Raw genomic sequence first — 275247 nt, 5'->3', positions numbered from 1 at the left:
AATCAAAAAAGGTCACCATCAGACCTGAGCAGCAACAACTCCTCCACCGGCAGGAAACACGTCCCGAGGGAGCTCCACACACAGCCACCCAGCCAAGGCAGGTGCTTTTGCCCAAAAATGCCTTTCCTTTGCCTCTTCTTAACACTTTATTCCTCTTATTGGAATATTATTATTATATATCTTATTTATTCTCATTAGAGATCAGCATCAGCAGACTAGGAGTAAAGCTAACATGGTATTCAGAAGTGGTATTTCTTTACTCTTCAGTATGAGTACCAGATTAGTTGACAAGGAAGCTCAACCTCTCTGAGTTCTGTTTCTACATTTACACAGTTGTGACCAATGTGTGCTACACACTGACATATACATTCAACCTTTTTCAAAGTCTCATACATATCTGCTTATGTCCCTCTGTGCATGTTCAGTGATATTTAGCACGTTTGTGTGCACACCTATTTAGGCCCCCCCTTTTTTTTTTTTCCCCCTGTTAGAACCATCAGATTCATCACAGACAGCTTTTTCTCTGTTTGATTCTACTTGCCTTGTTCGGAAGATTTCCATTGTTTATTAGGCCATTGTCTGCTCCTTTTTTTTTTTTTTAACAAAAACTTATTTGAAACTGCAGGATACTTTCTCATGTTTTTTGAGGCATAACATCAAACTACTCCATTATGTCCACTGTCCAAAGTTATTGAGGAAAAACTGGACTGTTCTCCTCTTAACACTCCTGTAAAGTTTCTGTAACTGTTACTTATGAATGCTTTGCTTAACTAATACATTGTTTCTTTCTCAAACTTGCACACTAATCCCTAGTGCTAAACAAAGCAACCCATAACAGTTCACAACAATTCATCTCCTTCTGAAGTCTTCTCCCATGCAGTTAGTGTTAACTTCCACATGAGATTTGCTGCTACCAAGATTTTGGGCCATGGATTACATCCGTAGAACTGGGGTGTCTTTAATCCCCAGCATGATAGCATGATGTTATTATGTGCAATACTTGAGGAAAAAAAAAAAAAAAAAAAAAAAAAATACAAGCGTGACACCTTTATTTATCAATTTGTATTTCACAATACAGCCAGGTGTGTCTGTCCTTGTTCTACTTTACCTTCCTTTCTGAAGAGCTTCTTCCCCTACTTTCTCCACCACTGATCCAGCCCTTTCCTTCTCACTATCATCTTCCACTTCTTCCTAAGACAGAAAAGTAACCCTTACCTATCATCCTCCGGAAGAGATATTTTTTCCCTACTGCCGCTCGCCATCCCCAGGCACGGCACGTGGTTTGCCACCTCCGCTCCCCCACCGACCCCGCTCCTAAAATCGGGGCTGCGCTGCGTTGTTCCGCCCCGCGGTGCGGCGCCGCTTCCCTCTGCGCTCCCCTGAGCCGCGTACAGCGCGCTCAAAGCACCCGCCCCGCCCCGCCCGCTCCCATTCCCTCAGCCCCGCTCGAAGCTCCCCCCAGCCACCCCGTCCTCTCACAGCCAGCCGGACGCAGCTCCACGCCCTCCTCCTCCCCCCAGCCCTCACTTTAGCCCCACCGGTTCCCTCTCGACTCCCGCCCCATCTCCTCAGCCTCACACCACGTCCGACCCACAGTTGGCCGATGCCCCTCGAGGTGTGCCACATCCCCCCACATCCCATCCCTCAGCCCCCGCTCGAAGCTCGTCTCAACACCTCACAACCCGCGCCGTTTCACTCGGCGACGCCCTCCCCCACCAGCCCCTTACCTCAGCCCCGTCGCAGCCCACTTGATTCCCGCCTCATCGCTTCACAGCCCGTGCCCGCCCGTGTCCAGCCGGTTCCCACTCGACGCCCGTCCGTCCCCTCATCTCAGCCCTCCGGTACACGCTCGACGCCCTTCCCTCACGGCCCTCCCCCTCTCACTTACTGCCACCACTACCACCCCCACACAGCCCGCCCCTCGCCCCCACCAGATCCTGCTCGACTCCCGCCCCATCTCCTCAGAGCCCGCTGGTTTCTTCTCGGCGCCCGCCTCATCTCCTCACCTCAGCCCACGTCCCGCTTGCTGCCTTTCCCTCCAAGCACTTCAACTCCAGTTGTGGCCTCAGGTGAACGTTTGTCCCTCAGTGGTCGCCCGCGCACCTTATATAGGTGCACCGACTGCCCGTCAGCCAATAGGAGCGCAGAACGCCGCCGTCGTTTCCCGCCTTTTTTGCTTGCAGCTGCTCTCGTTTCCCGCCTCGTCCTTCGCGCCCTTTCCACCTGAGCCGGGGTCATCTCAGGGTCACGCCCTCCGCCCAGCCGTTGCCGCCCATCTCCTCACAAAGCGAGCACCGGGCACAGCTGGGTGCGGCGGTCTCATTTTTTCCATGTCAGTGTTTGTTTGTTATGACAGTTCCATAAACATCGTGTTTCTTCCAGGGCAGAAGTTGCCCGTTACTTTAATTAAAAATGTATATTTTTGTTAGTGGATTAGAGTGGTTCCTCCTGTCTCTGCCCCTAGAGGAGAAATCCCGATCCTTGACTGAGGACTGCCCTGCACCCTCTCCTCATCCTGCTTTCAGCCCAGATCGGGTTAATCATGCTCTGATGTTTGGTCAGTGCTGAGCCATGGGCACATTCCCCATTAGAAGACTCCATCACGTTAAGCACATACCTAAGGCAAATGCAGAGATCACTTGTGAAGAGATCTCTGTCACAGTGCCCAACTCACTGTCTAATGCTCTATTTTCTCTGGCCTCCCTTTCTTGGCTTGCTGCTTTATTCAGAGTGGCTTTATTCAGTGTGGGCAAGGCGTCTGCAAGAGCGGCCAGGTTCGGCTGGTGTGATGCTGACGGGTTGAAGAGCTGGCAGTTTGGAGATAGCTCCATTTGGAGCTGGCAGTTGACATAGTTTTGAGCTCAGTCTTTCGTGGAATCATACAGTTGTTTGAGTTGGAAGGGACCAACTTCTCTGCAGCGAAAAGGGACAGCTGCAGCCGGGTCAGGGTGCTCAGAGCCTGGTGCAGCCTGACCTTGGATGTCTTCAGGGATGGGGCATCCAGCATCCCTCTTGGAGACCTGTTCTATTTACCATAAAAAACCTTTTTTCTTACATCCACTTGTCAATTTTGACTGTGCATCAGAAAATTTCTAACACTCACATTTTTTTACTCTAACGTTTTTGTTCTCCCCGTACCCTGATGCTGGGAAGAATGTTTGGTTTATTGCACAGTAAGTAAGTTAATGGTTTTGGTACACGATGATAGCCAGTACCCTTAGGCAAGCATTCATAAAACATGTCATGAACATCACTATAGTGCCATACAAGGCTAGTTACATGAGAGGAGCTGTTTGTTGGTAAATCCAACTCTCATTTGTGCCCATAAAGCACAGGAATCCTGCAGGGAAGTCTCAACAGAAGTTACCAGTAGATAAAAGAAGGTCTTGCTACAGAATTCACTGCAGTTTAACAAGCATGAGTAAATGAATATTTTAGTGTAACACAAAATCCAACTAGTATCTAGGAGAGAGGCCTTGGGCAGGAAATAACTGAACAACACAAGGGCTTGTGCAACATCTGCTCTACACTGCACAACCTCATGGCTGCACAGGTCTTCCTGGTCTTGTTAGATGGATACGACAGGAAAATTCAGCTCAGAACACCTTCTGTTTGCATGGCAGTGTAAACTGTGGAAAAAAGGAACAACTGCCTGCTGGTCAGCAGGAAGGAAAAAAAAAAGAAGAAAAGCAAAGGAAGCATAGACAAGAAGTTAAAGAGAGGGGGTGACTCTATAGAACTATGAGTCATGAGAAGGCACTATAAATATGTGCCATTTATATTGTGGAGTGGGCAAGACTGTGCAGGACTCTAGTGCTAATTGCAGAAGCTGATGTTGAGTCCTGAATGTCCCTTGTTGAATGCTGTTCTAGGCAGGGGGCAACTGTTCTGCAGTGGGTTTTGCATCTCAGCTGCTTTGGTATTACTATTGAAACATCTTGGCTATCAGCTGAAATCAGGTGTCATCTCCTGCTGTTGACTATGATAGGATAGCTTTGAGCCCAGATTGCTTTCAGGTGAAAACAGGGCAGGCTTTAGAAAAACATAATGTGGGTTTTGTTCAGTTGATTAGAAATTGGGGCACCCAGGGATTACAAGCATTCCCAAACTCTGGAAGATGAGTTGGCTTGTGATGACCCTCAAAGCTGTATCTGTGAGCCCTCAGTGAGGAACATCAGCTTGTATTCACCAGCAAGCTGTGATGGTTTGAAGGCAAAGAGAACATTTTTGTTTCCTAATAATTGCTACAGAGAGAATGTTAGTTTTGATCTCTCTCTGTGTTAGTCTTATGCAAGAACTTGACTTCAGCTCTAATTTTTCTTTGAATAGATTTTGTGAGGCTGCAGGCTGACCCAAAAGCCCTCAGCAAGCAGAAGAAAAATGCTACTGCCAACAGCTCAGTGATCGCCTATGGCAGCCCAGCAGTGTTCTGAGCAGCAGGAGCATCTGAGTGCCAGCTTGGGAGCCCACTGCTGCCCATCACCACTACCTAATTGGCAGAAAACTCTGTAATTGCTGCTTGTCAGTGGCACCAAGAATTCAATGCAGAAATCAGAACAGGGGGGCAAATTAAATGACTGTACATGGCAGGTACATGCTTCTAGCAAGAGAGCCAAAGGCTGTGCACCTCTCAGCAAATGAACTATAAAGAACATTCCTACCACCTGCATAACTGCCAGAATGCAAATGTAATGACCTCAGAAAGTACAGATGAGCAAGGAGTCTGGCATGAATTAAACACCTTGTGGTATCATGGCATGGGTGGGGAAAAATTTGCTTTCTTGTGTGAAGAATTGATGAGATATATCTTGACCTTTAAGATCAGGCATAAATTCCTCACTGCTTAAAAGAGGGAAGTACGCTTCTAGCTCTGCTGTTTTCCCATTTGGAGGGACCAGGAGGGAGCACTTGGACTGAAAAACAAAAGGAAAAGGCTTGAGAGTTTTTATAAACAAACAAAAGGAAAGGCAACATTGGAGTTACTTTCACACTCATAGCTCTCTGTATTGGTTCATCACAGCACTGTATTACCCTGGCCAAGCTGCTGTTTTGAGATTGGCCTTTCCTTGCTCTTCACTCGGTTATCCCATTGAATGAGAAGAATGAGAAGCTATCATCTACCATTTATGGTCAGTGTGCCTCAGCAATGTCCAGGACTGGTCTACTAATTCAGCTCCAAACTCTGCAAATACAACAGCAGCCTACACAAAGCTAAGAGCTAAGACTCCTGTTTAGGCCTTCTGACAGGTGTCAGGCAGTGACTACAGCATGTTAACTCCACAGGCTTTTGCTAACTAACTGTACAAAAACCTTCAGAGGCACCTCTCAGTGAAGTGCACAAGGCACATCCCAGGTTTATCCCTTTTGATTCACATAACCCCTCTCTATACGGCGTTTTGCCTAGGCTCTCACACGTTTCCTCTGCTTCATCATCCTGTTTGCCACTTCACTGCAGACTCACAGAAGAGCAGCCAAAACATGAGTGACTTCAAAGCAGTAGTGCCAGCCTGCCCTATAAATAATGCAGGGAGATGTTTTATAGTGGTGAATTTTGCTTTGGAGTCATAAACAGTGTTATCTTTCTGATTTCTGCCTTCTGCTGCAGCCTTCCTGTAACCCTCTAGAATTTAAGTTATACAAACAGCAGATTTGAAGCATATTTTTTTTCTAGGAGCTCAGCTCCCCACCAAATGGTTCGTACTACTCACTGACTTCACAGAAGAGCAGTTCTGCTTTTGAGGTAACGGCTGTGGAGCTGCTGCTGAAAGACATCAGTAGAGAAGAGGCCTCGAACTGTAACAGTACTGCAGTGCTTGGAGAGAAAAGATCCATTTCACTTTGTTTATGAAAACAACAACAACAACAACAAAACAGTCTTTAAATGCTAGCAAGTCAGGAGTAGAAATTCTAAGATCAAATCAGACATTTTCCTATAAGGCAAAATCCAATTACCTCTGGTTGGTGACTTACAGATAGGTGCTGAGCCAATACAGTAGAATGCAAATAATTGCCTGAGATACAGAAGTGTGCAAAGCTCTTCTATAAAAAAAAAAACATGAAAGTGTAAGACTTATAAATTTAAGACCTACTGTTCCATTAAACTTTTTGCTCTGCTTGCGGAGACAGAGAGCCTGCTGAAAAACCATTCTAGCTAGTAAAGCAGTGATTACTCCAGGAATTCAAGTGTGGGGCTGAATACTGAACTTCCATGCCTGAGAGGTCCCCAGAGTGGAAAGAATACACAGCTCATCATAAGGTCTGAATTGAGGCTCAGTGCCTTTATAATGGTACCAAGAATGCTAATGGCCCTGAAGCAGACAGTGAGTGCCTGAGAAAGAACCCATGCCTTCTGCACAACAGCATAACAGATAGTAAAAGCAAGGGTGATAATAGGTTAAAAATAATGCCATGCGAACCTCCATCAGCTGAGTGATATTTATATAGATGCCTGCCAGATCCAGAAGCACCCAGAGTACTTTCTTCAACCAACTTGGTTTTGCAGGCTCTCAGGCTGAACACAGAGGAAAGGCAGCACACCTGGTTTCTCAGAATGCCAGAGAGATCACTTGACCAAAGGGATTCACTTTCTGCTCTTATCACCCTCTGTTTTGCCTTGAGAGGCAGATTGCTGGCCATCCTTGCTGTAGAGAAACTAAGAAACTGTAACAGCCCAGCCTTCCTGACTAAATAAGCACCACATTCCCCAATATGTAAGGTGTACTAGGACGGAAGGTGCAGCTCCTCTCTACCATTAACAGGAACATCTTACTCTTCTAGAACCATAGCAGCTGGTTTCCCCTCTTCTTTCTCAGTTTGTTGCAAAGCAATATCCAGGGTGGAAGTGCTCTGAAGGGTAGATCTCATCCTTCTCCTTCCTTTTGCTTCGCTGAGGGACAGCGTTGGCCAAGGAAGCAGCAGGTTGGGGAGCATTGGCTGCTGGTGGTCTCTCCTTTCCTTTCCACTTCCATGTCTCCAGTTTTCCGTGTCCCAAGCTGGCACCATACTGTGCAGTGAATATCCCAGTTTAGCTGAAGACACTAAGAAACTGCAGTTACATATGCAAGCAATGCGGCTGGTAAATTATGACTGCTTCGTGCCCTGAAGGTCTGGGCCTCACTGACCTCATTGCTGACATGCTGTTTACGTGCTACTTCACCTCCTGAACACTGGGTTCTTCACCTATCCCAGGAACAGTTTGGCACCAGGGTACAATTGCTTGCAGCACTTTCCTCTGCACTTCTTATACCTTCTCAACCACAATGGATTACTAAGAGGTTTGTTACTTGCATCACTAATTAGTATTATTTAGGCAGAAGTCAATAGAATATTGTCAGCTTGAAAAATCACGTTCCTAGATGAAAGCATAAGTTGCTGGCTGCTGAAAAGTTTTCATGTTCGTGACACACTTGTCAGTACACTGCGCAGATCTCTGTTACTTCCTTGCTATTTCCCTTGTGCTCTCCAGCTCAGTCCTTACCATCACTGTTAGACTCTTCCTAGGAAGTAATGTCAAAAACTAGTACAAACTAATTATTAGAATTGTGGAAAATTTTATTTAAGAAAAGCTTCCATTTCTAATGGCATGAATTTTCATTATCACATATAGCTGTGCTTTCCTTGGGCATTTTCTAGCAGTGACTCTTTTAGCCACAAAAGAAAAAATACCGTGATTGAAAGTGTGCTAAACCTCGTTGACAAGGAAATACCAAGGCTTTGGAGGACTGTGAAACAGAAGCCTATGGAGAAAGAGATACATTATGTATAAGAATACATTACAGAGTATAGCCAGAGGGAGAAGTAAGTAGACCTGAACAAGTGTGACAAAGAAGAGGCTTCTAGACAGGATGCTTACATCCCTGTTGAAATCTGATGCAGAGAACTGATCAAGAGGCTGAAATCAATGAAAGACAACTCACAGGTTTTACACAGCAACGAGCCTCTTTAAGTCAGCGGGATGGATGGAAAGCGACAGGCTGAGGAAGGATGCGGCTGCTCGCTTTCTGTTAGAAATTAGTAGGAATCAGGTTTTTAAATTCCCCGAGGGACTTGGGAAGAAGTGAAATGTAACTTTACTGTCATAAAAACTCACAGGTTACTGTGAAACTGCATGAAGTTAACAGATGCGTGGAAATGAAGCAATCATTAGCAAATAGGAAATTTCAGCCTGGACTGCTGAACGTACATGGCAGGCAGATTTAGAAGGTACAGGAAAGACTTGGATGTCCAAATTTAGTCCAGACCTTGACAAAAGCAAATAAGAAAACAAACAAAAATTTCAAAACAAAAATAAAACACCAGCCAGTCTGAGGCTGACACCTGGATTTGTACAGCCACAGCCAAAAGACTTTCTCATGCAGTTCAAATTCCCTAGTGATCTTAGCAGTGCTTTGGTTCGGGGCAGTCGCACGTGCTTTGGTGAGAAGCTCCTCGTGTTTCAGACACTAGTTCCACTCAGGAGCTTACTCACCGTTATCTTAGAAGTGAGGTGTTGTTTCATAATTAGTACAGTTTAATCCAGGCATGTCCAACCTGTGTCCCACTGCCCACATGTGGGCAGACACAGGCTGGCCTGCACTCACACCCTGCCATCATGGGTACATTTGTGAACAATTATTGTCAAGCATGAAGCACAGGAAGAGTAAAATTTCATCAAAAATCTCTGATGAGCACCTTGAGAACTCATTAAGATTTGCCACCGCTGCCATTGAAGAAGACTAATGCATTAGCTTCAAGAAAAGAAAGGTTAAATATCCCACTACTTTTTTGTTGTTGTCTTTTTAAAGAGTTTTAATAAGAGGCATTAAAAAATAAAATGTTTTGCTATTTACATACATGAACTGTATTATATATCTTCTGAGGCCTGTCTGAAAGTAATGCCTCCTATTTTATGATGTTGGCTCATGACATCAGAGGCAGATGTTGGTGGGACAGCAGTAAGGGTTGAACATTCTATTAAATGTTGCTGTATGACAGATGGCACCAGAGGGCAGTCTGACAAAATGGTGTCTAGAAATGTATATGGAACAATGGTTTGCACTGAATTCCTTCAAAGGGAAAAAAATGGCACCCACTGACATTCACTGACACTTGCTGAAAATTGATGGAGACCAAAGAGTGGATGTGAGCACAGTGAGGCAGTGGGAGGTGTGTTCCAGCAGTGGTGATGGCAAGAGTGGCCAGCTGCACTGGTGCAGATTGTTATAAGAGCAGCATGCAGGCTCTTGCTTATTGCTGGTGAAAATGCATAGCAAATGGTGGTGACTGTGTTGGAAAAAAAAAAAAAAAAAAAAAAAAATGTGTTTTGTTATCTGAGAATTTGCTCTATTCAGTACTGCTACTGTGTTCTTTGTATTGGTCATGTTTTCCATGGAAGTAATTAGGAGGCATTACTTTCAGAGCAACCTCTGTTGATGTGGCTGAAGGCAATTCCTCTTCAGTCAGTGTGAGCCGGGCAAGCCAGAAGGTTGGACTCCCATGGTTCAGTCCATCCCGGACGACCTCTCCCAGCATCCCAATCAGGTGACTGCCTGGCTGTGCTTTCCAGACACTGTATGAAACAAATGATTTAAGTTCTAGCAAAGTCACACATGCCACTATTTTAACCTGCAATAAAAGAGAGAGTAATTGCTTTCCACGAGGACTGATACGCTTAACACAACTTAAATGCCACTGTAATCTACTTCAGTCCTTTCTTCCCTGCCTCTTCACACTTACTCAGTCCTGCTGGGGTTCCCAGATCATCATACAAGAGAGCTGAGCTCCCCTTTATGATCTGCTGGTTCTCGCTCTGTGGGACACCCCCAGAGAGAGGAGCTGTTCTGTGACTTTAGCTGGTCTAACTGCAGCTCAGAGACAATGTGAAATTAAGTGCCCCGTGGCACTCTTCAAGTTGGAAAAAGCTGCTGGAAGCCACACTCAAATCTGCTGTCCTGTTCTTGTTAGCGCCCGTACTGCACATTCCCAAACAATTTCTCTTGAGATGCTGTTTGCAAAAATAGTGTTTGGATGGTTCGCACATCACGCTTCCATCTGGAGCAGATCTTTTTTTCTGCAGTTTCAACCACATGGAGATATAATGGACCCAACTGTCATGGCTTGAATAATGGCACCATCAAACACGGAGCAAAACTCACTGATGAATCCCAAAGAGCACTGAGCCCTTCAGATCCAGTTCTGCGAAGCTGTTAAACATGGATGCACATTGTTTTAAGCAAGCTGCTATTACAGCATCTTGCAAGATTTACTGTTAGTACACCAAAGTCACAAATTGATTGCTAGTATGGGCAAAACTGAAACAGCCATTACAGAAATTGTATCTAGAGGTATTACATCTGCATCACAGTATCTTGGCTCACTGTTTACCTGGCAGTCTCCCTGCTATTGTACCCGTTCATCAATATCTCATGGACAGCTATCCTGTTTTGTTTTTCAAGCAAAGCTTGAACTTAGAACATCTCAAAATTCAGTGGATTGTAAGATCACAGCTAGGCCCATTGAGCTCCATTGCTACACCCCCAGGAAGCAGTTGATAAGCCATCTGGTATGTGCAAAAGCAGTATTTGTTTTTCTTTGTCAGGCACAACAAAATACAATTAAACCAATATCTTCAGCTCTATCTCAAAATGCAATGAATGTAGGATGTAGGAGCAAGCTCTGCCTGATTCACCAGATCAAATCCATCACTAGCTGAGCTCTGAGAAAGTCAGTAGAGTTCTGTAACTACAGACTGCAGGGCTCTCTGCAGTAGAACAGAACTTTTCATGCTTGATATACTCTAACAACCTATCTCAGCTATCTGGGTTTACCAGCTTTTCACATTAAAAAAAAAAAAACAAAACAGAAAACTGCAATATTTTTTGCTGTAATCAGAGGTTAGATTGATTTAAAGTTTGAAAATTGCCACTAAATTAACAGAACAAAATAGATGCATTTATTTCAACTCGTTCTTTTTATAAAAGTCCTATGATTTCTACCATGGTGCTTGTGCTTTTGGACTCCTTGATTTGACAGTTACCTGACGGGTTTCTGTGAATGACAGTGAGACTGTTAACATGGTGGTTCCCATATGATTTAATCATAGTTATGCTAACGAGATAATATAGCATCAAACTGCATTTATGTCTGTTCATGCCTTGCAAACAAAAATACGCTAGCATCATGCTGGGATCATCCCAAATTGTGCAGCATGGCCATCTCAAGATGAAACGTAGCATAGAGCAGTTAATGTCAAATACTACCAGGATGGGGCTCTATGAAAGGCTGCTGGAAGCCAGCTCACAGCAGGGGAATGCTCTTCCTAAGGGACCAAGCCCAGGTACCTTCAGCAAAAAAGTAACTCTGGAGCCCCGTTCCCACAGGATGTGAAGCCTGCTTTCCTCTCATTAACACACTGGTGCTGGCTCATAGACAGCAGAGATAGGCACCACTCTTCAGGTCTTAAGGTCTTAAAGTACATACAACCCCTCAACCTTCTGTTCCAACCTTATGCTTGCTTTATGAATGCCAGGTCCTCAGCATGGTGATAGCAGACCTGTCTGTCTTCTATCCTGAGTTTCTGCCTAAAAGTGGCCATTTTGTCTGCTGCCTTGCATGGTCTGTTCTAGGGCCTGCTAAATGGGACCTTGTCAAGGGCACACAGAGTGGCACCCTGGGTAGTCAGCTCACAGGTTGTGAAGTTTCCTCCTCTTTCATGTTTGTAGTGCTGTTCTCACAGATTAGACAGGTCTGCTTATTAGCACCCCATACTGACAGTCTGGCCCTGCAAAAGACAGTCTCTTTGAACTACCAAACTCCTCATGGGTCCACCTGGCCTCTAAAGGCCTTCTGGATTCCCATTATTCCTTTTAATTCCTTTTAATGAATTACAGTGAGGTTTGGATCATAAGAACTGCAATAGCTCTGTCTTTCAGAAGAGCTGTTTCCTGGGTGGATGACCAGATGGGCCCTTCGAACAGAAAGCTGAGCGCATGCGTCTGCATCCTGCACGCAGTTTGGGTTTCGGGCAATGACAGCCTGTTTTAATAGACCGGCATTCTGACATGCATGAGCCCTCATCTTCCTCCTAGAACAAGAAGCTGTAAGATGGGATAAAAATGACTCTGCATGCTACAGAGATATCAGCACCTACTTCAGAAACAGCAGCACCTCCTCCTGTTACAGCGCTCTGCTCTCCATCTTTAATATACAGCCAGACCACAATATACAGCCAGTGTGTCAAGCTTCTCCCTGGTCAGGATTAGAAGTGTCCATGCTATCAGGTTCCTCGAGTGAGGCGCCTGCAGCCCATCTTCCCAGGCACTGTGTGCAGCTCACAAATTACTTTGTCAGTGGAGTTCTTCTCAGACGAGCCACTCAGTCACCCAGGCAGAAGCTGCTGGATGCTCTCCAGTTTGGCAGTGATTGAGTAGTGTATGCGGGTGTTTGTCAGCCATGCCTGGAAAGCCTCACAGGAGCTTATTCCAGACTCCAAACATGATAATAAAATGCCTGCTGGTGTATGGAAGGTATCTGGTGGCCTTTCATGTATAAACATCAGTTCTAAATGGAAACTAACCTTGAGGAGGCAATACAAAGCCTTTCTCTTGTGCCAGGTACAATGAAAATTTTAAATGGACAAGGTATGAATCAGACCTCAAGTAAAAGGGAAAGTAACAAGAAGCATTTTTTCCCAAGTTTACTGTGTTTATCTTCCCAGCCAATAGTGATTTTTTTCTCAAGAGTTGCATGTTTGCGCTTGTTCTTAGAGAGCTGGCCAAGGTCCAATACCCATTAAGTCCATTGAGTCTTCATTTATTCCCAAGTCCAGATCCTCTCAATAACTGTTTAAATATGACTAATTCAAATTTATTGCAATAAAATTGTTTCGGCTGTATAACTGTATGTATGGGAAACAGCTAATTATTTGCAATGAAGAATGTGTTACATTTTGCAACTGTTTTCTTGTTGATGTTGGGTTTGTTTTGTTTGCTTTTTTTTTTTTTTTTTTTTTTTTTTTTTATAGTAATGAAATATTCTGGAGATTCACAATTATTCAGTGCATTATTGGGCATTGAGTACTTGCTCCATTGCAGGCAACGTACAGCAGTCTTGTTACAAAAGCTTATTTTGAGACTTGTACTGAATCTGGTCTCTGAACAGATCAGAGCTCAAACATTGCTGGTTTCTCAATTCTTAGGACCTACACCACACCCATGTAGGCTTTATGTGTTTTAGTCTGACACCCACATACACCTGAGTCGCAAGATGCAGGCACAGTCTCTCATGCAACTTGAAAAAAAGAATTAAATATTGGAAAAGATAGGCTTGTTAGAATCTGACTAATACGGATTTACACACAATGTATGGATTTATAGTTTTACCTCAGTTTCTTGTTTTATTAACATGGAATGAAATCTAATAAAACAAGAGCCTGTCACCCTGATTCCATCTATAATGTATGGAATACTACAAGCAAGCTGCTGTATCAAGAGCTAGGAAGAAACATCCATTCTCGGTATCCACTGCTGCCGATGGCATCTATCTTTTGTACTTTCATGCTTAGCAGATGATGGAATACTTTCTGCACAAATGCTAGACTTCTATACGTTATTTCACATCATCAATTTGTTATTTCACACTGTCAGTTCTTAAACAACAGGTAACATTTCATCTTGAAGCCAGCTCTTGATCAGCTTGAGAAATACAATGATGTAGGATCCCAATTCTTTAACACTGAGCCTGCTGATGTAGGGACAGGGCACAGGAGCTCTGCTTTCCCCAGAAAAATCTTTTACAATAGAGCAAGGGGATCGTATGAAATCTAAACAGCAGTTACATCAGAACAAATACACTGAGTAAACATAGCACTGTGTTAGTGTGAAATAGGCCTGAGTCACCTTTTGTGCTTTCTAGTGAGTTCGTGAAGAATCCCACGTGGGAGTGCAAGTGAAGAATTTGGGCCACAGTGTTGAGAGAACAGCTCTGAAAATGATTTCAGAATAAACAGAAACATATGGAGTTCAAAGAAAACATTCACACAAGCCAGACTGAACAAAAATCCACACTTTACCGGGGACATTTCTGCTAAGAAAGAGCTGCTGCATGGAAAACATCGTAATGGGTGTAGTGAACTGGAGCTTTATTAATGAATATTAACGAACATCATCGTTTATGGTAATTCTTTTTTATATACTAGGAACAGTGCTGTGCTCACACACAGAGCGGGAAGCTGCTTGGGTTTCCCTCAGTATAAAGCTCCATCACAAATGGCTGTGCTGTACCCAATCCTTTTCTTTTTGCCTTTCCTTTCCAACACCTTTGAGCTCAGCAGCCAGATAGCCCTGCATATTTCAGGGATCCAATTATCTCCCTTTTGCCACTCACCTCAGAGGTGGAGCAGGTGAGACAGGTCTGAAGCACTTGGGCTCTGAATGGACTGTGGGTACAGGGACCCCCAAAGGAAGAGCTTGGTTCCTTGTCTTCCTGCTTTGTACAGGTACCTCCTGTCCTACATGTGCTAAAAGTTTACGAGCTGCTTCAGGCTCTTCAGGAACGATGAGAATGATTAAGTGGTTTTCTCACAATCTCTTTATGTTTCTCATTCCTACTCTGGAGTTAAGGGAAGAAAGTTCATATCTTCCGTTTTTGTCAGGGTATACATGTGGATAACATAAGCATATAAGTTTGCTCACATTAGGTTTGACCAAAGGTCTTTCTAGTGGAGCAAAAATGACAGTAAATATATTTCACATATACGTGTATATATTTGCAATTGTTATTATTTTTCCAACTCTAGTTAACATTTGCCACCAATACCATACATGGCCACTACCTTTCTCCTTGACTAGTAAAAGCACTTACAAATTCACTTCCCTTAATTTTCAGATTGGCAAGTACTAATTTGTAAAAGATGTGAACAATGTTACATTTTCTGCGGGAACAGGCACAGCACTAAGCCTCCCTGACACTTGCTATGTTCTGTGCAGCTTCAGCTGAGGAGCACAGGGGTTACTCACAACCACTTCCTCCATCCGCATTACATTGTACAGGTCTCAAAAGCAGCTTCTGGAAAGCTTGGAAAATTCAAATGGCGTTCTTATGAAGAGTGGCTGAGGGACCAGGGATTGCGCAGCCTGGAGAAGAGGAGGCTCAGGGGAGACTTTATCACTGTCTACATCTCCCTGAAAGGAGGTCTCCAAGTGGAGGCCGATGACGAGTGCTGTTCCAGAGGGATTGCTGCTGGGACTGGTGTTATTTAACATTTCTGTAGGTAACACGGACAGTGGGATCGAGTGCACCCTCAGCAAGTTTGCAGATGACACCAAGCTGAGAGGTGCAGTTGACACGCTAGAGGGCAGGGATGTCCAGAGAGACCAGGACAGGCTTGAGAGGTGGGCCCATGCCAACCTCATGAAGTTCAATAAGGCTGAGTGCAAGGTCCTGCACGAGGGGAGGCACAAGAAGCTGTGGAGATGCACTACCAGGATTTAGCCAACATCTTGCCTACCCAGAGGAAGCACCCCGCTAGCACAACTGTATCAGTTCTTTTCTACTGAGAACTTAACTGTGCATCTTTACAGCCTGCTACTTCCACTCCGTTGTGTACAAATGCACTGTGCCCAAGGCTATCTGCAGCAGCACTGCACCAAAAGAAAAGACGTGGCTTGATTTCAAAAGGTCACAAATTTTATCTTGAATCCACAGCAAAATGGTGCTTTGAGTGCTGTGTAGCAAAAAAGACTTTCTGCTTTAAGACCTCCTGCAATTAAAACCTTTTGTAAAATATGGTTTCTTCTAGCACATTAACTTCATGAGCAATAATAAATTAAAGCTATGTAGCTCAATTTTTAGTTAGTGCTACCTTGCTAATTACAAGGAGCTTTTTCACAGCTATCAAGTTCAGAGTATGGAGACTTCAGAAAAGTTCTAAATATCTTTGCAGTATATTTAATTTCAAATAAGATTGTGTTCAATTTTATACTTCAACAAATAGGAGTACATTCATAAATTTAGCTCAGATACAAGATTTCTGGATTTTCTTATTCAAAATAGCACTTTTCCCTCTAAGAATTTTCCAACTAATTAAAGAGCAGATGTGCAGATATATGCATGAACATCTTAAGTTACAAATAAGTAACAAAGCACACCAAACAGCGCAACGCATCTTGTATTTTTATTGTTATAGACAAAGAGGAGTACATCTCATCACTGCCATCACAGCTGTACATTTGCAGTATCACTCTGATCCCTTTGAGAGCCAGAGAACGTCCACTCATCAGTCTCTCCACATTTTTATCATAACAAGCTCCATATCAAAGCTCAGTTGTGTGCAATCACTTTTCTAAATGAAAACACAGCCAAAAAAGAAAAACAACCCAGAAACAAACAACAACAACAAAAAAACAAAACCAGCATTTGCTAACGGGACTTTGTGACATTCTTTAAGGTACCAGCAGAATAAGCATGCGCAACAGCAATACAAAACCACAGAGTGCTGCTGTCCCCAGAAAGTGAGCTGTGCCGAAAACCCTTACAGGTTCAGTGCTGAAATTCTACCTCCTGCCAAAAGTCAGTTCAAGATGTGTGCATTGCTTATGTTCAAACTGAGGTGGGAGTAAAGCAACCTAAAGCTGGAATTTGAAAGCAGTTGTGTTATGCCTACTGTTCTAGTTGTAAAATAAACCACTCTACTATGAGACCCTCTATTGCTTCCCCTCAGCCAATTTCCAGTGCTTTAGTGGAGTGCAATGCTTCTAGAAGCAATGTGTTGCTGTGTCATGATGCTTCTCTTCTATACAAACTGGCTCCTGAGGATTTTATAAAGGGTTTTTCTGGAATACTACAAAGGACAACAAAATTCCTACTTAAAATGAAGGTGGAAGGATGCTTTTCCTTACTGAGAACCAGCAGCCTTTCAAGTTACTTTGCCAGAGTGTATTCTAATACTGCATATTACTGGCTGTGACTGCACACAAAATATTCTGGCAGTGGGTCATAGTTCCCTGTGCCTGCAGTGGTGGAATAAAATAGGAGAGAAGAGGCTTGGAAACACAGAGTTTACTATCTACCATCACAGCTCACTGAGCAGCCCAACAGCAGAATATCAGCTGCTTGTAGAGAAATGGGCGTTTTGATAAGGGCTGACAAAATAACTTTGAGAACCACTGTTGTTGATACTGCTCCCACACCCTTGCTTGCATAAAATTTCAAATTTGTACATAGATGCTCTAGCTGATCTCCACATTTCCATTCATCACGCTTTGGGGAAGATATTTGAAGTTCTATGAAAATCTGTTACTCTGTGCAATAACTTTCCATTGGGGGAATCTTCCATTTTCCCCCTCCCGCCCACCCCCAAAAAAGGAAGAAAAATAAAAAGGAAAACAAGGGGAAAGGACGTGCCACTGTTTTTCAAAGTGTAACAAGGTGCAATCTTGTCTACTAGTGCTACACTGCCTGAACCATTGCGTCCTCCCATTTCCCACTGACTGCAGAGGGAATATTAATAGCATCAGTGCTGTAACCCATCACTGCGGAGCGAAATTCCTCCCCGCGTGAGTCCATGCAAGAGCTGTGGACCATTTTGCTGGAACCCAAATATTTAAAACACAGAGTTTGCAGGAGGCTCCTGGCTGCGCGGGTGTTGTGCCGGCGTTCTGCCAAACCTGCTGGAGCGGCCAGTGAGCGTGGCTCAGCCCAGGCTGTGATTTGCTTAATGAAAGACACTTCTCCAGAAGATTTTGGCAGACGCAATCAGTTCTACTGCCAGGCAGCATTCATGTGATTATAAACGTTAGCGATCGCATTAGATACTTAATAAATCCCTCCAAAAAGATCACAGCTACTGTGTGGCTCTGAAGAAACAAACGTTGGGTACAGATTACTGTTTGCTGTGCACTGGATTATTGATACAATTGGGAACAAATACTTTCTGTGTGCTGCCAGGCAGGCAGTGACAACTACTAATTTCTACACAAAATCACGACTGCTTGTTTGCAAATTTACAGTGAAGCATCACTGCAAAGCAGCTTCATTTTCTTTTTAGGGACACACTTGTAACATAAATATTTAAAAGAATTTGACTCCACTTACACTTTGACAGATCTGTGGCAATTTACATAAGCTGAGGGGTTGGCCTGAGAGCCTAAGGACAATTTTTGGCTTGAGATAGCAGGAAAGAGAGATGCTGTCCCTACACAAATCCCAGGAATGAGACACTAACACTGCTTCTTCTTTTGACATTTCAGCAGACGCAATATCACATACAGTACTGATAAAGCACATCAAAGGAAAAAGTACCTAGCTGGGCTGTACCTGTTTGGATAAAAATTGTTTTCTTGTTGTGCAGCGCTCCGTATCTTCCTGTAATTTATTCAACAGTGTTTTAAAAATGAATACATAATACATGTCCATTGGCCTAATCCCAGCACTCATTTCAGTGCATTGCAGGAAAGCAGTCACACAGGCCTCTCTTCTCTGCTTTCAGGAGGAGTGTTTCTGTCTGCAGGAAAAAAAAAAAAAAAGAAAGAGAGAAAGAAACTGAAAAAAAGCACTTTAAAAAGGTATGAGTATAAAATTGATTGACCTAATTCCTCTACACAGCTGTAGTCAAGGTGCTTTGCTGAGTGAAAAATCATGGCTATTAGAGTTGGTTTCCATCCAGAAAAAGCAACACAAAATAAGCATATTCAGAATCAAGAGGCATGGAGAGTATTTTTGTCATCCAAATGTTTTCATTTCCATAGTTAACTTGCAGAGACAGAGCTGTCAATATTATTAAAATGTCCTTTCTAAATACTGAGCAAAATTCCACTTTCAGCTGCACTGCTCTTAGTTCCTTCCCAGTGATTGATGGCTTCCTGTTGATGAAGCCTTCAGAGCAGTGTAATCTAATTGTGCCAGATAGCACGTGCTGAGGGGCAGGTTATGCTCTCTGTTACACTGCTGTTTCTCCACTGGGTTCAATCCAGCTGTCAGTCTAACCACGTTGTCTGAAACTCACCACTTTTTAGGGCAGATTTGGACTTGAGCTTGTGGCTCGTATTTCAATCTGAGGTGGTTCACTGGCAGTTGCCTTATTACCAGCTCCATTTGAAGCCGTGCCTCTAGAACCCCATCAAAAGCTTACAAACCATTCTCTGTACAAAGCACTTGAAGTTATTTATTCTTGGCTTTGGAGTGTCTTGGTAGAAAATCATTTCCAAGCTTTTGTTTCTCTGTACTCCAGGAAAAATAATAATTTCAGATTCTCAAAGATATTTAAGTGTCACGTATTATTACAGCTTAGATCTTTTGTTGGCCTTGGTCTCACTTTTTTGAGAAACAAAGACTGTACTTCCCAAACACTACTGTAATTTCAGAAGCGGAATCTCCTGACAGACTCAACACAATAGCAACAATGCGCTGCCCAGGAAGGTAATGGAGTCTCTCCTCCTGACTATGCTCAAGAAATATGTAGATGTGGTACTTAGAACATAGCTCACAGGGCAGTATTGGTGGTAAGTGGATGGTTGGACTAGAAAATCTTAGAGGTCTTTCCCAACCTTAATGATTTTATGATTCTGTGATTCTAAGTGTAATCATGACTTAAGATAAATGTTTTCCTGAGCATAAATTTGTAGTTTTCAACCTGCTGTCTATGGTCCCTTAAGTAGTTTGTAGACTAACTCTGAAAAGTTTCTTGGGGAAAAGAAAAATCCTTAAGCCTTTCCAGGCTTAAATTCAACATAAATGGATTTCCCATTTGTACCAGGGGAAAAAAGCAACCAAACAAATAAAAACACTAAACCTCAGAGATTTCTTGTTAATGAAAGATCAGAAAGTTATGTGAAACACAAATTCTTTGGCTGGTGTTCCCCTTACATGATGCTTCCTGACAAATTAAAACCAGCTAAGGCCAAATTAATAAAGATACCCAGTAGTTCCCATAGAAGTAGCTGGGCGCTTCTACCCAAGGATCTGCTCTGCCAAGCCCAGACTCCCTGCCCACCAGCCCAGTGCCTCTGCCCCCAGCCATTTCCACTCTGCTGCTCACTTCTTGCTCTCACAGTGCAAGCGTTGCAGGCAGGGCATGTTTGAGAGATGCGTTTTCCTTCCCTCATTTTATTCTTTTCAACCTAAACTTTTGACATCTACCTTTGCATTAAAGAGGACTTGCTGACATTCCTTGTCTGCTTTCACTTATCAGCTTAGTGCAATGGCAAGCATTATTATTGTACACTCAAGAAGAACTGCTTCTTGGTTATACAATGCAATCCCGGATGAGTGAATGCTCCCATTGTTGGGAGCCCAGTAGAAATCACAGAATCATCTTAAGGTCACACTGGCTTATTGGTTTTCATTGTAATGCCAACAAGCTGTCAGTGTTACCACAAACTCTGCCGAGACAGCACTCATGACTGTCTACAGGAAGGAAGAGCAACTCTGGGACCACTCCAATACAAAGTATTTGAGAGAGAAGCGACTCTCACCAAAATTAACTGTGGCCATGTTGGCAGTGGCCAGGAAGTCCCTGACTGATCAGTGCTCCATGGGGTTTGCCCTTAGAGCAAGAATTTTAAAGACTCAAAGAGTTGTTCAGTGAAGTTATTTGTGTGTAAAACATGAGAAAATAGAGTTGGGTCAGTATCAGCCAAGCACTAGCAGTGAAGTGCAGGTACGAAGGCTGTACCTTTCTGAGAACGGAGGATCATCTGTAGGTGTTTGGCCACGGCCTTTCACTTTTGTTACTGCATCATTTAATGATTTGTATTTAAATGAAGCGCCTCTTCCAGAAAGGTGTTTGGAGTCTCAGTACTCCTTCCTACAGTCATGCATAGGCACAAAACGTTTCAGATGCATCTAATTCAAACAGGTGCCCAGCTGTGCACCAGAGCAGTCCCAGCCCAGCTGCAGGGGTGGAGCTCCGCTATCTGCATTCTGCTGCCTACCGGTTGTTGAGTTCTAGGCTAGTGCATGGGAAACTTCTGCAATGTAACCTATGCTGCACACAGATCTCTGGCCTAATCAGTTCGCCACTGATAGCTCATGAAAGCTGAAGTGACTCTACCTTCTTCGTCTAGGGTCCTACATGATTGCCCAAGGTCACAAGAAACCAAAGGCAAAGCAACATAATTGCCCTGAAGGGTTACAGCTTGAGACGCAATTGATTTAACTTGCCACATACGAATGGGCTTTATCATAGAATCATATAATTATTTGAGTTAAACCTCATCTACTGCAACACTCCTACTATGAACAGGGACTCCTACAGCTCCACCAGGATGCTCCGTGCACCCTCCTGCTCCTTTCAAACTTCAGACAGCATGGAATTATTTGTGAGTTTTATTAAGCCCTACCCCAGCCAATATCCATGTATATTTACCAACCCACATATCTAGGCAATGCCAAAATCAGGGCATTTTATTACACCCTTGTGCTTTGTTCTCTGGGACCTCTGCAGCACAAGACAGGCAGGTGAGTCTGCAAAATGCCCTGTCTGCTGTGAAAACTGCCCAAGCAAATATGTTCTTCTTGGAAAGTATCAAAATACGAACAAGGAATATACAGGCCTGCCTTTCCTCTCTGCCAGCCCTGCTTGCCACCTTCTTGCTATTCCATTCATCTGCTGCTCCTGCCCATAGAGTGTTGAATCCACTGTTAAAAAGCAGTGTTATGAGACAGAGAATAAACCTTCTTTCTCATCCTTTTCTCCTGCACATATCTTCTTTATTTTATGCATGAATTGTCTGGGGTAATTCTTTAGCCTGTTATGCAAGGAGTCAGGCTACTGAAGCTCTCCAACCGGGTGGAAAATAATCTGCACTTGGTACGATCCTATTTGCTGGAAGGAAAGTGAGTCAGCAGAGATGTCTGCTGCGTGCAGACAGGCAGACCTTGCCGCTTGGAGACAAAGGCTAAAGAAAAGTTTTTCTACAGAAGCGCATACCCGTGTGTCTAGATTATACGCCATCTTCTTTAAATCCTGCAACGCCCTCTGCATGAACTCAAACGCATGGCAGTCAACGCAGGGACGGCCTGGAAAAAGGAACAGAAAAAAAGACATCACTGTCAGAGCATGAAATCCGGAATGTAGCAGTAATGAGGGAACATTCAGAGACCTTGTAATGCCAGGAGAAAACCCATTTTACCAGGACCCACACCTGCATCTGTGCAAAGTTAGGGCTGCCTATGCCAGGGCTCTACCCATCTCTGTGCAAGTGCTCACTTCTTGAGTGGGGACCAGCAAAGCATGAGAGTGCTTTGCTGCGTGGCCTTTTCTGAATACAGCCCAAGCTTCGTTCTGCCTGATGCTGAATGCCTTCAGCCCCCATCCTCTCTCTTTGAAATGGAAATCCCCTGTTCCTCCCCACAGGTGGGTTAATTCTCCACTGATTGGCTGAAAATAGCAGTTGCAGTGGATCAAGAATCAGACAGCCAGCTCTGTTTTTACAAGAGCAAGATCTTACAAGAACAGCTTGGCAAGGGTCAGCACCAGATCTGTATGTGCTTCCTTCACCTGCTGCTCTGTTTTTTCTCTGCCAGTAATGCAAAGCATCCTACTGGCTCTGCAGCTGGTGCCAATGTGCATGCATGCACAGAGGGGTGAGTCAGGGGGAAGGCAGAGAAAGGAAGAGGAAGGGATGTGCCAACAGCCTCCTGGCTCACTGCTGGGCCTGGGCATTTCTGCTCTGCCAGGATTCATCCTGCACTGATCCTGTGCCCTTTAGTTACAGAGTAAATGGAGTACATGCTTTCAAAGGAAGAAATTGCAGATACTGAAGGAGATGTGTGGGGAATGGAGAGAGATGAAATTTTACATTGATCACAGAGCTCTGACTGTGGGGGGGGGAAATGCTAAAATCTTTGTCCCCAGGCAGCCACTTGTGCTGCTCCGACAAAGCAAAGTGAGTGCAAAGCTGTCGCTGAGATGGCTACAGAGCACCCTGCAGCCTGTTATCAGTATTTCAACAGTCAAACTGTTCTCACTTCTGAGATGGAGGAAGAACCTGAACACTCAGTATGTTGTTGGCAAACCTGCCATTCACTTGTGGCCATGGCCAACTCCTTCCCATTGCAGTGCTGTTCTCAGAAAGCAGCCTGCCCTGGCCTACTTGCCTGCCCTGAAGTGACTGTCACCATATTGCATGTGGAAACAGGAGCTGCACTCAGTGATCCTTGTGGGTCTCTTCCAGCTTGGGATATGAGCAATATGACACTGCGACATCACAGGATGTCAACATCCAGCTATTCAAACTGACCTGTCACTTTGACTTATGGGGGCACAAAGAGGGCTCACTGAAGCAGCATCACTGCAGACGAGAAGACAGCTGTAACTGGGAGGAGAACAGCCAGGAAGGTAGCTGGCTGTGAATCTTCCACTCATGCAGCCCTGCAGAGCACACATCTGAGTAGAGCTTTGGAAGTCAAGGCATTGTTGAACTCATCATTGAACTTCTAGCACTTAGCACGGAACAACCTGAATGCTGTTCCCCAAATTAAACAGGGGCAGCAAATCCCCACTGTCTGACAATTTTACAGCTACAGTCTGATTTTTATCAGCAGAAACACCCAAACCCAGACTCTGGCTGAGCTTTTAAACTATCATAATAGCTAGGTTCTTGCAGAAGACAATATCAGATATTTTGGTAATATATAAGATTGCTCATCACGGGGTCTACTCCTGGAGTCTGAAAGGGCTAAAAGTAGCCTGTGGTACTCCCAGAGATGGGAATTAATTAAAATAATTACAATAATCAATAAATAACCCCCCAAGTTCACAGTGGTGGCCATGCATGGTCCAGCGTTACTTCAAGCAGGGAACTGATGTAAAAACTCTCAATGAGAGTAATAGTGGGGTGGGCTTGGATGGAACAGGATGGGATAGGTTGGGGTATAACCTACTGTAGGGAAACTGCTTTAGCAGGATTGTTGGACTAGATGATCTCCACAGGTTCCTTCCAACCCCTACAACTCTGCTTCTGTGATCAAACCTCTGGATTAAACCTCCAGCAGTGTTATTTCAGGCTGCCAAGAGATGTGAAAAGGGACATCCCAAGACCTGGACCTGAGAAGTCATCCATGGATTTTTCTCACATTAATTTGACACGCTGCTTCTTGAATCCATGGGAACTTTCAGCATCTGCAGCATGCTTTGGCAATGAGTTCCACAGCACAGCAGCTCGCTCTGTGAGCAAACTGTCAATCTTGCAGGCTCTGAAGTTAACTTCTACTTGTGTCACTTTATGCCTCCAATTTTTGCAGTGGAAGAGACATTTATTACATAATCACTATCTTTGCCCCACTTCTGACTTTGCTGATCTCCATCACTGCCTGCCTCAGTGTCACCCTTCCAGACTGAACGGCTGACCTGCAAGCTGCTCTACCTAGCTGGGCTCATCCTCTCCTTATGCTCACTACATTTTCAACTAAGATTCTTGTGAGCATTTCCTCAAACTAACTCTGTCTGGTTGCACAAGGGGGTTAAGCAAATCTAAGTACATTCTGCTGTCTGTCCTCGGCTGTGTGTTCCCACACTTTCCCTTGCTCACAGCAGCAGAGACCATGCAGTTGCTTGGTCAGCTGAATTGCTGATTAGTTTTTCTCCAAACCAGCTCCTGAATGCAGAAGCCCTGGGGCCAGAACGAGGACAAGGGAGAAAGTTCTGGTGAGCAGGGCAGAAGCAGCACAGGCTTACATCAGCTTAAAGGAATTGTGGAATCAAACCTTAAGTGCCATCATAGCAAAATACAGCAGAGTGCTATTAATTCCTTGCTGACAGCTGGGAACAGGCTATCATTCATAGGAAGACTTAACAGGTTTGTGGATTAACATAATGAGAATTATCAAGAGTCAGCTATAATTCTTTAAATGGATCCTGTCAGCATGAAGACTTGCCTGCCTTTGTGTGTTTGGGGAGAAGTGGGGGAGGAGAGCTTAAAATATGCTTCTTGGCTTCTTCCTGGTGAAAAACTGGAGCTGAAAGTACTGTGGAAGTATAATTTACTTTCCCTTGCACAAGCATGACATTTACTCTTTGTATTTCTTGCACCTTGGCTAATGCAACCAGACTGACCAGCTTCTTTCTTCAGTTCTACATTTCAGCCTTCACAGTGGGCAATCTGGACTGGAAATGCAGTGGTAGCTTGGGGAAGTTGCTTAATTATTTTTAGTGGATTGCTCTGAACTTTAAAGAAAAAAGTATTGAAAGTATTAGCAACAGTACTTCATACTTGAACAGTCTTTGTAAACGCAAAGTAGTGTGTATAAAGCATAAGGACTTACTTAATCACTTCTAATCAGCATTGTTCAGAAAGAGATGGGCCTGGCTCTCTTGACTGGCAGAGAAAAAGCAAAGTGGAGCATAGCACTGGCACCCCAGGCCAGAGATCAGTGTCACACAGTAGCACAAGATCTCTACAGCACTGAGAAGATAACATGGACTTAAGCATATCAGCAGCACTGTCCCCAGAATGGGTCAGCGCCCAGGAGGATGGAGACTTCAATGAGAAACAGCCTATGGAGCTGACAGCAAGCAGGGAAAAATTCAGGAATGTCTGTACTAGATCACATCAAAGCTCTGACTGGCCCAGTGTCCTGAACTCCAAGCACTGTGTCTTATTTTATGTCTAGGAGCATTTCCAGGCTTTGAGAGCACCTGGCACTGATGGGCAAAGAAGGGTACCTGGAGCACAGAGCAACTGTGCAGCATTTTGTCAACTACTGGCTGATGAGGAGCTTTGCAAGCTCCTTGTTGCTTTAAAACACTGTTCCTGCAGCAGCAAGGAAATTTATAATTCATGATGAGTCAGGAGCCTTCCTCCCGGCCTGGACTCAGACATAAACAACATTTGTGCATTCACAGCAGTGCTGCCAGCCTGTGTGATTCAGGGCAGAGCAGCGTGTCTCTGCAGAAACACTGAGTGTCCTCCATTCCTCATTCTCACATGCAAGAGCAAAACAAGGCAAGGAATCTTTCTCAAGGGCTCCTCAGGGGACTTAGTAGCCTGGTCAGAGGATATCAGAAAGATTAGACCTTATTTGGAGGCAGTGGCCAAGTGTTTGTTCTGCAGATAAAATGGGAGTTTCCGCTACACAAGAGGAACAAGGAATCATCACGTACTTTTCCTCCAAGATGTGTTGAGTTACCTCTGTTATCATAGACACACAGAAGTCACATCGAATTTATTTTCTAAGCCTGGTATTCTCCTTGAGTAGACAACACAGACCACTCACCACAAAATTAAAGTTAAGGAATGCAATGCATGCCTGGAAAACAGATGCAAGATAGAGGTGAGGCCTCTTTTAGAACAGACCAACACTTATCACTAATAAAAAAAACCAAAACAGGAGAATGAATAAAGAAGAGAATTCAGCACTCAAATCCTGTGGGGGAAGTCATGGGTGTGTTTAAAAATTAAAAATGCAATTGAGGAGAATGCAGTGACTAACTCAGACCTCATTCTAAATATTTGAGAAGTAAAACTGTAAAGCTGTGATACAAAGTGAGGCTAAGAACTAAAGACTGGTTTGTTTGCAATTAAATTCCCCATTTTTAACAATAAAAGATCTCACAGAGGGTATTTAAGCTTTCAGTGAGCAGCTACTTCAAACTACCTGACCAAAACACCCTGAGAATACTGACACCATTCCGTAGTGTCTTCCAACTATCATCTCATTTTAGAGCTGAGCAAGTTAAACAAGAGACTCGCTCAAAATGATAGAAGAAATTAATACAGAGCTGTGATCCAAAGCCAAGAGCTCCCAGCTCCAAGGTGTGCCTGAGCCAGTCAGCAAGGTGCCCCCGGAGCCGTCTGCGTGGCTGCAGGGGGAAGAGGAGGGCACAAAGCAGGACGCGTGCAGCGGGGCATGAGCGCAGCACGGCAGTACGTACTTTCGGCAGGAATGACACTCCCCGAGTCCTGGCTGGCCCCCACAAGCCTCACGCTTAGCAGGCCCAGCACCGAGACGAGCGGGATCACCACGCGCATTGCACTCCAGGCAGACGGCAGCGCCATCGCTCGCGTCAGTAATTCAAGCTCTCTTCCCAGCCTGGAATGAGGAGAAAGAGTGAAAATCAGCAGTTTGCTCCCTGCAAAGAAGGAGATGAAGTGTAATATGCGAAGAACTGCAGGTACACGCAAAGCCACACGCATGCATCACTGTGGTGTGGGCTGCGATGCTCCCAAAGGACCAGTTTGCCCAGTACCTGAGCTTTCTCTTCACCCGTGGAGCGGCTGAAACAAGCAGGCGAGACTCCAGCATTCACTCTGAGCATGCGTCCCCCTGCATCCCCTCTTCCCCGATTAGGGTCATTGCCATGGAGATTTGCTATAGCAACACAGAAAAATTGGAGCTGCCAAGTGGAGGAGAAGATTTAAAGGGACCACAATGCTGTGGATGGTCACTGCTGTTCTCTTCTGCCTCCACCCCTTCCAAGGCCACCTCCTCTCCTCAGTGGACACCAGATGCTGCCGTCCACATCAGAGACTCTTGGGCAATGTTTGGGTTGGCTGCTTTTATTCTTGAAGGGACTGTGCTGAACCATGCAGCTCCCATCCTTTGCTTTAACTGTAAGTCGCTTAAAGTGAGATTTTGTTCCCAGAGATTATAAATAAGAAGGAAACTTAGAAGTTTGCTTGGTAGAAAAAAGATGCAGTGACTGCTGGCGGTGTCTCAAGCTGCCTTATGTAGAAGGTCCAAATGTTGTTCTCAGTCATTGAAGTCTTCATAAGGTGATTCAAGGCATGTGTGTCCACCAAAATGTCTCCACTGGCATTGTAAGAAGACAAGACTGCCAGTCAAAGCTCTGGAATTGGGTGCCTGGGGTGAGACTGTGTGAGATGGCCCAGTTTAACACTGTCGGTCTTTTCACAGGCTTCAGATGCCTGCTAAATGAGCAGCTCCACAAGAACCAGGATGTAATGAAACAACATTGTACAGTTTGACTGTATACTCATCTAGGGCAGGTCACATAGTCTAGCCTTGATCTGCAGTTTTAAATAACACCAAATGGAAATTCTGGCACAAAATCTAAACCTTACACTTCCATTTACCGTGGCATATGTGTTTTTAGCACGTACATTCATTTTGGTCCTGTGGGCCATATCACACTCTTCATACATGAGCTTAAAGAGGAGGACAGAAAGCAATTACCTATATGCGCAATGGTCTTTGTTAATGTGGGAAGCATTGTTTATCCTAATATTTTTTTCAAGGCACCAATCTAGTCTTTTCTACAGTCCCAAAGATTATATAAAATAATTTCCATAGATGCTTGGTCTTTTCAGTAGGTAAGTGGGACAATCAACACAACCCACAGTGAGATAAAGAAACAAATGCGACATCTTGGGGAAGGAAAGCAACCTCAGAATTATTAAACAGAGCTTTTTCCCATCTTAACTGTGGAAAGCATAAAAGGGGATCAGAACAAAGAACTTGAGAAAAATTTGAACAAAGGGAATCTGAATGTCCTGAAACATTGCATTCCCAGGATGCCAAGACTCCAAGGATACCTACACATCGTTTCGCAATATTCTATAATTATGGGCTAAATACCACAGCTTAGTTTTGCTTAGTTGTGTACACTTGCAATAAAGCTTCTTTGTTAGCGGATGAGACTTAGTCTTGTTTTCTGACTGCTCAGCCACCCACTATCCAGGCTTAACACTGTGATAGCACCACAGAAGGAGTGCTTGCTGAATTGGACTACTGCCATCCAAACAACACTGAACTTGCTCCCACTTGTAGCAGTGGGGGAATCTGCAGTAGGGCCCTCTCTATCCACAATCTAATGGGGCAGAAGCTGCTACTTCTGTATTAGAACACACCACTAAGCTTAAAACAACGTCCTTTTTTCAATTGCTTGGTGCCTACTTAAAATAATCAGACCTTGCACTTGCAGAGTCCATCCAGTTTTTGCCTCAAATGCCATGATCCTTAAGAAGCGTGAAAAACATTCCCAACATCTCTTGTTAGCACAGGTGTGTGGTCCAAGATGCATTTCTCAACTCACAGAGCAAAGAGCCAGTGTCTGTGATAACTTCCAGAAATCCGTGTTGTTCTATCACCTCCAGCAAAGTTGAAGAAGAGAGAAGGAAAGTACTTGAACGACTTCCTTTGCTATTACATTCACTAATGCATACCTCTATGACCAAATGATATTACTACAAATTTGAAGAGAAAATTCCAACAGAATCACAGGAGTCAATTTGCTGTCTGAAGAAGTTATAGTGAATCCTAGAGGGCTGCTAGAAATATTTATTCTTCATTTCCTCTTTTTATCTAATCTATAACTAATTATCACATGCTAACAAAAGAAGGGTTTCCTGCAAAATAATCAGAAATATCCAGACATTTATTGGAAAGACAATTAGTGAGGACAGACATCTGGTAGCTCCCTAAAAAGTCATGCATTGACTTCTAAATGTTACTGAAAATTACAACTTTGCAATGAAAGAGGAGAATGTATACACCTAGTTAAAATCACTAACCAGAAAGGCCTGAGTTAAACAGGTTTGCACAAAAGAAGATGCAGGCAAGTGCTTGAATGTTAGAACTCCATTATCATGGTTATGGGTACACAAGGCAAAATTAGGGAAGTGAATCTCAGCCTAATATGTAATGCTAAATCATTGGCTGTTAATACAGTCATGAGTCCTTTGCTGAACTCAGAAGAAAGCACAGAGACAGAAGAATCTGGGTCTGGTTACTATTACTTGAATAATAGAGTGGCAAGAGCACACAGGCATAACACCAGAACAGTCAAGAAAAAAAATGTGATGCAAATAGTGAGAAGCATGAAGGCCTTGTGGGTAGGGAAAAGCCAAACTTAATCAACTTCAGGCAGATTTCTGCTGTGAGGTCACGCATCACTGTGAGAAGAAAAGCAACAAAACTGCTACAGGGCCCACAGAACTGGCTGGGTAGCTGCCCATAGTTATCAGTGGGTCACTGTCAGCAAGGAGGAACATGTCACACGGGGTCTGGAAAGACTCAGACCAAGGGTTATTTGGCATTTTGTTAGTCACCTGGGTATTCAGTAAGCAAAGTGATTACTTAAGATGTAACACCAGCCTAGAAGGTTACAAGAAACACCAAGAGAGAAGACTAGAATTGCAAATCACACAGACAAGTTGAAAAAAAAAGTCCAAAAACAGAATAAAATTTGATAAGGGTGAGGACAAGGTGCTGCACTTCATCAGGAATAATCAGGAGCTCCCATTTAGAATAGGGAACAGCAGGTGAAGTGGCACTTCTATGGAGGAGTTAGGGAATCATGAGCTGAAATCAGTCTGCAACATTCTGTCATTGCCAAAAAAAAGGCAGTTATATCAGGATGTACAAAAAAGAGTGCAAGAGCTTACATCCTTTCCATCACAAGGTTTCAACGCTCGTTCTACATCTGGTTTGGTCACTGCAATACAAGAATGGTAGGAAATAGCAGAAATGACTGAGGTTTAGGAATTGTGCTCTCCCAGAACAGCTGGAAGAACTGAGGTTGTGTGGTCTGAAGGAGAGAAGGGGGCGTGAAATATAAGAATACAGAGGGCTGCTGCAGAGAAACCATAATTCTGGGTGTCTCTGAAGGATTGGACAAGAAGTAAGAGATTAAACTTTATCCAGGAGGCACCACCAACAGCCCTGGAAAACTTCCTTATGGTAAGAACAGCACTGGAATGGATTGCCTGTGAGAACAGGAGGGCATCTAAGACTGTAGGTAGAAATTTTACATCTTTTAGGAATAGCCTGGGGATGATTGGCCCTGCAATAAGACAAGAGGTGTATTATTAAGACCAGGTGATTTCTTGTGGACACAGTTCCTTTCCTGCTTGTTGTGATTCTATATTTGATTATGAGAATCATTTTGCTTCCCAAGTTCTTACCTCTTAGCTGTCTGTGTAACAGCTCCAGCATAAACACAAACACCCCTGGAAGAAAAGCTTTGCCTTTATGCAGCATCTGAAATTCTGCTTCCTCAGTTAGAAGGGCAAAGGCAGTGCTTCTCTGGTCTAAACAAGTAAAGTGTCAAAAGACCATTCCCATTTTTGGATGGGTAACTGATAAAAGAATTTAGAGACATTTGGCTGCAGGGCAGCTGCCAGGGTCCACAGGGTCCTAGCAATCCTTTAAAGTATTATTTTACAGTGTTGCAGATGAGCTGAGGGCTGGTGCACTGTAGATGCTTCAACACATAAACAGAACATACTGCATCATTTTGTTCTGACAGATACCTCAAGCCCTGAGAAGGACTGAAAATCAAAGCACCTTCTGCATGTTGCATTTTATGCCATGAAACAGTGATTCACCTTGGCTTGATGACTCAGTTTGATAGCTTTAAACACTAAGTCAGAGTTCTGGCAGGGAAAAAAAAAGTCTCCCTCATGTTAAATGATTATTTTGCTCTGGTCAGCATGGCTTGACAAGTTCAAGCCCTTCAAAATTCCAACCACAAGCTGAACCCTGGTCAGACTGTGAGGTTTTGAGACACTGCAGCTGTTCCAACAAAGCCCACATGATGCTGCAAAACAAGGATGTGGCCGCAAACAGGGAGCAATGATAGAAAGTCAGCCCAAGATACCCTTCAATGCAGGAAATAATCAACTCAAAAGGGCCTCTTGTACTATGGTGTAAGACCTGGAGAAAGATCCAAGCTCGATCAGTTAGCCAAAAATCCACTGAAGCCAAGGGTGACAAGCATCTTGTGGCAATGCCTAAAGCCCAGAATGCTATGCATGGGGGCAGCAGTCAAGTTACTGTGAAATGAAGGTCAGTTCATGATTTTGCTTCCAAGAAGTAAGAACCACAGGCAAAATGTCTGAGTTCTCCTAGTTTACATTGGAAGGTTTGCATCGGACTGCTGCAAATCCAGCAACTGTTCACTGTGCCGCACAGGGTGTAAGCTTACGGCATAGGCAAGAGTTATGTGTTACATGTGCACCCACAGCCTGAGCACCATGGATGGTAAAATCAATTTATTTGTGCTGCTGCCACTACTGTTATCCCTGTCTGGGAAGATAAGTTTTTATCTTTATTTTTACTTGCTTGAGAACTGTGTGTGAAAATCCCTTCTGAATTCACGTGTTCAGAGAGCAGCTGATGCTCAGGGAGTACCTGCTGGCATTTTTTTAAGCGATGAGGGTTTGGGCAGATCATTCTGTGGCTACTAAAAGCAGTGTGGCAGAAGGCACAGGCAGTTCTCCTCTCAGCCCCCTGCATGTGCAGACAGAAAAGGAAGGTGAGAAGGTCTCATTTTGTTAGAAAAGTTTCTGATGTTTAGGACATGGCTCAACCCTCTGTGGGTAAAATACAATTTGATTTTACTTCGTACATAAACCATACCTCAAATGTGCAATATATTGGCTGTCAAATGGCATTTAAATATTGCTCAGCTCCCTCTTCAACACAAGACTGAACTGTACATTAGTTATATTCAATGTTGATGGCTGATGCCGAGTACTTTTCACAAACTGGATGCTTTATGTAGCTGTAGTCCGGGAAGAATTCAAGAGGCGTGTGTATCAAACTTACCACATGGATGATTTGATTTGGTGATTTGTCTCTAGATGGGGAAGAGAAATAACCCACGCTGCCCAAAGATCTGAAAGTCAATTTATAGCACTAAAGATTACTTCCAATGAACTATAAGCATTCACAAATGCTAACTTTGATTCCAGTCCCAAAGTTCGTGCCTGCCTCTGGCCCCTGCATTAACCTGACAAGTTTCAGAGTAATACCATTAATTAGATCTCTCTCAGATGGTCATCTTTTTAGGTTGGGAGTGACAGCTCAACAGATACAACCTTATTAAACCTCGTATAACTGGAAACTTTAAAGTCAGTTGGGATTTATGTGCAGGAAAGTGTCAAGTTTCAACAGCTTCTGTGAAGAAGCCACAGGAAAAAAAAAAAGACAAATTTTATCCATACTGTTTGATAAATGACAGCTGTTTAACTCAAGAGTTAGTCCAGGTTTGACATGCAAACGTACTTTGTGATACCACATCCTTCCATTAATTTGGCCTAGACACAATTTTGTTATACAAACAAGCTCCTATGCTTTCTGCTTGTTTCTCAGAAGAGCCACGTAGAGTATCTAATAACCACAGCAAATTAGCATGCATGAAAGTTTCTTTGCACTTAAAGCAAAAACAAAAGCTGTGATTTGTCTCTTCTTTCTGTTACAATCAGCACAAGACCTGAACTGTTTTAATGAAACAACTGACACTTTACAGAACAAAAGTGCAGCTCTGAAACTCTTTTTTTTTTTTTTAATTTAATGTTTTAAGCCACTTCCTAATATTTGGGAACTTGAAGCCCTTGAAAACATTGTTTTCCCAACTCCCCATAACACTACAAAGTTATAGTTGGAATGGAGATTGGAGTAAGGTTACAGAATATTTACATGGAGATTAAACTGCAAACCTATGCTTAAAGATAAATACTGTGTTTGAAACTAGAGCACCAGTTCAGCATACTTTACATTATGAACTGTATAAGTTAGCAACACCTGAAGGAATGATGGCCACCATCCTGTGCTGTAAATAATGTTTGTTCCAAACAGCTTTCAGTGCAGTCCCAAAACAACCACATAATGCAGTATAGGCGAAGAGACAGGGCCAGGTGAACAGTGAGAAGCGCATGCATGCTCTGATGGCCTCGTCAGATGCAGATAAAATAACAGTTTGGATGTAATGGGGAACTTCGGATTTTGAGTTAAAAAAATTATTGTAGGATGCACAGTGGTGATATTAAGTATGACAAGAAAGAAGGGCAGCCTGTTTGTACTAATTCTTTCATCCCTCAAACTTCCATTTCTCAAAGCAAGGCCATAGGGCAGAGAAAGAAAGCAAGACAGGACCAGGTTTATGTGGTATGAAGGAGACTTTGCTGTCTGACTAACCACATAGGTCCTTCTTGGCAGTAAGCAAATAGTTTGCAGTACCATTTCCATCCTTACAAAAAGGAAATGCTACTCCTGCTTTGGAGAAGTCTCTGCAATGCACGGGGCTGCAGAAGCACAGCCACTGACCTACTTAAGGGAGGAGGTTTGTGTTATGAATTTAGAAAGCAGAGTTCATTTCTACACATAAGGACAACTGCATCAGATCACACCACAGATCATTCTATGGCTAGTATCTTAGCCTTGGCAGTATCTATTTTTGGGAAAAGTATAAAACAATGTCTTCCTAAAATGCTATTAAATGGCAACAACTCGTGTTTCAGGGAGCTTGAGTGCCTTTTTTTTTCTTTAAACTTAAAATCCAAAAGTTGGTATTTTTATATTTAACAGTCTGCAATAGAGTTTTCAGGCTTGAGTCTGAACATCTGCTTCTTCAGCTCGTACAAATATTTAAAATCAGTAACATCCTGTAGCAAAGACTTCCACAACTTAAACATGCAGGAGGTTACCAGCGTCATTCTTCTATTTGCTCTGACTCTGCCAACAGCTGGTTTCAATTCACTGCACTCCTCTTCTTGTTTTGGAAGGGGCAGCAAGCAGTCATTCTCAGGACACTCATGATTTTGTAAACTGCTGTCATGTCCTCCTTCAACCATCTCTTGTCCACACTGAAGATTTCTGATTCGTTCTTTGCACATTACTGTCTATAACCCTAGTCACCTTTGTCAGCAGTTTGCATGGTTCTGCTGTATTCTTTTACTCTGTGAAAATAGTCTTGACTCTTGCCGTTGTGTCATATTAAACCTGAGAACATATACTCAAATTATTCAAAAGTTTCTGTTCACTTGACAAAAACAGACATTCTGGTTGCTGAGTGTAATTCCCAGACCTCCTTGCCAATCTATTTTATAAGTGTGTGCCATGTAAGTTATTTTCTTTTCTCCTGCTATTATGATGGTTTTGAACAAGTAGCAACAGAGGGCAGTTGTTCAAAACTAAATTAAAATAGATAATGTGAGTTGTAAAGAAGCATACAGCTATTACCATGAGGAAATTCCTTGTTCTGATGCATCTTTTGCAGGCTGAAAGGAATCTCTAACTTTTCATACTCTGAGCAAAAGAATGAGAAAGTTATTCCTTTTCCCCCACCTACAAAAAGGGAGTGAGATATCAGTGTTGCTCAGTACCACATTCACTCATTCCACAGCAGGTGGGAATGCCACGCATTGCTCCTGCAGGGCTGTTGGCTGGATCTAAAGGGACGGCAAACCTGAGGAAGACCAGCCCCACCACCCATACCTGCACCAACTTACACACAGTCACAGGGATAGGATGCCAGGGGCTCACCAAGAAACTCCTGGGCTTAGAGAGTAAGTAATGCCAGACTTGAAGGGGGAGCAAAGGTTTCACTGGAAGGAAGAGCCAAGGCACGTCCAGAGCAAGCAGAGGAACAAAGCCAAGCTAGAATAAGATGAGGAAGACCCGACTGAAGCAAAAAACAAGGAACTCTGAAAAGCTATTCTACTCTAACCAGAGTCAGCTGAAGCCCTCCAAAGGCAGCCTTACTCCTGGCAGAGCAGTATTTGTATCTCCCCTCTTATCTACTTGCAGTTTAGTTAGAGATGTAAGGCCACAGGCAGGAGGGTAAGAAATTAAATACTTTAATTAAAGACAATGACACTCTTACACAGGATGTCAGAAATTCAGCACTAACATACAAGCTGTTCTGCTCTAAGCACAACACACATATACCTCCTCGTAATGCATGCCTCTTCACAGCCAACAGGATGCCTGAAGGTGGTCACAGTGTAAACAATAAACAGAAAGGACTTCCATCACCTTTAATATACCAGCAAAGCCCACAGAGACCACCACTACTTGTCTCAGTATAACTGGGTAAGTTGTCACAGAGATATGCTCTAACATGTTAGAGACCAAACCAGCTGCAAGGGTCTCAAGAGCATTGTTGGCTCTATTTATCCTGTGGGTTACACTTGGCCAACTCTGATTTAAAAATCAAAGTAAAATGTTTCCCCACTCTAACAGAAAGTAGCAGATTTACTGAACTGAGCCCTTAGTGGCAATGCAGTGATGTGAAAAGAGAGGACTATTTAAAAACCATCAAACAGAACAGACACATAAGACACAACCCCCCTCCCCAGTTTCCTCAGTAAGCGGGACAAATGTTCTTGCAACATGAACTCCTAAAGGCTGTTTCATACAGCTGCATTTTAAAAACCACGGAACAGGTGATGATACAGCCAGCCTCCTGGATTCAGTTCAGCAGATTTGCAGTTACACAGTCACACAGATTTCTCTTTTCCACTTGAAGAAGCAGTGTTTCTGTCTGTAAGAAGAAGGGACAAAAGCAACACCAAAAATGAAATGTCAGCTCTGTAAAACCAATTAGCTCCCAAAGAAAAGTCAATTTTACTTCTGCTCTGAAATTTGAAATCAGTGGTATGAGATGAGTCTTAGCACAACAATCAGAGATATTGCTTTCTGTCTGCAAAGTGAATTAACTTCTGCATGATTAACTGGCAAACAAACATGGCAGCACTTCTCATGATATGAAGAAATTCAGCCTGGCATCTGTTCATTTTTTTCACATTAGCACATTTAATATGGGTATGTGTGCTGCTATTTTGTTTTTAATTTGTCTTCCTTACAGTCTTACTTCAATTGTGCACACTGGAGCATAAGCTATGAAGTTAATGAGAGGCTTAAGGAAAAACTCAAAAACCTACCAGGATTTCTCTTTCATTTAAAAATAGGCTCAAAAAATTAGAGTACTGCAGTCTGGTCTAACTACTGAAAGTTCACAGGGAAAGCAAGGTATAATTTACCCATTTTAACTTTTGATTTGCTACTGTTATAGTTAACATGCTGTTAGCCTAAAAAAGACAATAGGTGCTGAGTTGGCATATGGAAATATAGTTAAAACATGTGGTGGGATTGCAGGCTTCTTTAAAAAAGGGAGTCCCAGGCTTGAAAGAAGTCCCTTCACCTGAATCAGGATTGCTGCCTGCAGAATTTTCTGGAGCAACAGGGCGGACTGGGAACTTCCCTGAGGAGGATATGATCTGAAATGCCCCCACCTGTGCAAGAAAGAGCTGAGAACTGGGGAAGGGACAGCACAGCTGCATGAAGATTTGTGACTCCTTCCTCTCTAACACACAAGTTTTGCTCTTCCTGTCTGTGTTGAGGAACCCGTGGTATCAATGGATGCAGGAAGGAGCACAGTGCTGCCAGACAGCAAGATCATATCCTTATCCATTACACGCAGTCATCTCAGACTATCACAATCCGATAGAACCAGACTGTGGGATCAGTGTGATCCAAGATAGAACTTCCTCCTTACTGCTGTGGGACAAACGAGCTGTGCCAACTCCACTTACCAAATTACTAGTTACTGCCTTAAGCAGTTACACAGAAAGGGGCACTATCTATCAGATCTGAATGCCAATGAAATCTACCCCCCACCGGCCTTTCTTGTGATTTTTCAGACGGAAGGCCACGTGATTAAAGGCTTTTCTTTTCTTTTTTTTTTTTTTTTTTTTAAGTTCTGGCATCCATTGACCTGCAGCAGCTAAAGGCAACCAGAAGAGCTGGGCTAAAACATCCTGCTTAAACCCTGCCTTCTCAGTACAGGAAGAGGCATCTGTTGGGCAGGTCTTTTTCTCAGCTGACAAATCATTCAGCACAGCCCCGTGGTATTAAATCAGGTATCACTTTTGATCATTGCAGCTACCCTGCAAGACTTTGCTAATTACCTGAAAGGTACTCAATCACCACCCTCTAACCACCTCCTCCACATCTTCTGCAATGGCTTGAATACAGGAAGCTGGCAGCTTTGGAGTTAAGCCTCAAGGCTGCTTACCATCTTACATATCTTTAATAACATTTCCAAGCTTTGCTTTTACTTTCATGAGTACATCTTACTTAATGGGCTTTGAATGTCCCAAATAACCACTGACTGTTTAGAAAGAAATAAAGAACAGAATGAATGGCACTGAGTACATCTTTACTGACTATTTTGTGAGCGTGATTATAAAGCCATTTGCACAGAGATTTGTTATTATCCCCTTGGTGGGTCAAAGCACAACAAAGAAATAAAAAAACAAACAAACAGGGCAGGGCTCAGATTCTCAGCCTACAGAAAAGCTGCAATAATCCAGCTAAAAACAAAAACCAAAAAACAGATGCAGAGCTTTTTAAAGTTGTAATGCAATAGCCACTGGTCAGCTCTGAAAAACTGACTGGAATTTTTCAGGTGTTCATAGTGCAGATACACAGTGGATAGTGTAGCCCATGGACTGGATTTGTTTTATGGGAGATATTTTATTGCCTGTTCCCTGCTGGTCTCTGTCTTGAGCAACTTGCAGATGCAGTAGGGGGCTATCTGCATGCTGGTGCAATCGTGTTGATGGTAGCAGAGCACAGGAGCCCTCTCCTAGTTCGTGATCAGAGCTGCACCTGCCAGATTCAATTATTAAGTGGAAAATCATGGTATTCACAGAAAAGATTCCTCAGAATTGTTTATTGCAGTTGTAACAATCCAGCTTGCAGACTGCTCCAAGGGGTCACCACCAACAAAAAGGGTGGATAATAGAATGCGGAAGGGCAGAAACAAATCTGTACCTGCACAGGTAGCTGCCAGCCCCTCAGAGGTGGACTGAGACCCTTCTCACTGCATGAGGAAAATGTGTGCAGTCTATCAATCAGTAAGTGATCATCACTTCACTGTAGGTTACAAGCATTGCTTGTCTTGTAAAAAGAACAGGATATAGCTTCTGACCCCCATAAAAAGTTATGTGACCTACGCTGGAGTCATTCTGCTTTGTTAGACACCACGCAGATCAACACGGGGTCAAATTAAGTGTGAAAACTCTGAGCTGTCCAATAAAACGACAGAGTTTCCACTGTGCAGAACTGCAGAGTGAGATTTGCAGGAGGAAATTAATGGGAATTTCCTCTCTAAGCTTTTGGGAATCCCTCCCCCTCCAACACAGTTAAAAGCTGTTTAGTCATCAACTAAAATTCCTGCCTGCCAAGAAAAAAGAATTTTTCAAGGAAATGAGTGTCCCCAGTGGGAATATTAACAAAGGGCTTTGTATTTTTGGGACAGAAAAATTTGCCCCACTCAGCAGCAAAACAGATCAAACCAGTCAAATGTAAAAAATATATAGCTGAAAGTAATTGTATTAAAACACTCAATTTGCATCAAATTGGGCTACAGCAGAACAAACACAAGAATTGAAACACTGTAGGCAGCATTTCTATGATCCAAGTAGTCCTCAAACAGTTCATATTTCCATGTCTTTTGAAGATGTGGGCAGAATTTCTTAGTAACTGGAATAGGCCTGTTCTATCCAGGACTGACGGATTTCAATATGGATTCAATTGTTTGGATTTGAAAGCAGAAAGAAAGTGATAGATTTGTGGCAAGAATGTATCATGGAGCCACTTTTTCAGGCTTGCTGTCTAATCTACAGCTGCCAAACTCAGCTTTAGGATATTCCTTTCCAACTGAACCTTTTTTTATAGCCTGGTTTCCTTTCCTTGGCTGTCTTTTATTTTTATTTTGAAATAGTAAAATACAGTTACTGTTTTGGGGCTCAGCTGCTCAGTCCTCATTATTAGCTTTCAGTTTTGGATATCTATATTTTACAAAGCTTCACTCTCGACATGCAACCTGTAAGACTCATGAAGGTCACTTCCATAGCCAGACAAACCAGAGATTTTTGTACTCTAGATATTTTTAAATCAAGATTTAGAAATTCTAGTAAAAAGTTTGAAAGTTTTCAACAGAAGGAGAAGTTGTGATAGAACCACTTCAGCACAGTTTGAACCTCTTGTTTAGGCTGTATAAAGCAGATGTATTCACTAACAAGATTGCTTCTTGAAAGAGCCCAAAATATATTTGACCTGTGACTATTGAACAGATTTTGTTTAACTGCAAATCCATTACATACTGATTTGGTTTTGCTTGAATGTTTGTTTTTTGTAGTATGTCACAATTCTAACCATCTTTATTGCTCCAGCAGCATTTTCATCATGTGCTCTGCTTGGAGTTACTTCAAAGCATTCTTCAGAAACGTCAGTTTGCAGGCTTTGAACTGTGAGTGCCCTTGACTGTAGATGAGGATCACAAAGAAGTTTAAATGCCTTCTGCTGAAAAACCCGTGCAAGATGCAGCACTTCACCTAAAGGGATCATGGGAGGTAGGGGAAAAGATACCCTGCCAAGACACTGCTATCTGACAGCAGCTGGGATGCAGCTAGTCACTGCAGGCTGCAGTAGCAAGACTCAACTCCTCTCACAGAAGGGGGATACTTGGCAAATTCCCCACCCTGACTACAAGCCAAATAAGTTCTGTTTATGATACTATTCTAATTTGTGGCATGCTTCATCTTCATAGAATCAGAGTGATGTAAAAAGAAAATAAATCTATGAGATGATGTTTCCTCCCTTAGCCTCTCTCCAAGGACAGAAAGATGTGCAATGGCATATTTTATTTTATTGTGGGGTGTTTTTTTTTTGAGCTGTCCTTCTCTTTTTGGGCAGTAAGTATGATGTTCTGACCTTACTTCCCCTCATATAAAAATTCACGTGTGCACTCAGCATTTGGAATGAGAATAGCAGTGCTAATGGTTCTATCTTGGATAGAGAAGGATAGAGAGCTTAGGTCTGCCAGTTTACTCTTTACTTCCTAGTTTCTCTGATAACCCACCTGAGAATTCCACAGGTTACTGCCTGGAGGAATGAAATCTAATTACCCAGCATCACCTTAAAAGACAGGGCATTACAGTCAGCTGACAGTGTCCAGTGCAAAACGCACCCACTTTATCTACTTCTATCCACAGCATTGTCTTCCGTAAGAAAAGATAAAACCAAAACAAGAAACAATTAAAACAAAACAAAACAAAACAACCACAAAGAAGTTGAATGTTTCCTTACCCGTGTGTCTAGATTATACGCTGTTTTCTTTAAATCCTGCAGAGCCCTCTGCATGAACTCGAATGCATGGCAGTCAACACAGGGACGGCCTAGGAGAGCATTTGGGAGAGAGCACGAAGTACTAAATAGGAATAAACAGTGAATCTGAGCATGATGAACTACAGAACAAGGTCCACAGTGAATACTGACATATGTATTCTTAAATAATCCAGGTTTTTCTAAGAGGTCCATCATGGTGGTCCACCCAATGTCTCAGTGGCAAAAGAATTACTTTGACAAATTAGCATTAAAAAATAAATCACATTTCTTTCTCCACTGCTTCCTCCATCACTGTTCTTTACATACACATTTTTCCTTTCCCACTATCTCTCTTCTTTTGTCACAGTTTGTAGAGGTGTGGAAATACCAAATCTGTAACCTGAGTCTTGCATTGGTTGCACAGTCCCTGACCACATGTTCAACCTCATCTTCTCCAGAAATTTTCTCTAAAAACCATGACCCTGCTTCCCAGGAAAATTCTGTCTCCTCACAATCTTGAACTTAAAACACAAAGCTAATGGAATACAATTGAGATCATCATCACTAAGATCACTTCGACTCCAACTCTGAATACAATACAGCTTTGTAGAAAGCTAGTGGAGCAAGCAGCAGATAAACACAATGCCCTATCATTAGAGGATATTGCTGATAAGCAGAGCAGATGCTTCCGCTAAAGGTAATTCTTGAATAATTGTAGAGTTTAAGATATCTAGATAATCCACACTTAAGGTCACAAGGCTTGCTTTGCCTTGATCATCGTAACACAAAGCTGCACAACAACAGCAGCAGCACAGAACCTGAACAAATAGAAACATGATATCTCACAATTATGAGGCTCTGCATACTCTCTCACAGTTGCTTCTCTGACAACTTTCCAGGAGATATTGGGCAAGTGAGGAATTCTGAGCACAGGCACAGTTTCCTTTTGCAGTCTGGTAAAGAAGAAAGGATAAAACCTAGACTGAGGTTGAAATATGGCAGTGTCTGTCAGCCTACTTTGAAATGCACAATACAATATTTGACTGATTACGACATGCCTGTGAAAAACTGTAGTTTGAGCCTCCACCTCATGACCTGTGTGCTAACCAGCAGAGGGGGATCCTGCCTGCATGGAGAAAAGGAATCAGCCTAATTCTTAACTGGCTGGTTAAAAATAAATAAAATGAAGAGAGATATAAAATAAACATCATGGATTAAAGACATGGATTAAAGAAAGTTGAATCATGACTCAACCTTAGTGTTACCATATATACACTAAATAAAAGGGCAGATGCACGGACCTGCTCTAATGTTTATGACATAAATTAAACTCAATATAGGTTAGCAAAGGAGGCTTAGGTGGTTGAAAGTTGCAAGGCTAACAGTTGACAAGCTGTGCTTTCATGACATCTTCACTGAGAAATTTTAAAATAAGAACTTCTAACTTTACCAGGAATGAAACAAAAGATTACAGTCGACACCAGATGAAATAAGTAAGTCCCAAGAATGTCTCTGGAAAGTAAATACAGTGATTCATGGCATAGAAAAGACTAACACAAAGAAAGGGCTGCACAAAATAAAAAGTGCAGAACATTGTTGGATTTCAGCTGCAAGCAGGACAGCAATAGGCAGTACAAGGGTAAGAGACTAGAGAGCCCTGGATGAAGAGGAAAAACAGCACAGTTTTAAAACAATATAAACAAGACACTTCCAAAACAGTCTGAATTATCTGGACAAGCCTCAATAATGTGGTGCCTTGCAACATCAAAACTACAGTATAAGTTGTAAGAGAAAGCTGTATCGTACGTACTTTCAGCTGGTATGGCTGTTCCTGCTTCTTGATCAGATCTAGCAGGCTCCATGAGAAGCAGTGCAGCCACAAAAACTAAAGGAACTGTAAGGACCAGTCTTCTCAGAAGGCAGGGTAACAGCATCATGGGAACAGGTGCTTCTCTTTTTATCAAGAGACAGAAACAAGTCAGGGAGGAACATTACAAATACAAGGCTAGTTACAAAGAACTTTCTGTTCCTAATGGCTAAAGCACTGCAGTTCTCCCTTGAAAGAAAAGAAACAAACAAAATTATACAAAAAAGTAATCAGAAGATACATAGCACAGACAAAAATTCTCTGCACTTTTCCAGAATAGCATATAGAACCCATCTGGGAATTCCCTAGTTGTGAAGAGGACCAAAAGTCCCTGTTTTTGGTTTCATGTGAAGGCCAGGATGCCAGCAACTTTGCCCGTGCTATGACTTCAGCCTTTTTCCTAACTACACAGTCAGAGAAAAGAGCATGAATCTGGACTGCTGGCTTGCTGTTAGACACTGAGATCAGACTCAGAAGGATTTTTTTTGGAGCTGCCTGAAATTGACCTGAACCTCAAAATGAATTTTTTGCCCCCTGGTTGGCTTTACTGGTATACCATCTTTTTACAGGTACAATAACTGCAGTTAATCTCTGTCTTTAACTCCCCACCACAATGATCATAAAACCTTACTCCAGTATGAAAGCAACTAAAGGAAAATATTTCTGTTAAACCTCTGCAAATTCGTGAGTAGGGTGGTAATGCATCAAAACTCTTTAAACTTCTGTTTCCCTCTCTAATCCAAGCTTCAGATAATTTGCAGTCATCTATTTGTTCCCAAACATCACAGCCAGGCCACACCATGTCCTGAAGACAGGTATAATCTGGTCCTGCAGCACCCTCCCTTGAATACAAATGCTAAATGTTTGATAAGTACAAACATTTAGGCATCAACAAAGTATTTTCTTGATCCAACAAGTAAACTGTTCAGATCAAGAGGAAACACAGGAACCTTGGACTGGCTCAAGCTGCAACTGCCTGTTCCATCACAAGCCCCAAGTACCCAAACTAATAAGGTGATCCTTAGTTCATCCAAGTTTACCTTCTGGTCCTGTATGTTCAAGGAAAAGAAAGAATCAAATAAGATTGTAACAACACAATAAAATCCACATGAAGAATTTCTTTAGCTAAGTCCAGGAAAGCAGGACAACAGGCCATGTCTTCCTGAGTTTTAGCAGGTACCTACTAAACAAAAGATGCTGCATATGAACATCAAGTGCATGTGTGCTGAATGTAAGAGAACAGAATTCCCCTGAATAGCCTGTATTTCACATTTGGAAGTGCAATAGAGGGAGACAGAAAGGGAAAGGTTTCTCCTCCATCTTGCCAAAAATACAGAGTTGAACAAGTCTACTCTTTGATATGTGCCAAGTCACTGTTTCAAACACAGCTAATCTGAAGCTGCAAATTCTGTACGAACACTTGCAGCCTGTGCAAACCAGCAACTAATTCAGGAAAGGTGCAGCATTACATACGTTCCCTTCCTGTGCACCTCAATCTAAACATAGGATCAGAGGATGGCTCAGAAGAAAGACACATACAAGCACATACAGTGCAATAAATGTATTTGTGCTCATATCAAGCGATACGTCTGATTATTTCTGTAACCACAGAACATGGTTTCCTATTCCTCCCATTATTTAGAAGCGATCTAATGTGATCCTTTTTCTTATTTCCACAATCCTTAAAATAAAGGGATTAAAATCCTAACGAGTGGCTCAGTTATTCTGTTTTAATTAATGATGACCTGAGATCAGAGCAAGTATAACCAAAGACACCAAGCTTTGCAACAGCGTAGCAGTGTTTCCAAGTATCAGTACATTAGGACAGTATCAATCTCCTTCAAAAGCATCTAGTGCAGAAGCTTGCTGGTCAGAGAAGGCTGTTCTCATAGTCGATTATCACCACTATAGAGGTTCAAAAAAACAAGGCAGATGGCTCAACTTTTTTCAGAGTACCTCACACACTGCCCACCCCAGCCTCACCTCAGCTTCCCGTGTGAGCTGTGTTGCCAAATAATTGCTCCTGAGCACAGCAGTTACCTCAGGCCACATCTAACAACTGCCTCTCAGTAATTCTATGGGAATTTGCTGTCTGTGAGGAATAATCATGACAGGCTTCCAGGGTGGTCTCTCTCTGCAGCGTAACCAAGAACAGAGACATGTGCATGGTCCTCTTTGTAAGAGAAAAGTCACCCCCTCCAACAAAGGAAAAAAATAGCAGTACCTGATCTCTCTCTTGTCTTTGTGGTGGTCTCTTTGAAATGGCCGCTGCTAACTGCTAACAGAACAAGTGCAGCTTTCTGAGCATGTGCACTGTCTCTTTTTAACCTTCCCTGAAAGAGGTTATTACTATGGGGAGATTTCTGCCATGGCAACAATGCAGAGCACTGCAGCACAGAGCACAGATTTAAAGAGGAACAGGCTGTGTCTCCCAGGTCTGGGAAAGAATGTTTTTGCTTTGACATGGGAGTCCCAGCAGCGACTTCCCTGCTGTGGGTACGGTTTTTAAAGCTGGGCCATGTGAATCAGCTTATTTCAGACCACTGAATGGTCTTCCCCAAGTCTGCTCAGCTGGATGCAGTGCCTCATTCAAGCAACGTGCTCCCTCATGCCTGAAAATAATCATGAGATATTACACCTGCTTTACGGGAAACTAGGAAAAGTTATTTGAGCTATTTGATTGTACACAAGAACTGCAGTGCATGTCACAGCTGAGATGACAGTATGCCATGTGAAGTGTTCTGAGTTACAGGTTTGTAAGCACTCATGCACGCCTTCCTGGATGTTTCTGCAATCCTAGCCTCAGAGCCATCAGAAACAGATGCAAGTCAGAAGGCATTAAACTCTGAAAGAGTCCAAATTCAGAGTAAACTTCACCTCCCTTTTCCAGCCTGCATCTCTGTTCCTCCCTCAATATCTCATGAGCTATATTCCACAACAGCACACTGAAGTTGCTTTTGCTGAATTGAGCGCAGGCATGGAACATAGATGATGGAGTACTTTCATTAAAGCAAAACTAATTTCAGGCATTCCCCCATCAGAAATTAGACAGTACCAGTTGTTCAAGTGAATGAGCACAGCTGATGGCAGCTGCACTGGGCATGTACAGATCTTCCAAGGGATCATGCTCTGTGTCTTAAAGGCTCTTATGGCAAAATCTGGGGGGCACACCGTGCTCAGGAAGGTTGGGAACAATCTGTTGTTTTCCATGGGCAGAAAGTCCATTTTCAGAGTTAAGAATAAATTGCTGGCTAACATTTTTCTTTCCAACATGCTCTAAATCCTGTCTCTCTTGTATAGCCCTAGGGAAATGTTTTTGCTCCCATTAATTCAACTTTTCAAGTCAGATGCTGAGATTTCTGGTTGTTCAGGGTGCAGCTATGATGTGATATGAGGATCCTGCATCCATGAGCAGTCCTCAATCCTCAAGGGAGGATTAATATCCGTACTTCCATTCTTATACATCAAAAATCCAGAAAGAAGAGGAATATAATTTTTAGAGACTGCTCTTTTGAGCAAAGAAGATTTAGCACTATTCTGGCAGATACAACCATATAGGATTTGGTCTAATCAGGATCTGTTATACACAAATCACAAATGCCAAACTTTATTCATGGCCATTGTCAGCCATCTAATCTGACTTCCTGTCTTCTTGATAAATAACGTACATATATGCATATCTACATATAAATATGCCTTTTCTTAACCTGTGCTCTTCATCATTCCCAGTAAATGATCTCCCAACTCCTGTCCCATCTCTGTCACAATGGTATCAACCAGCAGGCAGCCTCTGGCAGTCTGAGTGTTACCCCTGATTCATTCCCCCAGGCGATGGGCTTCTGACTCCTCACTAAATGTAAAAAATCTGCATCTTTCATTCCTAACTGCCAAGTTCTTTGCTCTAATCATCTCATACCAGCTGCTGAGACTCGCTTCTTTAGCCATCCTGAGCCACAAGGACAGACCTCCTTTTTAGAGTTTTCATCACATTTCTCTTTCCCTCTCCCAGTACCATGCTGAGCACCAGCTTTTCTCTCCACTGAAGCTCATTACTTTCTCCAGTGAAAAATATCAGTTTACTGAAGTGGAAGTTTTCCACAGAGAAGAAAGAAACCCCGTTATAGGATACTTCTACTTGAAAAATTTGTTTGGAAAAAAAATATCATTTTGACATTTCAAATTGATCGTTTCTGGCTTTGTGCTTCAAAATTATTTCTTTCTCAAACCTACGCTAAATAGAGTAAAAATATATTTCATGCTCAGTTCATTAAATATATAGAGTGGGAGCAGCTCTTATCTTAAGATTAGTGCCCATCCCCACCAAATGGTATAACTGTGACAAAATCCCTCTGACTTGTTCTTCTCTCACGTAAGAAGTGTAGGTGGAGCAGATGCTAGCCCCAGGGCACCCAGATTTCATCCCCAAGGTCTGCGGCTGCTCACCAATGCACAGCACACTTGGGGATATTGCTGGCAGTGCCTGAAGCAGCAGCTTGTGCTGGGCACTGAAAGTGGCAACTGGAAGCTCCTGCCTGCCCTGTGGGATCGTTCACCAGGTGAGCAGTGAGAATGCACAGCTTCATTTTGTGATGAAATCAAACACAATGGATTTCTTCTTGAGAGCCCTAGCAGCTAAAAAACATGGAAGCACTGTTTCTGAGGTTTCCATTTTTCATCTTGATGGTGCATGTTTTGATACTATAAATATTTCGGTGGGATTGATAGAAAAGCTCAAGCCTTTCCTCTAAGCTACCGCTTGGTCTCTCCTTGGCTCTTAAATCTAATTCTCTGTCACAGCAGAAAACTCTCTTCTCTCACTGAAGATAACACATTCTATCACTTCTCCTGCAGACACCTCTATGCTTTCTCACAGCCTGCCCTGTAAATCATGGTAAAAATCTCCCCACAGATGTGCCATCTCCACTTGCATCAAAGCCCCTTTAAAGCCTTCCCTCTGCCACAAATCCTACAAAGCTTGGCAGAGCCTGGGGAGAAAGCTGGCTGTGAGCGCTGCCAGTACGCAAATGTGCTGCTTCTAGCAATTTCTGCCTCACAGCTTCCCCAGCTTCCCTCTGGCCATCCACCCCACAGAACTGCTGGGCTGAATGCCGCAGGGCAGGCCTGGCCCTGCCAGCAATGCACCATGCGCTGCAGTGCTGGCTGTGGCCTTTGGGCAGACGTGAGGAATGAGGAGGGCACACGCTCCGTGCAGATCACGCCGTCCCTCACGTACATGAGCTATTTGCAGGGTGAGGCTCTGCTTGCTCTGCTTCCAATTTAAAGCTCTTGGGAGGTGTCAAAGTGACCAGATGAAGAAATGAAGCCTTCCTTTGTTCCCCCAACACGTCTCACATAACTTGGTTGTGGCAATGGTTCCTCCTTCCTTTTCCCCACCAGTAATTTTAGGAATAACCTCTGTGTCAGTAATTGTGATTCCTGCAGGCCCTATCTATCAAATTATGGCTCATCTGAAATGATTCAAGGCCCCAAAAGTGTTGAGTTCCAGCACAACCCCAAGGCTGGGCTCATATCCAACTCTGACTTCTTCGCAAAGCTCTTGGGGAGAGACCTGCCCTGTCAGAACAACTTACAGCTTTTTGGATCAGGCACCAGAATAAGGTCAAATCTTTCAGCCTCTCCCTAGGATATGGGAAGCGTCTACAGATCCCAAGGCAATTTGCAGGAAAGGATACCATTAGCTGAGCTATCCTTGGCTTGTACTGTTCCTATCCACCATCCTGCAAACACCATTGGGGAAATAAACTGTATTCCAAGCTGTACGTGAGCTGCTTGTAGGTACATAATTCTTGCAACTTTAACTATTTGTCAAAGCCCACAGAGATGCCTTGACTATTTTGCAGCAGCTATACAGATAAGCACACACACAAATATATGACTTCTTGAACCGGAGGGGAAGAAACTGCCATTTTTCCAAGACTTCCACTCTAGAACCAGAGCTAGAGAGCTTTATCTTAGCTAATAAGCCATGCAGCAATACCAGTTTCCTTGCAAATGCTGCCTTGAAATATAGAAACTAATGAAACTAAAGAAAATTAGATCGAAAAAGCTGTAAGATAATCAATGATCCTTTTTTGCCACAAAATGTATGTAGTCTGCCCCAAAATGTATATTCTGTGCAAGGACTCTCAGGCTTCAGAACCCAGAATATTCATATTCAGGCGGCTCTAAATCTATTCCCTCCTCTGGGAACCAATTCCTTTGCAGCCAGTCTCCTGAGATTGATCCAGCATAACTTGTGACAGCAATACCTGGATATCATTGGTAATAATTCTGACATTAAGATCTCTCCGACTTAACAGCTTAAAGATGGATGCGTATTTATGTTTAAAAACAGTATCTTTAGCCTGAGTTCATATTTACAAGATATTTCAAGCTGATAGACATGGCTTCTCCTTTCTACAGTTTTCTTCTTTCAACTTCAGTGCTACAGATTGCAAGCTGGTTGGTACAGTATTAACCTGATGTTGCACCACCAGCTGCTGTAGGTGCAGCTTCCACCTACAGGTTTACTCATGTATTCAAAATATCTTGTTAACAAATTCCTCATTTGGATCTACGGATGCTTTTAGACACTGGCCAGTGACAAATGAACAATGAATATTCCTGAACGGTCATTATAGTTATAATGGTCATTATATCACCATCTTGGCTGAGATGATGGGTAACAGCCAGAACTACCACTGCTAAAAGCATAACTGGTTTCACCTGAGATCAAGAATCATGGATCAGACCTGGAACAGACTCCATTTGCGGGAGGTCTAGAAGTGGCTCTGGCAGGGACACTCATTAACACACTCATTAACAGGTTACACTCCTCAAGTCCTCAAACTTACCTTATTATCTTTCTAGAAGTGGGAGACAGTGACCACAGGGGCCGAATGTATTTTATGTTCCTCAGAGACTTTTTCTACTATTTTTTCTATGTTAACTGCTGGCAAGAAAACAAACAAACAAACAAACAAAAACAGGTCTAGGTATTACATTCTTCTGAAGGAAGAAGTATTGGGCATGAAAGACTTATATTACTCTTCCCATCTACTAGCTTAGTTGGTAGTAGCAACAACAGTCGATCTGTGATAGCACCCCAATGCAATATGTGCTGTCCAAATGTTATGTAGGGCTGTTCTCAAACTGTAGGTGATGATATCACACACTTTGTTATCCAGATAGCCTTGATTTCTAAACAATGCATCCTGGAAAATATTTTTGCTTTCTTCCACACTTTTCCTCCTGGCTGGCTTCCATTGCACAATGTGTAAACCACAAGGATGTAAGCAGAATGTCAGCGTGCAGGCTCTAGTTAGTCTGAGATCTCAATCCAATTGTAGACTGACAAGTGCATGGCAGCTCTGCTTTCAGACTGTTCATTCACTGTCCACTCCCAACGCCTGTTAGAGTACAGTAGTAGCTCATGTCCCAGCAGTGTCAAATTCATCTTAAGAAATATCATAGCAGTTCCACAGCAGTAAGACTATGTAAAATATACTTTATGAGAGCCATGAGCAAGTCAATCTTGTTGAGGGAAACTGCATGTATAAGTAGCTTCAGAAGTAAGAATCAGAATTTGATAATGCAGCAAAATCTTTCTCTTCATAAAAGCTTTTCAATTATCAGCAACTTCCTTAGAGGCTGAAATGATCAACTGTAATGCTCCCTTTCCTCCTGAACTCTTTCTTCATAACTGCTCATTTTAAAAGCAATAAAAATCCCTGCCACGTGCAAATGCATGTATTCCAAGGGGATAAGAATACTGAAGAGAAACGAAGATGCACTGATGATAGGGGCATTAAAAAACTTTAAACCAGATGGCCATATTAACAGATAGCAGAAAATCTTAGAAAACTGAAAAGCCAGGAAAAGGAATAATTTCCTCTCATGAACAAAAAATAACAAGCTGCCCATCCATGCAAAGGAAATTGTACTTCTCTCCTTACCCGAGGAGGGACAGAGTTCCACCTATAGCTCAGCCACTAACACAAGAAAGAATTGTGAATGATAAAGTGAATCTTAAGAAGTTTGAAGGACACGTAGGAGCAGCCACACAGGTCACATTGGAGGGAGATCTTATTTTGTGAAGAAAAGAGCGAGTATGGTCATGCAAGATGCAAACAAAATAGGGAAGTGAAGTTAACATACATTAACTTCACCTCCAGTTAACAGCTGCAATGCAAAGGTGGGATAGGATGAGAAAGTAGGTTGGGTAAGCGAGAGGAGAAACGACCAATTTAGCAGTAAAAGAGGAGGAAAGATCCATTTTCTCAAACCTTTGAAGTTCTCAGACAAGATAGCTATAATTGTGATAGACAAGAGTGCTTTACATCTAGCGATGAACAACAAATACTTTGCTCCATACCTCATGAAAAATATCAACAGTGATGTACAGCATTCTGAGGAAGAAACAGATATCCTGACTTTGAATGTCTATAACTGATCCATGGACCACAAAATGTTGCTGCTGTGGGTTAACATAAGCAGACAGATAAGCACCATTGAGAAGCTCTCTCACCCCCCCCCCCCCCACACACACACCTAGTGGGACAAGGGAGGAGAAGGAAAGGAAAAGTAAAAACCAGAAAATCTGGTGGTTTGAAATTAAAATTATTTATTAAGTGAAGAAGAAGAAAAAGATAGAAAACAACACAAGTGATGCAGATTGCTCCCACCAGTTCAGCCAGTTCCTGTGCAAAAAGAGTGCTGATTCCTAACCCTCACCCCCATCCTGCTCTCCCTTTCTATAGCTGAGAGTTGCACTATATGATATGGGATATCTCTGCTTAGTTCAAGCCATCTGCCTGGTTGTGCTCCCTCTCCATCTCTTGTGCACCCCCCTCACTGGAACTCTACTCACTGGAAGGGCAGAGTGAGAAACAGAAGTCCTTTGCACTGTGCATATAGCATTCAGCCTTAGCTCAGATGTGAAATAGCGTGTCACCAGTGCCGGTTTTGGTCACAAATCTGAGACACAGCACCACAGGAGGTGCCATGAAGAAAATTAACTTCAGCCCAGCAAAACCCAGTATAGCTGCTTGAGGGATGTGGACATGAAGGTAACATCATAAGGAATGGAATGCCATAATACAGCTCTATTGTACGGGGTACTCTGTAGACATGACCCTTTGCTAGATTACTGTTTTTAGAAACTTAAATCTCAGTGAATCAGGAAAAACAGGATTTTCACTGTCACAGTGGAACCCAGAACTGTCAGAATGCCTTAAGCATTTCTGTCTGATAGGTGAATCTGCTGCCAAAACAGCTGAACACTTCTTCTAGTACTCAGCACTGCCTGAGTGGGAGATGGACAAATGCTTATACAATTTTAATAGCCTGTGCTTATATTTAAAAGTAGGAGCAAGTTATTTATATAACAGTGCTACCAAATTTTCAAGGTGAGGAAGAAGAGGAACCATTTTACTAGATGTTTAGAGATGTACCCAGGACATCTACCACCTTACACCCCTGCCAAAATATTAGTGCTCCCTAGAAAGGTGGCTGGAACAAACATATTGGCTTTTCATTCCCTTGTAGTTGATATCCTGGCATACTAAGCCAGAATGGATCACCGAATGCTTTGTAAAGAGCAATGTGCAGTGTCATTGGATGACTGCATGCTCATCACATCTGCCAGAATTAGCATCAGTTTGGCTGCCTTTCTCCTCCAAACATGGCCAGCTCCAAGCAATGCAGACTGCAAACAAGGATGTAAATAGAAGTAAAAGACAGACACCTGCTTTAAAATATCCTCTAACCACCCAGAGAACTTCAAAATATTGCAGAGATAGTCAGTGACATGGGTTCCTTGAGATCAGTCAATAAACCTTGGGACTGTGCTGAATCAGTGCACATTAGATATGAGGGGAGAGTAAGGCACAAACATACACTCAATGGAAAACAAATATATGGGAAGAGAAGGGCTGGGAGAAAAATCTGTCCAACTCATCTCCCCCCCAGATAACAGTTGGCTCTGAGCTGAACCTTCAGACATTAATAGGAGGCCCTGAGATTGCTGAAAATGCCTTAATTAGATTTTTTTTCGCCCTTTTCACACTCAGGGTCACCTTGTCTTTTCAAGCACTTTCTACCTGTTTTTAGGGAGTTGGGAAGGGCTGGGCAGTAAGCACTCAGTTATTTCTGTTCATTGCTTCTGGATGAGGAGTCTGCAACAGGGAGGACCATCTTCTGCCCAGGAATGTGGGCATCCCACAGAACCATCTACATTATTTAAAATATTACGTCTGAATCTGTGGTGCTGCACCAATTACTTCCCATCCCCACATCTCAAAAAAGGAAAGAAAGCTTTCAGTTACATAAATCGTTTTCTCTTGCCAAGGAATCTTTTCTGGACAGGCATCCTGCATCTTTATCCCCAGAGAGCAGCATCCTCTCCTCAGACAGCAGGTATCTTTAACTTACTTCCTCACTGTATTCTGGAAATGGCAATGGGAGGGAAAAAAGAAAGAAAAAAGAAATAATAAAAAAAGATTATGTCAGTTAAAAGATCCTGTTCTTCAAGGTGCCTGTGATGTCTATGTGAGTGGTGTATTTGTTATATGCTAATTTTGCTAAGGTCCGCAGACAACTCTCAAAAGTTACATTCTAACCTAGTGTAACCCTGAATCACTATGGGGTAATGGGTTCTCGTATAGGCAATGTGATATAAGGGGAGATATTATAGTAGGCAATTTGAAGCAAATATTTTTCAAAATTAAAAAAAACAAACAAACCTTTACTGAATTTATGTCAGTGCAGTTGAAGCAAAGAAAGCATTTCCAGTAGCATTAGATAAAGTACCATTTTAAAAAAGAAGCACTAGAGCTCCCTACAGCGTTTGGAAAAGCACCCCCTATGCATGGCAGATCAGCGTGGCTACAGTGTACTTGGTTATTACAGCTGAATTACAACTTTTATCGAGATCCTCACTTAACCTCTCCCATTGCTAATTTTTTCATAGACTGCCTTGGCACAGATGTAAATCTAGGGAAAGCACTTTGAACAGAATTAATGCTCTGGTTTGAGAACAAAACAAGTCTACCATTCCCCCTTGGTTCCAGTGGTATTTTCTTTATGAGCCTGAAACACACGCTTGGCTCAGCTGTTACTGTATTTAAACTCGAATGGTTTTGAGTTTAAAAAAAAAAGAGGATTGTTCAGCAGCTTTAAAGCTAGAAATATTTAACATTTTTCCCTTGATGCGCATGGTTTGATTCAGTGCCCTTTTGTATTGATGTTACTGGAAGGGCTTCATGCATGATTTATAAGAGACATCATCAGCGCAGGACACCCAAGATGGCAAGCAGGCAGACAGCATGCTGTTGGGCTGGGACAGGGCCAGGAACCACAGTATCTTTACAGAAGCATTGTGGAGAGTCAGTAGCTTCTGAAATTGGGTTCAGATTGAGCTCTGAGCTCAAGAAGGAGAAGCTGCTACCTTTCAGAGCGGCAAGGTGCCTCCGTTAGCCACCCAGCCTCAGGATCTTGTAAACACAGGAGGCAGAATTTCCTTGTTCCAGCCCGGTTTCTGCAGGAATCAATGACCTCCTTCAAAGGAGAGAAAAACAAAGCACCTCCAGATTAGCAGAGTAGCTCTCTTTACCCTGGACCTCTAGAGTGTCCCTCCTCATTATTATCACTCATCTCTGTTGGTTTTTTTTTTTTGCTTGCTAAAAGGAAAAATAAGCAAAAAAACCTCAATCACATGTACATATCCTACAATTTCAAGTCTTAAAGAGAGGAAAATATTTACTCTTTTACCATAAACTGTTTTACTATTTGGACTGGTTTTATTTACTCAGCAGTTAATTGGAGAGTGTCAGATGCACCTTTTTTAAGAAAGTGTGATTAAGCACAGTCAGGAGTCATTAACTTACTCAATAAGCCTGCTGCTTCTTATTAATTAATAGCAGCTACCAAAACAGATTTTTTATTTTATTATTATTATTATTTTTAATGGGCAAGGCTTAGCTTTAATTGTAAAACTATCTTTGAGGGCAAACACACATATTATACTTTGAGATCCCATCTCTGGGACTTTGTACTGGACAATTAGTTCCTTCTAAACTGGAGTTGAAAATTGCTTCTTTCCAAATGTCTTAACAGAGGATTAATCTGTCTCCTTCTGCATAAAAATGAGCTCTGAAGATTGAGTATGTCATGAGTCACCTTTCACCTTCAGATCAGCCATTTAAACTGAATGCAGGTTGTGCATCTTTGCTAGTACTTTTCATCTAGGTAGGAAAGAGACAGATATGGTGGTGGAATGGTTCTGAATCAGTGAATTATTTTGTATTTAAATAGCTTCTGTATCTAAATAGTGTTAAATTGCAAATGTTACTAAGAAAGAGAGGAGGGTACAAAGGTACTGGAAGTTGTAACTCTAAGAATAAAGAATACATAATTTTAAGACTATTTTCAGATGAGACGGGCTAAAAAATGCTAAAAAAAAAAAAACAAAAACAAAAACCTCAAATTTTTATTGCAGTAGCAAAAAAAGCCACAGGAAAATGTTTGGGTGATGTTCATGCCACACCATATTATGTTGGAATTTCCATTTGACACACAGACTTGTCAGTTTGGAACATAGCTGTGAACTACAGATGCTTCTAAATTAAGGATAAAGGAAATGTATTCCCATTCAAAATAGAAAATGTGCTTAACATTTATTGCACATCTAAAAAGGTCTCAGATTTACTGGTCATACAGTCAATTTTCCAGTTACACTGACACTGAGAATGAGACAGAGTACATACTGAGAGCCCACCGTCTTTTATCTTTCAAGCTGGTTTTGAAATCTCCAATTGAAATCTCGAAAGAGAAATATTTCCTCTCTTTCTAGAGACCAGCTGTTCAACAAGAGGTGGAAAATACAGGGAGCAACATGCAAGCAGCTTTGAAATCTGCTCATGCTGGCAAGGCAGAACTGTATTAACTCATCCTTTGGTTGACAGCCTGCAAAAGACAAGACAGTTCACAGAGGATTTTCCCATCCGTGCATGTTTAAGTACACAGAAGAAATTGAGTTATAGACTCGTTTTGCCACCTCTCCAACAATAAGCATTTAACAATGTGTGACTGGAGAGGGGCATGCTTCATTCTTGCAGTGGCTGGGGCTTACCAGGTGCACGACTTTTTTTATTTAAATCTCCTATAAGAGCCCCTGCAGACATTGTGGAAAGGTGACTGAACTAACAACAGATTAAACAGAAGGGCAAGCTGCGGATGGTGACAGCCCAGGAGCAGCCATTCCCACAACAGACAACAAGAGAGGTGCTGATAGTAAACTATCCACTGGCACCGTACTGCTGAGGTGCAGCTCCTCAAATCTAGAAGAGTTTTGTCTTCGGTCTGTCAGAAATGCATCTATGTTGGCAGTTATGATAGTGACAAACTATTACAAGTCCTTAGCCATCTCAGTGACCTTCCCTGTGTCTGCATGCTGCTTTGCAACACCAGATTCCATGCTGCACTCCTTAATTCTCCACCCAGCCCTGTCTACGAGTCAACTTTCTTCTGTAAGTCTTGCTTCTAGATATGAACAAAGGGATAGTGCCACAAGGGATTGCTGCTCACTGCTACCCACACTTGTAGGCTGCAGCAGGCAGATGAACTGTTTATATCACATTGCTTTAGAAAAGCTTCTGGATTCAGACTGGACAGCTACTGGCATTTGTACTTCAGGCATTTCTTTTATAGGCAGCTGGTGAGCTCCTAAAAGTGACCCTAAAGTCTGCCATAATGATTAGACATATTGTTAACTTTCTGTGCATCTTCTCTTGAGCTGATAAACGGGTTAACCAAAGTTCTCAACTCTCTCAAGCAGAGAGGGGCTTTATTTACCCTGGTAAAAAGATTCATAGCACCTCAGAACAGTGCTGTTAACCACAGCCAACACCCCAGAGCAGTGTCTTTTACTGTCCCCAGGCTAGGCCAAAGAGCAGCTGGAAGACCATGAGACCCCAACTTTGAGTGTGGGAAAGCAGTGCAGAGAGCAAGAAACAGTCTGATATGTTTGTGGGTGCCTTGAGTTGTTGAGGAAACACCTGACAGTGTTGTGTAGCAGTTGTGCTTCCTGAAGACTTGTGACACTGTGCACAGTATACAGTATTCCTGCAGATTTGAGGGCAGGTGATACTTCAGAATGGCTTTCTCCTCCTCCACATCTCTGTGCCAGCCTAAATGGGAAATGGTTATTTCTTAGTATCTTTCCAGAAGCCTACAAACTGATGTACTCATGCAGCAAAACTCTACCGGTACATTCTTATCCTTTTCACTTTGGTTTTCACATTTTGCAAAGTATTCATCTCCCTTCCCCCTTTGCTGCTCTTTCAGATGCCCACCAGCATTTTGTCTAGTTACCACAGCAGGAAGTAGCTAAGTAGGAATAGAACTGAGTTCAAATCTGACAGATTAACAGTATCTGTCACATACTGCTGGCACAGGCTTCGTAACTATCATTACTGTTAATAAAATTGTCAGGCTCCGTAGGTATGTGTCCCTCTTAAAATTACACACCTGAGCTGAAATGTAACCCCTGTTCAAATCTCAAGGCCCATCTGGCTGCCTATCTTTGTGCCTTCCTGTAGGGAACGTGCTTTAGCAGGGAGTTGGACTCAATGATCTCTAGAAGTCTCTTTCAACCCCTATGATTCTGATTCTGTGATCTCCAAAAGTTAGTCAGACTGTCATTGGAAAAACTGAATAAAATCACCAGTCCTTGATCTATTCCTGCTTCTTTTTAAAGGTGATAAACAGATGAATTCACATCAGATAGATCCTCAGTCAGCATGATTGTTCTGGACTTCCTGGCATTACTACAAACTGAGCAAGTGAGGTTATTTAGGGGCTAGGATAGATGGAAAGTAGATAATATGCTGCCACCTTTTGGTTGCAGAAATGAGAACAGGTACTATCTGGAAAGATCTATCCAGCTGAAATTAAAGAATATCTGTGCTCATTTTCTGTAATGAAACAATCAAAACGACTTTATAGTGAGAGAAGCATCCCATCATGTTCTGCACTGTTGCTATAAGTTTAGCACATATATTTCATATTTTTTTCAGTCCTCTTTGGAATAATAGCTAGTTATCAATAATAAATTAATTTAAAACATATAAGGTTGATATCAGTCACCTGAACCTAATCCTGTGTGTTGTTAAACAGATCTGAAGAACATAGCTGCAGAAAGAGAATGTACAAGATCTCATGAATTAGCAGTTTACAATGGCTACTGCATGCTACAACTCCCATTTTACTACTAATACAGAAACACACATTTAAAATAGCTGACTGCAGAGGACCTGAAATGTATTTTGCTTAGTTGTTTATTAAAATGTCTGTCTAAGACAGTAAGAAGACAGAAGAATATCCATCACAAAATTAAGAAATGCAAGACTGTTCTGTCAAGGATTTTGTGCACCTTCTAGGCTGAGGCCTGAAATGTAACAGAGGAGCTATCTGTACTGGGGATGTGCTTCTCACTGCACAAATTTGCACCAAGCAATAAGCCTTTGAAAATCCCAGTTCAAATATGTTCTGTAAAGACTTATGGGAGCTAGTGATCTCAAGTCCATGATGTTCTGTTCCTGATAGCTCCTATGCACCAGAGGCTCTTTATATTTACAGTGCTTCAGTGAGTCACTGACTGTGCCCTGTTCAGAGCATAAAAATCCATCAAAGACTTGATCTCCTCATTTCTCAAGGCAAGTAATGAGTTTTCAATCACTTCTGCTGGTTTATGGGCAATGTAAAGGAAGAGGATCCCATCTGCCTGTTGTAGAAGGGACAGGAATTCTCCAAGAACCACCAAAGCAGTGTTGATAAGTCTGTATTGCTCCATATTACTGATACATTGGTTCTTGAGCCCTGGAACTCTTTACAGTTTGTAAACTCTAGCTCTGAGATTACTTGACAGGGTGTTCTGAGGGTCTCCTGGGTGGAACACCAGGCCAATACACCCTAAGAGTATCTGGCAGGGAGATGATCTTACAGGACACTGTTCATACAACTTGTGCAGACTGCACTTCGGTGCATCTCCCACCTGGCACAGCCCCAGTCAATCAACCAACCATGTGCAAAGCTGTGCAGCAGACCTGGACCAGGCCCTTGTGCTGTATCATGCTGTCATTATAGTTCACACATGGCTGCTTATGCAAAATGTCCCTGCCTCAAGAGAGATCTGCAGACCTCAGAAAAACTGATGGTGCCACCTTACACAGTCAGCTGCACCACCCTCCAAAATCTGTGAGTCAGAAAGTACCCTAGTGCCTCTATGAGTTCTGTGCTTCCTTGCCTTTTGGAAGAGTTCCCAGAGAACCACAGACAGAAGAAAAGCACTAGGAATCATCTAGTTTGTGCACTGATCACTCACTGACCATCCCAGCAGAGGCACTCACAACCGTTATCAGATAAAAGATCAAGTAGCTGAAGGAACTCTACAACAAGGTTGTTGGCAGGAATTTTAAGGTAAAACAACCCCAATCTCTTCATTCTTCAGGGAATTTAGCTCCATCAATCATCAGGAAAAGGGGAAAAGGAACTGATTTTATCTTTCTCCTACGAGGAAGTAAGTGGTGCATGGATTTATGATATGGTGCCTGACTCAGCCTCCCAGGGCTGAGGGCATCATGTTATCTTAAAGGTTCACAGGCCAGGACCACACCACTAGTGCCTGAACCAGCTGTGAGAAACAGCAAGGCACATCCTTTCAAGAGTAAATATGAAGGTTTTTTTTTCCTAACAGTAAATTCCCCCAGTTATCTTGGCAACTAGGGTTCCTCTCTGCACCTCAGCACTAGTTTTCTGTGGGAGATGGAGAGGTCAGCTCGGCCTCTTCGAGTCTCGACTGGATGATAATGGGGCTCTGGAAAGGAGACAGAGGGTCTGAGTAAACAGGGGTGTTTTGTACCTAGCCATAAAACAAACTCTCTGCTGATTATGAAGACTTGTTATGGAATCTGCTTGCTTTTTAGCCAGTGAATTTTTAGTGGAAATGTACTGAATATGCATGTTAAAATATAAAAGGCTTGCTTTAGAATGTAGAGAAAGAGGGACATACATCATGATCTTGATTATTATGGCAATAAAGAATCTTCCTGGCAAGAGAACCCTGTGTTGTGTGAATAACTTGTAACAGTTTTCCACATATCTTATGAACTTTTTCACCCATCTTCCAGGGCAAGGTTTCTAATCCAATTTACAACACTGTGCCATGTTGTCTCCATAAAGTTCTGATAGGGCATGGGATGCCATTCCATCTTCCTAGTGGGAAAAAAAAAAAAACAAACTAAAACGGGTACAATCTGCTTATTTGTGCTGAAGACTTCCAGCTCTGCTGGGAAATCTCTTTGAAGGAAACAAACCTAAGTCAAACTCTATGCTTCTATGAGACAACTCTGGTTGCTGTGGGAGGAGTGGAACACTAGCAACACACAAAGGCATGTACAGTGGGGAGATACAAATCCATGTCTGGCTGTCAGTCACAAAGGGAGACCCACAGCCTTTGTCTACATGTGTGTCGTGCCACAGCTGAGGTCCTCCTTGCACTGCTCCAAGCCATCCATAGCAACATGCCATCAGTGTCCAGCTAAAGCTGGATGATCCCACAGAAGCTGTAAGAAACGAATGCCTTCTAGGAATGTCCTACACCTTCAGCACTAACACAGATATGGTGTTGCCCTGAGATTAGAGAGGAAGGAAAATAGCTGGACCATCAGACCTGCTAGAAAAACTGTCAAAGACAGGCTTTTTGTTTTCCTTCCCTTACATCTATAGTTGTTCTGCCATTTTTAGGGTAGAATATCTGGCTTGTTGGTATCCAACTATATATAGCTGCAGAGTGAATGTAGATGAATCAAGATGTTGTCCAGTGGATCCTGCACTCAGTGTATGCAGGAAGAAAGAGTGGCTGATGTTCAGCACTGGATTCTAGTTTTGTCTCTAAGACAGACTATTAAATCACTTAAAAAACACATTTTTCATGGCTGGCCAAGAAAAGGGTCCTAAGTTTTCTGAAAAGGCTAAATTCTAACCTTGTGCTTTTATTGCTAAAAATGTGGCTGAAATGTAATGTCAGTAGCTGTAATGCTATCTTCTCCTTACTGCATGTTATCAGAATGCATTGAATTCTGTTTGTGAAAATCTGTGAAGCTCCTACATTGTTGTATACCACTCAAAAGACTGCCACAAAATCAGTAACTGTCTTCAGAGGCGAGATGGAACAGTAGGTAGTAAGGCATGGAGTCCAACACTGGGCAACAGAGAGAACAAAATATTGAATAGCTGCTCATTAAGAAACTACCATATTTTCCATGCACTGAATGGGCTTGTCATTAATGACTACCATTTAACTGAGCACAAAAGAGGCAAATCAAAATTTCTGCAAACAACATGAATTCTGGCATTTTCTAACTTCAGACTGCTTAACTTTGCATCCTTAAAAGCTTCAGAAGCATTTTTTGTGTGGAATTTATAAGCATAAAGAGCTATAAAAGGATTCCCTGTAGATCAAAAGCACATTAATACTAACATTTCTGAGGCTTCCAGAAGCATCCACTGTTGACACACACAAAGGTTGCAATGAAATAAAAATTTAATTTCTAAATTTCTTAGTTAGCATAGAGAACCCTGGTTACTGTGGATTAATTTATACTTACACATATAGCAGTGTAAACTTTAATGTCATACTAGAATTGTAAAAGATACTACTGAGTTTTGATTTAACTTAACTAAGCCATTGCTAAACAGTATTGAAGTAGCTCAACTCTCCATATGAACAGACTTAAGAAAATAACAAGAAATGTTCAGAAACATAGGGAACATTTAAATGAATATAGAGTATTTTGCTACTTAAACTAATGATCCCCTTTGGAGCATCACACTGATATGATTATGCCTGTAGCTAACAGTTTTGGGCATCTATGTCCCACGCTTCAGTGTATACTTGACTGTATACCCCAGGCCTGTAGCACTGCACTGAGTTGTTGTTAAAGCTCCTTCTCTGTGCTAATCCACAGAGGGTATGGATTGTTTGAGCTGTCAGTAGCAGATCCTGCCTCTTTAGTTCAAGCTGTAGGAAGTAAAACACAACTCCAATGCGTCAGGTAAGAAGATATGATCACACTTGTTAATCAGCTATTAGAACACCAAGTGTTTGCATATTTATGGTTTTATACAGATCTCCTTCTATGCCCACTTTCATCTGTCCTTGTGCCTCATGAAACTTTCAGAAACATGTATTCCAAATATCTTTAACTGAATTTTCTCAAAGATCTGCATGTGTGATTGAATTGCCCTCCTCTGAGACTTCTCCCTAAGTTCCTTCTAAAAAGTTGGTTCTGGAACCAATTTGTAAAGGTTTGTATGTGAACCATCAGGGAGAAGCATTTCATCTTCGAACATTTCAACAGTGAAAAAGCAAAAAGTGAAAGATAATTAATTAAGAAAAATATATATATCTGTCATTGAATTCATCACCGTCCCATGCTTGGCTAGGATCAGCTTTTCCTCTGCTTGATCATTTCCTGTTCTACACTTTTGTGCCGTGTTGTCAAACGTGCAAAGGACTGGTTTATCCCTGCTCTATTTTATCATGTTATTCTCCCAGCTACTGTGGAAAGGCTCAGTGTAGCCTACAAGTGAGCACTGTGTATTTCCACTTCACTTTCAAGGCTTGCATTTTATGTGTTAGATTAAACTGATACCTTTATAAGGCATCTGGTAGTTTTGCATTTGGCAGTTTGCAAAGAAGCTGGTACAGAGTGGTGGAGTATTCCTTGTTTTATATAATTTGGTATGTAATTAAGATATAATTGCTCTACTGGCCTTTTCTCATGTCAGTGTACAAACAGTCCACTCCACCTAGTCACAGTATATTATATGCTCATAGTTATCCAGTGAAACAGTGTAGTTACTACCTGTGAATCAATTATACTCAACAGACAGACTGCTTTGTGCTCAGCACGCTCATTTTCATGCCTGATCTTACCACTAAGCTGAATGATGATGCCCCACTGATTAGAAAAAAAAAACCACCTATGATTTGAAGAAATGAAGTGAAAATTGCTATCATTAACCTTTTGTAAAGCATTTAATGTATCAAAATGTTTATATAATCATTCTTTTAAAAATTTTCTCATTTTTCTCTTCCCTCTTCTCACACTTTCCTCCTCCATCAATCTGAAAACCTGACTAAAATGTCTGCTTTAACATGGGCTTTTAGAGCTGAAGATAAAAAACTCTTACATAGAAGTGTCAATTCAATACATTTTCCTTTAAGCTAAGTCATATCACCCTAAGAAAAAAAGGGATTAACAGATCAAGCTGGATTAAACACTCTCTTCATTAATACAACTACGAACTGGGAAAGCAAACAGTATTTTTAAACTCAGCTTTCTCCTCCAAGTTTAGTCCAGTTAAATTTCAAAAGAGATAAAATGAAGAGGAAAAATCATCAATTGGTTGCTGAAGAACTGAATTAAATATCTGACTTCCTTCGTGGTCCAGAGCACATCATTTCATCTCTCTTACTTCTTAGCTCCTTCTTTGTTAAACAGGTCATGTGTAAAAACTTCAAAAATTGCTAGAATTATCAAGGATTGTCAAGCAGTAAAATCCAGTTGAAATTAGAATGGTATCTACAGATACAAATAGCACTTGCAAAACAAATTTATGCCCTCTGAAATTCTTTGTCAGTGTGTCCATCAGATCATCAGACCAAATGCAGGGACTGTGACCGTAGAGCCGGTACTCAGCATTTTAACAATTCTGATAGAAGATCTGTCTTCCTACAATCCTAACTCTTCTTGTAGACTACAGTGTTATTGCTTTAAAAAGTGAAAGCTTTTACAGAAAACACTTTAATATGGTTGATAAATACCAACAACCAAACAGGCATACAAAATGGCATAAAAAGCTTAAGGTAACTTAGAACTGAAACAGATTAGAAGATCTACAATAATTTGCACTTCTCTTTACATCCTAGAACTCCATAAAGCTAGTAATTTTTTCCCTGTTTATTTGGATTTTTCTCATAGCAATAAGAACAAAAATTGAAAACCTAAAAAAGTGATTGTAAAAACATAAGGGGAAAATTCTCTGGCATGAAAAAGAACTTGAAAAGCATTTAGTCAATTTCATCCTTAAGTGACTATAGTTCAAGTTCACAGTACCCCTTGAACCATGAGAGATGCTTTAATTTCAGCAGGACTCCTCAATTACACAGATCTGTTCGTGATCTTTGGAGGTCTCTGTCCTTTTTTCCACTATAATGTTTTTCAAAAAGACTCCAGTTCTCAAAGCAGTATCTGACAGACTAATGCTGTCGATCTACTCAGACAAGCTGGAAAGCTTGTATGTGCTTGAAATGCACTGTGGGTGAATCTGTATAATTTTATAATTAACAATTCACATCAACTACTTCTTTTTAGTGAATTCTCATGCCTTGTATGCACATCTATTATTAGAACTCTTTTGGAAAAAGTATTACCCAAACAATACTCATTAATCAAAGAGTGTATTAATGAATCACTGTCCTGAAGCTGCTATTCTGTAACTGCTAAGTGATAAAAAAAATTACAACTTTACTGGTTACCTGGACTGTCCTGTGTATCACACTTACAGATTGCTCCTACAGCCTGATCTGTTTGCATTCCAACTTCTGGCAATTTCCCACAGCAGCAGACAGGTATTTTCACAGCCAAGCTTCACATGACAGTGTGGTCTTGTTCTCAGGTCCTCAGAAAAGAGGTACATGCTGTTCCACTGGAATTCTGCCCAACAAGCTGCACAAACACAGAAGCAGGTATCAACAAATGAACTAAACAATCTGAACATAAGCAAATACCGCAATAGGAGATTTCTCTTTCAATTGTAAGAGTAAGAAATACAACAGTCGTAAGTTTGGAAAGCTCCCTGAGTCAGTAGCAACTTTTAAAAGTGGGAAACTTTGCCTATGGTTGTTACTAACTGATAACTTCAACTGTCTCAATCATATGTTGCTATCAACAGAATCCAGAACCCAGAGCAAGCAGGCCGTGAAATCCAGGTTCTCCATTAGCTCATAAATATGGAAAGAGTTTTAGGCCCAGATACCTCCAACTCCTAAATTCTAAAGATCCAATTTTATCCCCTGCAAACTCTCAAACAATGAAATAAGGAATCTGTGATATAACATGACTTTATGGTAAAACTAAAGTAGCATAATTCTTATCAGAGTATTTTAGCGTATCTTTTCTCTGCCACCTGGGCTTTAAAATATTTTGTCAATGCTCAATATGGAATCTGGGCCTGAAAGATAACAAATTTTCAGTTCTTTTCTGCTTCACACAGTCACACAAAAACATTCTTTCTTTTGGGCTAGGCCACCACTCAATCATTGGTTTTGAAAACTGGATGAACAACCACATTCAATCAATAAAGACCAAAGGCTGGCATGCAGCCAGCGAAGAACAGCGCTCAACATCTAGATCAGGCCCAGATGATGACACAGAATGAACTCTGCACAAATTTATGTGTACCACTGGCCTTTATGAGGATTGGTAGAGCTTAATCCAGAGAGATCCCAATAAATTTGAGAATCAGGCAGATGCCTTGCAGAACTCAGCAGGGCAGAATAACCTCAGGAATAAGCATAGATTGAGAGCAAAGCGCCAGGGGATCAGGGGGGATGTCAGGATGGGTGTGAGCCCATTTAAGCCAACAGTACAGACTCTTTGCAAACAATGCAAGCCATCAATAAACTGGACTTCAATGAGAGAGGTGTGGCAAGGAAAATATTTTCCCACAGTCATTAAAAGAGATGAATTAGGACCAAAATTTTTCAGAGCAGCTGCCAGATTCTACTTTAACTAAATACTGCCCAGGGAAGTGGTGGAATCACTGTCCCTGGAGGTTTTTAAGAAAAGTGTACATGTGACACTTAGGGACACAGTTTAGTGGGCAAGGTGATGATGGGCAGATGGTCGGAATAGATGATCTTAGAGGTCTTTTCCAGCCTTAATGATTCTATTATTCTAGTATGTACAGAAAGAAAAAGAGCATCATCTCATAGAAATGGGCAACATCTGGGAAATTAAACAATAGAAATCCTTGTCCTCCTTGTCCCTGGAGGCAATGAACAGAGAAATAATCTTCCTTGAAAGCTTGGTGACTTTCTTGTCAGAGGTCACAGTGTTGTCCCAGCAAGGGCTGATGCTGCCTGCCTTTAATATCCCTCATTTGAGAGAACAGTTTAATTCTGAAAGCTGGCTAGAAGCATTACCACCTGTAACAGGAACATTATATCATATTCCATGGCTTGTCAAGTAACAAGCCATGATGATCCTGAACGATTCCCTTGAATCCCTTATCTACCAAGCAAAGTCCTTCTACTCCTTTTTCATATCATCACAAGCAGAGAGCTTTTGAGGCACTGTGCATGCACAAGTAAGAGGCTTTGAAAGAACGTGTTTATTGCACACAGCACTTTGTGTTTTAGGTCCTAATGGTTTAAAAACTCGTAATGGTTTTTAATTTTTCACATCGTTACATCTGATTTTTGCTTACTGTGATTGCATTCTTGATTATTAAAAAGTAACTGAGAGCATAGTTGGAGTTTGCATTTTTTATGCATTCTAAATTATTTTTTTAATACCTCCTTCTGTTACAATAATATAAGCAACTTACTACACTCAAGAGTGAAAGAAAGGCAATGTAGGAGGTGGCAAAGGCAGGTGAATGGCCCTGTTAGTATCAGTGGAATCAGCTGTGGTGGCTGTGGGCAGAAATGCCCACAAAAGCCTGCAGTGTTTAGAACTCCAGTTACACGTATGGATGTAGAAATAAAACTGCAGATAAATCTAATTTTAGCTCTGAAAATCTCAGTTATTCAAAGTGAATGGAAATGTTTTTTGTTTTTTTTTTTATGGAGAATGGAGGGCATATTGCATAGTAGCACACAAATGCTTTGTCTGCCTGCTGAGGCTGGCTCCTGTCATTGTGGTATGAATCACAGCCTGAACCCTTGTTGGCTTAGAAACTGCCATACTTGCCATTGCAGGATGGGATGCCAGTGGAAACACAGTGCTGCTGCTAATGCTTGTGTCATGTTTATTGCACATGCCTCGTTGCTTTCTAAAACACAGTAAAAGCAGCTTCCTTTTCCCTGAGAGCTGAATGCCAACTTCAACTTCATACCAACTTCAAACCTCTGCCTGCCAGTGTACCACTCCTGGCACCCAGCAAAGATGCACTGCCTGTTCTGGTCAGCAAGGAAAACCCTAAGCACCATCCCTGTAACTCCTGAGCAGACACAATTATTTTCAATCTGACAGGTACAGCACCCTGCTCTCAGTAGTGCAGGACTAATCTACATAGTATATTTGTTTTTCAAAAGGCAGCAAGACAAACAGCAGGATGAGAAACTCCGGAACACCTGTTCTTTTACAAGGTGAAGGCATACTTTTCTGAAAACAATTATAAAGAGGATTCAGAGACAAATCTTTGTCTCTTTTTATTTGAATACTATCATAACCGATTTATTTGAATACTATCATAACCGAGCAAATGATTATAGGATGTGTCCCCCCAGTCTTTCTTGTAGCATGTGTGAATATTTCTCAGCAGTGTAATGTTCAGCATCACCTACTTTGAGTCAGGAACTTGTAACTAAGAGGAGAAACTGTCTCCAGACAGTTATCTTATAATGCAACATCAGATGGGCAAATGGGATATAGACTTCCAGAAATATCAAGTATGCGATTTCTAGCATAAGGAATCCCTGAGGAATGAGCATTTTTATATTTGAGGGGTTATTATTACCCTCCTGTCACACAACATTTCCAGTGAATTCAATGGGATTTTGCACTACAGTTAAGCAGGTGCCTAAGTTTTAAGAATCTAGCATTTGAGTGTTAGTAAAAACAAAGAGCAGGAGTTGGTAACAATGAAACAGCATAAGTTTTAACATGGTTTAGTGGGTATAGAGATGATGGGTTGATGGCTGGACTAGATCATCTAAGTGGTCTTTTCCAACCTTAATGATTCTATGATTCTATCTTCCACAGCAGCTTTGAGAAAGCATCAAGAACACAAAGCTCTCCAGCAACAATTGCTCTGTTTTGCTGGAGAAGTTAGGTAGTAAACAGCCTCCTACATAAGAAGGAATCCGTAAAGAAAACATTTGCATTCAAAAGCTTAGAACAGCAAAATCAGTTTGCTGCACACTCCTACCTCCTCTTTGCTTTGTTTTCAGCTACAGACACTAAAATGAACCACTTATGCCACACAGAGATAATTCCAAGTCTTCTGGGACTTAAGAAATGGATTAATGTTTCACATTTAAATAACAGGGAGCTGAATCATGAGGGAACATGAACGCATACTTATAATCCTCTATTTCTCTCACCTCTCATCTCCCAGTCATAAAGATACCCTCCTACACCCCTGAGGTACCAGCACAAAAATCTCCGGGGGGAAAAAAGTGGAAAAAAGGACTCCCTGCTTAAGTCAGCTGGCAGCATTACAGGGGTTTTATCACCTAGCTCGCTGTGCTAGTGGGCTGAAAGGAATGCTGAAGGTTAACAGACTAAGGGAGCGACGAAGAACCCAGACAGGGAGCTGAATGCGCTTTGACTTGTTATTAGCCAGAAACGCAGAAGCAAGGCGCAGACGGGGCCTCGTGGGCGTCACTGAAGAGCCGCTGAAGGAGACGAGCGGGCACAGGGTCTGTGAAGAAGAGAGTCGTAGTGCTGCCCAGAGCTCTGGCCCAGCCTCGCAGCAGAAGGGCGGGCTAGCAGCCGGGCTTCGGTCCTGCTCCCGCCTTCAGATCAGCGAGAGGAGCGAGCGCGGTCTCCCGTCTCAGAACCGCGCCGCAGCGGCTCCCGGTTGCCAGCCCTTTAGTACCCGTGAGAGCCTTCAGGACGTGAAGGAAGGCCATGAGGCGCAGTGAGCTGGAGCCGACAGTAAAACATCTCTGCGCCAGCGCGGCGCCATCTTGCGTTACGGAAGAACCACGATGGCAGGCGCCATTTTGCATCTGAGCGGGAGAAGAGAACAGCCTCGCTGTTTTCTGTCTGGGCGCCGCCATTTTAGGTTACGGAAGAATCTCCGCCTTCCGTAAAGCAAACTCATAGGGCGCCGCCATTTTGGTTTACGAACTAGCCTGCGACCCGCAGGGGTCCTCACCCCCTCCCTTCCTCCTCTTAGGTGTCTTCATAAAATGCCTGTGGAGAACCCCCTCTTTTTTCCCTCCGCTCCCAAGATGGCGTCGATGCGGGAGAGCGACACCGGCCTGTGGCTGCACAACAAACTGGGCTCCACGGACGAACTGTGGGCGCCGCCGAGCATCGCCTCGTTGCTCACGGCGTCGGTGATCGACAACATCCGCCTCTGTTTTCACGGCCTCTCCTCGGCCGTCAAGCTGAAGTTGCTGCTAGGGATGCTGCACCTGCCCCGCCGGGCGGTGGATGAGGTGAGCGCTATGCGGGGGCAGCGCGAGGGGAGAAGGAGGGGTACGGCAGTGCCGGTATCATCTCCTCCATCCGCCTTTTTCTCTTCGTTGTATTTTCGAAGCGTAATCCGCGGGGCCGCCGCAGCCTCGTGCGGCCTGCGGGCGGTTGGAGCCGGCCCTGAGGGAGGGGGCCGCGCCTCAAGGGCAGCGCTGGGCAGGGGAGGCCGAGCCCCGCTTCCTCCTCGCCTTCTGGGGAGGGGAGGAAGCGAGGTCCCGTCCCGCGGAGCCGGCTGAGGCCCGGGATGCGGTGTGGGGGCTCGGCGTCCCCTCGATAAAGGAGTGCAGCGGAGGTTTCGCTGCTCTTCTGGGCATCTGGCTGGTACTCGTCTTCTGAAATCAGTTTGGACCCAAAACCTTTCTCACACCTCCACACGGACCCGTAGTTATGATATAGGTTTTGTGCTTTTGCTGCTGCCTTGGATGAGAGGGCTTTTCGGAGTCTGCTTTTGTTCCAGGATTAGGAGCAGCGTTACGGTTCTGCCGGCCAGGCACAGGGATGCGTATAGGGCTGCCTCCTTCCCAGTAGTAGTGGCTGGCTGTGTAGGTGAGCTGAACATCTTACGTTTAGGAAGGACAGCAGCAAGTGCTGAATCTTTGGGAATGAAAGATCTAGTGTCTGCGCTCAGCAGGGTTTTTACCCACCTTCTTGTAGTCAGTTTTCTCCTCAAGCAGGACCTGACACTTCTTGCTTTGTGTTACCTGTCTGAGAACAGCTGGTGTTTTCCTTTCCTCCCCTGGCCATTTGGGGTACAGCTAGCACTGTAATCAGGCTTCATAGGTCCAGAAGAGCTCCTTTGCTGGCTCTGGACCATACCTCATCTATAGCTGGCTTGTTCCTGCCAAACAGCAGCTGCTGGTTGTTGATTGGAGCAAGAATGATTGAGAAACATTAAGTTTCTTCTGCCAAGTTGAGGAATTTCCACTTATGCCATGTGTGCCATGGTTTATAGTCATGGTTATGGAGATGGTGCACATTTAATTAGTCTGAGAGATTGTGGAGTCTCCTTCCCTGGAGGTATTCAAGACCTGTCTGGATGCTTTCCTGTGCAACCTATTGTGGGGAACCTACTTTAGCAAGGGGATGTACTTCACGATCTCCAGACGTCCCTTCCTACCCCCATGCTTCTCTAATCTGCACCTCAGCTGTGCTTGCACCAGACCCTGGGATAGGACACAGCTGCTTTGACTTTATTTATATGTATACTAGGCAGGGTGTGGGGAGATAAGCACACAACCAGAATTACGTATTAGCTTTTATGTACTTTTGAGTTGAAAATGCATGAGCTTTGGGGACTACTTATAAGCTCATATAGGCTGTTGTGTATGTGAAAATTACCTGGAGAAGTGTGGAGTAATTGTAAACATCTTTAAAATGATTCAAGTTAAGGAACCTTTACCTGTAAGAGCCTTAAAGCGAAATTCTTCATTTGGAAATCATTCCCATATGTAAAAGTCTTTTAACTTAACTGTGGAAGTGTTTTATTAGTCCCTTTGGAAAGTCATGTGTATGTTTTCCATGCCGTGTGCCAGTCTGTAGATGAGCTGGCATTTGGAAACTTAATAGTGTTAGAAAGTATGTTGCATCAGCTTTGTAAAACTTTGAGCATCAAGATAGTGGATGCAGGATATAATAGAGGTGTGTTATGCAACGTGTTAAATGATATTCCTTTTTCTGAATAATAGGCTGAACTTAGTTTTCTTCTCAAACATCTTTTTTAAATTTTTTTTTTTCTTTACAATAGAATTTTAACTGGCATAGTGTAACATGGAAACAATTTGGGAACAGACATCTGAGTAAAAAATTATGTGGGAATCAAGAAAAGTGTGGTATTACTTGGCTAAGAAGGGATTTATTTGGCTACTGGTCTTTTCTAAACCTCTGTGAAGGCTGCAATCTAGACAAGCAAATCTTCACTCATCTCTCTTGAAAGCTTGGTCCTTAGCTGAAGTGTTACATTTCTTCTCAAATGTAATATCCTTGGTTTTACACTATATGTTTTCATTTGCTGCTCCAAATATTGTATACATATAAGTGACTTAATCCTGTGGGATAAGTAATAAACTTGAATTTTTATCATGCTGTGAACCTCATTACAGCTTATTTGTTCCTGCTGACTAATAAGAATAATTGGCTCCCATTTTCATTTTCGCAGTTAAGTGTTTTGTATGCAGTTATCAAAAATACCCTTTCCTGCTGCAGTTCTCTGGGCAGAATTTGCAAGCTCTCAAATCTCTCTGCTTCCAAGCTTTTTGCTGCTTTTTTTTCTAGATTATCGTGCTTATTTTAAACAATGCCTGATGCTCGCTGCAGTGCTGACCACAGTTTCGGTAGTGATTTTGGCAGATATTGCTTCTGTTTGGTTTGTCCGTTGCATTCCTGTTAACTCGATTCACAACAGCAAGGTTTTGTGTTCAGAGTCAGAGTAATGTTAGAGTCAAGTCTGGAGGGAGGACTCTGTGCTCTATGAGATACAGTGAAAGGAAGGCACTGCCTGTCCCTGTGGTGGTCAGCCCTTTTGTGACGGTAGCTATGGAGAAGAGAGCACAAATCAGGCTTTTCTTTGCTTGCGTGAACCAGGAGTCTCCTAACTGTGGAAATGGGAGCTGTGGAATAGTAGCACTAAGGACTAAGCTTTTGTCTCCCATGTCAGAAGAGGCAGGCAGTTCTTTTTTGGCCTATATTTAATGTTCTTTGTTTTTCTGGATGCAGAGGGGTTTATTTTTATCTAATGTTACTCTTGGCCACACTATGCTTTTTCATGATTAAAATATAAAACATATACTATGATGCTATTTGATCCATCTTAGTTTTGAATTGAGTAGATATTAATACTGCACTTTCCAATGCTTTTAGCTTAATGAAAATGCTCTGTAATATTACAGATACTTATTAAACACCACCTTCTCTATGGCCCTGGAAGTTTAAAACTTGATTGGCTTTATTAGCCAGTGCACTTGTTTAAAGGTACAGTAACATGCCAATTTAGGCTTAATGGAAAGCAAATTAATGAGGCAGCTTTATAAGAAGTCTTGTTGGAGCTGTGACTTTGTGTATTCCTAGTAATATTTTCTTTTTTTTTGTATACTCATTCCCACAGTCCTGTTTCTATGCTCCTCCTGCACAGCCATTATTAATCTCCCTTTGTCTCTGTTCCCAGACTTTTTCCATCCTGCCTGATCCTTTCTTCTTATGTTTCTAGTGATATGCTATGCCAGCAGGCTGAGAAAAGTACTTAAGATCCCTGGGTTTTAGATGAGAGAAGTGCCAGAACATGTTGCTTCAGATCTTGACGTTCATGCTTAACAAGATGCTGGTTGGAGCTGATTGGACTCTTGCATGACCCAGTGTTGCAATCTTAATTACAAGTTTGAGATTATGGCTGTGCTCAGTAGGAAAAAAGTAGGATTCTTTCTTAGCAAGGTGTACCTCACAAATTCTCAAACTACAGCTTTTTCTCGGCTGTGGGTTCAGTAGCAAAGGGGGGAAACGTATATCAAAATCACAATTTGGAGAAAAGCCTGGGTCAGAACTCAAATCCAAGCTGACTAAATGCAAGCTTGTACTCAGGTGAGGTCTCAGCTGAGCTTGCAGCACTTGCTGGCGTGCTTCACTTGCCTGTGTGACAGTGGTTGTTCTTTCTCTAGCTGCCGTGAGCCTTCTTGATAGTGTTGCTCATCCAGTGCTAGGCAGACAAGTTGTTCTTCCACTCCTTCCTTGAGGGAACCAAAACTGTGAGGTGCAGGTGCTTGGACAGTGTTAAGTGCCTGAGCTGTAACTGCCCTGAATGTAGCACGGGTGCAACTGCTGGATGCAGCAAGAGCTATGGTAGGAATGTAAATAACACAGGTTGTAGCTCTGTGATTATTTATTTGTTTGCTACAAGGATGAGTTTTGTGGAGCAGACATGTAGGATCAATTAGGAAGATACAGGAGAGATCTTTCTTTCAACCATTATCTTTGAGTTTTTGATGGAAGAAATTGTATTCTACACACTTGCCTCCATCTTTGGTATCCAGAGTCTTGCTGGTGAACAAGTTAGAAGTAAACCACAGCTTCATCGGTTATCATGGCATGTTTTGAGGTGTGATGTGTAAAACAGCGCTGCTGAGAGATGCTCGTTTTCTGATGAATCAGATCAGTAATTCATTGGCAACGTTAACATGAGCCTTAAACAAGAATGCCTGAAGGGCAAACTACCCTCTGTTTTATACCTGAGTAAAGTCAGAGGGCAATAAACTTGTGTGACTGAAAGGAATTGGGAAATGTCAGTGTTTGTCTGCCTCTGAGCGCTGAGGTACAGAGGGCAAAAATTTAGCTTTCATTTCCCAGAGTTATGTTAGATTAAGCTTATGAAATCTTTTTTTGTGTGAGAAAAGGTCAGTTCTAAATAAAGGGAAAGAATGGAAGCATTAAAATGAAGAGGAATCTTTCTGCTCATTTCCCTCTGTTCAGAAACAGGTAGCCATAGTAATTAGCTACGTGTGCCGTAGTGGGTTGTGAGAAGTCAAAAGTGAAATGTTTTCCCTATTCTTAATTAAAACTCCTTTAATGCTAATATCATGCAGACAGAGTATGTCTAAATTACTTTCCATGGCTTTATTGTTATATTGCTTGACAGATTACATGCTACATCTCAGAAATCTCAGTTCTTTGAAGTTAATATATTAATGCTTATGTAAGAAGAGCAATGAAACAGGAGTTCAGTCTGTATTTTGGGGGTTTAAGCTGGCTATGAATGATGCAAAACAGGTGACTTAAGAATTCATAATACACTCAGTCAAATCCCAGCTGTGGTCTCTTGATAGCTTTTTTCCACAGTGCTATCACACGTTGGTCAGTAATTTAAAAAATGACTGTGACAATCTTATTCATTCGTATTACATGTTCTTTCCCATTTTAAAGGTAGATGATTGAAAAGTATATCCTTCTCGCTGTTGAGGCTTTAGCTAGGTAGAAAACCTTGTTACTTCTGGTGGCAGGGAGTCGGATGCACAACTTCAATAAGCAGATTTTGTTGAGCTCATTAGCATGAAACAATTCTTGGCCTAAAATTCTGGGGACTTGGCTTATGTTGGTGTGATGTAGAAATGGTCTAGCTGCTGTTCTGTAGCAGAAAGAGGGGTCCATCTTCATTTAGATGTCTGTTTAAATAACATGTTTTCTAGTTGAATATTGTTAGCACTGACAAAGGTGTAGATACATAGAATTGTAAGTGGGCTGTGGAACGTACCAAGACAATACCATAAGATTCTGGCTTGTATTTAGTGAAAATTATCTGAGGTGAACAAAGCTTTGAGCTGTCGGAAGTTCAAAATGCACTTGTTAAATTGACCAAAAGCAACATTAAAAACAAATCTTGGTTCATTCTTTGCTTTGTTCTAGAGTTAATGTTTAACTGTGATGTAGTCTCCTTCTTCCCTTCCCTAGTAGTAAAACATTGTGCATGTTTATCCTAGTGTCTAACAAATATAAAATTAACCCAACTTCAACTTGTTTAAAACTGTTTCCAATTGGCTGATTTTCTTTTTCTTTTTTTGTTAGATGAAGGGGGCACTGACTGAAATTGTCCAGCTCGCTACCTTGGATTCAGACCCCTGGGTCTTAATGGTAGCTGATATTTTAAAATCCTTTCCAGATACTGGCTCCCTTAACCTTGATCTTGAAGAGCAGAATCCCAATGTTCAAGATATTTTAGGAGAACTTAGAGAAAAAGGTAAGTGTCTGTTGAGAATGATGGAAATGTGGGATCTCTTTCCAGGAATAGCCTGTCTCTGCCTGGGCAGTTGAGGTATCTGAGTGGTGGTGGGACAAGCTGTATGTCTTCTCTCAACTGCTGCAGTTCATGACCTGGTGTATTCCGGAATGGGCAGCTGTGATACTTGAGGAATGGTAACCTCTTAAATTATCTTTCCACAAATCATCAGAGCTTGCATGTCAGGTGCCTACGTAATTTTAAAGGGCAACATTGAAGCTAATGTGGTTTCACTGGCTGTGTAGGCAGTCTGTATGTGCAGTGTTGGGTAATAACAGCTCGCCTTATTAATGTGCAGTAACAGTTTAATGTACTTCTATCTTGTATGTTGTTATATTGAAGACTGCAGTAAAACTTTTTTTTGCAGTACCTTGTGTGTCTGGGAGCAGCAACATTTGTGTTGGGCACATGAGGTGCCCTCTGTTCAGTCTTCCTTTAGCCAACAAATGGAGGAGTTAAGGGGACTGGTCAAAAGGAGAATTGAGTTGCAGTTGTCCAGCTAGCAAATCTATTCCTATTTAGGTGGGTTTGATTTAGCAAATTGTCCAGGAAAAAAACCAAACTTGTAGGCATTAGTGGTCAGAAGTGGCTTTGGAGTTAGGACTGCTGTAAGACAATAATGGAGTGACTCAAACTTGTCTCTATGAAGAAATGAGCACCTTCCCTCCAAGAATAGGCTGAAAGAGTTGGGGCTTTTCAACCTGGAGAAGGCTTCAAGACGACCTTATAATGGCCTTCTTCCAGTACTTGAAGGTGGCCTACAGGAAAGCTGGGGACAGACGTTTTATAAGGGCATGCAGTGACAGGATGAGATGAAATGGCTTTCAACTGGAGAAGGGTAGATGTAGACTAGATGGTAGGGAGAAAGGCTGTACCTTGAGGGTAGTAACACTGTGACAGGTTGTTCAGGAAAGCTTGTGGATGCTCACACCTGCAGGTGTTTAGTCCCAGGCGGGATAGGGGTTCAAGCAAACTGGCCTTGTGGGAGGTGTGCCTGCCTATAGCAGGGGGGCTGGAACTAGATGATCTTACGGGTCCCTTCCAACCCAAACCATTCTAATTCTGTGATCATTTGTGTGTTTGCAGTTTTGGTTTGGCTTTTCATTCAATAGCTTCCTTTTCATGTTGGGCTGGATATCAGGAAAAACTTCTTTACAGAAGGAGCTGTTAAGCACTGGAATCGGCTCCCCAGGGAGGTGGTTGAGTCACCATCCCTGGATGTGTTTAAAAACTGTTTGGATGCGGTGCTCAGGGGCATGATTTAGTGGAGGGTTGTTAGTTAGGGTAGGATGGTTAGGTTGTGGTTGGATTCAATGATCTTTAGGGTCTTTTCCAACCTGAGTAATTCTATGATTCTATATGTAGTTTTTGAAAGAAACTGAGGATTTTATCATTTTTATCTATCTTAAAACTGGAGCACACTTAAAATTCCTGTTGTTTGACTAGGTGTAGTTAGTATGGGAGCTTACAGACTTAATGTAGAAAGCACCCTAATAACTGGCTGTGTACTGTTCAGATGAGAACTCGATTATTTATGGTGTTTAAATGAGTTATCTAAACTTCATTAAATACCTATACAGTCTAGTTGTAGAATGTTTTGCAATATTCTGTTGAAGAGATGCTTATAGCTCTGTGTACTGTTAACTCTTTATGCAGTAAGTGAAGGTGAAACATCAGCTATGTTGCCGTTGGAATGCCAGTACTTAAACAAAAATGCCTTGACAACACTAGCGGGGCCACTTACCCCCCCAGTCAAACACTTCCAGCTGAAAAGGAAACCTAAAAGTGCCACTCTCCGAGCTGAACTCTTGCAGAAGTGTAAGTAGTTTTACAGCCAGTTATAACACTGAGTAACAACAGCAAAAGGAAAATTTCTCAGTCTTATTGTGCAGTGTGGAGACATATGCCAAAATCTCTTGCTATAAGAAATGTGACTGCACCCCAACACCTTCTTGACAGCATGTGTGGAAGAGCAGGTGCGAGTCATTCTAGCTATGATTATATTAAGATGCTAATCTTGATTTAAATGTTGTTCAGAGTTCAAGGGATACAAAAAGCTGTATCTTTTTAAAGCATAGATATGTCCTCTCATAAGTATATTTAAGTCAGCAGTGAAGACTTGAGGGACAGCTTTGGTTAAAGCTCCTGAAACAATTTAATATGCCATATGTTTCTGCAATGAGGAGCAAGAGCTGCTAGTTAACGCTTCATTTTGCTCAGGATAGCTGTATAAGGGGTGAAAGCCAATAGTTTTCACTAACAAAAGGCAGCATGTGTATGCATCTATATATTGGTAGCTAATCTCACTGATCTTAACGTAGTTTCCTGTACCTGCTGCTGTGTTGGAGCAGCTTGATACTTTCTTGCATGTGACCCAAGAGATTGGTGTTAAAAAAAAAAAACAACCTGTAAATCTTACAGGAAAATGTTACATCTCAATCTTACGTGGAACTTAAATTATTTCAATCTCTGTTGAATAAATTGTCTTTATTGTAGCTCTGGCCATCCTATCAGTTGCAGTTGTACCTGTTTTGCATTTCTCCAAGTATGTTGTAGCTCACAAATTACTTGTTTTTTTTTTATAATTGCAATGTAGTTCTTGTTGATATTCATAGTTTTTAGTTAATTACATTTTATTGTTACATATTAGTTAATGTTTTCTATAGGAAACTATATATTTTCTGGCACAGTCATTATAATAACTGAAGTTTTGGGTTTTATTTTCTTTTTGTAGCGACAGAAACTGCTCAACAGCTCAAGAAGACTGCAGGAGTGCCTTTTCATGCCAAGGGCAGGGGACTGGTCAAAAAGATTGATACAACAAGTATGGCTCACTCATATCACTTTCCCGAAAGAAGATCTGATAAAATAGCTTTCAAGTCTAAAATTACTGTTTCCTAGAAAAGCTTAATTCCTTCTGAAGCAAAGTATATATCCCCTTCTTTGTCTCTTTACTGCTTTTCGAATGTTTTTAACAAGTCTTATGAGAAGGAAGGGTGATGTTTTGTTAGATGTCAGTGTATCTGCCATGCTTATTTAGGATGCGTGCAGCTAGATCATGCCTACAGACTTCAGTAAGAACTTAATTTGCATTAATCCAGGAATAACTTCTGAGTAAGCTGCATCCCTCCAAGAGGGAGCAGAATGAGTGGCTCACAGTTATCACAGTTATCTACTGTAAAGTGGGTTGAATCTAGCTTGCATTTATGATTCCCCACGGAGAAGGGGAGGGGAAAATAGTGGAGATAATATGTGAAATAGTTTATGATTACTGCAGAGGATAGTTTGAACACAGGGTATAAGAAAAGTGCAAATCAATCTCAATCACACAGATTCCAACAGGGATTAGGAACACTTGAGCCAATAAATCATTCTGATATTCTTAACTACTTTCTAAGTGTTAATAGCATAGTATTTTAGTGGGAAGGTACACAGTAGCTAAGACTGTTTAGTGTTGCTTCTATTTAATAGCAGTACTTGTTTTTCATATCTGTTAATGTAAGAGTATCAACTGTTCACTCACATTCCAGAAATGCCTAATTGTTTTTTTTAATAAGCTTTAGGAGTAGGAAGCGGGTTTGAAATTAGTAACACTTTAAATAACATTATAGTTTTTCTGGCAGTCAATATGATGCTGAGATACAAAACTTGAGTATTTTCTTGGTGTGATGTTTAGAAGCTAAAATGCACTTTGTTGATGCATTTAATACATAGGTTTGAGTACCAGAGTACTTAGCCACAGGTCTGTGCAGGAAATGCAAGGAGCATAGTTGTAATTTGCACTAAAAATTGTCCCAGTGTAAAAATTGACTGTCAGTTCTGTTGATGTTTGAGTTCTCATCTTAAGCCTCTGAATAATAAAGCCAGTCTTTAGAGTCAGGTGGTTTCTAGAAATACCAATTATGGGACCAGTTGGGATTTACAGCGCTGAAACACTGGTAAGAATTGTCCTATGCTGAAAATGTCTTCAGTAAAACATACAGTGGGGTTCAGAGTAACCAGCCTCAAACCAAAATTCTGTTTGACCTAAAATGTCGATTTTCGATCTGTAGGCCATAAGGCTTGATGACCTGATAAATACATTTGTCTATCTAATTTTTTAGCAGTTGGTGAACGAATGCTGTTTTCAGTGCTTATTTTAAGTGTGATGTCAAGGGACAACATTGTAAAGTCTGGGGAAACACCATCATAGGTGTAGCAACTTCTATTCTACTGAGCATCGTGGCAGCAAGTTCTTTTGTTTGCAGTATGGAGCTAAGTTGGATACTTCCTGTGCAGACCATAGGTCCAGCATTTTAAACCCTTCTGTGAGACAGTAATTCATCATTCTCTGGATTACAAAAGGCTTGAGCTTTGCTGAGCCAATACTGCAATGTAATGTAGCTTGCTAAAGAGCATCTTCATCTGAGGCAGTGTCCTACCTTGGAGAATTTTGAAGCTATATCTTCATTTCTCCAAATTCCAAGGTGTTAGTGCTTTTGTTCCTTTGTGACTTTAAAGGCAGGAGCTGGGAAAGTTGTGAGCCTGGATGTAGAAGCTGTAGAATCACGGAATTCCATGAGTTGGATAGGACCCATGAGAATCATAGAGTCCAACTCCTGGCTCTCCGTATCACCACCCCAAATTGAAACCATATTTCTGAGAGCAGTGTCCAAATGCTTCTGGAACTGCAGCAGGCTTGGAGTTCTGACTGCTTCTCTGGGGAGCTTGTTCCAGTACCAGTTTATGCTTTTATATTCAGAGGTGCAAAGTGCAATAGTCAGTTTTGTGGAGGAACCAAAAATTTAAATTTGGGTTGATGTAACTTTAATAAAAGTGGTGATTTGTGACACTTTTGGAGAGCTGGGGTGGCTCTTGTGCCACCAGGAATTCTCCCAGTGTGGCTCCCCTCACAGTACATTCTTGCATAGGAGTTGTGTGGTGCTGACTGCCAGCCTGGAGTGGTGGCACCCTTGATGAGGGGAGTATCACAGTACTTCAGCTGTGATGTGCTGCCAGAGCTCCTCTGCCTTCTTAACTCTCAGAAGTAGGCAGCTATGTGTTGTGCCTTACAAAGGTCAGTAGGTTGATCATCCTGCAAAAGCTTTGCCTTGAATTACAAAAAAGTGTACTCCACAAATGCACTGTGAATCTTGGTTATTCACGATGTTCTGCATGTTATGGCATCCACAAATAGGTCTGACTCTGACCCCTTTGGTCCTAACGCAGCCTGTGGTTCCTTGAGACTCCTCAGTAAGCACAAAGGGTGAGCTCCCTGAAGGGAAGGAAGCACTGCATAGTCTGTAAGAATTGTAACAGCTTTTGGCCAGAATTCTTGGGTAGATACAGTTTTACCAAGTAGCCAGATCTTGAAGTTTAAAGAGTAACTGGAAACAGTAGGGTTCAAAACATTCACTCTTAGTAGCTTGTATGGGTTTGAAGTTTGTTTTTGTAAGGAAAGTATGAATATAAGAAGAAGCAATGTGCGGATTTCATTACTTCATTTAGAACGTATAGGAAAATAATGAAGATAAAACTAATAAAAATTACTTAAACTTTGGGATTGCAAACATTAGTGGGGAGTGACTCTCCTTGTTTGGAAGATAAAATCCAATCTGAAGTTTGAGGAACATTTAGTATTTTGTAGAGAGTTCCATTTTAGACACTTTTGAAGTTAGGGGGAGTGTTACGATGGGGAAAAAGTAAAGACCTCGTGTTTTTGTAATTAGTGAAGCTGGTGTTTTAATTGTTACTTTTTTTGATCTTACTTAAGCACCACTCAAAGGAATACCAAAACAAGCTCCATTCAGGAGTACTTCAGCACCTAGTGTATTTAACCCTTCTGGAAACAGAAATCCTATTCCTCCTTCAAGAACGCCTTTGCGTAAAGAAAGAGGAGTAAAGGTAGGTGAATTCCTGCTCAGTTCTCCTCCCCATTGTAAAATAACTTTTTGCTGCTGTTTTGAATCAAGCATCAACGTGTTAAAGAAAAAAAATAAGGATAGTATTGAAGTAGTTTAAATTTATATTGCTGTTGCTAAGATTCTGCACTCTTTTCTTCAGCTTTTAGAGTTCTCTGAGCTGGATATGGTAGGTGCTGGCCGTGAAGCAAAGAGAAGAAGAAAGACATTAGGTTAGTATGGAACACAGCTTTCAAAGGCTGTTAGGATACGTGCAGATACACCGGTTTTATTCTTGATGTGTTGAAACTCATCTGCTAAGTTTACCAGAAAAATGGGTACAAGCTTAATTATTGGGTTGTTCATAAAATTGTATATGAAGATCACTGTATATTCATTACTGTATCCTTTCAGCATATGCTTCTAAGGAATGTTCTAGCAAACTCTTTGAAAATGTGATTTGTTTTAGATCCCTGTTTAAATCAAATTTGGTATTTAAGCATATTTCCTTGAACTGACTTTTGTTTTTATGCAATAGATACAGAAGTGGTGGAAAAGCAAGCCAAAGAAGAAACGGTAGTAGAAAATGCTACTCCAGATTATGCTGCTGGCCTCGTGTCTACACAGGTATAAACAGAGCATCAGAGGAAAAAATCCTACCACGCAATCAAATAACAGAGATGAGAAAACTATGATGCGTATTATTCTAAAACACTTAAACACTGTAATTATATTGTTCTAAGTTGTTGAAACAGACTTCAAATGTATTTTTTTAAAAAAAACCACGTTACGTAATTATTTCAAAATTGCACTGTGCTATCTTTGAACAATATTTAAAAAAAAAAAATCAGGATCAGGGTGAAGTTCATTGCTACAAGTTTATGATAAGGTATGGCATTTATGCAATTGAGGACTACCACCTTCTGTCAAGTAGGGGACAGGAAGGTTCCCTACTGAAACAATGTCGAGAAACACAGTGGGGCATGGAGGGATATCTTGGGGATAACTGAATATCTGTAGCTGAACAAGAAAGAAATCTTCAAAAATTCATCAGTCTTCTGGCTTGAAAAAAGAACCTCTATGCTAGTACTATTCTGGGGCTCTCTTCTCCATTTTCCTTTGTAATCTTGTGAAGATGTTGCTTTATTTATTAATATAATTATTAATTACATTTAATTATATTTGCTTAATTAAAGTTGCTTAATTATTAATATATATTTATTAATTTAATTAATTTGCCCCATTATTACTGAAAGGGAAGGAGAAATACAAGGAACTGATTTCTATCCAGAATACTCTTGGCATATAATCTCTTCCTAAAACCCGTGAAGCTCAGAGGTGGCCACTCCTTCTCTTAGTGGCATTTTTAATCTTCATGAAATGTGCACGATATTGTGCTCTAAGTACGAAACAAGTGATTTCTTTTGCTTGATGCAGGACGGTATCTGTGTCCTACATTGGTGATGATTGCCTGTTTGAGTGCAGGCAGTCCTATTTAAGCTTTTACCTCTGGTTAGGCCTTCTGCATGCTGATGTCCCAGAGGCCTTCTTTGCACTCTTTCTGTGGTACTTCACCAGGCCTAACACTTCTCGTGTTTTGCAGAAACTTGGCTCACTGAACAATGAGCCAGCACTACCTTCTACAAGTTATTTACCTGCTACTCCCAGTGTGGTGCCATCTTCCTCATACATCCCGAGTTCTGAATCACAGCCAGGTAAGTAAGACACTTTTTTTTTTTTTTTTCTACTGGGAATTTATACCTCTGATCTGTTTGGTTTTGCTGGCTGACTTCTTTTATTTACCGACTTACTGTTCTTCAACTCTGGAACTCTTGGCAATCTGAAAACCCATTGCAGGAAGGTTAAATTACCTAAATATCTGCACCCAAGAAACAAATTAAAAAAATGCTGATTTTTTATTTTTTTTTTTGATTTTTTTTTTTTTTTAAGAATTAAAAAAGGCTAACTGTTTTGCTTACTTAATTTTCTAGGTTATTTTCTATCCCTGTTATAGGAAATGCAGCGTATTTTTTTAATTTCCAAAGAAACACTAGTGAGATTTATATTTATTTATATATACGTTTGTATAAATAAATCTTAGAGTATATGCTGGGTATACACACACCCACCTCCATGCACTTAAAGAACAGGTAATTGCTTTCAAGTGTCAGAATGTTCTTAGAAACAAGTACTATTTACTTTGACACTGGCATCCTTTTCCACTTTCCTTTTACCTTTTTATAATAGCTGAGTTTCTGCATATTTTGAAGGGGGGGGAAAAACACACCCTTTTGTAGAAATCCTTTTTTTCCACTCTTTAATATACTGGCCTTTAATTTCCTTTCCCTGCTGCATGTGCAGTTGTATGGCAGCATATCAACTTGCACTAACAAATGTACGTGACTGGGATTCATTACCAGAGCTTGTAGTTAACACAGAACCAGCACTGCAGTTTGTGTTATTTTTGTTCTTGCTTGTTAAATGTTACTGTAGCTTTTCCCTGTATGAGCTGTGGCATGTTGGTCCCCGTAGAAAAAGTCATACAGAAAAACTAATCACTTAACTTGGCTCTGAAACAGTTCAGAATCTCTCTGAAGGTCTATGCAAATCTCTCTGACAGTAAATTGGCATCTCTGGAAGGAATGCAGCCAAAAGCACATCAGTGTTGTCAGCAGCTAGTATTATTTTCCAGAGTGTTGGCAGTGTATTCCACATCACAAAAAGCCTAGTTTAAAGTTCTGTATTGTCTTTGTCTCCTGTTTTTTTTTTTTTTTTTTTTTTTCATTTTTTTTCTAACTTTCCTTACAGACAAGGAGTGCTGTTTTCTTAAAGACCTGTTAATTTGATTTCTTGTAATCTGATGTTGTGTAATTAAGATGTAGTTACTTTATGCAAACTGATTCTGACACGGAGTGAAGCTGGTAATGAAAGTGGAGATTTGTACAGAATGAATGGCTAGTATCTTGCTGGCTAAGAGCCATCCTGCTAAAGCCAGTGCTGTATCCATGCCTAGATGATGAGAGTACTGGAAGCTTCACATTCTCTAAAACTTGGTCTGAAAGGCATCAACTGAATTGTGATGTGTATCTGCCTTTTTGGTTTGTTGTGAACACAGATGAGTATAGGCTAGTTTAAATTTCATGAGACATGTAAAAAGGTACTTAAGTAGTTGTACCTATGTCAAAAGAGCTGCAAGAGAATGTAAGTAGCTGGAATGTGCACTGGCTGGCTGTTGTGTGCTGGATAATGTGGTAACTTGTGATATACCTTACCTCTGGCTGCAGTCAGCTTTGGAACAGGAGCTTCCTTGGGTGGCTGAGTACAGGCAAATAAATCAACTTCTCAATATTGTGAGGGTTTTAGCCCTCTTAGCAGTTAGTGTTTAAATGAATTATTTTGGGGACTTTTAATTTTATCTGTGCAAATATTTGTGTATTTTCAGTATTTGTTACTGTCTGAGATTGCACTATGTTTAAAAAAACAGGAATCAAAACCACAGTATGACAGACTGTGGGGTCAGCACACAGTTGTTATAGCAACATATATTAGAAAGTAGATCAATTTAAGTTTAACTTAAAGATGAAATCTGCTTCTAAATGTGGTGTAATCCATATTGGAAATGTCTTTACTGTCTAACTGATGAAGGTGATGGTCTGTGGAGAGCACTAACTCTTCATGTTTTCAGGTGGGTGTTTTCAGATGCTTAGAGTCATTATGATAAATAGAAGAATTGGGAATTTTAGATCCTTTTAAAATCCACTGGTGATGCTGAGCCTTGTTTGTGGGTTATACTTTGAATTACTCTGTTTTTTGCAGCTGGCTCTGCACGAGAGGCCTTGCAGACTAACAGGCAGACTGAAGAGCCTGCAGCTCCAAATGCTACCACAACTCTTCCTGCGCAATTCAAGCAAAGAACTCCCATGTACAACAGTAACTCGAATCCACCTGCAACTACACCTACCTCACCCCTCACACCTACCACACCTCCTGCCATCTCCCCTGCGGCACAAGCACCACAAGTGGCCCCTCAAACTCAACAACAGCCACCACCGAAAAAAAGCCTCTCTCTTACAGTAAGTAACAAATAGGTTGTTTTTAGATGATGCTTTTGATGTAGGTTGGAAAAGCAAAATTTATTTTCAATCTTACTTAAAAGTTTGACAATGTAACTGAGCTGCTTGTTTGCAACCAAAGATAAAGAAAATATTTGTGCAGCTTCATTATCATTGCTGCTTGAAATGTTAATCACAACTTTTTATTTGTGCAATGTTACTGTTAGAGTAAGATGTCTTTATTTATGTTTATTTATGTCTTTATTTCTTGCTGTTCATTACATAAAACAACGTGCTCCTTGTTGCAAAGAATTTGGGAGAAAGGCATAATTCCAGCAGTGCCTTTAGCCTTGCTTATAGCATAAGCTGCTAGAAGAGGTCGTGTTGTTGCACTGGTAGGAATGAAGGTATCAGTAGAATAAAGGCAAAACTCTTGATTTCTTTTCCTGTCCCCTCCTCGGGGCCGGCCCCCTCCCCCCCCAGATCTGTTAACAGTTTTTAAAAGCCTGGGAGTACAGAGGTAAATAAATAGCACTTACCTTGAAGCTTCTTACTGTTCCTATGTTTGTATGTTATGCTCGTGCTTGAAATGAGTCAGGTAACCAGTTTGAGATATGGCTGTCTCTGAAGACTTCACAAAGCACCTCTGTAAGCCCAGCTTGCAAGATCTGAACCTTGAGAAGCTTTGACTTTTCAGTAGCTTTGCTTCATTTAAGAAGAAAAATCTTCCCACTGAAACTACTGCAAGTCTGTGTGTTTTAGGATGTAGAGGCACTTTTTTTTAATTTAAACTAAGGTCAAAACACAATATGGAGTGGGAACAGCAGGTCTCTTAACACATGTTTCTGTAACTGTTTAAAGTGCCTACTTCTTCAGTGTAAGTTTCAGAATTGTCACTGCTGCAAGTGTTAGATATAAGCATTAAAGATGAAATGCTTTGAGGTTAAGGTGTTTATTTTATGTTTTTCTGCTGGAATTCATATTTGTTGTGTCTGTTACAGAGGGAGCAAATGTATGCTGCACAGGAAATGTTCAAGACTGCAAACAAAGTTACAAGGCCAGAAAAGGCTCTTATACTTGGATTCATGGCAGGATCCAGAGGTATGTATTGAAATTAAATTATTTTGCTTTTCTATCTCCAGTCTGAAACAAAGCACAGCATTTCTGTATGCGCGTCTCCTGCTTGACCTTCACTCAAGGTGTGCTAGAATCTAGTTTACTCTGGACTGGGATTATTGTAATGGATTAAGTTTTGGCTACCTGGAAGTAGTTTTTAGTCTTTTTCTCATAAAAATAGAACAATCTCAGAGCAGTCACTGAGCACAAAACTGAACCAAGCACGTGCGATACTGCTTAGTAGTTGAGGAGACTCAAGCCTGTCCAAATGGAACAGTGAACAGGCTGATTGGGTTCTAGTATTCTGTCTACAAGACAGAATGCAAATTCTCCCATAACAAGCTGATGTACAAATTGTGTAATACAGAGCCTCTTCAGTAGCACTGGAACATCAGAAATGCAGCAGCTGTTTTCTCCTACTTCAGGTATAGATGCTGAAAATCACAGGGAGATGAGCTGTAGTCTTGTTCTTGTATATTGCCCTTGATAGACCAAGACTTTCTACTCAGTTGTCTACTAAATCTAATATGAGAAGGAGCCTAAGAGTCTTCAAGTGAACTTTATCATCTGCACTGGCTCTGCTCTCTAGGTTGATATTTGAAGGCTCTTGTCAGAGGAGTGCTGAAGTCTAAATGTGGCTTATGCATTTGGATTAGTGCAGTACATCATTCAAGATAGCCAGGATAGAGTTACTATGATGATCCCAGGGCTTAAAGAAAGTTTTGTGTGTATTACATTCATGGGTGCTCTTCCTACCACTTCAGAACACTGTAGCAGGATGTACTTTAATACCTATATTGATATTTTTGTGATGTGAGGTAAACATTATTTTGACAGTGTGCATGTGTTTTCTGCATATGTGAATTTTTACATATGTGAATATACATAAGTAAATAATATAGATATATATTATATATATATATATATAATATAGATAGAGCAAGTTTGGTAGGTTCAAGCTTAGCAAATCCAAAACGTAAAGTTCTTGAGGCAGATCGAAGAGGCATTGGCATGCTTCCCTGCACTGACTCACTTCTGTTCTTCCAATTACTTTGCCTTTGAGGTTTATCTTTAGAGGTTTGGTTTTCTTATAAGAGAAATAAAGTCCATGATGTACGGAGTGAAAAAAGTCTTTGGCCACATGGTGTAGGGATAAACCCAGAACTAATAGAAAATACTGTGTATTTTTCAGTGTAAGGTTTTGAATCTCCATCAAGTGCTCCTCGCTTTCTCATAATGCTAAAATGTTCAACTTGTTTCTGTTTTTGTTTCCACAGAGAATCCTTGCCAAGAGCAAGGTGACATCATTCAGATTAAGCTTAGTGAGCATACAGAAGATTTACCAAAGGCAGATGGCACTGGCAGCACCACTATGTTGGTTGATACAGTCTTTGAAATGAACTATGCTACTGGTGAATGGACCAGATTCAAGAAGTACAAACCTATTACTAATGTTTCTTAAGAGTTGCAGCGACAGCAGACTGGACCAAATCAAGCTTAGAGTCAACCAGCTCATAGAGTATGTCAACTGTACAAAATGGCATTTGTGTACATTTATTACCCTCCAGCATAGAAGCTGTGGCTCTTCAACCTAACTGGGCTCAGTGAATGCAGAAGAAGATGGTGTTGAATTTACTTTTTTCCTTTTTTTATTATCTGGAAAAGGTGATTTGAGGGAGGAAGTGGTTGGTGGCTTTTTATTCTGTTCTTTTTTTTTTTTTTTTAATGCAATTTAAGATGCTGGAAGAGGAGAGGAGATCACAACAGAAAGATTAAAGATGGGAGCAGTTTACTTCTGAGTACCTGAAGAGAAGACTACTGCACAGTCATTCACAGTTTACCATTTAAACAAGGGCACAGATCTTTATTTTTTAAAGAAACTATTTTCTTTGACTACATGGGTTCCATGAGCACATGGAAGCACACATGGGTGCTTTATTTTGTAATTCAGGTGCAGTACACCTAAATACTGCAGGTGATAGATACCTAGTGTCTAATGGTACCCACTGTATGTTCAGCTCATTTATTCTTGAGGCATAGGATGGGATTGAGTATCTTTAATTTGCTACATTGTCTATGTCCATACACAGCATGAGTTAACCTATGTTTGGCATTACTTGAGATCAAGAAAAACTGAATATCATAGTTTTCTGATGTGGGAAAAAATAGCAAAACCAGGGAAAAATTGAAAGGAAGCAGTGGGCTGCTGCTGTGTGGAAATCATAGTTCTTTGCCATGTCATTTTTAGGGTAAAAGCTTATCAATGGCTATTGCATGCCAAGTCCTTCAAACAGCCTGGGAGGAAACAAGGCTAGAACATATCAATACTGATTGCAGCATTTTTGTTTTTTAAATGGCCCTGGAGATGGTTGCATCAACCAATCTCTGAATAAGATGATTAGGAGGTGGTGGTAAAGTATGGTTGGTTGGGCAGTCATAAGGTGCTTGATTACCTTATCCAAAAAGTTCAGAATGAGTATAGCTGTGGTTCCTACCTGTGTAGTTATCAGTATAATCATTAATGTGGCTGCAGTTATTCTGGCATATAAATGTGCCTTAGGTGTATCCCCTTCTAGTAGAAGCACATTTTGATCTTTGTAACACCATTAGTTTCAGCTGTCCTTAATTGTTCAAGTATAGCTTGCATTTATTGCGAGGGATTGTGTACATAGTTCAGGATTCATTGTTTGGAGCCTTGTTTGCATTCTTCGGGGGAGACTTGGTTTAAATGTCTGGTTTCTGCCAGTGCTTGTGTGTAGAGCTGTGCTTAGTTGGGAATGGTGCTTGGAAGGAAGAAGTACAACACAGCGCAGTGGGTTTTCTGCTGCTGAGAGGGTACCTTAGGCTGACTGGAGGTTCATGTTAAAGTGGGACTCGTAGGACAAAATGAGGCTTTTCTCTTTTTTTTTTTTTTTTTTTTAAAAAAAAAAAAAGAAAGCAGACCAAATCCCTTCAGTACACGTAACATAATAAGATGTTTAGGTGATTGTTTAGAATATTTTGTATTGGACAATTTTTATTGCGTTTTTATTTTTAGTTTCTCAAAATAATTATCCAACTGAAGAGGGAAAGTGTAAGTGAGAAGAGAATCTATATTTACAGCATTTTAAAATGTGACCAAAGTTATAGATTCCTTCATTTTATTTGAGCAAATAGACAGTGTTCTAGCTCCTGTAGTGGGCAGGTCATTTAATGGCATCTGCTTACGTTACGGAGTGTTGTGCATGTTCTAGTGTGAACGTTAGGCTCCTCATTTCACCATCACGCTGGGGGCTCTCCTCCACCTCTTATTAGCCCGTTTCAGAAGCAGTGCAGATTGTGATTCTGATAGTGTTTTTTCCTGTAAGCAGCTAGAGACAGGCCTGACAAGTGAGGATTAGTAGTGGGCTCTAGTTTTTAGAATGAGTTCAGTAAAAATGCATTTTCATGGCTGTAACTTATTTGATTATATCTTGCACAGTAAGGGCTAATAGTAGAATATGAAGGTATTCATCTTTTAAAGTAAAGGTTTAAAAGAAAGTAACATTCCTTTTCTTGTCTGCATTCAGATTTTTAAAGGTTTTTTTTTTTTTTTTTGATGACCATTTTTCTTTAAACATGTATAATAATTGTCTTAAATGTTCCTACTTGCTAAACTGCAAGTACCAAATACAATTTTAGAATAAATGTTTTAGAAAATTGGCTGACTTGAGGGGTGTGCACTGTTACTGTAAACTGCTCATTTGAGACCCTTTGCAGTTCGGTAGTGAGAAGCAGCTGCTGTGTGATGACTGAGCTTTCTTGAGATCAGTGGAGGTGCTTCACTAACCCTGTAGTCTGCACAAGTCTGTATTTCAACCTGTCGTGCTGGGATGGAAGCAGCCGTCCCTTCAAGAAGTCACTGTAGAATAAATTTGAGTCATCTGAACGCAGATGGTGTTGGAAGCCTACCGTGCTGCTACCAGGTCTTATTTGCTGTGTAACAAAGTTGATCTGCAGGCCTGCTTGAAGTCATGCCCAATATATTGAAATTTTAAGCAGAAGCATAGTATATTTTTAATTGTTAGGTTATTGGGATGAGACGGCGCTGCAAAATAATTTATTTTTAAAAGCGACTTTATGACACTCAACACTATAGCATTACTGCAAGTTGATTTGTGAATCTTGAAAGGGTTCTTAAATGCCTAAAGAAAGGGAAGATTTTGCAATGTTATGGTAAGAAGTGAAACTACATGGAGCTCTTTGATCTGGAGAAAATGTAGTGTGCCAGGCAATTCAGACAGGGCAACGCCAGCATCTGAATTCCAGTGTAATGGAATTGCTGCAGACAGAACACTCTGGCCTTGGAACTTGATATTTTTTTAATCTTCAATATTCAGTCACTTGGCTGTGAGCTGGATTCTATACAGTGATGCTCAGCGTGTGCTGCAAAACTAAACAAAAACTCTTGCTGACTGCAGAATGATGTGCGGTGTACTAACCGAATGGCTGCAGGAGTAGTTGTGGGTTTTCTTACTTCTGTGTTCTTTCCCTTTGCCCAAGCATGAAGCTTTAGGAAACAGCAAGCCCAAACTTCCTAAGCGTGTTACTGGACCTCAGCAAGGCAGGATGTCCCATTTTCTTGTCTTTGCTTGTAAACAAGCACCTGTGAGCATGTCAGGGCACAAAATGAACACAATGTGGCTTGTAGCAATGAAAGTGGCTTTTTTTTAACCTGTCCTGTCCAAGTGTGTTAGGTGGGGGATGGAAAGAACACATACACACACATACAGGCTTCTTAAGAACTTGCCCTACAAAGTCCTAGGTTTCTTCAGGCTCCATTTTCTTCAAGAGTGAGGACTTGAAAGTGAAATGAGTTTAATGAAGGTGAGCCCAAGGAGGATGTTGAGCAAGAGTACCGATTACAGATTCCTTCCTCCTCCTTTTTCCTGCTCTAGTGCTCTGTAGTTCTCTCCGTACAATGCTATTGAGACTTTGTGTGGTTAACACTCTTGTGTTGGGCCAGTGTTCTGTGGGTTAACTTCATTTTCCACTGGTAGCTTTGCTGGTTAATCTTTCAGTTAAATGCCATAGGATACTGGATGCGATGAGGGGGAACTTTTGGTGGTTGCTCAATACCTCTGTGTGAAATTGGTAATATCACTAAATGATGTCTAAGTGCAAACTGTTGTCTAGATAGAAGCTTGAAACTTTGACATCATACAGTTTAAGAGTGAATCACATTCTCATAGTGTAATCTGACTGGAAAAGACTAAAAAATGTTAAGCCAGAGCCCTCTGGGAATCTGGTGCCTTTAACAAGAAATGTCATTTTGTGAAATGTTACATCTATTGCATAGTCTGTATGTTTTCTATTGTTTTGGGTTTTTTTTGTACAGTTGTAAATTCAAAATATTCTGTCTTTGGGTACGTATTTTCAGTGTAATACAGTATGTATAATAAAAATTTAGATTTTCTATGGAAGCAAACCATTTTTTTAATACTTACATTATGCACATCCATTCTAAATGTATCCCATGGAAATGTCAGCTTTGCAGTACATCTCCAGAAGCGAAGCAATGCTGACATGCAGTAGTTTTGCTGGTTAGGATAGTTGTGAGGAGGAGGTGTTAGCAGAATACCTGCCTCTGCTTTCTGGGCTGATTCGACGAAAGCTGGTTACCCCTGGGTGGTAAGGCTCCGCACTGTGTGGGTGTGCATGTTGTTCAGTGCTCAAGCCACAGCCTGGGCCTGGTGGATGGAGGAAGGTGCGCGGCGCATGGCTGGCCCATTGGCATCAAGTGTGGAATAAGCCCTGCTTGCTGTCTGCCTCCTGTGGCTGAGCTACAACAGCGGCTGTTTCTCTCAGTCCTGGAGTGCTGTGGAAGACTTCCGTGGCTTCGTTTTGTCTTTATGCTCACAGACTGCAGTCTGGTTTATTCTGTGATAAATGTGAAGACTGACTTCTCGATGCTGAGCGACACAGACCTGTGGCTGGCCTCATCCCAGCTTTCTTATGTTGGAGCCTTGTGACACGGCTCTGTTACGCTTGCCTGCACTTGTGTGGTGCCAGGCATAATCTGAGGTTTTTTTTCCTGTCGGATCGACCTTATCAAATAGCCGGCAAGCAAATTCTGTTCCAGGTCAACTGCTCTGTTAAAACACTTGTGACAAAGCTTTGAGAGTAGATTGGGATGCACATTTCACTTATGTCATAGAGCATTTGTTCTGTGAAAGGTTCTTGGCGTCCATGTGAGTGACTCACTAATACATTTTACATGAATAAGGATGTGCCAGGCTGCCTTGTCTTCCTGAGAACGGCCTATTCAGAATTGGACTCATCTATTTTTAGTGATCTCTGTCACTAGACATTTTGGACAGCATAGCTGGCTCAGGCAAACAGAGCTTTTATTACATGCTTAGGATTCTGTTCTAATACCAGGTTTCACGGCTGACCAAACACTGACCTTTCGAAGACCTGCACTGCCTCAGCAGATACTGTCCTAAAGCTGATACCTTTAGATAGAACCCAGAATTCATTTTTCTTCAAGCTCTCTTGCTCTCAGGTGTGCATGAACGTGTTCTCCTGACAGCAGGAAAGGAAAAATAAGGCATGAAACAAAACTGGTGAGTGAGCAGAAGAGATGATGTCATTTTTGAAACCTGCTGTGTTTCAAGATGGTTCCAGACCAGAGAAGGTTCTCCCAGCTGGTTCTGGAGCGTGGTTTTTAAATAGTACTTGCTATTAAAATATGCTTACTGCTTCCTGATACAGTACAAGTAGGTATTTCATGAAGGAGGCAGGTTGTGGGAATCGCCCTGGAAGTTACTGCTGGAGAATCTGACTTTCTTTTGGCCATTTTTACTGTTGTTTAATTCCCTTGAAATCCAAGCGATAATGCCTCACGCTCTTCTTTTTTGAAGCGTTTGCTTCAGAATAAGAAGGTATTATTTCTATTACTTCAGCTTCCCTGCTGGGGGTTTTGCCCTTCCATTTACACAACACTTATTATGAAGGTTCTTGCTGGTGCCGTTGTAAAACATCACTCTTACTTTGGTGAAGGTAATTTTAGTATCGGCTCTGAAGGGTATTGGTGTGTCTTTTCGCTTTTCAAAGCTGTGGTGCCATCGTGTGGCCATTTGTACTGGTACAGCTATTAGCCTGCTCGGAGCACAGCAATGGTGTTCTTGCCTTTGGGAGTGCTGGCAGCTCTGCCTTGCTTTTCTCCGTTCTACCTGCCTGCAGTTGTCTTGGCCCTCCTCTGGGCACCTGAAGGGGGGTTCTGAATTCCCGTATGTCTGAGAGCAGTGTCCCAACACTCCTTGAGCTCCAGCAGCTCAGGGCTGCACCCACTGCCCTGGGCAGCCATTCCGTGCCCACCGCCCTTGGTGCAGACCTTTTCCCTAATCCTGAGCTGCCCCTCCCCTGACACAGCTCCATGCCATTCCCTCGGGCCCTGTTGTTGTCACACAGAGCAGAGCTCAGCAATGCTCCCCAGCTCCCTGTGAGGAGCTGCAGCTGCCATGAGGCCTCCCCTCAGCTGCTCTACTCTGGGCTGAGTGAACCATTGACAGAAACCGATGCAGCTTGGAGGGTGGCAGCTGAGGGTGCTCATATGTGGCTCAGGTCCATCAACTGGGAAGGGCTTGAGAAGGGCTGTGATGCTGGCAGGGTGCTGTGTGTAATGCATATCTCCCTCTCTGCCATTCTGAAGACCTCCAGCTGGAGTTCAGCGCTTTCAGAACAGGCTGAGCTCAACAGAGCTGCAATTTGGCTTGTGGTGGCGCTTGTCTGCATACCCATTGCAGGAAGAATGCAGAGCAGCTGGAGCAGGTCTAGAGGAGTGCCGTGAAAGGTGCTTAGAGGGCTGGAGCACCCTTCCTAGGGGGAGAGGTTGAGGGAGCTGGGCTTGTTTGCATGGAGAAGGCTGCAGGGAGATCTCACTGAGGCCTTCCAGTACCCAAAGGGAGCTTACAGGCAGGAGGGGGACTGACTTTTTACACTGACTGATAGTGATAGGACAAAGGGGAATGGTTTTAACCTAAAGAGGGGAGATTGAGGTTAAATGTTAGCAAGAAATTCTTCACTCAGAGGGTGGTGAGGCCTGGGAAGCCTGATCTGGTGAGGGGCACCCAGTCCACAGCAGAGTGGTGAGCTGTGAGGTCCCTTATAGCCCAAACCACGCGATGATTGCCTCAGTTAAAATGGGAACTGCTTTGAGCTGCAGTTCTTCCTGAGTAGTTCTTGCTGCAGGAAGCCCTGGGTATCTAGAAGTGCAATCCTTCCCCCTGAGGAGATCACGGGGCCTGGCCTGCAGCCCGGCCCAGTTCTGCCTGTTCCTCTTTCCTCAGCGCCTTGCTCCTCTTGCATGAGTTTTTGCATGGGAAGCGAGCAAGGTTTGCTCTTTTGCTCCGGGCTTAGCTTGCACTGCACCTCGAGGAGGCCTCATTGAGACCTGCTGCACCCTCTGTGCACAAACACCCCCTCTTTTGGGGGGAGGCTGATCCGGCCCAGCCGCATGATCGCAGTCAGGTGACGACGTTGAGCGCAGAAGCGGTGTGGGATAAGCAGCTCAGTGAGGGAGATCAGCTGCTGCCCCGGCCCTCTGCGAGCTGTTAGTGCTCAGGGAAAATGAGCGTCTGGCCCCCTCCTCTGCTCTGGAGCTTGACCACGGCGTGTCTGACAGGTGAGCCCTTCCAGTGCCGCTTTGCTTTGTGGGGCTGAGTGCGGGGCGTGGGGACACGGTGTGTGCTGGTGAAACCGCTGGCCTCAGAGTGTGGGGTGGGCAGGGGGGAGTGCTGGGAGCAGTGCCTTAAAGGGGTGCAGTGCTGGAAGTGGGACGAGCAGCCTAGCAGTCACGGAATCACAGAGCTCTTTGAGTTGGACAGTTAAAGGCCAGCTAGTCTAAGCGCCTATGATGAACAGGGACACCTACAGCTCCACCAGGTGCTTTGTAAAGAAAAGGGAGTAAGTTCAGTCACTGCAAACTGAATGCTGTGGCCTTATCTGAAACCCAAAGGAAGAAACATTCCCTTTCTTGGGGGTGTTCTGGTAACCGGGTGATCCTAGGAGCACGTGTAAAAGTGCCTGAATATTTCTGTACTCATGTCCCTGCTCCTGCAGACCTGAGGCACTCAGTGGGTCGGGGACTTGCAGGGCCCATGGTCACCAGCTGGAACAGAGCTCCTCAGTTCCTTTCCCCCTGCCCACCAGGCAGCACTGTGCCGGGCGGTGCTGGAGTGCTGGCACAGGGGCCGGAGATGCTGTGGGATCTACTTGGGGATTTCAGTAGCTGCCTGGTCGTGGGCCTGGGCACCCTGCTGCTGGTGGCCCTACTGGGGTAGGGCAGGGCCAGAGGGACCCTGAGGTCCCCATGCTGTGAAAACTTCTCAGAACAATTCTTAGGCCATAACCTCTCATCTCAAAATGCCCAGGAGGTGGTGGAGTTGCCATCCCTGGAGGCATTCAAGAAACTCAGAGATTGGCACTGAGGGACGTGGTTAGTGGGGATGGGCTGATGGTTGGACCAGATGGTCTTAAAGGTCTTTTCCAACCTTTATGATTCACTTACCTGGGAGCCTTGGTGTACCTGTGTGTCTGGTACAAATCCAGCCAAATCATGTGATGAGGTACAACCTGTAGACTGGAACTTTCATGGAGCTTGGGGAAATTCAGAAGCAGCTTATTCACATGTGGAATTCACCAAAGATCTTCTTTACACAGACAATTATTGACTTGGTTATATTTTATTTTTCTTGAAGTATTGGTTGCTTCAAGAACTGATAGCAGACTGATGTGGGGGAAGAGAAGCAAAGGAGCTGCCATCCTACTCAGGCCTTTTTTCAGTTCTCAGCCACTGCTATATGCTTCAGAGGTCAGCAGGGCTGCATGTCCTGTACGTTACAAAGGTTCAGGTCTGTCATCAAAGGTTCAGTAAGCTGCTTACCATGACATCCTCATGTCTGACTCACTGTAAAGTAGACTGAGTTAAGGCTGCTGAGTTGGACAAGGGGAACAGTGCATTATGGTGCTGGGTCAAAGCATGGCCGAGGCAATGTGGCCAGGAGCCGTGCTTTCTGTGTAGGACGAGTGCTGATGACTCCTGGTCTCTAAGATATTTACCTTGGGCAAGCAAATGTGAAACAAAACCCTCACTGTTAAATTCAGCGTTTCTCTTTTTGGAGAAAACAGCAAGATGTGGCAATGGCCCAGACGGCTGGGTGCTCATCTGCTGCCTGTCCCAGGAGTTACAGAAAGACTCAGTTTTCTACACTCTTGAGTACAAAGCGGTCAGTATACGCATAGGAGGGAGCCCTCTGAGCAGTCTGTTTCCATGTGATCACAGATTTCTAAGGACTCTTTCATTCACTGTCCTGATCTTGCTATAGAAATGCAACTGGTGTTACCAGCCAACGTCGTTGGCATGTTGTTGCCTATGCTGGGGTGGTGCTGAGCCCTGACACCAGAGATGTCCAGCATTGTGTGGGTGCGTGTAGCTCGAAGAGTGAGAAATCAAAGGCCCAGGGAGAAGAAATCAAAGGAGGTGGCTTTGGGAAGATCTTTGCAGTGACCCATGCATCCCCAGCCACCCAGTGCCTGTCTGACAGTCTCTGAGCACCACATCATCATCCTGCTCCCATTGTTCCTCATCTGAACATCACTGTTGGGTGTCAGCTGTGCTCTTCTATCTCCATTACCCTCCTAAAGCAGCCCTTTGAAATAGTCCTTTGGTTTCCCTGCAGCAGCTGCTGGATTCTGGCAAGCTCAGAGGCTTGCACTGGCTGGAAGAGTGGGAACACGGAGTTATTGGGAGAATGGTGTTTGTGGGGCCCAAGTCAATCCTGAAGTAACACTGATTTAACAGTTCTCATATGATGAGCTCCAGAAGGAGTTTGATTTCCTGCTAACTTTGATGCTTTATTGCATCAAGTAATGCTTGATACTATTGGCAATTCAGAAAATCTTTTACTTTCAGAACTACTAGGTGTTTTTTTTTCCAGCTGTCCCCAGGAGAGGGGGCTGGACATGGTCTGCGAACCTCTGACTTCAGTAACAGGTGTTGTCCAAAAGAATGGAAGAGATGTGCGCCCTGAATTGCTTACAGGTGTTAGTAGCTCACCATAATAAGGCACGTGAGAGGAAAAAGGCACTTAGCAGCCATAGCAGCCCGTTGATGCCGTATGAAGCTGGGTGTTTTCAGAAGCTGAGGTTATTCTGTGGAGGAAATCCCTGCCCTGAATTCCTGATCCAAAGTGGTGTGCCTGCTGTGGTGGCAGGAGCGGGCTGGGTTTGGTTTGCTTTGTTTGCTTGGGTTTCACCTAGCAATGCAATATGAACTTGCTACTTGTTGCATTTAGTTTTACAGGCTTTTCCTCCATCCTGAGACTGAGAAACATCCATTCCCTGTGGTCATGTACTTCTGAGATTATTTTCATCAGTAGACGCCATTTCAGTCTATTACATTGCACAGCAAAACACCCTGTGCTGCAGTAACACCCCGCAGTTCTCTGAAGATTACAGCTCCCTGGCTGTGAAGAACTCCTGCTCTAACAGGGGAGGGATTTGGGAATCAAAGCTAGTCTGCCCACAGGCAGCTTCCCTTTGGGTTACTGGATACATCCAGAGCAGCTTAAATAAAAATCCCAAACCCATGACTTTTCTCCCTTGATCCCTTTAACCAAGAAGGGATGAAACAGGCAGCTACTTGACAAGCATCTTAAATCAGATTGAGGGATCTCAGGGTAAGCTGAGCACAACCAGCAAAACCAAGTGTTTTAAGCAATTCTCACAACCCTTTATCTTGGAGAGTCAGACCTCTCAGCTCTGGGATCAGCTTAATTTTTTTTTCCAGCCTAAATGATTTTATTATTCTAATGCATGTGCTTGACAGGGCTCTTGTGTGCAGGTGATGCTGCACGTGAGACACTGACTCTCACAGTGTTCTCCTGGGGAAGGTGGCAGCCCATGGCTTGGGCAGGCATGCTCTTTGATGGGTAAAAGACTGGCTGGATGGCCGGGCCCAGGGAGTGGTGCTGAATGGAGTTAAATCCAACAGGGAACTGATCACGTTGGTGCTCCCCAGAAGTTGGTACTGGGGCCTGTCCAGTTCAGTATTGTTATCAATGACTGGTTGAGGGTTGAGTGCACCCTCAGTAAGTTAGCAGGTGATATCAAGTTGGGAGAAAATGCTGATCTGCCTGGGGTAGGAAGGCCCTTTGGAGAGAAATAGACAGAGTGGATCACTGGGCTGAGGCCAAAGCTCGAAGTTTGACAAGACCAAGTGCCAGGTCCTGCATTTTGGCCACAACAACCCCAGGCAACGCTACATGCTTGAGGCAGGGTGGCTGGAAGACTGTGTGGATGGAAAAGACCTGAGGGTGTTCATTGACGATCAGTTGAACATGAGCCAGCACTGTGCCCAGGTGGCCAAGAAAGCCAGTGGCATCCTGGCTCGTATCAGAAATAGTGTTGCCAGCAGAAGCAGGAGGAGATCACACCCTGTACTCAGTTCTGATGAGGCTGCACTTCAAGTTCTGTGTTCAGTTTTGGGCCCCTCACTGCAAGAAAAACAGTGAAGGCCTGGAGTGTGTTCAGAGAAGGGCAATGAAGCTGTGAGGGGTCTGGAGCACAGGCCTTATGAAGAGCAGCTGAGAGTACTGGGATTTTTTAACCTGGAGAAGGCTCAGGGTGACCTCATCACTCTCTACAACTACCTGGAAGGAGATTGTGGCAAGGTGAGGGTTGGCTTCTTCTCCGTTGGCATAACTAGTAATAGGACTGGAGGGAATGGCCTCAAGCTGTGCTAAGGAAGATTCAGGTTGGACATTAGGAAAAAATTATTCTAAAGAACAGTCAGGCACTGGAACAGGCTGTAGGTGGTGGAGTCACCATCCTTGGAGGTGTCCACGAAATGTTTAGGTGTGGTACTGAGGGACATGGTTTAGTGGGGAAATATTGGCAATAGGTGGACAGTTGGATTGGATGATCTTGAAGGTCTTTTCAATCTTGGTGATTCTATGATTCTGTGATGCTCAGATGCTGCCAGTGTTTCTGCATCGCTCTGTAGTGGAACGTAGCAAAGACAATTTCTGGACACCAAATGAGGACACAAAGGTTAAGACCTAATGATAAGCCTTCACTAAGGGAAGAACAGTAACTTGACCATTACATTTTTTTTCTTTCTCTTAGGTATTGCTTTAGGCCAGACAACCACCACCCAGGCCCCTGTTGCATCAACCTCGCTACTTCTGAGTGCAGCTACCACCCAAGTCCCTGTTCCACCAACTCCAATGTCTTCTATTGCCACAGCGACCTCGGCCCCCACATCCCCATCTGCAGCTGGAACAGTGACAAACCTCACCACCCCTACAGCTATGCCATCTGCTATCTCAAGCACAAACCCTCCCACTCCAGCTCTGCCCACCACCCCACGCATCACCGTGCTCACCTCTGGGATTGCTACCACCCCTCATGCACCCACAGCACTAATGGCCACATCCAGCAGTGCCTGGGCCACCCCTCCAGATGCAACTGCATCTCCTGGTGTCCTATCAGTGGTCCCGCCCCTCAGCACCACTGAGCCTTCAAACTGCAGCAGAGTGAATGTGACAGCATGTACTCCTTGCTCCCCAGGGACCATTCCCAGCAGTGGTAAGAGCCAGGGCTCACCCAAGCTTTCCTATGCTAGGTGGCAAAGGGAGTGACCAAGGGAGGAAGACCAGCTTGTGGTGGATGCTCTAGGGTAACTCTGCAGAGCACAGGAGGTAATTTTCACCACGCTGTGTACAGGATGTGCCCTAGCGAGACCTCCTCTTGCTCATGCTTTGCTCCTGCAGTGCCAAGGGCTGGTTTCTGCATGGAGAGGGGGCGTGGATCTGCTGTGAACCACCACTGCAAGTCTCACAGAATTGTTCTGTGCAGCTCAGATTTGTTTTGTGGAGCACAGACTGCCAGAGCTCACATCTGGTGGGAATACTGCACTGCCTATGTGCAAAGGAAGGCTGTTTCTGCTTAAGGCAGATTCTCTGCTTTGGGGTTTTCTGCTTCCCACAGATGTAAATTTATCAGAAATCAAAGGAGTGCATTTATTTTAACTTTTGTGTGGTGGTGGGGAAGAAGGAAAACCCTCCTCTCTCCTCGAATTGGAAGAGAAAGAGCAGTCTTGGTAACTACCAGAAGTCTGTGTTGATAGAATTGGGATCACAAATTGCCTTACAGCTGTTCTCCCATCTAATGGCACACAGCAGCATCACTAGCATTAATGTTATTTTCTACCCCCCAAAAACTGTCTTGCTGGGGGAGCTGGATCCAAACACCTGTGCCCATTGCAATGATCTGTAGACAAACCAAGGGGGTGGATGAGGGGTTGAAGTTAAGCCTCACGGTGCTGATCCTGCTCTCTCTGTCTCTATTCAGACACCTGGAGCTGCTCGTGCTGCACAGAGGGCTCATGCTTGGACCCTGGTGCCTGTGCTCCTTGCCCGGTGGGGCACTACCAGCCTGCGAGGGGACAGCAGCAGTGCCTGCCGTGTTCAAAGGGACGTTACACCAAGTAGGTGACAGCCTCTGCTGGGTCTGGACGTGGTTGTGTTCTCTCTCACAATGCTTCCCCATTTTGGCAGCTGTTGGAGCCTCCAGGTGCCTCAAATCCCTGAGGTGTCAGCCTGTCCCTGCACCAGGAGGGGCGCCAGCCTTGGTCTAACCCAAATTGTGGCCTTGGTGCCTTGGGGCATGGGTGGCCTGCAGGCCAGGCTTCAGTGCCACACCTTTGAAAAGATCATGAAATCACAGAATAGCTGAGGTTGGTGGGAGCCTCAAAGCCCACCCACTTGCAACCCCGTGCCATGGGCTGGTTGCCCCCCACCAGATCAGGCTGCCCAGGGCCCCATCAAACCCAGCCATGACCAAATCAGGATCTATCCCAAGGCACTGCAGAAATGCTTCTGCTGGGACAATGGAGAGTGTGACATGGAGCTGGGGGCAGCTGGAAGGAGGAGAGAGGCAACAGAGAGGAGCCATGGCAGCTGCCCAGGGCTCCATCAGCAGTGCTTCACATTTCTGTGATATTTGGAAAACCCAGAGTCCCTTGGCTGCGAGCAGCTCTGTGGCTGATGCAATCTTGTGTTGGTTTGTTTTAAGCTAAGTGTTTGCTTCTATTCCCGTTGTCTTCTTAATTTTTTCCCTCCACAAATCTTGCTCAGCCCTGGGGTTTCCAAAGGAATAAAGAACATGTCTTTGTTTTCCTCTAACGGCTGGCTGCTAACAGATTTTTAAACCCATATGCTTGTGGTTGGGGATTTGGCTCTATTGGTGATGAATGAACCAGATTTCCTCCTCCACTGCCTTCCTTGATGTCCTCCCTCTCCTCCCAGAGGCCTGACATGGCACATCCCTATTCCCACAGTCCCTGCTATTTCGGGTCAGGACTCCCTCACAGCAGTGCCTGTGGCTCAGTTCCCTTTCCATAGAACCACGGAACTGTAGAGGTCAGATGGGAACTCTGGAGATCATCAAGCCCAACCCTCTGCTAAATCAGGTTCCCTACACTAGAATGAGCAGGAAAGTGTCCAGGAGGATCTTGAATGTCTCCAGAGAAGGAGATTCCACAATCCCTCTGGGCAGCCTGCTCCCTATTTCCAGACTTGCTAGTGAAACAGAGCTGTGCTCCACTGTCCTGAGCACAGAGAAGCCTCGGTAAGATAAAACCATGCTAACCTCTGCTTGATTCCCCCAGCACTACCAGCAGCACCGTGTGCTCACCCTGCCCACCTGGCCACTATGCCAACGAGTCGGGGGCCACAGCCTGCAGCGCGTGCCAGAAAGGTAGGGCTGTTTGTATGCAACCCTGTGCACTCCCATCACACACTGCACAGGCTTTTACCCACGGCCAGATGCAATCACTGGGTTACTTACAAGCACCGATGAGTAAACAGGTTATTTTGTACAGGCCAAAAATAGGACAGCATATCTCTTCCCACAGTTATGGGTGTTCTTACTAAAAATGAAAGAACAGGTCTCACATGCAGTCACGCTCCTGTTTGCAGCAAGCTAATACCATCGGCAATACTAAATAGCACATGCAATGCAACAGCTACTCTGGATGCCAATTAAGAGCTTTTTACACATGCACAAGTCGTCCTTTGAAAATCTGTGCACAAAGCTGCTCGTCTCACACCCAAATCTTGGCTATCATTTGCTACGTTTGGGAGGAAAAACGTAAATAAGCAGCAGTTGGAGGCTGTCATGGGTGACAGTGTGTGGCACCTCACTGCCTTAACTCAGTGGATTTTTACATTAGGCCACAGAGAAGGCTATGAGCACAGCCTCTAGATCATGCGATTATGAAAGCTAATAAGCTGCTTTTCTCTTGCAAGGTGAGGGAGGGGGTTTTGCTTCCCTCCTGCTCAGCTGTAGCTCATGGCACGTGTTTTTATGCCTCCTGCCCACACTGCGGGGGGTGTGAGCCCATTTGTTTGCCTGCAGAACGGGAACAACTAACAGCATGGGGACAGGGATGGCAAAGGAAAGATCTTGAGAACCTTCTCCTTTTTCCTCCAGGTTATTTTAGCTCACAGCAAAATGCAGCTTTTTGTCTGCCTTGCCTGCCTGGATCGTTCTGCAAGTAAGAAATCCTCATATGACCTTAGGTGGGGCTCCCCTAGAGCAGGCTGTGGTGGAAAGAAGTATCTGAGGCCAAGCAGCATGACAGTGCCACAAGGGATGACAAGAGCAGGAAGGAAAACCTGACTGCTAGCTGTAAAACTCTATATAGCTGTAAAACTAATGGCCCCACATTAGCTGAGCCTGTGTTAAAGAAGATACAGACACAGAAGGAGGTAGTGACAAGTCTCCAGTCAACAAAACCAAGGTTGGACATTCAGCTTCCTTTACTAGTCACCTGGCCAAGCAATCTGGTAGCAGCCACTGAGCACCAGCAGTTGCCAGAGGGCTCTGCAGGCTTTAGAGTTGGTGGTGCTGAGATTTGGATGAGATTCTACAAAAGGAGGAGGATTCTGCCAGCAGTGCTGCAGCAAAGTGAAGGACAACTGCTGGCTTGTGTGCTTTGGGGTCAGTCCTATCCCAGCCCCCACCTCAGCTAGGCTGGGGGCTGGTGGAGAAGGAGGCACTTTTACTCAGCTGTCCCATGGTGGAGGAAGAGGGCACCTGGGAGAGGTGAACTTTGCAGCCAAAGTTCAGTTTAATTGCTATCGAAGCAGTTCTGTGGCTTTCACAGCCGTATGGCTGTTGCTCTTCTCAGCATCTACTGAGCAGTTCCAGTCAAGTGTGCTGGGGAACGGCCCCGGCTGGGGGATCGGGTTCCTAAGTTTCATGCAAATAAGAGACCAAGGAAAGAAATGCCATCACATTCCCAACCCTAATTAGACATATGGGAGAAACTGCACTGCAGATAGACACCACAAATGCCTACAACATGGTAAAAGATGGTAGACGGAGCATTCAGCCTTAGGCTGTGTGTGCATAAAGAAGCAGCCGGCGGGTTGTGTAGGGTTGGGCTGTCTCAGTGCTGGGCTCATGGTGCTGTCTCACTGTTCTCCTTCCCAGCACCACCAGCTGCACGCTGTGTCTGGCCTGTCCTGCTGGGCACGAGGCTCCACATGAGGCTGCTGAGGGCTGTATGCTGTGCCGGGCAGGTGGGTCGTGACAGGTCGTGATCGTGGGCACTGAGCAACTCAATGCATTGCATGGTTTAGAGTGATGATAGTGTGTGACCTCAGCACCAGAACGGAGGGATTTCTTCCCAAAATTTGGTCCTTTTAACCTAGACGATGTTGTTCCCTACCACCTCGAGTGGCCCAGCTGACAGCAGCTGAGCAAACCATTGCTGCCTAAGCAATGGAAAAGTGCTGGTGGCTGTCCCAGTGTGGCAGGACATGTTGTGCCAAGCCCTCCTCCAGTATGATTATTGCTGTGCTGTACTGCAGCAATGCAGCCAGATGTATTTCATGCAAACCAGCATTAATGTCTTAGAGACCGTGACTTCCTTGACCTGTCATTCTCACAAAGCTTAGTTACACTGCACTCAGCAAGCTCCAAACAGCTGGGAAAGGTGCTTGAACCTGGAATTAGAGGGGATGAAACTCTGCTGAGCTCTGGCTCCCAACTTCCCTCTGCTTTAAAGCTGCCAGCTCAGCACTAACCCAGCTCCCACCGTACTCCTGCTCTGTTTTCAGATTTGAAACAAGGTGTTGGTCAGGTTCCTTCCCTATACTTTTGTTCTTTCCTTCCTGCCCCTTTGCCACCCAGCTACTGCCAAAGTTCTGGCTCCGTTTTTGTCGTGCACATGCAGTATTTCATGCATTTTCTCCTTGTGGCTTTGAAAGCACACTCATCCATATGCAATTGCAAAGGCCCTGGGTCCAGTCCCAGATGCTAATGTGCTCTTTTGTTATTTAGGTACGTTCAAAGGTCTGGGTGATGATGCCTGCAAGCCCTGCGAGCCAGGGGAATACCAACCACAGCGGGGCCAGGAGAGCTGTGACCTGTGTCCAGAGAACCACTACTGCCCTGTGAGTCTGTTCTGGCTGCTTTGGCAGCTGGGATTAACAAGTACAGTTAATACACTTTTAATTAAGGCCAATTTTAGCTTAGCTGGTTTCCTTCTCTTAAATACAGACAGAGCCCTTGTAGAGCAGTGGGGTTGCAATTAGAGCACCAGGAGTCTGGCTTTGTTCCACCCTTCGCATCAGGGCATGGTTAGGGGATGAGGTATCCATTAATGAGGTACAGAAGTGTTTAAAACACAACAAGACCTGAATTCAATGACAGCAGGTTCATTTATTGGTCCTTGGATATTGTAGGTCTTCAGGTGGCTGGCTGCTAGTCCTACCTCTGCCTCAGTCTGTCATTTCTAATATCTATTCTGAGACAGCAAGGCAGTGGGTACTTTGTAAAGCGGGTTTCACAGCATGCCCAAACTCAGGAAGGTGTCATAGAATCGTTCGAGTTGGAAGGGACCCATAAAGGCCACCTCGTCCAACTCCTCTGCAGTGAACAGGAACACCTACAGCTCCATCAGGTGCTCGGAGCCCCGTCCAGCCTGACCTTGAGTGTCTCCAAGGATGGGGCTCCATCCCTTGTGTGGGTAACCTGTGCCAGTGCCTCACCGGAACATGCTACACACATGCTATATACGTAGTACTGAGGCAACACTTACCCTCCTGCCACCTCCTCTGTTGTTTGGCACTGAGGAATTTACCTTTCCTCTTGGTTAGAGCCCAGTTGTGAACCCGATCAAGTGCCCTCCTGATGCCTTCTGCCCCATGGGCAGCACCGCGCCCCAGTTCTGCATGGAGGTCTTCCTGTACAAGGTGGGCAGCTCCTGCCAGCTGACGCCACTGGTGATCGTCCTCCTGGCACTCTTCTCAGCAGGTGAGTGTTGCTCTTCTTTGTTTATGTCTCTGCACAGTGCACACTGTGTTGCCTTAAATTTGGATTTCTAGAAAGTCTTTTTGGTTGCTCATCCCTTTAAAAGGGAGCAGAAAGCTGGCATCCCTTACTTGTTTCTAGCACAAGGGGCTGCAGAGCCATAAGCTATCCTTATGCCTGTTCTTCCTTAAGGCTTCCCCATCCTGACGGCACAGTGACCTACAGTGTCATAATATGAAGACAGGAGTCAGGCTGCAATAATATGGTTAACAGGCTAAAAGTGGTTTAAATGCACAAATTGCCTTTTAAAACGTGCCTCCATCACACAGCTCATCATTTTTATGCACTACTTTCAATGCAAATGACAGTACTTTCACGTTTGCAGGTGGGGATATCAGTGAATATTAAATAGGGACATCATGCTAGTAAGATAATAGATATCTGGTTGTTGTTCGTCCTTGGGAAGCAGCTGTGTGTACAGGCTCCAAAAGTAGCATATCTTTGCCCGGAAGAAAGAAAATGGACAATTTCCCACCACGTATGAGACTTCAGCTTTCCTGAAAGCATTTCCCCTGCCCTCAGTTAATACTTTTGCAGCTCAAAATCAGACATTTTGTGCGGTGACAGGGAAGCTGGCACTGGGCATGGGAAATAGAGACACCTGCAACCTCTAGTAATTAGCTCATTAGTGGATATGGCAGGAAGCCAGCAGGTGGGTGAGTCTTCAGCAAGGAAGCAACACCAGGAGCACTAATCCCAAAACACCAAATTGGCATTCATAGTCCTACCAAAGGAAAAAGTAAGAATTCTGTAGTCTTAGGTCCGAGTTTGGGGGGAAGTTGGATCAGAGGTTATGCTACAAAGAGCAGCTCTCACTGTTAGGGATTGTAAAAAGAGCAGAAGAGCAAGCTGGAATAGCAGTGTTCAAGCTGAGAGCAATCATTGCACAGGCACATAAAAAGAAGTGCAGTGTTCAGTGCCACTTGTGCGAACAGGTCTGCTGACAGGAGGCTTTCATCTCCTGATATTCTAAGGCATGAAAGCCACATGCCCACGAGTTTCTGTTGTAAGCTCAACAGTTTTGTGCCCCCAAACGCTCATCCTCCAGTCCAGCTCACTGCTGTTAGAAGGAGAGGGGAGATCAATCAGATCTTAATCCTCGCAGCAAACAGGGAGCAAAGCTTCTCCAACAACAAAGCAGCATTAGTAGTTCTTATCAAAGTCCTGTCTTAGCACCTGAGGACCCCACAGACATAAATAAGGACTAAATGCACTGCTGTGCTGGGCAGGCGCTGGAGCGCTGCCACAGGGACCAGACAGGGCCCTGTCCCTGGGGATGTCTGGAGATGTAGTCCCAAACCAGGGATCATGCAGAAGCTCCTCCACTTCAGGTGCCCAGGTTCTGCTGTGTCAGGCCACAGTCCAAAAGATGCCAGCTAAAGCAAGTATTAATTAGAAAAAGTAGTTTTAAATGAAGCACATGAAGGGGTCATCCATGCAGAACAATGGCCAGTTAATCAGCGTTTCTGATAAACAAGTCTGAGCCACAGAACAATGTTCCTCAGTGAAGACCTGGGTGGCAACGTTTGCTAAGAAGAGGGGCAAAAGAAGCAGCCCACACAGGAGCCAGCCAGCATTTCATGGCTGGGTAACAGCTTAATTGTTTGCTGTGAGGTTGTCTGTTCATGCAATCCAAATTTGGATGCATTTGTCTGGACATATTGCATCACAGTGACAGATTCACGCTCTCCTGTTTAGATCAATTTTCCCTGATTATGCTTCTGCCAGAAACAGACAAACAGAAATGTCACAGTACTTGATATTTTGCAATTATTTCCATGTCTATGCACAGCCTAAAAGAAATTTTTTCTGACAGTCCTGATTCCAGTCTAGACTCAGAGTTGATCTAGGTCAGTTACTTCTTGAGCTTCATTATAAGCACCATACAGAGCAAAAGCATTTTTCAGCACAGCCTTTCAGCGTGGCGGGACAAGTGCAGTGAGTCTGCATGGATAAGATGCCAGGTGGGAAATGAGAGTTCGGTGGAACAGAGCGCAAGCAGGAGCAGAAGAGCAAGTGACTGAGTTACTTCGTTAAAACCCACTGCTGTTCTCCACATCTTTCAGGGTAAATCTGAAATGCCAAAGCTGAGTTGTTAGATAGCCAGTTGTTCTCTGTGCTCAAGCCAAAGGAGAAGAAAGCACTTTGTTTAGAATCGTAGAATTGAGTTGGAAGGGACCTTGAAAGGTCGTCTGGTCCAACTCCCCTGCAATGAAAGGGACACATACAGCTCCATCGGGTGCTGTCCAGCCTGACCTCAGGTGCCTCCAGGGATGTGGCACCCACCACTTCTGGACATCCTGTGCCAATGCCTCACCACCCTTATTGTAAAAAATCCCTTCTAGATCAACCAGGAGATAATACAGCAGTCAGAAAGCACTAGAACAAACACTTGATGCTTTACCTTCCTCGTTGAATGTTAGCTATCACTGTTTACATTCCTTACAGGTGCAATTCTTATAATCTTTGTACTAATTCTGAGGAGAAGGCAAGAATCTAGCACAAAGTCTTTGAAGTCCCTGTTGCTACCGCGAGGATCAGAGCGGCACACAACGTATGGAGTGATGGAGCACAGAGAGCCGGTGTATGCTGGCTGGTAGTGGGGGAAATGCTACCTGCAAGCACTGTGCTCCCTTTTCTGCATGGTAATGCACGTGTGTGCATATGTGAAAAATGTTTGACATCACCAACCCATTCCTGTATAGCTAAAATAACTACTGAGAAATGAAATGCAAATCATTTTTCAGCTGTGACTTTTTGTGCTAACCAACCTAGCTAGATGCTGTTCTACATGAAATGGACTGAACAGCAGAAGCTTCCCCTTTAATTCCTAGCTCCACTCACAATAAGTATTTTTTTTCCTTTCCTTAAGAAATGTCAGCAGTCAGCTAGAGCAAAGAGCAGCTGCTGCAGTACTGGGATTCCCACAACACAACTGTTTCTACCCGAGCAGGAACTAACACAAATATTCTTCCTTTAAGGAATATGCACATTTACTTATTTATTTGCCATTCTCAAATCTTTATCTATACTTGAAATTGAGGGTCAAATGAAAAAAAGGAATCCCAAACTTTCCCCTTCCTCTCAACTGTGGGAAAACATGTGCAGCTGAACTTATGGTTGATTCCTGGACAAATGTGTCCCTTCCGTTTCCTGCTGCGGTCTCTAACGCAGTGCTTCATATTACTCCACAGAGCTACAGAAGCAACACCTTCCTCCTGCTTCTCCAGTGAAATTCATTCACATACCAGGCTGGCTGCAAAGCCCTGCTCAGATCATCCAGCGGTGACACTTCCACAGCGCTGTGCCTCATCAGCTCTGAGAGCCCTGGTAAAAATAGTACTTACTATTATGAGAGCTGTGCTTTCAAGCGAGTGTGCATGGAGGTGGAAGCAGGTGTTACTTCTCATGGAGTCCTTTCCCTGAGCTAAAGCAGCAGCAGCCAGCTGAAGGAACCCAGCTGGTAGGGGTTAAGTGGCTGCTGCCCTCCACTGCTCATTCTTCTCATCCCCGGGGAGGTTATTGTGCTTTTCAAGAAAAAGGAAATAAACAACAGCTGAAAAAAGCAGTTCTGTGATCTGTTTCAGATCTGTTAGATGAGTAAATGGACAGGAAGAGAGGTGTGTTATCCTCTGTGGTAAGCAATAATGCAGCTGGTAACCCTGCCACCTGCATCAGCAGCAGCATCAACACACCAAGCTCAGTCCCATCCCAAGACCCTTTCTGCCCTCAAGTCTCCATTTTCCCACTGAAAGCTGGTTACCTCCCGTCCGCATGCTTTGTTCTTTTCTTCCCACCTTCTCCTCACTCCCAGCTACTTGCTTGAAATGCGCTGGCTCTCAGAATCCCCTGTTCTAAGAAGAAATGGGTTCTTTGCAGCAGTGACCACCTGGGGACAGGACCCTCTCCTTGTGGCTGCAGGAAATGATGCCCAACACCCTCTCCTGTTCTTCAGTCCTGAGAGCTGGGGGACAGAGTGTGCATGGCCCTTCTGCTGGGCTCTCTGATGCTGTCCATAGCACGCAGGCACTAAGTTTCTCAGTGCACAGTCAGGGCTTTCTGCAGGAGCAGCAAAAGGATCAAGTCCTGATAACAGCACCAGGTTATTTCAGAACACTAAGCCAACAGTGGCAAAGCATATTTCTGATTTGCTCTTAAAGAAGCACAGCTGCAGTCAGGCACAGAGATTCCACCCATGAAGGAAACTGGCGTTGACCTAAAACCTGGCTGGGAAAGAAAAATGTGGTTGAATTAAAACCTGACCAAACAGGAACAACAGCAGTGACAGCTGAATGGAGCTTGCAGGACTGCACGATTGCAGCTCAAAATACTTGAAGTCTGTGAAATTCTGAGTAACAGAAAACAGCACTGTAACAGGAGAAACTGACCGCAAAAAATGTCATTTTTTATGGTAAGCAACACTGTGAAAAAAAGCCAAAATACAATCATTATCATCTCTACGTGAGCCCTAAGTATTATTTCCAGCAAGTCTCTTAGGAAATCGCAGAGTGCAAGTTTTCACTATGAAAACATCCAGTTCTTTCACTTCCAAACCATGCTCAAACAGCGTGCGTTTGACTAAAAAATAAATTAAGAAAAAAATATAAAAATCTGCAAAAATAGCTATATAGATCTGTTAAAAAAAATAGCAACTTCTTAAGTAACTAGGAATAAATTTTAATATTTAATAAGACACGGAAGTTTCTCAAACAGACATGGAATGTGATTCAACGCTGTGGAAAAACTGCATTAATCTTGCAAGGTATTTTGCTTTTCAAAGAAAATTCAAATAGAGAAGCCTCTGAAAACTGACCGTAAACACAAAGCTTTGGAACAAAACAGACATTTTGATTTGATTATTCCTAGATTGTAAGCAAATTCTTCTAACATATTCAACTGAAAATGGTTTCTAGGCTTGCTCACGTGATAAAGGAGCAGCACATTCTGAATTTACCTATCATGTTCCAGCTTTGATGAGTTTGCTGGAAAAGGAAATACACACTTCTACTGCTATGGGCAAGATGCTAAGTACATAATTTAATGTCACATAACATGCCATGCTTAGATGCTATTTTGTTGAATTTATAACAGAAAATCTTTAAGTTGTTGATGCTAAGAAGTATTGAGTTGCATCATGAGAAAGCTCAATTTTTCCAAGGTTGTTTTCCCCTGTATTTGAACAGTGGGAGAAGGAATTTGGAAAAAACTTATTTTGTTGTCTTTTTAAAACAATACTTCAGTCTCTTTTCCCAGTGCCACAGAGTAAGGTAGAGAAGTCTTCGTTAAAAACCACTTTTCCTGAATTGGAAGCAAAACTTCTACCAGGTCAGTTCTGATGACTGAGGTGAAGCTCATGAGGTCAGTACATGTGTAAGGAAGCACAGGGTCCACACTTCTTTTAAGGATCAATCTCCAAAGCATATAATCAGCAAAAGAAACAATTCCCTGTCAGCTTAAGAGCAAACTTCTAGTTTGCAGCCTTTTTCTCTGTGATGCAAGCTTCCATTGACCAAGCAGCTTAGTAGCAAAGAGCAGAGAAGAGGTAGAAGGAAGCAGAAAGTCAAAAGCCACTTGCTAAGGTCGGTTTGTGTCAATTTATGTCATGAAAAGAGCTCTGAGAGGAATTTCTTTGAACACTGAAGTCTTTATTTACCCACAGACAGATACAAAAGGGGTGGCTGTCCTGCATCCTGCCTTACTAAATGTGTTTGTGGCCCCACCTAGGAGGAGGGCAGGGGGCTGTAGGCTCCACGACCGATCTGATAAGCGATGGTGTTTCTGCAGCAGTGACATCAGTAACTACTGGAGCTGGTGGCTTCTAGGAGGGGGAATCTGCCTATTAGGACATTGGGAGTAACTGTTCCAGGGTGCCGGAGTCTATGTACGAAGAGAAAAAACAATGAAACAACTACAGATTTAACAAATTATAAAAACAGTGGAATGTAAAGGTAAGATTTTATAATAACTTATTTAAAGGTATTCTTATAAAGTCTTCCTTACATGGTACAGAATTCAAACAAATAATGGTCCCAATGACATAAAGTTCCTTCATTTTGTTTCAAAGTGATGAGGATAATCTTTCTGTTTTACTACCTGATCTCACTTTCCTGAAGACGCGATAGAAATGTACACAACACATTTTTTTGGTTTTCATTTTAGGCACAGGCCTATGCTTCAGTCCTGGTATAACAAATATCTATAGAAGAGGGTAAATTTCCCTCCAACTCAACTAAGAAATCTTCATTGTTTCCTTGAGTGCAAGGCTTGGCGTACCAGTTTAAAGACACAAACATGAAACATTTTCCCCCCATTTTGAACTGAGCTGTTTTATCCATAATTATTATTATATAATTATTTTGGGGAAAAAAACCCAACACTTTCCAACAGTGTTTATAGAATGGGTTAAAAGAAAAAAACACATCTGTTTGCTTACAAAATAGAAATCGAGGAGTTCAGGACAAGGACAAGGCTGCATTTAAAATCTGTTTCAGTTAATAACTCCTAATAACACCAAAGTTTCAAGTGTTGGGAACAAGTGGGGATTTCAGTAATTCCAAAATCTAAATCTGTAATCAAATTCTGAAGAAAAAACGTTTGGAAAGAAACTTACATTTTATGATATAGCAAGGCTTCAATTTCAAAATGGCTACACAGAGTTTCTGCACTACCAAAGGGAAACTAAGCTAGAACATGCACAAATTCTTCAATGAAGGCACACATTCTGTTTACATAGGCTGGATAACATGGCACAAGTCAAAACACTGCCTAATCAGTCACACACCAATGACACGCACTGGGAAGAAACAGGTAAAGACATTTTTCTCTACCATTTTTTCCTAGTTCTAGTATTATTTCCATTAAAACTAAATCTTGTGTTTTTATCTCACTGCAAGAGGAAAACCCCATGGGAGCAAAGAACTCAAAGCAGCTTTGCTGACACAACACACTGGTCATCAGCTAGTCAAGAGCACAGCTCCTAAAAAAACTCAAGAATGATTTTGAGCTGCCTGCCAAGTCAAGTAGCCAGTTCTACATAAACTGTACAAAAAGGAATGGAGTCAGGCTAAACTTCATGTTAAAACTGTTCCTCATATGCTTTTTTTTTTTTCCAAAAATTGCCTTCACTTTTAATTAGTTGTTTGGCACTTGGGCAGCTAGTCAAGCTTCACCTTCTGTTCCATTGTCTCATCCATGGTTTTCTTTTTTGTTCCTCCTTGGGCATTTTTTGCATTACCACAAAGTTGCAATGCCTGGAATCCCAGAATTCCAAAGAAATGTCTGCCTCTGCATTGTTTGGCATTGAGAAAAGAAACATTTTTTCTCCAAACAGTAGGCTTGGTATTATTTATTCTTACTAAAACAACAACAAAAAAATCCTAGGGCACTGGGCCTAGATTGCAAGACTTTAAATCCAGTCCTGTACAGCTCTGCAAGATCAAATCAATTCTATTCTGCTGGAATGAAATACAGGAAAAAATAGTATAGAAAAAGGTCTCTTACAGTGCAAGATTTCCCATCTCTGGTACAGGGAGTGCCTTTCCCACCACGTACCATAAATCTCAGTGGGAAGATACTGAAAAATACGGGTTAAGAATCGCTGGAGAGTTATTTCATAAGAGCACAAATTGTTCTGTGTGTGGTTATTGTCAGATATGCACCTGGGTCATGAATGGCATCCAAGCACTTGCTCAAAAACACACAAGGCAAGTAAATCTCATTGGGACCACAGACCAAGCCATTTCTCACTTAAAAGGACTCAAGAGCTAATATCTTCTTTCAAGGATATACTATTTTAAACATCTGTTGATTGACAAATACTATCTCAAAATCTATGTTTATGCCTACTTGCTTTGATATTAACCTACCTCCAACCTGAAAGAAGATTGGAGGGAACCTTATACATTCGTAACAATTCAAGTGTAACTGTAATGCTGAGTAATAAGTTTGGTTTGTCCTGAAATTTTCTGAACTATGTAGTTCGTTATCAGTGCAGAAGCAGCAGAAGACTGCTGTGGTTGGCTCAGTGGATTTATAAAACAAAACAAAAACAAAATAAAACAAAACAAAAAATCCCCCCCGCCCCTCCCCCCCGTAACCTTTACAGAATATATGTAAAATTGTGTCCTTCCCTGGTAATATTCACAACTTATCTACAAGATAGTGTTGGCAGTAGTAACTGCAGTCCATGACTATTTGCATTCGGCTCTCATCCATCTGCTCCTCTCCTTTCTCTTAGGCTTCAACTTGTTCAGTTTTTTGCGGGGTTTCTCAGTCTTCTGAGTTTCAACAGAATCCACCCCGAGAACATGTTCAGAGCAGCATAACTGTCCATTCAATGTAGAATTTAGTACTGTCCCATCTTGGTGTTCCTTGCAAAAAGAATTTGGGCAGAAGTGGCAGAATGAAACAGAAGGTTTGCCACAAACATCACAGTGGTGCCAAGGACACTCCCACTTCCCTATGATCAGAAACAAAGAACAAATTAGTAGGGAGTAAAAAATGTCATTGTCTTTTAAAGAGTTTTGCCTTTTAACATCTGAACAACATACAATGTCCTTCAGAAAACGAGATGAGACAGCAAATACTACGGCCAATCTCAAAAATCAAAATGCTACATCATACTTCTGAAGCTCATCTGACATTATTGAGTAGCAGACTTGACATCCTTTCATTTAAATACAGCAGTGAATTCAAGTAGAAGAAATTATTCAGGTTTTATTTGGTAGCATTTCACAGAAATTGCAGGCTGGCAGAATACTCAAGAAGGCCAATGGCATCTTGGCTTGTATCAGAAATAGTGTTGCCACTGTGTTGCTCCACAGTAGGAGCAGGGAAGTGATTGTCCCCGTTTACTCAGCTCTGGTGAGGCCACAGCTTGAGTACTGTGCTCAGTTTTGGGCCCAAGAAACACATTTGGGCCTACAAGAAAGACATTGAGACCCTGGAGCGTGTCCAGAGAATGGCAATGAAGCTGCGAGGGGTCTGGAGCACAAGTCTTATGAGGAGTGGCTGAAGGAGCTGGGATTGTTCAGTGAGGAGAAGAGGAGGATCAGGGCTGAGGATCAGGGGTGACTTCATCACTCTCTACAACTACTTGAAGGGAGGTTGTGGTGAGATGGGAGTTGGCCCCTTCTCCCATGTAACTAGCAATAGGACTAGAGGGAGGAGAGATTCAAGGTTGGGTATCAGGAAATACTCCAAGAGAGCGGTCAAGTGCTGGAATGGGCTGCCCAGGGAGGTGATAGAGTCACCTCTCTGGAGGAGTTCAAGAAGCACTTAGATGTTGTACTGAGGGCCATGGTTTAGTGGGAAATATTGGTGATAGGTGGACAGTTGAACTGGTTGATCTTGGAGGTCTTTTCCAACCTTGGTGATTCTATGATTCTATACACTGTGCAGTTCTCACTATACAAAAAGAATGATTTCAAAGAGATAATTGTGAGGTTTCTGTGCAATAAATGAGTTATTTGGTCAAGTTAGGCAAGGTGACTCACCAAAAGGACGTTTCACTAAACCAAGACAGGAGAGATGATAGGCTTTAGTACAAGATTTCCTGTCACACAACACCAGCTGGCCTCCATCACCACAACGAAAACAATCATCTTCAGATTCTTTCTTCCCTTCATTTTTCATTCTACGCCTCCGTGTTCTCTTTTTGGTCTTTTTGCCTTTTTCTTCTGAGGCATTAGTGGAAGAATTCTAAAAGATTAAGTTGCAAATCTGTAAATGTCAGTTTTGCAAAAGAAAAATTTTACACAAATAAGCAAAACTGTTGGCATTTCTGGTAGACAGTGCATACAGGCAAAAATTTAACTCGGTGCAGACCAGCATCCACTTCTCTTCTTTAAAGAACAGACAGAAGAATTTCAGGAACTATAGCTGTGTCCAAAGTGCTAGTAAGAATACACCAAACCATACCCTTATTTTAATCTGACATTTTCTGCTTACATTTTATACTATTCTATCCACCAACGCAGAGAGTCCTGCTGAATGGAACTGTAATATTTCATTTCTTCATGGCTGTCTGCATAAACTGATCACAAGCTTATATGAAACCCTGCTTAAGCCTCTCCCTTAAGGAAAAACAGCAATGCAAATTCTGGAGATTTTAAGCCCACCCTCTGAAGCACCTGATGCTGAGCAGTGTGAACACGAAGGTTTTTATATTGACAGCTGAGAATTTTTTTTTCACTTGGGAACATGCTTGTGCCTGCCCTTGCACTCCTTCGCCAGGTCTGGATGACAGGTTTTAAATTAATGTGACCTAAATCACACATGAATTGTGACACAATTTTAAATCTATTCCCCCCCCCCCCCATTATGTTTACTTTTTAAAACTCCCATTTTTTATTACTTAGTTAAACTTCAATTGGAAGATCTTTAATGAACTTAGCACACATTCTCAATTTTAAACAGACAAGTACGAGCTGAGAAGTCAGAATAACTTCACTGGCTGTAGCCAGGGCAGGATAGGATTTACTCAGTAACATTCAGTTTCGTGCTACCACCTCACCCTGAATTCAGTCTAGTGCAGCACTTGAGTGCCTTTGGTCAGTTTCTTTTAGTGTCTAGCTCCTACATACCTCCAAGGGGACTGGGACCAACTGAAGGCTACTCCAGTTAGTGCCAGTACCTAGCCATCTTTCCCATTCAGGACCTGACATGAATAACTTTTACCACAACACAAAACTGGTTCGCCTACACATATCTCAAAAGGAAAAAAACAAGGCTAATAGTTAGACAAGACATTGTCAAATTCTTGTGACATATTACTTGCCTTTGGTCTGTCCCCAAGAAATCCACTGCAGTTTGGGGCACCACATTTGCAGACTGTTTTTTCATTGCCCAGACAGTCAAGGTTGTAATTGAAAGTCAGCTCTGTCCCTGAGTGAGATAAGATGTACTGTTTTATTACGAAGGACGAGGTAATGAAGTCTATCAAAATTATTACAACAAATAAAGGTTTTATTATCTGTCTTCTGGTTTTGTACTTGCTTGCTGATCTATTCTGGTAAGTTTTTTTTTCCCTTTTTTACCAATCACAAGCACTGACCACATAGGCCACGTACCTATATATCTATATATCTATATATAGCTGTAGATATGTGCAATGCAACTTTATCTGTTGCTATATGTACACATGTGTGTGCGTTTGTGTACACAAACCAGAATACACATAGTTTCAAACATCCTTTTAAGATACACTTAAGTTTATCTTCAGTTGAAGAAAAGATGCAGAAAGGTCTCTAAAACAAAAAATGCTCTACTCTTTTGACAGACAACACAAAACGAGTGCGTGGATAATAAGAGCTCTTTGGTGAAACCTTAGAAGTAAGCAATAAAAAACAGCTGTAGGATTCACTGTGAAGAAGCAATACATTAAAAGACCAAAAGCATCTCTTTCATGTGCTGAGTTCTTTACAAAATTACTTTTACCGAATCAGTTAAATGATTTAATATAACTACATAAAATGTTTAGTTGAGAGAATTAAAATAAAGCCAACATAAAGTGGAATACCTGCAGGAATATCACACACAGCAAACAGGCCAACACGAGTATCTCCATTTACCGTCCATTTCAGAGTTTCACAATTTGGTTGGCAGCTGTGATTCATAAAACGAGAATAGTTCCCTTTGGGGCCAGCATCAATAATACGGTCCTGGAGATCAAATCAGCAACAGAATGAATGTTTTTACTTTCAAAACAGACATGGTTTGGCTACCCAGAAAAGCCAAAGTAAATCGATGTTACATGTTGTATTGAAAACTGTAGTGTCCCATGGGGACTGAAATGAGACACTCCCAAAGCAATACTCTTGATCTAGCTCACATTGTCCCAGAACCCATCTCAGCCACGTGGCAGGATATGTGTTCTTGTGAGCACTCTGGTGGTCCTTCCAAAAAGCCTCAAAACTCAATTTGTTTACCTTTTGCTTTGCATTCAAAAAGCTGTTATGCATTTACAAGTACTATGCTTTATGTTATTCACCAAGTCCCTGAATGATTACTTACAGAGATTATCAGTTTCTTACCAGCTTTCTCTCCCCAGATCAGCCTACTTCACAAGCTGATGATGTATGCCAGTTTAGTAAAGAAGTGAGAAACTCGAGCATTAAGACAAACATGGTTTCATCTTTCTTAGGCAATGCCTGTGCGATAGCTCCTAGGTTACAGAGCTAACAAAAACCAGTAGCGGCAGAAATACAGAGCAGCACAGTCTTGGGGAAAAAGTGATTAGGACTGCAAAAATATGCAGGATTGGCATCCAACTCTTCTTTCCTTGGGGATACTTTTTTTTCTCCTAAATAGCTGTCTGGAGACTAAAGCAACGTAAAAAGCACGTGTTTATAATAAGTCTGCCCTGGTCTACTGGTTTCCCATTTCTTCCTCTCAGGAACAAAACACTCAGAGAGCTGCAGAGAAAACTGCAGATGCTAAATTAATTTGCTGCACTGGCCAGAATCAATTTGTGCTGTGCTAACTGGCTACTAATGAAAATGGTACACGCAGGAAAAAGTTGCTACAAAAGCCATGAGCTTCTTTTTAATGTAAGCAAAAGAAGGGGTAGATAGTTAAAAACATAAGTTTAAATGCCCAATATAGGATGCAGCCTTAAAATTATGTTCCACACTTCACACAATCTATGTTTTTTTAACTTGAAACTGTAGTAAAAGTATCATTAACAGTAATTCTTTCTACTGCAGTATTTCCCAAAAGTTCACACTTCCTCTTGACATTGGGCAGATGAATAGTTCTGCTGTAGTCGATTTCAAGCATCAAAGCATAAAATGTATGGATTTTAATATATGTGATATTACATTACCTATTTTGAGTCAATGAGATAGATACATTACACACTGAGAAGGGAGGAAGCAGGCACAGAAATACAAACTTATGAATATTTGAAACAGCAGAGCATCACAGACAGCTGAGTGACCCACCATGGTGATCAAAAGAAGGAAGAGGAGAGAAATCAAAGTACTGTTACAACTGAAAGCAGGGAATAACTTTTTAAATACTCTACCTTATCAATAGTAAGCATATAGAAGTGAGTAATGTCATTTTCATGTGCATATTTGATTCTTGCCATACATTCTTCTTCATCAATGAGCTCACCAACATACTCATTCACAAACTCTCCCTGAAAGATACCGAATATCACTAGTGAAGTATATACCAAACCCACAAACAACACCACAGGTTAACAATTCCTTGCTAGGCAAGAATGATGCATACCTTTTTAATGTCCCTCTTTGCAACCAAACCCCATCCTTTCCCATCTGTTTTGATGATCTCTGTCTCAGGGTATTCACGTTTTGTAAAGCACTGGTTTTGGCATCGTTCTCCTGCTGGACAAACTTGTGGATGACATTCATACATCAACATCCGATTGAGGCACTCAGAATCAAAGCCACAAGGGTTTTCATCTGTGGGTTTGCAGTTGCACTTGGGAATCTCAGAAATGTCAGCAGTATATATCTGCACTTTACCACAAGGTTTATTCACCTGAATGATACATTAAAATAGTTCAAACATCACTTTAAAACATTAGCATTTATGGTAAGAATTATTACAGTTGTTAATAAGTTGTTTTTGCAATAATAGATGTTCCAAAAGTAATGAAATTTCCTAATTACGTGACTCTAAAGGTAAAGTTCAGTTACCAACACAACATTACAACCTTTGCTCCCCATCTATTCAGCTTTTCCTCCCCAGTGATTCCCTAGATCTCCGAGTATCCAGTGTCATGTCTTCTTTACCTTAATATGCTTGTATGGTGGAGGTCTACGTTCACTTTCTTGGGTTTCTTTGGCTTCTCGCTGTAGCTTTATTTCTCGAAATCGAGCTTCAGCTTCTTGCAAAGCTTAAAAAAAAAGAAAGGACTGTTGTATCAACAAAAACACTAGAAAGAAAATGACTCTCCTCAAGCTGACCTGTGTTAAAGAAGCATTTCTACTTCCTAGCTAAACCATCAATTTTCCTGCAAACAATGTTTCTAGAGTGTTAACACTCTTAACAAATTTATCAGTTCTACTCTGCTTCCCAGTTCTATTCAAGCTTTGCTTCCCAAAAAACTGAAGTCATCAGAAAGAATTTCAGTTAGATGCTAGTCTTTTACACGTATATAAGCATGTATACAACGAGATTATTCTTCCTTTACTTCTAACTATGTACCATTTTTGAAGACTTTTCCAATTCCTTTAATCCCCCGGTATCTACTCCCTCTGTCTCCCTCCATATAAGGGAACACCCGTGCTTGATGTGTCCAAAAGTAATCCTTAGAACCAAAGAAAAATACAGGAAATTCTCCAATTTCATGCTTCATTTTCTGGATATTTGGGGGAACATTTTTCGGATGGCAAACTTCTGCAGGCCACCATCTAGCACAGAAATACAAACAGAAAAACACAAAATGTATGTAAGCTTAACGAAATCACTTTGAAAAGCAATTACTGATTATTACTTCCAAATATAGGATGAAAAAAACCAAAGCGCCTCAAAATAAAATGCAAAACAAAACACCCAGAAGGAGATTCGCTCCTGCCCACGCTCCAGCTCAGTAGGCATAGGAAGAAGATTGGGTAGAAAAGGAAAGCCTGACACTCAGATCTATGGGACCTCTGCCTGCTTGCAAGATACACATAAATCTCCTTGCATCTGGTTAGCAAAAATAACATCTTTAACAAAGTCTGCAATCTCTATACTTGGTAAAGGTCAAGTGACAGCGTGTAACAGCTAGTAATGCTTTCTAGGGTAAACCCCACCCATCTCTATCACACTCAAATCTCAATGTAAGTGTAAAACTCTTGACAGCCTGAGCGACTTATTTTCCAGCCAAGGAAGACAGTGATTCAGGCTATTACAAGTTATATACACTCAATTATTTGAAAAGAACTCTGAAACAAGGGGCAGAAGGCCAATATGGCAAAAGCAGAGAAGTCTGCAAGGAGTCTTGTATGGGCACTGCTGTGGCAGAGAGCAATAGCAAAGCTTTCAAGTCTTGGAACAGGGGTATTAAGCACAGGCAAAGCTCTAAGGGAGATGTGGTTCCCAGCTTAGAGACATGGGAAATCTGTGTGCAGCAAGGCACAGAACAGCCAACTCTATGATCCTTCATTAAAACATGCCAATATCACTGTAAAAGAAAACAAATTTTTCATCAGACCTGTAATTTCCCAGTTTAACCCAAATAATATCCTGGAAATGGAGTTTCTTCCCTGCCCTGCAGTCATTGCAGTACCAGCTCCCATCTGGCATTTCGATGTTTAAACAGTCCGGGTGAAATGCTGCAGGACACGACTCGCAGCACAACAAGCTTCCTCCTTCCAAGAGAAAAAAAAGATTGACAAACATCAAGACAAAAAAGAAAGATTTGCATTCCAACCAGATTCAAAGCAGTGAGGTTTGTGGTAGGGTCTGCCAGAAAATAGTAGTTAAAACATGCCAGCTTGCAACAAACACACATCATCTAGCTGTGCACAGAAACCAAATGGTCTTAACTGATTTGAATGCCTGGCAGACTCCAGTTAGTAAATACATACAAATTAAAAAGCAAGCTAATGATATAAAAGCCAGAATAATGCACCACAGGGAAATTATTATTTTTTACTTTAATGACTACAATATATTTAACATAGCTTAATATATATTAATAATTCACTGTATGTAACATTTTAACAACAAAAATTAAGTCTAATTAAATTTCTCTTTCTCTATTTTTTCCCCTCTGGAGAAGAGGTAGGGATGAGATTGCCTGTTCCATGAATTACCATCAGAAAGTTAGCTGCTGCTTAGTAAGCTGCTATGCTGCATGTTAATTTGTTAACAAATCAGGTAAATTCTCATTGCCAGGGATTAATCAGCACGATGCATTTTGTGCTTCTCAATACGAAGTAAATTTATTAGTCAGCATAAAGCAAAACGCCCTTAATTAGTGGCACTCCAGACACTAATATGGGTTCAATTTGCTGTCTGCTTCTGAAGTAAAAGCAACTCTTAAAATATTTATGTTTTAATATTATGTATGAGCAATAAGGAAACACAAAAAGCTTCAGTACATTGAACACAGGGGAAAGGACAAAGAAGGATTTATCATTATGCATCTCTGGTAAAGAATTAGATCAGGTTTCTGGTCTGAGTGAAAATATTCTTTAATAAATTATATCTGCAAAGAAAGGACGCTCAAAAACTAGAAGCAGCACAAGCCAACTTGAAGGTATTTCAATACCTAAGGGAGATGAACTTAGCACGCCACATTTCTAATAGCTTTCTGTAAAGAGATTAGTAAAATAAAATTTAAATTGAAGAATAAAACATTTTGATGCTGCACCTACGTAAGAGCTTTGCATCAGTTTACCTTTGGAACACACAAAGCACCAGCTCACATTGACATGCGCGTGATGACTTTTTCCTTTCATGGCAGTGAAATGATTCGTACAAACAATGCTGTTGGAAGCGATGACTGCACATCCCGCAGCAATGCACACGTCTCCAGCATGGTATGCAACAGGACAGCGAACACAGCGCATCATCTTTCCTAGCAAAGCAGAACACTGCCATATTTATCTTTGAACAAAACCCGTTGAGCACTTGCTCTTCACAGATAGTATTACTGCTGGTTAATACCAGAAATGTTTCAATTATGTTTGCAAGGTTTGCATTTTTACTTTCAGAACAACACTGAATTAACGAAGATTTTTAGAGAACATTATACCGAGCTTAAAGCACCACCACATTTAAATACAAAGGCTTCAGCTATGAACAGAGCAGACAATCTTTTCTCAGTCACACGGTTGTGTTTACAAACGTTTCCCAAGATGCACAGAATCATACAAAATCATAGCATGCTTTGGGGTGGAAGGGACCTTAAAGCCCACCCAGTCCCAGCCCCTTGCTGTGGGCTGGTTGCCCCCCACCAAATCAGGCTGCCCAGGGCCCATCCAACCCAGCCTTCAGTGCCTCCAGGGATGGGGGGCCCACAGCTCTCTGGGCAGCCTGTGCCAGGGCATCACCACTCTCTGAATAGAGAACTCACTCCTCACTGTATGTTCACATTCAGCAAGTCTTGTGCAATACCTGAATCAGTCAGTAGTACCTGTATGCCTGTAATACAGTGAGGAACTACAACATGAGCAGATTCCTTACCTCAATATACCATAAACAGACTTATTTATCAGTCATAAACATGTAAAAATGAAACTACCTTTTGAAATTCGTGGATGGGAGGGGTTACTAACATGACAACTGAGGCAGCTGTGCAGAGGACATCGAAAACCCCTGTTCTCAAACACGGTAAGATGGAATTTTTTCACACAGGCTTCATGGTAGAATTTTCCACAGTGGGATACAACACAGCGCTTCAGATCTGCCTTCCTCTCTTTACACACAAAGCAGGTATGCACACCTAGTGGCAAAAATAATAAAAATCATGTAACTAATTTTTCATTCAGACCTGTGTATTTAAAACACTGGGAGTTTTTGTTGTGTTTTTTTTTTTGTTTGTTTGATTTTTTAATTCCATTATTTGAAGCAGCAATATATCTGCTTTGACTCCTCAGTGTTCAATACTGATTTGTTTAGATACAGATAAATAAAACACAACAAAAATAAAGTTACAATGGAAATCCACCACAGTTAATGTGTGCATATAATACTCAAAGCCTCACTGATCTGCTTTTGTGTTCTTATTCATAAGTCTCAGTATGCCAGGACAACTCTGAATTTTGTTTTTAAGGCAATGAAATAGGATCCTACTTTGTTAGCAATCCTGTAAAATTTGACTTGTAAGTCCACAAACTAAGGACGAGTATCCTCCAGTCTTCTCTCTGGACTGCTTGGAACAACCTTATTTAGGAGAAGTCATTTTTCTCCAGCAAGGTTCACCACCTGACTGAACTGAGTTTATGAGCAAGAACACAAATCTTCATGTAACATTTTGAGATTAAGAGCTTCCAAGCAGTTATTGCAGGATTAAAAGCAAACTAAATTAATAGCAGTAAGGTGGTCTTTTAATGGGAAAAGCAAAAGATACATGCAGACACAAAAAAAACTGAGAAAAGACTTAAAGTGTTTCATTTGCTGTTTTTTTTTCCATGGATTTCTTAGGTCTTTGAGGCAGACCTTAAATCTACTCTGTAATTGTACACAGACAGACACAGTCTGCAATTATTAAGGCAGTGGAATTCAGAGCAAATCAACCAATCTGCAAGAGATTTCTCACTGAAAATACAGCGAGTATCCTAAATCATGGCACAGTTAATGGTAATACATGAATTTCCACACCATCAGGCACCAAGAGGAAAGTACAATTTGTTCAGATACATAACCTGCATGGGATGATTTCCTGCAACAACGTATGGGAAAATTACAGCTTTTCTTTTTAAAATTTAATACAAAGGGACAAACTTGCCTGATGTACATTCACTACAAACGAATTTTCCTGCTGGTCTTCCAGAGAGCCCAAGGCAGCTCACGTGAAAAGCTCGATAGCAAAGTCCTTCACACAGCAGGAGATCACCTGTTTTTTCACATAGCTTTTACAACACAAAGGCATTTAAGGTTAAAGAAAAGTTCATATGCAGAAAAAATAGAATTCACTATTCCTTTCCATAAATTGCTCCTCAAAATCTCTTTTCCCATGGGCGAAATCATATTTAACAAGAAAAAGACAACACTGCAAGTATCATCACGTGCCCTTGCTTCCTGTTGCAACAAATACTAGTCATTAAACTGAGAAATACCACTGATAGAAACATGGTACATGAGAACATACCCAGATAAAAAGAAACGAAAACAGCTTTAAGAATGTTTCCCTGAATGGCATCTGAGCAGGTTTAGGATAAACCTTATTTTCCCTTTCTTTGGCAAAGGGAAAATAGTCTAGGAGACATAATGATACCTCTATACCCACGCTGTTAGCAGTGACATAAAAATAAAAATGAACTCAACAACAATGCTGGCAGAACTTAAGGGATTAGACAACATTTAAAGATAGATAACCAAACCATCATCACTATGTACAAGAAGAAATGGAAATATAACTGCTTTTCCAGTCTGCTGGAAACAACTTCAATCTGCCCAGAGCTGTCGTGTCACCCTTTCATAACCTACGAACTCTGTAAGCATAGATCCAGGAAGCGTTCTGCTCGCAGTGAGCGTGCTGTAAGTGCAGTGCAGCCACCTCTGCTGTGCTCACACCGAAGCACACAGCCATGTCAGATTTCCTTCTGTGTAATAGCAGACAAGCAAGCAGTTCTCTGTCATTTAATCCAGTGACCTGGCAAACCTCATGTGCTGTCCTTGAGGTACAAATCACATTTATTTTACTCATCCGGAAACTAAACCAGAAAGGCTAAGTCACTTATTTTAGATCAAGAAAAAAAAAACAAGGAAGAATTCCATTTACTGATACGGCAACATGTTCACTAATGTCTCCTCCATGCTGTAGGCACAATAAATCTGCGTCTGCCTTAATGTTGTCATTTTCACATTAAAAAAAATCCCTTTTCCAGGATACCTCAGAAAACACAGCTCCCTGCCCAGCTACCATCTCTCACCTGACACACATATTCTTTTTTTGTTCCCGTTCCTCGCTCAGATTTTTTGGATGATATAGACACTTCAGTCTGAGTTTCATCAGCACTTTCATAGGGAGACTCTGAGCGCTCATCTCCTGGGCCATCGAAGATCTGAAGATTAAACACACACATTAGAGAAAGCAGCCACGTATGTGAGCTTTTTTCAGAATGTCAACCAAAGGAAGCAAACAGACTGCAATTCAGGCTAACAGACTGAGGTAAGTTCTTTTGGTTTTGTTTCCCCACCTTTCAAAAGAAAATTTGATTAAATTCAGAGTATGCACTTGAGGAAGTCTCATCAACAGGACAGTGTAACAGCTATTGTCACAAACTCAACAATTGCCAAAACAAAACACCAAGACTTTGTAATATGGCATTTTATTTGTATTCAGTCCTATAACCCAGTTAGTCAGTGCCTAGCCAAAAACACAGGGACATGGTAAAAACCCACCATTAAAGCTTGAATACATGCTTTACATGGTATTAACAATGCATTTTAGAAAGAAACTCAGTAAAACTTCAAGCTGTATACCAGAGTCTCTGACTCAAATATCCTTCAAGAGAGTGGCAACGTTATACAGAAGAGAGAAAAACTATATGTAAGGAATGTCACAGTTGTCAATGAATTAAAATACTCCAAAAGATGACCTTGTCATGCATAAGTCTTTCATAAAAAGCCTTACCAAATGTGTTAAAGTTAGAAGATTAAAAAAAAAATAATTCATAATTAGCTTTAAGGACAAAATTCCTAACATTCAAGAGAAAACACCGTGCTGTTTTCAGTCCAACAGAATTCAGGGATGGGATGCACATACGAGTCATGTTTTCTCCCTCGTTACAGCAGAAAATGCAGAATTTCATATTGCTGCCCCAGTCTGAACTCAAAAGCATTGTTATGGCTACAGACATTCTCTATGAGAGCATCACCATTTGCAACTGCAAAACAAACCTGTCACTTTTCTTGATACTTGTTCTAATGGTTATTCACACATGTCATCAAAAATAATGCCTCGAGTTCCTTCTGAGTTGTCTAACTGCTACCCACAGCTGATGATGCTTTCTTGAGGTATTTCACTTACAACAAAAGCTCTTTGGATTTTTTCTCCTGTGGAAGTACACTGCAATTAAACCCATTTCAATCCTTTTTGGTAAGCCAAAATTCAGTCTAAATTTCTCACTACAGATTTTTTTCCAGCCTCAGGAGAATTTTGGTGAGTTTTCTCTGACTGGAGACAGTATTCCCCAAGTCTCCAAGTACAACATCCAAAGCCATTGAGCATGTGAACTTCTCCTCTGCACTGCCTCTGTTCCACTGCCTAAGGATCTGCCCCAACCTTTTCAATGAAACACTGAAACTCAGTGCTCAAGAGATCATTTTGCCAAGAGCTGTTTGTCAGGACACCAACGTTCCACTCTATATGACTTTGCTTTCTGTTTTCGCACATACAATCTTATATGCATCCATATTAAACTACACTTGATTAAAACTGGTCTGGCTCAGCAAGTAATTTAGATAGCTAAGTGCACACTCCCTATCAGGCCATCTCCACATCATGTGCAAATTCATTAGAAGTGATATATTTTGAAATCAGAGATAAAAACATAAAGACATCAGGCCCAGTATTAGTCTTTATAAAATCCCTTGTGAAATGCTGACTTTGACTGATTACTTCTCACTGTTGCTGCCAGCTAACTTGCGTTCCTCCATTTAATGTTTGTTCTCTTTGAATGTGTCTAAAATTATCTCATAAATTGGATATGTCTTTTTTTTTGAGATTACTTTCAAGACTCATATTACAAATTCATTTTCTCCGTGCAAAGGCAAGCTATTGAAGTAATTCCCACCTACATTTCATCTACAATACTTCTACAACTGGATTCATCTTGAGATTCTCCCTAATGGTTTTATAAGTGGTATCCTTCAGTGGGTTAAAAGAACTTGAACGTAAAACTGTTGCTTCCTTCAGATACCAGGAAATCTCTGATCTCTGGAAGGAGATGGAAAGTAGCAAACTGCAAATGCAGACTGTCTGCCTGGCCAGGAGTAGCCAGGTTTTGCTGGGAAATGCTGGATTAAGAAGGGTAGTACTGGAATTCAGCAGAAATCCAGAAGTGTTTTCCCTTAGGGTTTAAGTAAACTTACACAACACTCTTCATTTCTGTTTAAACTCTTCCCATTGAAACACTACTTAGTATAAGCAGTGCACTCCTCTAACCTTTTTTAGTACGTCATTACATTCCTGTTACAACTAGCTAAAATTAGTCACATACGCTAATTTAATGCTACTGGTGTCCTCTGTATTTCCCCCACAGTGAAAACTTTTTCTTAAATCCTAAGTTAAAACTTTTATACACAAATCTGAAGAGGTAAGAGAATTGTTTTCCCACCATGCACCCCCTAGAGAAGGGCACCCAGCTGCCCCAGCTCCCTGCTCAGAAGGCAGAGCACAGAAACAAAACAAACCCTATGACACGTATGCCAAGACAAAGAAGAATAAGGTTTGCTTTACAGCAACAGTTTATTGGCTTGTCTTTGGTTTACGTAGTAGTAAATAGTCAAATGAAGGATGCATATGAAAAGGTAATCCTACGGATGGATGGAAGCCTTTCACAAACCCCTTAGACAGGGGCTACAAAATCACAGCCATGCACGAACCACAGATTGAAAACCACTTCCTTATAGACCTGGAATTTTACTGCCCTACTTAGGGTTAATGCAATAGCCCATCATTTACATTGAATGGTTACTGTGCTAAAGCAGTGCTGGCAAGAATTGGATGCTACCGTCACAGCCACAAAACCCAAATTCTTGCAAAATTTTAAGACAGAACTTGGCAATTCACAGCAGCCTATAGATTCATGATGGATCTCATGCATGAATACGCAGCACATGAACAAAATATCTGTAGACAATCAGCTACAATGCTACCAGGCTGAGAGTATCTTGCAGGAAAAATACCACCTCTGCTTTGCAATCACCAGGAACCCTGAGCAAATCACAGATCAGACCTCCATTCAGCACCAACACTGCACTAAGCAGCCGAGAGGGACACACTGCTGCAACGTCAAAAGATCACTCAATCTCTAACTTTAGCATTGGACTTAAATTGCTTTGTGCAGGGTGCTACAATCCCAAAGGTCCATCCCACCCAACACTCAGAGCTACTATCATCAACACTTGAGTTTTCATGGTAGCTAATTTTAGGGAGCAAACGACAGGCATGGTGAGCAGAGTTCCTCTTACACTTGTAAGAGAGGGATGCCTTTCTGGAGGAGAATTCCGAGTTTAAACTCATGTTCTCAATCTCACTTTCTACCACTCATCTCCTCAGTAAATAACTCTATTCCACACACTCATTCTTTGGGTCTGCTCCCTGTGATCAGAGCCAGAATCTGGGAGCTCAGCTCCCGAGGCTATCCAGGAAAAGCTGATGGAGATAGAACCGAGCCAAATGTGTCCCTGTCCCCTGAAGGCCTGTGAGAGGCTGGGACAATCTGTCGAAAACATTTTTTGGAGGACCTACAACAAAATGGCACGCAGAACAGGAAAAGGCCGGGGCGACTGCCTGCAGCCTGAGCATGCTGCGACAGCCCAGCCAGGGCTCCCAGCCACCAGGGAACAGTTCCACAATAAAAATACCTTCTGATTAAAAACGCTAACTGAAGCGGATTTATAAGACGGCTGGAAATCACTTTCTGCAGTAAAACAGTGCCACCTCTAAAATTAAACATTAACACTCGTGGGATTTGTTAACACAGCTAATACGTCACATCGTGACAGATGTGATGGATGGATATGCATTCAGCACAAACCAATACAAGTTTTTGTGGTCTTTTTCTTTTTTTCTAAAATTGTTAAGTCAAACGTGAATCTTCTTTGTGATCATGCCAGAGCTTGCCCTTATTTTTGTAACATAATCTCCCTAGAAAAGTAAATTGCACATAATTACCTCTTCTGATATTTAGGCAAAGGTTCAAAGGAAGCCACGCTTAGATTAGTGGCGAAACCTGTTAATTAGTAATTCACAGCAGTTCCCGGTTTGCTGTGTTATTCTGTTGCACATGTTGAGTAATACCTTACTTTTCATAAAGGCAAAGTAAAACTTTTAAGACAGTGTAAATTTAGGGGGAGAAAAGGCAAAGCTGTTCAGCTCAGCTGTGCGACTGACAAGTTGCAGCAATGAGAGCACTCCCAGTCCTGTCATCACAGGCGTTCTCCATTAGCAATTAACAATGCTGTAGCACGGAACCCGCATCCTCACAAGCACCAGCACACTTCACATTCTGCACGGCAGACAGGCTTTCCTCTCAACTACAACTCAGTTTCAGAGTAGTTGCTGTTAGAGGCTTTCACAGGGCGCTGGCTGAACACAGAGCAACCAGCTGATATTTGAAAACTCAAATCCAGGTCTTTTTAGTGAAAACTGCATCTGCGAGCACACAGGAGATAGGAGAGAAAGGGAAAAATCTGAGTTGAAAACAAGGACTAATTGAAATCATCAGGAGCTTTACTTCCTGCTCCCCTCAGATTCTCACAGCTATCTTTCCTTTTGGAAGTACGTTATCCACTGCTCACACGCATGAGACTCAGAACGTGGAAGGACACGTGATTGCCTTTTTTTTAGACAACTTTTTTTTTTTTTTAAACACGCTTTCTATAGCTTTGTTGTTGGGAAAATATTCATTACTGAGTCAAACTGGAACAACATTTTTGGCATCTCCGTACATTCTTTGGTTTTAGTATGGTATTTTTACCATGTTTTAGCAACTGAAAGATACAAACTCTGGCAACAGATCACAGTATTAAGAATTGGGTCTACTGATGTCAACGTACACTGATCATACATCTTACGTACTCCAACGTTTGGGTAATAGTTATTCAGATCTACGACAGTACAACAATCAGGGCATCAAGACTTCACAACTCCAACGTTGTTGTAATTTCCTTTGGAACCAAGCCTTTTGCATATGTTAAAACTCCCTATTCACAATAATCAAAAGAAGCATTTAATGGATTCTTTCAGACAAACATTGACCTACTTCTAGAAAGACTGTGGAAGAATGGTTATAAAAGCAATCTCCAGCATTAATTCCTCACTGAATGAAGATGCTTTGCATGCTGCAATATTTGATGTATAAAGGCAGGTTACACCAGCAACCAATACGGTGGGCAATTGTTTGATTGCTAAATATAAGATTTCTACTGCTTAATTACTGTATCTAAAAGGTTGTGCAAAAGTGATATTCAGCGTGCACAGAGATGTGAGGACAGATTGTGGAATAATGTACTTTCCTTCTCAAGGTTATGCTGAGTAAGTAAGAATTCATGTCTGATGGCTGCTGTTGGTCAGGCTAAGAAAGAAGAAATGTGTGTATATTTACATTTAAAATAATAAACCAGAGTACGAAAAGGAAGTAAATTGAGTCAGCAATGTATAGAATGTGATTTTAAACGTTTATATTCTTAATTTTGTCTTTTTATTGAAGCTGTCTAGAAAGACATGTGAGGAGAGGCAGGAAAAGGATTCAACAGAAGCATTATGTAAAAATCACTTTTAAAATGTTTTTCTTCTAATTCTTTCCTCAGCTACACCACTGAGAGTTCCAGCTCACTGCACCACCAACCAAGGCATTCAACGGTGAAAGGACAAAGCACTAACGTATGGAAACATCTTTCACTCCTACATCATTCAGTACATCTAAATGTTAACCTCAACTCTGCAACAATTTCTAAAGTATTCTTTACAATCAGATTCCCAATTCAAGTTTTAGCCAGAAATTTCAGCAGAAATGTGAGCCAATTCCTTATTCCTTCTGGCTTTTCTTTTTTTTTAAATGACATGCATGTTGGCATGTAAGCTCAGCTTGCAAATTTCTAGAATGATGTGGATGAATTCTGCAAGTGGCACCATTAGTTCCACATCTGGATGGTTGAAATGTCATGCATTTAAAACATATATATATATATGCACACACACACATATATGGCACTGACATATATTGGATGATTGGATGCCAACTGAGAGTATAATACACGAAAGGATGATGTGGAATTTAAGAAGTCAAATGATCCTGCGTTTCAAAGAATTGAGTGAGAATGAAGTGAAATGCTTTGTGGATATTTACTCCATCCACCCATTTTTTTTCTATTCAAAATTTTCTACTCCATTAACAATTTTCCACTTCCTTTCTGACAGCTCCCAAATCAAACAGTGCCAGCAAAACCACTACATCATAATTTCAAGGAAAAAGATGTTCAGAAATCCCAGATCTGAAAACAAATGGCTGTACTCATCCATCTGCAACCTAAGAATTCGAAGAAAAAAAAAGTTGCTAGAGGATGAACATAAAATGCAACTGTTCTGACCTTCAAGGCTGACTCTCAACCAGCTGCTGATGTGGCCATTAAGTGTGCTTTTTGATTTAACCTTAGGATTAAGTCTTCATTTTTAAAAGCTGATATCTAAAAACCATTTTGCTGGCTCATGTCATCTTAGGGGTGGGGGAGGGGGCGTAGGTGATGACTTTTTTTCTTCCCTGTCTTTAAAGGATGAGAACATCAATATTTGCTGAGGCAAAAGCCCACACCTCATGAAACGTAAGGTTTTCAAATACTGTCCACACTGTACATTAGAAATTGCAAAGTGTAAAAGGTTCAAATACACTTCAGTGCTTATTGGCTTCACCAGGAAATTTCATTTCCTACAGCCAATTCAGACATGCTTTCCCTGCCCCGCGTATCAAGGTTCAAAATGAAATTGAAAATTGCAGTGAGAAAGTTGCTAGCATTTATGTATCCATGGTGTGCACACAGGAATGGGCTCCAACAGTCATCACTCCACCAGCTGCAAACCCCTTCAGATTTTTTCTAGCTACCAAAGTGCAATTTTCATTAAAATGTACATGCTCTTCCTCAGAGCACTTTATCAACACATTCAGTCTTGTGAAAGCAGCTCTCGTATTACTCAAATGTGCTTGTTAAACAGCATACATTAAGAATACAAGCTGTGGTCTTAGTCATATTAAGATCAGGTTGCTCTTCTGTCACGTTGTGCTTAATCAGTTAGAAAATCAACTAAAGGGCAAATACTTTCAGACAGGAAAGTTAACCCTCCTGCTTTCCTTTGTTTGACTCAAACATCTTTTGTTTTATAATCCCACCTGTAAAACATAAAATGGAAACAAAATCCAAAACGTAGATTTCCTTTAAAGCTAGGGGTATAGAAAATAAAAAGAGCATGGCAGCAGCAAGCCACCTCTGCTGCAGATTCATCAAGATCCACAAAAAATAGTAACCTACTGCTTTCAGGTCACCCACTATCTCTAACAGCTATTTTGCATCTTCTTGTAAGCATTTTATATCATGTTTCCATGACTTCTGAATGCTGTTGGCTATTAAGCTCCACTGTGCTTAGAACTAGGGACACTGCTACAAACTCAGACTTCCTGCAGTGACTTCACCATCAGTGATGTCCATACCACAATCAGCCAGGAGGAAGTGGACTAGTCTGGCTAAGAGCTTCCTATTGAAAGACTGGAGTATGGATCTTCTGATAAGGAAACTTGTTAGTCCTTCCACAGAGATTTACCAACTGCCTTTTCTTCTTAACAAAAGTCTTAATGACTAGTTGTGTAGTTGTTGTTTCTTGTTAAATCTAAGCGCAAGATATATAAAAATATATAAACAACATGCAGATAGATCAGACTGTATTCGAAAGACAATCTATTGTGCACCCACACGCAGACAGAAAAACTGACAGAGCCAATTGAGTTACAGTTAACATTTCCTTTATTTCAGTATAAGAATTCCTGAACTGAAGAATGGTATTTTGGCCCATACTGCTAGACTAGATAAATTCTTTAAGTATGCGGTGCCACAAGTGTACACAGTACTATCATAGCAAAAAAGACGGCCTGGGACAAGTTTCATTTTTATTATTAGCAGTAGTTAGACGTTTCAGGTAAGGATATTATGCATTTCTGAATTTGCCTGGAAAGTTAATAAGAATTTTGAGAACATTTTAAAACATTATAAAATTGCCTCTTGACACCCACGATACTTTGGTACGAGATGTGGAATAAAAACCTACATGTGATAAACATTCAGTAAACAGATTCTCTGCACTCCAAAGCCTAAGTAATACACAAGCTGAGAGTAATTACATAAGAAACTTAATTTTCTACACAAAACGTGCTGCCAAAGAACAAGACTCAAACCTAGAACTTTTTTTTTCCACGTGAAAGTGAAAGCATCGTAACAAAGCAGTACGGCCTGGTAGGCAATGCAAGTCATTTCAACTGTTAGAGGCTTTGGCAAAGGTTTAGCATGAAAGAAGTCCAATTACTTGCAGTGTTTCACAAAACCATACCCCTGACTGCTTATTGGTGCTTTGAAACAGGGAAGCGAACTCTATAGGCATACAGAAACAAACAGGAAACAACTGTCTGCTAGGTCATGAAGGATGTAAAGAGAAACTAAATATTGTTATTCTTAAGCCTTGTTCTGAAGAGAAAACTATCACTGAAGGAAGCTAAGAATAAAATGCCAGAAAGACATTGATACATATATTTTTAGAACAACCTGCAAGCGTATCTTCAACTATTTTTTCTTCAGGGCAGTAGTTTCTTAAAAATAATGTGAATTTCCTTCTTCCTTTCTGTTCTTAGGATCACAAAGGCAGTTATTTTTACCTTTATTAAGCATGCCTGGAGTATTTTAGTTGTATAATGTAGGACAATTAGACTCCAGGGTTGATAAATGGAGCTGACGTACTTAGTTGCAAGTTGTACATGTCTCATGACTGCCTTCTGGTTCAAACAGCTTACCTTTTAAGTTCTGTATGTATTCTTCCCATTCTGTATAGATACTAATACCCATTAAACAAAAACCAAAAACACAGATAAAAGAAATCTGCCTCAAATTAGTAATTAAAAAAAATGTACTGTTTAATAAGCACAAGAAAAGCAAAACTTAAGGCTACTGTCTTACATTATTAGGCAATGGAAATACAAGAAGTTGGAGCTATAACCAGCAGCTGGGCATGTTTTGACACTGGATGCTATACAAAGAATTCCCTCTAGGGAAGACACGAACTTACATTAAAAACAACACTTTCAAGATCTTTCTTTTTTCAACTGCCATCTGCTGGTCAGCTCCTACTTCATAGGGGTACGATGAATGACAAACAAGCTAACAATTTAGAGTATTACATGTTCTTTATTTTGTCCTCTTTAAAGATATCATGATTCTCTGACAAAGTTCAGAGGTAATATCTAGACCCTATAGGATACTGTGACATTAATCTACTGTGAACCATCCATTCAATTTAATGAAGCCAGCCAATAACGACAAAAATTGATTGAAAAGCTAGAACAGGTATATCTTGTGCAAATACACAAAATGTACTAATAATCCAACAACAATGGTAATGCAAAGCCTTTTTTTATTTATTAAAAAATACTGGTTACACTCTACTGGCACCTACTACATTATTGAGGGGTAGAAGGAGAAGGCAAATGACAGCACTTGCATCTCTTTTCAAAAATACGAGGTTTTGGATGGTTACATCGAATCTTATAGCAGCAGTAAAGTACTACACTGAACTTCTGTGGACTTGGAAATGTTGATTATCTTTCCCACACTATGCCCCACAGCTCCTCATTAAGAAATAGATTTCAAGGAAATTACTGCTGATGCCAAGTGCCCAGAAGTAAAATTAAGTACTTTCCCCAAGATTATATGCAGGTATGACATTTACTCATTCATGTATAAATGTCAAATAAAAACAAAGGCATTGCTATTTTTTTTGTCCATTGACTTAGAGAAAATCCTTACTGGTCCTGTCCATCATGTTAAAGTAATTAAAACCCCCATATTATGAAAGGAGCAAAGGCCTACCTACCTTTTGCCCTCTGGTATGTTGGGAGAAGCCCAATCCATGGTTCTCTCTCCCTTCTAAATTAGGCACCTAAAATGACTTATGGATTAAAAATTTGGGCTTCTGTTCATTTTGTAATATTTCAAGTATTCCCATTAAAAATGCCCCAAATAACAATAACAACCATCCAAAATCTTTGTAAATAGTCAAAATAAGATGATCTTTCAAAGAAGAAAAAAAAACCAACTGTGCGCACCCCTCTTTACTAAACACACTTCTACTAAACTTTAGTTGCAATGAGTGACATTTAAGAGGTTTGCAACTAGCTACAGTCCTTGACAAATAACAGTTATATGCAGGCTCCCTTCTAGAACAAGCCGTCCACAAGTAGCGAGGCAAACAAAGAAGGAAAAAAAAACCAAAACCAAACAGCCAGAATCCACTTAATATTGCTTGGTGAAGGTGTATGTGCTTGTGGAATACACAGTATTTTTTTTTCACTTTTGTCAGAAGAGCATTTAAGTCAACACTTAGAAGTGTAATAGTGAACACAAATATAAAAGTTAGTCAGCAAATGTATTTAATGTTGAAAAGAATTACATCCTATTCAGCCAGCAGAGCAAGGCTTTCAGCACTGCACGATTGTGTTTATTTTTTAAAACTCTTTCCCTCTTTCCGGAGAAGCTTTCTCTCTGGATGAACACTCAGGACATACATGTAGTTAGCTGTTTAGACAAGTGCTAAATCACAGTACAAAAGGGAAAAAGGATTTTAAAGCCACCCACAACATCCAAGGTTTATATCTTTCCTTGTTTTGTGAGTTCAGAAATACATGCCTGTCATATATATATATATTTAGTATTTATTTAAAAGCAAAATAAATCTATTATCAAATTATCAAACAAATTGGGTCCAACCCTTAGCTGGTAAAACTTTGTGTCAGTGCAGCTTTAAACCATTTAAGGATCCAGCCCACTGTTATCTACTCCTCAAGCTACCCAGCTCCCCTCAGGTCTATGTTTTTTTGATAGGGTACATTTTTGTTGTGTTGACTGCAGGAAGGTTGGAACTTTCTTTGAGGTCCTTTTCAACCAAGGCCATTCTATGTTTCTATAATTCAACCGTTTCGAAACATCAGGAAAACATTCACAGGAAAGTATTCACTTTCTAATCTGTATATCTGCCTTATGAGCACTGTATGATGTTAATTTTTCTCACACTTCTTGCTATTCAGCAGTAGCTGAGTAAATAAAGAGTGAAGTTTTAAGATTTTCATCTCAGCCTAAACAGTGATTTCAATTTTTACATGTAAACTGCTAGGACACAACCCAAAATCCTACAAAAATGAGATTTTTATAGAGAAAGATTTCTGTAGGCTTCATTCTTTTTCTCTTTTTTTTTTAATAACGCTATAAACAGAAATAAAATCTTTCTCCTCAGATTACAAAATTTAGAGACGCATATTTAGAATGAAAAATATAGTATGATCCTTAAATGAGTCTGGCTTAATAGCTGGTCCCAAATACAAACAACTCAGATTGCAAGTTCCGACTGTAAAGTCAAAACAGAAGAAAGTGTTATGCCAATGATAACTGGGACTTTCTCAATTGCAAGAACAAAATGAGAACAAGTGTTAGTTTTTTTGACCACTGCCCTGGACATATTTTTCTGGTGGGACTTCTTTAGTTTATTTTATTAGGGTACAGGAGGGAGAATGCAAGGTGGTTTTTTTTTGTTTTTTTTTTTGTTTTTATAAAAGGTATTTTCAAGTTACAGTAAGATAAACAGCCATTAACATGCAACCTTCCCCACCCCCAAAGGTAAACCATTTATGAACATAGTCTAGATATTTTAACTGCATTCATTCAGTGTCTAAGCACCTCATGCTTTTTGTTTAGGGAGACTAAAGAGTCTCTAGGATATTTGGAAGCCCTACTCCCTCATTAGCAGGCATGTCTTTTCTCTACAACTTCTGTAATGCAAACTTCTTGAAGGTGTTTGTCCATGGGTAGTTTAATAAATCCTACCAACTACATTTCTGAATCCACCTGCAACACAGCATGCATACTTGACCCTCATGCTGCTACTCTTTGGCTGATTTGTCTTAATAGTGTAGATAACTCGGGGAACGGTTCAAGGGATTGTATGAATACAATTCAGGTACATACATTTCATTTATTGTATGTCAATTGAAAAGAATTACAGTTCCAAATATGCAGAGCTAAGACTATGATTAGTAAGTATCAAAAAGATACTTCCTTCACTGCCTGCTTAACTCCTCAGACAATGAAGCTATTTGCATCACAGAGAAATAGCACTTAAACAGCCTGAAAACTAATCTGAGCTTAAAGGGGCTCTGCTCAGAAAACTGTCCAGTTCTACATTGGAGGATTAGGAAACTTGCTTCAATATAAAAGCTATGGCAACATGACAATATTGAGTTACATAATGTAACTAATGTAGTACGCTTACATAAAGTCTGTAGAAGAAAATACAGAACACACTGGCATTTTACTTTGCCTCTAACAGAAGGTTACAATTCTAAAACTTTGTTGGTAAATACATTAAAAACCACAATAATATTTTGACGTCCCCAAATCAGACGTTCTTGTTACAATAAATGAATTTGCAATGCACACATTAACAGGTTTCACAGAGGCCAGAACTGTAACTTGTCTAGAGCACCAACGTTAGAGAATTCGCCTTTGTTTTTTGCTTTTAAACAAAAAGATTCACACCTGAAAATTTCTGTAATTAAATGGCTGTGTGCAAACACCATTTTTTTTTTACCTCATTCTCAGTTAAGGAAGCTGAAGGAGATGAACTTTTGCTAAAAGCAAGAGTTGAAGATTCTGCTGCTGAAGCCCGATTTCGCTTCTTCAGAGGTTTACATGCATCAGACAGATTTTTCGTTGCTGTAAAATAATTTTGGTTTACAAAGTGAAGTTTGGAACTTTAAAACGTTACCTCCCTGAAGCCATTTAAAATATTCCTTCAGATAAAAGAAGGAATGATTTACGTAGGTCTTGTGGGCATTTATGTAAGGCTGAGAAAACAAGAAGTTTCTGAAATCACGTTTTTGCTTGATTTTAAAAGCAAAGAGGTTTCTATTAAGCAAACACATACTACAGATGGCTAAAAAATGTTTTCCAAGCACTTACGTCTATTTAAAGCAAAACATCTTGTGACTTATGACCTCTTCAAAGCAGAGGTAACAGGTATGTCCTCAAATAAGCACTAGAAGGTCTACGTTATCTCATCAGAATCTGCGTACCACTAATACTTTGTTAAGAGAACAGGGACAAGGTACCAGACATATCACCACTTCTATGTTGTGCAGAACTTTCTGAAGCTTATTCATCTTCAGAATTTCATTATAGCATCTAAAGAGACATGCTCTTGCAGAAGTTATCTTAACCTTGAACATCTGGCTTTTGGTACAAGGTTATTTAGAATTCCCTCTCATGCACCACACTGCCTCCCATAAAGCACCATTTAAAAGGTCTAAAATTACATAGTAACTGATTGCAGTGATGGTCACTGTACTTGTTTTATTGGGTAACTGAAGAACAAATTGGAGCGGTAGGATTTTTATCGCTGCTCTCCAAGATCACAGGGCTATATTGTATACAATAGCTTTAATTTGGTGCCATCAAATGGTGAACTTGTGAACTGCTGCTCTAAATCAGCAATGCACAATTTCAAGCAAGTATGATGCTGCAAAATGGTGGTAGTGAAGGAAGAGGGCACAGTCTCCCCCAGTCTGTGGCACAGTGGCTGTATCTTGTTATTGCATCAGCAAATTTAGCTGACTACCTCAGACAACCTGTTTATTTTTATATTATTTAATTGAAAAAGTTACATTAAAACTTATTCTGACCACATTACCTGACTGGTTCTTTTGTGAAGAGGAGGTTTCTGTGACCTTAGTAGAGTTTGTTTTTGGTGTTTTGTCATTGCTTGTCTCCCTCTGTCACAAAAAAAAAAAAAAAAAGAAAAATAAAAAAACTCCTAATTTATGAGTGGTTGGACAAAACTAGCAATTACTTCTGGATTTATGTTATTAAGGTGACTTTACAAATACCTGCATGGTAATGTTGTTAAGCTACCCCCATTTAAGTAATTTTTTTAAAGCTTATGTACAAAACAGGGTACAAACCCATAAACAAATGAGTAAAATTAAAGAACACGGTAATCCAGCATCCCACTTATCCATCCCAAACTCAGCATTTCAGAAAGGGGAACTCTATATGAAAACAAAACATGTAAATTACCCTTACTATCTTGGTCTGAACTGGTCAAATTAAAACCTTTAATTATTAAGGGTAAACTGCAGAAGTACTATATAAATTTGAGAATAAATGCAGAATTTAAGTCTCAGAGGCTTGCTTTCAACTCTAAACTTGCAGCAGTGCCATTTTAAAAATTACTATGGTTAAGATTGTTCCAGCATTTCCAAAATATAAACACTATTATCAAGGAAGCATATGCAATGAATAAAGTTGCTCCAGACTGAGAATTTATCATCAGAATTTATCCCCTAAACTGGGGAAATTGTTGTCAAAGCTGTGTCAAAATTAGTGTTATTTTCTTTGTATCTCACAAACTTATTCAAATTGTAAGAGCATAAAATTGTATCAAAGAATGCTCAACCCTATAAAATGCTCAAATGAGCAATAAGAAAAAACTCTACAGCACAAATATTATGTACTTTTTCATATTCTTTATCTGACTGTTTTATAAAAGATGTCCAGGTGAGAAGATGAGAAGGTACTGAGAAGGTGAGACTGTACTACAAATGTGAGGCACTACACTTCTACTGATGTCTAAATAGACCAAGGCACCCTACCACTGATGCTGCTGTGTTCAATGAATAAAAATGTACAGGATAATTCATACAATTTAAAGCAGGCTTTACAGAAACCCCTCCGTTAACGTGCATTTTACATACATCTTGAAAGCATCGATGAATGAAAAGACTTCAAGACTTTCATATACTTACTACAATTTAGTCTCTTGTGAAACAACATTCAGATTCTGTAAGTAAGAGTTTAGGACAAAAAGAAAAGGGTAATGCACAGCAAGTGCTCATGAAAAATCAGTAAGCCTTCACGTATCCCAAAAGATTGTAACGTAAGTCTACACACAGTCTGGGAATAGTAGAAGGAAGTGTACAGCTAGTGTTTGGTTTTTTGAATCATTGTGTAGACACTGTTGCTGTCATTCACTACATTTTCTACTAAGCAGCAGCACACACAGCTACAATCCTGGGCTGGTGGAAGCAGGAAGATGACTGAAAGATTATCCAGTAAAAAAAAAAAAAACACCAAAAGCAGAAAAAAGCCATTCTACGATAACTGATCCTTCTGTGGGCAGAAGACAAAAAGTACTGCCTTGTGCATTTAGAGTTTCCAAATCACACAGTATTTACATGCACCAGACGCCGTAAATCTACTTCTGATAAATTAAACAAAGGACACCACTTTATGTATGAAGCACGTTATCTAAGTCAGTATTATCAGTGGTGTATCTTATTAGAATAACTTATCTCAGTTATTCATTTATTTAATAGTCTCATCTGCATCATGGTATCAAAGACAGCAGAATCTCCTCTTCGTGAGCTATACTGTAACCACCATTTATTCTACTTGTGATCTTCAAGGCCAACTGCAACAAAAACTGGTCAGGCAGTAAAGAAGGAACTTTTATTTCATTCAAAACAGGGGCTTGGTAACAAGGGTTAATTTCAATAAATAAATTTAATTATTTCCCTGTATCTAGTGCATTATAGTAATTCAAATCAATTAGACATATATTTGAAGTTTCTAAAAAATTTCTCCTAGAATATAAAATGGATATTCAATCACTGGCCTCTCAGAGCAGAAAGCGCAAAAAACACTTTTGTCTCTCCCCAAAACTTCTCTAAGAACTCTCTCTGTTCCTTACTATTAAGTTACAAGTCTGGTATCTGAAATTCTACTTACTGTTTTCAGTGACCTTTAACCGGTTGTCTGGATACCTGCAGTATCAAGACAAGCTACAGAAGTAACAAGCCTATCAGACTGACATCTCTAAATGTGACCTCCAGAGTTCATTTAAAAATAAATCTATCACCTTTCCATGTATTAGCTTGCTTCATTTAACCAACATGACACTGAAGTCCTCAAGCATGGTCTGCAATACCCACACCACAGTATGGTATTCTAGTAACACATGTGAAAACATCTAGGAGCTAAACTCTTCACAGAAGTACAACCTAAGAAGTTCACTGATCTAAAATCACAACTCAATAAACCTATAGTTGAGCATCTACAGGATTTGGGCTGACACATACATAATTTTAGTGACTTACGTAAGGAAAATTCTCATTCTCACAAGCAAGTTAAACTAAAAAGAAGCTTGTGATCTAAACGATAAATATGCTGTATTTACCACAGTTTCCTATCTTAAGCAATTAGACGAGATGTCACTAAAATGTACTGTAGGATTCAATCCACTTTTTGAAAATTAGTTTTCCTGTTCTGCTGAACTTGCATTCCTCTCTTCCCCAACTTTTGTCTAAAAGAAGTATCCTAAGACATTAGAGATTTTTGTACACGTTCTTGTATACATGCCTGAAATCTGATTCACAGGGAAAGGAAAAATACTATAAGGCTATACTGACACGTCATGCCTCTGCATATTCCTTTGGGAAACAGATTTTCTCAGCATGCATTTTCACCAAAGTCTAAGTAGCAAAAGCAACTTCACATCTCTTTGCTTGAAACCAAAGAAGAAAACCCATGGCAATAAGCTCACGTTTCTTTGAATATTTACAATAGTTTAATTTGATTCAAAGACATTACTTTTTTAGTCCTGGAAATGGAAATGCTGACAAACTTAACTACAGCAATGTGATTGGTGCTGCTATAAATCCACCCAAACAAACCAACAACATAATTACCTTCCGATTATTCTGTTTATCCATCCTGAGTCTTTTCCTAGGTGCCTCCTGAACTTCAAAATCTTCTGTAGGTTCCTTTGTCCTCTTTTTTTGGTTTCTTTTATTTCCATGTAAGTTACCTTGGGATGGGGGATGGGGGAAACTTACATGAAAAATAATCTAAAACCCACTTTCAAATTATTTTGAACTGATCTAGTTATTTAAGTTACTTTTCTATCAGTCATTGTTTCTAAACATGGTTAAACATTAACACAGTTTGGTGACCTCTTAATGCCTGCGGTCTGGTTCCTGTTGCTGAAGGCAAGCTCTAAACACTCCAAATCAACTGCTCAATAGTCATTTTAGAAAGATGAGTCTGCCTACATAAGCACTAGTATAAGATCTGAATATCACTATCCAACATTTGTTTCATATTGTCAGACTGCACGTGGTTTTAACTCTTCTGCCACTTTGTAATAGTGCCATATCACGGAATCTAAGTTTTACATCTCCACGAGGAGTTCTCCAGTTGATACTGGTGAAGGCACTGGAGATCAGCTTAAGGGGCTTCTGGAAAAAACAAGCTATCACCAATTGTACAGATTAATTCTCTCTTTTTGGCATAGCAATTCCAGATTCTTTCCAACAAGCTTACTTACGTTTTACAGGAGACCATAAGACCCCATTTGTTTGTGAACCAAAATTCTTAAGAACAGATTCACTTTGGTCATTTTAATCCAAAACAGACTTATTGACACATCTATATGATCATTCACTGAAAGTTCAAAAGCAGCTAGCTAAATAACAAAAGGTCACCAACTAACCTACATATTCTTTCCCTAGGTTCAGCAATTGTTTACACTTGCTCTATCACAAAAAGATAGATGAAGCTTTAAGAAGTATACTGGTTCATCAGGATGAAATGACAACATCATTACACTCTCCAGTACTCTCTACTTTATGAAGCTACAGAGTATTATTATTTCAAAGACTGCAAGCTCCAGGGGCACAAATATGTAAACTGAAAATTGCCCTACAGCTACAAGTATTCCATTCCAGTGGGAACAAATAGTTGTAAATATTAAAAATATAGTAACTTGAAAATATGAATAATTTTCAAATTAATGTTCCTATCTAAAAAAACTAGGACTCTGATTTCATAAAGCAGACTGATGTGGCTCCAGGAGAACCTGCTACTTACAAAAAGCCAGTAAAACAAATCCCACAATATTCTTCCAAGTTTAAGATAAGAGGATTTGGGTAGGGAAACAATTCAATTGACATGTTTTCATCTTAGATAACTATAAATGTACACAATATATGTACTAGAAACACCTGGTACAGGTACAATTTCAATTACATTTCTTGCAATATGACACTGAGGAAGTTGAACAAAATTCAGCACTACAGCATTTAGATATTTAATTTGGGATCCATTAAAACTCTATCGTCAAGGAAGACAACATCTGAGATAAAATAAAGAGATTATGATACGTGGGCGATTACATAAAAAAATACACTCAATAGCTACTTATAATGAACTATTTCACACAACACAAATTTCAATTACTTCTGGATCTTGATCTCCTTTTAGGTGAGTCTTGAAACACTTTACGTTTGGCCTCTCCAATATTCTTCAATGATGAACCTTGAGAGATACAGAATGTGGTTTTTTTTTAAACTGATATCCAAATATTTGACACTTATATTTTAAAGTTAAAAACTTTTCAATTTTCCACAAAATTATGTTACTTCACACACACACAGTTAACAAAACTGACTGCCATTTTTATACAAGTTTTTCCAAGTCTCACAAACTTTCAAACACTCACTCTCATTCTTGTCATTGCCCAAAGCAGCACCTGTTCGTTTCTTACACTTCCACATTGTCTTCTTACAGTGCTGAGAAACTATTTAAATTTGAAACATGATAACTACTAAAAAATTGCTAAAATCCATGTAAATGCCAAACTACCTTCCTCCTTTCTCAAATGCATGACTCAACAACCCTCAAATACTTTGCAAAATAATTGAGACTGATCATTAAATGCAAATGCTAGACAACAGCGACAAGAAAAAGGAAAAAAAAAACGTATTTGAAATCTTGTACAATGTCCTAAAAATTTTGCATAGTACAATAAAATGCCAAGTGAATGAAGGATACCGAATAAAGGTCAGAATACTTCTTCCTGAGCTGATGGTGATGAGGTAATACACTACAGGTATTCATATGAAGAAGAGGTGTAGCACTGATCACTCTTCTGAAGCCATTTACTATCTACTCTATTTTTAAAAAGGCAACTCTAATTTTACTAGTATTAACACTTCATTTTCCCTTTCCAGCATCCACCTATAACAGGCAGTGGGTGTAATGGCAGCTGCTTATGGGCAAAAGAAGAATGAGAAATCAGCAATCTCTAAACAGTAGGAGGTTTACATATAACAACTTTTCAGAACAACGAGCAAGAAATGTAGACTTCATGGGTTGCTTTTATTGTAACCATTGGCATTCCTTTGCTATTGGCACAAACACCAAGAATTAAAACTTGGAAAACAGTGAAAGCTGTTTTCCCTACAGGTCTCAAATATGTGCTTAGTTTAACACCACTATGTTTATCAAATTTAGTTAGAGTACACTAGCACAGTTTTACGTTTACCAGAGTCTTCTTCAGATTTGGGAGAGGTCACTATGGCAAACTTTGTGTTATAGCGAGCTTTCTGTTTTTCACTAAGCATGTTCCACTGCGATTCAAGCAACTCTTCAATCTCCTCACTTGATGCATCGGGATGTTCAGCAACCACCTATACATGCAGAAATAGGGTTTTATTAAAAAAAAAAAAAAAAAAAAAAAAGACCAGCAAAAAGAACGGAATTTGTTCTTCCACAGCCTCAGAAAACTGGATACAAACAAGTTTTCTAATGCTTCTGCTACAGATGGAACTACGTTTGAGCATTTTGTACCCATTATTATTATTACTATTTTTAATTACAATTTCTCTCTCTCTGAAAAGAGAATCTTTTAGCAGATTCAGAGTCATTAAGAACCACCTTGGAACCATTTGCCTTTTAACATACAGAAAATTGAGTACATATAAACCCTGTGGCATGGTGCTTCAAAAAGGTTCTATTATTACTGAATGAAGTTAAAATCTATCCCACAGAAAACAGGCATATGATATTGGAATATGCGCTTGCCTATAAAGACATCCACCAATTTATAGGAGAACTCACTATTCATAGGGAATCTCCTATCTTAGCAGAGAGATCTACTCAAACTAGCATCTGAGGTAACATCTTCCTGTATTATTTTCTCATTTTATACCATTTATACAAATGCTAGGAATTCAAAAACCTGTGCATCTTCTCTTAATATAAACACAATACACCACAGCCATCATCACTGAAATTAACTGACTTCCTAGAAACAAAAAAGCCAGAAACTTCTTCAGTATTTCCATACTTTCTCTTAAGGAAAGACAGATTTGATAAAGAAATCAGAAAACTCTAAGATTCTGCATTCTCCCAGAATGAAACAATACCTTGAAACACAGCCCTTGGTCACTGTCACTAACCAGCATTTTCCAATTCTAATCAGCAGTCCCACCACTTATTACTGTTGTGATGCAACCAATACCCCAAAATCACAGAGCAAAATAAAAAGTAGGCCAATAAGGCCAAGTGTTTTAACCTTAACTTCTTAGAACGGAGTATTTTTACATTAAAAATTCTGGTGTCAAGCAAGGTACAAGTGTGACTAAAGCTTCTCCAGGGGTTGGAATTGTTGTAATACCTTCCTTCCATTGAGATTAATTAGAGCCTAGTAAGAAAACACACGTCATTTTTCCCCTGGTTAAGTACTAAGATTCTTTTTCCTTTTACCTCATATAATTTACTTGCTAATAGGACATTGACCTTCGGGGGCCTCTGTTCAAAGTCTGATTAAAACTGAGAAGTGTCCAAAAAGTTACTGAGAGGAGACAACACAGACAGATCTACAAAATACCTCTTCCACACATCTCACTTCCTAAAGCAAACTAGGTAGTATCAGTTTTGACAACTGGCTGCTGACCGTATATAGTTTATCGTGCCCAACTAAGGCATAGAATTATTTAACTTTCTAAGGAATATCTACCTTTGTTTGCATAAATGACCTTAGTGGTGCCTCCAGCTTCAATAATATACAAATAAAAATAACTGTCAATCAAATAGGAAAGCAGTGAAATGACAGGCAGAAAAAAAACCATGCTTCTTGATAATTAGGGGATACGCAAAGTCGGACACCAACATCTTCATGCTGTAACATTCCTCTCATATGTAGTTGATACAGTATATATGAAAGTCATGTGCTTCTTCAAGATATTTTTCTAAATATGGACAAAAGTATGAGAAGTCCTGGATCTACGTATTAATATCACTATAGGTGCATGAAACGTGGTGCTTAGATCAGGCATGTACTAGCCCATCCAAGTAAAGCAAACTACCTCCACTCTTACTTGTCTTGATATTCAACAATTCCTTATACTTGCAGAAAACTTACATTGTACACCCTACAAATGAAATTAGTCCTTCATTTACTAATGAAATCAGTTCTTAATTTACTTCTAAAAAGACTCAAGGTCCAAATCAAGTCATTAACACAGACAATATGGCTTTGTCCCTCACTGAAAATACCTTTATCTCAAGATGCCTTCTAACAGTTATGATGGTTGTATTTCACATAGGGAGAGTGCACAAGAAAGCCAACAGTATAAACTTCTTTGGTTTGCACAAAATACTTGTGTATCACTGAAACTATGAAAGCGTTCCAAGTTTAAATGCCTCCTTCCCTTATGGAAGCATTCCTGCTAAATCACTAAAAACATTCTCAGGCAGTTCATAGAATTGTAGAATGGCTCAGGCTGAAGGGAACCTTAAAGACCATCAAGATCCAAGCCCCTGCTGTGGGCTGGTTGCCAACCACTAGATCAGGCTGCCCAGGGCCCCATCCAACCTGGCCTTGAGCACCTCCAGCATGGGGCACCCACCACTCCCTGAGTAAAAAAATTGTTCCTAACATCTAACCTAAATTTCCCCTCTTTCAGTTTAAATCCATTTCTCTTTGTCCTATCACTATGAGATCACGTAAAATGTTTGTCCTCCTCATGTTTGTAAGCTCCTTTTAGGTACTGGAATACTGCTATCAGGCCTCTCTAGTGCCTTCTCTTCTTCAAGCTAAGCAAGCCCAACTCCCTCAACTTTTCTACACAGGAGAGGTGTTTCAGCCCTTTGATAATCTTCGTGGCCTTCTTCTGGATCCACTCCAACAGCTCTGCATCCTTCATTACCCTCAGTCCTCAAGCAGCCACTACTAATTTCTGAAAACTTCAACTATTCCTGTCCCATTCTCAGAAAATCAATACAGAAAGTAGTAAATAATAATGAAGCTGATATAAGAATTCTAATACAAGACTCCAAACAAGGTACAGTAGGAATGTATATACTTTTAAGATACCCTGAGATTATTAGAAGCCCCAAATGAGTAGTTTTTAGTCTTCCCTTTCCATTGACTGCTGTCTCCTTCCCAAGTCTGGGAGAACCTCTTCTAAATCCAGTTTTCCTTTTTCCTAAGTATCTATCTGCAAATACTTAAGGAACCACATTCTACTCTTTCAGATGGCGTTAACACAAGTAGCTTAGAAAGTGGTCTGGTTTTTAAGCTAATGTTATCACTCCATAAAAAATAACAGCATCTACAATGGGAAAAAAAAAACAACCAACCAACTAAAAAATCTTATATGGACAACAAGCTATGCAAATTGAAACAGATAAGCCAAACAGAAGGGAAAACACTGAACATTATTTGGATATAGTCTCCACGGTCCACTGAAGACACAAAACTGCCTTTTTAGAAGCAAGTTAACAAGCTTAAAGTGTTAACCAAAATTAGGTAGCAGGTATCTAAAATGCCAGTCATCTTCATATCAAGAGTAAGGAAAAATTAGACCCTAACGATCTTCATTTGATAGAGGGACTGGTAGCTGCTGCTATTTGTTATCCATCACTTTTGTAACCTCGTTGTGTTCTATGCACACAAGTGCTTCAGTATCAACTAGAATGAACTGCATAATTACATGGATTTGGGTTTTCACAACTGATTTTTATTAAAACGAATTCTAGGCAGAAAAGACAAGATGCCCTCTCCATATACGTAATATTTTGAAAGTCTAATTTAAACTCTGTAGAATATTAACCATTATAATCAGTGTGAATTTTCAAGTTTATGGAAGTTTCTCAGTGTCTCAAAGTGGCACGGGAGACAAAGCAATTCCTCAATGTTAAATAGTGCAATATCCTTTGTGTTTTCCATCTATTCATTTGACAGCTATAGAATAATCAGAAAGGAAAGACACATGTTAATTGGTGCAGAAAATAAAAGTATAACATCAGAGACACAGTGTGCCTCTTCTGTGGTAAGATATGTGTAGGTAAAACCAATCATAATAATCTCATTTATTCCAGAGCAGTAATTTTATGTGCCTCAGTGTTGCATAAGGCTTCTTGTTGCATACCTTACAGGCCAAGGAAATACTCTCCTGTCATTACATAAGATGCAAGGTTACTTACAGAAGTGGAAATAGAACTCTCTCAAACATGAGACAGACGTTTCACACATACAGCTTTTCAAAATGAATATATCAAAATCTATGTTTAATTGTCTAGCTACAAAACACTCTTGTTTCCAGAGCTAGCAAACTGATCTGCCAGTGTTTTTCTCAAGTAAACCAAACCCACTAGAAGCTATATGCACACTGTATTCATTTTCATTCTTGTCAGTATCATGAGTTGTAATGATCTAAAAAGATCCTTAAAATGAACTACAACTAATTTATCACCATACAGTATAATCTGGCTTTCAGTTTTTCTTTATGATGTTCCGATTTGTTAATATTTTCTAACACAAATATCTTCAATTGAAATCAAACGTTTAACAGTTGAAGTCCCTAACCAAGTCATCTGTAACTTTCTGCCTTTGTGGGTATTATAGAAAAGCACAATTAATATAAAACATCACAACTCATGGTTCCATCAGTGCATGGAATTGTGCTGCAAATGCAGCAGAAGGTTGTAAGGAAGAAAAATGACATTCATGATTTTAAAATAGTGAGTCAGAACAATGATACCGCTTTTATACCTCTAACAGTCTTCCTATGAAGTGTTGATATTATGGTAGTTATTTAATCTACCTTGCCCTGGAGTGTAGTCCTCTCAAGAAGGCCTAGTTTCTGTCCCAAGATACTGCACACTGACAGTGATTTTCATACACTTTGGTAACTGTTGAAGCTTTTTCTGAAGCTCAGCAAAGGACTCTAGGTAGGGAAATTGAGTTTTTGAGGAGTTAAGACACGGGAGCACACTGTACAATTTGAGCCACGTTATCAAAATGAATGCACAAGCTAACTACAAGTAGACGACCATAAGCAGCATCACCTTGCTTATATTTGCTGAGCGCACGTATAGCATATCTACACTTTACATATATTAAGAAACTTAAGACTAATAAAAAGGACTTCTAACTTATGTAGGAAGATACTAATGTGATATGCTTGAAGGGAACAGCATTATCACTATTTTGTTCATACTACTTATATACATTCTTTCCTTTCTCTGTTACTGTTTGGACCAAGATTTGATGCAGCCATACTCAGACAAACTCAGAATACTACAGATTCTAAAGTAACAGTTAGTTACCAACTAAAGTGAAGAACTTCCTTTAAGTACAGAAATGAGCAGAGGCAATCATCCATAGTAACAGCTAAAAGAGACTAACCTCATCTCTGTGCTTCTGACAAAAGACCAAAAACTGAGATACTGCATCGCCCTTTCTGCTTCGTGGAGTAGAGGCTGGAGTTTTCTTTCTACTGAGAGGGGAGCCTATCCCTCTTTTGGACTCAGCCTGTTCAGATGACTTTTGAGGAGTAGTATTCTTAGTCTCCAACTGACTGCTATCTTGTGCATCATCAGTGGCAGACAATTTTGATGTCCTTCTCCTCCTCTTGTTAGGAATGCCAGACTCCTTCACTGATTTCAGACTTTCAGTGGTTTCTTCATTTGAGTAAGATGACTCATCTACCTCCTCCTCTAAAAGCTCCACAGCAATGCCAACTTCCTTTGCCACTTGAGGATTAAGATGAGGTCTGTCCCTAATGTAGATGAAGGTGTATTTGGCCTTCCGTTCTTCCACTGTCATGCCTACTGCTTCACTTGCTTGCTTAACACCCATCTCCCACTGCGGTCGCAGCTTCCCTGAAACAGGTTTTAACATCTGCAAAATAAGAAAATACTGTGAGAAATGTGCTTGTTTTTCATTCCAAGATACCACCATCAAGAAAAAACAATTCCAAGAGACTAAGTATAATGTATATTTACAATTCAGTTATTCAAATGGAATTATGCTTGACAGAAATAATACCAAGCATTAATCATTGACAAAGCAGAACAGAAATGACTTTTAATAAGTAACAGTAATGTGCCACCCCTGCTTCTCATCTATACATAAAATATAAGATTACATGCCAGCTTCAAAGCTTACCAGAATATCTATTTACATCTGTACATACTTATAACAGTAAAATAATAAGTCTGAAAATCTTGCCTTTTTCGGTAGCCTCTTACCTTTATTTTCTCTGCTTTAGTGAGGGCTTGTTTTGCACTTTCCTGGCATAATTGTTCAAACTGATCTTTTCCTTTGAAAGGCACAAGGCTCTTCTCAAATATCCAGGCTCGTTCTGGAGCATCTCCAAAAAACTGAACATGATACTGACGAAAACTCTTTTTCTGTCCTGAAAAATAAAAACAAATGTATTTAAGATCCAACTGAAGTTATCTAATTTTTGCAAGCTGCTACATTTATTGCAATGACCAAAGCACAGTACAAACAGTTGACCTTCGAAGCACCCACTTGCTGGTCTTAAAGTCTCTAAGTAATGAAGTTTGACATAAAAGCCCACCAGTTTAGCCTAAACAAGAATATGCTTTGCTAAATTAACTTACAATCATCTGTCAGTGTGTTCCATGTATATTAATTTATATGTAAGCCTGCATTCTTCTGAAAATGCTACATATGAAAATGAATTAAAAATCCAAGTTTTCAAAGCTTGAATTGTCTGTGCACTCAGCCTGATCTCCAATCTGCCTAAACTTCATCTTTTTAGTATTCTTGAATAGAAACACACACGTAGCTGATTTGAACAATTGCAATAAAAACTTCATCCTAACCAAGCTTTTAAGGAATCAGAGCAAGAATGGTAAAGGATTTGTGTGGTAGATGGGAGAGTGGGAAGATGAGAGAACAATTCTGAAATTTAGACAAGAAATATTCTTCTAAATCATAAAGAGGAATACTGTCTCCTCTAAGAAACAGGCTTATAATCCTTCCTTTCTAAAGATATCAGGTATTCTAACAAGAAAGGGGAACAGAACACTTTCAAAATTCATGGAGGAATTCCCACTTAAAAATGAATTTCTGAATGGCAAATGGTAGAGGTAAGGGAATTAGACTTAAAATATCTTCTAGCATCTCCTTCATATGTTTTCACATGCGGATTTGTTGTCTGCCAAGTATTTAGATTTAGGGTATCCTTCAAAGAAAAGTTTCAATAGCACTAAGCTACACTTCTGTGCTTGTCAATCCTGCTAGAAAGGATCAGTTGCCCACTTTGGTCATTTTGTATTCTATGGTTTTTCAAGGTGCCACCATATTAGTATGTGTAAGATGTAGTCTGTGAGAAAGAAGAAATCGGGGAAGGGCTTCTGTAGAGTAAGAATAAATAAGAGTCACAGTCATTGGCAACAGATGTCTTTAAACTAGGTCTCAATTTTGTTGTTTTTCAAAGGATGCCTTCTTCTTTAGTCAGCAAATGCTTCTACTTGATTACCTGATAGACTGTATTATTACTGTCTTTTTTTTGTAAACCTAAAACCACTCTTTTTGTAATTACTCAGACAGCAGTTACTTTTCAAGGCATTTGATCTTGCCCCAAGATGTGGCATCTGGAACAGTAATAATATGAAATCAACCTAATTAATGGCATGAGCGGACTTTCTATTAACCATTACAACCACATATATACTATGTACATGAGATCTGCAAGAATGATGATGACTCAGTGGAGATCAGGTACAAGGCTTTAGAGGAACAGCACAGGAAAGGTTTTGGTCTGTCTGCATCATACATGCAATCCAATATCCTAATACATATTCCAGTAAATTCAGTAAAGCTTGCCCTCATCAAGAAAATTATTAACTAGAGATACTGAGCTCCAATAAATTATCTCTGATGAAATAAAGGATATTTTTTGTATTTAACCAGGATGCCTAAGCTGCTGATAGTGAGATGGTCCATGCTACATTTACAACCACTCCTTAAGATCGGCCTTTGATTATCCAGCAGCCCAGTATCAAGACAATCTACTTTTTGCAACGTAATACAGAGTATCTGTACCTGCCTAATTAATTAGTGTAAGTAATAGTGTCTGCTGATACAATAACTGAAGCTGTTTTTGAATCTGCAGATGTCTCCTGTGGACAGAACCCATAACAATGCTCCTGGATAAAGTAAGGGACATTACTAAGGATTACTACAAATAAAGTCACCATTTTGGGCTCAAAGAATCCTGGAACTACCAGGCACTAAAGGGTTAGGAGAGTACTCTGTGGGGTTTACCTCTATTCTTCTTCTTCTACTGTACCTTAGCATCTGTTCTTGTCCAGGCAGAGACAGGAGCTCTACTCTGAATCAGTATGGGCTTTCTTATATGCGAGCGTGCATCCTGCAAGCTGAAAGTTATAAACTTCTCAAGCCAAAGCAGCTGGAATGATGAAATCAAGTATAAACAGCAAGAAATTCAGACTATACATACTGTTGATCCTAATCCTAGAAATGACAAATACAAAGACCTAACTGGGGATTTCTACAACTCCCACATAAAAGAACTCTGCTGCTTGGAACAGAAGACTTTTGATGGTGTCTCTACAGTAAACACTAGTGGAAGATTAGACAAGATTGGGAATACATACTGATGTTTTGAAAATCATTAGTGTGCATTAATTAATTATGAAGGCTGCCCAGGAGCTAGTCAAGCTTTCTGGAAGAAAAGCCCCAAAGCAACTCCAGAGTAAATAGCAGAAAAGCCTCCCTCCCCAGTATATTTCTTCAAAGAGGTTGAATTTAATCGCTGAAAATATATGGGCTCCTCTTTCTGTTAACACTCTACAAGTTGGACTCAGAAATATGACACTTTATTTGCTCCATCTGTTTTTATAGCTAATATAGAGATTCTTGATAATGAGGCAACAATCTCACTCCTTTCAATGAGCGGAATTATTCAGCCAGGAACAGAAACGAGCTTTGTTTCTCTCAAAATCCAGCTCTTCTATGTCATAATAGATCAAAGAGTCAAAAGACTAAAATCACAGAGGTTACATGATCAAAACTCTGAACGACTGCTACAGGAAAAATTTGTCCCAAGAATCTATAATAGCCACTTAGCAATCGCATGAATGCTTGAAAGGATCCCAAGAAGCCACTTAGATTACTAATAACATGGAGTCTACCTGCAGCTCTCTTTTGTTTTAAAAGCCTATTACAAATAAGATCACGCAGTCTCTCTTAGCAATTCATTCCAATGCTTCACTGTCTTTTATACTTCCAAGTTGATCTTCATATGTAGTCTAAATATTTTTTGTTACTAAGCTCGCCTCTTTCCAGAGCAAGAAGCATTTATGCTTTTTCTCCTTTGCATGTTATTTAAGGGCAGTTAATGGGTTTTCCTCATCAGCTTAAACAATTCCGTTTCCTTCAGTTTGTTCTCACACTACACTGTTGTTTATGTTCCCTCAGTACCTTCTCCATTTAGTCCACATCTCTTGAAATAAGATGGCTCAAACTGGATGAAATGAACATGATGCAGCTACTGAAAAAGCAAAGGATCTATTTCATGTATTTTATGACCAGCATTATTTATGACAGTATAATTTTGGTCCTACGGGTGACACAACTATATGGGGCTATTATGACACTCAGATTTTGCCTGCAGTAACACAGCTTTGCATTCATTTTCCAGCTTGGTCTTCTACCACTGTAAAAATCTACTTACTCCTACTGAGCAGGATTTTTCAGACCACACCCACAAAGCATCAAGATCACTCTCATTTCCAATCCTACATGTTTACATTCTATCCACATTAGAAATTTGTAGCTCTAATACAAATTTTACATGTGTAGTTTGTTTTCCAAGTTCTCAATGCAATCCCTGATAACAACTGAATGATGAAGGAGAAGTCCTTTTCCTCCCCAACTAAAAAGAACCCTCTCTTCCCTGCTCTTTCACATACATACAAAAAAAAAAACCAACCCTGGAAATACATACTTAAAGGCTTCGTAGTAACAAGTGAATGTCTTACTCTGTTCCTCGCAAAGGAAACTGATATCTTTTCTTGACCTAATAAAATATATCAAAGTATTTAGGAGCATAAATAAAAAAAGCAAGGTTATGTGCTCCTACTTTGGTTTGATATTCCTATTAACTTGCTTTTCCCCATAATTTCCAACTTCTTTGGATTTCCATTAGCAGGTTTTCCAAACTTTCAGTAAAATTTGAAATAAACATAGCAGAAATTCTTTACATTGTTCAGATGGAGCTAAAACTAGTGAGGGATGCAATGCAAAAACACTTTCTGTAAATGCAACAGTAGCAAATGAAAGCCTGAGGAATGTTCACAGTTTTAAGTACCAGAGGACACTGAATAGGCTGAAATGCTCTATGTCTTTTTTCCCTCCATTTTTTTTTTTTTTTTTTTTTTTTCTTCTTTTTCATTTGGTAATGCCTACCCCAAGCCTTCAGATTCCTCAGTCTAATGACCAGGACTGTAAGAATGAAGCACCACCCCGACAATACTGAGGAAGCACTTATGCAAATTGGACATATATTACATTATGGAACCAGATGGGATGCTTTAGAAGGAGCTGAACGTGTTGGCCAATGTAGTTGAAAGTTGATCTCTGTAATTTTTGAAAGGCCAACTACGGATATCCCTGACGACTGGAAAAAGACAAACATTGCAAACATCACACCTATCTTCAAGAAAAATAACAATCTGTGGAGCTACCAGCTCAGCCAAATAATTTAATGCCTACAAGATAATAGAGCAAATCCTGTTTGAAGAGATGTCCAAGCGCTTGAAGGAAAAGAACGTGGCTGGGAACAGCCAATAAAGATTCACCAAGGACAAATCATGCCTCATCTGTTTATTTCCTATACGGGATAAAGGAAGGGCAGTTTCTTTAATTTGACAGCTAAAATGGTTTCCATAGTGCTCTTAAAACACTACATAAGAGATGATTATGAAAGAGAGAGAGAAAACTGGCTTAGCCACCAAGCCTTTACAGTGTTGTGAAGAGAGATACAGAGTCCAACCTGTGGCCTTTACTAGCTGAGTCCATCTATACTAAGGCAGACACTGATTGACATCTTAATAATAATCTGGAGAAGAGCAGAGCACACCTTTAGCAAACTGGGGGTGATTCTAGTCAAAACAACACTGCTGTGCAGAAGAACTTATAACACTGCAGACACAGGCTGATAGGAACCTCATTAAATTCATCTAAGTCATATACAAAGTCCTGCATCTGAGATGGGATAACCTGATACAGTAGTAACCAGACAGATGCTGTCCAACTAGACTGCAAAAAAAGGTGCAGGGTCCTTGCAGACATCAAATTAAACTTGAAACAACAGTGCAACCTTGTAGTGAAGAGGGGCAGGAACTTGCATTAGCAAGAATAAAGCCTGTCAGATATGCTTATTGCCTTCTATTTAGCCCTCGTGAGACCTCTGAAATACTCTACCAAGTTTTGGGTTCCCCAGAACAATGAAGACAGGAGCCAACAAGAAGCTAGAGTACGTGATGTACAGTAAGACGTTCAGAGAGCTTTCACTTCTTAAGTCTCAAAAAAAACCCAACAACCAAACAAAAGTAAACGAACCACATCAAATCCACTGACATTTGGAGAGATCTTACTGCTGTCTTCAACAACTTAGGAGGAAGGATATGCAGAAGAATGAGGCAGACTCTGGATTAACGTGGTACTAATATAAAAGGTTGTACAGTCTCCATCTTTGAAGACATCAAACACTGTGCTGGAGTAGGCACTGTGTACCCTGGTCTACCTTAGAGACCATACAACTACAAGGGATCCTTTCTAAGCTTTATTACTTCATCATTCTACAACCAGCACAGATCAGCCTCTACAGATTAAGGAATAAGAACTGAGTAAGAAGCTACAAATGAGATGATGAATAAATGGGTAGAGATTCTTACATAAGAATTTCAATCAGTAGTGCCTGCGTTTAGAATCAACTTATGTTGCATGCAGATAACTATTGATTCCAGGAACCAAAGAAAATTAAGATGAATTAGAGGCTGCTTTTAGTAAAGCATAATCATTTGGGATTATTTAACCCCCATGAGTTTTCAATAAAATATTCAGCCTGTATCACTGCTCAGAACATCTCCACAAAAACAATGGAAAGCATGTATCATCAGGTAACTTTTTAATAGGATTTCAAACAGTTTCACAGATCAAAACTTTGATCTCTTTTGGATAACATTTAAGTTAAAAAAACACAAAACACCAAAACACCAATATAGTAGAAAAACTTAAGACTGCTATATGCTCAAAAATAGTGCTTGCATGATTTTAACATTCCTCTTGACAGTGATGAACTGGTTCAGTTACTGATACAAACGAACAGACAAAATGAACAGAACTTTCCCAAAATAATGTTCACATTCTGAAAGAAATCCAGATGTCTGTAGCATCAAGGACATACCTTTTAGTTTAGTGTAGGAATGAAGAATAGGATCAGCAGAAACCATACATGGCCACCAAGGAAAACCCGATACTTTTGACCACACTAGATCTCCTATATTGTACTTCAACAGATGGACTTTGTCATCTTTGATGGTACTTTGTGTTGAATCTCTCTTAGCAGGAGCCTTAAAAAAGAAAAAAAAGGGAAAAATATTATCACAACTTCTCTTTTAGATACACTCTAGAATTACTAAACATCACACAAAAATAAACAACAAAGTAATGTTTGTATTCTGTTTAAACATTCAAGTAAAATGAAAAATCTTCTTTTTAGTTTGAAATATTAGCATGTAAGCTGTGACCTGCTTTTATTGTTCTGAGAAACTGCTGAGAGACCATCAGGAAGGCTTGCTTTAACGTCAAACACATTCATTGAGCACCAACTGAAGATGCAGAAGAGTCAATCTCAGTTTTTATTGAACATTATCAAGCAAGTTAAGTGCTAAATAAGCAAAAATTCTGTTCTGGATTAGAATCTAGAATAGCTTGAAATGCCTAGATGTCTATACAGAAACAGCATGTATAACCAGTCAAGAAAAAAAAGAACCCAAATTCTACATTTTTTAGCTCTCTTTCTACATTGTAAGGAAAGCATGACACAAACCCTACATCCTCACACCCTTTAGCAATGTCTTCTTTTTCCGTTCCAGTGTTAGTAGCAGAAGTTTGTGAGCGTCCAGTTCATGCTCTAAAGGTAGGTCAGTCGCTGGAAAACTGTCACAAATCTCTTTTCATTTCAGTGGATAGATTTAAATAGTACAAGGGCATTTTATGTTTCCCACTGACAGGTACATATTTTTTATTATTTATAACAAAATTCACCAATGAAGACATTTATTTAGAAAATAAAATTATGTCATATTCTATGAAGTTACTGACATTCTTTTCATCTTCATTTGTTCTATTTGATGTAAATAACAAATGCCCTTATCTAGGTAAACTTTAACACTGGATGTGAGAAAGAACATTTCTCATTGCAGGTATCTGTAAAAATAATTACTTATTTGGTTCTCTGTTATTCTGTATTTATGTGTAATGTATTATATTAGTCATCTTCTCTACTACCAGCTCAACAAACAGAAGGCAGAACAGAGCTTCAGGCTTTCAGTGGATTTAATGTTAGAGTTGGAACAAAATTCTGTTTTAATTAATACAAGTGGCAAGAGGAAAGAGGAAATACTGTTAAGAACCTGAAAATCTACAATGTGGAAATGTATAGTATTTGAAACATCATGTTGAATCAAAACAGACAAGGTTATCTTATAAATAACTTTTAAACCCAGAGAACACCATTAAGACCAACGTTATTTTCCAAAACCAAACAACAAATCTTTGACACACTGCAACAGCATCGAGGACTTTTAGTTCTCAAACACAGAAGTAGATCCTGCTAGAAAACAAACTTACAGCTCACTGCACTGAGAAACTCCTTTCCTCAAAGCTTTTAAAGCTTCCCCTGGTAAACACACATGATACTATGTCATCTGATTGTTAGGAGCAGTTACTCATCCAGTGATTCAGCTTTTCTGATGAATTTAGACTTGGTTCATGTGCCTGCAGCAAGAGCTGTGTTCCCATGTTTCAAGGTTTTTGGCTCTCTAAGGAATCTGCAAGACTGTCAGAAAACCCCTGCTGCTGAGCTTGCCTCAAGTCCAGCATTCTCAAAAGACCTCAAAGATTTTAAGCAGATGTGAAAAACCAAATGCTCCTTCTAGCACTTAAATATGACACAAAAAGTTAAGCTTAAAAGCTACGAATCAAGAAACACATATGCTAAGAAAAGATCCAGAAAAACGATAATCTTGAGATACAAAAATGTACTTCAACATTTAAACAAAATAGATGGGATGAAAATATGTTCAGAAAAATCTAACTAATTGAAAATGTGAAAGTTATTCCAGATTCTTAATCTCATTTTTAATTTACAAGCCCCAGTATTATTCAGAAAGTGCAACTAAGCCAAAAAGATTTACAACTACAATCTGAGAAGGATCTGGCTGGAATAATGAAAAGGCTCAAGCAGTGCTTCTTAGTGCTGCGTAATCTAAAAGGGATGGCACTACAGGGGTGAATATTGCATTTCAACACATCTACAGGCGAGTCATGAATTTTAACTTCTTTGATGGATCATGATTAAAAAAACTGGGAAAACGACAGCCCTCTGATAAAAACTGCAAGGCTGATCTATGCAATACTTTCTGTATTTATGCTTTCTTTTATTGATAAAACGTACATACTTCAAAGGATGGCAAAATGCAGCACAGAATTCTACAACCATCATTTTTTTGAGGAGGTCTTTTATGAGGTTATTTAAAAATCTAGACTGCACTGTTGTGAGCTCATTCTTATCCATCTTGCTTTCCCACTCATCCTGATTTCATTTGATTTCCTCATTCTTGCAGTTACTCTGATCCATTTCATAGGTACCTCAACTATAAATGGTGAAGTGAAATGCCTGGCACATACTTCTGAAAGAAGCAGCTCTCTGACACTAACAGTCTCCTTAATATTTCCTCTGTAAAGTACTTCTGCACACTGCCAGCATAGCATTAGAAATCTTAAGATTAGAAACTTAATTAAAGTCACTTAAAAATCATCAAGAAATGACAGACACTAGCAGGCAGTCACACACATTTTACTCCAGCTTCCAGGTTGTGTTGTTTGTTTTTAGATTACTGCTGAGATGGGATGGAGAGAGCATCTCTACAAAAATCTCTGTTATTCTATGAACAGGGCTGGAGCTTTTTCAGGAGACACTTGTATTGTACAGAAATAAGCAATGTGGCTTGCAATATTTTTTCTCTGGAGTAAAACAGGTATTGTTAGAATTTTTTTAAGCAATAATTGAGTATCCCTAACAATACGCAGTTAATGCACAGGCAATCACTGGGCATCTGTAGAACATGGAGAGGTAGGGCTGGAAGCATTCCTGTGGTGGTCTGTGATGAGCAATTCATACTGCTCCAACAGTAGATCAGTTCTTCCTTACTTAATGATACTTAAACAGGCAAAATAAGATGAAAAATTCCTTGTTTTTAAGAACACAACTGTAAAGTGAGGGAAGCTCAAACGAGTCAAACTAAAATACTTTTCCCTCAATTCCTGCCTGAAGTGGAAAAGATACAGGCTTCCTTAAAACAGTTCAAATTTCTAATGAGATAACCTACCCACAAATGTAAACAAATGGAAGTCTGTAGGAACAGTTCAGGAGCTTCTATCTTTTCTACTTCTACCAATAATTTCAGTGGCTTTTTTTCCTTTTTCAAATACTGAATTGCAGAGAAGTTACATGGATGTCATGGATGGCTGAATCCCGGGTGAGCAGGTGATGACTGAGGATCACGCAGGGCAGTCCCGATGCTGAACTCACAGGCCACCTGACAGGCTCCACATTCCTTAGTATTGCAGCCACTGGTTTCAAGAGAAATCTCTGGCTTTCTAGATTTGAACCCTAATGAAAGCCTTGCTCTGAAAGGCAGCTAGACAGATTTCAAGTTTATTTTGTCTGGGCGACTGTGGAGTGTGGAACAGAATAATTCAATTACCATAACTGAGTTTTTCTGCAAGAAATTACGCCTTGAAGAATACCAGCATTCTTAAAAATTCATCCAAGACAGCAACTGCAATAGGCTGAGAGATACCAAAGAAGAAAAGCATATTTAATGTCTTCCCTCTTCTCTTAACATTTCCAAGATTTGTTTGCCATATCTCTCAGCACTTTCATCATCACATAAGTGATGAGTGACAGGCAGATTGACAGGAATTCCTGACACTTCTGTTAGCATTCTACCAGACCAAAGAAGTGAAATGTGATGGCTTGGTCATAGAAAACATTTGCATTTAATTAACTTTGCCTACAACCCATCAAAAGAATTCATCCAGTTTTCATTTAATTCTGGTCTGACTACGAATACGAGGCGACAAGAACATATCGTGTATGATGGGTAATTCCAAAGTTTAAAATTATTTTAAAGCAACTACAAAGCACGATGCATTTAAGAACAATGTCGTTACTGCACTGCATGCAGAGCTTCACATTTGTTTGTAGACTTTGTTATGAAAGCACTATGATCAGTTTGAAGCTGGCAAAGGACTCTTCTTTTAAAAAACAGCTACAAGGCTTACCAGGTGACATCAGACTGAGCTAAGTTATCCGTTCTGAAATTATCAGTGGTAAAGACTAAAGATCTTAATATTATAGCAGATATTAATCAAATAGTAATGATCTATTTAGTGTACATGTGCAAGCACGTGAAAATTAATCCCTCAAATTGATTGTGAATTAACTGAAATGTCAAAAAGAACAGTGTTTCACTGAACTAACTTTGGAAGCTACAGAAATCGCCAGCTTCTAACTGTAAAATGTCACCAGGGGATTAGACAAAGAACACTGCCCAGGAGAGAGACTGTATCACCAGAAAAGAGAACATTTAAGACAGATGAAGACAGTACACATTTTATTCTATTCTAACGGGGAAGCACTGATACTGAACAACTTGCAGGCATCTTCCCTCCTGTTTTCACTTTCAATTCAATTTGTGTGAAAGTAATAACAGTTTGTAATCTTGCACCAAGAACTTCTCCTAGGCCACCCTATAGATACTGACTGCTGGAGGTCCACTTGCACTCTGGAATAAAAATTTGCTAGCATTACAAAGGATCTAGGACAAAATAATCAAGGTTCCAAAACAGAATATATGCAGTTGAAATGTACTTCAAATCAACATTAGAACACAGAAACACAGTCTAACTTTTTTCTTCAATATGAAACAGTGCTCATTGACCAAGACCACGTATTTTTCCACTCCTGCTATCTATTAGTGAGTATTAGTGGGTGAAATACAGCATATTTTTTAGCCTGGATTTGTGTAATAAAGATAAAAATGAGATGTTTTGTCTTCTCTTGCCTCTCTAGCAGGAAAGATAGTGAACTAAGGAGGTGGCTATAGAACTCCATTCCTTTGAGAAGTTTAGGAGAGATGGGAACTTGCCTGAAGAAAAAGTGCATAACAAAGCAGAAAAGACTCACATTTTGTCACCTAGATTGATCAATGACCAGGTTCACTTTCAACAAAGACACTCCCTATAAAAAGACAAAGATTCCAAGCTTATCTTCCTTGAGAACCAACCATCCCAATTAGCTTCTTAGGAAAGCTCTTGCTTCCTGAAAAATTCAAGTCTCTAATTTGACAAAGGACAAATCACTGTTCAGCCTTCAGGCAATACAATGGAAGGATGCAGCTACTTTCCTAAGGAGTTATGTTCTATCATTCAGGACACAGAAGCGGCTTCTTACTCTCATTAAATGCAAAAAATCTCATTAAGTCACTTCAAAACCAAAAATCAGAACCTGAGCTTGATTAAAATCAGTGCAAATCCCTCAATGTATACTATTGCTTCAAATGAAAAGGTTAACAACCCAAGATTCTGAAGTGAGGCCAATATTTATTCTAAATGATTCTAATTAAAAACAGTATCTTCACAGAAATAACCACATCAGAGATGGTTTTTTTGAAACAGCTCAATTATTGCTAGAAAATGGAGAAAGATGAGGAAACATGAAGAAAGAAGCAATGAACTGTTGAAGTTTTGTGTTTCACCTTCAGCACAACAGAAAAGGACACCATACAGTATCCAAAGACTGCAGTTCTCAAAGGACCATTGCACCCATGTCTGCAAACTGTGCCTTGCTCCAAACATCTGTAGTACGTCTGCAAAATATGCATCACGTTGTGTAGTGAGGTACAGACTGCAGGGGAAGTGGACATAAAAAGCTCATATCAAAACAAGACGAACAGACTATATTGGGGTTCTCTTGTTAGCTTTTCAGATTTCTAACTGTTCTAATACCAATAGATACTTTGCTAAAACCATTCATATTCAGTTTTTACAACAACTATCTCCAAGTTATCTTTTCTTCTGTTATTAAGCACCTGAAAAAAGGGGGTGTCAAGATCATGGCACTGTGAGGAATTACCTCTGAAGATAGTAAATTTGATTCTTCCCAGCACAACCGCTGTTGGTTTTTTATTCTATGTGACCATATGCTGAAGCTATCAAATAGGAAAACCAAAGAAGGATAGAAAAAAATAAATAGATCTCTGCTCTACTTGTAAATCCCCTAAAAACTTTGCTGGGATGGCTGAGGCTCTTCAAAAATCAAACACAAGTTTAATTACAGTAACTTTCTTTCCTCCATTTCTCTCCACAAACTCATCTAGAGCAGCTCATGACACCATGCAGAATCCTCCCTTCTGAGATGAAAGAAAGCAGAAGACAAAAAAAAAAAAAGTTTAGACAGGGATTCATAATTTACATCATGGATTTTAAAATAAAAGATCAAATTTGTATTTCAAATCAATGACATTTCAATTATTTTTTCTGGCTTTGCTTCCCTCATTATCCAGTTCCAAGCCGATGGCATGTTTTCTAGATGTTTTTACAGTTAAAAACAAATCTGTCTATCCAAGTCAGCAATCTTCCCTTACACAAACACTATATGAGCAAGCAGTTCAGAAATTATCTTTACATGGCATTTCACTAACTGGGACGCTATCTTTTTTTCACAGCATAGAGCTGAAAAGAAACAGATTCGATCATTCAAAGATAGACCCAGTAAGATAGAAGTTCTGGAACACTTCCCAACCCTCAATCCTTCTGCAAATGTGGAGAGCAGCTTCATTCAGCAGCTTTGCTGAATTTCTACATTTACATTTAGATGACCTCTTAAATCACAAGCTACTGGCTTACTGCTGAAAGGTTCCATGTTCCAAAAAATCAGTATTTAAATTAGATACGGCATGATCAGAACAAACGAAACTTTCTTTTATAGCAAGTATTATAAAAAGATTTCTGCCTACACTCAACTTTTCCAACATTCGCCAATCCTCAAAAGTTTTAACTGTGCTATCTCAGTACGTAAAATACCCCAGACACTGTGGGTATGAGAGCTACAGAAGTCTGGAGAAGCACCATGACAGAGCCATGAGGAAGTTTAGAACAGAAAAGAGTTTTTTCTGAAGAATTCCCCTTGAAGTTTCACACAGCATAACAGAAACAAACCTGAAGCATCTCAGCACACACGCACATTTTCAGAACGATACATCCACACGTGTTCTGCTACCTTGCTTGCACAATGTTTTCACGCACATTCCAGATTAGAACCTTATGAGGGCCCCCATTCTCAGCACTCTTCTAACACCCTTGAGTTAGGGTTGAGTAAATAGAGATAAATGGGGTTGAGATTTCCTGAAGCACTTTGTTAAACAGATATGCTCTTGGTAGCTCACAAAGATCCAAGGTAGCACAGGTAGAAGTTCAGAAATCCTAATGCTCTTCGTGAAAAAACCAAAGCCCAGATAACACCACCAAATCCCAGATCCCCCAGACATTGTCTTCTGGTGGAGACAGATACTTGTCTCTACACTTCCTTGCCATAAGAACACTTCTGAAAGAAACAGTTTAGGTTTAAGGAAAACAAATGCTGATTTGGTGTAAAGGACGTCCATGGCAGAGTCCAGATACTACTTAGATTTTGAGAGTAGGCCTTTAAATTGAACACTGCACATAAAAGCAGGCAAGAGAGGTTTCCAGGTAAGTAATTTCCATTATGTTGATACATGCAGCTGGCAGGTCCTCCAGTTGTAAAGGTTAAACACAGGAGTATCAGTGGGTTAATCAGCCCAGTGACAAGTGGGAAAAAAACCCAAACCCTTGATTTGGCAATGATGAAACATATTTCAGAAATGTTTTTCATTTTCAGCAATAAAGATGTGCTGAAAACACCAATTGGGAATGCTCCAATCCCATATAAACAAGTTGGTCATTGCAGTAAAACATAGTAAAGAACAAACTCAAAGTGCTATCATTTCCATAAGATTAAGATCCCAAATAATTTTAGTCTGTTGCAAGCATTCTCAACATACACTCAAATCTACAGTCATTTATCCACTTCCTCCCTCCTTTAAAAAAAGAAAAATGAAGCTTTTCTATCATTAAGTGCCTCGAGGCCACAGATTCATCGTGTAAAGGAGCTGGGCTTGCTTGGCAATGGTCTGTACAACATCCAGTTTTGCCTCCTGTGATAGATTTCTAAACCAGAGTATTTTTATGAGCTCTTCGAGTGAAAAAGGAATTTATTCCTTACTATTGACAAATTACATTTTTAGTGGCTGCCCATTTTATGATGCTCAATAAAACAATTCCTTTAAGTGCTCTCACAAAGAGCAGTCACAGAGATGTTAGCCAAATTGGGTCTATTTACTCAAAATAAAATGATAACTAAACAGTGGTAATAGGCAAACTGACAATTAGTGTCTGAGAACAAAGAACTCCTGAGCTCCTGAAGTGCACGTGTCCTATCTGAAATCCACTCCAAAGAAGGAAATTCGTAAAGAAGGCTGAACCACTACTCTAAGACAGATCAAAATGTTTTGCTTTTGTTACTTTCTTTAACAGTTACTACAAAGCATCTTTTTTTTTTCTGACAAGAGGAGGCTTTAAGGGCCAGAATTGACATCTGGTACATACCACCACCATTTCCCAAAAATCTGTCTGAAAATCCATCCAAGTAGCATAGCACTGAACTAGAGATGTAACTCTCAGCTAAAGCAAAAGTTAGACATGCGTTATTTTGGTTAAGCAGAAAACTGAGTAAAGCAACAGAAAGGCTTCACCTATCTTGGACAGAAAAGCAATGAAAACAACCAAATTGCTTGTCATTTCAACTACTAACAGCCAGTGCAGTGTGAGGACAAGATGTTGAGATGACAGCGTTCATGTTGAGTGTTGAGAGACAGCATCAGTACTGAGTGACAGTACTAGTGCAACGACTGAAAATAAGTCTAGACAAAGCAAACAAATGAAAAATGTCATTAACCTCAGTTGTGTTATGGCACACCACTCATTGTTGAGATGGAATGGGAAGTTAGCTGTTCCAGAAGAACTCTGCATGCTCTACCATTTCCATACAAACACCCAAAGAACAGAATGAATAAAAACAAATCCTGGAACACAAAAACCAATGACAAATATAAAACAATGCAGCATTTGGTAACACTCTTTGAATCAGTTAGATTCCTTTCTACCTGGTCAGCTCTTTCGGGTTGTTCCAACCTCCATACAGCTGGTAGCTCAGCTGGTGGCTAAGAGATACACAGATGTAATTGACAAGAAAATTTAAAGCTGAGCCCCACTTCTTCAATGCTCACATCATTGTGGAGCAGTCTCTTGGGCTGCAGGAGGGTGGTTAAGGAAAAAGGGTTCAGCAAGTTCAGAATTCACAACTATTCTTGCAAGCAATGGGTAATTTCTGAGAACAACCCAATTCCTCCCTCAAAATGCGCCTCTTCAGTTCACATTTCACTGAAAAACTGTAATATGACAGCACTGCTTCACAGTTAGCCTCTACACTATTAGGCCAGGCTTAGAAGCAGTACATTCTCATTGCTCAGGGTCACTATCACTGGGTTCTGAGCAGAAAGAAAGCTCTGGGGATCAAAACCATCTTGTTTAAGCTTGCTCCATAAAGATTACTAAAACACAAGTGTGGGTGTTTTCATTATCCTACGTCTGACCCAGGGGTGAGGGGTGGGGTGGGGTGCAGAGGGAGAAACATATGTACCTGATTTGGAGTTTAAGAATCACACATTTATTAGAATACTTCTAGACATGTGGAAAACCTGGCTCAAGGACTTTTAGGTACTTCTAAGTGGCTCAGAAGAAGTCAAGAAATAACAAAACGCCATTATATTTTTTAATATTAATATATATTTTATAAAACACTATTTATAATATGGACAACAATATAGAGACATACCATGCCACTGTATACATCCACAAGACAACAGTATCTTAAATGACTTATATTGCTCTGGCCGACATTTCTCCAAAAAAGACGACAGTGGAGACCAAAGCATCAAGAGACACAGCAAAAAGAACCAGCCCTTCACATCACACACATCTTGCTCCACTATAGAATGTCATGTATATAACAAGTTTGCACTGACTCAAAAAGAAGCAGAGTTTTACTGCATGAATTCAGTCATCTCCAGCTACTAAATACAAAGTCATCACTGTGAGCTCTAGAAACCTGAGTCACAAATTGCCAGGAGTGCATTGCTCCATGCCTCTTTTGCCCCCTCTGCTGAGCCTTGCCCTCCAAGCTCAGATGCTGAATTAGATGGTTCTTCAACTCACTTGTTACAGTTATTTTTAATGATCATTTTTGTAATCACATCAAGATACTACCTCATATTTGATTTGCATTCTACCACTCATGTGTTTATGAATAGATGTGAATGTAAAAACATTTTTTCCACCTGAGACACAAAAAATGTATTGAGACAACAGCTTGATGCAGAAAGCACACTTAATTTGACCATTTCTGTACACAATGAGAAGCTTGGTACAGAGGAAAGCCTTGAACAAATACTTCACCTTTCTGCAATTGATTTCACGTTCACTCTGAGACAGCCCATAGCTTCTAATCTCTGAAACAAGTACACTCTGTATGCTTCTGCTGCTACGTAACATACAAGTAGTTCTTTAAAATACTATTCCTATGAGACATTAAGAATGAATGATTTGAAATTCCAAAGTAACAATTACTGCTGCACATTGTGAGCTGCTGAGAACAAACAAATTTTCAAGGCGTAGCTAAACATAATCCTTTACTGAGGGCTAAAGAGTAACAGCAGCTATGGAACCCTTCCAAACAGAGTAAGAATTCATTTCTCTTTCTCCTGAAGTGATCACCCAGAAGAGATTTTAAGGTAACTCCTATCCACTGGGATTCTAGTGACAGCAGCCGAGAATCCTGCCTTATCATGTCCCTGAAGATAGGCTCTGAAAACTTAGCAACAGCCTATTAAAAATGTCATAGAGTCCAACTGCAGACACCAATTCATGTAGCTGTTTAGCTGCACATTTTACAGCATGTTGACCACGATTTCCTAATGACTGATGACGAAAACCAATTAAGTCCTCTTCCTGGAAAAGATCTATTTATTATTCCAGTACTTAAAACAAAACAGGTCATCTCAGGATCTGGCTATTTTTCTCCACTCCTAAAAGCTATAAACAGGATAATAAACAGGATAATCAATTATTTGATGAGATCAGCTCACCAGTTGTAGAGAGGGAACTTGTTGTTTTCTGCCCAGCTCTACTAATTAGATGCAAGCTGTGGCCAGAGCAACAGCAACACCTGCAGTAGTGCCCATCTTCCAGCATGAAGCACAGAAGCGTAAAAACCAGCAGATAATCCTGAGATTGCTTCTGTTCTACTCTTGCTTGGTTTCTAAATCATTACCATTCACTGGCAAAGGCACTATAACATTACGTAGTCATCAGATATAATGAAGTTGGCCAGAACAGTTTTATCCTCCGTGAACACAAAACAGCAACACAAACACAAGACACAGACTAGTGGCATTTCTCCAGCAACTTGCAGCTGCCCCCCAGGTAGCCGCTGCAAAATCATTACAGACTGTGCTGAGTAGAAAGAGCAATAAACTGCCAAGTTTCTGGTACAATACTACATGAGGTCCGCAAGAAAACAGGATAGGAAGCTTTGTGAAAGGTACAGCTTTTAGATCACATGCACTGTGCACAGCTGGAATCTCTAAGCTAGCAAGTATAGCAGTGTGGACCTTCCAGGTTTGTTATGGACACAGCGTTGCTGCTTTTCTGAGCTACTGCACCCACGGTAGGTAGTTATACCAGCAACCTATGCCAAATGGGCAAGCTGCCACTTCCAGGCCCAAACTGGCTTATGCAGAGTAGGCTCAAATGTGCCAGTATAGAACACTGAACTCTTCCTAGGGCTGCAGAGCACTGCAGGCCAACATTTGGGATCACCAGTATAACACCTGGAAATATATGTACCCTGTCTATTTCCTGTACAAAAACTCTTCATTGTTTAGGGATTAATCTTGATTACATTGTGTTACTGCATTAAGTGAATCTCTGCCATCCTCCTTCAACAAGGAGGAAAATCATTTCACCTCTAACAAAAGCAGTGAGTGAGAAAAATCTAGCAAGTCCCCATCCGTAACTGCTGGCACTGCGAGAATGCAGCCATGACAAGCTCTAGAACAGAAACATCCTGCCACTTATCACGAGCAACACTACAAAGTGGGTAACTATCAGACTCCGTGGGTTTGGCATTGACTCAAACATCCAACATGTAACACTTAACATGTAATACCTTCAGTCAGAGGTGTTCTTAGCCCAGTGTCAACGTAGTTCCTCAGAGTAGAAGCTGCTAATTGCTAAATCCACCATTAAATCCATCATTAAAATGGGCCTGGATTTTAAAGAGAACTCCTTAGATGGAGAGATAAGGGAGTAGAGGGAAAGTGGTGAAATGCAGGAGGGCAGGGAAGGAAGAGCCATGATTTGTCTTACTTCCCCTCCTTTAAACTGGGAAAGTGAAAGCACTACAGCCTCAACAGCCTGGGAAAAGCTGTGGTATCAGCAGAAATCTAATTCACATCAGAGCTGAGTAGATCGCATTTATTCGCAACTGAAAACAGATTTGCAGATAGATTTTTAAACAACTTTCCTTTATGTTAATGAAAAATGTCCAAACAAGACAGCCCAACAACAGAGCAGTGGAACATTTGTTAAATGATATGCCTCTCACCTCAGCAAGATACTAATCTGGTATGTCCATCAAACAGAGATATAATTACCTTACATAAAAGGCAGTATTTGAACCATGGCAATTTTTGCTGAATAAAAGAATGAGAGCTTGGACAAGAAGAAATCGAGGGAGAAAAGCAGTCTAGAAACAAAACCAGACAAACAGGTTCTATATCAACTTGTAACCTACAATAAACAGGTATCTAAAAACAAAATTTATCAGCTTTTACCCCACAAACATTTTTCGAACTTCTGCTTTGTGACCACAACCAAGAACATAAATGCACGGCACAACACACTAATTAAGCCTCGGGGTAATGGCAATGAAACACTTAGAGCAGGAGCATGGACTTAAGTACACTGATAATGAAGATATTACAGATGTTGTCACAGAGAATACATTTTTATCATTAGGACAAACATGCTCCCTAGTAAGGTTTTTCTTCCTTTAGCTTAAACCTGTAGGTTTGCAAGCTGTCCTTGAAAAAGAAAGAAGAGCCCCACACTCTTACAATTAAGGTGCTTTATCATAAAACATCATCCTGTGATCTTCAAATCTGTTTGCCCTTTGTGCTTTACAAGAAAAAGAGCCGGAGGCTTGAGCTGCTATTCCAAGTGCTCTGAAAAGAACAGGGCTATAACTGTGAAGTCTGTGATCAAGCAGTGGGTTGCCCTGCTCTGGCAGTTTGGTGGCCCACTGCTTCAGCGCTGCTCTCCAGCCATCGTGTCCCTGGTGCTCTGGGAAATGTATTTACACAGTTTGCCCTGACAATTTCTGATCACAGAACAACTCAGATCAATCTTTTAATCGTAAACAAGCTGTTCATCACAAAACATTGCAGGCCAGCCTTAACTGACAACCAATATGAAAGGATGATCAGGCTGAACTACTGAGATGGGCAAACTAAATATTGCATTCGATTTAATAAACAAATAGTGTAATAATAGAGGTGTTAATGCTAACAATTATACCAGTTTTTATTTCAATTTATGTTCACTCATTAACACTGAGCAGAAAGAAGAATTAAAACTATTGACTGTACCCATAATTTTTACCTCTGATAAGTGATTTGGAAAAATCTAAGCCATTTAGTATTAAAACAATCCCTGTAATAAAATGAAAGAAAATGAACTCCTTAATAAAAACCTTGAAAATAATGTTAGTGATCATTCAAAAAATAATATATTGAAACCATAAAAATAAAATATTTTGGATACTTTGAAGAGTGCTTATACATATCTGTAAACTCATTTGAGTGGTTTTAATGCAAACAAAGGTAAATAAAATGAGTAATCCAGCAGTGTACATGGCTCATCTCTGCATGTGAATAAAGACTGAGAGTCAACGTTCATTAATAAACTTTCAGATGGCAGAAAAAAAAACTTTAACATTCATTTTGCATTTAAAGTGTGTAAAAACCTGATCACCTGCCAAAGCACTGATTGCCATTTACCATCGCCATTACACAGCACTATTGTGAATTACTCCTTAGGAAACTTAATATACACAAAAATATCCCTGCAATGCAGGTTTGTACTGTGAGATGAAATGAGTGTAAGCTACGTTCCTTTAAATGAAGACCATTAATTAAAACTGAAGAGGAAAAAGGTCTAACAGCATTCTTACTCTCAACTTGGTAACTCAGATTAAAAAAAAAAAAAAAAAAAGTGAAGCTTCTATTTCTGCCCGTGTTTAAAAAAATTCAAGAAAAGACTGGCTGAATCACAGACAATAATGACATCAAAGAAGTACCTAGCATTTTCAGCTAGTACAAATCTCTAGGTCATAGCAAGCAAAGCTAACTAGGTCACAAGTAAGCTTAAAAACTACAACTGAACTGCCAAAACAGTTAAAGGCTATGCGTGAATTTCAAGGCCTCCCAAGCTCCCATCCTGTCTATACTTTGGCTGCATCTCTGGATGGAGCTTCTCCTTCATACATCCTACACTACTACACGCCCTGATCTTTAATAAAGACTTTTTTTTAAACTTATTTGGAATTGATTTAGAAAGTCCTCCAATTCTAGACAAAAAACTGGGGACCAGAGAGTACCACAGAAAGTGAACTGTTCAGGTGAAGTACCTATGGAAATACTTAAAATAATGATTAACACATGAACAAATGAAGCGTCAATATGAATAACAAACAAATGTAACAGAAGAAAACGTTTTTTAAAAGTACCTTATTTTCAGGGGAGCTTGAAGTCTTTGACACCAACGCTGCTTCAACAAGACCCTGCTCAAGTAAGGAGTCATATTTTATGCTTCTTTTTCTGTTCCTCCTCTCCTTGTTTGTTGGTTTTTGTTCATTTTCCTCTGACTGTGACACATCTGCACCATTGTCTCCACAAATGGAAGATTCAAACAGAGGTTTTCCATTCATGTAGGTTTTAGTGATTTTCAGCTTGATTTCTGGAGAACCATTCTTGATAGGAGTAGTGTTTGGTGGTGTTCCAACTCCTTTTATTTCCTGGGGTTCAAAGCGCAGCTTGGCATCCTGGGCCCCGGATTCACCATTGAACACACGAGAAGTCAGATCTTTCAACTTATCAGCTGGGATGAATGGAAGAGCATCATGGCCATTATATTTTTGCATGACACCTTCCTGCAGAGTGGCAGAAAGTTGTGCTTTGCCCAGGTAGACAGAACACTCACGATTCACTTCACAATTCTGAGTCTTCCCATTGGTATTTCCAAGGATCTCTGGTACTTGCTTCATTTTTAAGTAGTTAATTTTTCGAGTTAAAAGTTGAGAACTTCTTTTGATGCTAAAGTCCATCCAGCCCAGATGTTTCCAGTCTTACACTGCTATATGAAGACAAAAAAAAAGAAATCCAGAAAATATTTTTAGCAATACAGAGATGAGAAAAGCTGCAAAGTATTTAAATAGAGATGTCTCCAACAGCGTAACATTAAGAATGTATCTATTCAAGTTTTACTAATAAAAAGTGTTGCTTAGAAACTTCGTTATCAAAATACTTTAATATGTGCTAATACGCTTTATGTAAAATGCCAAGAAAAATAGATGATCAGTATTATTAAAATAAAAACATAAAGTCACAGCTTTCATTTTAATAATCTTTTATTGATCTACAGCAGGATTCTACCCATACTAACTACTCAGAAGTACCGCACTGTTTAAATCAAGTAAGATTTAGACACAAGTAAATATTATTTACAACAATGCTATGAGTTCAGATCTAAGAGGTTGCGCCAGAGTAAAGGGCTGCATTACTGTAGTACTACACCATGGACAGCAGCACGACAAGCTTCTCCTCCTCATTCTAAGGGCAGGCCCTCAGTTTTCCGTGGAAGCATCCTGAGGAAACCACACACACAGCTCAGTCTTTCACCATAGCTCACGGATTTCTGACTATGAGAATGAATAAAAGGCCTTCGTTTTGTTTCGTAAACATCAGCCCAGTATGAAGCAGCTCATCCTACAAGCCCATGGATACACTGTGCAAAATTTAATTTCTCAAGGTAACTTCTGTTATTGTCATTAAAAAGCTGGAACTCCATTGTCGACCAACGTTTTTTTTTCATACAGACTTCTGAAAAAATGAAAAGAAATACAGCAAGCCAAATCTACAAATGTACTCTATCATCAGCCTTAGGCAGGTTTTCTGGGCATTCTAAAATCTAGCCGTGCCCATTTCACCTTTATACCATCTTAGCAAACACAAATATCTGGCAGACAGATTCCTTTGTGCAGGCATTACCTCCTAGACCAGGCAAATATGACCGTTTTTCACTTACAAAATTCATACGTACAGACTCTTCAGGTTAGCAAGTCCAGAATATACGATATGCAGAAAAACATTGCCATAAATATTATAAAATTTCAGCACAATAATCATCCTATCTATGCTTAAGGTAACCCATTTCATGTATGATAAAGTCCAAGAGGCCAAGTCACTCCCAAAGATTCACCACATCCATTCTCATGTGTCCATCTCCATACAAGTTCTACAGACTCATCTGAGAGATACAAGCATGGGGTCAAAGTAAGTTACATTCTCCAGGGACAAACAGCCTGAAAATCTGGCATTAACAAAGGAAGAGCAATGCACCTGAACCCAAGGGAGAAAAGGTTTTGAATCTTTTTTTTTAGCCGTGTGAAGTGTGCATTAACAGTAAAGTCTCTGATATATGAGTAGAAGCTAGCGAAAGGTATTAACTGTTTTCACAGAAGAATCAGAAATAAATGGAAAACCTAAACTTCATCAGAGCAAAACAAAGAACTCACTAAATCAAAACAGAACTCATGCAATTTTGCAAGATCTTCTCCAAAAAACATGGACAATTTTTAAAAAGATTCTCAACCCAATTAATAATATGACAACATTTCAAACTGTAATTTAGCAGATTTAACTGAAATCACATTTATTTTAAAGTAACCACTGATGACAAATTCAATAAATCTTAGCAGAAAGGCCAGCCCATTGCAGAATGTGCGAGGCTTACAGTTACACAAATGATAGCAAATATCTTTAAAAACAAAACAACAAACAAACAAACAAACAAACAAAAAACACCAAACCAACAACAAAATCCCTAAAACACTGAATTTTTAGAAAATCCCCCAGACTCTTGATAGAGTAAACCAGAAAGCAGACCAGAGATTTGATTTCGGCTTCTACATTCAATCTATCTAAAAAAATAAGCCTATACAGCCTGAGCAGCTGTGAACGTGGTGCTCCCTTTTTTGTGGCTGTGGACGCCCTCCAGTGGCTATCCAGATGGGCCAGAGCACCAAATGCCACAGCTTGCTGCTTCCTTGCCCAACAGGAATGCTGCAGACCACAGCTTCTCATAACATGACCAGCACCAAAAATGTCTTGCGCAACTACTTCAAATCCATGAACTAAGCAGTAACTAAGTAAATAAATAAGTGGCCCCATTAACTGCTTACCAGGATCTGGATTTCTGAATTAAGATGTCAGCATTTTGTAACGCTGTCGTTTTCCATCTGTAATTCTACCAGTATTCTTTTTTATTCCTGCTTAATAATAACTCTTATTTTCATTACTTATTTCCTTAAGCTAGAAAGCTATCAAGCTCGAGGCAGACCAGGAAAAGAAAAAAAGCAAGAACTAATCAAATCAGACCATATTATTATTAGAGCGCTCAATAGAACAAACTGGATGAGCTGCAGAAGTGACAGTTGCAGAGTAAAGGTTTGGTTAATGACTCCCAGTAACACGGGGCACTTTGAAAAGCTGAATGCGCTGAAAAAGACTCCTCAAATTGCAGGAGCCTAAAGAGAGAAGAATTCCAGGTGCATGACTGGTAAAAGGAAGTCAGTGCACCAGGTCTATGGTAAATGCAAAGATGAAGGCAAAGACCGTAATCTGAGTCAGAAAGACCATCACAACTGGCAGCATGCAGACTTTAGAACGTGAGAAATAGACTGTGACTGTACAAAGAACAACTGAGTCAAATGAAAAGAGGTGTAGAGGTAGAATAAGGGTAAAAACACAAAGATATGAGTACCTAGAAGCAAACAAAGTCAAGGAGCCCCATGACAGAGATGACACTTGTAGAAAGCAACTTGCAGGCCAGTCATCATTTCTAGGACAACCCAATGGAGGAGAGGGAAACGGTCAATTCACTTGGAATAGAAACTACGCTGTGGAATTCTGTTAAAATTATGAAACCAGGAAATTTGCACTCACAGGAATAACAGAGGGCCTTGGAAAGAAAGGCAAATTTGAAGCTAGTAAAATTTTGCACAATTTTTGCTGTCTTAATTTTATGGTAGCACAATACCATAAACAAAAAGGACCGAGCATTTTGTGAAAGGAGGACAATAGAGCACAGATGAAGAAAAGGAAGAAAAAAGAAATTTCAGGCTGTACTGTGAGCTTAGATTTAAAGCAAGGAGAACTAGAATTCAGGACATGAAAGGATTAAGTGAGAAAGATCACAGAAAAGATCTGGCTGATCAGAGTTGTAAGAGTAAGGTCCTGAAGCAGCTCAGCATATGAATAGGTTTTGTGGTTAAAATAACTTCATTCTTAGACAGACATCTCCCACATAAACAAAAGCAATCCCTTATCTTTTTCTAGATGACACTGTATAGAAAAGGAAGCTTGGGGGAGGGGAGCGAAGGGCAGGACAATAGCACCATACAGTAATAGCTGCTAATGAGCTTAAGCTAGTAGCGTCCCATATTGACTGTCTGGTGACCCAACAAGTACCATTTTCTCTAATGAAGAGGAAAAAACATGAGAGCCAAGAAGTCTGCTGAATAAACACGGTATTTTGGCCTGTGAACAAGTAGTTTTCAGTAACCAAAAGGGAATATGACTTACAAGAGAAAGGTCTCTAGACATTTTAACAGAACAATGATACATCCTGGTAGTGGCTTTGTATGTACTTTCATAGTAAAACACAGGTTTTATGTAAGGCAAATTATTTTGCAGACAATTACAGTGGTTTTATTAATTACTTAAAGGTCTGTCATCTGACCGGAGTCATGAGCCAAACAGAGTTTGCCTGCATGTCACGTTCTTTCTTTACTGTCCAGGCCACCATCAATTATGTGATACTTATTATTCACTTCTTCCACATCTGCTTCAATTTCAGAGATGTTTTTCTTGTGTGTCAGAAATAATGGAGCAGTCCATTCTTTCCAATTTGGTCAAAGGGAGAGAACAGAGTAAACAACAACAAACATCACATGAAATACCACTTCTGTTTTATCTAAATGTTTTCTTAAAGTCATTTCTCAGGTACGCAAATTTACAGTAAGAGAACACGCACAAAAGCTACATTTATTATCTACAAATCAGGTTTCAGCTGGTATTAAAAAGCTAATAGATGGCTACTGTTCGTTTTTGTTTCCTGTAACTTTGTGGTAAGTCCTCTCCATTCTCTCAGCAATTTTAAGGTCAAAGGCCTTAAATTCCTGTTTTCAGATCAGAATTAGACATAATACTTGAAGATGAGCACAGTTATAACACATTCAGCTGAAAACCTGGAGTATGCTCATTCCTACTACCCCATATAAAAGAACAAACCAGAATATCAAATAGGAATAAAATCATAGGACATGCTCTCTGTCATGCATTACATTGTGACCATTCTTCACTGCATTAAAATAATGAATGGTTGCTAAAGGACTACTAAACACAATTTACTTTTAGAAAAAAAACACAATGTACAACTGAAAATTGTCTTGTGGATTTGCCAATAGTTGTCATAAACCAGCTCTATCCAGCAAATTCACAAAGGTTACTAGAGCAGCTAGTGGATAACTGAAAATCATTATACCAAAACTTCCTAACAATTTAGCAGTCCTAGAAATGTCTGGAAGACCGAGAAAAGTAAGAACTTCAGTACAGGGAGACCATTTCAATTTTAAAAGCACCTGAAGATCTTCATTAATCTTGCAACAATGATTCTGGTTAACCTCCAACAAGGTGATTTTAAAGCAGTACGTGAACGTTTCTTCATGCTTGCAGAACAGAACAATGATTATATAGAGACTTAGTATGCATTTACACTAAGACTAAGCTTATTTTGAAAACCGTGTTAAAAGTTTAGAGTAATCAGAGCACTAAGACTTGCACTTGCTTGCCACCAACTTTTTTTTTTTTTTTAAATTAGCATCCATATTTTTTTGTTCTTTTTCCCAATGAATAAAATTTCAGAACTTAATTGTAACAATCTGTTCTCATTGACTGAACCAAGTATTTACGGCCTTCTCCTGAAGGCAACAGGCAACACCAGCTTGTACAAAATACTCACTTGTACAGTTAGGAATTGTACAATGGCAAGTAAACAATTTCTTCACTGTAAATGTTACTTGCTATTGCTAAAGCAAGCTTACAAAACTGATTAACTTAACATTTTGTTCCTCCTCAGAAAAACTTTTTGTAACCAACCCCTGCTGCTGAGGATAAGCCTAGAAGATTCTACAAAGGAACTCTTCGCCATTAATTTGTTTTCTTCAAGATCACAAGATTAATTTTTTGACTTCTGAAGAAACTGAATTTTGTTAATTTCTTCCTCCCAAGGGTGGGTGGTGAAGGAAGAGGGATAGATGTGAGCAAACTCCTGTAAAACGTGGTATTATTGACTGAAGAGAGGTTATAGATCTCTTCTTCATTTGCAGGATCAGAGATCAAATAGAAAAGAATTGCTGCTTCTCTGACAATAAGCTGAGAGGAACATCAGTGCCTAAAATAGTAGAAATGACAAGGTTTACCAGCAGGATGATAGAACAGGTAGCCCTCAACAGATGCTCAGCAAGTGGCACAAAAAATCCATTATGTTTTCAAATGTGTACTTGAGACATTACTCTCTTCTGGGGGGTTCTGAATGGCTCAGCTCAAAAGAAGGCTGCTCCCTAGTAAAACAGCACTCAGCAATACACCAGTCAGAATATGTGCAGTCTAGGTACTTGCTCACCAGTGAAATGTCTCTCTCTCTTAAGAGGGCCAGAATTGTGTTTCCGACTTCTATTTTAGACTGGGAACAAAGAGCAAATGCAATCTCAGATAACAGAGCACTTACCTGCAAAGGTAATTCTTCATTTATGCTGTTCTTTTTTCACCTGTCCTAAGCCTACCTTGATTTCCCACTCCTCCCTTAATCCCTATTGCTTTTTCTTTTCAGCATCCTACCTCTGCTCCTTGCACCATGAGCTTCAGGACCTGGATCCTCTGGTTCTACATAATATTCACTGCTGCAGATTAATGCACTCTAATTTGTTTGTTTCCTCTTCACTGTAGCCAATGATTCTGCCCTTTCTCCCATGAAGTGACGGTAGCACAGTAATTGTCTGAAGCCTTGCAATGAGCACCATGAAAATTTCTGATCATGCATATTCTGAGGAGGGATGACCAAATCTGGGATGACATCACAAAACAAGTAATCAGTATAAGTAATGAATTAAATTGTAGTACTACCAAAACATTATCTGCTCCACAGAAATAAACAATGTTGCCCAGACCAGATTGCGAATAATTTTAATAAAGAAGATACATCCATTTTGTATGGACCTTTTAGAACTTTATCTATCCCTGCATTAAGAACTGTTTACCCAAGCAGGTGGATTCAGATGCCAGAAGCACTCAGTGCGCTGCAATCATTCTAAAAAGCACTGTTGTGCCACTAGTGATACATGAGGCCTTGTCAACAGCATGAAAGCCTAGCTATGCAAATTGTATAATCCTTAGCACAGAGCAGTATTTGTCTTCTGTATGAACAGAGACACAATGAACTGCTAACACACCTCTAACATGGACAGGTAACTCTCGTAAAAATATACAGAACTTCTTGCATCCAGCATATTAAATTTCATCTTCCATAAGGAAAAAAAAAAAAAAAAGACAGTAATACTGACTTGACTGCACTGTTTACTGGTAGACCTGCACCTATGACCAAATCTGATCAGTGTAACTATGTCTGTAATGTACTCCTGGTCACACAGTGCTAGTGCTGGTGTATTTCACAGGTATAACGTACTGTAACTATATACATCCAGTTATGTTACATCCACTATCAACGCATTATTTCAAAGTAAACTAGCACACGCATCTGGCAGACGTATGCCAGGAGCACTTAAACCAAGCCCAAGCTCACAGGAGTCTTGGAACATTAGACACTTACCAAACAAATCCAAATACTTCCTAGTAAAGTGGCCCTTCTGACTGGATACCATTTGAAGTATGAAGTACCTCCCTGTGCTTTAATGACCTTTTGTCAAAATGCATTACCAGCATTCCCATGGCTCTTCATTCCCTACTTTTTTCCACTTAATCTACATCAAGAATGTCTCCAGAGCAGAGATTAGTATGACTGTTACAGGTAAGGAACACAATTAGTAGCAAATTTTAGGTTTCCACAGATATATTATGGAGACAGAAGGATAAAACACTTTTCTGTCCAACAAGCCAGAGCCTTCTTATTCACTTCCCAACTCTGCCTTGAGGGGTTTACAGTGGGTATTTTTTGCCATTTTTGCTCTCCTTTCATTTAGTACAGTATTAGTTCTTGCACATTAGTTCACTGCCTTATTAAGATTTTTTTTTTTTAAGAGAAATTGAGGTAACTGCTTATCAGAAAGAAGAACATCCAGAGTTCTGATTGCAGAAATATGACAGCAACTACAATTGCTTAATTAGTTGACGAAGTTCAACTACCACTACCACTGCAGATCCAAGCCTTCTACTACTGAACAAATACTGCACACATTTCCTACTCTACATTTTGAGCCTACTACTTTTTTCTTCATTAATGACATACCTTGTTTTTGTATTAGTGCTGAATCCTGGCCATTTTCCAGACTGGATCACAGAATTTGTTTCCAGTTTATTCAGGAGTGCTCCTATACAAGAGCTTCTGATAGCCTACATCTTGCATCCGTAGAAAAATCACATCTTTAATTTCATTCTGAAGCGTCTGATTGAAAGTTCTTGGCAACTACTCCATAGAGCAAAATTATCCATATTCCTATCTTTCATCCTTACCTGCTCCCCAAGGTTAGTCTTTTGGCTTAAATCCCACTGGCTTTATTACCAGACTAGAATCTGGGCACTCTTTACTACAGAGACAACTCCCCAATTCAGATGTTTATGAGTACCAGCACAGCCAGGTTCTTTGCCCTGATGGCATCCCACCAAGGCTGGCAACTTCCGCAATTGTTTTATCTGATACATCACCTTGTGAACTTCAGCTCCACAGACTAATCCATGCCACAGCAGGAACATTTACACTTCAACATATTACAATGAATAATAAATGAAATGGGTCTCAAACATTATGATGGGATGCCGTTTTACTGCATCTTCTTCCTATTGCTTCTTTCAACCACCAGTTTTTCAAAATACTTCATACGGAGTTCAGATGACATTTCTAATAAAATCTTACCTAACTTCAGCTTTCTTTCTTGAAAATAATCTTGTCACAAAATATTCATCTCCTGTCCCTTGGTGTATCTATTATTTAGCAAGGCAGAACGGGACAACATCCACTCTATTACGTTTTTGATCATGGCAAAGAAAAGATGGAATTCCAATATTAGCCCTCAAGGCTAAGTATCTTTAAAGATAACTATTTTAAAATACAAGTTTTCTAATTTATTATGTGTTTTAGCACAGATGGAAGACGTCAGGATTTTATTATGAGGTACAGACCAGGAAAGGTTTCACAGAGCCAATTAAGCGCTCATCTCTGTTGGCCAACTGAGCAAGATTGGCCTGTGCTTCTTCAAAGAGTCACATGGAAACCTGGCTGTCTTTCACAGACAGCAGAAGAAAAATGTTAAAGCTTCTATGAAAGTCTGCTCCAATGTAAGAGCTCCTTATAAAGAACGTAAATAAACCTAAAAAATACTGAAATATTTGGCTTGCAGAAGTGTTGTTTTTTTTTTTTCCTTTGCTAGCTGTGTATTTGTTTGTGCTGCAAAAGGATACAGGTAGGAGGAAAGTAGCGCTTCAAGCTGTAGTTTTTCAGTCATTCATTCCAAATATGGATGAATACAAAACAGCTCCAATTTGTGCTAGGAAGCTGAATACCAAAGTTCAAAACAAGATCAAATGGTGGTGCTATCTTGCACCAAGTCAAAAATAGGACAAGTTAGAAGGATGGGGACAAGACTGGAAATTGAACTATCACCTGTTGAGTAACCCTTGTAATTTAACACATGCTTTAACTCATGTCTTTTATGAGCTCCAAATTTTGTCAACTACCAGAACCTGTAACAATCATGTCCAAAGTGAGGATACTCTGAAGTACATATGGGCCAGCACTTCACTTTTCCATACTTTGTCAATTTAATTTTTCTGGCATGAAACACTCAAATCAAGGTTTTCAAACATCTCCTTTCACACATAGCTCATCACAATGGAAGCTGCCCTTAACATCGGCAAAAAGCAGAGTAGAAAAACCTTCCTTTTGGTCCAACCATGATTAACAGGCGTTTGTTTGCTGCACACAAGAATTAGGCTTTGAAACAGTCTATTTCATGTCTCAGACAGAAGCAGCTTTTCAAAAATACCAGAGACTCAGTAGATTACCTGGTGCTAAAGTTTAGAGTTGCTCGTGAGCACAGTAATGCACAATGGACTGCATGCATTAACTTCTCATCTCCAGACACATGGTATAAGCATAGATGGTTCATTCCCCAGGAATTTTGGGTATTATCGTAGTTTGCTGAAGCTCAGAAGGCCAGCAGAACAGAGAATGATCTAACTTTCCATTATAACATGTTCCAAGAACTTTCAACTGATGCTAGAAAACACAAAAATCCCTATACTGGCCATCATCAACATGATAAAATGACTAAAAATAGTGCCTGATATATCATTTTTGTAATTTCTGCCAGTGTAAATTGAAAATTCTAAGTACACTTACACAGTGTCATATCACCTCCAATACCACAAGTCAAAGAGAAGCTAATCTGTAGTGAAGGGTTAATTCAGGTAGTTTCTCTCCTGTTCTTTAAAAATATTCTCAGAACCAAAGTCTTCCCAGTAACCATTAATTTTACAAAATCACTAACTGACCCATTCAAAAAGCCACTGGATTTACAAGCTGCAGGGTGACTACTGACATGCCAACAAAGATCTCCTCGCCCTGCCCCCAAATCCTTCACAATTATTTGCTAAAGGAAATCTGGACTCCCATGTCAAGCTCCAATGGGAAATTTTCTCTCTCTCCACTTTACCACATGACTCCATTTACTCCACTTATCCTGCTTGGCATATTCCTTCTCCACCTTCTCATTTACACCACCAACACCTCAGGGAAGGCATTTTTCAAAGCTACATTCTAACTGGAAAGCAGTGCCTCCTAGAAACACGGACTTACTTATCCACTTAGATCCACTTCAGTATCTCCATTCTTTCTTCACCCAGAGGCTGAATAAAAGAATTATACCAGATCATATTTACTCAACCATAAGGCCATTGCATTTGTCTTCGCAGAAAATGAAAGACTTCAAACAGTAGGCCACAAACACAGCATTCAAAAATGCAGTCATCATCAATGGCTTTATTACTATCTCCATCACATGTTTCTCCGTGGATGTCTGTTCAGTGAGCATTAGGGTATCTGCTGCTTTCAGCAACACCACTTAACCGTGCTTCCCATTGTGCAGCACAGTGCTTCCGGGGAGAGGTGAAATTTTCCCCCAGAAAAGGCAAGGTGAGGCAAGGTGCCTCAGTCTACAGAGAAAACAGCACTTGCGATTTTCACACATCCAACCATCTTCTATGCTTAAAACCTAAGAGACACTGTTGCAGTTATGTAAGCGGGAATCACCAGAGGTGACCAAAGCGCTGTGCAAATTGCGTTGTATCTTCTGATCATAAACTGCTTCTTTGATCCAGTCATCTGCCCAGAGCAGGTGAACTTACATATATGCACGGTTACCACACAGTCAATAGGCTTTCATCGACCACAAGGAAAGAGGTGCATTTATCAGCCCAGAGAAATAAGGCCTTGCCTTGTGAGCGTACTGACAGGGGTGGAACAAAAAGGAAGCTCAGTGCAAAAAGTGAGAGGTGAATGGGCCACAAACAATAGGACACTGAAAAACAGTCCCTTCTCTCCATTCCTCTCTTGCCTTGCTAGTGTGATATTTTGGAAATAAACTCAGACATATACACAAGTATGCACACACACATACGTATATATGTACAAGCCTACATCCACACAGATCAGTTTTGCCACCCAAATATTAGAAAGCAGCCATCTTCCCCCCCCCACCCTTGTCATTTTTGCTTCCAGTCTAAATAGAAAGTTTTTTTTTTGGTTGTAATAACCAGTCCTTTGCATGCAGTCGTAATTTAAATGCAATTTTCTCATCTGCACAGCAACCACCGACTTCACAGAAAGCATGCAGCCCTCCTGATAGTAAAATACAACATTTTCCTATTCTTGCTAAAAGGAAATACATATTTACATTTAACTTCAAATGTATAAACGACTTAAATTCCACACTCTCGAAATATCATGGCCTAGTTTTCTTCTGACATCTTCAAATAACATTTGATAAATTAATAGCTTTTACTGTATTTTCCATATCTGAATTTTTCTGAACATGCGTAAGGGTGGAATAATCACAACAATCAGCAGTGCAGCCTCCAGGAATACCCACAGCTTTTACATTTAAACTCTGTGGAAAATTGTCGTATTTTCTGATGGCTACAAACAAGATGGAAATCTCAGCGTGTTCTAATGAATAGGATATGGATACCCACTGCAACAACCAAAAAACTGCATACATGGTGAGTACGGAGCCCAGAATAGCCCTGCAGAACAGTGGTTTTATGCAATGATTACATCCATGCTATGAAATTAAGTTTATTAAGGCTGATATGCTGCATTGCCTAAGCAAAATTCCCACAGCAAAACAAGCAAAGAATAGCTTCAACAATAAATCGCCGAGATCCTACAAATGTAGGCAGATTTTGGTGAGGAACCCATTGCTTCCTTCAGCTGAAGCCACGCACTCCATGTTTAAGGAATTCCAGTGAACATCTAAGCGCACACAGACCAGCAGCAAGGACTCTTTGCAAGATCTGTTACAAACTTCATTGCCAGCCTTTAATGTTTACAGTTACCTTCCTTAGATGTCTGAAAAGGCTTATAAACCAAACAAATCTTCCTTTTTTTTTTTTTTTTAAGCAAAGAAACACAGAGACCTCACTGAGTTTACTCAGCGCAAGCAGCACTAGCTCCTAAATCTGTGAATCGTTATAAACCGATTTTAATGCAAATGTCAATAAGGAAACACACGAAATACATGGGCAATGAGCGATACCAGTCCCCTGCCTGCTTAATGGCTGGGAGCAAGAGGCCTGTTTTCTCTGTAATCTGTTGAAATACAGTGTTTACTCTCCCTGCACTTCTACCTTGTATGTAATCCTCCTTTCACTCGACATATTAAAAAAAAAAACAACAAAAAACCAAAACCAAAATGCAAGCATACAAGAAGTGTGGCGAATTCCCTCCTCCACCCCCAGAGCGGTAAAGCCACAGCGGATGAGCTGTAACTATGGCCTTGGGAATACAAGTTCCCCAGGCTCTTTACCACACAAACACCAATTCAAGTTGGAGCCCCATCCTCTCCTCAGTGAAGACGGTGACGAGGAGCCCTCAGCCCTCGCGTTCCCTCCCGTGTGCTCCCAGGGAGGCTTGGGTGCAGGATGGAGCTCAGGAGGGTGTAAGTGGCAGCAGGATCATCGCACCAGCGTTCGGAGGAGGAATAAATCAAACATGGCTGCTTCCCCTCCATACATCTCCCGAGTTACACGCACTCCCGCTGCCGGGTGAGCCGGTCCTACCCGCGGCGAAGGGCACGGGGCATCTCCCCGATCCCACGGCCACGGGGGCGAGCCGGCCGCCCCCGATCTCTCGGGGGAAGGAGGTGAGGCTCTGGAGGAGGGCTTTTTGTGTGTGTGTGTTTTTTTCCCCCTTCTCACCTCCCCCCCCCCCCCCCCCCCCGGCTTCTCCGTTCTTTTCTGCGCTGAGCACTGATTGCCCCCCCGGCCCGCGGCGCTTTATGCAGCACCGACCTCCCGCAGCGCCCACGGAGGAGGAGGAGGAGGAGGAAGGCAGAACAGCATCGCTACTTTCCGCCACACAGCAGTCAGACTGCAGCCTGGGGGCGGGGGGGGCACCAAGAAACGATACGTAAAAAACACAAGATCTCCACGCGGGGATAGCGGAGCTGCGGTCCGCCTGAGGAAGCGGAGTCGCGGCTGAGGGGCTCCAAAGTGGGGGGGGGCGGGGGTAGCCGACCCCCAGCCCCACACCGCCACCGCACGGCGCCCGGCCTCTTAGCGCTGCCCGCAGCATCCATCCCCAGGGCGCCGCTGCTCCCGCCTCCCGCCCGGGGCCTGTGGGACCGTGTGCCCCGCCGCCGCCGCTGCTGCTGCCGCTGCTGCTGCTGCTGCTGCTGCTGCTGCTGCCGCCGCCGCCGCCGCCACCGCCGCCGCCGCCACCGCCGCCGCCGCCTCCTTCTCCTCCTCCTCTCCTCCCTTCCTCTGGGAGAGCAGCCCGCCCGCCGCGCTCCCGGCCCCACCGACCTGTGGCCTAGCGCATCCTCGTCCCCCGGGAGCCGGGCGGAAGCGGCGGCGGTAGCTCAGGGCCGGGGAACCGGCGGGAGCCGAAGCGACTCGGTAACGGCAACGGCGGCGGTAACGGCGGCTCCGGCGATCCTGCGCGGCGGCCCCGCCCCCTCCTCCGGCCAGAACCAGCGCGAAAAATCCGGCGCGCTGATTGGCCGCCGCCGCTGCGCTGCCCCCGGAGCGGCTGTTTCAAATCCCCCCGCACGGAGCCGCCCGCACGCGCGGCCCGGAGCGGCGCCCGCCGTGAGCGCGGGGCGGCGGCAGCGGCGGGGACCGCGCTGGCGGCGGCGGGGAGGAAGAGAAGGGCGGGCCGGGTGCCAGGGGAGGGAAGGCCGTGCGGCGAGGTGGGGCCGAAGGCGGGAGCTGCGTGGGGCCCGGCCCAGGTGGGCGAGAGCGCGTCGAGGGCCCTGAGCGGCGCGGCTTTCCTCCCCCTCGGACTCGGAGGCTCTCCCCGCACCGCTGTGGTAAGCGCTCACGGCGTGCTGTGTGCTGAATGTGCCTTCCTCGGGTACGCTGTGTGGTAAATGTGCCTTACTCAGCAGCCCTACATATGTATTCCCTTATAAAAGAAAAAAAAAAAAAAAGCCCGAGCTGATGTGATGTGATTCACAATGCGACGTGAATGCTCCGACTTCCATGCGGTTCTAAAGGCTTCAGGTTGTATAGGAAGCTAGGTGTGCCTGGCTGCGGGTTGCCTGGGCTGCTTGTGTGGCCTGGTTTATTTTTCTCTGGCTTACATCAACCAAAGCACGTGCGCTTGCAATTTGCCAGCTGAGTGCCTGGTTCCTTTTCCAGGTTGAATCGGCAATATCTGTCGTGCTCTGACAGGAACAAGCATTCCCATCAAGGGGGTGGCCGGCTGCCACAGGGCTCTGATGCTTGCTGCGTGCTCAGGATGCCGTCCTGTGCTGATGAAGACCCTGCTTATGGGAAAGGTCAACGGCAGGTGATGGAGGAATAGCGCTGTCCTCCCGAGGGTGAGTGCCTGTGCCCCAGAGAGGTTTCCAGTGCTGGCAGATGTGGGGGGTTGTATGCCTGTGCCTAATGGTGGGTGCACCCTCCTTACACTGGCAGTTAGCAACCAGTTTGTGCTTACTGCTAATTACTTAGTAATGAGAGTGTTAATCGTGGGCTGATTAAAGCTGTAATCAGCTGAAGGAGACCTATCTGTCGTGATAAAGGTATCTTAACTTGTTTACAGCCTGGCTATTAAAAAAAAAAAAAGCAACAAACATCTTCAAGGTGTTAGGCTTGTGGGACTTAGCTTCTGGATGTTAGTTGTACAGTATTAAAGAAAAGGAGATGTGCCAGGGGAACAGGTTGGGTATTAGGAACAATTTCTTCTCAGAAAGAGAGGTCAAGAATTGGAACAGGCTGCCCAGGTGGTGGTGGACTCACTGTCCATGGAGGTGCTCAAGAAAAGAGTAGAGATAGGTGATACTGAGGGACATGGGCAATGGGCGCAGTCTGAGGGTTGGACTAGGTGATCTCTCTGGTCTTTTCCTACCTTAATGGTTCTATGATTTTGAAACAGCTAATTTGGGTTAAACATCATTGGCAAGTTTCCCGTTTCTTCAAGTTCACTTACATTTGCAGGAGAAAAAAGATGCTTCCACCTCTAGTAAGAAAGTAAGTATTGGTACAAATTAATAGATGTACTCGTGTGTGGATCCTATTTTGCTGCAGAATGGCATGTATAGGAGTGCTTTTCTTCTGTAGTTGATCAGTAATGTGAAAAATGCTGAAAGCCAGATGTGTGGTACGTGCTTGAGAGTTGCTGTTTTCTGCTGAAAAAGCTTGTAAGAAATGAGGTTAGTTATCAATAACTGATATGCTACAAATGCATTCTCTGCTCTCTTGGCAATAAGTTCTGTGCTCAGGCTTAGTAATATAAATCCTTCTATTTGCAATTTTTGAAAAGAGAACAGATTTTTTTATTCTGTACTTATTACTAATCTACAAGATCCTCCAGATAACACAGTTCACGTGTTTGCCTTCTCTCTGTCGTTGCAGATTTAAGTGGAGGGATTTTGCTACCATGGTCAAGGTGACATGAAATCTTTTTTGCACCTTTCAATTCATACAGATTATTGGCCTTGTCTGCACTATTAAGATTTGCAACCATGTAATGGCTTCTTTAACTGGAATGGCACTGACTCCTACTGTATGTAGACATCAGTGTGAATTTGAAAGTTAAGGCACATTTAGAGATAAACCTACATATGTAGTTTTTATTTCAAACCCAAAAACAATCCTTGTTGTCAATTTTTGTCAATTTTCTTGAACTCAGGCCATGATACCGAAGTCTGTTTTTCTTTAGCAGTACACGATGATGTTGATTTTCTGAAAGTAAGTATTTGTTATTCCTATGTTTATGAAAACTGAGTTTAAATTCTGCTATGCAGGTGTAAATGACTACATGCACAGTGCAGAATGAGGTTATGCTGACAAATAGGAGCACCTTGTTTTTGAGTGATGGCCTTGAAATAGCTGAAGTAAATGTCCCCTAATCTGTTGCTGGTTGCAAGTTTCCAGACTGAACCTCTAGGGGGGTTTTTACCTTTTCATTAGCTGTTCTTGTAATTCTGAATTAGCTGGTACTTTTCATCAGTTTGATGTTTCTCAGACAGCAGAACAGGTCACTGAAGCCAAATGATGTATATTCAGAGCAGATCATAGTACTCATTTATTGAGTCCTGTTTCATTTGGTATCGAAAATTTTATTGCTCTTTAGGTTCAACTTTTGTTAACAACCAGTATCAAGATCAATATCTCTGTTCAACTCAGTAAATGAATTTAAATAAATGTAGCAGTTGCATATCGTTCTAGAAACATTTATGTTTTAGAGATTACTAATTAGTTTCTAGGCCGAAGGATAATTTGCAATTTAAACACTTTCCCAAGAACATTTCCAGTATTTATTCAGCAATAACGGTAGTCAGTGCCCTTGGCCTTAGGCATGCATTAGGGTACTCTGAGGTTCTAAAGCAAAGGAAGATAATTATTTTTGTTGCCACCACAGGGACAGGCTGTGCCTGAAAGGCTAAGGCCTGTACTGCATTTGGTGTAGTTTCACTGCATTAGACAGAGCTCTGAAACAAATTGAATGTGCATGGCACTATTCCACGCAACAGTGCAAAAATCTCTCCCCTGAGAGTCTGGTCAGCCCTGCTAACAAGGGAATGGGGCACATTTTGGGGCATCTTTCACTATTAGAAATAATGGAGTTTTGCATTCTCTGTACTAAAGCTTTGCATCTCTCATGCCAAAGGCCGAACAGAACAAAGGTGCTTTCAGCAAGCACATTTAATCTAATTGTAGATCTTTGTGGTAAAAGCTTCAAGTTCATATTTATCTTCTGTACAGATCCTAACCACTGATTGCTCTGAATCCCTTTTTATTTTTGTTTCAGATATGGGAGTGCAGTTGACAAATTAATCAGACCTATAAAACAGCACAGGCTATCCACAGTTTTTACTGTCCTGCAGGTGTTTAATGAGATAAGAGTTGTACTAGCCTGTTTAGAACCCACAAATGGAGATATCTTTTGTTTTGCAGCTTTGCATCACTTTTTCACCTTTTAAGGTTAAACACTGAATATGCTTGTAGTTCTAATAAAAACGTGAATGCACTGGGAGAGTTAATGCTGCCTGTTCTATTCTGTGGTAGCATTGATGCAGAGATATCTTCCCAGTGTCATCCTTCATCACCGTTACTGCTCTTTCATACCGTCAGTTGGTAACCCATCACCTGAGCTCTGGCTTCAGCTAGCAGTCCATGATTTTTCTTAGGATTAACATTGAGTAATGGTTATTTCCAACCTGCCTGAACCCTGTCTGAATGTATCCTTAGCTGTGTTACGTGTAGGCAGAGCCACTGATCTGTCAATATGTCAGTCTACGTGTCACCAAGACTGCTAAGAAAAATCTTCATAAGCACGTGTGCATTTGTCTTCAGCCATGCAACATACTGTGTTCTGCTGAATATGAAGAGAGCAAGCTGCTGATGTAAAATTAAGAAAGAATAACTTAAAGCAGTGTTTCCAAATAGCTGGCATTAACTGTAGCACAGTAATACTAAAATTGTAGTTCTAAATGAACCTTCGGGAGCCTACATTTGGTGATCAATTTGAATGAAAGTTCAGTGGGAATGGTAATCTGAAAATTGTGTATTACAATTCCTGAAGTGTTAAATAATTTTAAAATGAGAAGAAATGGGGATTTCAGACTTCTTTGCACGTTTTTTTTTTTTTTTTACAGTCTCGTAAAAATGGAGCAGTAGTATTTTTTAATTGCATGTCGATTCTTCAGGAAGAAGAAAATAATCTGCTTAGAGAATTTCTAACATAATTAGTCTATCCTAATGAGAGACGTTTGAAGTGCAACTGTACCTTGTAGTTTGAATACTGTTCTGAGTAAGAAATTAAAACCTCGGTGAAAACAGACAGCTAAATGTGAATCTTCATACTATGAGTTATGCACCAGTCTGTTCAGCAGACTCATTTTTCAGTGGGGAAAATAATGGGAGTAAATGTCACTACTCGCAAATAAGCTATTTCTGTTTGCATCATTTGTGCTGAGCAGAAGGAAGGAAAGTGTCACTGAGGGAGCAAAAAGAAGAGTAATGTTGAAGACATGACAGAGTGGGATACATCTTCAGGGGAGAGCAGAGGCCAGGAGAAAGAAGGGCTGAGGATCACATCCCTGCTGTTGTCCAGTGTTGGGATGATAAAAAACAGCTGTATACCAATTTTAAGTAGCTAACGTACTCCAGCCTGGTATAAGTAAGTTCAGTGCACTGATAAGTTATCTGTATGAGTTATATGTCTCTAATTACCTTCAACATCAATATGACTTAATTTAAACATTCCTGACATTTAGAATAAAATAAAGCTATGTGGAAATACACAGCTTGATTCAAAATGTTAACTCTGCTCTCTGTCTGCATAGTATGCCCCTGTGTTTATAAACATAATCTCTTTTAGAAATATACTGAAATTCATTAAAAATCAGAATGAATGTTTATCTTTAGAGTAGAATTACCATTGGTATAATTTTCTAGATCTTAGCTTGTTAAAACTAAAGCTCAACTCTAACTCTTACCTTTTGAGGTTTTACTGTTAAGTTTGTTACATTTCAAATTATGGCTTTGCTTAATCTTCACATAATCATGGTTCAGTTATAAGCACAAAGTGGTAAGCTTTTTATTAATGTCCTGAAGTTTCTTTTCATTTTGGCGGAGAACTGACTATTGATATTTCTACTGTATGCCAGTGCTGAAGAGTAAAGTTTGTTACGGGTTGAAGAGACCAGATAGATAATGCTACTTCTGTTTTCAGTGGACTCTAATGCAGTGTTTTATTTTGCACACATATTAATCTTTGCTGCCTCGATGTGGAATGGTGAGGGTAACTATGTCAGTCCGAAAGGTTAATTTCATTCTTCTTTAAGGCATGCCATTATTCTGTTAACAGTAATTGCTCTTTTTTGAATGATTAATTTCATCGTGTGAACTGTTTCTAATTATGTTGGTGGCTGGCAATTTCCTGGACTGAGAAGCTGTAGCTGTGATCACATCCCATTTACTCAATATATATGCTTTGAGAGGAATGCCCACTGACAGACATTTTCAGAAATATTCACTAACTTTGAGAACTGATTGGGAATTTATATAAGATTTCTGGCACTTGTTTTATATTGGTGTTAGGTACTTTCAAGTGTACTTGACAAATAAGGGCTGAAACAACTGGATTTAAGCCATAGGCTGAGCAGGCTTGCAAATGCGGACCTAACTGCTAAATTATCACCTGTCCTGTTTTTGCTGTGAAAACTGAAAGGAGTAGGATGTGTTTCTTGCACATTTTACCATGTTCTTACACTGTTCTTGAGCTTGATATGCTAGCTTCTCTAAGCTATATTTATTCGCTTCAGTTATTGTTAATGAGCCAGAGCTTACACTTTGCAAATCAGTGCAGGCGTATTATGAGAGGCTTGGTGAACAAGCCCTAGCAGGAGGTGCAAGGTGGCTGCTGAGCTGCCTGCAGGAGTTAATGTGGTTCACTGTCAGCAGCTCAACCCTAAACGCAAGAGTGATTCCACTGTGGCAGTTCTGGCTCCAGCTCTGGATCTGCATCCAGTTTACATAGAGTACAAAGACATCATACTGTCTCAGTTGCATTTACAGCAATTGAATTGAACAGTGATTCGGATGAGGAATGGACTGGTTGGAGGTGTTGGGGCTTAGCCAGCACATAGGAGCGTCCTGGATGAGGGAGGATTCACCTTCTTGGCTGTCTCATGCTGAAGCTGGGACCAGTTGCTAACAAAAGCATCATTCTCCTGGATGTACGCCGTCATATGTTGTGTACCTCACCTCTTGAAATTGCTACAGCCATTGGGCATATGGTATTTGCTGAAGGGCTGAGGTTGTGTGAATCTTCTGGGTTTGAAACTGCTCTTCAAGGCAAGAAAAAACTGTTTACAGTATCCAAAAGAAGGAGGTAAGCAGTTTAATGGCACTTGGAGATTTCAGGAGTCTAACCTGTAAATCTAGGCCTTAACTTCTGTTTTATCCCTTTACAGGGGCTACAGCAGGTACAGTTGTCTTTGGCTGCAAGTACATCCCTCCCAACATGCAACTTATCTAAAATAACAGGATCCCTAAGCAGAGTGATACTTCAAGAGATTAGACAGAGGTCTTCACAGTTTTACTAACTGCTTTGCCACAGCATACCATCTCAGAGGCATGTTCTATGCATTCTTTGTTTCCTGTACACTTGTAAAACAGTTTGACTTATATGTGGAGTCACTGGCAAATAAAAAGCAAAAATATCACCTTAACTCTTCACATTGTGAGTTGTCTCTTTGCAGTTCCAATTCTGTATCTCTCTGTGTAGCTGTAGTCCTCACCAACTGTGGGAAACCCCTGGTCTAGTTCACTCAACCTGCTGGAAGAAATAGGTGGATGCCTTTGTGTTCTCCAATCTGTATAATCGGTCCCTGAGGATTTTTTGGCAGGTAGGTCTTCTACAGACGTGCTTTATAATACGTTAAAGAACTTCATCAGACTTCAAATGGCTAGTTAAAATTGGCCTATGAGTTCCACCCCACCCCATGGACACACATACTGCCTCTGCAGCCCTGTATTGCCCTTCTTGATTGCTGCTGCTACCTCAGAGGCAAAGACATGAACTGTTTGTGATCTGCTTGGCACTGCTGCTGTTTTCAGCTGGGTATGCAAAAGTAAGCCAATCCTTTTCCTGAGTGGATCATGAGTTCCTGTTTCAGAGGCAGTGTGCTAGGACTGGAGTTGGCAAGAGCTTGTGCTACATGACTACCTGTCTTCATCTGCCTGATGCCATTCTAAAACTATTAAATATTGGCTTTGTCAGTTTCCTGACTTTGCAAACTGCAAATAGAAATCTGAAAGATGCTTTGGAGAAACTCTTTCGAATGCAATATAAACGTAGTGACTAAGCCTCTGGAAAGATCTACAGGTATGCCCACACTGGGATGGTTTCTAGGGCTAAGCCTGTCTGATTTAGAAAAGGCCATGAGAAGTCATTGGTTCAGTAGGAAAGACTTACTCGAGAGTTGTGTTTGAATGATATGGGTCTTGGAAAAGAATTCCACCTTGACAGTGGTTGGTATTAACTCAAATATGTGCTGTAGCTTGTAAGAAATGAATTCTAGGTCAGCTTAAATAATCTGTTGTTCTAGTCTTCCGTTTCCCTTTCATGGCATTGTAGGCAAATTTATTTTGATTTGATTTATTACCCAACTGCACTTGCCTTCTAAAAGCTCTGCAGATCTGGGACTTAATCTTCGTAATGTTTGTAAGGCTGTGGTACAGGAGCTCTCTGTTCTGTTGTCCAGTATGCAGTATTGAAATATAAATGCTAAATAATGCTGTCTTCAGAAGCATGAACCACATGTTTGGTAAGCTTTTGGCACACTTACAAGTGTGTGCCAGGTAGAGAAGCACTTCAGAGTTCGAAAGTTGAACCCCTTCTGAACTATAAGCATCTCATTTTGGCATGATTCCTAGGGAGCAAATCTTTTTCTCTTGTCCAAGCCTCTTGGATTTATGTAGGCTCTGTGGAGTTCACTGGTGGGTTTATTTGGCAGGTGGGCCTTATTAACCTGCCAGCAAGAGACTGTGTGACCTGCATAGGTTTGTATAGCTTGTAAATAAAGATTCTGTCAGGGAAGGGAGATTCTCTTGTGCTTTAGACTATTTATATCTCTTAACAACTGTGACTGCTAAAGTTTAGAAAGAAACAGAAGGTCTGGGATGCGAGACAGAAAGCCCTGAGAGAGTCTTATGTGTTCTGTTTGGATTGCTGTGTTAACATCCTAAAATAAACACAGCATGTGAGAAAATGAGGAAAACCTTTTATAGTAATTAATTCAAAGACCTAAATTATTGGTTATTGAATGGAAAATGGCTGAGCTTGGCTGCAGAAGACAACAAAATACCTCTTAATTTAACACTAGAAGCTATTGGCAATCAGTGGGAGCAAGATGTTTAATGAGCTTAATTTCCCCTATTGGTTGTTTGTTTGTTTGTTTGTTGCATCGTTCTCAAATTTCATAATTACTCATTTTCAAACTTCTACTGATTGGGTTAATAATATATACAATAAGTTTATAATAAAATATAATCACCATGAAGATCATAGAATGGCTTGAGTTGGAAGGGACCTCAAGGATTGTCAAGCTGCAAGCCCTCTGCTGCAGGCAGGGCCACCAACCTCCATATATAATGCTAGCTGTGACTGGTGGACTATCAGTGGAAATGCTTAATCTGGAAAAAAAATGTATTGAATAAATCCCTTCAAAAAGTCTGTTGGTCTGTCTGATGCAGACCTGGCTTTAGAGTTCTCTATAATTTTTTTTGTAGGTGTATTTTTTATCAATGGGAATAATTCTAATGCAATCAAAATGTTTTATTCAGAAGCCTCCAGTTAGATTAGCTAAGCAGTACTTTCTGAGAAAGATTTCTTTCTGCTCCAGTTGATGTACTCAGACATCCAACTGCTACTGCAGATCAAATGACTCTGGGTTCAGCATCTGCCGGAGTTGAGATTTTGAATATGTATTCCTTGTTCATTCATTTGAAAGTCAATTTTACAGTACTTCCACCTTTTGTCCTAAAGGGCTCAATAAATGTTCTGTGGTCTTAGGTTACTGATCTGCTACTTGTATATACTAGTTTCACTTTTAAATATTAACAGCCACCAGATTATAGAAAATCAGCTGAGTTTACAGTTGTAAACATATTGGCTGTAAAAGTACTTGAACCAAAGGTTGTTACTGTGGCCCAGGAGAACTTGATCTTGCGAAAAGACAGGTAGGATGTTAGCACTGATGTACACTGAGTAGTGAAAGGCTTCCAAATTCCATTAGTCACCATAACTTTACCAGCAGAAGACACTCTTGAGAGATGCCAAAACAGGTAGTGCCCTTTCTTGGTTTCTATTCCAAATGGGCATCCCTTTCATGAGCTGCATCCCCTGCCTCCTGGCTGTGAAATGAAGAGGGACTGGCAAACCACTGTGCACCTGTTCCAGACAGATTAGCCTCTGGTGACAGCTCATACCCAGAATTTCCTCTGCAGATGCTACCACCCTTCAAGTGAGTCAGAACCATTTGACTTTGAGCTTTTTATAGTTGCTGAGGGTGATGATAGTCATCCTAACAAGGTATAATTCTTAATTTCTCATATTTAATATGCTGCCATTGGTCAAAGATGATACCATAGTTTTCTTCATTCTCATTCCTGTTTGCTTTACCAGCCACAGCAAGACATTGTTAAGCTTTTATGATCATCTGTCATTATGCAGTAAAGTGAGTATTGTCTGGTGGATAAGATGCTGGGCTGAGTTCAGAATTGACTCTGTTAATGAATTCACTATGGGAAATCTAGGGCTATATTACTTCCTCTGCTGTTTTGATTTATTTTTTTTCTTTTTTTCCTGCTGATAAATACATTCATTTAAGAATTCAATAAACAACTCACGCTGAAAGTCAGGCATTCTGGTTTGTAGAACTGGACTTTACATTAAGTTGCTAGTCCAAATTTTGTCTGTATTTACATCTCTTGATGTGTACCATATACAGATGGTGCTAACTGATTTGAAAAAAAAAATGCAGATTTTTTTCTTTGTTCTACTAAATAATTTATTGTGTCCATAATAGCTAAAGAGAACTAATGTGTCAAGTTTTATTCCCTTGAAGTTTTTGTATTTGTTCCTTTTTTTTTCCCCAATGCATTAAAAGAATCAAGCACTTCCTGTTTTGCTCTAAGCACAAATTTAGTTCCTGCTATATCCACTCCAGTGTATTCAGGAAGGAAGGAATAATCCCTTTCAGTCTGTAGTAGTTTTGCAGTGCCTGCACTACCTACAGCTCATATGGTCCATATGCAACTAATACTGGAGGAACTGTGTAATATTTGATTTTTGGAAGTAATAAGGAACAGGCTCATTCATAGGTGAGAATAATATGCCTGGGTTAGCATTGTACAATACACTGAAGCAGACAATGTTCATTCCTGCACTGAGGAGACTGCCATCTGTGAAAACTAAACAAATATTCATATCATAATGAAATGCACTGGATAAAAAGAATTCTAAAATAAAGCCCTTTGCTTTCCAGACAGCATAAAGTGAGTTTGATTAGGCACCACTTGTAAAAGGTAAAATTTGCAAAAGAGGAGGATGTTAAGTGCTCTCTCTACAGAAGGATTTGTAAGGGAAGGATGATAAGATAAAGATTTGTCCAGAGCAGGCCTGGGAAGTGGCTAAGTGGCAACTACAAGATGAGCACGTGGGAGGGAAGGATGCAAACGTTAATTTCACTGCAAAAAAGCAGGTAGGGGGGCAAACTGATTTTTCTTAGTTCACTTAGAATTAAATGACATGCTGGTAAGATACTAAAGCTGTGTTAATTGGGCTTATACTGTTAATTTATCAAACAGGTTTGGTGTGGATAGTTTGTCCTTTCTTTAGAAGTGTATTGAGAACTGTTCAACTGGCAGGGTCTGGTTGTAATGGGTGGTGTTCCCAGGGGTTGGTCATGGGTCTGGTGTTGTTCAAGATATATATCAGTGACCTCTATGAAGAGATAGAATCCACCCTCAGGAATTTTGCTGATGATGCCAAGCTGGGAGGAGTGTCTGACACACCAGAAGACTGTGCTACCATCCAACAAGACCTCGACAGACTGGAGAGTTGGGCAGAGAGGAACCTGATGAGGCTTAATTAGAGCAAGTCTTCTACCTGGGAGGAATAACCGTGTGCATGGGATAACCTGCTGGAGAGGAGCCCTGTGGAGAAGGACCTGTGTGCCCTGGTGGACAACATGTTGGCCACTGAGCCAGCAGTGTGCCCTTGGGGCTGAGAAGGCCAGTGGTATCCTGGGGTGCATTAAAAAGAACGTGGCCAGCAGGTCAAGGGAGGTGATCCTCCCCCTCTGCTTTGCAGTGGTGAAGCTGCATCTGGAGTGTTCCCCAATTCAAAAAAGACAGGGATCTCCTAGAAGGAGTCCAGCAGAGAGCCACAAAGATAATAAAGGGCCTGGAGCATCTCCTGTATGAGGAAAGGCTGAGTAACCTGGATTTGCTCAGACTGAGAAAAAGCAGACTGAAAGGCGGGAACTGATTAATGTTTATAGGTATATAAATGGCGGTAGGAGGTAAATGGGTAAGGCCAGGTTCTTCTTGGTGGTGTGTAGTGAGAAGATGAGGAGCAATGGTCTAAAACTTGAACATTTCATGCAAATACAAGGAAGAACTTCTTTACAGTGAGGTGACAGAGCACTGTAGCAGGTTTCCAGAGAGGTTGTGGAATCTCCTTATGTGGAGATGTTCAAGGCCTGTTTGGATGCCTACCTGTGCGACCTGTTGTATGGTACCTGCTTTAGCAGGTACCTGCTTTAGCAGAGGGTTTGGACCCAATGGTCTCTTGAGGTCCCTTCCAACTCCTGCAATTCCATGATTCTTCTAACGTCTCTCTCCACCTCACCCCAAGAAAACAAGTATTAAAGAATCCAACTCAATTCACCTCTCAGTCCAATAAGAGTTTTACTTGACCTAATCCAACTACTTTAGTTTACGGATAACATTTATTATTTTGAAGGGATGTTCTAGTCTGACCTACTAGCAGTTAGAAATAGGTCCAGTGTATCCTCACAACATAGAATAGTCTTTCCTAGTCCCTGTGACTGGTATTTGAACAGAATAGCATATAATAGGTTATTCTGCTGGAGTTGGAGTAAAACTGAACTGCCTGGTAAAGCAGTTTTTCAGCCTTTTGTGTAGTATATCGGGAATCAGGAGCTGGCCATTTTGCCATAAATTATCTGTTTACTGAAAGTTTCCTACAGCTTTAAACAGACTGTTTCATCCTTTTACTTATTAAGATGCTCTTATCTCTGCGGTAAAAATGTATATAATGGAGAGATCTCTGAGTGATGGACTGGATTTGTGAAAATGTCTGCATAATGTTTTCCTACTTGCTTTCAGCCGTGTTCTTGGGTTTGCTGGCTGAGACAATGTTTGGAGTAAGTCACATGATCAATCTGCATTTTCTTGCAGTCTTCCTGAACTGTTGCACTAGTGTTTTTCATGCGAGGTAATCTGTTGATCTATCTAAGCTTCATTTTTTTTAAAGGTAATAAATCAAGATTATACAGTGTTAATGATTTCAGTCAGAGAGATTATGTCAGAATTAGAACGTTCCTGAGAGAAGGTCATATAAATCAACCCTTCAGTTATTCCATTTTCAGTTTCATTGTAACGAACAGCACGCTGTTTGCAGTGTGAAGCTTATGGTGCTAGAATACTGATAAGATGATATTGCATTCAGAGTACATTTTCTGCTATTGAATGAAATCTGCAATGCGATATATAACATACGTTCAGGGGTCTGTGTTGAAATGTCTTGGAATTGTCAAATTATAATATTCTAGAGATGAGGTTGGTTTGTAAAATCATTGAATCACCTTTATTGCAGAATTTTAATGATCAAAGAAATAACAAAGCTTTTGTAGCAGAAATGTAAAAGAAAGACATATCACTTTCAAAGCTGGCATATTAAACAAGTTAATGGGATATTGTTGTGCATTCGTACTTGTGCATGCTGCTGATTTTTTAGGTTGTTGTCTAAATTCCTCTGCATATAACCTATAAATACTAGTCAATGTGTGTATTGAACCTATGCTCACAGGACAGCGTAAAGCAAATACTATTCTTTGAATGCAATGCTACTTGCTTTTCCCTGGGGTCATAGCTAAAGCATGCACACCTGTAGTTATTAATTTACTATGCACAACCTTCCACTGACATGCCAGCATATGAGAGCTTGTATAGTCTAGTTTTTCTGCCAGCTTTCTTCCTTTCTAATGGCCGTGCTCTTTTCCCAGCTCCCCTGCTCAGACACTCATGGTTACCCATTACCTTGATGTGCACTTGACTCACCCTAGCCTCGGGCCCCATGCCCCACACAGATGCTCATGGAGGCAGCAGGAAGATGAGGAGCTCTCCAGGGTTCTGCTCAAGCTGAGCTGCAAGCAGCTGGAGGATAAGCATTTGGGGAGAAATACCCAAAAACTGCCCCTTCATCCAGCCAGCTTGAGTCAGCTTGCAGAAATGAGGGTACTCCCAATGGCTGAATGGGGTAAATAGTGCACTAAACTGCTAAAGGCTCTCTACTGCAAGATGGAAACTAGTTCTGGCAAATTCCCATTTACCTGCCTACATCATGGTGTTCTGAACAGTGCACTGAGTTTTCCACGTGATGTTTCTGAAAGGACAGTTCAAGTTGACTGGCGGTGGTGTGACAATATTTGCACTGGAGGAGGCAGCTGAGGAGGAGCCCGCAGAGTTTCAGAAAATGATGTTGAGAGAAGTGGATAAGCAGTTGATGGATTCACTTGCTGAGGATCAATTCAGGAATGATCTAATAATGAAGTAAAGTGAAGCATGTTCTTAAACAAAAATTCTAACAGGAAATTTTAAGGAGATTACTTAAATGTTATCTCTGTGGTTGCACTGGAAATCTAACTTTCACCTTTTCATCAGCAGCTTGAGCTGGACATTAAGAATCAACCTCTTTACATGACTTCTTAGATTGACTGTGGCTAAGCAGTCCAGGTAAAAAAGTCCAGTGAAAAGCAGAGGAATTGGTAAGAATAAGGGAGAGCGAAAGGGGCACAATAAGAAGTGCACTGGGACATTATGCAGCTCTAGCAGGAAACAAGCCCCACAGATGTTAAGCAGCTTGTTAGCGAGGCACAAGTCTCTCTAATCGGTAGTACCAGACCTGGCCAATTACAGCACGAACGTGTGGGTGCCTAAGTGTGGACTGTGTGCCTCTGCAGTGCAGAGGCTGGAAGACAGGTTTGTCACAAGCACACAGGCACACAAGCTGGGACACAGCAATAGAGAAGTAACCTTGGTGACAGCAGCAGGACTGAAACGCGCATTCATAGCTCCCAGCTCTGTGCTCAGACCACTAGACTACCTTCTGTGTTATCAGCAGTGATGAAATACAACAGTCACTGCTGCAGGCAGAGTAAGCTAATGGCAGCCGTGTTCTGTGCTTGCCCTATTTCCTATATTCTTTCCGTAAGCACTTGTTTCTGAGTATGATCAGAGATTGGATAAAGGGACTTACAGGCCTTTGGTCTATGCCAGTACAGTTGTTCTAGTTTCCCTAATGCCCAACAAAGCTCTCATCCACTGTAAATAAAGAACAGGATGTGGCATAGTAAGTTTCTTTGTTTACAGTGTCTTAATAAATTCCAGAACAAATGTACTCAATTTGGAAGCAAAGGAACGCTTTTTTTTACTGTCAGCACTACAAGCTCATCTTGAAAGCTGATAGTCATTGCTTGCTTGCTTTCCTGTACATCAATGCAAATAAAGCTCTGGAGACAAAATCTGTGAATTTCTTCTGCAGTATCTTCTCCCTGCCTTACACAGCATTGGCAGTTCTTACCTTCAACAGGTTTATGAAATGTCTCAGCTGAATAAAAATATTTTGTTAGTGAGACAGGAATTTACTTCATCTATTTTATGGTAAAAAGAAATTAGTTATGTTACCTCAGTTTTAAAGGGAGCAACAACTATTTTTTTTAATCTGTGCAAGTAAAATGACACTTGATAATCCTGATATGCTATATAGCAAAATTATTTTTGTATGATGCTGTTTAACAAAATAATGTAAATGCACAACTTATGTAGGTATTAGTAAGGGCTGAATTAGTTCAGAGCAAATGATTAATAACAGTTTTTTGTTTTGTTTTGTTTTGTTTTTCAGTTAAATTCCAGTGTATCCTCACTAACTGATTCTCCTTGTGTTATTTAAGTTTGCCATAATAAAGACTCTATTATGATTCTAATTAGTAACTTTTGAGGAGCGCCATTACCACAGTGAATTGAGAAGGTCAGTACATCAGGGAATCTGTGAAAGTACTTGTGTTGGAGCAAAATGTCTATCCTGTCCCTTTATTTAGATAACTCAGAGTTTTAAACAAAAGGATGGCAGATAGTGATTACTACAAAGCCTACTACGACTAGAGAAAAATATTATCAAAGCCTGATACAAAAATCTCTCCCAGCCAGATCTGTCATTTTCCATTTGGAGAACACTGGATTGTTCATCTTGTTTTTTAAAATGTGCTTAAACAGACAGAAACTTAGAATAGACACAGCAGTGAAACACCTTTGAGATTCATTTCTAATGTTTTTTCACTAATCTTAATAGAGTAACAGCAATTGTATTTAGTCTATGTGGACTGCAAAGGAGAGAAATGCAGTTCCATGACAAAAGACATGCTCTGGTTAAATCAATTTCTATAGCATCTTGTCTCGACATATTTGAGAGCACTATCTTTCTCAATTAATGTCAGCTCTGCTCTGGGAATACTCTTTGGTAGTTAACTATTGCTGTTAGAGAGCTAACTTGAGACATAACACAGCTGGCTTATGTATTTTGCTGTTAATATTTTTGGTAATGGAACAACAAATTATAAGTAAACAATCTATTAAGCAGAATCCAGTGGATTTTCCATCCAAATAAGTCAGTTTTAAGGATAAGAAAACTCAAGTGTGAATTTTGTTTGACTGGCTCAAGATAGAAAAATTATGAACCTTAGATCTTAGGGATTTCTTTTTCCCAGATTTCTAAAACTCTGGACTATGGGGGCCTGCACACATGCCTGTGCAAAAACCAACAATCCCCAGAATATTTTATTTTAAATTAATTACTGGGCAGTTTCTTTGCTTTTGCTTCCACTTACATCAAAGTCAAATACAAAATCCTCAACAGCCTAAATCCTCACATAACAGAAGAATCAAGAAAAAGATGTGATGTTCAGAGGGTATCAAGTAAACTGAATGTATTTGGGAAAAAAAGATCATGAAGCACAGAAGAAAGTACTGAGAAAGAAGATAATAGGAAGCAAGCGTAAGGCAAATTTCTAATGCATGTGCTCCTATTTGCTTCCATAGGTAACTACCCAGTAGAGGGAGAGAGATTGTAAGTCATAGCCATGAGGCTTACTGTAATAGAATTTGGGCTTTGTTAAGATTTGGAAAGAGAAAGCATTACAGTATGAAAGCCAAAGACGATGCGAGTTCCCTACCCATGCAGAATTTCATGGTGCAAAGTTCTGTGAAAGTCACCAGTTAAACTTAAATCTTTCTCCTTTCTGGCCTGCTTTTCTTACACCTTTGTTCAGAAAATCCCCATCTCTGTTAGCCCGTTTGTTCTCTTGTTGGTGACAGTAGCACCAAGAGCTAAGGATGGCAGAAACTGTGTTGTCAGCATGCTCTCTGGGACTCGTGGACCTGTCACTGCCACCCATCACTGGCTAGTCACATGTGCCTGAAATCAACTGGTTTGAGATCTACCAACAGTAACCCTGCAGTCCACCTCAAACACCTCTTCCTCACTTGCAATTTACAACTCAGTTCCTCCGGTTTTCATTAGCTGCCCGTGGGGAATCATTTATGGTCTCTTATTCCTGCCACTCTTTATCTGCAGAATGAAGAGGGCTTTTAAACTTAAAAGCAAGCTCAGCCATGTCCTCTCCTCAAGGAAAACCAAGAAGAAAAGTACATAGTAAAGTATATCTAGAATTGGAAATTGGGCATAGGAAAATTAGCCCATCCCTGGTTATGTCATACATGCTTCTCATGATCAGTAGTTTAGGGATTTTCTGATGGAGATGTATCTAGATAAGCAAGTGTCAGAGACATTGTTGAATCTAGCCCCATGAATTCATCTATTTTCTTTTTGAACGTATTTATTTATACTTTGGGGTTTTACAACATCCTGTGGCAAGAAATTCATATGAAAATGTATTTCTTTCTGTTCTTTTTAAACTGTTCTCCCTGATTGACTGAATTAAGATGGTATTATGCAAAGTGGTAATAATCATTTTCTGTTCGCTTTCCTCCCACCTTCATTATTTTCCAGACTTCTGTGCATCTCCCTGTGTTTGCAGTACAGAATGTCCCAATCTCCCTCTGTTTATACTAGGACTTCTGAATGACATGAGGGCTTTTCAGTGTTAAGCTATTAGTAGTGATAGTAGTCTTCTCTCAGCAGACTGCATAAGAACTGTTGGATAAATAAGTACGTAATGCAAACTCAGAAAAGATGCATAGTTATTTCCACACACTGAAAGAAAGAAACACAGGAAGTCTGTAGTTGATACTTTGGTGTCGCAGATAGAAATGACTCGTCTAACGTGCTGTGAACCAACTCAGGGCCAAAGCGATTATCTAATGCATGTCAACCCTCAGGGTCAACTGCACTCTGCTACCCTCCCTGATGCCAGAATAGTTGTGTGACAAACACCAGCCATCAGAAACGCTTCTTCCTCTCAAACACCATGTGACCAGTTTCCAAAGCGGCCTGCAGTTGTATCCTGCTCATCTTCAAATTCCAACAGACACAGACAGGGACACTGGGCACTACTGTGGTAGTTTAACAGCCCTAGTTTGAGGATTACAAAAAAGATGCCATAGCTCTGTTTCTCAGTGCCCTGTTAGAATCCTTAGAACGAAGCAGGCTAAAGGAATTTTAAAATAGTGTTATCTGCTGAAATCCAAATATATGCAACATGCTAACATTGCTAATCCAAAGCAATGTACAGAAAGGAAAAGAAATAGAGTGTACAGGACGTTTATGGACCTGGATGAGCAGCTGGCCTCACTCTGTAAAAAAACTAGGCACAGGTGCTGGGATCCAGCCCAGGGCCCTGATTCCCAGCTGGCACACTGAAAGAGGCTTCCAGCTCAGAGAGAGTTAGATGTCTGTTCCTTGGGAGGAGAGGCCTCGGAAAGGGGAGGAGGTTGTTCCCTTAGCATGACAAGAAAGCTCTGTTGCCCGAGCCAAAGGGGAATGGAGTCTTTCTTTTTTTCTTGTATCTGCTGGGTATACTTCCTCTTTCATCTGTTAGATTAGTGATAAAAAATAGAAAATGAGAGATATGTGTCATATTGGAATGAGCGTGAGGCTTGTAATCCTGGCTGACAAGCAGTCTGGATGGCTTACTTTTACCTGCTGCTCAGATTAGTCTGAGTTTCCCTTGCTCTATCCAGTGCAGCTGATGAACTGCGAGATATGTGTGGCCCCAGCTGTGCCTTCGGCTCTCACACAAAGCTCCCTCCTGAAGTTGCTTTCAGAGAAGAGTTTCCGGTTTGGGGGACTTTACTTCCCCAGTATACTGTTGAAATCCAACAGTAAAGCTCTTTTACATCAACTTTGTGTTTTCTGATATACAGATACAACTTGCTAGCCATGCTTTGTAGTCACATAGCCAAGATTAAAGAATATAATGCATTACTGAGAAAAAAAAAAAACAAGAATAGCTTTAAGGTAACAGGACGTTTGGGGGTGAGTGCCTCCTCAGGCTGTCTCTAGGGGACACTATAATAGTAGTAAAGTGAATAGAGGTCTAAGGCACAGGAGAGAGGTTGCTGATTACATGGGAAAACCCAGACAAAGCGTCTTCTGTTTCTGACGCCTGAAATTCAGCCACATAGGAAAAAAGCAGGATGCAGGCAAAGCACCACTAGCACCACTAACACCACTTGTGCTTGATGGCTTTTTGTTATTTTTCTATAGCTTCACATTTTACCAGGTATTTCCCCTCAAGATTCTTATATACCTATACATCAGTCCAAACCAAATGTCAATAGAGCTATACTTTACTTGCCTTGGAAGTTGCTGTTTTTCTTGTATCACATAAACTAAAGTTTAGAAAATGTTTATTTTCAGCCCTTTCCAATAGTTTTTTGATATTATCCGCAAACCGTGCATGTTCCCTTACCATGTTATATCTGTTAATGTTGCCAATAGCAAAGGGACATGACATGCATATGCATGCATAGGTTTGGGGCCCAGCAGCTTAGGTCCTGCTGAGGTCAAGGCACAGACATTCAGACAAACACTGATTTAGAAAATTTACAGTATTAGAGGACGGTTGTAGAAAGGGAAAGCTCGCTGACCATTCCAAAGGAACCAACTCCTTTTTTAAATCTCTTAATCTGCTTTTCATTATCTCTGTGGGGAGGCCTCTTGAGAAAAGCAGCTCTTTGACTTGAATAAAGGAGGGGCTGTGGGCTTGCATGCTGGAATGGGAAGGTCATTGTATGGCAGCACAGAAGATGGGAGTGTTAGGCAGGTCAAGGAGAACAGGATAAAAAAGTGTGAGATCTGTGTTACAGCCTTGGTCTGGATTATGTAAGGTAGTGAGTTTAAACCGGGGACAGTAAAGAAGAGAGAGTGATTCAAAGGCTGAAATATATTCTGGTAGGGTCATTCAGACTGATTGTTAGGAAAAAATATATGGGCTAGGACTGATAGGATCATGAGCAAAACCAGCAAGAAAGAGGTAACAATAGCTGAGGCCCAAGAGGGCTAAATTCTACACAGGAATTCTTTGCTTCAGCAAATCAACCTTTCCATCCTCAATATCTTTCTTATTTGTTCTTTTAAAAGAAATGCTCAGTTCTTCCCTCCTTTCAGGCAGACAAAGCCCAAATATGCCTGGGAGACAATGAGACATAGCATTTTCCCTGCTACCCAGTGGTACAGCTGCAAACGTGTGCTTGTAATCCTCTCTATTCTAAAGCAGTGCTTATCACAAGCAGCCTCAGCTTTACCAAATTGCTAAAGTTAGGCCGTTGCCACTAATATGGCCCTTGGAAGTAGCCCATTTTTCTCCCTGTCTTTTATAATACAAAGCTAACAATTCTCCTACAATGGTTGCAGCCCTTCTCCTGTTTCTTTAATGGACATAGACTAGAAAGTATCTGGCTTGCAGGACCTTTGTATTCCCCAGCATTCCTGTAATCCTTGCTGACTTCTCCAGGAGTTTTAAGATCTGTAAGGTGTGCAGGATCAGGACTACTAAATCTGGGATTGAGTGGGGGGGACCTTCCATGGTTTCTTGCCTTACTTCCTGATGGATTTATGAAAGTAGAGGTGGTAGATTTGAAGCTTTTATTGACAGTAACACAACATTTGGTGTTTTCCTAAAGACCTAACTCTGAGAGGCAGATGATGGCACAAGATTGTCAGCTCTCTCTGTTTCTAATTGCAGACAGGAACTTGCAAACCCTCCAGACTAAAAAAAAAACAAAACAAAAAAAAAAAAACAACCAACAGCAACACAAAAACTGGAGGCAAAGAATAACTCAAAATGCATATTTTTAAAGCCTGTAATTGATAAAATCAAATTGACAAACTAGAAGGCCTAGCAGGGAATTTTAATTACAGCACTGGTAATATTGTAGCAAAATCTCAGCCTTCCTCATATCAGCTGGCACTAGCAGGTGCATTTTTCACATCAGAAGCTCCTTTTGTTATCTTTTTTTTTCCTCCATATTTTTCAGCGTCTAAATCACTTTATACATTATAGCTATTTGCTATTTTATATCGGTTTTGATTTTTTTTTTGGTTTTTTTTTTTTTTGCTATGTGTACAGTCTGAACACTGCCTACCCTTTCTCCTCTGCTCACTCCTGCCTTGCCCAGAACCTTCTAGCTTTTTCCCCATGTCCTTCTCCAGTCCTGTAGACTGCAGTGGCCCAAAACACTGTTTTGTGCAATGATTCTGCATCTTTTCAGCTTGTTTGTTTCACATAAGCTCCATCTGCTGGTTAAAACTAGAATCTGTATGAGTTTTCACTGTGACCTGCAAATACTACTTTTCCCTCTTTGAAAATAGACCACATCCATATTCTTCCAGTGGTGTTCTCGTGTCTGCCTAAAGGTAAAGTTTAATTAATGACCACGTAAGCTATTATTTTACAGGGCAAATTTGGGTCAAGGTTATGCAATATTTTAAAACACTTTTTCTCTAGAATTGGAGTGGGTAATCATTTGGAATGATTTTTCAGCACAATATTACTGTTATGGAAATCTCTCTCGCACTGCATGCAATTCCCACTGCTTCTGTGCTCTTGCTAATGCGTAGCCGCTACTGCTTGGTTTTGGCACATAAGGAACAGGAATGAACTTGCGACCTGGATGTTCATAGAGAGTGAGTCTGTAATCCAGCTACCACTTGAACTTTTACCTTTGGGTATTAACATTTAGAAAGCAACGGGAGTATTTTTATGTATCCTGGGAGTCTCTCCAAAATATCTATGATTATGAATGGGAGTATTTTTAAAGACTACTAACAATCCTTTGGTTTTCTCCCTCGAGTGGAAACTTAGTGTAACTGCCTACACAGTAAAGTCTTTTTTTCACATTTATGCTGAACAGTGGTGAATACCGATGAGGTTGATTTCATATTGTTGAATCTACTCAGGAAAACAACCTGGTAATTGCCATAGAAACAGATTCTGCAGACTTAAACCTTAATTCTACTTTTAAATATCATATATAGACCTGAATCACTACAGAGCGTATAATCAGGCTGTGTAAACAAAAATGATTCTGCATCAGAGAAACAGCAAGCCTATTTTTCATCCCATCAGATGCTAATTGTGTTCCCACCTCCCCCTACTTCCAGCCCACAGCATGACAAATTGAACCTCCTTCCCCTTATGCACCAAGTCCTATCTCCAGTGCCTTACTGCCAGCTCAGCTTGTCACTTTGGTGCAATGGGAAACAGAGGCCATGTGTGTGAAATGAATGTGGTCCTGGCAGGAGTGTCAGATTTTCTATTGCTACCCAGCCACTTGCACAAGCTAGAGGGCAACTGTATCTGAAGTTGGGAGTGAAGGTCCTGCTACTCACTCTCCAAAAAAAAAAAAACATGAGCAGGATCTAGCAGGTGTTTCCTGGAACATATCTATCCTTGGGAAAAGAGTGGCAACTACGGTAAACAGAGAAGGATGCTCCTTCCAACCAATATTTTTGGCAGACCATGGGGGAATCATGTTCCCCATATGTATCTGCCTATATCGGTAGCTACCTTAGTTTTGCTCCTTGTTCATATTGATGTGTGTTCCCCAGTTTCTAGGCAGATCTCTAACTGAAGGTTTATCTGCCCACTTTTCATGTCTATGCCAGCAAAACACGGACATAGGCATAATCTGTGTTTTTGTAAATCTTATGTACATCTCTCTTTAAACAAATAAAACATTCTTGCATTTTTTTTCATATCACTGGGTTATGCTCAGATATAAGTAAATGTTTTGGTGTATTATTGTGCTCTTTGTTTTTGTTATGGTTTCCATGCTAACAAATAGAAGGCATTACTTTTGGAGCAACCTATGTAATTGTTTAGCCAGTTCTCATGCTGCTATTTAACATTCCAGGGGAAAAAAAAGCTGATGCTTAACAAGAAATAATAACCTTAATTTTGTTTAAATACTGCATGTGTTTTCATCCTCATTAAATCCATCTAAAAAGGGTTTGTGTTTCCTCCTTTTAATCTCACCCTATTCCTGCCAGAAAACACATAATTTTCAACAAGACCGCTGGCAATTTTTCCGAACAACATGGGTGCTTTAAGAATCTGGTCTAAAATGGCTGTAGTAGCTTAAGGTTTTTCAAAATAAAACCCTAGTAACTATGTGTTTTGTGTCTTATTCTGTGTTCAAGTGATATTGTGAACTTATAGGCTGCTTGAATGTACTGGAATATGCTTTTCTTTAAAGCAAAAACTGACCTGTATGGATAATCCAGATATAAACCACAGTCACTGGACCTTCTCATACGGAAACAGTTCATACAATGACTTGAAAATTATTATTAGTTTTTTTTTCTTAAGCTATATTTTACAATACTTATTAAGTGCACTAAATCAAGTAGTATTTTGAAACTGTGTGTTTGTTGAGAGAATTTTCACAGTGTATTATTTTTCCTTTTAATATATGGTAGAAAAGCACACAACTTCCAGGTATCAACAAATCTGGAACAAAAGGCTGTACAGAAACATAACTGATTCAGATCTGAAAGGCTTGCGTGTACATTGTCTGGCATGCTGCATACCACTGAAATTAATGAAACTGTTGAGAGTCTGATTACTCGTCTGCTTAAGTGTATTGAGTCCACTGTAACCATCTGTTTGCTGTCTGAAGGCTCTTGTCAATAGTTTAATGACTTCAGAGCATATTCTTCTTGTTCTGTAGACTTCATATAGTGTTTCTACATAATTAAGCAGCTTTGTTAAAGGAACTGCCATTAGTTGCCCCATTTCATTTTGTTATCATCCAACCAGAAAGAAAAAAGAATAACAAGAGAAGGCTACAAATCCACTCTCGTGACTGGGAGATTTTTTTTTTTAAGATTCATGTAGTAACATAAAGCAATGTTGTTATGTCACACAGTTTAAGCAACTTTAACCATTTAAATATATCAGACTCTTAAGAGACTTCTGAAAGCCTTCCATTATGTTTTGGAGCTATACATTTTAAAAGCAGCTCTGATAAAAAAGCACATAAACATCAGTTACATTTCTAACAGTCACTAAATAGAACCAACAATAGTGGTTTTGTAGCCAATACAGTTAAAAGATACATAAGAAATGGGTATCTCGATTTATTTTAAGGTTTGGTCAATTGAATATCCTTTGATATTCTATATGATGAATCACAGAATTATGAAATCACAGAGTTGTAGGGGTTGGAAGGGACCTCTAGAAATCATGAAGTCCAACCCCCTGCTAAAGCATGTTCCCTACAACAGATAGCACAGGTAGGCATCCGGACAGGTCTTGAATATCTCTATAGAAGGAGACTCCACAACCTCTCTGGGCAGCCTGTTACAGTGCTCTGTCACCCTCACTGAAAAGAAGTTCTTCCACATATTTGTGTGGAGCTTTCTATGTTCCAGTTTTTGATCATTGGCCCTTGTCCTATTGCTACGCAATACCGTACGATACGCCTTACCTAATTGCTTCCCACACTTCAGATATTTATAAACATTGATCAGATCCCCTATCTTCTCCAGGCAGAACAGACCAGGGTCTCTCAGACTTTCCTCATACGGGAGATGCTCTAGGCCCTTTATCATTTTTCTTACCTTTTCAAGGAGACTCTAAGAGATCCCTATCTTTTTTGATCTGGGGAGTCCAGAATTGGACACAGTAGTCTAAATGTGGCAGAATGGCGAAGGAGGATCACCCCCCTCGACCTGCTGGCCACACTCTTTTTAATGCACCCTAGGATACCACTGGCCTTCTCAGCCACCAGGGCACACTGCTGGCTCATGACCAACCTGTTGTCCACCAGGGCACCCCACCCCTCCGCGGGGCTCCTGTCCAGCAGGTCATCCCCTAACCTGTACTGATGCTCGTAGATAAACAACATACATTTTATTTTCATATTTAGGAGAAACCCTGATGATTTTCTTTAAATACACAAAAGAACTTTAAAAATGAATAATTTCTAGCATTTTCGAAGTCTTTGGAATAAAGGGACGACTTCAGACACATTTGCTTTTTCCTCTGTTTCAGTCGGTCTCCTTTTGGGTGAATCCTGACGATCCTGCCACCCTTTGCAGATAAGGAAACAGCCCCTGTTTTCTTCAGGGCTTTGGTGTATGCAACTGCCCGGTGTTATAAACAAAAGAGAAATGCTAGAGGTCCATAGGAGCAGAACCTTTGTGTCTGTTCAGAGCTGCCCTTGAGGCAGCCATCTTGTTGCCGATGGTGTCAGCCATCTTGTTGAGAAACGCAGCAGCTTTGCCCCCATTTTCCACCCAAACTTCACACACCTCATTTTTAGCATTTCATTGTTCTCATATTAAATGATCACTTCTGCCGTTTGATTTTGGTTGTTTCCTATGTCTGTGTGATCAAAGGTTAAACAAAGCGAATGGCACAATTTATGCTGTTCTGAGCATGTGAGTATTTGATCAAAGATGCTCACACCAGTCGGGAACGGAGTGGTATTTGTGGAACAACGAATCCTAACTACAGCCAGCACCAGCAAAGCACCGCTGTTGGCTGTTGCTTTATGTACTATTTTAGCTCTAAAATATCCTAACACTCCACAGACAGGTGCTTTTTTCCCGTCACATCCTGTGATACGCGCTAATAAAACGACCAATTGCTGAGCAGTGGTTTTAGCGGGGCTCACTCGGCCCCACACGCGTCACCGCCGCGGGGCCAGATCCCCTCAGCGAGAGCTCCGCCTCGCCGCCGCTGCCCTCTACGATGGGCGTCAGCGCAGCACCCAGGACTACAGCTCCCTGCATGCCGCGCGCCCCGAGAACTACGCTTCCCGGCGTGCCCGGCTCCGGCGTGGGGGTGGCGCTATGCGGTCGAGCCGGCCGGGCGCTGCTGGGCGTAGCGGGGCGCGCAGCGTGCGGCGGGACGCGAGCGGGCCTGCCGGCTGCCGATAGCCGCCCAGCGCCAAGATGGCGTCCATGCTGCTACAGAGCTGCGGCCGGCGGGCCTGGCGCCTGCCGCGCACGCTGCGCCGCCAGGCCCCGCAGGGTGAGGCTCCGGCGGCCCCGAGGGAAGCGCGGCCCTGCGTCGCCGGGGCGGGGGGTGAGCTGAGGAGGGAGCGAGGGCTGGAGCGGGAGAGGCGCTGCGGGGGCTCGCGGTGCGGGCGGAGAGGTCGCGGCCCAGGGCCGGGCCCGGTTCGCGGCGTGGGGGGACGTGAGGCGATGAGGGCGTCCGGTCCCGTCAGGGCCTGAGGCCTTGCTGCCCCGTGGCTGCGAGGCGCTGCTCTCAGCGTTGCGCCCGTCTCACCGTTCGTCCCTTAACTTACGTTATGAAGGCGGTGTCTGTTCAATTTCATCCAAGCGGCTCTGAGGGCGGTGGAAAACAAAAAGGAGGCTGAGCCATACGCGTGATACGGTTTCTATTACTGAGATAACTTGGTAGTTGAAATATCTCAGCGCCGTGCAGTTTAAGGACATGGAGCAGCTGATGCCCTGTGACGTCCATCAGCCTCACGCCTGCTTTTTACGTCCGGGATCTGGAGCGGCCAGGGTTTAGCTGTGGGGTGAGGAGAGCTTAGCTGTCATTGCTTTCCTGCTGGTTAGACAGCTCATCCCGGAAAAAAACTCATGCTGGAATGCTGTGGTAAAATCAGATAGCTTTTGTGCTGTAGTGCTCTGTGCTTATGGTATCTTCAGTACTTTTAATAGAGCATTAATCCATTACTAATGATATTTTATGGTGTCATTTTTTTCATGGAATCATTAAGGTTGGAAAAGACCACTGAGTTTGTCCAGTCCAACCATCAACCCATCTCTACCACATCCCTCAGTGCCACATGTCCACATTTCTTGAGCTCCTCCAGGGACAGCGACTGCCGCTTCCCAGGACAGCCTGTTCCAGTGCTTTATATCTCTCTCAGAGTGGTTTTTATGTGATGTTTTGTTTTACTTACCTCATCTCCTTTGCTTTACAGGTCAGTAATCTAAGATTAAGTTAAAGCTAAGTGCTCCTCGGAATCCTAAATGTTCTTCCTGTACAGATCAAGCTGCTTACACTTTGTAGGGACTTAATTCCTGTCAGCAAGCCCCTTATTGCAATAACAGAACACAGCTATTCTGCATTATAAGCTTTCATTCTAATGTCTTATTACGTTTAAAGTGTTCTGATTGCATTTTTTTCCATGAGGAATATGTGTATGCATATCTTTTCTGACACTCACTTTCCTTACTCATACTATTGCAAATTCTGAAGTTAACAGTGTTGAGTATGGTGAGCTGTATTCATCTTGCTCAGACATGTCTGGATTTCTGTCCTACTCCATAGGCCAGAAGCATGAACTTTGCTCTTTTCTGAAGAAAGCAAGTATTTCACTTCAGGGCTGGGTTGCTCCTGGGTACTGTGATTAGAACATAGATTCAGTGTAACATACAGAGATCTTGTAGTCAGAACTAGCAATGTTCAGATTAAGTTACTCTCTAGAATGCTCCGGTGACATCCCTGTTTCCGTGTGCTCGTTTGCATTCCAAAAGGCAATATGACAAGAGTTGTTGGAGTCAGCATGTTTTCTTTCATATGGTAACTATAGAGTTTTGTTCTTTGCCCTTTCCTTGGAATTAATGAGTCCTAGCTGGAAGACAAATAGAGTTAAATGAAAGCATCTTGCTCCTACTGAGTTTTATCAAAGAAACTTAAAGCCAACTTTGATCTTTTCCATATCATCTCTCTTTGTCCTATGAGCACCTGTCCGTAGCAGGTAATGCCCTCTGCCAGTAGGACTCTCATTTTTGACACGTGCTTTGTGTACTTTCTGGCTCTGAGACAGAAAAACATATGGTTTTGGGGCTCATCTGTGAAGATCCTGAATGCTGCTGGCTTGTTCAGCTGTTCTCAGGAGCGCCTTTTTGATAGGGCTTGATTCTCAGGTCAGGGAACTCATCCACTGATCAGAATGCCTTCACAGGTTCCCAAGGCTGGTTTGTGAGCCAGAAGGGCTGTCTTTCTCCTGGCTCTTTCTTGCAGCAACAGCAAGTGTCTGTTAGAGTTTCATGTAACTTGAGATGGGTAAATCCTTTTCCTTTGACTTTCTAATGCCATAACTTCAGTGACATCAAAGCCCACTTAGCACAATACATCCAGTGACTGTTGAGAGTGTTCTTTGGTAAATCAACTTTTTTTTTTTTTTTTTCCCCCCCTCGCTATTCCTTCTGTTGTGCCTTTTGAAGTCCCTACCTGATTTTGGAGATTCTCTTCCTGTAATAATTAGGCTGTGTTGCTGGGAAATGCTTTTGCCAGTCAGATTTGGTACTTTTTCTCAGGTATGACTACTTCTACTTCAGTTTCTCTTATAGGTTGTATCTTAGCTTTGATGTTAAAAAAAAGTTGACCAGTAACCTTGAAAACGGATCTTAAACTCTGCCATCTCTTGGAATTGACCAGAAGTAGTGTAGTAGGTGGTAATCCATCTGGGTTGTCTAATACTGTGTTGTTGTGGAGTCATTCAAAAACTGCATTTGCTTTCAGTGAGGTTGTTCAGAGTTGCAGTTGTTTGTCCAAAGGACTCAGAAACCTGTCAGGCAATTGAAAAGTCCATGCATTACCTTACATTCCACAGAGTTTGGCTGTATATGTGGGCAGTTTGCTTGCACATGTATGGAGATGTCAGCCATGTTACAGAAGGGCTTCCTGCCCTTCTGTTTTCCCATTTTATCCTATGAGTCAGAAGATTGCAGACTGAGAGAAATGTGGAGAATGTGCCACGTACTTTGATTCCTATTGGAATAGGATGAGGTTTTTGGTCTTCAGTACTTCACTTGCCATTGTCAAAGGAAAAGCTCCTCCTTCTTGGACGTTTGAGATGAACAGTCATCCCAACTGTGAATGTGCTTACAATAAAAATCCAGTTGCATAACAGCAGTTTCTTTGTGTTTTTATTGGTAACTGCTTCTTAGTAAGACTGGTCGTTTTAGATCACATTTGTGTACAATTCACTATATGGATAAATGTTTTTCCGAATTCAGATTGAATGCTAATAATTGGTGTTTTTCTAGGTAACTTGGGAGATCGGGCTTGTCTTAGTTGTTCATCCCTGAGGTTGGCAAACAAAATGTAAGTAACTGAAACATTTTTTCTAAGCTCAAAGCTGTACCAAACTCTTGGTTATTATACTATAACGAAACACTGTTTTCACTTCTGTACTCAAAGTGTGTAAATACCAGCTTTATCCTGTCACTGACAGACATAAGGAAGTCTGGGAATAATTCTCTTCACCTAACTGATTGTATGTGGGAGAAAGTGGTATCTTTTCCTTTTTCATCCACTTTCACTCTGTTTCCTTAAGATGTGAAAGCAATGGAGTATTATTTTTCTGTTCTTGCCTGATTCCAGGTGACATAATGGCATATCGTGGGTTCCATGCACCCTTTCTCCATGGAATTCCTTAGTGTCTTAAGCATTCAGTCAAGGGTAGTTTGAAATACACAGTTGTCAGTTAGGAACTTAGTCACTTGAGTTGTACCTTGGTCAAACCAAGACAGTGTTCTGTACATTACAGCCTTGACTGAGGCTCATTGAGGAGATTATGGTCTCTTTTGCAAGTCAATCCAGTTGTTCTGTGCTCTTATGTCACATAAGGATCTGGATGAGAGAGTCCATTCTCCTTCTGACCTGCCTTACAAGTCATATTTGTAGATATAATTTTTCTAATGCTTTTTGTTGGAATAAAATCTGTTGTCTAGTTTATTTAGTTTGACTGTTCAGTAAACAGTGACCATTCCTCAGTTTTGTAAGTTTTTATTTTATCGTAAGGGTCTTGCAATCACAGAATCACAAGGTTGGAAACGACCTGCAAGATCATCCAGTCCAACCACCCTCCCATTCCTATTAGTACCATAAGCTACTAAACCGTATCTCATAGCTCCTCATCCAGGCGCCTCTTGAACACTGCTAGGGACGGCGACTCCACCACCTCTCTGGGCAGCCATTCCAGTGCCTGACCACCCTTTGAGAGGAAAAGTTCTTCCTTATGTCCAACCTAAACCTCCTCTGGTATAACTTCTGGCCGTTTCCTTGGGTCCTACTATTTGCCTGGGAGAAGAGGCCAGACCCTTTTGCACCACAAGCTCCCTTCAGGAAGTTGTAGAGTGCAATGAGGTCTCCCCTGAACCTCCTCTTCTCCAGACTGAACAATCCCAGCTCCCTCAGCTGCTCCTCATAACACTTGTGCTCCAGACCCCTCACCAGTTTCGTTGCCCTTCTCTGGATATGTTCCAGGGCCTCAGTGTCTTTCTTGTAGTGAGGAGCCCAAAACTGAACACAGCACTCGAGGCGCAGCCTCACCAGTGCTGAGTACAGGGGGATGATCACCTCCCTGCTCCTGCTGGCCACACTATTTCTAATGCAGGCCAGGATGCCGTTGGCCCTCTTGGCCACCTGGGCACACTGTCGGCTCATGTTCAGCCGAGCATCAACCAACACCCCCAGGTCCCTTTCCTCTTAGTCATCCAACCACTCATCCCCAAGCCTGTAACGCTGCATGGGGTTGTTGTGGCCAAAGTGCAGAACCCGACACTTGGTCTTGTTAAACCTCATCCCATTCACCTCAGCCCAGCGATCCAGCTTATCTAGATCCCTCTGCAGGGCCTCCCTGCCCTCAGGCAGATCAACACCACCTCCCAACTTGGTGTCATCTGCAAACTTACTCAATCTGATACAAAACATAAAGTGATTCCTTTCTTCAGTATTGTCAGTTCTGTATCACTTGCTACATAATTAATTATGAGAGGTTTTAATATATAGACTTTTTTCAAGTCTCAGTTGGCTTTTTTTATAGATTGCTATGATGCATGATGCTATATTCTCTCTTTGGGAAGTATGAAAACTTACTGATTTACTTCTTTAATATAAACAGAATGTTGTGACAGAAATCACTGGTTTTTAGGTTGTGGGTTGGTTTGTTTGTTTTGAGAAGCTCTTGTGCTAAAAGCTGCTGTTACTGTGATGTTGCTCCTTAAAATAAAATGAAACAGATGCCTGCACACATCCAAGATTCAAAGCCGGAGAGCTTGGGAAGAAAGCTCTGCATCCAGCATCTTGTAGTGGAAGTGTATTCAAAGAGAGGCATTTCTTGTCTTCTAATGTGTGTCTATTGTTTCAAGTTATTTAATAACACTTTCCTTCTGACTTCAGTTTGCATTTAATATAAGAGAAAGAGCCACACTCTGTTAGTCCTGTGTGCACCACCTCAGAACCACAGTGGAAGTTCACGTGTAAAGTTTCTTCTGAAAAAAGAAAACAAGATCAGGGGAGAGAGTAAGGGAGGAACTCCAATGAAATCAGATCTCTCTGATGCTAATCTTCTTCCCCTAACTCAGTACCTGACCCAAGCCTACAGTCTGCAGTATCTTAACTGTTTTGTTTAAATAAAAGAAATAATAGAAGGGTCTTTATGTTACTTATGGTTTTACTGATTTATTTTCAAGTGGAGAGCACTTCTGTTTGCTGCTTTTCATTTAACTTGTGTAAAATAAGTTACCTTTTCCGAGTAGTTTAAAGGAGAATCCACTGCAGAATTTCTTCAGGTTTTGTTTTTTGTTTTGGTTTTGTTTGGCTGGTTTTCGTTTGATGGATTTGTTTTATTTGTCAGATTTAGACATCCTGATCTTGAGATTTGTAAATAAATCTCTCTGAATAAGTGGTGCATACATACATATTCCTCAACCGACGCACCATGTATTGTTAGTTTTTAATGCTCTTTCTTCTTCTCTTTTGAAGGACTGTACACTTTAAATATTGCACTGGTGTCGCTCCTGTTTACACATACTCCAAAAAAGATCACTGCTGCTGGTGGACTAAAGCATCGGAACGAACGTACTTTACTCTTATGAGCTCTTCTGGCTCATGGATGCCCCTGGCAGCCATGGGTGTTTTAGGACCCAAGTATCTTCCGGTTAGGTGGTGGCATTCTTCACGTTCTCTTCAAGATGACTCCATAGTTGAAAAGTCCCTGAAGTCCTTAAAGGACAAAAACAAGAAGCTGGAAGAAGGAGGTCCGGTATACAGTCCAACAGAAGTGGAAGTTGTGAAAAAATCTATTGGACAGAGGATTGTGGATGAGCTAAAGCACTACTACCATGGTTTTCGATTACTCTGGATTGACACAAAAATAGCTGCAAGGATGCTCTGGCGAATACTGCATGGAAATACTCTGTCACGTCGAGAACGGAGACAGGTACTGAGTAAATACCAATTTCATTTTAGTATCCTTAATGATTGCTCCATTTTATTTAACCTGAATTCATTCTTTTTTGCATTTTCTTCCTAGAGTTAAAATGGCTTTATGAATTTCCCTCCTTTGCCTCACATAGGCACTAAGAACTTTTGATTCCCAACTGTTTTAAGTCTTTTCCTTTGGTATGGCTCTTTGAACCTACCATTAAAACAACAAAATATGCTGTTTAGAAATGTGACTACTCTGTTTCTAAATGATACATGAGCATATATATCTTCTCTTGCTCTGTGTCTGGAGGAAAAAAAAGTTGGCGATAAATTCTTTTGCTAGTTAGAAAAGCTGATTTTTCTGCTTTGGCATGTGAGCAGCAACTGTGGTTTCTTCTCAAGTTCCCATCCAGTTACACGTGTAAACATGATCACTTTCTCTATTTTACGTTTTCAGCTGAAAAGATGGAGGCAAAACACTTCTAGCAAAGGTTGGTTTTGTGCCAACTTGGTTCTAAAAGCAAAACCAAAAAAAAGAAAATAAAGTAGAAGATGTAGTTTAACTTCATGGTTAACAGTGTGGTATTATTTTGGTTTCAGTTACAAATGTGTTTGTGAGATAATTCTACTCTAAACAGATAACTTGAGAGAAGTCTCTATGTTTTCCACGTGCTGTGCAGCTTACAGTCTTTGAAATTGTGTAAAGATGACCATTTTAGAAAAGCTTGAAAGAATTTTTGAGAAGAAGATTTGAACAATATATGTAAACAGCTTGTACAGATCATCAAATTGAGTTCTTTTAAAACTCAAAAACACTTCATCTGGTATTGAAAAAATTGTGGTGGATGAGATGTTTGAGAATAAAATGTGTATGTATTCTGGCAGCAGGAGTGGTTGGTGCCTCTGGTGGTTAAGTATAAATGTCTGCAGATTGGTGTGCTACAGAGGCAGTGTGTTAAATTTGGGTCCTAAAAACGTTCCTAAATGTTCAAAAACACGAATGCTTTAATGATTTATTGATAAGCTTAGCTGCATAATCGAGCATTTTCATGGATAATTTGAAAACAGCACATCTCAGTGAACTATGCAGAAATGTTTCTTTTTGTACATCCACCAGATCAGACGCATGACAGAAAGGTACGTGTGGCGGTTGTCATCATTTATTGTGGCTGGGCTCTCTCTGCAGCAGCAGAGGTTGATGGCATTTGGTCCCAGCATCTTCACGCGACTTATTTTTGTTCTACTCTTTAATGCTGGTGTAAGAGTGTATTTGGCAGCTGAGCCAGTTGTATCGTTGCTCAGCAATAAATTTAAAAGTGTATGCTGACATAAGACAGGGGATTATGTAGTGCCAAGAAAGAGCAGCTGAGGAGAGCAGGGGAAACGAGGACAGCAGGACCTTGGGAAGTTCTTGTTTGGGGCTCTGGAGTACCGGGAAGACTAAGCAAAAGCAGTTAATTCACAGATGTCTTCCATAAGGCAGGACTGGAACCACTGGCTTTTCTGCCTGTTTCAGATCTGCTGAGCCATACTTCTGAGAAATTGCACAAACAGGAAAAAAGAGAAACCCCACAGAAGTGTTTCTGCTGAAAGATGAGAAGTGTGTACTAGAAGGCTTGAACAGTCAGGAGCAATGTGTTGTCTTTGGATGAGCACACGCCCCATCCAGTCAGTAGAGGAATTTATTCACTAGATTCCTCTCTAGTGCTGACGTCCAGTGAGCATAGAGCTGTCTTTCTCATAGTTGTGTAGTTGTTTGGCCTTCCTGAATTTTATTTATTGCAGATGAGAGCTTCCACTGTTGATTCTCTTATTTTAAATAAAACAGAAGTTTCTTGCATAGATAAAGTTGGTGTTTACATTGGTAAAGCTTCTCTAATGATGAAATCTGTAGGCATTCCAGTGCAGAAATTGTAGGGAAAAGTAATTTGAAGAACTACGGCTGTTTTACTTTCTCAATCTAAGCTGTGTACATTCTTCATATAGAGGTAGAGGATGTCGTGCCTCTGGAATGGAAGAGTTGTGGTAGGCCTTGAACCCAGGCCAGTGAAAAGCAAACCGGTCTGCAGCTGAACGAAGCCCCTTGCACGTGCTTCTTTAAAGCCTCATTTAAGTTTGTTTCAGCACAGTTTTTTTTTTTGTTTTTAAATCGGATCATCCTTAAATTGTGGTGTGACATCTGATTTTAAAGAAATCTTAAATCTTTCATGCTAGATATGTAAGAGTTGTGCCTGAAATTCTTAGTATTTGAAGTGCATACTGATTTAAATGTAATAAGCCATGTGTGAACCAACAGTCCTAGAAAAATCTTATCTTCACTCAAACTGACAAATGAATTATTTCTGCTTGCCTTTTCCTTCCTCTTTGGAGGCAATAATGGAAAGATATCTGAGTAATCTAACCACATTAACAAGCAATTGCAGCGTGGTTAATGCAAGGACGCTATTGCTTATGTAAACCAAAACTCAGTTACAAAATTCTGCTTGTACAATTGCTGGCAGGCTTTAGATTCAACAGCATCACTCGTGTACATTTAGAAGATAAGTCAGGAAAAATTAAATGTGTAAAATATGATACTGACTGTTCAAAAACTAATTTCTCTGATGATGTGTTTTGCAGCAGGGATGTTCAGAGCATTAAATGCTATAGAATTGGTGGCAAGTATATTGGCTCTGCAGAGCCTTCTGTCCTGAAGAAGAGTGAAGAGTTGAGTGGTGCAGTACACGAGCTGTAGCAGGGGATACAGAGCAATCACAAGTTCTTCATGCTACTGCCAAGCAATGTGTGGAATCATGCACCACTGTATTCAGTTTCTGTGCAGAGCTCTTAGTGTAGGTCTGTGATTTATGTAAGCTGAGCCAGGGCTGTGCTGCTGCAGCCTGGCTTGGTGCTTAAATGCAAGATCTTCCCCTTGCCTACTCTGTCTCCTTTTGTTTTGCACTGATCTGCATCCTGTGTGTGTGTTTACACATCAGTTTTAGCTGGATTGGAGGTGTGCCTGCTAGTGCACATTTAATATGGCATCTCAGATTAACTTAATCTGGTTGTAAAACTGCTTCCTTAGATTTGGATTTCATCTTAGATAAGTACCTTCAGTATCTAAATATAGAGAGTGGGTAGAAATAGGAGCAGTATATTGCATTCTGTGTATTTTTTTGAAGTTTTTTTCCTCAGGGAAAATGTCCGTTCTTCTGACTCTTAACATTCCCTTCTGAACTTTCTTACATCCTTTCGAACTCTCTGGTTGTCATTTATCTGCTATTGTTGGAGTGAATGGAAATGCCTTTGAGCCTGCAAACAATGGACAAAGCTTCCTTTCTGGGAAACTGAGGTTTTTTTTATACAGAAAGAAAAATGCCGGCCTTTACATCTGCAGAGCTTGTGCTTAAACTGCATATAATACTTCTGGATGGTTTTATGCTGAGAAAATGGATTAAAGCTGTGTTGGTTTTGTACTCTAGCAAAGCTGTTCTGTAGCAGCGTGCAGCCTGTACTGCCTGTTGCTCTCCAGATTGGCACAAGCTGTGGGGAGGGGATGCAGGGGGGAAACGCACATTTACTTGTGTGGTAGCATTTCTGTTGCTATTTTCTGCCAGTCATAACTGTTTATTAAGTCATAGTGCTGACTGACAGTGCTGGGACAGTAGTGCACTTCTGGCCTTTCTCTGATTTAGAAACTGATGTTATTCCCAGGAACTGGTTATTTATGTTACAGAACAGCACACTGCTCTAATATAAACCAAATTATTCAGCTCCACAGTCGTAAAAATTTGATTATAGACTGTACAGCCTAATACATGCAGTTGTGGGTGTACAGAAATCAAAAGGATGATATTTATTTCAGGCCATTCTCAGTAACTAATGCAGCTGCCTGCTGCAGTGGGCTACTGCTCCAAAAAAGCCATGATTTAAAAACAACAACAAAAAAACAACAACAAAACATCCCTCTACAAAGCAGAGCTCATTACCCTGGGTTTAAATGTATGTTACAATTGTTAGAAGGCAGAGGGGAGGAGCCCTTCATTTTACTCTTGATTACTCAGTCTGCAGCAGCTCATGCATGTAAGAAGCGGTGGAGCACAAATAAAGATGAATAAAAGAGGTTAAGCAGATTTAACAACAACAAATGACCACCTCCTGTTTTCAGGTGCTTTTAAGAGGTTTAAATGAGATACTTGCTCAGTAATCCTATTGAGACACAGTGAAGGTTTTGAAATGCTTTCTGTGGTATTAAAAATGGTGACTTGGTGCTCTGTAGCATATAGTAACTATAAGAAAAGATACCAAAAATTGACTGACTTCTTCACATTCTCTCTTTTTGTGTTATGTTACATTTCCTTTCTAGCAAGTGCACGTGTGCGGGTGTTTTTGGTAAGGCAGATGAGAACATCAAGGTTTTTTAAATAAATGTATGAAACTTTGCTTATCTGTACATTTGTTTTATTTCTTCCAGTTTCTTCGGATATGTGCTGATCTCTTCCGCTTGGTTCCTTTTCTCGTGTTTCTCGTTGTCCCATTTATGGAGTTTCTGCTTCCAGTAGCTCTAAAGTTGTTCCCTAATATGCTTCCCTCTACATTTGAGACAAAGTCTAAGAAGGTAAGTCTGAATTTGTGATCCAGGAAGATGTTTGGAAGAACTTCAGCTTATGTTGTGAATGTTACCTGATCGTATTTTATACCTGCTGTACCTGTTTGTAGAATCTTATAATAAAAGTAGTCATTTCATTCTTGGTTGTAGGATGAAGTGTCTTCTGAAAAATATGGTGTTATAAGCAATAAGCATTGCAGTGGTTCATTTCTATTTTTATTTTATGGGGTAGGAAAATGCATGTATTGTTACAGTCCAGATCACAGTTTACAAGTTATTTTAGTCTAAAAAGATTTCAGCAAGAAGATTTGGCAACTTACATTCAATTGATATTGAGCTGTTCTAATGATGTGTAGAGCTTTATATTGCTGTATAAAGTCATAATATATTAGTACTAAGTAAACAGTTATTTTTAGGACAAAGTAAAATTTCAAATGAGTTGACAAGAGATAAGGAATTAGAGAGATCTACATGTGCATTATTGGTAGCTGTGCATTTCGGTAGGGTTAGGAGGTCAGGATTTTAAAGTAAACAGTGCTTCAGTATTTGCTGAATTGTGTTTCAGTTTCTTGTTTTGTCATATATGTATGGAAGAGAAAATTGCTATTTAAAATAGAAACGGGAAAACAGCTGTTTAATTTATGAAATAAAGACAGGAAATAATGTTCAAAAGTTACATATATGAGCAACTGAACTTGTATGTGTTTTTATAAGACTGAGAGGGATTTTAATGCTGATTACTCGAAATGATCTACTATAGACCTGTGTTCTGAGTACTTTTTTATTCTAGTATTTGACCTAAATAATGTTTTAGCTGCATCCAACACTTATTTTAGGTCATTATCAATGATGACTACAATCAAAGTATTGGTGAATGTTTTTTGTTTGCCTTCATGCTGTTTTGATGGGTGCATGTCAGCAGTAGTAGGTGAGGCCTTAAGATCTACTTTCTTGTTGGCATTGCACCTCAAGCTTTGTGGAGCTTCCAGCTGGTTGGCCTGGCTTTCAATGTGGTTTGGTGATCTTTGTGTACATGTCCTCTAGTGAAGTGTGTTACAGCAGAAGTTCAGAAACAGCATATAAATAACTCATCTGAGGGCAGAAGTTGTGGTATTTTAGCACAGATATTTCTGGATGAAACCTAAAAAAAAACTTTTTTTTTTTTTTTTTTTTTTTGCTTGTTTGTTTTTAACAGGAGGAAAGATTAAAGAAACAACTGAGAGTGAAGCTTGAATTAGCTAAATTCCTTCAAGATACAATTGAGGAGATGGCCTTAAAAAATAAAGCAGCTAAAGGAAACGTTACAAAAGATTTTTCAACATTCTTTCAAAAGGTAATTGTCTTTTTTTAAATGTGTTTTTTCATTTGTTCCAACCCCCTGCTATGGGCAGGCACGTCTCCCTCTAGACCACGTTGCTCAAAGCTCCATCCAGCCTGGCCTCGAATGCTTCCTGGGAGGGGGTATTCTTTTCTTGTTTCTTTGTTCATTAGTTATTCAGACATCAAAAAGATAACACATGCAGTGAGTGACAGCTCATGTTGTTTTGGGCCTGTTTTTATGAACATTGGGTATAAAATGTGAAGAAAAAATATTTCCTAATTACTAATTACAAAACTCATTGGGGAAGTGTAAAATTTGCCCCCTTCTTTTTTTTTTTTTTTTTTTTTAATATATTTTAATATATTTTAATATATTTAATCCCGTGTATAAAGAATGTTTTTCAGCAGTTTCTGTGCTGCTGAAATCCTTCATGATAATGACTAGAACTTAGGATTTTCCTGATATGTTTGGTACAAAATTTCTCTATTAGCAAGCAGTTGCTGGAATAAAGATTGAACGTCAGATATCTGCCTGCAAAATGGACTGTCTTTAGGTTGTTAGTGTTTCCTTTCACTGAGTTGGAGGTAAGCTATTCTCCGGGGAGATAAAGAATACCTTCCTAAGTCTCCTCAGCATAGGATTCATCTCCATCCACGCACATTTATAATTTGTGTGTCATGGAGCTGTCAAGGCAATAACCATCTGCTACTGCCAGAGGCTGGGAGTATGGCTGAGAGTTTTAAGCACTTGAAAAAGGCACAAAACTCCAGGTATTTTAGACTGAGCTTTTCAAGCTTGAGCTTTGCCTGAGAATAAAGTTTTTAGAAGATGAAGTAATAAGTTGATGGCAGCAAATGGGTTGCCTCAGATAATGGTAGTGCTGTTGAAAGGTTGTGCAAGTATCTGCTTGCAAAGGCCATGTACTCGCAAACTTATTTGCAGTCATTTGTTTCTATTCTTCTTCATGGTCTTCAAGGTCTTGATTGGGTAGTTACAGTGACTAGCAGCTGAAGCATGCCTCTAGTCCTTGTCTGTGGACTCTGGGGAACATGCCACTGTTATGATTCATGTTGGGAGCATTTCATTTTTATCTGAAACAACTTCTGAGAATTAAAATTCAAAGGTTGACTTCTATGGAAATTAACATGTATCACTCCACACTTTCTAGACGAGTTCCAACTTCTTGTGATGACTAAAAAGAAGCTTCAGGATCTGCTTTCCTTATGTGTGGGTGTGCTTTTTATGACCGTGGCTTTCTCGTTTGTGCTACAGAGATGAATTTTATTGATGTCATTTTGCTGTAATAAGAAATAGAAAAGAAAGGTGAAATGTTTCTCCATCTTTCTGCTGTTCTCTTACGCTGCTTCTGTGGTGAAGTATTTGCCAGAAGCCATGAATTACAGTCATAACATGTTTCCTTCAGAATTCCAGAACTTACCTGCCTTGCTTTGGAAGTCACGATGAAGTTAGCGTGCGCCCTCAGGAAATAGTTTTTTTTCCTTTTTTGTACAATGGTAGGATCATTTGAATTGGAAAGGACCCCTTGAAGACCATTTAGTCCAACTCCCCTGCAATGAACAGGGACACCTACAGCTCCGTGGTGCTCAGAGCCCCATGCAGCCGGACCTTGAGTGTCTCCAGGGATAGGGCACCTACCATCTCTCTGGAAAGAAGAGAGATGATGGATGAATAAACTAATGCTATTCTATCTACTCTGAATCACCCCTCTTGTAGTTTGAAGCAAATGCAGTTCTGGAGAGAGCTTAGGTAGGTGAAAGTTAGTGTTTCATAGGGCACGAGGGTCACAAAATTTTTGCCATTTGAAATCACAGTGTACTTCTCAGTGTATCTTCAGAGAGAGATATTTTCAATGTGCTTTTGTGTTTACTAAGTATGGTGCCAGAGAGTGCACATGCCCATGTGACTCCTGTAGCTACTGTTTATCCTCTCAGATATTTTGAGTTATCTCAAGGCAGTGCCTATTCAGAGAGAGCTAATCGTTAGTGTACACATGCACTAATTGTTGGGTTTGATGCGTTTTATCTAGCCATGTATATGACACCTTGCTGTTGGAAACTGTTAATATCATCAATACCGTTCCTTTGCCCTTTATAGGAAACAAGTACTTCTTAAAACAAATTCTTCCATGACTTCCTTTTATCCCATTTGCTATTAGCAAAACTGATGCAAAGTACCTGCCAAGTGAAAACAGTTTTTACTGCTCAAAATAATGCTCAATTGTAAGATTTGTTTTGAAAAGCTTTTTGTATCTGCTGTTCTTACAGATCAGGGAGACTGGGGAAAGACCCAGTAATGAGGAAATCCTGAGGTTCTCGAAACTATTTGAAGATGAGTTGACTCTGGACAATCTAACCAGGCCTCAGTTGGTGGCACTTTGTAAATTGCTGGAACTTCAGTCAATTGGGACAAATAACTTTCTCCGCTTCCAGCTGACTATGAGGTTGAGAAGTATAAAAGCAGACGACAAAGTGAGTCATTCTAGATATGTACTGGTTAATAATGTTCATGTGTAAGAAGAGAAAATCGTGTGTGTGTGTATACATCGTTTTTCTAGGCATTTTCCTCTCCTTAATTTGAGTTAACTTGCAACAAAAAGGCTTGGACTGCTGTGTAATATTCGCTGCTGTTTTATGAATAGTGGAGGCTGCTTTGTGTTACCACAGCAGCCTCTAGTGGCTATTCTAAAAATGCAGACTTCTGAGTGTGCACTGGAGGTTCTTCAGATTTGAGCAGTTACGTATTGAAGTTTATTCTGCGTTTTGTGCAGATGATTTCTGAAGAAGGGGTTGATACCCTGACTGTTAAAGAACTGCAGGCAGCGTGTCGTGCACGAGGGATGAGAGCCCTTGGTGTGACAGAGGAGCGTCTCAAGGAACAGCTTAAACAGGTATGTTTCTGCAAGACTGTATACACAGACTTAATTGCTAACTATGATTTTTTGTTATCATCCGGATAAAATCATTTTGCTGCTCCTCTCAGTAAAGACTTGGCTAAAATAGACTTCTTAATAAGCTTTTGTAATGTGTTCCCTGTAAGTACAGGATAGGAGTAGACTTGTGATTTTTAGCTGGGTCGTGATGTTTTCATGATGATGTTTAAACATATTATAAATACGTTTTCACTTATGCCTCTTTGTCTTGTGAATTACTGCTATTAATCTGTAAAGTGTGTTTCTCCTGGTAAATCTTGGAGAAAAGAAAGCTTATCTTTTGGTTACCCAATTCAGAAGATGATGCATATGAACAAAAATATTCTCTTTTTCAGGTCTCTTTCTCAATGCAATCACTGTATTTCAATACTGTTACAGCCTGTAGTTCCTGTATTAGGATATTTATCAATAACTAGAGATTAAAAAAATTAGTGTTTGCACTTTTTTTGTATGCATGTGTTAATTTATAAGAAGAGAAAGACTTCCAAAAGCTGAAGGCTTGTGTTTTATGTATTTCGTTTGTAGTGGCTAGATCTGCACTTGAACCAGGAAATCCCTACTTCATTGCTCATTTTGTCCAGGGCCATGTATCTTCCAGACACGCTTTCTCCAGCTGATCAGCTCAAAACAACACTTCAGACACTACCAGAGAGTGTTGTAAGTGTGATTTATACTATCTGTAACTAACTTGCAGTACAGTCACTGAAAATCTGTTTAGAACAGTAGATATTCTTGGTCTCTTTCCTTTCCTTGAAAAGCTTTAAAAAAAAAAAAGAAAAAAGGGGGGGGATGGAGGAGGTAGAAGTTTACATGGATGATGCTAAAACATAAAAATGGGCTGCGGATGGCTTTGATAAGGCAAATGAAAGGCAGCATTTTGTTGCACCAGGGAGAGAGTGGTAGTGTGGGAAGGTACAGCATGCACTTCTTACACCTAGTTATGCCGTAGGCAATACAAAGGTGCTGAGGTGGAGTGTTTGTAGCTTCTCTACTGCTATGTTGGTTATGGTTAATGAGAGATGGATGTGAAGTTTTAAATTACTGTATGGATTTTTTTTTTCTTCTGAATATTGGTGGTTGTTCCAGATGAATTCAGTCTCACATAGGGATGGGATTTCTCAGGCCATATTTAAGAACGAAGGGTGAAAGTGATTGCAATTTTCTGCTTCATGAAGAACAGAGGTGGAGATGTTCATAAGTGAGATTCTGTTATGGTTGAAATACTGCATTAACTTGGAAGTTTGTAAGGTTTTATGTTATGTCAAAAGAATGAGAATTCAGCTATTTCCTTAGGCTTTTTAGGGCAATGCTATCTTAAAATTTTTTGAAAGTTAAGAATGAGGCATGGCAGACTGGGATATCTCTTGACTTTACTAGTTTCCTTTTGGCACTAGAAACTATCATGGTTTGCTCAGTTGCTCATATGAATTTGGCTTTGTCCAAAAATAGCATGTGGGTAGAATTACCTTATCTTCTTCACAAGACTTGCATTTTGTTTCATCCCGTGTGTCCTTTTCTGAGTTATTTTTCCAGTGTTACTGTTCAGACTTTTGGTTTGTGGAAAAAAGAGATCTACTAAAATAAATCATTTCCACTAGAGGGATTTGTTTTTTTTAATGGGAGTTCTTTCTTTTCTATCATGATGGAAGGTAGTTATCACTTAAAAATAAATGTTAAAATTAGTTCTGTTCTGTTTCTTGTAATTCAGAAACAGAACATTTTTATGGGGTTTTCAAATACGTAAATAATTTCCAATAAATATAAAAAAAATTGTAAACTAAAGAACTGTTTTTCTTCGTTCACCTTATTTATGAAAACTCTATTCAGTGTTAAAATTAAACTCAGCTAGCAGTTAAAAATGGGTGCACAATTGTTTACCTTTAGATCTCTTCAAGACTGATTTTTTTCTCTGATAGAGTTCTCAGAATGTTCCAGTCTGAGTGAACATACTGAACTTTCATTTATGCAGATTCCTATTCTACTGTATAACGTACAACTAAGAATTCTGTGCATCTCTGTACATTTAACATACTAATTTAGTTCCTCAGCATAGAGGCCATAAACCAAACTTGCGTAGCATATAGACAGAATTAGAAACTGCAGATTAGAAATGGCAAAAGCTAAACTTGTAATCCAGACAAGTTCAAGAAATACATTTAATTCAGTGTTTTATGATGAGTATGTCAATGTTTTGTAGAGAGAGACTATTTGAAAAAAATATATTTGTGCTCTTGAGAGAATGAAGAATAGATCATATTTTCAGAATGGAAAATTCTTATTTACAAAGAGAATTTTTTTCTGAAAAATGGAAAAAAGACAACTTTTTGCAATTTCAGCTGTATTCCTTAGCATTCCTATACTACCTGTCTCAACGATATTTGAACTTTTTTGCATTATATCAACACACAGAGATTTTTATATATTTCTTGCATTACTTTTAGGCCAAAGAGGCTCAAGTCAAAGTGGCAGAAGTTGAAGGTGAAAAAGTAGATAACAAAGCACGACTGGAGGCAACGCTTCAGGAGGAAGAAGCCATCAGAAAAGAAAATGAGGAAAAAGAGATGGAAAGAATATCTGAAGCTGCAGAGAAAGCCAAAGAAACTCTTCAGGTTGCAGCTGTGGTAAGTTCTGTTCTCAGCTACTGAGAAATAAATGTTAGCAGTGTAAACTTAGCATGTTACGAGTGATTGTCTCTGTTTTTGGTGTTGCCTGCAAGAAACCAGACTTTAAATCCACTTATGGAAAACGTGGAAAGATATTAAAACAGAATGCAGCATAGGAGGATTCAGTGTGAAACCTCAAATGCTGCCTCTTACGTATCTCTGATTCTTCTTAATCAGAGTCATAAGAGGAAACATTCAACTACCAAGAGAGTAAGAGGTTTGTGTTTGCTTTTTTTTTTTTTTTTTTTTTTTTTTTTAAGTTTTTGGGCTGGTTTTCTCATTGTATTTTTCCTTAGTGTAAATTGTGATTGTTCTTACCTTTTGGCTCTTTTTTTTTTTTTCCTTCATTAGTCAGGTAGTGTCATTGGTATAATACTTGAGCATAAAAGCTGCTGGCCTCGCTTATTGCATGCCTTAAGCCTTATGTGCTCACAGGCATGGTCCATTAGGTGCAGTTGGGCATGTTAGTATGAAACCACTCCATATGTTGAAAGTTTTTAATGTTACAAAAATGTCTGCATCTCCTTAGACAATTACTTGTATTTTAAGAAACCATTCTTTGCTGGTGCTAATAAAGATAATTCTATCTTTGTTTTAATTGAACTTCTTGGGTCTGTCAAATTTAGAAAGAAGTGGAGTTGGCAGTAGATCTTGAACCAGCTGTTCTGCAAGTTAAAGAAAGTCAGGTGGCTATGGACAGCAAGCAGGAGCTGGCAAAAGCAGATACGGAAACGTTGAAAGATACAGCACCCATACTGGAAGGCATTAAGGTAATGTGACTGCAAATTCTTAATCACCAGTGCAACAACTGGAACTGGCTCATAAAAAATTCAGCGTCTTCTTTGTCTCTGTCACTGAAACTAATGCGCTTATTTTGTGGGGCCTTTCCACTGACTGTAGACATGATGGGTCTATGGATGTTTGTACTTAACATGAGGAAGGTGTGGGCATGAGTAGGTGAATGTGAGTGGCTTTTCCTTTTAAAGGATACAGATAAGACTAAAGCATTAAACAAGGAACTAGACTTTCCCAAGTCTGTACTAGATCTACACTGAGTTCTTTTAAACAGATGTATGTACTGTATGTACACTATAAAAATGTTTTTAGTATACCTTCCTGCCATTTCTTTAATATGTTGGTCAACATGGCTTAACGTGTTTCAGCTGTACCATCACAGAGGCCATTAATTAAAGTGTTAAACAGTGTACCTCAATGTTTTACAGGATACATCAATATTGTACTGTCTCCTATTTTTCCTGGGCAGCATCATTATCTGTTATTAGCATAACATTATTTGTTTAATAAGCAGGTTCTAATGGTAGCAGCATAATAATCTGAGGAGTACTGAAAGATTGTTCAAGGTTGAATAATTAGGGGAACTAAACGTTTTGCTTCAGGCTTTTTTTTTTTTCACATTAATGTGCCATGTTGTCTGTTACAAGAGGGGAGGGGGTGAATATGAAACTATTGACGACTTGAAATTGTTTAATTTTATTTGTGGCAGAGGAATTTTTCAAACAGCTACTTTCTGGTTGTTGTTTTTTGGGGTTGAGGGTTTTTGTTGTTTTGCACTTAAAATCAAAATGAGGTTGATATTTGTATAGATAGCAGTGTAGTGAAACTGTTGCTGAAAGGGCTGTATGTACTTTGTGAAGTTGTGTGTTTTTTTCTTGGAAGCATATCATCCTTCTGTTTGTTTACATGTGTCTTTCTGTACTGTGCTTATACATCTGTTCAGTGCTCTTTCCTTCAGAACAAAAGCTGGTGTCTGGGTAGGATTTATGTAATACACTAGCTGGATCTGCTGTCATGGGATTTTATAATTTTTAATGAGTCATTCTTGAAATTGTATTTTTTATGTAATCTGTTGGCGGTTCAATTTTATTCTCAGCATTTCAAGAGGCATATAGGCTTTGTAAACTTTGAATGTTCATCTGTATAATTAGAAAAGATACTGAAGATTTTGTTTCAGCTCAACATCCTGAACTTTGCTCTGCAAAATCTTGTGTGATGAGTATTTCCTGTATATGATGCCTGAGTCATTTCTCAGTTATTCAGGTTTTCCATTCAGTACAGAAGGAGGCAAGACCTTTCTTTCTTTAATGAGACAACTATGTGTAGGATTTCAAATAGCCAAAACCCTTGTAATGAATCACAGTACCTGAACTAGATACTAGTGTGCTTAAACAGTACTGTGGCAAGCTAATTCTCAGTATTTATGATCTCTGTGTGAGGTTCAGAATGCCAGTCTATACTGTGTTGGCTCTGAACATGGTTGAAGAACCTGAAGTGTGTCCTTCCTATCTTGTGAATTTATTTTATTTTATTAGGAAAATCACACACATGTCTCTCACTGATTTGTATTTTCTGTTACAGGGTGAGGAAATAACTAAGGAGGAGATTGACATGCTGAGTGATGCTTGTAACAAGCTGCAGGAACAGAAGAAATCGCTAACAAAGGAAAAGGAGGAGCTTGAGGAACTGAAGGGTGACATCCAGGAATATAACGAGGTGAGATTGCTTAAAAAACAAAATAGTAATAATAATAATAAAATCTGTTCTTGTTCAGTTTTAGAATAAATGACCTACATAGTTAAAGATTATCTTACTTGGATGTCTGTTAGCTTGTATTTGCTAGATGAGTTTTATACTGCTTTAGAGGACAGTGCAGAGCTTTAGGCTTTAAACACATTAAACAAGTAGTTAAAATCATTGGAGTTGTTCCCTCCAGAAGAGAGTGCTGTTCCTACTCTTATTCCCTGTGTGACCAGAGTAATAGGTGCTAAACGTGCTGCAGTTCTTTCTTATCATAGTGTCAGTATTTTAGATTCCTTAAGTTAACTGGGATTGTATTCAATCTCTTGAAGGTTGTGTCTGGGTGCTGGAATGGGCTGCCCAGGAAGGTGGTAAGGGAACGTTTAGACACTGAGCTGAGGAACATGGTTTAGTGAGAGCTGTTGGTGATCGGTGGATGGTTGGACTGGATGATCTTGTAGGATTTTTCCAATCCCTGGTGATTCTATGACTGTGGCAAATACCATTGAAATACCATGAAAATGGCTACAGTGTTAAGAGTTGGTTCTGATTTCATTTTGACTTTGTATATCATCATTTAGATTTTATTTACAAGGGCCCCTGTCTTGAAATACTCATCTCTAGACTGCAGTGTCATTAGGAATTCAGACATGCAAAAAGTTTTTCTTCCTGACCATTTCTTTTAGGATTTGCAAGAAATAAAGGAGCTTTCTAAAGCTGGCCAGGAAGAAGTAGTGGAAGAATCAAAGGCGAGCAAGCGACTGACCAAAAGAGTGAACCGGATGATTGGTCAGATAGACAAAATTATTAATGAGTTAGAGACCAATCAAAAGACAGTGGATGTAAAGCTTGATAGAGGTGATAGTCCTCCTGCTGCTGGGTAAGTGACTGGAGAGCGCTGAATGTTCTTTCTGAAATATGTCAAATATGGTGGAAATAAGGGTGGAAAGGCAACACGTATAAATTCCTTCGATGCTAGCCTAATCGTATGTTTGACACCCTGACTTTCAGAACCCCATCTTTTTCATGCATGTAGGTGAAATCACACCTTCAGTAATGCTACTCAGGCAATGTGTGCCTTGTGTCATTAATGTAAACAGTATGCAACAGTTGTGAGCATATTTTTGTTTGTTCTGCTTCAGTAGTGAAAGTGTTGGGGGAAAAAAAAATGGCAATAAAATCCATTTTGTCAGGTGTAAGGAGGTAACTCTTTGGAGAGAAATGTGAGGACACTTAAAGGAAATGGAGGTAGTTTTACATGGCTCCTTTCTGAAGACTTAGTTACAATAAAAAACTTAAATGAAATCTAACAATTTTCATTTCAGATTAATTTATGAAGACCTGTAGAAGTGTTGAGGTTACCGGAGGGTCTTTCTTCCAAGTCATGTATTTCAGTCATATGTTATTTGTTATGAGTACTGAGATACAGATAAACTGTGACAGAATCTTTCAATCTGTGTTTGTAAATGCAGTATTCATCTACTTTGTTTGCTTCTCAGCTTCCAAAAAACATAACCCAAACAAAAATAAGGATTTTGTTTCAGTTCCATCCAGACTGTTTTCTTCCAGTCCCCAGGGGAAGCAGTCATTCGTTTCAGATTTTGCATAAGATTGAGGAGGCCATGTGAAAGGTGCTACAGGGAGTTGTTAATCAAAACCATCCTAATTTGTAAATTAAAAATAAAATATAGCAACTGCTTGCACTAAATGTCATTGTACTTAATGTAATGAATGTCTCTGGGAGAAAAACTCTAAATTGGTAGCAGTTCTGGGCAACCTGATCTTAGTGAGTGGCAACGCTGTCCATGGCTGGGGTTTGGAGCTAGGTGATCTTCAAGGTCACTTCCAGCCCAAGCCATTCAATGATTTTTGTAACTGAAAATGATTAACTTTAACATTGCTTAGTTGTAAATGCTTTTTTGCATTCTGTTCAGGATTATAAACAATTATTTAATGTTTTACAAGTTACCTGCAACATAGTGACTTTCAATGCTTATCTTTTGTGACTTTTACTCCTTTGGAGTAACTGTTTGTCATATACAGATTGTGCTTCCTCTTTAGGGAGAATCTCATCAGTATTGCTGAGTTAATTAATGCAATGAAACAAATCCAGAAGATTCCAGAGGAGAAACTAACGAGGATTGCAGAGGCATTAGATGAAAACAAAGATGGCAAAATTGATATAGATAACGTTGTTAAGGTAAGTCTGTGGACTATTTGAGGAAAATAAGCTTAGGAATTCAGATGTTGTGCCTATGACAGTCCTGACTTAAATTCACATTAATGTTTTTTTGCAAGAATTGCAAAAGAACTTGATGCTGTCTACTTACAGTACACTTCCGAAAACTTCACTGGCATCAAGGAAGGATTCTTGTCATCTTTACAATTTGTGTTGCTGTTTCAGAGGGGGATGATGATTCTTATCCTATGTCTGTTACCTGCATTAGCTTTAAAGCTGTAGGTTTTACTTGCATCTGTAAAAGTGTATGTGTGTATGAAAAACATTATATATAAAAAACATTTGTGTGTATATATTGTATATATTTACACATGGTATAGGGTAATTTTGTTATGCTACTTAAGAATGGAAGGGAGGATGGAAAGAAGTTTTGAATACTTCATGTATTAAGACTTCAGTAATACCACAGATGTATACCTTAAATATTTGATTATGACTTATTTCCTATGGTTGAAAGACATCAGACCATTGTTTTACTCTTTAGATTCATTGTAAATGACTGAAATCAGATCATGTATGTTTTAGAGTTACCAGCTGATAGATAATTTGGCCATTTTGTCCATTTCTGCTCCTTTTGAAGTACTGTCTTAATGCTTTCGAGAGGCATTTTATACTTGGTGACTATTGAATTCCTTATCTGAAAGTAGAGTATCACATACCTCCTCTTAACCTTTTTTTCTTTGTCCATTTTTCTCATTTTGCAGTTTTCTCAGGTTGTCTCCTGTGTTCTCCTTTTGTTTTCTTGCTTCTTTTCTATTTTAGAGATGTCTTGAAACTTATTTCCTTGCAAGTAACTTTCCTACTCGATACAGAAATACTTTTTAGAGGTAGAACAGTATGGCCAGCTAAAAAATATAGTAATCAACCTTTTGAAACTCTTTTCCCCGTACTGAAGTTGTCCAGTGATGATGGCCTCCACTGTTGGTCTGAACAACTGTTGCATTGACTTACATTTAGCAACACAGGAAAAATGAACTTCCTGAGTTATAATAATGAACAATTTTGAGAACATGAGCTATGTCAAGACCTATTTTGTACAAGAAACTTCATAAAGGAATTTGGAAGCTCCTGCTAATTTTTTTTTCACTTGGCTTTCCAAAAGACCCACCCCCATGCTTCATTTTTTGTAAATGTCTGCCTTTTTAGTAGGCCTCCTCAATAAAGTGACGCATATGAAATAGATTCTATCTAAATAACATTTCAGAAATATTAGATACTGAAATGGAGCTTTCTGTTGAAACGGATATAATAAGGGACATGTCTCACTAATGTTCTAAAATATGGCTTCGGTGCTAAAGCTTTTGAATATTCCAAGTACGAGGCACTGGTTGTGATTTGAAATTAATTTCATGTTGGTAAAAAAAAAACAACCAACTCTTGAACGTGAGAGAACTTTTTTTCTTAACAATTTAAGATATGAAAATGTCTTGTTATAAAAATGTTATTCTGAATTTCACTCACTCTTTGTGTAGGTAGTAGAATTGATAGACAAAGAAGATGTTGATATTGGCACCAGCCAGGTTGCTGAGATTATGGCACTGCTTCAAAAAGAAGAAAAACTGGAAGAAAAGGAGAAGGCAAAGGAAAAGCATGATAAAGAAGCTGCAGAAGTAAAGAATTAAGCTTCAGAATCTGAAGCAAAGCCCAACTGTAACCAAAATTGTATATCTTTGTGTCTAATGGCTACATATTACTGGAGCTTTTGTGATTATGGAAAGTGTTTTGAGCTGATACTAGTAATAAATTATAGATACGTTTTCTGACATATGGAATGAAATTTTTGTTCATCAAAGAAGTGATTTATTGTCATTCCATACAGATGAAAACAAAATATGCTGCTTCAGCAGTGTTCCTGCCCATGAAATCATGTTGTATTTGCACTCATTGTTGTGGTACAGTGATCCAAAATATTTCTAATTTATTTACTTCCATCGTTACGTGGGGCCCAACCTTGCTCTGCTTCTACCTGCTAGCTTTTGCAGAATTTAATACAAATTTTCCCTTCTGTCCCAGTATCACTTTTTTTTGTAACCTCTTAGTGAAGATTCTGTGGCTTCAGTAGTAGCTCTTCAGGTTGAGCTTTATTTAAGCTGAATATCACCAAGCCGTTGCCTCAGTGACAGAGAATGTGACATTCTAATCACTTACAAATTTGTTTTCTTTTCTTTTGAAGGGAAAATAGGATTAGTTTTTCCCTAGAACTGAAACTTCCCATGAAGTTTGCTTCTTACGGGTGCCTTAAATTACGATCAGGGAGTAGAACATCTCACTTCTACTCAGAGTTCCATGAATTACTAAAGCATTGGAATCACAGGAGCCTTTCAAGTAGTTCCAGAACAGATAATGTATTTGTCTAAATAGCAAAATGAAATTAACTGTAAGGGGAAAATGTCAGTTGTGATCTTGTCACATATATTTTTTTACTAAATGCAGTTATGGAGGCATGTTTGTTATTATTCATGTGGCAGTTATTTACTCCATAACTAGTTCTTACCTCTCAGTTGTCATCTCAGGTGTAACATCTCTAACCAAGTAATTCAGAGTACTTAAATGCTTTCATCTGACCATGCAGTCAGCAAGTGATGTCTGAAATTGGCAGTGTTTTGATTACAATTTTGGCTTTCTAATTAATTGATTGAGTCTTTTGACTCGGGTCAAAGTTTACTCATTAATGTCTGTCCTTAGTGGTAATTTTTTAAGATTTAAAATTAATATGCCACCTGTAGGATGTTCATAATTCCTGATTGCCTGAATTTCCCTGATTCTTACAGTTTGTGATAAAATACAAGAGGTGTGACTTGACCCCACAGTTTTATTGGTTTGTTTTTTTTTTTCCATTTTGCATCCAGTTAAATTACATTAACATTCTTGATTTTGTGTACATTGTAGAAAACACATCTTATGGTTATGCCATTCACAGCAATATTGAGGAGGGCAGTTTGTAATTAGTGCTTTTGATAGTAGTGTATTTTCATAGAAAGTATTGACTCCCAGGTGTATTTCAGCATAACTCTACAAATAGTATTTATCTAGTTTGGCTAAATTATTTGTAAAAATGCATTTGAAGTTGGTGGAACAAAAAATATTTGGACAGTCTCAGGGCCTTGCATAGTCATGGAATCATAGAATGGCTTGAGTTGGAAGGGACCTCAGAGCATCCAGTTCCAACCTCCTGCCGTGGACTCTTCGTCCCCCACCAGATCAGGCTGGCCAATACCCCATCCAACCTCTGGCCTTGAATGGAGTTTGCTTTGGATTTGGCAATAATTCCTTAATGGTATTGTAAAATCCAGAGTAGTAGACTTTGGATTTTAGACAAGTAGAAGACTTGGTACGCAGTGACTCCCTGTACTGAAATGCCAAACATTTGGTACAGTTCGGGAAGTCCATCTGCTGTGGCAGTTTCAACAGTACAGTCACCAAGTCCCTGGAGCTGTTGCTCAGCAGCATCTTTCACATGACTGCGGGTAACAAAGTTTGCTCAAAGTCTAATGGATGTTCTAAACACTGGGATGTTACTCTTGTGGCTGTAGCAGAAGCCAGGTTTGACAAAAACTTTATCCAGTGCTGTTTATCCACTTTGGACATGAGAATCCCTCTTCTTTAAAAGCAACATTTAGGTGCCTGTATTTGAAAATACTGAATAACATATGACAAATGGCCATGCCAGAAGCTGAAAAATCCTTGCTCCCTGGGGACGCACAAAAAGCAGTGGATTTGTGCCCTTGCACTGCTGATCTACCTGGGTCTGTTTGGACAAGGCAGTAGCAACTCCATCTGCTCCATGGGCACCATGGCCATCTTGGAGATAATGGACCATTGTATTTAGTTATTTCCAAAACAGGATGTACAGTAGTATGTATAATACAACTCTAGAGAGCAGAGTCAGTGTTTAAATGTCTTAGGTTAATATTCTGTACATTTTGGAAGGTTGCTTACAGTAAGTGATGCGACTGATCTTCCTAAGAATTACTGTAATTATAGAATCATAGAATAGTTTGAGTTGGAAGGGACCTTTAAAGGCTGTCTTATCCAACTCCTCTACACTGATCAGAAACAGCTACAGCTTGACCAGGTGCTCAGAGCCCCGTCCAGCCTGATCTTGAGTGTCTCTGGGGATGGGGTATCCACCATCTCTCTGGGCAGCCTTTGCCAGTGCTTCACTCCCATTGTGGGAAAAAAAAAAGTGCCACATTTTCTTCAATCTAAACCTCTCCTCTTTTAGTTTGAAGCCACTTCCCTTTGTCCTGTCACAACAGATCCTAATAAAGAGTTTGTCCCCTTCTTACTGCCCTCATTTAGATAATGTAAGTGCTGCTATCAGATGTCCCTGGAGCCTCTCCAAGCTGAAGAGTCCCAGCTCACTCTGTTGTCTCTTAGGGGAGGTGTTCCATCCCTTGAAACGTCATTATTTTGTGTAAAATTGCTTTGACAAAGCTGACATTTCAATCTGATACAAGCTTTTCAATTAATGTACCCCTAAACAAACAAGGTATTCTCTTTCTTATAAAATGGCATTTACTTGGAGATTTCAACGTGAAAGGTAGTTTGTGAATTTTGAAGATTGCATTTCACTAGGTGCAATTTTTCGTGGCTGAAAACCCATGAAGAAAATTGATGTCACAATACAGTTTTAAAACTTCTAAATTCTGTAAGTCAACGGACTGGAATTAATGAACTTTGAAATACACTAAATTTTCCATTTGCATATTTTCCATTTCCAAGCAGCATGTAACAATCTTACTTAACATTCCTGAAATGTCATCAAGTTATTCTGACTAGAATGGTCTGCTAGCTTTCATGCGGTAGCAAATGCTGAAGAATGGTGTGGACTTGAATGCTCACCAGTTTATACAGGGAAGTAGCAGAACAAGCTGTTTTCAAAGCTTTACGAATTCAAGTTTCATGCAGCTTTAATTCACCTGACATCTTATCTGAATGCAGTGTTCAGGAGCTTAGGAGGCATGGCTGCTTGTCTTGTCTTGTGTTTGCCATTCACTTAAATTTTTTTGTGGATTAAATAAGGAGGGAGCCATAAGTAGCCAATTCTTTTGTAAAGAATGTGCAGGTTAAAATAATTGCAGTACGCTTATTGAACATTTTTAGCTTTTGGACTGGTTTGAAATTTGGCATACTGTGAAATTTTAATTGTGCACAATATCCATTTAAATGCACTGTTTTCAGAAACTAAAGTCAGTTTTCCCGTTACTTAAAGGGTTGAAGTGATGTGCACATCAATCATGGTGAGGCATTTTGCAGGCAATCTCTCTGATGTTGCAAGAAGGCAAACCCAATGACATCAAGACTTTTGCAAGCTTAAAAAGCTTAGGAAGCCCTTGGTGACTGATGCTTACCTGGTTTTGAACCTTAACAAACAGCTCTGTACGGGTGAGTCAGGCAATGTGAGCACGTCGGTGGCTGGTGGACTGGCTTCAGGTAACCTGCTTTGTCTTTCATGTTGACCAAAAACCCAGAAGCCACAGTACTTTCAGAGAAAGGATGACTTCCAATTGTACAGTAACTGGTCAGAACTTATTCCTGAATGAATATTTAGTCAGGAGATGTAAATATTTGTTTAAATAATTAAAAGATGTATGAGATTTGTGTGACGTTGTGACTTACACGGGCAAAGCCTCTAAGCTCAGAGTTGGGTTATCAGTAAAGCCGTTGCTGGAGTTGTTTGAGATTCTGTGGGGTCAAAGTTTGATTAAAATCTACCCAAAGGGGGAAACTAAAAAATAATTTAAAAATAATATGAAAAGCTTAAAACAGCAGTGGGAGGGAAGTAAAGTATGACTTCTTCCCCATCAAAACAGGTTATAGGACCCATTGTATTGAAGTGTTTATTTCCGACTTATAAGATGGTTTTTACTGAGATTTGAGTAAGTCTGCCTGCCAGTTAAGTACCAGAAAACCAATTTAATAGGTGGTTTGTCAGCAGGTCTGCATGCAGATTGAGAATGCTCTCTTGACAAGATGGTGTATTGCACTATAGGCTTTGTCTGGGAGAGGAAGCTGTACCTTTTATACAACTCCAAAATACTTCTTGAACTTTTTATCTGCATATCTTGCTCATCATTTGAACTTTAGCTTCTTCAGCATGTATTTAAATCCTTTCAAATTGTTTATATGAAATTATTGGGTATATTTAATTAAAAGAATGATCCAATATTCTGTTATTCTGTATGTATTCAAACGTTTACTTTTTGGTTTAAGAATTTCAGCCCATGTTAAAAATTGTCTGTGCTCTGAGCATACTGGTCCTGTGTTTGCCATAATGCAATATATGATTTTTAAGTTAATTGGAGCTTGTGTCCTTTGTTTAGTTTTAATAAATGTATCATTTTGAAGCCTGCTCTGTCCATTACTTTTTTTTTCCCTGTTGCTTTTCATTGTTCAGTATTGACTGTTGCCCACATGAGATGATCAGTGATGACCTGAGTATTGTAACTAAAATGTTTGGGATGGAAGAGGGCACGTAAGAGGTGGGATATATTTATATGTTCCTCTGTAATCTTAATGTTCTTCACAGAGTTCAGCCTGTGGCAAATTTCTGAGCATATCTGACAGCTGTTTGTGATTTATGTTTACCTCTTCCTGCAGCTTTGGCAGCGTGGGTGAGAAGGCAGATGGAGCCCAAGTCAGCAAGGTGTTCCAGCGCACACGTGGTCCCTTGGAAACAAAGGTGCTTTCAGCCATAATTTGTATTGCAGTCCTTCTTGGAAAAGTTTCAGTGCTTGTCCCAGCTGTGCTCAGTGCTTAAAGAAGTGCAGAGCTGAGATGCTCCAGGCCCTGAAGATGGGGAGGTGCTGGTGCAGAAGCCTGTGCTGTAGGCAGTCTCCTGGCTTCTTTCAAACAAGATTGGGAATATGCAAACATGTGGATCTACTTCTAGTGTCAATGCATTTCCGCAGATGGCTGAAAACAACTTCCTATCTTGAGACCTACTGGATGGGTGAGGGTTGGTTGCAGATTTTTGCTTTTTCTGCTTAAAGCCAAATGTCATGGAAAAGAAGCAAGTTCTGCCACTTTTTAAGCTTTGCTTTAAAATTTCCTTTAATGATAGGCTTATTTAGGGTGAATGGGATTTTGTGCAGCTGCGTAGTAAAGCAGGCAGTGGAGAAACTGTGGCTTTGAGCTTGTAAACTGAATCTGCATGTCAACAAGTTCACCTGATCATAGGTGGCCTGAGCCCCCTGGGCAGACTGCATCCAGTATGCACTGAGATGCATTGGTTATATGAAAAAGTTTTAATTAAGTATCCCTTCTGATAGATGATAATTATCCATTTCCCTGCTCCAGGGAACCTGCTTTAGCAGGAGTTGTACTATGAGATCTCCAGAAGTCCCCTCCAACCCCTACAATTCAGCGATTCTGTAATTACAGATGAAAAGTTAAACATTGTGCACAGAAAGGGAATTATAACTAACTTTGCTAATTAGAAGTAACAGAGATACTGCTTCACTGATGGAAGCCTCTCCTACATCAGACTGGTGATGGAGGGGTGTAGAAAAGTGGCAGGAAAAACTTCTGACTTCGTGAAGTCAAGGTCTTAACGTGTTAATATAGGACTTCTATTGCACATTGTCTGGTGAAAGTCATTTAATGTTGAATACAAATGCATAGTTAGATGGTTGTGTGGTTGTTTCAGTGACTCAAGGCTTGAGAAATGTGTGCTGAGTTATTGCCCGTCCTTCCAGTAACACCTCACGAGGCTCTTGTGTCACAGTTACACACAACTATTTTGCCACTGGCTGGATAGTACCTGCTCCAGGGCAGTATCTCCTTCTAAGGACCTGTTACAGTATTTTGTGCTAAGGTCTTCAAGTGCTGAACTAGAACAGTGGCAGCCTATCACACTAAATAGTCTCCCTGGCCGAGGGGAGCTTTTCTCGTTGCTTGTATATTGAAAAGCGTTTCTGGTATTTTCCTGAATTATTTCTCAACTCTGATGTGAACAGGAGGATGTTTGTAGTATGCTTCTAATTCCCTGTACTCTGTGCTCACTTCCATTTTGTGTATTACTGGATATAAATCTTTCTCAGTAGTTAAATACCCTTCACAGGTCAAAATTCTTTGGGGGCTCATTAGCATGTACAATTTTACATGTGCCAAACCCTCTGTGGTTTTCAAACATCGGTTTCTCTCATCTAACTGGCGTAAAAGATTTCTGCTATGCAAGAGATGGATCTAATTCAGATTTGCCTCTTTCCGTCTAGTATTTCTCCGTATGTATATTGGCAGAGCTGGCCCCTTCATGAATGGCCTGATTTATGGCTCAGTGAGTGCTGCAGCCAGCAGTTCAAGATGTCAAATCTCCTGTGCGTGCTGGGAGCGGCTGTGGATTCTCCCTCCCCTGCTTTATGTCTTGGCTCTGTCGTGAGAGCGAGCAAAGAAGCTTCCTCCTCATTTTCTAACCATGTTTTCAGAGCCTTGGTTAAGCAAGGTCTTCAGAACCTGCCCCAGAACCACGGAGAGCTTCTGTGAAGAGCTGGAAATGAGCAAAAACAATATATATATACACACACATATATATATATACACACATATATAAAAGGATCGTAAGAGTCTGACCAAATCAAGGTGAGAATTAACAGCCTTTTATGCAGAAAACTTTTGAATCCCTGCAGCTCACTTCAGACCTGAAAATGTAAGATTTTTTTTTCCCCCTAGCTTCAATATGCCCTTATACAACTAAACAACTCAGCGTGTTTTTATTCTCTCTCCTCCCTACACCCCAGCTTTCTCTTCTCTCTACCGCTTAGTCAATATGCAGCACTTGGTAGGAAGATTTATGGAGCTCTTGCAGCACTTTAGCTTCCTAGTTCCTAGCTTTGTGCTGGTAGAAGCAGACTTGAAATATAGCGACCGTTAATCTTTCCAGTCATTTCTGCTCACTGGATGGATTTTGGTGCTAGGTCTGTGCAAATTCAGTGCTTCACCAGCAGCCTTCATTAAGCTCCACACTGACTTTCTTTCAATGCAATGATGGCAGTGGGCAATGATGAGTGCCCAGGAGAGAAAAATGGTTTTATCACTGAACTATAGAATCATTAAGGTTGGAAAAGACTACTAAGACCATCAGCCAGTGCCCACTAAAGCATTTTCCAGCAGAGTCATCCTTTCTTTCAAGTCCCATATGCTTATATCACGGCGAGCTGCATGCGCCCCATCTTAAGCCACGATGTACAGGGGAGAAATTATACTCTTAGCCTTCATCTTCAAAAGCCAGAGTGACATGGAGAGGGGAAGCACACACATCCGTGTTTTCAGACTGACTTGCAGCCAAATACATCCAAAAAAGAGGAGCGCTGTGGTCTGTCAGTGACGCAGTACGGTTTCTTTTGAGGATTACATAAACCACTCGAGTCACCCTTTTTATCTAGAAAATTCTTTGTACCCATTCTGCAAATAAGATCCTTTTGGCTCTCTAGGATTTGGATCTGCGAGCTCAAGAATTAACTGATATCAATCCAAAAAACCTCTTGAAATAAACAGCAGGGGGAAAGCATTAGCACAAAACCTCAGCTACCTTTTGTGTGCCAAGCGCTTTGTGGTTGAGATCTCTGGCACAGCAGATGGACCATCGAGCCCTTGCTCTTACGGAATATCTCTGTCCTCACCCCAGGTCTCCGTCCCAGGGACAACCTCCCCAGCAGACGTGTCACCGACCCTCCGACCGCATCTCGCCGGCGGAGCGGGGACGGAGCTGCAGCTGCGGGGTCCGGTCGCTGGGTGGCGGCATGGGACCGCCCGGAGATGGGATGGGATGGAGCGGGATGGGATGGGATGGGGTGGGTTGGGATGACGCGGGTTAGGGTGGGATGGGATGGGATGTAACAGGATGAGTTGGGACGGGATGGGATAGGATGGTTCAGGACGACATGGGACGTGAGGATGAGCTGGGGCAGGACAGGTCAGGATCACAATAGGTCATGGCTGCTCAGTGCTCTTCCCCTCTCCCACTGTATACCTGATGCTTTGTGTCTGGTTCACATGAAATTTCTGTATGTTTACCTCGGTGTTGTGAGTCCACTGTCTCCAATTTAAAGTGCTGCTGTGACCATGTCCCTCCCCACACAGACATGACTTCTCTCATGAGATCCCATGATTTTCTGCACCCTCTGTTTATGCGCAGCACCTTATCTTGCACTCACAAGCTCAGCTCCCTGGGTCACTTGTCCTCCTCCCTTCCCCTGAGGCCACATATGGCTGCTGCAGCTCTCCCATCCCAAGCCAGGTCCCACATTTCTTACTCTTCTCCTTTTGTCAGCATGACAGCAACTTGCTTGCAAACATTTGGTGATTGGTCTTTTCAAAATTAATCCCTGTTATACAACATAATTTCTAAGTAATTCTCCAAATCTCCTGTTTAAAAATTGACAGTGAAAGAGAATCCACCACAGTCCCTTGGTGAGCCCTTGTACTGGTTTATTGCTATCACTCTGTGGCTTGTGGGAGTTTTCTTGCGGAGGAAGAGAGAGAGGAAAAAGAAATTAATTCCTCACCCTTGGAAAATCAAATAACAAATAGCTAAACTGTTTCTAGTGAATTTGTCTCACATCAATTTCTATTCATTTGGCTTCAATTTGCTTGGTGGAAAAGCCCCTGAAAAGGTTTTCTTTGTCAGACTACTTATGGCACGCAGTAATGTCTAACTTTGAAGCTGCACAGCTTCTCCAGAAGTGTCCTGACATCTTCATCAGCTGTCTGTGTGTGTCCTGCCCTACCCCAAGCTCTTCCCCGTGCACTGGTGATATGTTGTGTTTGAATCATAGAAGGGTGTGGGTTAGAAGAAACCTCAAACCCAACCAGCTCCAACCCCCTGCCATGGGCTGGTTGTCCCCCACCAGATCAGGCTGCCTAGTGCCCCAGCAAACTTGGCCTTGAGCATCTCCAGGGATGGGACACTCACAGCTCTCTGGGCAGCCTGTGTATGCACTTTACATGGACTTTTTCCCCAGTATAGGACTTTGTTTTTGGTGTTGTACGACTTTGTCCCCATCAGGCTTCCCCAGCCCACTGCGTTCCTGCCCTGTAAGCTCCACACTGGGGGATAAGAATGTGTAGGGAAGTTAGCAACAAAAACAAGAAGGTCAAAAGCACCGAGTGGAGCAGTTAAGTCTCACTTGCCAAATGCATTGGGTTATTCAGGGTAAAACCAGCATCATGGCAGGCATGGAACTGATGACAATTTATGCAATTGTTATAAAGTGAACAAACTACCATGTGTTGTTATAGAAGGTCTGAAAAAATAAATTAATAGACTGTTGGTTCAAATATGAAAGCGCTAAACTCATCGACCACGATGTGCTCTAAAAATAGAGGCTTGAGCCTCTGCATCAAAAACATAATGTTTCCCTTAGGAAGACTTACTCAGGCCTACAGACCTAAAGAGAAAGTTCTCTGGCTGATACCCAACTGCTTTTTTTTTTTTAAAAAAAAAAAAAGTCTTATAATTAACTTTCTTTTCATTATTTTTTGGTGGGAAGTTTTCCTTTCTCTTTTCCCCACCTTGGTGTAGCAGTGGTGTGTGTGCAGTTGCTATGAGGACAAGAATAATGGCATTCCTACTGCCGTGAAACGTAAAGTTGAAAAGTTTATGTCATTTTGTACGAACTGGACTTACAAGTTACAAATGACTTGTTCAGTATTTACCTTAAACAAAAAGCTCTTCCATTCACCTTCCCATTGTGTGCTTTCTGCCACGCATATTTGTGTGGGGTTGTTCAACACATTTAACAGTGCTGGTCACTGAGGTTCTAAGATGCTGTGTTGCAGTGCTGGAACTCACCAGAGCTTTGTCCAAAGTCAGTGGGCTACGTGATTTTTGCTCAACCTACAGATTCCTGCACTGTTTTGCCCAGGTCTCACTGCCCTACAGCACTGGTTAAAATCCTGCCTCAGTAGTTAGCTGTTGGGTGTTAAAAAGTACACCGCAGCCATAGAGATCACTGGGGTATTCGTTTCTTAGCATACCTGAGAGCTATAAAATACTGATCAAATCCCTGAATTTCCAGTTTTAGATCAGGCCTCAGGCCCAGGGCCTCATCCAACCCGGCTTTGAATACTTTCAAGGATGAGGCATCCCTGTTGTCCTTCCTTGCACAGCATGGACAATCCTTAACAGGGAAAAGAATTACTTGTCTGAAAGATTCAATTGAGAATCTGCAGCCAGCTTGGTGGATCACAGCAAAGACTTAAGCAGGAAGGTCTGACCCAGCGCACAGCTTCATGATGAGGAGGCAACAACTGACGAGACTGCAGTGTGATGGAAAAACATCTGAATGCAATGGGAGACTGTCCCCAAATGAGTGATTCCGTTTGGCTGTTACTGGGTGTTCTGGGCCATCCTTATAGCAGTGCTTACAGGATGAATGAGGTGGTCGCATGGGTACTGATGAGGTCTGGCAGCTTGAAGCCAGCTTTGGGTGCTGCTCTCCACCACTGATAGCAAAGGACTGGAGTGGGGCTAGACTAACAGGGACAATGAGTGGTTGGTGAGGAAGTTAACAGCACTGCAGTGCTTTTTAACCTAGAGAATATGGGAAGGATGAGAGAGAACGCCCATGTTTAGGTATGTTTGTTGCTTCAGTGCTTCCTTCTCCACAGCTACCAGGGCTGAGTGAGAGGAGATACAAGTACTTGGCTTCACTTGCAGTGACATAATTCATGGAATCATAGAATCATAAAGTTTGGAAAATCCATTAAGATTATCCAGTCCAAGCAGCCATCAGCCCAACCCCTCCATGCCCACTAACCATGTTTCTCAGTGCAGCCTCTCCATGTTTCTTGAAAACCTGCAGGGATGGTGATTCCACCACCACCCTCGGCAGCCTGTTCCAGTGCATCACCACTCTTTCTGAGGAAAAATTTTTCCTAATATCTAACCCTGAAGTTGGAGCACTGGAAGACTGAGGCTATCACCAGAGGCATCTCCAGTCCTGGCTGCTGCCTGGGGGCTGCTGGTGCTGCAGACAACAATGGGTCTGAACCCCACAGCAGCATGCCTGTATCAGCTAAGTAGTGGCCCTGTGGCTGTCCCATCCCACTGCTTCCTCTCCCACAAAGTTTTGCTGTGCCTCTCAGAATACCTGCATTTTTCACCAGGCATTGGATCCATCTCTGCGCAGAGCTGGAGCACAACAGATAGAAGGGCCCTGGAAGACTTTGAGATGAAGAGCTCTGCAAAGAATGGAGTTGTTTATTGTTCTGATTGCTAAAATTAAACTTCAAAGCATCCTAATGTAAGGAGTTTGTTGGAAGGTTTACAGTTTGGGGTGTTAGACAAGGGGAGATATTATTTCCAAGAACCAAATTACAGCAAGTTCCCCTCAGGACAACGCAAAAAGAGAGTTCAAGTGTATTACAAAATGAGCTTGTCTATGGCTTCCTAAGCTTCTAATATCCTTTAGTATCAGGGGGAAAGGGGAAAGGAGAGTCAGGCAGCCAGAACAGGAATCTGTCTCTATTGGGAAACCCTTAGAAAGATGCAATGTGGTGGCTGGGACCCAGACAGCACTTGAATATCATCCCTTTTCTATAAATCATGTATGTTAATCATCACATTTTTAAATTCAGAGCCCAGAAGGAAATAATCAGTCTCTCTTGAACTGAGATATAGCGTTGTGGAATGGAATTTGGGAGCCTCAAGTGGAGGGGTCCTGGGCAAAGGAGCAAGTGGCAGGGCTGCAGCCTCTGGCCTTGAGCGATGTCCTGGAGGAATTACAATGGGATGTTTGCCATCACTTATGTTTCATTGCTGGATCATATGCAGAGTATTGCCCACCTGGCCCTGGAGTCATAGGACTGCCGTGCTATCAGATCAGAGTGATGCAGCTCGGACAGAAAGCTTGTGTGGATTTGGCTGTGACTTGGAAAGCTTTGAGGGTGAAGCACTGTTTGAGTCTTCTCCACTGCAATTAGGAAAGCAGACTATAACTTTTTGCCTGCGCTATAGTCTCCCATAGTGCTAAAACAAAATTGCCTTTAGTTTGCAATATGTGTCATACGTTTTTATGGGGGCTGCCCATCCCCCTGCACCACAGAAAACTGACAGAAGAGAAACCAAGCAGTTATTAATTAGCAATCACTTCACTTATAGAAGACATCTGTTTCACATTAGGTGGAGAGAGATGAAGAAGGCTGAATCTCACACTCCGTGACTGCTGCTTATGGGATGGGCATTAAAGCAGAAATCAGGTGTTTTTCAGGTTGCTTTTTTCTCTCTATCTCCTTACTCTCTGGGTGAGTATTCACTGGGTTGCAAAGCAGAGCAGAAGGCACAGCTCTTCTGGGGCAGCAGAGGATTCCCTAGAAGATAGGAGGGGCAAGAATATCCCCATTTCCTAGAGAAGGAGGACAGGGAGCTCCTGTAATTTTTCCCCAGCTTCCTCAGATAGACTTCTGTCCAAAAATATTTCCCCTTTAAAAGCTGGAATGTTTTCACTGTATTGAAATTAAATGGAAATGAAACCTGAAAGTGATATTAAGAAATAAAAATACTAATGCAAAATGCCATTTTTCCTTGAAAACAAACTGACTGAGCTCAAATCTTCTGTTGAAATAGCAAAGTTCCCCTCTGTTTCAGGAGCTGTGGGAAGGGGTTTGATGCTCCCAAGGACAGTAGACTCCTGAGTGATCCTTCCCCATCACTATATGGATTTTTTGCCTATGGACTGGGTGCTTTTGTATTTTAAGGCTTGTCCACCAGGTGTGATTGACCAGAATAACACAGTAAGAGTTGTTCTGTAGCTGCTGCTCATCTGAGTTCTATTTAGAATCAAAGAGAGTATATACCAGAGCAATTACTTTTCTTTGGAGGAGAGCATTAGTTATTCTGCCGTAAATTGACTCTTATTGTGGAAGACAGTGGTCTGTGCAGGGAGCTATTCCAAAACAGTTGTTGTGGAACAGCTCATTCTGCAATAGCTGTTCTGGTCAAGCTCCCTGTGTTGGCACCAGGGGTGGAGGCATGCAGCCCCCGGCTCTCTGGGCTGGCATGCTGCTGTGAGCTGATGGCTCCAACTGTGCTGTTATCGTGCTTGCCTTTCAGTGAGAAAGGCAGAAATCGCTCTCACATCTCTGTTAATACGCTGCCTCCTGGACTTTTCACTTCCATTAGGTGTCATGCACTCCCTTTGGTTCTCCCCGCGCAGGTAGGCAGGGTTGTTCACCCTTTCTACATGAAAAAGTGCCGTGCTTTATCCATGTTTCTCAACCTTGTGGGATTTATCCCTCCGCCCAAATGGCTGCAACCCTCTTTTTAACTTTTTCTCAGTTCTGCATTTCCTCTTTTTCCCCCGATGGCCAAGAAGGTGAGACAGAAGCAGGTCTTTATGTGCCATTCCTGCCTTTGCTGTCATCTCAGGGAGCTTTCAATCAGCATGACAGTGTTTTCCTGCTGGAGCCAACTTGAGTTAATTTGGAGCATAAGATTTCAGGAGACAGTATCGACCCCTTCAGACAAATCCAAATAGATTGCAGCTGTTCTGTGCTCTATTAGCCCTGTAATTTTGCAATTCTGTCCCCAAAAACTGGGGGAAGGGCAAAGAAAGCTGGAGGGATTTTGATTCCACAACATCAGATGAATGTCAGAGGAAGCATAGGAAACTCTTTCCTTGGACAGACAGGTCTGACAGATTTCTATGTCTGACACATGGGCTTCTCCCTTTACATCAGCAAGCCCCTTTTATCCAGAATTAATGACTGACATCCTCCCTGAAGTGCAAGTATTTAGGTCTCCCATGGCTAGCATAAAATTTTCTAAAGCAATTTTTAGCTTTTAGGTTCCTAGCTATTATTGGTATTGATTATTGATATAATTGGCTACCAGAGAGACTTCTGTTTGTCAAGGCAGAGTTCTTCAAAATTGTTAAATGTGGGGAAAAAAGCCCAAATAATAATAAAAAGTCCACTGCATACCCAAGACTAGAGATACATATCTCAATCTGAAGCTCTTTGATTGGAACTAAGCCACTGTGGTTTTATAGAGTAAGAGGAGATTTTGGAGATGCACCAACCCCTCACCTTTCAGCATAATGTGACATTCCCTGGAGATGACTGTTCTTCCAATCTAGAAGACAGTTTTGGTGTTGAGGAATCCCAGAGAATCCCAGAACAGTTGGGATTGGCAGGGACCTCTGGGTCCCTCTAGCCCAACCCCATGAGGGCTCCCCAGAGCAGGATGCCCACACCAGGCCTCCTAAGTGCTCCTGGCTCTGCTGTCCTGCAGCTTTTAATGGTCTCTTTTCATTCAGTCGTTGCTGTTTCTTTCTCCCCCTCATTAGATGGCTTCTGGCTTTGTAATGATCTTCGGTATTTGCTGTTCACCACGTATAAGCATGTCTTGGTCTTTAAGTTCATGACTGAAAACCAAACCAGAAGCAAACATCTTGATGGTATGAATACCCGCCAGATAATCCCTGGCTTGGAGTAAGAGAAGAGCTGAGCAAGCTTATTTGTGTTTTTCCAGGAAAGAAGAATTTTTTTCCTTCCTAACTGATCTGTCTGGAGTTGCCCTTTCCTACTAAAATATACAGCCATTTGCCATATAAGGCCATCTGAAGGGCAACCAGTGCATTGAATTTACTGGTGTGGTTGTTGAGTTGCTGGGTGTTGTGGAAGGTTGGGGATGTGTCTGTGTGGCACCTAAAGCAACAGGGATGTTTAAACAACTAAAAGTGCAAGGCACAGTAATGAGAGAAGCTTCTAGTAGCCCCTGGCTCAAGGTATTGGGCTGCATGCATGGTGCTACATTGGTAACGCAGCTTGGGGAACTATGCTAGCCTGGATCCCTTGCCCTTGACGCCCTCCCTGCCGAAAGAACTCACAGCACAAAGCAGATATTTCTATGTACAATGCCTTTGGCTCTGTGGCAGTTAGGATGTAACTAAATCCTGCTCGAGTCTGTGTAGGAAATTGGATGTTCTCATGCATTTCTGCTGAGTGGGGCCAGGCTGTGGTTACACGGTTCGGCATCGTATGGGCTTTGCTGATCTCAGTATAGTCCATATCAAAGCAGGAGGGGACAGAAGTTCAAGATAAAACTTCAGGAGCTGATTTCTGCTGCATTCATCTTGCCTTCCTCCCAGATGCAACATCTCCCAAAACATTCACATGGGAGCACTGAGATGTCTTTGCCATCTTCTGCAACAAGATACCCCCAGCAGCCAAATCTGCTGCTCATTCTGTCTTCCTCTAAAGAATGAATAAAACCCTCAATAAAACCGAATTTCCTCTCTGGGCTCCCAACTCCTGCATATAGTTTTAAGCAGAAGAGCTCCATCTCATTGAAGTCTGTACATTACTTCTGTAGAAGGAAGGTTATGATAGAACATCTCTTAATACAAATAGCTGGAGTACATCTGAAGCCAGATTTCTTTTTTTCTGTTCAAAAAGAACAGCAAAAGTTCAAAAAGATTTTTTTTCCCTGTACTTCTCATATAGTCAAATAGAAAAGGAAGAAATAAATACCTTATGCTAAAGTTGAGAGAGAAGGGTCGGGGATACCTCTATGCTGTCTTTAACTCTGGTACTGACTCTCAGCAGGAACCTTCCTAGGAGACCCTGTATGAGGATAAGGTGCCTTAGGCTCTTCTCATGCTCAACTTTATCTTCCTGAGCCTTCACTTTTCTTGTCTACAAAGCACAGGTAGTGGCACAAACCCAGCTCAGCCCCAGTTCTTCAACAGAGGCCAACAAAAGCAGCCCTTGCATGGTTGGTGTCAGCTATACACTCATCTGCTTGCACTGCATATGGCTCTTACTCTCATGTCATCTCTCCTCTAGTGATTTATTTGTCCTTTCATGTTGTCACATCTTGATTTATGCCATTGCTGCTGATAGCAAGGCCTTGGCTAGATGCTCCGTGCCTGGTGTGCTCTATGCTGTCCAAAAGTAATTAACAGTAGCAGAGACTAGGAGGTTAATTCCAGGCTCCTTTCCTCTGCCTGAGCCAAGCATAAATCCTCACTAAGAACAAGTGTGCAAGCAGCTGCCACTCAATAGAGAAATTAATAATTCCAGGTTTAAGCAAGCAATAATTTTGCACTAAGCATAACAGCAGAGGTAATATTTAAGGCTATTTTTGTGGTTTCATCATTAAACTTTCTGTGTAGAGACTTAAATATGATTATCTCAGTCTCTTCATTCAAAACTCAGCATGCATGCTCTGAATGAAGCAGAGATCTTTAAAGGGATCCAGAGCAATAAATTTTGGCTTGATGACTGCTTAAAACACCACAAAAGGAACTAAAACTGGGTTACATAGTCCATGGGTTGCAACTGATGTCAAGAGCCAAGATTAGGATGCAAGCATAACCTCCGTGATCTGGTTTCTGCCATGGGGTTGGAGGGCAGCCTGGAGAAACTGCTGTAGTGTTCAGGTGATGTTCAACAGAGCTGCAGTCCTCAGCACTGGGTGATTACACCTGGGAAGCCACCAAAACTCATCTGATCTCATTATACATCACTAATTGCAACTGAGCCTCACCTGGAGAAGCTCAGCCCCAGAGCTCTGGCGGGCTGCAGCTGGGACAGCTATTAGTAACAGCCCTGCCTTGGAAAAGCTCTAAAGCTCTAGGAAATGGAGCATTCTGGCTACAAAAAGGGGATTGAGAGTGTGGGAGATTGCACTGGCACTAGGCAGTGTGTGGCACAGCAGGTCCTTGTGTGCAGAGGAGATACGACAGTGATGTGGAAAAATGTATGTGAAAGGTGGATTGTGTAAAGGAGCTGTGGATCAGAAGCAGATGTTGGGGATGCAGCAGAAGGTAAGGGAAATGTCTAGCTGAAGTGGTTTTACAAAAGGAGCTGCTCCAAGATCAGGTCTTCTGTAAGTGGCTTACCTACTGGCCTTAGCATGAAAAGCCTCACAGCTTTGGGGTGTGCCTCCCTGTGTGGTTGCCAAGTGCCTGTGTAACTCCTGAACTGTCACTGGCATCATCTTTTGCTCTGCCCTTGTGAAGCCCCATCTGGACTGCTATGACCAGCTCTGTGCCCTCCAGCACAAGAAAGATGTGGGGCTGCTGGAGCAGGTCCAAAGGAGGCCATAAAGAAAATGGGAAGTTCAAGAGAGGGCTGGAGCACCTCTCTTATGGAGACAGGATGAGGGAGCTGGGCTTGTTCAGCCTGGAGAAAGCTGCAGGGAGACATCATTGCTACCTTCCAGTACTTGAAGGGAGCTTATAAACAGGAGGGAGGTTGACTTTTTATGCAGACTGATAGTGATAGGATAAAGCAGAATGGCTTTAAACTGAAAGAGGGTAAATCATAGAACGGCCAGGGTTGGAAGGGACCTCAAGGATCATGAAGCTCCAACCCCCCGCCACAGGCAGTCACCAACCTCCTCCACATTTAATACTAGACCAGGCTGCCCAGGACCCCATCCAATCTGGCCTTAAACAGCTCCAGGGATGGGGCATCCACAACTTCTCTGGGCAGCTGTTCCAGCACCTCAGCACTCTCGTAGAAAAGATCTTCTCAATGACATCCAACCTAAATCTTCCCTCCCTCAACTTCAAACCATTTCCCCTTGTCCTGCTGTAATCTACCCTTTCCAAGAGTTGATTCCCCTCCTGTTTGTAGGCTCCCTTTAGGTACTGAAAGGCTGCAATGAGGTCACCCTGCAGCCTTCTTTTCTCCAGGCTGAACAAGCCCAGCTCCCTCAGCCTGTCTTTACAGGGGAGGTGCTCCCCTGGTAAACTTAGGTTAGATGCTAGAAATTCTTTATGCAGAGAGTAGTGAGGCTGTGGCACTGGCTGCCCAGAAAAAAGTGGGTGCCCCATCCCTGGAGGTGCTCAAGACTGGGTTGGATGGGCCCTGGGCAGCCTGAGCTGCTGTGGTAGCAACCAAGCCATGGCAGGGACTTGGAATTGAATGAGCTTTAAGGTCCCTCCCAGCTTCAGCCATTCAATGAACTGTGAGCAAGCAGGAGACCTGCCTGCAGATGCTGCTCAGCAGGCCTGGCCCCTTTAGCCCTGCTCCTGCAGCTGCTGCACACACACTTACTGTCAGAAGCACATGTACCTGCATGTCCCATTGTAATTACACTCCTGTGAACGTTTTTGCTGGACCCAAGGACTTAATCCCACAGACCTCACTGATCGCATCACTGTGCGTAAATTTATGCTTGCAGGATTAAACCCTGCCTTCAGCTATCAAGCAAATAATTGTAAGCAGAAAATGTGCAGGGGTGGGGAAGAAGGGCAAGGTTAAAATGCTCATGCTAGGAGAGAGATCTTTCATGCTGGTAGGTATGAATTTCTGTCAGTAGGACCTTTTGCTGGGGAGCTGCTGTCCCAGGCTCCTGGTTACACAGCAAATGATTGCTCTGTGTGACACAGAGAAGGAAACAAGACCTGATTTTAATTCCAGCTGCCTAAGCATGCGTGTGCCAGAAGCCCTGTGCAGGCTGTTGTTCGTAAGTAAAACGTGCTGAAGTCACCTGGCTAATTGGAGAGGCCTCATCCATATCCCCGTGATTCTGATGGTGAATCTCACCAGGTGTAAATAAAGAAAAATACTGTTTTACCTGCTGAAGGCAATACCTGCTGTTATAACTGATCACAATCCCAAGGCACTGAACTGAAAATCTAGACCAGACCATTTGTACCTTTTACTTTCCTTTCCAACAGTAAGGAGATAATTAAGGATTTCCAAGAAGCAGTATGGGACCTGGCGTACAGCCCTCTCTGCTCAGCAGAAGTTCATCCCTTGCCTTCAGTAAATTTTAGGGCAGTCAGAAGGCTCAGTTTTGGCACTGCAGATGTACAGAGCAGTGCTGCGCTGTTGCAACTGTGATAGTCAAAGTCTACATCTAAAGCAAAGCTGGAATTGTCCTCATCCAACTCACCTGAATGTTCAGGGGCTAAGAGGGCCTTGACTATGATGTTTAACACTTACATTTGAACAAGCAGATTGTCAACATTTGGGATGCTCTGCCAGAAGCCCCAGTGCTTTGGCACATTTCCTGAAGCTCATGCCTCTTCTTGTTTTCATGGATGTCCGTCTTAATTATTTTATATACATGGTTCCTTGCTGCATGAAAGGATTCAGAATATGTGAGAACAAGGCTTTGTTGTCTGTTATTACTCATGTAATTAGGCAGTACTGCTAACTTCACGTAAAAGAATATGAAAATATTTGGGTTTCTTTCGACCAAGCTCATTGCAAAAATCAGCAGACCCAGAATTCAGATTAATACATGCTTTTCTGGGGTTGCTGTAGTCTTGATCTGCATTTAACTTAGTTAATGGCATAAGGTCTCAGAGTCTTTCTGTCCCTTTGCTGTTATATATCAATATCTTCAGTGATGAATTATGGCAATGTCATTAGTAATATCTGGGAAACATTCTCATAATTAAAGCTAAACTAGCCCACGTGCTTTAACAATCTGCAGTGAAAATGTTTGTCACCACTTCTGTTAACAGTGGAGCAAGGAAGTTTGGAACAGAAATGGCTCCACAGGACTAAAGAAAGAAATTGAAGTCTTCCTGTTTTATTGCCTCAACAAACTATTTTTCACTCCTGTCTCTATTTCCCTTTCTGCACAGCAATATATATCTCTTTTTCCAAAATGCTCATGTAAATAATGGAGAGGAAAGCCTTTTGTGTGGCCTTCACTGAATTTGCAAGCTGTGTGGTCAATATAGCTCAACTTCAATGAGATTTGTAAACCTCTGTGTGCATAAGAAAAAAATTAATAACACATATTTTCTCTTCATTGACTGTTTTTCTTGACACACTAGTGCATATGTGAAGGAAGAAAGGGAAAATGCGTTGACAAAAAAGTGAGGACTGCCTTTGAAGAAGGAAGGAAATTTTTCCTAGGTAGATTTATTCCATCTGTAATTAAAACACCTTAATGAACACGTAGCATACTTCAAATTCTTTGAATCACAGCTCTGCCTAGTGCTCGGATCTCTTCTCTTTGCTTTGGTCAGTGTTCTGCTCTGAGTTGTATGTTATGCAGTGTTTTGAAGAAACATGTGATTTTTATTTTTATGATGTTGATGCTAATTCTTAACCATTTAGCTCCAGATGTTATCCAGAAAGTTTTACCTCCTATTGCCTGTGCAGTGTCCCCATTTGTTCTTGATGTCTTTCGATAAATATTGCTTTATTCTGGAAGTGACAAGGAACTGCTTGGTACTGCTTGAGTGTGCAGTGGTTAATGAGTGATTCAAACTGCTGCCTGTTTGTATGTACTACTGCACCGTGCATTGACTACACTTGACAAATCCTGTGTGTGTGTGGAAATCTTGCAGCTCTCAACAGTAAGGTCTTAAGCAAAGTAGTGAGACTACACCGACTTTGTGCTGGGTGTTTCAGCAGACTGACTGTGGCTTTCCATCACCCTGTTGGCGCACAGCTCTTTGCAGGTCTAGATGCCTGCACCCTTTAGTTTAATTTTTGTTTTTCTCCATCTCCCTCAGCAGTGCAGCTTCAGAAAAAGAAAAATAAAAAAACCACCAAACCTGCAAAGAACAACCAAGCAAACAAAAAAACAATTGCTTTGGACATCTAAAAAATGCATATGATATGTTCTTACATTAAGAAAATTCAATGCTGTGAGACTGAGGTACAGGCTGGGTAAAATATTTCCTTCCCAACTTTTTCCATCTCTGCAGTTTTGAAGGAATCACTGGACTTGGTACAAAAAAGGGGTAAGACTATTACCTTACCTTCATCTACAGAAGTAGTGAAAGGAAGCTACAATCTTCATTTGGACAAGACCTTGAGAGCAAGGTGTTGGGTAGGAGGCAAAGGCCAAGCAGCACCTTGTAGATCAAAGATGCCATGTGGCAGAGTGGGTGAGGTAGGTGGGGTTAGAAGGCAAAACAATCTCATCCACAACTTAATGTTAAAAGGACAAAAGTATGAGGTGCCCAGGCCATCTAGAATAAGATTTAAGTTGCACTCGTTGTTAATTGGCTACATCAGAAGGATGGCTCAGAGAAGTGTTGGCTCACAGGCTACTCCAGGCACTGTATCTGCTGCCTGCCTTCTCATAGCATGGAAGAAGCTTTGGGCAGAAATGATGTGCAGGTCAGGAAACACACAGGTTTGGTGTGTGGTTTGTCTTGCACAAAAATTTGTATATGTTCTCTTAAATCATGAAGCTTGGCAGTGTTTGAGCATGTAGATGCATGCTCCAAAGTTCTTACTGGTATTAAGCAGATAACACTGAAGCATACAGAATGGAAGAAAATCAAAAGAAAAATGTCTAGCAGGTTGTTATACAAACATCTGCCAAGGGTAACCACATTATTTAAGTGTCTAGATCATGCTGTGTTGCATTTGCTTATGAAACCTTTCTGTTGGACCCATGTGGACAGGCCCTGTCCTTGGGAGTGCTGTGTTTACAGATACTGCAGTAGATGGCTATTGTCAGAGTGAGCAGGTGTATCCCAGAGGACTGAGAGCAGGCCAAGTCTTCAGCATTTTGGTAGTGATTTGTGGAAAGCGCAGACACTTGGGAGGGGCAACATATTAATGGTGAACAATTTAACGGCTACCTTGGATCTCAGGGAGTTTTGTTCCGCTCTTCACGTGGATCTACTTAACTGATGTGCTGACAGTAGAGGAGTGGCTTCGTGGGACCTGTTCTGGGGGCAAGGATCATGCTTCTATTTGACATCACTTTTAAGTAGACAATGAGTATCACTAACACTTCTAAGAGGTGACTAGTGAAAAATAAGGAGAAATAAGCTTGAAGGTGGGGCTCTTGTGGAGCTTTCTCTAGAGGATCCCAAACACCAGATATAGCGTAGGGAACCAGACCTGGTACAGGGAACTCCCTGTGTCAAGAAGACACCTTAGAGCAGTGGGAGGTCTGTGCCCTGGGAAGGATGCTGGACACTGAGGCCAATCTCTGCTCTCTGCTTAATTGGAGGACATCTTCACATGTTTCATTCTCTCTTCAGTATCTCAGATCCGAACTTTCCCAAATGCATGTCAGTTCCCAGAGCCACGTCAGCTCTTTCTGTGAAAAAGCGTGGGACACACTGACTTTTGCCTGCAAGTGGAAGGCTTGGAGCGGATCCAGTGCAGGCAGAAAGGTGACTGCCCTGGGAAACTCTGCCAGCAGTAACGGAGGCATTTCTGCTGCCATTGGCACCAACAGGGCTTCTTGTTTTATTCTTGGCAAGCAGCAGTGGTGCTGATGTCCTGGGTGAGTGGATGCAATGGGGAGTTGTGCACAGTGGGGTGCTGGATTGAGTTCTCCATTAGGGAAAGCCTCTGTTCCCATTCTAGCACAGTCACTGCTCCAGAGCATCAGAAGAAAATACCTCTCTCAATCTTGTAATGCGCTGCCCGAGCAAATGTAAAATATTTAATCTGGCATTGCCAAAGGGGTGCTTTATGACTTATGCCAAATTACATTATATAAACATAATTAAAGGGTTAGCTTTGTTTGAATCTGTCATTCTAAGCAATAAAGATGTCAGATAATTTAGTGTTACATTTTGATACTCACCTTATTAAGCTAGTAAGTGTTTTTGTGTGTGCATGTATGTATGCGCAAGCAATGTTTTCTGGGTTAGGTTCATTTTAAAGATGACTGAGTCTGAAGATGTTGCTGATGGAGTCGGGGAACATTGTTTGCTGAAAAACTGGCTTCCAATATTTGCTCTTGAGCCTGGGCACTTATGGTTCCCAAAACTGGAGGCTGGGAGGAGCAAAATAACCCTGGTGCCCCTACAGTAGCAGGAGAGGGTGAAATTGCTGTGGTTGAGCTGGGACTATGCTTGGGAACTCATTGCATCTACGGTGGGACACGGGTGGGACACACCCAAAAACGGTCAAGCTGGTGTGCAAGGAATGAATAATATAAAAAGATTTAACAAGGTTGATGCTTCTCTCTGCCCTGGAGACCTTTTCTGTCTGGAATTTTACATTTTTACCTACTAGTGATAGCATTCACTTATCCAGTGTGCTTCACTGAAAGTCTACTACTTCAGCCAAATCTTGTCCTGGTTGTTCAGCTGTGGAATTTGAGGTGGCTAACTGAGTTATTGAAGACACAGGTGGCCAGTTACTGCTCATGCTATGTGTACCAGCCCTGATCAGCCTCACTATGGCATGGGATGAACCAAACATTTGCTGGAGCTCAGGGCACATTCATTCTTTTCTGTCTGGGAGGTTTCAGCTCATGATGTTAGGTGCTGTATGTGCCACTAAGCTGGCCCTGGTGTGGTTTGATATGATGGGTATGTACTGGCTTCTGGAGCAAAAAAACACACTCCCTCCCCCAGCTACTCTATTTTGAGACCTGTGTTACAACTACTATGTCAATGGAAAAACAAACCCAAATCCTGTCAAGTGCTAGGACAAATATTTTTAAGGTTATTTTAAGGTTTGTAAAAAAAATTTAAACTAGAGAGTAAAATGTATTTTGCGTGATTAAACTGTCCCGAATCTACAGAATTGAACACACAGACTCTTTCTGGGATATAAAAATGAAAGGTGTCTCTGAGCCTAAGACTTGCATTATTGGTATCTGAGACCATTTATGAATTAGTAGATGCAATTACCCTTTGAAATCTGTTGTCAAGATAGGCTTTGTTTGAAGTTGGCTTTCCTTTTGGCTGCTATTAAGTAAACTGATCGAGCTATAACATGCTGTTTGTTCACCTTTCCAGAACAGCGGGTGCACACAGAGCTGAGTTTGTCATTCGTTCATCATTCAAATAGCATAAAGCCTCCTATTTAATATTGAGGAGTTGCTGCTGGATGCCTGAACAGCTCAGGCATACTAGAGAATTAAAAAAAAAAATACACCATTCAATTAAAGACCAGGGCAAAAATAGATTCAGGGTTTTCTGTTTCAAATTAAACTCTTAAAAGCCACTTTCATGAATTTCTTCCATTTGAGTTTTGGATCCAGTCCTAAATGCTGGGTCTCAAATCCTGAATTACTCCACAGTAATGTTGGTGATAGGCTGATTCCAAATAGCAGATCTGATCACATTGAGGCTTTGACTCTCCTGCTTAGGTTCGGCAGAGCCCCATGGCCCATGTGAATCCAAAGAAGACCTCCGTCTGCCTCCCCACATCCTGTCCACCTCCAAACAACCCACCCAGTGCCCATCTGTATAAATATAATCAAGTATCTGAGGCGAGAAAAAGAAAAATATCTCATCTTTGCCTACCTTGCTTTAAGTTCCATCACAGGTACGTGGAATTTGTCTATCATGACCATGCAGTGCATTTGCTGTAGGATTTGTGCTAGCTGTGGGGGTTGGTAGGGGCTAAGCCTTTCACATGTTCAATTAATAAATTAAATGTGGTGGCAGACCTCCAATGTTTCCCAATCATTCCCGGAGTATCACAACAAACCTTCCTCATCTTGGGAATGATATCTAGGGAGGTATCTGGCTTTCTAATCTGGGTTTGGTTTGGACTCATCTCTACCCAAAATATTATTTTAACCACTCTTTGTATTTCATTTCCATACTTTCCCTTCAGTATGCTTTGAGAAAAGATTCTGCCAAAGACAGAAATGCTTTGAGCCCTGGAAAACTTCTTTTTTTTTTTTTTTTTTTTGCTGTGTATATGGAAGGCGGTGTTTTGCTTGGCTTAACTTGTGAAATACATGGCACAACCTGCATGAAATATTTGAGGCTATGAGGAGACATGAGCAATTCTTGAAGAAAAAAAATAAGGGGGGGGGGGGGGGGGAAGACAGTTATTTTTTCATTCAGTGGTCTCATTTGCTTAAAGCCACACCCAGACATGAGGTATGGGGCAGAGCAGGGAAGGAGAGCTGATTTATGAACTTGTAAAATTAAAGTTCTTTTAAAATTAAAGAGAAACAAAGCAGTCTCCAAAAAACCTCAGACTCATGGTGAGGCTTCTACATACGAGAGCAGGAATTAAGCCATTAATGCTTGATAAAAATTCATGAGGCTTCCTAGGCAGCAGGGGCAGAGATGAAAGCACTGCCTCATGTACTCAGGCTGCTGGGAAAAGGGCTGCCAAGTGCCCCGTTCTCATCAGGATGGGCTTTTCCTGCAGAGGGTCATAGTAGGAGGTGGAAGGGTAAACAGGAGTTTATAGGGTCGTAAGATATCTCAGGCTGGCAGAGAACTCTAGGCGGTTTCAGTTCATCCTCTATAGGTTTCCAGTCCAACATCCATCTCAAAGCACGGTCAGCATAAATTGGTGTCTTCTGCCCTTGGAGTGGCCAACTGGCTCCCAATAAAAGGGTGGTGAAGATATGGAAGAAGAAATATTTGTTCCACTTTTCACCCAGCCCAAACGAGAGCAGCTCTTGGGCTGTCCTGGTTCATACTAGCCTGCTGGTGCTCCTCAGGGGCCCTGGCACAACCACAGTGCGGCAATCATCAATGCTGAGGATCAGCAAAAGTCTGATCCCTGTCTTTTTGAGCTGTGCATTCCCCAGGAAGGAGGGGTGCTGTGGTTACTGTTTGCTTTCTGCTCTTCACGGCAAGTCTGAAACAGACTGTTTCTCAGAATGACTAGATCAGGACAGGCTCCACTGTGTCATCACACTGTCTACAGGCAGTGTGTTTAGCTGTGATGAAGCAAGTTGACCATCACTTGCACCCTAATGCTTCCAGGGCCCTGTAATATCACACCAGAGCAAACCAAGATGCGAATTCTATCTTTCAGGTTTCCAAATCCAAAACCTGGCTCTGTGGAGGTGTAAGACAGGACACCAGTGGAAATGTTGAGTTGCTGAGGGACATTAGCTGGCTTCTTGGCACTTATGCCTGTGACTGGTGGGCACTTGGTGCTCTGGTTTGCTTGGAGATCTTTGCTTTACACCTTGCCTGGCTGCTTTCCCAACCTGCCTCCAGCTGCAAAAGAATGTCTTCTCCGTCAGACTCTGGCATAGCAGACTGTACCCAAGTTTGGAGAGTTGGTGGGATGCTGGAGGTCCAGCAGTGAGAGCCAGCATTGGAAGAGCTTTACTTCAGTTTTTGCCACTCGGAGATTTTATTTTTCACAGTATTTTTTCTTTTTTTTTTTTTTTTTTAAGTCAGCAATAAAATAGGAAGGCTTAGTCTCCTTGGCCACCTCTGTTTATTTGCTGATTTTTTTTCTTAAATTGCAAAGTGTCCTTTAGAGGTGTCCAAAGGGGCTGCCAAGGGCTATATTTTTATCTCAGGTGGATCTGGTAGCTGATGGACAGACAGGATTACCCAGCTTGAGAAGTTGATTTGGAGAGATTTCTGCAGCCAGTGGTGGCATGGGCCACCCATCTCTGGTGGCCTCCATGTCTGCAGCACAGCATAGGCTGCACACCAGCAGCTCAGTCACGTCTCTTGGATACCTCTTCCTTTTGCTCGTAGCTTTTAAGGATCTCACAGGCAACAGTGGTGTTGCGGGTGAGGGGTGGGGGGGGAGGAGAGGAGGAGACTTACAGACATTTAAAGCAGAAAAAAAGGGAAATTGACCCAAATTCCTTGATCCCACCATTTCTTCCAGTAACCTGTACTATGGCTGGAGCTACAGCTTGTCCTTCACAGCATGGTGGTGTTTGGTCCTCAGCATAACAATGTGTTAATTCTGGAGTGTCCTAAGAAGTAATTTTCTTCTGCAGACTTCCACAACTCCAGTGCAACTCTGGGTCCAGGTTCAATAAACCAAAGAAGGCTAAAAACAGCACTTTTAAAAGGCAGCATTGGAGAATATAATGTCCATAGTGGCTCTCAGAGTGACTTCTCAAATCAATCCTTTCCTTCAGCAATGTAAAAGAAAACTTAGGTAGAAATGAAAAGATTGCACTGGGTGGAATGGGAGCACAATCATCAGGACGACTCCGGTGAATGGTTCCTGATATAGTCTGTCTGTGATGGTTCCTCCCAGTACTAATAGCTCCTCCAATCTGAGTATCAACCATCCAAGCCAACATCTGCAGCTTGTCTCCAACTTGAGCTTTTATCGTAACTGACAGGGAAAATTGCCTTTTGGGTAGAAGAGAAGTTCTCCCTACTGGGTTCCGGAAGCAGAGTGCGTGCGCGGGGCCCTGGCACTTCTGTTGCAGGAGTCATTAAGTCTATTTGATTTGGATGTTATTGGCATTCCTCCTGCGTGGCCTACGAGCAAGCATTGACATCAACCCTGGTACAGAAAATGCTGAGCTTTGGGAGAGGGGAAAAAGGGGAAGGGGAAATTGGAAAACTGCTCTCAGGGGGTGAGGACTTGCCATCACTTGATGAAAGTCATTTAAATATTGCATTAAAGCAGGAGAAAGGAGCGTTGCCTCCTGTTCTCTGCTGACAGGAGCAACTTGTTGCTATTTTCTAGTCAGCAGCCACTTTTTTTTGGACCCAGAAACAGAAGTTATTGTGCCTAACAGGAGGGTGGGCTCAGGGGAGTAAGAAAGGATGTTTTTGCTTAGGAGAGAGCAAGCTCTGAGCATGTGAAATAAACGCACCAGCGATTTCTCTCATTCTGATGCATGACCTAAAGATAATTTTGAAGAGTTAAAAACCGGGCAAAAAAATCACCCAGGTGCTTGACATAATGATCATGAGTCCCACGTGGGCACCCTATTCAGCCAGACAGGTTCTGCCATCCGTGCTTAGTTTGATCTTCCAAAATAACTGGGTGTGAACTTGGATATTTCCATGTGTATGGCAAGATATAACGTGTCTGTAACAGTTCTAATCCTGGGTATTACCTCTTCTCCAAACTGCAGAGATGTACTGATATACACACCCTGCCTTCCCGCATGCGGGTGGATAATTAGGAAGACAAAATCCTGTTGCTTGTATGTTCATACACGTCTTTCTGAGCAACTCCATTTTTTCATATCAAACACGTGTGGTGGAAGCACAGTTGTTATTGGATATTCTGTGTACTGTGCTTGTAACCCAAAAGTGAGATAGATTTCGGTACATAATCATTCTGCGTGACACAGTTAAGTGATGGATTCCAAGCCCTGTGCCAATGCAGGAATGAATAATGTGCCTGACATGCCTTAGAGGAAATTTCAAGACAGGACAAATTGAATATATTAAATTGAATGACCATGTGGACTGTTACCTTTTCCTGATTTTCTTTAATATATTTTCATGATAAAAGCAACACCAACAAACCCAAATTATTTGATTAAAATCCTCCTGGCTGGTAATGAATAATATTTAAATGTGTCTATTTCATAGCTGCACTTCCAAAGTAAGTGTAGAGAAATGTACAGGTAATATTTCTTCCACTATCAATCTGGTTCAGTTGTCTGCATGTTACCAGGTTACTCTGCCATAATTCAGGAAAAAGACCCTGAAATCTAAGGCATTTATATGGAATATTAATTAATATTTTCATTTTTATTTTTTAATGAATTCTTAAGTACCTCTTTAAAAAATAATAATAATTTTAAAAGCCTTGCATTTTCCTCCAGATGAATATCAGCTCTTAAAAGAGAGACAACAAAAAACTTTAAAGTGCTTTTGCCAGTTCGGAACCATAGAATCTTAGAATTATTTAGGTTGGAAAAATCTCTAAGGTCATCAAGTCCAATGCCTCTATTTCTGCTTTAAATTCTAGGATAACTGTTTTTGTGATGTTAATTGATTTATTAAGAGAGCTGCGTGCGGGATGAAATATGAGTGCATGAGATGAATCCATGCAGTGGTTAAAGAGATTGGGAAAAAAATATATTTAGAATTGTAATGAAATTATTCCAAAGTATCTTCCTTGGAATTAATGGATTTATCTTGGAGTCCTTCTCTTGGAAGTAGGAGGTTGGCTGCAGCTGGGATAAGAGAGTGGATTTCTCTGAAATGCAAGAGAGAAAGAAAAGAACATAAGATCTGAAATGATGCAGAACTGGTTTCTCAAAAATCCTCTCTTTCTAAAACTTTTTTGTCTGACTTGACATTTTTTGGGGAAAAAAAACAATTATGGAATGGTAGAGAGGTTTGTGTGAGTGAAACGGGATGGCTTTGTTGCAAAATTTGAGGTTAATCACTGGGCCTTTTCTGTGCCAGTGCCTCACCAGTTTGTTCAAGTACATTTAACTGTCTTTAAAGGAAAGAAAAGAACATCTCAACAGATATTTGTGGTTTGCTATTCAATCATTCAGTCCCGGATACATGCAGATGTGTTGGTGTTTATCACAAGAGCAGTGTGAAATTATTTAGGTCAATTTTAATGCTTCGTGCCTTGCTTCAAAGGTGCGTGGAGTTCCAAGTGCTGTGGTTAATGTAGCATCATCACAGGTGGCACCTGATGGTCCTAGATGGGTCAGTGAAATGGAAGCATTCAGAACAACCCAGCCCTTCCTGGGCATTGGATATGGATGCTGAATGGAGAAAGCTTCAGATGCGAGTTTCTGAGCAGGCAGGATCAGACCTGGCTGGTAACTCAGCTGTGTGGCTGTACCTAGGAAATAACTTGCTTGTGTTCAACAGACAGAATAAAAGGGTGAAAAATGGGTTAAATCACTTGCAAAGAATCAACCTGTCGCGCATGAAATGACAAATGGTTATTTTAAAGGGCGGCGAGGGATATCCTCACACTACTGAGGGGATTATGAGTTAAATTTTGATATGTTGAAGCCCTGGATACGAAAGGATAAGCTTTCAAAGTGAGCATGTACAGCTGCTTGTACTTGCTCACTAACCCTTCCGACATGGGTCCCGTGGGCATTCCCCCACAGCATCAAGCACATCGCTGAGGCAGGAGGAAGACATGCTGGATATAGAGTAGCAATGAGCCAGGGATTGCTTTCCTTTATGCACATGGTGTCTTGGCTGAGTTCAGCCTGCTCCTTCTCACCTGGTTGCCATTTTTGTCATAAGATTGAATATGGAAATGTTAGTGCAAAATACTTCGACTGCAGTGTGCTGTATGTTTCTGACCTGACAATACTTTCTCTATATATGAAGACCTCTGTATCATGTTCTGCTGTTTCTGGGCATTTATTCAAGGTTCATGAAAACAGGGAAAGACAATTACTGTGTAACACCAGTCTGATGGCTCTTGCTTTCCTCAAACACAGTACGAAAAGAGGAGTTAGAGATCAAAGGCTGCAGAATTGAACTAAAATGCACCGTATGTCATAAGCATAATATTTTAACATGAGAGAACACACGATCCTCTTGTCCTAAGGAAGGATTGATAAGAGGCTTGAGGTTGGCATTATGCTAGCCCCAAGGGAATAGTAGTAGTGAATTTGCATAACAAAGATAAAGTTGCATAATCGTTTCCATTCTAACTCATTTTCAGTTAGCAATCTCTTGAAATTTTCAGCTTTCAGCCTGAAAATTTCTGGGCTTGTTTTCAACCTGGAATAAGCCTATGTACATGTGTAAAAATATTTAAGCCAAAAAATACTAAGTTGTCTCTGCATCTAATAGAAAAAAAAAGAGAAAACACTTTTCCCATTACAATTATTTTTTATAATTCCTCCTATAAATGTTGATAGACAAGAAACAGCTGGTTTTGCGTGTTGAAGTGTGGTTTGGGAATAGCCTTTGCAGAGCAGTGTCTTTCTTTGTTAGAATAGTGCCATAAATCTGTTCTAACCTTGTAAGTTTGGGGTGCAGGAACATCACCGTCAGGGAGCTGAGCTGCAAACAATTTCTGAAGTGCAGCTCTTCACTTAGAAGTGGCTGTGAAAAATTCCCACACTGAGGGGAAAGTAATAAATAATACAGCTTGCGCTGAGCCTCCGTAGTCTGCAGTTAAGGAAGGTTCACTAGTGATGCCTAATTAAAAGCTTAATAAATATACTGAATTGTAGAATGGCTTAGGTTGGAAGGGATCTTAAAAATCATTGAGCTCCAATCCCCTGCCATGGGCTGGTTGCCTCTACCAGCTTAGTCTGCTCAATGCCCCATCCAACCTGGCTTTGAGCTTTTCCAGGATGGGGCACCCACAGCTCTCTGGGCAGCCTGTGCAGGGCCTCACCACCCTCTGAGTAAAGAGTTTCCTCCTAGCATCCAACCTAAACGGTTCTTCTAGTTTAAGGCCATTCCACCTTATCATTATCAGACCATGTAAAAAGTCAGTCTCCTTTCTGCTTGTATACTTATTACACTACATAATATATAATAATATTTTATATGTTATGCTTCTTGTATTAATATTATAAACACATTACTTTGAATTGTTTTTTTTTTTAATTAAGAATTTATTATAATTACAAAACAATATTGCTCAGGAAATTCTGAGTTGGAGAGAAGGATTTCGTGCTGAATAGCTGAGCCTGCATAGCTGCAGCTTTACATTGGATAGCTAGGGGCTGTGACCATAACCTCACATCAGCTTTTACACCTCCCCAGTCTACAAGATGAAGAGAAACATTATCTCATCTCCCAGCATTGTCTCACAGGGTTCATTCTCTGCTATATTCTCTGCACACCGTGTGCTGGGCTGATGCTGTGATATCATGGCCAAGCACGTCCCATGCATGCGGGCTGACCTCACGCGAGCTGCTGCTGTTCTTTTTTGTTTGAGGATTTTTTTGGTGGGGTTTTCTTTTTTTGTTTATTTTTCAGGCCTGGAAAACTCTCCTTTTGCAGCAAAGTCTCTATAGAGTGCAATGCCTTTTGTCCAACTCTGCAGCATCCCATTGCACACTGACTTCCCAAGATGAAGACCCCTGAGCTGAAACTACAGCAGAGCTTGCTTGTAATGACCCCTACATTTGACATTTTATTTTAAACAGCACATTTTTAACTTGTGTGCACTAATCTCCTGTTATGCTCCTTATGAGTCTGACAGCTCTCCCTGTGTAAGCCAAGCAGTTCCTGGGTGCAATGGATTCACTTCTGCATTTGGTGGTTTTTGTCATAAATCAAAGCCACTCAGAATCAACGTAATGAGTCTGTTCTACTCTTAGGTCATAGTTTAAAACCCAGAGTAAAATGTTGTGATAGTGATGCTAAGAATACTGAAAGCTGATTTGAAAATCATCCTTTTTTTTTTTCTTAACATGCATGTAAATGCAGATCCTGACATTTGAGCTGGTGGAACTTTTCTGAGATACATAAAATTAGATAGTTGTATTTGTTTGTATTTGCTGTCTGCCATTCATGTTGTTTGCCTTGGTTAAGTTTCCAATTTTCCTTTTATACAGTCTTTGCATACTGATTAAACAGACTCAGTGGGAACATTCTTCTTTCTGCCTGCTTTGTCAGAAGATGCTCTGCTGAGCTGCACGGATTCCAGGCAAACAGGCTGTAAATAGCCACCTTCCCTGGAATCCCAGGATGTATTTTTCCCTCATGAAATCAGATCCACTAGCAAATACAACACCTTAACTATCACACCAGGTGGAGACAGGGAAGTAGCCTAGGTGCTATATTTAATGGTAGGGGTAGAAGTCCTAGAGCTGGATACAATGTTCTTGCCTCTGTTTGCTGTAGAAATGGATTTTAGCCACAATCATAATCTATCAACAAAGCTATGAACATGCAGCAGGGCAGCCCCATTCCTGAGCTTACAGGTTCTGTTGGCAGAAAAAAATGAGATTCGAAAAACAAAGTGTTTGTTTCAGTTACAATTACTTTGTGTTCAAAGCCCAGAATTATCACAGGGATTTGTCTCACTGATCTTTTCAGAAAAGCGAAGCTGACCTTGGTTCCTATTCACGTCTACACTGTAGAGACTGAAAATCAAGGCAGAGAATCATAGAATCAATTGAGCTGGAAGGGACCTATAAAGGCCATCTAATCCAACTCCCCTGCAATGAACAGGGACACCTGCAGCTCCATCAGGTGCTCAGAGTCCCATTCAGCCTGACTTTGAGTATCTCCAGGTGCGGAGCATCCACCACCGCTCTGGGCAACCTGTGCCAGTGCTTCACCATCCTTACTGTAAAAAGATTTTTCCTTATATCCAATCTATATCTCCCCTTTTTGAGTTCAAAACCGTTTTCCCTTGTCCTATCCCTTCAGAGAACAAAAATTGTTTTCATCCAAAGCTAAAAGCAAAGAAGACTTCTCCCTGGTAAGGTGGCGACTCACTGCTCAAGACAAATCTACTTCATTTGGGAAGGATAAATTGTCTCTTAAAAACAACTTTGAATGCATGATGGTGAGCGACAATTTCATCTTTTGATGAAGTGACCAAGTAGACCACTGGTCTGCTGCAACAGTGTCTGATATTTGGGGACCCTAAGTTTTCATTAGTAGATCCCATTGAGCAGGGGCAGTGCTAACACATCTGTACCCAACTCCTTGTGCAAGGGTAGATTTGCTTTTCACAAGCCATGAAAGCCATTTGAGATGAATAAATAGCTGGAAGCAAGAATGGGATTTGACCAGGGCAGGAAGTTAGGTCTGTGTGAGGGAGGTATGCTTAGGATATCTCTCCACATACATGTTAAATTGATTGCCCAAAAAGCTCCTGGACCACTTGAATTTCTGAAGGGACTAAGAAAAAGATAGCAACAGCAAGAAGATTGTGTTGGTCCTTAGCCATGCCACTCCAGAGCAACAGAGTGTAGACCAAACTGTACTGCAGTGTAAGCAGGCTATAATGAATTGCTTTAATTAGGAAAAAGCAAGAAAGGAAAAGCTTCACTGTGCATTTCTTCAGTTGAGAAAAAAAATAGAGATGAGAGACTAAACGGGGAGATTATTGCATTATCTGTTACAATGAGCAACATGTCCTGGTATAGCACACAGCATGAGCTGCTTGTAGACTGGGTATAAGGAACAAGTTCTTACAGTAAGGGTAGTGAGGCACTGGAACAGATTGCCCACAGAGATGGTGGATGCCCGATCCTTGAAGACATACAAGGTCAGGCTGGACAGGACTCTGAGCACTTCAATTGACTTGCAGACATCCTTGTTCACTGCAAGGTATTTGGACTAGATGACCTCTGGGGGTCTCTTCTAATTCAAATGATTCTATGACTCTATTCTGGTCACTATGCCTCAGACAGGGACCGAGAAGAGTTATCTTGGTAAGAAAGAGTAAAAGGAACATCTCTATTGATGTGCAAAGAATTACATTCTTACAGATGGTCATGGTAGTGCTTCTGGTTTTCCCTTCAATGTTGGCAAAAAGAAGTAAGGAAAGACTCATTACATTTAAACAGTGAAGAATTCAGACCAATAGGATTCTCTCTCATAGCATAAGCCTGTATGGTTATGGCCCTGGGATGTCCAAGGATTCATTCTGCTTTGGAATAGATTTTTATTTAAAGTATTCACCTGGAGGACTCTGTACCCAGCTCTTGGCACAGGGCCCTCCTTGATTCCTCCTGTGCCTGGAGATGTCACAGATAACAGGCACTGCTGGGCAGCCCTGGGTCTGGATAGGGATGGTGAACATCCCATCCAACCACTGCCAGTTCTGCAGGCTTGGTCCATGCACAGGCACCTTGGGTGCATCCAGACTGCTGGTCATGGTGAGACTTTGGATCTGCTTCCCCTCCTTCAGCATTCAGACCCCTCCTAAGCTGCTTGAAGGTGTTAAATCCTGAAAGAGTTAAATCCTGAGAGGAATACACAAACAAGCCCAGCATGCAGAGCACTTCCTTGCTGAGCTGTACAGTGAGCCAGCCCCTTGGGAATGCTGAGAGGAATGTAGCAATCAGGGCATAACTCACTCTGTTAAGTACTTTTTTGCCTCTATCTCGTGGAGAGTTTATTTTGGCAATTGCAGAGCGTGAAGAGAAAATGAATGTTCCAGTTATAAGTATTGCATATCTTCAGTGAAGAGAGCTGCCCAGATGGGATAGGACAGGGTTACTTTCCTGAGAATGAAGCCCAAGTCTTATCCTTCTGTTTGCTGAGACTTGTAGATGGGGTCCATGGGAGAAAGGACAAGCTTTCTTGCTGAAACCAAGGGAAAACCTTCTTTGATGTCTGGTCCAGCTCGATAGCAGACAGAAAATTGTAGACCAGAATTTGTAAGTGTAATTAGTCCTGGCAGAAGGTTTGGGTAGAGCTTGAGAGTGAATGTGGAGTTGCATTCAATTCCAGAAAGGAGAGATTTATTTCTACAATGTAGTTACATGTGCATGTCAGAAATATTGCTGGAAGATCCTTTGGGAGACAAGGCACAGCCGTGTTTTATTGTAAGGCAGTAAGGCAAAGCAGGTGTGGGCTGGGTGCTGGGTGACAACTTTGACTCAGGCTGGGAAAACCTGCAGAACCTGGTACAGCGTGCACCATCCGCCAGTTCTCATAGTGGATAAACATCAAGCTAGAAGAAAAATACAACATCAAAATAATCCTCCTGCCATCTCTATTGATGTGCAAAGAATGACCTTCTTACAAAGGTCTTTTGATGAACTAATCCAAAATAACTGTTGTTCCTAACATTATGTTGCCAAAACTTGTGAGAGCTCTGTATAAACATTATCTGTTCTTCTGTTTCGTGTCCCTTTATGTGGAAAGAAGTCCAGAGGGTGTGTCTGCCAGCACTGTAGATATCCTCATGCATTTGTGGCTCCTGAGCAGGCAGGATAGGCCATATTATCCTTTGGTGTGGTGATCACATTAGGAGCAAATCCTGGATTGTTTCTTTACCTGGATATGCATATACACATGGCAGCCATAGGACCTGCAAACACGTTTGCTCCTGCTGTCTATAACAGTAGAAGAACTTGGATTTTCCAGTTATCTGAGCACTACTCAGGTACTACTGAGGACTTTGACATCAGTCACCTCTCTAGAGGAATAAAACGTTGCAGATGGCACAGTGCACTGTGACCACTGCAAGTGGTGCCTTTGCTCCCCAGATACTGTGTTGACCCTGAATGTGAGCCACAGTCTGTGCACTGATGAGCTTGCACTTGTGGTGGCTTCAGTCTGTGCTTGATACTCAGCTGAAATGTAGATGAAGAATGTGACAAAGGGTCAGTGAAGACAATGAAAATACAGATACTGCTGCTACTAATGTCCCAAGGAAAAGCCTAAGGGACAGGTCCTCAGAAGAGAAGCTTGGTTGAGTAAATACCTCTTTGTTCATCTTGCATCAAAATCTACCATTCAGACCTAAGGCTAGAATCTGAAACCTGTCTAACTTACAGATATCCCATGGCAGTTGTAGGTATTACTTTACCTTCAGCTTTAGTCAGTGTAGAAAGCAGATCCTGTGGTCATCTTGTTGATTTAACTGCCTCAAGTCTTCTGGCTCCCATAGCCTGATATCTCTTTGAACCCTCGGTCTTGTAAGACATTTTGTCTTTAAACAATTGTCTTTAAACAATTATTGCTGCAGGCCAAATCCTTTAAGCCAAACCTGAATAACTGGTTAGTTATAGTCCTCTATGTCTTTGGTTTCCAGTGTTCCTCTACCCTTTTGTAATGATCAGCAACAAGCAAATGACAATGAGAACAGGGTATTTTCTTCTCTTGCAGATGATTAGGAAATTTATTCCCTTAAGAAATTTTGACTGAACTCAAGAGTACTTTTAATTCTGCAGGAAATTTATAAAATACAAAAGATTTGGTAAAACATCAGTTTATTTTCAATGGAGCTAACAGGCTAAGTGTTGTCTTGATCTGCTATTGAAATTCCAAATGATTCATGGCAAATTCTCCTGATTCTCCTGATCACTGTTATCTGGCACTGAAACAAGAACGAAACCATTCTCATTTTGACAGACAGATATACACAACCTCTGTACTGCACAAAGCAGTGCTGAACACTGCTGTCCCTCTGGGATTGTCCAAATGCTTGAATTTAGGAGACACCTTGAGTAAAGGCCTAAAAACTCTGCTATTTCACAATCCTAGTGCTGCTATGCGTGTTTTTTGTTCTTGGGCTTCTTTTTTTTTTTTTTTTTTCAACTTTCCCTAACAACTGTGTTGTTTTGGTAGGAACTTTCATTTTTCATTTCCTTGGCAGCATTATAACAGTACCAATGTCACAAGCAAAGACTTTGAGAGTTGTGAGGAGCACTAACATTTTTCCAGCTGTGAACACTGAATGGTTAAATAAAATTAATTGGCTTTGTGTATTTTATATCTGAATAATACCTGTTAACTGCCAATTTACCAATACTCCATGGACTACTGCAATTGCATAGAAAAGCTATAAGAATGCCTCTGATAAGCTTTATCTTGGTCAATATTTATGCAAAGAAAGCCACTTCAAATGAATCATTGCAAGTTTCCTCCTTTCCTGAGTAAATTACTATGTCCACTATAAATCATGTCTTTGTGAATTCTGAATTATCTGTTTCTCTGAAAAGCTTTTTCCTCTGTACACTCTATGAAAATTCCCATTACTCCCTTTTCAGAAAATTTCCTTCCAGTGACCGGGCTCACTCTGAACCTATCTGTGATGTGTCACAAAAACTGATCACTGCAGGTATTCTGGGATTGTTCCAGCTGTGGCTGTGTGTATTTATTCTGAGCTTGGCTGAACACTGACACAGATGAAATAGAGATGGTTTGTTTTCCCATGGCTGCACCCATTCCATGGATACTTCCATGTCCAACAGATTTTACTTCGATGGAGTGTTTTATTGAAAAAAGAACTGATGAATGTGCTTTTTTAAAAGAATCTGACAGAATAATAGATTATTGCACACACCCATATATAAAATAAAGCCTGTGATCAAAAAGCACCTGTGATTATCAGAAATGAAAATATTTTGCAAATGCAATTAATTCGTTACTATTTAATCATATCATAATCAGGTATGTTTCTACTTCTGATTTTGCTGATTGTCATGAACGCCACAATATTTTGGCTTTGCACAGTACAATGAAATAGTAAAACAGAAAGCTGTACAGTTTCTAAGAGCTGCCATGAAGATTCTTCCATTAGTGGGTGGCCAAATAAAAAGGTATTTAGTAAACATGAAAATGGGCATATAAGGGCTTGCCTGCACGAATGGATGCAAATAGATGCGAGCTCTTCTGTTGCTGCCCAAGCCAACTGAGCATAAGCCAGCTCTACATTCATGAAGTGCTGGACTTAAATATTATACGCTGTTTGTTAGTAGTGGGCGTTAGATCTCTTCCAGTAGAGAGAGAGTTCGCATGAGCATAGCGTGATGCTGAAACCAGCTCCAGTCAAGACGTCTTGGAAGGCAGACAGAGGAGACTGCATGTGTCAGCCCATCTGTGTAGACATGCCCTAAGCCAGGCTGAGTAAAATCTGGTACCTCAATTAAAAACGATGTTAATTAATTCAATAAACCAAAATTTTGCCTACTCTCGGCATGAATCTGTATTGGAACAAGAACATTGTTTTACATTTCCTGCACAGACTAAATAATAGAGCTTATATGTTTGAAGTTGGAGATTGCAAAATTGACTTAGATTACTTCTGTTTGAAAACACCTTTTTTTTTGTGTTTTCATCTCATGTTGGGTGCCTATGTGGTTCCCATCCACAGAGAGCCTGGGCATCTTGTTGTCTTTGATGTACCAACTCTAACAACACCCCTGTGAAAAAGAGACATGCTTAGGTGGATGAGAAACAGAGACAAAAAGCAGCTTTCCCAAGGCTATGTGCCTCATCACGCAGTGTCATCCTGAACCAGCTCTTCCAAAGAGTCATTCAGTGTCTTAACCCTTCCTTTGAAGTTCACATTGGGCCTCTTTCATCTGAAAAAAATGATATATATATATAGAGAGAGAGAGTTGCTTTTTCTTTCCAGGTTCTGTGTGTAACAGGTCATGCACTGCTGGGGCAGCATGAGGTCAGTGCAAGCAGATCCCTGCACTTCATGGCTATCACACCTGATCATGTCATGGTCTTGAGCAATGGCCTATGACCATGCACACAGTTTCAATGTTAGCAAATGCCTTGGCAGGGATTTGCCCTGAATTACAACATCCTTTGAGCTGGTGTCTTGGAACTGTTTTGGGGAATGCAAGAGCACAGGGCTGTTCCCAAAGCTCACCCTCTGGGATGGAGGGAGTGTGTGCTCATTTCTGCTGGGACAGGATGGAGAGAGGAATGCCATGCTATGGGTAAATATCCGGATTATCAGTACGTTTGGGGGTGAATGATTTCATACTGATGACTGGGAAGCAGCAAAGCAGGCTGAATTAGTGTAGTAAAGTATTAATTAAGGAGGAGATTGCCATAATGTTACAAAAAAATTTCTATGCTGTTTTTCCAGCACTGCTTTCAGGAAAGTCAAAATATCAAGACACGCATCCTAGACGTGATCATGTTTCTACTCATTTGATTATGGATGTTTGACTCAGGAAAAGTCTTTGAACTGGCATTGATTTTGCAGCAGTACACAGTGGGAAGTGATGTGAAATAGCAGGGACTTCGATGCTTCACAACAGTCAGCTGGGAAGTAGGGCACAGGCTTCTGTTTCATCTCAGATAGCGAGAACAGGTCACCAGTGCTTTGCAGGTGCACAGGGAGGTGTGTTTTTAGGGTGCTTCTTGATTCCCAAGGTAAGCAGATGTGCTTTGAAGCAGCTGAGGTTTCTGAGCTTTTCTCATGGCCCCACTAGCCTAAGGATAGGGAACGGGGTTGGGCTTCAAACGATGAGTTGAATTCTACCCTCTTTGAAGTCATTGGCAGAAATT

The 275247-nt window shown here is 41.1% G+C and overlaps 6 protein-coding genes, 1 long non-coding RNA gene and 1 other non-coding gene across 13 annotated transcripts; 4 read left to right on the top strand and 4 right to left on the bottom strand.

The window, feature by feature from the left end:
* Positions 1-17331: 17331 nt before the first annotated feature.
* Positions 17332-27253, bottom strand: LOC122156791 (neuropeptide-like protein C4orf48 homolog). The gene is made up of 4 exons (XM_042811908.1): positions 27164-27253; positions 26849-27006; positions 21905-21993; positions 17332-18478 (listed from the first exon to the last, which is right to left on the bottom strand). The coding sequence occupies exons 1-4, from the start codon at positions 27217-27219 to the stop codon at positions 18413-18415; spliced, it is 369 nt and encodes a 122-aa protein (XP_042667842.1). The 5' UTR covers positions 27220-27253; the 3' UTR covers positions 17332-18412.
* Positions 27254-35566: 8313 nt separating this feature from the next.
* LOC122156790 (neuropeptide-like protein C4orf48 homolog) lies at positions 35567-68537 on the bottom strand. Of its 2 annotated transcripts, XM_042811906.1 has the most exons (5): positions 68094-68537; positions 64329-64491; positions 42644-42786; positions 40816-40904; positions 35567-36202 (listed from the first exon to the last, which is right to left on the bottom strand). In XM_042811906.1, exons 1-5 carry the CDS (start codon positions 68206-68208, stop codon positions 36131-36133), a joined length of 582 nt encoding a protein of 193 aa, XP_042667840.1. In that variant the 5' UTR covers positions 68209-68537; the 3' UTR covers positions 35567-36130. The 2 variants fall into 2 exon arrangements, with proteins under 2 accessions (XP_042667840.1, XP_042667841.1); XM_042811907.1 differs by lacking the exons at positions 64329-64491; positions 68094-68537 and adding an exon at positions 49555-49623.
* Positions 68538-68827: 290 nt separating this feature from the next.
* NELFA (negative elongation factor complex member A) lies at positions 68828-91443 on the top strand. The gene is made up of 11 exons (XM_042811905.1): positions 68828-69158; positions 74740-74911; positions 76607-76768; positions 77685-77774; positions 80703-80833; positions 80993-81062; positions 81368-81456; positions 82433-82544; positions 84646-84902; positions 85883-85982; positions 87275-91443. Exons 1-11 carry the CDS (start codon positions 68907-68909, stop codon positions 87457-87459), a joined length of 1620 nt encoding a protein of 539 aa, XP_042667839.1. The 5' UTR covers positions 68828-68906; the 3' UTR covers positions 87460-91443.
* A 2844-nt stretch (positions 91444-94287) lies between these two features.
* LOC122157269 (mucin-5AC-like) lies at positions 94288-108969 on the top strand. 3 transcript variants are annotated; one of them, XM_042812821.1, is made up of 10 exons: positions 94288-94641; positions 99144-99605; positions 100371-100506; positions 101689-101777; positions 102513-102576; positions 103518-103606; positions 104370-104482; positions 105188-105344; positions 107850-108046; positions 108596-108678. In XM_042812821.1, exons 1-9 carry the CDS (start codon positions 94587-94589, stop codon positions 107999-108001), a joined length of 1317 nt encoding a protein of 438 aa, XP_042668755.1. In that variant the 5' UTR covers positions 94288-94586; the 3' UTR covers positions 108002-108046; positions 108596-108678. The 3 variants fall into 3 exon arrangements, with proteins under 3 accessions (XP_042668755.1, XP_042668756.1, XP_042668754.1); XM_042812822.1 differs by lacking the exon at positions 107850-108046 and having other exon boundaries at positions 108596-108969; XM_042812820.1 differs by having other exon boundaries at positions 107850-108685.
* A 2089-nt stretch (positions 108970-111058) lies between these two features.
* On the bottom strand, positions 111059-185473 carry NSD2 (nuclear receptor binding SET domain protein 2). Of its 3 annotated transcripts, none has more exons than XM_042812147.1 (23): positions 185382-185473; positions 171518-172143; positions 156650-156815; positions 150432-150598; positions 149587-150081; positions 144436-144580; positions 143349-143426; positions 141800-141918; positions 138745-138826; positions 137647-137771; positions 124958-125089; positions 123811-123934; positions 122605-122805; positions 121759-121938; positions 120568-120724; positions 119577-119782; positions 119162-119265; positions 118638-118907; positions 118426-118542; positions 116920-117061; positions 116179-116285; positions 114896-115100; positions 111059-113859 (listed from the first exon to the last, which is right to left on the bottom strand). In XM_042812147.1, the coding sequence occupies exons 2-23, from the start codon at positions 172112-172114 to the stop codon at positions 113591-113593; spliced, it is 4188 nt and encodes a 1395-aa protein (XP_042668081.1). In that variant the 5' UTR covers positions 172115-172143; positions 185382-185473; the 3' UTR covers positions 111059-113590. The 3 variants fall into 3 exon arrangements, with proteins under 3 accessions (XP_042668081.1, XP_042668083.1, XP_042668082.1); XM_042812149.1 differs by having other exon boundaries at positions 171518-172140; XM_042812148.1 differs by lacking the exon at positions 185382-185473 and adding an exon at positions 177969-178158.
* On the bottom strand, positions 117155-117285 carry LOC122157334. The gene has a single exon (XR_006167866.1).
* Positions 185474-185815: 342 nt separating the features above from the next.
* LOC122157313 lies at positions 185816-192251 on the top strand. Its single transcript, XR_006167838.1, has 4 exons — positions 185816-185887; positions 186219-186400; positions 186958-187052; positions 187437-192251. It is a non-coding gene; the product is annotated as an uncharacterized LOC122157313 (long non-coding RNA).
* Positions 192252-211260: 19009 nt separating this feature from the next.
* LETM1 (leucine zipper and EF-hand containing transmembrane protein 1) lies at positions 211261-235592 on the top strand. Its single transcript, XM_042812572.1, has 14 exons — positions 211261-211339; positions 214339-214396; positions 217061-217517; positions 221958-222101; positions 223288-223425; positions 225699-225902; positions 226202-226321; positions 226889-227020; positions 228805-228984; positions 229653-229796; positions 231403-231537; positions 232248-232441; positions 233623-233761; positions 235273-235592. Exons 1-14 carry the CDS (start codon positions 211261-211263, stop codon positions 235420-235422), a joined length of 2274 nt encoding a protein of 757 aa, XP_042668506.1. The 3' UTR covers positions 235423-235592.
* Positions 235593-275247: the final 39655 nt, after the last annotated feature.

The sequence above is a fragment of the Centrocercus urophasianus genome, unplaced genomic scaffold (genome assembly GCF_019232065.1).
Source record: "Centrocercus urophasianus isolate 14NV4802_14NV808 unplaced genomic scaffold, USGS_Curo_1.0 seq_13, whole genome shotgun sequence".
Classification (NCBI taxonomy): domain Eukaryota; kingdom Metazoa; phylum Chordata; class Aves; order Galliformes; family Phasianidae; genus Centrocercus; species Centrocercus urophasianus.
The sequence above is the reverse complement of the archived record's forward strand: the minus strand, read 5'-3'. Positions and strand labels throughout refer to the sequence as shown.

What these genes read in the sequence shown, in the direction of transcription:
- LOC122156791 (XM_042811908.1), bottom strand. Translation starts at nt 27,219, where the DNA reads ATGCTGGAGTCTCGCCTGCTTGTTTCAGCCGCTCCACGGGTGAAGAGA. An exon ending in CGGGTGAAGAGAAAGCTCAG is followed by an intron (nt 27,007 to 27,163) that starts GTACTGGGCAAA and finishes TCCTCATTCCAG; the next exon opens with GCTGGGAAGAGAGCTTGAAT. An exon ending in CGTATAATCTAGACACACGG is followed by an intron (nt 18,479 to 21,904) that starts GTATGCGCTTCT and finishes TTTTTCCTGCAG; the next exon opens with ACAGAAACACTCCTCCTGAA.
- LOC122156790 (XM_042811906.1), bottom strand. Translation starts at nt 68,208, where the DNA reads ATGCTGCCAGCTGACTTAAGCAGGGAGTCCTTTTTTCCACTTTTTTCC. An exon ending in TCAGGCTGTAGGAGCAATCT is followed by an intron (nt 42,787 to 64,328) that starts GTAAGTGTGATA and finishes CTTGATAAAAAG; the next exon opens with AGAAGCACCTGTTCCCATGA. An exon ending in AACAGCCATACCAGCTGAAA is followed by an intron (nt 40,905 to 42,643) that starts GTACGTACGATA and finishes ATGCTCTCCTAG; the next exon opens with GCCGTCCCTGTGTTGACTGC.
- NELFA (XM_042811905.1), top strand. Translation starts at nt 68,907, where the DNA reads ATGCCTGTGGAGAACCCCCTCTTTTTTCCCTCCGCTCCCAAGATGGCG. An exon ending in GAGAAGAAGAAAGACATTAG is followed by an intron (nt 81,063 to 81,367) that starts GTTAGTATGGAA and finishes TTTATGCAATAG; the next exon opens with ATACAGAAGTGGTGGAAAAG. An exon ending in GAGTTCTGAATCACAGCCAG is followed by an intron (nt 82,545 to 84,645) that starts GTAAGTAAGACA and finishes TGTTTTTTGCAG; the next exon opens with CTGGCTCTGCACGAGAGGCC.
- LOC122157269 (XM_042812820.1), top strand. Translation starts at nt 94,587, where the DNA reads ATGAGCGTCTGGCCCCCTCCTCTGCTCTGGAGCTTGACCACGGCGTGT. An exon ending in TCAAAGGGACGTTACACCAA is followed by an intron (nt 100,507 to 101,688) that starts GTAGGTGACAGC and finishes TGATTCCCCCAG; the next exon opens with CACTACCAGCAGCACCGTGT. An exon ending in CCTGGCACTCTTCTCAGCAG is followed by an intron (nt 105,345 to 107,849) that starts GTGAGTGTTGCT and finishes CATTCCTTACAG; the next exon opens with GTGCAATTCTTATAATCTTT.
- NSD2 (XM_042812147.1), bottom strand. Translation starts at nt 172,114, where the DNA reads ATGGACTTTAGCATCAAAAGAAGTTCTCAACTTTTAACTCGAAAAATT. An exon ending in GTGCTTTGTGTGTTCCAAAG is followed by an intron (nt 120,725 to 121,758) that starts GTAAACTGATGC and finishes TTCTCTTGGAAG; the next exon opens with GAGGAAGCTTGTTGTGCTGC. An exon ending in GTTAAACTGGGAAATTACAG is followed by an intron (nt 119,783 to 120,567) that starts GTCTGATGAAAA and finishes TTTCTGTGCTAG; the next exon opens with ATGGTGGCCTGCAGAAGTTT.
- LETM1 (XM_042812572.1), top strand. Translation starts at nt 211,261, where the DNA reads ATGGCGTCCATGCTGCTACAGAGCTGCGGCCGGCGGGCCTGGCGCCTG. An exon ending in TCAAGGAACAGCTTAAACAG is followed by an intron (nt 226,322 to 226,888) that starts GTATGTTTCTGC and finishes TTTCGTTTGTAG; the next exon opens with TGGCTAGATCTGCACTTGAA. An exon ending in CCATACTGGAAGGCATTAAG is followed by an intron (nt 229,797 to 231,402) that starts GTAATGTGACTG and finishes TTTCTGTTACAG; the next exon opens with GGTGAGGAAATAACTAAGGA.